The 288,358-nt window shown below is 38.4% G+C and overlaps 2 protein-coding genes across 4 annotated transcripts; one reads left to right on the top strand and one right to left on the bottom strand.

Annotated features, from left to right (window-relative positions):
* The first annotated feature begins 24,354 nt into the window (after positions 1 to 24,354).
* On the top strand, positions 24,355 to 48,500 carry CTNNB1 (catenin beta 1). Its single transcript, XM_074150957.1, has 16 exons — positions 24,355 to 24,624; positions 39,996 to 40,056; positions 40,512 to 40,739; positions 40,877 to 41,130; positions 41,220 to 41,458; positions 41,541 to 41,742; positions 42,073 to 42,217; positions 42,676 to 42,779; positions 42,867 to 43,205; positions 43,493 to 43,651; positions 44,591 to 44,710; positions 44,863 to 45,013; positions 45,105 to 45,226; positions 46,396 to 46,456; positions 47,216 to 47,436; positions 47,727 to 48,500. Exons 2-15 carry the CDS (start codon positions 40,044 to 40,046, stop codon positions 47,422 to 47,424), a joined length of 2,346 nt encoding a protein of 781 aa, XP_074007058.1. The 5' UTR covers positions 24,355 to 24,624; positions 39,996 to 40,043; the 3' UTR covers positions 47,425 to 47,436; positions 47,727 to 48,500.
* Positions 48,501 to 50,241: 1,741 nt separating this feature from the next.
* On the bottom strand, positions 50,242 to 276,602 carry ULK4 (unc-51 like kinase 4). Of its 3 annotated transcripts, XM_074150382.1 has the most exons (37): positions 276,429 to 276,566; positions 274,014 to 274,113; positions 270,977 to 271,116; positions 269,541 to 269,703; positions 266,753 to 266,854; positions 266,026 to 266,109; positions 265,086 to 265,161; positions 264,360 to 264,455; positions 262,338 to 262,462; positions 262,139 to 262,208; positions 260,540 to 260,639; positions 259,925 to 260,029; positions 257,848 to 257,908; positions 255,670 to 255,851; positions 254,144 to 254,190; positions 253,248 to 253,326; positions 243,712 to 243,819; positions 239,512 to 239,595; positions 229,289 to 229,450; positions 224,343 to 224,525; positions 217,951 to 218,078; positions 214,474 to 214,607; positions 210,662 to 210,783; positions 210,284 to 210,340; positions 207,069 to 207,120; positions 206,884 to 206,978; positions 195,637 to 195,688; positions 195,394 to 195,538; positions 189,018 to 189,110; positions 175,716 to 175,764; positions 144,293 to 144,398; positions 121,506 to 121,672; positions 116,419 to 116,517; positions 108,015 to 108,200; positions 53,824 to 53,912; positions 52,458 to 52,514; positions 50,560 to 50,644 (listed from the first exon to the last, which is right to left on the bottom strand). In XM_074150382.1, exons 1-37 carry the CDS (start codon positions 276,564 to 276,566, stop codon positions 50,560 to 50,562), a joined length of 3,921 nt encoding a protein of 1,306 aa, XP_074006483.1. The 3 variants fall into 3 exon arrangements, with proteins under 3 accessions (XP_074006485.1, XP_074006484.1, XP_074006483.1); XM_074150384.1 differs by lacking the exon at positions 52,458 to 52,514 and having other exon boundaries at positions 50,242 to 50,644; positions 262,338 to 262,459; positions 276,429 to 276,602; XM_074150383.1 differs by lacking the exon at positions 52,458 to 52,514 and having other exon boundaries at positions 50,242 to 50,644.
* Between the last annotated feature and the right edge of the window lie 11,756 nt (positions 276,603 to 288,358).

The raw sequence follows: 288,358 nt of genomic DNA, 5'->3' as shown, positions 1-288,358 counted from the left end.
AGTGAAATTCCCATTATTTCTGTTGCTGATGACAGAGGTATGGAATATAAATTCAGACATGTTGGTAATTGTCAATTCCTTCCTTCTCCTTGAAAATCAATGAAAATTAAATCCGTAATTTATAATCCACATTCAGAATTGTGCTTAATAGCTGATGACATGATATGACCTATGGGGAGAAAATAACAGAAGGACTCTCAAGTTGAAGAAATTCAAGCCTAGACATCTAGGGAAAATAATCCAAAACCCAGTTATTCCTCAGAAGGGAAAATGAGGAAAGTAATGCTGAAAGAAGCCTGAGGGTGATAGTAGAGAGTGCATTAAATGTGACTGAGCAAAAAAAAGAGAAAGGGAAATTTTTGGCTGCAGATTCAAAGACATCACCTCCTGGAAAAGGGAAGAAAAGGTTCCACTCCATATGGCTTTGGTGTGACCACACTAGGAATACTAAATTCACTCCTGGGTACCTTATTAGCATCTAAAAGGGCAGGTTCAGTGGAGAGCAACAACAGTGTCTAAGGGGTTGTCTGGGCTGCCTTTTAAGGAAAGATTAAAATAGTTTAGCAGTGGATTGAGGCACCTTTTATTCCCACGGAGTAGCACTTTAATTTTTATCCCATCCTTTTCCCCTACATTTTAACAGGCCTACTTACAAAACAAAATATTATGTGCAAGTGCGTAAAAGTCTGGCCCTAAAGATATATGTATCAGCTAAGCAATGAACAGGGAAAGTTCCAACAGACATCTATGTATGTTGGAAGGGTTATTAACACCAGTGGCATAACTTGCAACAGGATGATATTTTTAAAGGCAAAAATGAAAGAGAAAATGAAAACTTATTGACGGGTCTGTTAGGGTATCGATTACTCTCATGAATGAAGTGATGCATCTCTTGATACATTTAAAACTACGCTTGCAAAGCACAAGTGTACTCAAGAGAGCAATCCTGCACGGGACAGAAGATTGACTAGATGGCTTAGTGTGTCTCCCTTATTTCTGCTTGCACTGACTTAAAAACTTTGAGAGACAGGGAGTTACAAGACAACCTGGTAATAAATACGCACCACTGTCTAATGTACTCTTTGGCCAAAGCCCAGATAATTCCTGAAGTACACTTCAGGGCCTCATAATGACTACAGTGCTAAATATCTTACAGTCCCACCTCTGCCTGGCTGGGGCAGTGAAACATTACACAGTATAAACAAGAAATCAGTCAGTGATTCTGAGCTGCTGTCTCTAATGATAGTGTTGGGGAGACTCTTTGGATCTGCTAGACATATTGTTTAGATTAGCCTTGCGCTGGGTTTAAGCCTACTAAATCCTCCCCGGGACTGTTGCTTTCACAGAGATTCTCTGCCGTGCCCTCTTCCAGTCGCATCTTCCCCTTCCTCCTTACCCAGGCCCAGGGCTTCCATCAGGAGATGGATCATCACCACTTCGGTCAGGGGAAAAAGGGTTCAGATCCTCTGACAGACAGATCTGCCACCCCTTGATACTGCAGACGTTCAGCAGTGATGGCAGGTATTGTCCAAGCAGGGCTCCCGCCCTGAGCCCGCAGCCCAATCTCACCCCTATCACAGGATGCTCACCACCTCCCTCACCATGCCCTCTCTTCTCCAGGGCTCCAGCAGGCTTTGTTAGCGCTTTCCACGTTTTGGCAGAATGGTTTATTTTCCCTTCATAGGTCATTAAATCTCTATTGATTTCAAGCAATTGGTTCTCCACACTGTGCAGCCTTCATTATAAATTACTGGTAGGGAATGTGAGTTGGCTTGGCTCCCCACCCGGTGTATTTAGCAGCGAGTTTTGGGCATGCGCTTCTCCCATTGTTGCTCTCATTGCGGTCCCCGCACAACGACAGCAGTTCTGCTTTTCTCCAGAGCTGAGAATAGGTAATTTCCTTAGCCTGGGCTCCTGAGGAGAAACCATTTCTTATTTATTTGTGCTACCTCTTCTCAGTGTAAATTTCCTAAGAAAACTCGTCTCCCAGAACCCCACCCCAGAAGAAACATGTGCATATTAAATTACCGCCTTCCAAAACAGACTAGGGAAAAAAAGTCATAGATCCTCTTGCTTATTTTTTAACCATTTTAAGGCAACATGATGGTGTCTCTTAGCTGTGAAATCACCTATACTGGGTAACTTTGCTTCCCTAAAAAAGAGGGTCCTCTCTGTGAAATGGAATCAGCTCAGTGAGCTTTTTCTGGTTTTCCACAGCCCTTTCTGTAGCAAATATCATGTTGTCACTGCAGCCTTTTAGCCACTTGGAAAGTGCCAGCCCTGGACAGAATCAGGCCTAGCAGCCAGCATCCTTCAGGGCTAACTGAGAAGATCAGCTTTATGGAGGGATCTGAACTGAGATCTACACAAGTTTGGATGGAGTGTGGATCAACCAGCCTGCAGCAATCTCACAAGAAGATTTTCCATGCTTTCTTTCTCCTTCAGGAACATCTGCAAATATTTGTGTTTCTTGTTACCAAACACATAGTATGAGAGGTGGTAACAACTTTCCCAGCATTCATCCTTAACTATTTCTGTCATATTTTCTCTCCCTCTCATCATCTTCCCAATATAATATATTACTATTTATTTGTAAAAAGCCAAGAAGAGACAAGGTACTTTACAAACGGCAATGAAGAAAACAGGTTTCCTCAAGAATGTATGTTTCTGCCATATTCATTTTACCACTCTCCTTTCTTATATTCTTCTTATCCCCACCCACCAAACACAGTTTTCATGGAGGTAGCAAAAAGTGTAGAGAGGAAAAAAGGATAAGCTGGAGAAAAACAATGAGCAAAAGACAGAGAAAAACCTCAGGAACTTTCTTCTGAGATATTTATTGAAGTAAAGTGCGTGGAAAGATAAACATAGTGTACTGGTTCCACTCAAAAAAGTAGATCTACCTTTCAGAGCAACCACAGCCAAACCAAAACCAGCCAGGAATTTCTGAAGCAGAAAATCTGGAATCTCTGAAGTCTCTGCAGATATAGAAATACTGAGAATCAGGAGGAGATGGAATATTAAAATTTAGATTAATAGTGAAATCTTCTGAGCTTGAAGACTGAGAGCAGAAGGCAGAGGTGAGCTTCCAAGCTGGTCCATTGACCAGGAAAGGAGGTGCAGTTGCCATTTCACAGGCAGCAATAGATCTCTTCTTGTACCAGATATCAGGCTGTCTCATAGAGACGTGGTTGCCCAGTGCAACGGGCTGTTCTTGAAAAAGAGAGAGCTTTTCCCTGGAGCTCCCATGGCATCTGATCACCCCTTCAGAGAGGGCCACTGGGAATTTTCATTACCGTTTGGACAGTAAGCAAAATTATGCAGACTGGACCTTAGTTTAATATTGTATTAAGCACATTGGCATCATCCTGTGTGAAGCATTCCATCACCCTTTTAACTAGTAATTTTTTTAATGTACATATTTCACTAGGCAACAGACTGATAGAGTTTTTGAAGTTTTTAAAGTCACACTAAATATTTACCAGCTTTGCTATCTGAGAGCACAGTCAGTCCCACAAACGTGAGATGGGAAAGGTTCATATTCACTTTAAGTGGTATTCTGTGTATCTGTTACACACACATACACACACATATATAGGTATATACAGAAAATTACACACAGAGGCCTGCTATAGAGAGGGACTGTGTATATATATATAATAAGTACTTGTCTCTCACACCCATCCTCCTTGTGTGTGAGTGCCAGAAACTAGACATGACACTCCAGACTGGAATGATGCAAGGAAGAAATATATTGCGTTTATGGAAATAATTCATTTTCCTTGTCTGGGAACCTCTTGAATATAAATAATATTTTCATTTATAAATTTCAAAGCGCTGTCCTAAGAATGGGTAAGAATCATTATCTTCATTTGACAGTTGGAGAAACAAAGAGCAGACTGTTTTAAGCAGCAGTCTAAGGTCACATGGAGTAAATGAAGTCAAACCTCATCTCCTGAGCCTGACTTTCCCTTGAGAGAGCATACCAGAGAGCACACCACTCACAACTTTATCAGCTGAAACTCTTCAGCGCGTATGCTAATAGTATTGGCAACCCTGAGCCTTCACAGATCAGGACTGAGGTTTCAAATGATCAGCGGATTTGCTTTAAATGCCTAAGATTAAAACCCCCAAATAAATACACTTGCATTTCTTCTATTCTCCTTCTGTTATCTGAGGCTTTGGAGTATGCTAAGGCAATGGTTTCCAAGTATTTCCACCACCAAAAGATCCAAGCATCTTTCCTTCAAAAAAGGGGGATCTCATTCCTCCTGCTCCCATTTGCCGGTGGGTTAACTCTGTGCCGTGAAGCTTTACATCAGATACTGCTTATCTGCACCCTTCTTTCTTGGTGCCAGCTGAAATTTGCAACTCTGAAGTGGTGGTGTTCAGTTTAGGGCTTTTTTTCCCCTCTTAAGACCTGTCTTTTTCAAATGTCTCCAAATTAGACAATCGCTAGGGGCACTGATAGTTGTTTTCCTTTTAAGTCAGAGGCACTATTTGCTTTTCAGTTCCTCAGTTGTTTTATCTCTTATTATGTTGAATCATTTTGAAAGCTATATCTTCCATTTAAAAGTCATATCCCATTATCTAGGAGGGAATTTGAAAAGGTCGGTGTTAAAAGAAAACACAAGCTAAAACAACCTCAACACTCAAGCCTTCAACACTAACTAACCCATGTGATATTGAAGGTTAATTAGACTTTGAGAAAATGTGCAGGCAATACATGTGGCATGCTACTGATAAAGTGACATTGCTTATAATAAATTAAATTATAGTAGAACCTCACTGAGGCACTAATCATGGGCAAATCACTGAAAAAAAATAACGTTTAGTCAGGCTGGGATCTCTTTAAATTAATAAACAAAAGAATAGAATGTATTCTGGTCTGTGGCTTCAACAATTACCATTCAGTTTTACTCAGTCTTAACGTATTTGCATATATGTTGCAAAAGTAACAGTTGTAGGTATATGACAGCGCCGGAAATATCTGGGTGGTCTCTAAAGAGTGTGAATTAGAAGTACGTTATTTAATAAACTTTTTTTTTACGGGGAGCACAAGACATCTCAATGGTTTCTCCTTGTTCTGCCATGTCTGTCAGCATTTAGGCTTTGGAACAGACATAGTATGTACTGCCGAGAAGCACATATGGACAATCAAAAAACTGAAATAAAGTTAAACATGTTACCCAGGTTTCATTTCTCCCTCAAAATCATAAAATCGCATGCTGGTACACACTTGCTGGAGTGTGAAAAATAAAGTATAGGTTGTTACTGAATCTCATTTTTAGCAGAAAAGATTTGAGTGTGTGCCCTGTATATTATGTGGGCATGTAATATGCTACGTTAAGAAATAAATCAATCTGATCTGAGAACCCGGTTCTTGTTTTTCAGATAACTTGTTGACAGACTGGTAAATGCAGTTGCTCAGATTTCTTCATGCTGTAACCCTTGGAAATGTTACAAACGCTTTTACAACTGTAAGCCTGAAGATGCAGCACCACACAGAATCCTTATTGCTAACACATGAATGGCCTTTAATGTCTGCAGAGCCTTCAATCAGCTCCATTATATTCCTCTCAAAGAAAGACACGAAATGCGTTTGACACTATCACAGTTTCATTAGCTAAAAACTTCACTGACATTAGCCATATGTACTATGGCAGACAACCCACACCTTTAGAAGAAAACACAGATCTCACCTATTTGGCTTTGCTTCTTTGGAGAATTCAGAAACCCAGACAAATAAAAATCCCGTGTTGAAAGAAGTGGAAGGAGAAGAACTCAAAAAATAAAGAATAATTACTCTTACGAACTTTGGTTTGATAGCACTTGGATAGCACACCGTTAAAGGCCATGTGAAGAAGGTATACTCTCGTTAAGAACGTGCTGGGGGGCAAAAGTCCTAGATACTCCCAGATACATAATCTCAACATGAACATCATTCTGCAAAACGCTAAATCGCAAGGAGCAGGCAACATGGAGTTATCACAATTTTAATTCAAGCCCTTAAAGATAAGGCATTAAAATGTCTTAAACCATACAATGTTGGCTCCCATTTCAGTTGATCATTAAACTTAATCCGTCTGTTTGGGGTTGCAGCCCTGCCTGACTCCCTCTGAACAGCATCTGATGTCCACACCATAATTAAAACACGCTCACACAGAGTTATCTGTTTGGACTGTTATGCAAAATAAAAATGCATTTTCTTCCTTTGCATTCCTTCGAAACACATGCCTCTTTCAACCCAAACCTTTAAATGTGTGTCCTTGTCATGGCAAAACTGAAGAAAACACTGGAAGTTGAAGCACATCTTTTAATGGTTTCCAGGCAGCCTGTACCAGCCCAGAGCAAAGGAGGGTCTGGTAAGCTGTCTTCCATCTTCTCAACTATTCTTATCTCTAGTTCTGTTTCTAAGGTCAGTAAAAACACACAGAAGTGATTATGCAGGAACTAGCTCTGAGGGATTATGCTATTTGTCAAAGTAATAACAGTGAATTCAATATGCGTAAATCTCTTCTCCCTGAGCAGTAGAGCTGTGCTCTGGAATACCAGTGGGATATTGATAGGAGTCATTTCCTAGGCAGCTTACCTTTGGGGGGAGTTCATGGTTGATATAATAAGAAACCCAAATTTTCTAAGAACCCACAAGTTGCAAGGGACAGTCCCACAGGCCCGTTCTGCTAACAAAAACAGCTGAGTTACTTTGCATTTTTATCAATGACCTGGAAGAAAATATAAAATCCTCGCTGATAAAATTGGCAGATGACACAGAGACTGAGGCTGAACAAAGAAAAGAGGTCACTGATGCAGGGCAAGCTATTAGTAAGCAAACGCATGTTTTTTAATACACCCTGATATAAAGGTGTAAAGAAGCTGTGACTGTAGGAGGTCATTACAGAATGGTGGACTGTGCTGGAAAGCAATGCCAGCCTGGTCATGGTGAATAGCCAAGTCAGCACCAGTCCCCGAGGTAATGCAGTGGCCAAAAGACCAAGTCTCTAAGACAAGGGTGGGAGGACCTTGGGAGGCAGAGGCTGCATTTTGTATTTTGGCACTGGTTCATCCAGTGAAGGCCTAAATCCACCTGGGAATCCTAAGACCATCTGTGAATCCTCATTTTGTGAAAGCAACCTGTCTATTGGGTGTGACTCCACCTCTGGGGAACTGCCAGGGAGCAGAAATCATGGGTCAATACAATGCTTTGGTGGGGATCTAACTTGCATCTGTGTGGGTGAGCCATACAGATGTGCCTCATTCAGCCATGACGAGCCATGCTATGCGTCTTGGCCTTTGCCTCCTGAGATCTCCAATGGGACGTAGGGGCTGCAAGAATTTGGCTTCCCAGAATTTGGTGTTCTGGAACACCAGCCTCCCATGTGCCACAGTGTCCCAGAGGTTGCCATATGGATGTGTGAAGCTGGTCAACAAGCCCAACAGCTTTAGCCCACCACATTGCCTTGTAGCTCAGGCACATTCTACATGCAGCCACTTTGTCCCGTCCTGGTGTCTGTGGTCCAGAAAGGTGTCAATAAGTTGTAAAGTACACCAAGTTCGGAAAATTTGCCTCAATCAAAAAAAGATTGACTATCACAGGGAAAATGAAAGACTGGATTTGATCAGTCTGTAAGAATAGAGCTTCATACTGGGCTGTGTGGTACAGACGATGGAGGTGTAACACCACTCAGAAGCTGCAAGCTGAAACTGGACAAGTTCAGACTAGACTTCAGAAGTGCTGACTACTAGAACCTCCCAAAGGTTTTGCTGGGTTCCCTGGCCTGGCAATTTTTAAATTGAGATTAGGTTCCTTCTAGAAGAGGATCAGATGAGTTAAACTGCAATACCTCTGATCTCCTAGTCTGTAACTCCACAAAGCCCACTCTGAGCTTTCCTTTCTCTTACCTGTTCCAGAAAATTTCATTAAGTGATTGTTTTGCTGACTTTCCTTCCAAACTGGATGTTTCAGAGGACAGTCATTGGCTATGCTGGGTGAGATGTCAAAGGAATTCACCCCCTGTTGTGATACTATATTGCCAGGGATGATAAGGACTTAAGGCAGGCTTGAACGGAGAAGTCAAGCCAGGACCCTTCTGTCATACAGACCAGGAATAAATCTGGCACTTCCCATTTGAATAAAGATTAGTCTTTTACAAATCTTTTTTGGAGGAGAGCCAGAGAGGCAAGATACAACTATCTGAGGGCCTGGACAGAATGGAAAGTGTCATTTGGGGATGGGGATCCAACAGAGGCTCACCTAATAAAATCAGCTGGGGATGGCAGTTGTACATAGGAATTTGGTTGTCAGTATATGAAGCTATAAATAGGCTTTTGGAAAGCCTGGAAGCTCACACGGTTATTGCTTGTTATTTTAAAATGTTAATGTGGATTTCATGCTCATGAAAGACATGAGATTGCTGGCGAAGACCTGTCTAGCCACACATAGGATCAGCAAGAAATTCAGGTTCTTCCATCCCACTCAGCCTTGCCATGAAAGAAAGATCAGCTCCTGGTAAGTTTTGGTCTTTATGAACAATTTAGCCCTTAGGGCCCTCTGATGGCCTATGCCAACTCTGATGCCTGCTTTGTGATACAGATATATGTCACCTGGAGACCAGACTGGTATCGGCCGCTTATTTCTTTTTCCTTATTTTCCCCCTTATTGTCTAGAAGGAAAAAAAGGAGGGAAAAAAAAAAAAAGGCTGTAGCACCACAAGAAAAGGAACAGAGATTGTTTAATGCTCACAAGCACCTTTATGGGATCTCCCACCATGCCTTTAGTTATTGTATCATACTAGAACAGCTCAAAATGGATACTTTAGCAAAACATGGGTCTTCAACAGCACCACTGAATGGTGAGATCATCACTTTAGGGCTGATGGTTTCGAAAGAATTTGACTTGGGTCTTCTCGACTCCTAGCAGGCCCACCCACCATTTGGTGCCCCTTCCCAGCAGCACACACCTAGAGCCCGAATGGCTGCACCCTGGCTATTTGCAGATTCCGGTTCCTTCTGTGAAATTTGTTCTCATTAATTCTAGATAGGAGGAAAAATCGAGTTGTTTGGGGAAATATTTTTTTATTTTATTTTTTACTTTAGCTTTTATCATTAGAAATCATCATAAATTGGTTTCTGGGCTGGATGAGTCAGATGGCGCTGATAATCATTAGCACTGCATTAAAAAAATAAAATTAAATACTTCTTGTAAACATCTGACTTAAAAAAAAACAAAAAAACCCCAAAAAAACCCCAAACCAAAACACTAATCAGTTAGAAGCTGACAGAAATTATTAGCAATAAGCTCTTTCACATAGAAATAGGCTTATTACCATGCTTTTGCAGCAGCTGGCATGTGCCTGGCGTGGTGCCAGCAAACTATGTCCTGCAAACACCATCCTTCCACCTGATGGTAGGAAAAACACTAGTGAGACAGGCTTGTGTTCTTTCCCCAATCCCGGCGTAACATACTCCCCTTGACCCCTGCAGGAGTTCCGTGCACGTACGTGTGCGTAAAGGGTATGGTGCTAAAGGGGAAACAAAAAAAAGTCAGTTTTGCCTTTTCAGCTGGCAGAGCTGTGAGCAGGGGTTGCGGGCTGCTTTTAAAAGACAGGGGTAGAAGGGTAGGGGGATGTGTTTTGCTGCATCATTGAAAAGTAGTAGAGGCCACCTGGGAAGGAAAGAATAAATTAATCGCAAATCGCAGCCACATAAAGATCTTAGGTCAAATCGGATTTGTTAAAGGGTGTTGTGTTTGGGTTGTGTTTTCTTTTTTTTTTTTTTTTAAATAAGCAGAAAATTACCCTCTGCATGATGCATGGCATAGTCTTCAGCTCCTGGGTCTGCCCACACTCGGATGTCAAAGCACGTTTGTGGTTTGCTGAGATCTAGTGTTGTTTGCTTGCTTTTTTTGGCCAGGGACTTTTCCATATGATTACATTCTAAAAGTGTGCCATAGATTACACGGTCCACAACCAGGTTACAAGGAGAGAACACAGGTCTGCATTTAGGAAACTATCTTTAATCCCAATAGGAACAGCTTCCAACATTCAACCTTCAAATTTTTTCATTATTGACTTGGTTAAATGTAGGGACAGATCCTGCAAATGTTAGTGATGTTCACTTTGCTGGGGGACAAAAATACTCATAACTAAAATTAAAACTGAAGCAAAAGAATTCAAACCACTTTACAGGATTGGGCTTCAGGTATGGGAAGCACAATTTTAACAATTTGGTGTTGTAATGCAACTCCAGTGGTTTTTGCATTTATTCTAAAAGGCGAAATTATGTAAGATTTTGGCAACTTTTTTTTTAACAGGGGTGAAAAAAACTGACTATAAAGGAGGTGAATGAAATGGCCTGTGTGGCTGTATGGGTAACACAAAAATCACTATTGAAACAATGATCCCCTCACAATTGAAAACATTGACCTTTGCTGAAAAAACTCAGAAATCTTGAATGCGGTGCTCCCTGCTTAGTCCAATTTCCAGTCAATCGAAGGAAGCAAAATACAAAGGGAAAGGTCATATTGACTTAGTATAACAATCTTAATGAATCTTGGCCCTCTGTTTTGCATTTCCAGTGGAAACATGAACTCAGTAGCTCAATCCCTTCCTCTCTGTGCTGCTTCCAGACACACGGGTAGAGGGAATAAGCTTTTGCTGGGCTCAGTCCACGAACAGCACTGTGTCTCTGTTTAAACACAGCCTGAAAAACAGCCTTTTTGTTTTTATCAACAGCATTTACTAAAAGGAGCTGCTGTTGACAAGAAAAGCCACTCATATTTGAATATGAAACATCTCCAGCACTTTAAGAGTGAGGGGAAAGGTAAACAATTAGGGAGTCACAATTGGTAAGGAAGAGAGAGCGAAGGATTTGTGGAGAGGGAATGTTTCTTTGACTCCCAAAAGCTTTCATCCTGTGCAAAACTGGAGTATTTTTTGGCACTGCTGTAGCGTAAGTGTACCGGTCATGGACCAGCACCCGGCTGTGTAAGGCACTGCGCAAATGCAGAACAGAAAGACAAACTTAAATCAAACAAGAGCTCACAGATGGATGCAGACAAACAGCCCGGGGAATACAAGGAAACAGGGTGACATTATAATATTTGAGTCCCTTATTTCAGATAAAGAGTGAAAGGCACAACCGCAACATTTCTTCCTATTTATTTTTTTTAAAGCTGCTGCTCCCTCTGTCAGCCCCAATCCTGCCGTGATGCCCGAGTGAAATAAGCCAGCCTGTTAATAACCCCTGAGCGGCACTGGCAGCCGAGGACGGAAGTCTAGCGAAAGACAAATGGTTAAAGTTTACTAAGTAGGTACAAACCACCAAAAACAGGTCTTAAAATGGGAAGTGTCAGGCAAGCCCTTAATAACAGGTAATACTACCAACCCCACCTATAATTACTGCACTCCTCTCCCCACCCTCTGAATGTCATTCGTTTCCATCAATTGCAGGTTTTTCAGAGCACCGGCGGTGCCCTGGCAATGTCTGCACACTGCTTCACAAAAACGCGGGGAAGTTTTTTATCTGAGCTTCTGAGGACCTGCTGTGATACACGTATTAAATAATACCAGCACAAATAATAGCAATAATAACAAAACAGGAGGTTCAGCTCTGCCCACACCTAGCTACGCCGATGCTATCATATCCCCAACCTTGAAAGACTGTGTGTAGAGGGAATAATGTATTGAAAGGAATACATTTACTGTACAACACATAGTCCCCATTAGGAGATTTTTATGACCACGTTACTACGTGCTTTGTCTTCAAACGGAGACTTCGCCAGCTTTTCCACCCATAAGCAAGAAAAAAAATACTCGCTACACTCATTATTACTCTCTTGGTTCAGATTTTCTCTCTGATGTACAGCTGCTTCCTTCAGGTTCTCAATTCCAACAAAACATATTATTTTCACCCTTTCTGTAAACATTTCCTTATAATCCTGAAACTAAATGACAGTCAAGGATATTACTGAGACTGGTACGTACTTAGAAATGTTTTAGATGTGTAGAGATGGTTGAATATTTTTGTTTAGCCATTATTTCACACAGTTACTACCATTTGGGTTAGAGGATTTTTTAAAATTATATCAGTGCTTACTAACCAGCCTCATATGCTCTTTTTCAGACTGTATGCTCTGACTATTTAGGGAGCTCAATGACTGTACAAATCATAAGGAAACCTCTACACTTGCTGATTTGATATGGGGTGCTTTTTAAACATCTGATTTAATGTGCAAGAAAGAATAAAAAATAAACACATGGGATGAAATTTCAAATAAATAAGGGCTTGTGAAACAAATTAGGGAAGATTTTGAGAGACTTGGTGCCTCAGTGAACAAGCTCCAGTGTACTTGTAATAATGTAACTCACAAATCACAGTAAACCAAGTGTGGTGCTTTGATTTGTGAAAATATGCAAGAATATCCTTTTAATTATCTGATCGGCTCTATACGCAGCCCTCACACTACCAAAAGGTCAGAATCCGAAAGGGTTAAGTATTGACTGACAAGAGGATGAAAGGAAAAGCAACAGAATGTAGGTGTATAAAGGTCTTGAGGGACATTCCTAAAAGTCAGTATCAGTTTTTACACTTCTCGCACAGGATCAGATATGAATTTCAAATAATAAATAGATTTGGATTATCTGTACTTTTAGAAAATGTGAAACTCATATTTAACTTTGTCCATGCCAAAAGCTTTTCTTCTTTTTTCTTGCTCATGTCTCCATACATCTGAAAATTCATGCAAAAAAAATTATTTTTACTCTTCCTTACCCATTTTCACCTATTTAGAAAAGCACTCCCTCTCCCATCTTTGACCCTGTGATTTGTACAGTCGCTCACTGAATCATGCAGCCTAGGAGTTTACAAAACACCACACATGGGTGAAACTTGCTAGTTACCCAGGAGTGACAATATGTTAGAAACAAATGGGTTTGCAAGCAAATAAAACCCCAGGGGCTGGCTATTTCCATCCCGAACGCTGCGGGTAAATGCAATGGGCTAGCAAGTTACAGGGAGGGGACATGTTCCCCTGCTCCCCAGTCCGGCTACAGCAGAGCCAGCGGGGGTGACGGGGATGGATTACTGCCCCGCTACAGGACCCAACGTGGTGGCGGTGGCAGGATGGGAGACTCGCAGGGTGAGGGGGCGACTAGAAAAGGCCCCTGGCAATCAGCGCTCCACTCTCCTTTTTTTAGGGGCAGGATGTTTTGGGAAGGGAGAGTTTGCTGGCAACCTGATCCTCCTTCCGGTTGCGGAGATCTTCAAAGGAGAGGGTGCTGGCAGCTGACGTCCCCCCTTCTCCTCTTGGGTTTTTTTGCCCATTCACACTGCAGATCCCTCCCCCGACAGACCTCCTGATCAGATCAGCTCCTTCTTCCTTCCGCAGCACACGCTCAGCCATATTCAAGTCCCTTTGTACTCGTGCACCACATCAGGAGGCTTCACCATGTTGTTCATGTGGGAGAGCGGCTCGACCATGCAGTGGCATTAACCAGCTTCAAAAAAAAAATAATAATTTGAGAAGTTGCGTGGCTTCTGAATGGGAGGAGGAACCTGATGGTTGAGAAAGGCAATGGCAAACACAGGAACATTGAGAGGGCAAAGGAAGAAGCTTATGAGAAGGAAATAGCTTCCAACCCAGCCCTCTCAACTAGGGCTTCCCCAGAAACCATAGTAGCTTCATCTCTGCCCCCCAGTATTTCACGTGCAGCAGGCCCCTGCACAGGGATAAGTCAACTTGGTGGCAAAGTTGGCAGAGCCCTTTCCCCACTCCTGCTTCTAGAGATTTGAGCGCCCAGAATAAAGCCCAAAGACATTTTGCGAGCTATTCCTCTATGCTGAAGGGAATCCGGGGCAAGGAGGGAGGGCCTGACTTGTCCAGCCCTATCGAGGGGCAAAAGGAGAGCTCAGAAATAGTGAAGCCCTGCCCCAGCCCAAGAACCTCCAGCCATACAACACCCGTGCCCTGAGATGTGGTACAGCCCTCTCTCCGGACTGGTCAGTGTTCTGGCTGGGGATGGGCTGCAAGGGACCCCCTCCAGGACATGGAGTAGTGACTCCATGTGCTCCCCCAGCCCCTGCCTCCAGCCCCACGGACACAGCCCCACGACAAATAGTTCCCAGTGATGCTGCTGTAACTGGCAATATCTCTTGGAATGGTTTCAGTCAAACCACACTTCTCTGGCAGCGGGCGCACGCGAGGAGAAAGGTGGGTGGAAGGAAAAAGGCAGAGCCAGCGCAGCAGCAAATATTGACACAAAACAATAACAAAACATTATTGTAAAACCCACACAACTGAACGGGTGACTCTGTGGATGAGCACAGCCCAGGAAAGTGCTTCAGACTCATGCGTTCACGTTCACATTTCCAGTGCTGAATAATACGCTTGCAGAAACAGAACCTGTGTTAAGTGCAGGTTGCAGAAACTGAGACGAGGCAAATAAAAAAAAAAAAAAGTCATTTATAATTATACAGAAGGGCAGATATTACCAGATACAACGAAGCACTAACACAATCACTCAGTTTGGGGTTTTTTTGTTGCTTGGTTGGGTTTTCTTTAAATGTGGGTAGTCCCGCTGGGCTTCTTTAATGCTCAACAAATGCTTTCTGGATTGGCTGCTCAGCACCTGACAGGATCAGACCCACACGCAACATTCACAATAAAGCTTAATCTTGAGTCATATTAGCCCACAGGAAAAAAAAAACCCAACCATAGTCTCTGCTATGTTGCAGTCATACATACAGCAACAAAAAGCCGCCAGTCAACCTACTTGCATTGTACAGGTTGTCTTACACTTAACTATCTGCTTTTCTCCAGAGCAGGCTGTCTGATGTCCTCTTCTTCCTTTTTGTTCTTTGGTGAGGAAAGAGTGTTTTATAACGGAAAAATAAACAGCTGCTTGTATCTACTCCCCCCCACACACCCACCTTAAATTAATCAGGTGGTATAATACCTCCAAAAGTATTTGCATATGTTTTCTTAAAGAAGCCACCCATGACTCCCACCATGTAATGCTTTGTTGTGCAAAGTCACTGCTCTCCGGCACGTGCGTTTCTCCTGTGTAGGGCCAGGCCAGTCATAGCTTCTCTACCAATTTTCCAGCTGAATGCCAAACATTTTGCTTGGCAGACGACAAATTTCCAAAAGCACCTGCTAGCAGGAGCAAGGGTCGGTATGGAGTACTCCACTCGCTGCCTAAATAATCTGAAAACCCGCTCCTCAGTCGTGCTTGGGCTCTCCAGTTTTGATTTGGATTTTCCTATGGTGTGATGCGGTCCTGATAACCTGAGCCAGGCAGGTGCTCAGGCACTTCAGTAGCAGGAACCAGTTAGACGGAGGAACAAGTTGATCCAATCAACAAGTTGATCATCAACAAATGTTGATCCAATTCCCCTACTGAAATCACCTGCCAGCAAAATATGGACACCCTCTGAGAGCATGAATAGCACCCTGCCTCTTGAGAGCATGACACTGAAATACTTGCACCCCACGTTTCTTTAGGGACAGAGCTTAAAACATCGCTCATTTGTAGCATCAGCTTTACTTCAGGAGAAAGGAGACGCCAGGCTGTGGAAATACCTGTGCAGAAGTTTGCGAAAGCACATTTTCACCTGGTGTTTCATATGCAGAAATGCTACACTATTTACTCACTTGGATGATGACTGGGAGACACATTACCATGAACTATTATGGAGATGAATGCCTCAAATTTAGGAATTCATGTCCCAGCTGTTACTCTGAGAAAATAGCTACGGACATAGATGGAATCTGAGCACAACAAACAACTTAAAAATCAGACCTTTGGGGTAGACATGAAGGAGCCGCAGAAACAAAACAAGAGATTGATAAAAAAGCAACCGTAAAAACAAACCCGTTCTCATCAGCACCGCGTATACACCTTTACTTAATTGATTATAGCTTTTCTTCTTCTGGTAAAAGGGATTTGAGACATGCAAATTCTAGTTTAGGGACGAGTTGTGCAACGCCGCGCTCGCTCATGAGTAATCCAATTGACCTCCCCGGGCCAGCTCATGTGAGCGAGGGCTCATCACGGCTGGGGAGGGTTGCACAAGCAGTGGGGTTTGTTTCACTGCACCTCTCTCCCCACAACACCCTCCCGGGCAGCACCGCCACCACCCTGCTTCAGCGCAAGGTTTTCATCCAGCTTCTCTGATGGCTACGAAGCCAAAACAGAGGGGAAATGGGTCCTGTGCGAGGTGTTAGATTGATTAGTTCTCTTAAGATACACACCATACTTTTACTTTTTTTTTTTTTTAAGATCACGGTAAGAACATTTCAAGGTTACTCCGTGAGAATAATCAATCTTTTAAAACACACAAGTTCTCTAATTACATTTGCAAAGAGGGAAAGAAAAAAAAAAAAAAAAAGCTGTGTACACTGTGGCAATGAAAAAGCTAGTAAAGCCAGCACAACCGAGCCCTTAATTTTGCCTTTTCACCAGGTTTTAGATAGATAGGTCTATAAGTAGTAAAAAATAAAAAAAAAAAAAAAAAAAAGAGAGAGAGAGAAAGACAAAAAGCACACCGTTAATTTTTACATTATGGTGCCCAAATGAAAAGAAATCACTTGGCTTCATTTAACCTCCCGTCTTCGTAGTCTGAAGAATGCTGCAACGTGCTACTGGTGCATGCCTGTAAGGTAACTAGTAACTGGCTTCCATAAACACTGTATTTACCAGAAAGAAACCAGTAAAAATCCCTGCTTAGTTCACTGCACATTATACAAGCCAAACTGCAAAGAGATTTTTTTTTTTTTTCTCTGCAATGAAGTGAATGGAAGTGCCAATATATACAAATATGCATCTGTTACTAATGAGATGTTTACAGCCCCTGCCTTGCCAATTGCACATATGTAATACCTCCCTGCGTAGTTGTAGTTACCTATAGAGCTCTGTTTAAGAGACAATAGGTGCAAATTAATGTATAAACAGACATTATCTCTTCAAGCCTGGACATGACTTGAAGCCTCTTTAAATATTTCTAAATGCCACAGCTTTCTACGTAGGTTTTTAAATCCTTTCTTCCACTCTTTGCTGATGGTGAAAACGTTCAGGGGACAGGACAAGATATTTCTAATAACAGGACATTTCACTCTGCACTTTGTTTTAGCATGTGGGGGGAATAATAATTGTATTCAGACTTGAAATGGCTTGGGTTACGCAGTTCAGAGCACAAGCACCTGCAGCAAATTAATTTGTTGTAGCACATTTATTATCTCATAGCTTCTATTTAGACTGCAGCTGTTGCTATTATGTTAATAATGTTTTTTATCACCACTGTATACAACAGGTTATGGTAATACAGAAATTTTGGGGTGTGGGGTGTTGGTTTGGGTTTTTTTTTCTTTTATTTTATTTCTCAGAAAGAAATAGATGGGGAGAATATAACACATAAGCATTGATCAGGCATTTAGCCTTCTGTTTATTAGCTGATTTAAAAGAGAATGGGCAAGAGAAATTAGAAAAGAGTAACAATAGACAAAGATGGCGCGTGCAGAATTTGTGAAAGCAAAAAAGAAGAAGAAGAGGTGGAAAAAAAGAAAGAAAGAAAGAAAGAAACACCGAACACCGCAGTGCTGGGGTGGTGAGTGTTCGGGTGGGGGCGGGGAAAATGCTGCAGTTTTCGTGAAATAATAAGGTGGAAAAAAAGGCATACAAAGAGTAGGTTTTTCATTGTCTGTAAAATATAAACACAGATGAATTCTGTCTTTGGTTTGTTCATGCTTTTCACTCTGCACAGCAGGGATGTTCTTAAGAAGTTGCCCTCTGCGAAATTTCACTAAATGGAAACCGTGGACCCTGCATGATGCGATTATAATCACACCAGCCATTCTCTTTACATAATTTTTTGTTTAAAATCCAGTAATGCTTCTTGTTTTTAAAACATATATCTATATCTATACACGCATCTAAAACGGTGCTGGTTTACGTCCCCCCAGCAAAGTGCAAGCTGAAGCTATAACTGGCTGTATCCCATCGCAAATCTCTATGGACTCAAAAACAATATGAAAATTTTTAGCTGACAAGAACATGTCTGCTGCCTGCAGTCACTGCAATAGCTCACCATGTTGCCTACTAACCAAAAGATCAAAAATTATCGATTTCATGGCGCTGCGTGCTTGGGATAGAAAAGCTACTTTAAAATTTGCATTATTTAAGAAATGAATTAAGAGAAAAGACTCATGTTTTAGAGCACTTTGGAACGTAAAAGTGGCTTTATGTTTTAATCTTATCAATGATTTACTATAATTCTATTATTTTTAGCAGCTGGGGTCTGGAAATGATTTTTTTTTTGCCGATGAATTTAGGATTTTGCCGCAGTATACATCTGCAGTCCCAGAATCCTCTGGTAAGATAATCCCTCCTGCGATGGGGAAACGCCTTTAACCTTTTCGTGAATGAAAAATATGCAACCATTTTGAAATAAAAAAGGGGAAAGAATGATGATTTCTAAGAGCTGGGATGAAATTTACTGTGAACTGAAAGAACAAGGAAAGGAAAACACACTGTAACCGCGTTGCGGCGTTGGAGTTTCTAGCCGTTGTCTCCATCGCTCCTACCCTTCCCTCAATGGTGTCCGTAAATATGCCTGGAGTATGGCGTTACCCACATTTCATGCGGGCGAGAAATCGAGAACCAAGGCGTTCAGAAAGACAGTGTTTCCTTGCCATGACTACAGACATGCTACTACTGCTACCTCCCTGCTGCAGGCTTTGAGGAAAATTTTGATTACCAGTCCTTGAAATTCATTTGACCAATGGATTCTTAAGATGACCGGGCTGCGTTAGGGGAACCGAGCCTCTAGATAACGGGGGGTGTTTACAGCTGCTGGGGGGTCTCAGCTAGAAAGGAAAGAGGAGATTTTTCTGCGGCGTAAGGAAAATCCGAAGCCCTAGTCCGTGCACAGCCTGTGTGGAGATTTCTTCAAATGGAAGTCTTACCCTGATACTCTGGTATTTTCAGGCTGCACAGTAATTAAGAAAGAGCGGTCTGAACAGAGAACCCGGGTCTTAACAATTCATCATCTCATGTTTTAAGATTACATATTGGAATCTATTACTCGGAATAAGGAAATCTGGCCTAAAGCTATTGAAAGAAAAAGGCAAAATTTATATATTGGCTACCTTTTAAAAGACAGCTTTCTATACAAGTACAGCTATATATTTACAATATTGACTATTAAAGGGTTACAACTCTGGGAAATCAGGGTTTTCATGTGGAGGGAGTTTGATTAGGGAAGAAGGAGGTCGGTGTCACACCTCTGCGACTGTTACTGTTTTTGCCTGTATTTCTGGCTGGTTTTTCTGCCAGGGTGCCTGAACACAACCATTGCAATTGTTTTAAATGAGGAGTATGAGACCCATAATCATTAAGAGACAGGCACACGGAGAAATTTTAAAGCAAAAGTTAAGTGCTGCGGGATACTCAATAACGACAACGTTTTGAAAAGGACCGGTATCGTGGATTTCTGTTTACATGACCATGCCATAAATTTTGAATATAAAGCCATCTTGATATTTGTTTGGTTAGTAGTAATTAAAATATATGCATTGGGAGATGCAATGCTTCATGTTTATTCTGTGCTTAATCCGCCAGCAATCAGATATTCTGATGAGTAATGCCTCAGCTGCTAAATCAGCTGGAGACTTTCTTCAGTTTCTGAAACATACCTGATACACAAAGTTAAGCTGTTGTGGGCACTGAATTAAGGAGGGAAACACTATATGCACATCGCATGTATCCGAAACAGGAACGCTGAGGGAGAAAAGAACTTTTTTTTTTTTTTTTTTAAATCAAAGTGGTGGTCAATGACAATTCTATTTCTGATGCTTGAAAGAACATTTATAGACTGTTCCAATTTAAGTCATTACAACCAGTTAACAAGATGGTTTGATCGGTATGTCCTATACTAATTTATTAATAATTTTGCAGGTCTCCCTTTTCTCCAAAATGACCCAGAGTTACAGGCTTGCATAATTTTTTCTGTAATTTTTGAAAAAAGTCAAATCTCACCAGTATTTTGAGTTTGGCTAATTCTCTCTCTCTCTTTGTCCAGATAGAACAATGGGTTTTTTTTCACTGAAACCGAGCCCAAACAGCACAGCTATTTGCTTTACCATAGCAAAGGTTCTGAAGTGTATTAATAAACTGTAGTTCTCAAGTATGAGGCAGAAGTTACATTGATAGTCCCATATCTCAGAGAGTGCTTAAATAGTGCAAGCATCTCCTCTCTTTTTCCCCTTCACTGCTCTATGAAAGTGAAAATATGTGATTTTTTAAATACACTACAACTGCACTTCACTGGAAGAACATTCCTTTTATTTTTTTATTTTTTTTTAGTAGGATCGGAATGATGGAATTTTTTTGCTGACAAGTGAATATATATTTAGTCAATGTCTGAAAAAATATCTGTAGTTGATTCTTGTATATGTTCCTAGCGTATGCACTGTTAGGAGCCAATTATGTGTATGTTTTTAAGATCCATATGGGAAATCAAAGATTCAGGCCCAGAGCCCTAGATGTTTCCGTAATTGGTAATTTTGCTTTGTCCTTATATTACTGCCATGGCTACTCGTTTGTTACTGTGTTCCTTACAAACACAGCTAAATGCCAGGATTTCAGAAGGAAAGGTGACCAACTCATTTTACCTTTAGCTGTTTGTTATTTTTAATTAATGGGCTTCCTGCTTTCTACCCTGTTAAAAGTTGACTCTCTAAAAGCAGTGCTAAGGATGTGGAAAAAAAAGGAAAAAAAAAAAAAAAAAGAGAAAAAAAAGAGGCTAACAAAAAGATTTAAATCATTATCTTTTAAAATTTAACCATGAAGCTCTCCTTTGCACTGAGGATTTCTTACTGCAGTGATACACAATGGACATGTTAGGAGACTGCTTGACCTTTTGAAAAAAATATGTCTGCAGCGTACTTGTCTAGCAAACAGCCACCAAAACAAATCTATTAAAGTATATAAAAGAGCTCTAAGGAAACTTCTGAAGCTGCATAAACACACTCGGTGCTTCTTGAGGGTGAAAAAGGAAAAGCAGTAGAAGAACCACCGGAATGTTTGTGAATTTATTCATGAAGCCCCGCACTGTAATTTCTGATAAAACATTTACTCCTGTGGCTTTGATAGTGGACCATAACACAATGTATTTTAGAAAAATTAGAAACACAATGTATTTTAGAAACATTTTTATAATTGAAAGAACAGTATAACAAGTTAATCGGAAATCTAACACTTTTAGCTATTAAGATACTAGTTTTCCTGGGATAGTTTTTTTTTTTTTTTTAAAAAGGTGACATTTTAGAAAATGGTTAGCTACCTAATAGCAAAAAAATCACAAAGCTAACATGAGCCAAATTTCTATTAGCAATGTGTCTAGATCTGAAAGCATCCTAACCACTTTGCAGTGAAACAAACACAGATTAAAATGACAACAAACCATGCAAGAGTTAAACAACCAAAAATCAACAAGAGTTTAGCATTATGTGCTAAAGGCCTTATGAATTTTACATATATATATATATAAAGTTGTATGTTTTAAACCTGTTTTTAAAAGGGCTAGTTCCAGTTGTCCTCGTCAGGTCAAAAAGAAAAGCGGTGCATAGTTCAGGGGCCAGAAGCAAAGACACGGACTGTACCCTTCCTGCTCCTGCAAAATCCAGGCTCCAAAAGCCCCATCCCTGCAGACCTCAGGGGGTGGGATGGCACACAAAGGGGCTCTGAAAGGTATCTGGGACCATGCAATGCATCAAGGGCGTTTGACTGATTCTACTGTTGTTATCAAGTACCCAATGGAATTGCTTATAGTGAATTTGGCAATAATGCCCTATAGAAACAGCACTTTGAACTTATATAGTACCTTTGATCCAGGGATCTAAAAGGAGGGGTCCATCATTATTACTATTCCCATTTTACAGAGGGTGAAACCGAGGCAGACCAGATTTTCCCAAGGTTATAGGGAAAGCAGCTGAGAAAGGGAGGTGGACAAAGAAATTAACTCTTCCCCACAAACCCTTTTCTTTTTTTTTTTTTTTCTTTTCTTTTTCTTTTTTTTAATGCCCAAACCAATCTCAAGGAATACTTTCTCTGACTTATTGTAAATTGGAATCAAACTTCTTGTGTCAAGAAGGGCAAAGTCCTCATAGATGCACCAAGTAACTCCCTGGGAAGGTGATGAGCATTCACAGCCCTGATCCGGTGGGATTTGCTTTGCCAACCCTTGCTGACGGTTGCCCTCGTTCTTGCCCTCCTTTTGGCCAGCACTGTGAAAATGGGCAACTGTCCTAAAAGAAAACAGCATGACAAGAAAAGCTGCATTTCTTGAACCTCCGACTTCAGAGTTGTCCGGGCGGCATTTCATTTCCTTACAAGCAGGGACTTGAGGTTGCCCACTGCACAGGGAGGCTGGCGGGTGGACAGTCGCTACGTGTCCTGCAATGGCAGGGGGGAACAGGGAGGAAAACCAGGGTTTTTTTTTTATCACCGCTGCCTTCCCAGAGCCATTTTAGTAGTGACAGCTAACCCGCAGGCTCAGGACCCCTCCCCTACACTTGCCCCACTGGGCTGCAGACCCCTGCCACCCATGCCAGGTCTACCTGCGAGGGCGAGGGTGCCTTATTTGTGCAGCAAGTCCTGTTTAATTTTTTTTTTTTTTTTTCTCTCCACAGGGAGAAATCCCCTGTTTTAAAAAGCACTGATTCAAAAAAAAAAAAAAAGCAGTTGACGTGAAAATCAAGTAGCACTGCAGAAGAGGCTCATTTAGTCTAACACTACATATTACTGAATAAATCAACAGGGAAAAAAAAACCCTCAATCTATAACTTCCTGAGTAGGATCTCGGAGCTCGTTTGAAACAGTATTATCAGTGGAAAAACAGGTATAAAGGTGGCCCCTCTGTGAACCGCACATCTCCCCACTGCAAGAACCACAGAAGCCGGAGGCTGGTGGGGAAGGAGAGGCGGCACAAAGCCCTCCGGCACCGGACCCAGAATTCAACCCCCCAATATCCCCTAGTGCCAAAGCAAATTTATACTGGGGGGGGGGTGTGCATGTGGGAATAATAAAATCCATCTTTCACTAGCCACCGATGTTTTACACAAACACGTTGGCATATAGGGTACTTGTTTCACGTAGAGGGGGCTGTGTGTGAGTGACTTTTTTTTTTTTTTTTTTAAATTTCCCCGGTATGTTAAACACACTTCGCCGGTGCAAGACGGTGCACGCCAACAAATCTGTAAAATATTTTTGCTGTGCAAGCCCCTGCACGCCGAGGAAGAGGCTGCCACGGACGTGCCTTCACAAGGCTCTACACGCCGCAGAAAAAAAAAAAAACCTTGTGCAATTCGTAACATTTTCCTGTTTTCACGACTGGCTGAGGAGGCGACGGGCGGGCGAGGAGGAGGCGCGGGGTGTGTGTGTGTGGGGGGGTGTCTGTATATGTGTGTAAGCTCGCTTCTTCCATTAAAAAAATATTTAAAAGAAAAAAAAAAAATTGCATAACGAGATACTTTCTTTGGCAACTGCTTCCTCAAAAATATTTACAAGGGCAGAGCGGAGCGCGTTTCCGCCGACGTGAGCGGGCCCCGCCGCCACCTTCCCGGGCTCCCCCGGCCTCCTCCTCCTCCTCCTCCCCGCCGGGCCGGGCCGGGGCGGCGGCGGCAGGTCGGCGGGCAGCCCCAGCCCAGCGCCGGGGCTGGCGGACCCTCGATTCGACGGCCCGGGAGTCTCCCGGACTTGGCGACAAGGTTTTGGAGAGCACGGAGTTTCGCTGTAGTTGGTGGCGTGCGTTTAAAAAAAACCCAAAACCTAAAATAATAAACACACACACACACCCTGGCAACGAAAAGCCAAATTAAAGGGGGGGAGGCGCTCGCCTTTCGCCCCCCTCACACACAAAGCGGGACCCTGGGCTAATCCCCTCAGTTGCACCCCCTCCCCCGCGGCCTCACTCCACCCTCAGGCAACAACTTCGCTCCCGCCCGGGACCTCAGATCCTTCTTCCCCACCTCCGGAATACAGTCTCTCCGCTGTCGTGTCCCCCCGCCCGCTCACCGCTGGCTGGCCGTCCCGCCCGCCCCTCACCGCCTCGGCCTGGCCCGGCCCAGCCCGCCCTGCCTCCCCCCGCCGCGCCGCCGCCACGGCCTTCCCCCCCTGCTCGCAGCCGCTTCCCTCCGCTGCCGCTCTCTGTCTCCCTCCGCCCTGGGAGCCGGGCACTATTTCTCCTCCCCCTGCCCTGTGCGCTGGGTGCCTGTGGAATGCTGCGCGCTGGGCCCGGCCGCGGCGGCAGGATACAGCCGAGCCCTGCGCTCACTATAAGAACCTCCTTGTGAGCGACGCCATTTTAAGCCTCTCGCTCGGTTCGGCGGCAGGAGCAGCCGCAGCGCTCAGGGCAAGAAGGGGGGACGCTAACACCGCCGCCCCGTTACGGTCGCCACCCGGGAGGCAGCGGCGGGGGCACCGCCGTCAGTGAAGAGCCGAGCGAGGAGGAGGCAGGGGGCGGCGGCGGGGGAACAAGGAAGGAAAGACGGACCGGACCGGGATCGCCCGGGCGGCAGCAGCAGCAGCCGGAGCCTGGGGGGACCCTGCGCTCTCGCCTCCCTGCGACGTTAGTGCCACTTTTCTCCAGCGGGAACTTGGAGCGAGCTCGGGCCGGGACCCCTCCCTCCCTCAGGCGGCCGCCGGTGCCCCGCGGCGGGCGGGAGCGGGCGCTGCGTCCCGCGGCCGTTGGGGGGGTCCAGGGTGTGCCCGGCGGGAAGGACGGGGCGGGCGGGGGGCCCTGCCTGGGTGGGAGCGGGGGTGGGCCGCAGGAAAGGAGGAGAGGGCTCTTGCTTTGGGAGGTCCGGACAGCTGCGTGGCTGCAGGAGGCGGCAGCTGCAGCTCCCGAGATGTCTCTTGGGAAGCTGGTCCTGGGGCGAGGGGGTGGTTGCTGGGGGTCTGCGGGAGGGGGCGAGTCTCGGCCGCCCGGCTCTCCCTGGGTCTCTGCTCCCGCCTGCCTCGGCAGCCGAGGCCAGGGTACTTTAATGCTCCCTCCCTCCCCCTTTTTTTTAAGTGTGGGGGGGAAGGTACTAACTCGCCGGTGGGCTGCAGACCACCGTCGGTGGTAGGAGGGGGAAGAGAGCAGGGGACGGGTTTATTTGTACCGAATATAATTAACTAATCACGGTCACCGCAGTCAGCGGGAGATAACTAATCTGTTGCCTTGTGGCTTTTCGGTCTTAGTTGCATGCGTGTGTGCTGGAAAGGTTTTGCTGCTTCTGGGTGTCACCGAAATGAAACCCCCCGGAGCTGGGAGCAATTAAATGAGGTTTTTAACACCCACGTTACCGGGGTCTTGTAGCGAATGACTTGGGCAGCGTGGGGGCTCGCATGCTGCGAGGGGAAGCGCCTGCTGCTTTCCGTGGCCGACGTGGGAGGGGGTGGGTGGGTGGGAGAACGACGGCGACTCCAACCTCTGAAACTAAGTGAGGTGTGTGAAGCAACTTGCTGTTACTCCCAGTAAGATACAGGGCACTGTATCTGTTCTGATCTGTTCAGTTGCTGACTTCCCGTGGAACAGGGAGCTCCAGATGTGTGTTTTCCCGAAAAGCTTAGTTCAGCTCTCTTTTGTGCGGGATCAGTTGCTCCTGGGACAGCGAGATCTAGGTCTAGGTCTAGCAAAACCTTAAATTCCTCACTAGCTAAAACTTGATTGAGGACACCGTGCTGCTCCTTTTTGAATCTCTTCCCAAAAACCTCTACTGAAGATTATCCCTTCTGGTAAGAAAGGGCAGGCTGTGAAGGTACCGTGGGCAACTTGTGACTTTAGGAATTGTAGTGTTGATCTTTGCAATCAGCTCCTTCTTGATCTCTTTCTCATGGAGCAGCCATTGTTCTGACACTCTGTATACTCCAGACATCTGTGGTCCTCCCATCCCCCAAAGTATGCAAGTGGTGAATGGAAAGAGGCTGGGCTGGTATGCTGAGGTCGATGGAAGGAAATCAAGGAGGGGTTTTAGTAAAACAGGATCTTTATGTGCTGAGACTATAGTAAAGGCAAAGACAAGAAAACTACCTAAAAGAGTATAGGGGTTTTCTTGATATCAAGTTCAGACACACCAGAGAGCAACTTACTTATTATTACAAAAACTTATGTTTTTGCTTCTGAATGACGAAAAGGTACTACTGCAAGGCTTTAAAACAGCACAAAGGGCAAAACGTACTGGTGTTTATTGGGCCAAGTTATGTGAATTTCGGTAACTGATAGTCCAGGAACTTAATGTTAATCTCACACTTCTATTAAAAAGGTGCTGACAGCTGCAGGTATGTGGCTACTGTGTCGATTGCCTAATGGCTGGTACTGTTAAAAATGAGGCTACTTAGGCGTTCAGACAACGCTTTAAGGCTCTCTAAATTCAGTATTCAGTATAAAAATCATACTGAGTGTCTTGCCATGCTGGGGTTGCTCTAAAGAAATGTCGTATTTGCTGGGCTGTTCAGATATTTTTCTGTTTAGGTTTAAACTATGATATGCGTGGGAATGTTCATGTTGGTCTGTGTGGCTGATCATTTCAAAGAGTCTAGGGGAGAAGTAAGTGAAAACATGTTGATGGAAAGAACAACGCAATGCACAATAGCTTCTAAAAGCAAGGGTTTAATAAAAAGTAAAGCTTGATTGAAAAAGTCAGTTCTTCGAATGTTGTGTTACATCCCTAGCAAGTCAAGCTTCCTTTTTCTTGCCTAAGCAATAAATAGCCTGGGATTATTGCTCCATGTAGTCTACTATGAACTCTAGCATTTTGCTATGACTATGTGGTGTGTCAGAAACTGACTTATCAAATCTTGGCCATGAAACCTCGATGTTCGTCTTCCGTGACTTAAAATCACCAAAAACTCAAGTTTAACTCTTCAGAATACAATACTTCAGAAAGTTAATTCAACTGTAAAGACAAGTTAGTACTAGTGGCCTTCTAAACTAATTCTGCAGTATTTTGAGGAGTAGAAAGGGAAGCAGCAAGAATGAGGCAGGAAACACAGCTATTGTAAGCTTCAGTCTTATAAACTAAAGTCTGAATGTACAGTCTGAAACTCTCAGATAAGGATGTTTCTGCAAAATATTGTCTAGTAGGCAGACTAGTGTGCAAATACAGCAGTAATCAGAATCGCTCATGTTAATTCATAGATAAAGCTGGTAAGGCAGGGGTTGTGGTGATCATGCAGTTGCTTGCAACAAAACTTGTTCTGCGACTCTGGTAGACTGCATACCATAGCAGGAAAATCAGGACTGACGTTAGTTATCTTGAGCATCGAACTTCATGAAGGCTGATAAAACTTGGTGAGAAACTGCAGGCAGTTGGGATGTGCTTGTGGATCCTCACAGAGTGCATTTGCCAGCTCTGAGCACTCTGCCTTGCTGGGTGACTGTGCGGTAACTTGGACATAGCACTGCATTAACTCTGCAAAATTCTGCAAACTCCTTGGCAGTAAGTATTGCATGTGACTTTTCTTGTCTCTTTAAATAACATGACCGTCCTGGTCAGATGGGCAGGGTAGTATTGCTGAGTTAAGCATTGGAAAGCTTGTTTTGGGGGTGCTTTGATGTTACACACCAACTGAATTGGTTAGACTTGCCAACATAAGGTAGCCTGACAGTGGTTAATTTCTAATATCAATTTCTGGCACTCGATTCCAGGGTAGAGCTTGATGTAGTCTGTGATCTTAGCCTTAGCCCAAGAGTGTAATGTCTTAATACGCTAGTGTTGTGTGGCCTGTGTTATCTCTCATGAGAAGAAAGGAGCCTGAAAAGTTTTTTTGCACTGGTAGGTAACTTCAAGTGCAAGGGAGAGAACTAATCAAAGTCTTATTCTGGCATTTCTGTTTGTATGGAACACCAAATTGAGAAGGTGAGCGGGTGAAACACGTACCTGTAGCTTAACCTGCCCTCTTGAATCTGTTAACTCTGATTTGTTGTGAAGGTTAATGTGTCCTGTGCTTTTGTTGCCTTGTGAAGTATGGGCACAGATGTTGCTTTACAGCTTTCATTACAGAAGAACTATTTGTTAATGCTCCAAGTTGCTTTGGGAAACTGTACAGTGGCTGGATTAATATTGTGGAAATAAAGTACTTGCTCTATTAATACTAAATCAACTCTGGAGCCTTGTTTAAGGAATAAATTCATTCCCTTAAAGGTTTAAAGAGTTAATCTAGTATTCTAAGTTGCTGCTTTTAAAAAGGTAGTATGAGCTAGCTGGAAATTACTGGAGTTGGCAAATGCATGGTGTGCACTGTAAGCATATTTGCTGGAACTAGCATTTCTAGGCTGACTTACAGTGCTAAATAGACTGGTATAAATTGGAGAAGTTTGCCAACTCTGCAGCAACTGTAGCAAGTAGTTCTGTATTGTCCTGGCAACAATTCAGGTGCCCTCCAGTGGCCAGAAATCTTAACATCCTAAAGGTGCTGATAAATGCCTGTTGCATTGTCAGTTTGCCTTAATTAAAAGTGAGTGGAAGAAACATCTTACAGTGTCAGACTTCATTAGCATGTTTGTTGCTTAAGCAGTGCTTTTTGCAGTGTTGGTATGTCTTATTGTAAATACATAGTTATTCTGACAAACAAGCAAAGGCAGCCACTTTCAGATTCATAAGTATTTCATTAGTGTCAGTGCAATTATGACTAATCACTTTGGTTCCTTAAACCATGGAGATTAATGTTTAACATCCATGTTCAGGGCTGGCTACATGGTTGCAGCCTAAGAAGAAACTGGATTATGGTTAGATACTTACTGGTTTGGAAGGGAGATTATTTGCTAAATTGTTGCTGTATTCCAGCAGAAATGGATGTTTTAAACTCTACACAGACAGGAAGAAAAGATAGCTCTGTAATACAGTGGCTGTCAGCCTTCTTGTTAGTGATGCACGTGATCATGATAAATGAGTGTAGAACCATTAAGTATCTTTTTGACGCTCAGAACTAAGTGGGCAGGAAGCTTGAGGGCTGGCAGTGGTTTGTTGCTGAACTTTTGTTAGTGTTAAATGCAGTGCAGTATAATACTTGTCTAAGTTCTCATAGATTATCCCTAAATAGTCATGATGGCAGCTCTTTATGTGGCTAGGTAAGACTAAAGAATGTTGTCTCATCCTGGCTACTGCCATCCCTACTATAGACATCTTACTCAGTGAAAGTAGGGGCACATGGACCCAAAACTGTAAATCAGCGCAAGTTGATTAGGTGAGTAATGCTGGCAAACCAAGCCTTAGACAGAAACACTAGCTCATCCCTAACAGAAAGGCAGGAGTATGCATAATGTAGATACCTAACTGTGTCCTTCAAATAAGAGGTGATACTTTCTAAGATGTGATAATAAAACTGCTCTTAATGTTTTGCCCAGCCATGAAGAGATACTCAAAACATAATGAATGCTGCATGAAACCCTAATTGGAAATGCTTGCTGGTGACCAAAAGGTCTCATTGCTGAACAGAAGTGGCTTAGTAACTGTTCTGAGGTTACTTGCATGAGTTGGTGGTGCTTAGTTGGTCAAAATAATTGAGACATAAGAGTGATTGGGTTGATAATCTTGTTACGAACTTAATGCAAGCTCATAAACTTGAAACTGCTGTACCAGTCCTTTAATACTGAGCTGCAAACTGCTGTCAAAGGGTTGAATTTGTTATGTGGAGAAGATTATTACTTTTGTTCTCAAGCTGGATGTGTAACACCTGAGTAGTAGTTGAAGCAGTTCCTCACTTCTTACTTTAAATGGTAAGACTATCCGCAGCCCCTTTCTTGGACAGTGAAGAGGGATACCTCGGTACTTGGAGCCAATCTTGCCTATTAATAAAACGATAGGTTTTGCTATTGTTGCTATATACTTGCCAGTGAAAAGCTCTCTTAAACCATTACTTTCAAACATGCCCTGATAATTTCTCTGTCAGCTTGAGCAGAGCTGCTGCTTATAGCTCATGGAAACAGCCAGAGATTTTTATAGAGGACATACAAATACCCAGAGCAGAAAGCGTAGCTCTCCTTAAGAAGATATCTTTATTTTCTTTTCAGATCTTGTTAGAAGCTGCTGGTATACTTGTCCATGATATATAATATAAAGGATTGTGTTGACAGACCTCTTGCAACTCTGGAATGTTTCTCTAGGTAAAGTGCAAAATAATTGTGCTGTGGATCCAAATACTGTAACTTCTCTGAAGTGACAAGATCCACTACTCTGAGATTGCAGATACTACAGTATGAATGTCCTTGTAAGTAGCAAAGAGTATGGGACTGTGTGAAAAGGTGTGGTCTTTACATTGGATAGTATGCCCAGCCATGACACTCTGGTAGCCTTAGGCTCTGGCCAGCATCAAACACAATTCTGTAGGGTACGCTGACATTTGTAAGAAATTATGGTGGTAGGTAACTGCTACCGAGTACCAATTGGCATCTCTAGGTGTCCTATCAATATGTAATTTCCACTAAAATTTCTCTAAAATGTCTGTCCTAAAGAGTGAAGTACTGTGCATCAAAGATATTAAACTTTAGATGATACTGCTAGCTTCATTTTTGGGGAGGCTTCCTGGCAGGTTCTAAAATTTGAAAGTTCATCTCTTAGAATGATTGTGCAGATCAGTGCCCAGGTGAACTTTATTACTTTTTAGTAACTTGGCCGATGTGATTGTTCTGAATTCTCCTCCAAGGTTCTCATCGTTTTATAGGTCAGTTATCTGAAGTGTTTGTTGTCTGACCGTGGCTCTCAGACCAATGGTAACTGTTGCTTTATTGAACCTTCTAATGGGTTGCTTTTAAAAGGGTACTTAAACCTTAGTACCTGTGAAGACCCTGACTAATTGCGCAAGCTGTTAGCGCCTAAATGCTGTGTTAGTGGCTCAGAAGGCTGTGCTTCAGTGACATTTAGTGCCTGCAGTGGAAAGATATCCCATCTGGCGGTGAAAACTCGGGAAGCTTCTGATACATCTCATTACCTGACCTTTTGGTCAGTGGCTAAAGCTGCTCAACTGAAACTACCTGTTTGCTGGGTGGTATTCTGTACTTCAGGTGAGCAAAACAAAATGTGGGTCTTGTTACGCTTGCATTGTAGTGTCAGCCGCACTTAAAACTTAATGAGTTGTCACAGTTGATCATTTGGCAAGCTGGCTAGGAAGTGTGATTTGTTACTAGCCTGCTTTCCCTTTTGGGAGGAAGGGGAGGGTAAAACAGGTGAGTGTCCTGTAGTAGGAGAACACTCCTAGTGCTCTAGTCCTAATGAAAGTGAAGTGTGGTAGAACAGAGCCTTACAGCTGTGTTGTAAAGTTCTTGTGGCCCCTTTCCCTCCCCTCTGCCATGTGTGCCTGAGGCTGCATGGATTCAATGTTGAGCCTCGTTTTCTGTCCTTGTAACTCGAGTCTTTCCTTCACTAGACGTTTTTTGAGGAAAAAAATTCTCCTTTAATACAGCTAACCCAGTGTTTAAGTCTAGTCAAGACTACCAGATGCCTGTACTTTGGTTCCATTAAGCAATTGTAATCAACTTTCTTAGACAAGTTTAGCAAGAACAGAAATATTTGCATGCTGTTTGCTTTAGGTAATGAGCGTGTGAATAGAAACTCAACTCTGTGCACTTAATTGCTCTTAGATTGCTGAGATGACTGAAAATAGTCAGGCATAACACTTTATTTTGTGACGTGGCATCAAATGAACTGTTACAAAACAAAACTTATAAAAGCTAGTGTAGGGAGGCTCTTCTGCCTTGATGCTACGGAAAGGAATTCTTGGATAATTTCTAAGGTAGGATACCAAGGCTGAAAAGCCAGAACAACTGATGTAATAGCAAACTGGGATTCCTGAAGGAAAAAAGAAATAAGTAAGTAGAAAAGAAGCAGCAAGAAAACATGGCTGAAAGCAGAGGTAACTTGTGAACATTGGCAGATCTGTGTGTGTGTGCTGTCAGATACCCCTCTAGCACTTTATTGTGTGGATTGTCTGAGGTAGTTTGTTGCCTCTTTCAGCATATATTATGGACATTTAAAGATTTTGTTAACCTTTGAGAAAGGTCAGTTAAGCAGATACTATTCAGGTTTCTTAATTTACTAATATTTGATAAGAGAAACAAGCTTTCATGTCTTATTAAGAGATTCTAAAGAACAGCTAAGACTTGTATATTCTGGGTTGAGTCAAACTTAATGTGATCTGATTAGCTAAATCACAAATAGAACATACTACTGTTTGCGAAGCATCTTCTACCTTTCTGAAGACATCAGTGAATGCATTGTACTCTAGCTTGGATAAATTTGAGCTGGGTGGATTACATAGGATACCAAGTTTATCACAGAGTTTATCATCCACTTGATGGAGTTGGGGAAATGATGTTAAACAAGTGTTGCTTGAGGAAGTGACCAGAGCAGTTTTGTCATGAGTTAAAGTTTATGAATGAGTTTGTTCTGTTGCAGTCTAGGATCAGGAAGCTGGATTTCAGTGTGGGTGTGTGCTGTGGCATGCTGTGTAAGATCGTTAGCTCTTAATTTTCAGTAAAACTACTGAAATAGTTGAGGCTGCTACATCTTAGCACAACTTTATACAGTAATGCTGCTCTGTCTCTTGCCCTTACACTTCTTTTGAAGTGGAAGAGAAGACTAAAGATGAGTGTTTCTATCATCTAACCAGAAAGAAGATAGGCATGTTTCAGAGCTGGGAAAACACAAGCATGTGTTTTGATTTTTGTGTGGTTTGACTTGTTTCTTTTTGGTGTTATATCTTCAGATGGCCTATGACAAGGCCCAGTAAGTTTTATATTCTGATTCCTGGTATAGGTAATAAGGTAAACACTTACTGTCTCCACAAATATCTAAGTAGTCTATTGCTTTGTGTAATGTTGTCATTTGCAGTCCTAAACCATTATTTGAGAGCCAGTTTTCAGTGAGTTTCCAGCTTTTGTCCATTCAGGTCCTTAAACTGCTGGTGTGAGGAAGGATTTGAAAAATTGAATTTCTTAATCCAGAAGTCACTACTGGTGAGTGACTAATTTGATAATAATCAAGGTCCTCTAATGCCTGTATATAACTTTAACTTCAAAATAATCTCCACTCACTACATACAGCTGTTCCTTATGGAGTTGACAAAGTGACGAAGGACTACAAATGCTGCTACTTTAGATGGAATGTGGGAATGTTGTTCAGTACTTGTTTTGTGGATATGGAATGTATTTAAGGAAAACTGTTGTATTTAATCCTGTGTGGTACCTTTGTACAAGAAAAATGAATTTTTTTTTTTTAAATGCAAGTCTTCAGAGTGAAACTCAAGCATGTTACCTGTTCCTGCTTGGAAATAAAGTATATTCTGTTCATTGTGTAGAGAAACTTTAAACCCCAACTGTCATTCCTACAGCAAGCTTCTAAAATCCCTTAAAACACATAACACTGGACTTGTATTTTCAGGAGTTCTTACTAAGCTTACAGAAGCATCTGATACATGGAGGGCCTCTAAAATTACCTACAAAGCATACTTTACCCCAGAGTTCAATAGAAGCTAGATAAAAATCCTCAAAGTTAAGTTTTGTTTGGAATATTGGGGAGGATATGGAAGAAGAAGACTTGATCCCCATTTGGATAAGAAATAATTAGAAGTTTAAAACAGATTTGTGGTAAACATTCTTGAACTTCTTTAACCTTTAAAGATACAAAATGAAAGTTTTCTAAATTGAGACCTACAAAGCAGATGACAATCCTTTTAACTTCCCAGGTTATCTCCTTCCTTAATCCAAAACTAGAATTGTCTGGGTTAGAAACAGTGCAAATACCCTGGATCATGACTTTCCACGAGTACTATCCTTGTCTTCATTGGTGCAATCTATAAATAAGTTCTTATAAGTCACCTATAACTTTTCCCTCCTTCTCTTCCTCTCAAATTGTAGCTGTCATGTTTTCTTCAGCTAGAGTGAGACTTTTGCCTTTTCCTTTGGGGGGGGGGGGGGGGGAAGTAGATGGGTATACACTGAGTATAGGCTTCCCTGTTCAAAGGAAGAAAAATAACTTCCTTTTAGGCTTCGTGTTATTCAGTTTAGTGCCATTCCTAATGAATATTAAAGCAATTATCCCAGTTGGATTGTCTTCATAAGACTAAAAACAGTAGAAGTAGGTGTGCTTGCTGCAAGACTGCTTATAGCTCTGGGGTGGGTTAGACCAAAAATTGCTTAAGGTCAGCCACTCATGCCTGAAAGAGCTTATATGCCCTGAAAGCTTCTTTGATGTTTCCACTATTTTCCACTGTCAGTATTGTCTATCTTAAAATATTTCTCCCCGCCACCACCCTGCTTCCTTTTCCAGAAAACAGAATAATAACTTCCAGGATAAGATGAAAGGATTTTATTTAAAAAAACCTTAATCAAATGTATTTCCCGTATCTCCACTTGAAAACTAAGGTTAATTAAAATCAAAGAATTGCCTAGGTTGGAAGGGACCTTTAAGATCATCTAGTCCAACCATCAACCTAACTCTGATAAAAACCATCACTAAACGATGTCACTAAGCACTATGTCAACCTGTCTTTTGAATACCTCCAGGGATGGTGCCTCAACCACTTCCCTGGGCAGCCCATTCCAATGTGCAATAACCCTTTCAGTGGAAACATTTTCCCTAATATCCAATCTGAACCTTCCCCAGTGTTACTTGAGGCCATTTCCTCTTGTCCTATGGCCTGGGACTTGGGAGAAGAGACCGACACACCCCACCCCCCCCCCCCCCCCCGGCTACACCCTGCTTTCAGGGAGTTGTAGAGAGCGAGAAGGTCTCCCCTCAGCCTCCTTTTCTCCTGGCTGAACACCCCCAGCTCCCTCAGCCTCTTCTCATAAGACTTGTTCTCCAGACCCCTCACAGCTTCCTTGCCCTTCTCTGGACCCGTTCCCACCCCTCAATGTCTTTTTTGTGGGAAGGGGCCCAAAACTGGACACACCCCTCAAGGTGGGGACTCACCAGTGCACAGTACAGGGGGACAGTGGCTTCCCGAGTCCTACTCACCATGATGTTCCTGATACAGGCCAGGATGCTGGTGGCCGTCTTGGCCACCTGGGCACACTGCTGGCTTGTGTTCAGCAGTTGACCAACACCCCCAGGTCCTTTTCTGCCAGGCAGCTCCAGCCACTCTGCCCCAAGCCTGTAGCGCTGCAGGGGGTTGGTGTGACCCAAGGGCAGGACCTGGCACTTGGCCTTGTTGAACCTCATCCCATTGGCTTTGGCCCATCCATCCAGCCTGTCCAGATCTCTCTGCAAAGCCTTTCTACCCTCCAGCAGATCAACACTCCCACCCATCTTGGTGTCATCTGCAAACTTACTGAGGGTGCACTTGTCCAGATTATTGATAAAGATATCAAAGAGGAAGCTTCTGATACATTAAGTTCTTATATTTCTGGCTTTGGGTCATAGGTCTGTAGTTATCTGGTGTTAATAGTTGCAGAACTGATGTTGCCTGTATATTTTGGCTACTGACTCTTTGTAAAGCAGATACACAGGCAACATCGTTAGGCAGCTGCCTGAAACAAGACCAGTTATAAAATTAGACCCAAAGAATGCTTCCAGTAACACTTTAGTAGTGGTTGCAATAAGTTCTGAGCACTTGGAGAAAAAGTGTTTTTCAATACGTGTACTTCTCTTCATTTGTATGTAGGTGATCAATGTTATTAACTTCTGAAACTGTCACAAGAAGACTTTAGATCTGCTTGTTCTAGCTAAGGAAATGTGTTATTCAGCACCAATGGTTAATTTAAAAGTGCAGTTGCCTGGCCTATCCTAGATGAGACATAGAGAAACATACGAAAACATGGTCAGTAGACATGTTCCCTTTAAATAGATCATGGTGATTGGATGTGTCAGCCTTCATTTCTCATCCAAGGTTTAGTAACATGCTGTTCTCAAGCAAATGGTTTCTGGAAAACTTGCAAACTTTGACTTGCTTTATGAAGGGGAGGGGAACTGTTTATCAGATCAGTCAGGTGTAATCTGAGCCAATCTTAATGAAGAGATTCTATTAAGATTAAGGTAGTAACCTTGAAAGAAGATGGATACGTTTTTATTTAATACAAGCAGCAAATACACGCTGTTTCATAAGCTAACAAAATGGCTTAGCTGACAATGAAAATCGGTTTATCTTAGACAATACTGCAGCAGAGGTGCAAATGTGCTGCAGTCTTGATATACCAGGCAGGTGAATGTCACGCTGATACTCAGTGCTCTACACAGGCTATTCTCATAGTTCTCGTCCTCTCTAAGACAGAGCAGAAGTAAACGATTCATTGTTCTCTGTATCCTAATGGAGTTTAACAGCTTTGGAAAGAAAATTATCTGGTTTTTACTGAAGCTGTTCAGAATTATTGTTCAGATTTCAGAAATGCTATAGGCTTGTTGATTTCTTGGCATGTGGCTAACTCTTCTCCAAAATCAGAAGTTAATACCTAATTTCTTTATTGCCATCAGAATACTCCTTCTCTTTCATTCCTTTGAAAACCAAGAAATTTGAATTGTCTTCTGTAGTAACTTCAAATTATTAGCTCATATGCCTGCTAAGCTTGCAGAACTGTGTTTCTCATTACTTTAGAATTCAAATGCAAGGTTGGGACTGATGGTACACAATACAGTCTAGTGCAATGTTTTGCATTGCTCTTCATATGAGGGATTTAATTTATATTTAAAAAAATCCAACCTCTATTTAAACCCAAAGTTGTTGATGCTGCTAAACGAGTGGATAGTGTCATGGGGGAGGAGGAGGTTTTTAAGAAGTTAACAGTCCCGTAACTTCTGGCAGTACATCCATATGAACTTCTGTATAATGTGACATTTATCAAAATTCAAACCTGAATTCTGAGTACCAGGTAGTCTTTAAAAACAGTGAGGCTTACAGAAGCTTGAAGTTATGCTAAAGTTCATTTGTAAAGTGTACCGAGTCCTTCCGTCTCTTCCTGATGGTTAAGATCTGTATTGCTGACCTTGACAACGTACTGTCACTAGTCATATGTTCCCCAATAGATTTGAATAGGAGTCTGATTTAAAGGAGCTGGTATATGGTTCGTGGTTAAAGACTACAAGTTTAATTTTCCTAGCAGGGTTTGGTTTGGGTTTTTTCCCTCTTGTTTCCACCCCACCACCACCTCACCCCCACCCCAGGCATGTATTTATCCAGTTTCTGTTAGGGAAGTGAACGTTTGTACCTAGTCTGGGGTTGTTGCTCCCTTGGTAAGTGTAGCAGTTAACCTTGTCACTTACACACAGGAAGGCAAGTCAGCAGCTTGTCTGGACTCGAGTTTACCCCTTTGTAAAATTAGAAGAGAACGGGAAGGAAAATATTGGGAGAACATGCAGTTACAGAAACCCTAAAAGCAAACAGAACGTACCCCTCTTCCCTGGCTACCTTTAGTCTGCAGTGATTTTGAACTCTTAAGGTTAAAACCAGTCTCTCCATCTAAATAAAAAAATGCTACCTGGAGTTGCGGGGGGGTGGGATGGGGTTATAGGTGTACGAAATGCAGATTAGGATGTTAGAAACTTTCAGGTGCAGCTGACCTAGGGACAGCATTTCAAAGACTGAATATCTAACTGATAACACAGTTCCGAACTCTTAATTCAGTATTACTCCTATTTTGTAGATGTTCTTCAGCTTTATTTTGGAATAGTGTTTCAGTTCAGTGGCTGGTCTGGTCTGTTGGATTGTACCAAATGGTACAGCTGATCTCTTGAGGCTGCTGAAATTGAAACAACCATTTCAGAGTGCAGTCACTGTAGCCCAGCTGCCTTTATTCCTGCAGAATTTAGTAGTGGAAGGAAATTATAAATGTTGTTCCCAAGCCCCCCGTTGAATATTTGAATCTGAGGTGGTAGTAACTATCTCAAAGCATAGTTAATACTCTTGGCTGCTGCATCTACCAGTGTGTTAACTTCAAGACTGGGTTGGTGATCATTTTTATTAGCAGCTTCCTGATAGGAGGAGGCGGCGGCAAGAAAGGTTACAATAAAAATAGATCATCTTTTGTACTAAGTGTATTGTGAATTGTGTATAGCAGCTAGATCTTGCTGAGTTTTCTGTTGGAAATGTCGCATCTGACTTACAGTGAGGAGCAGGGAGAGTGAAAATGCAGATTTTACTTTCAGTGGTATTAAACTTTCTGTTTGGAAGGTGTTAGTGAGGCTGACAAAGTAATGCATGAGGCCTGCAGGGAGCTAGCAAGCTTTTGTATAGGCGCTTCCTCCAGTTTAGCTGCTTAGGGGAATTTGTGCATTAATGATGGACTGACGGCAAGATTTAGTTTTTCCTTCCCCTTACCACTGCTACTCCCAAACTCCTAACAGCATGTTGGGAAAAAGCAGTGTTCAAGGGACTGGAGAAAAATGGTTGTATTGTGAGTGCATCCTCCATGGAGACTGTGAGGAGTAGACTGACTTGGCCAGTCTGTTCCAGGCTGTGGAGTAGGACTGGTTTAGGGACCTAAGTGTTTCCAACTGCATAGCAGGGTTCTTACTGTATGTTGTGTTATGTCTTAAATCAGCTTAATGCTGCTTATTTGCTGCAGATGCAGATCTACTGTCCGTTTTAAAAGAGCCAGGGAAGGGTTGCTGCCAAAAGTCGTGGGAGTGCAGAGTCAGGACAAACAGCACTGGCATTTGCAAAGCAAAGTAACAAATTTGCTCAGGAGCTGCTGGAGTTTCCTGCAGCTGGCTCAGAGACAGTGAAATACAAGCTTGCTGCAGAGGTGCCTAACCTATTTGGTGAGACTCTTAAAACTGCAGGCCTGTCTTCTGTTTAATTATGATTTTCTAAAAGCTACCGCTGAAGGAAACTCTTGAACAGGAAAATCAGTCTTTACACAAATACAGCATCAAATGGACTTTGTTCTCCTGACACAGTACTGCAAACCTGTCCTTTAAAGAGATTAGTGGCTTCGTCTTTACTTCATTGTCTAGGAATGTTTTGATCAGCATAGCTCTAACACCTAATGGCACACGGAGAGCTGATTGCTGGAAGAGATGTTTTTGCTCACTGCACTAGTTACCACTACAAATGTTTCTGCTTGGCTGGCTCCCAGAATAGGCTGTCACCAGCTCTGTGTCTGTGCTGAAACAGTGTTGGACTGGGGGGGCGGGGAAGGGGAATAAATGAAATAAAAGTATGACAGCTTGAGTGACCCCTTGTGAAGCTGTATCTCGAGTTTCTCTTTTTGGGTTAGTGAAGAGATGGCTACAGATTTATCATACAAATACCTCTGTGCTGCTTGGGGATATCAAATGGAGGTTCATACTGAATGTTTTGATAGGTCGTTTGATTGCCTCCAGCCCCCAGTTACCTTGGTTTTCTCCAAAGAAAAAGAAGTTTGGTGACCTAATGAGTGCAACTAAAGGAGAACATTTGTTTATAAAACTGATTCAATTTTCAGTTTAACTTCAAGGAAGACTACTTTGTCTAGCAAGAAACCTTTCTTCTTGTGGTACAGGAAAGGAGTGAAGGAGGAGGTTCGATTCATAAATCTTTAGTCTTTGTATCACTGAAATAATAGCTGCTTGCCTTAAATGGTGATTTTGGCTTTCCCTGTGAAAATTCACGTTGTAGCTCCGTATCAAACAGTTTTGCTAGTACCTTAAGAGTAGTTGTCTTTGAGGGAAATGAGGAAGGCTGACGTTTAGCCATATGTTTGTGGCATGTCCAAGCTGTGGAATTTAATGTCTGGACTTACCTTATGCAAGGATAGAGAAGAAAAAAATAGCTCTATCATGGTCAGTCTTCAATTTATTCTTCTTTTGCAGCTTTAAGAGGAGACTATATTTTACATACAGTCTACCAGAAAAGATCTGGGTGATACATCTCATTCTTGAGTGTCTCTGTCCATGGGGGTTTGCTAATTAGCATTTGAATATACTCACTGTAGTAATGGCAGGGTGTGTGAAGTCTTAGTTTGTAATTCTAGTGTTCTAATATGAAATTCTGTCTTACTATACCTCTGATTAGTGTTTAATAAGTTCTAACCTTGCTCTTTTTCAGGATCTTTGAAAGGTAGCAGGAAAGAGTTCTGGGAGCACAGCAAGGAACATGGCAACCCAAGGTATATAATGTGTCACAATTTCTGTTATTAGGGTCTAGTAGTTCTAATAAAGAGGAGATAAATTGGCTCCTTACTCCGCTTCTTTAACTTAAAGTCACTTGGATTGAATAATGTCTGCTCTGCTACAATAATTATTACCTTACCTCTGGAACTCAAACCTGCAAACAAGTTTGGCATTGTAAGCATTTTGGGTCCCTTAAGTACAGTCAAGTACCTCATCATAGCCTGTGGAGAAGGGAACCTTTAAGCAGTAACTGCCTGTTAGTCGGGTTTATAGATTGGTTCGACGTAAACCCTCAGTTTAAAACTGCTGTCTCACTTCCAGTACTACCTCTACTGGGTCGAGATAGTTGTTTATAACACTTTATTTTTGTTTAAAATCTGTGTCATCTCTTGAAGGATTAATACATGCTGGAGTAATTGAACTAAACTTAATTGTTAACAATTTCTTACAGCTGACTTGATGGAGTTGGATATGGCAATGGAGCCAGACAGAAAAGCAGCAGTCAGTCACTGGCAGCAACAATCATATCTGGACTCTGGTATCCATTCTGGTGCCACAACAACTGCTCCCTCCTTGAGTGGCAAGGGAAATCCTGAAGAGGAAGATGTGGACACGACACAAGTCCTGTACGAGTGGGAGCAGGGATTTTCTCAGTCCTTTACCCAGGAGCAAGTTGCTGGTAAGGCCTTTCCTATTACACTGGTTTGCTTAGACACGCGGCTTAACAATACAGAAACATAAATACAGAATAATAACCCATCTATTAGGTGAATTTTTTATTCCTAGTTTGAGGTAATGACATACCTTGTTTTTCAGATATTGATGGCCAGTATGCGATGACTAGAGCTCAGAGAGTGCGTGCAGCTATGTTCCCTGAAACGCTGGATGAAGGAATGCAAATCCCATCCACGCAATTTGACGCTGCTCATCCAACTAATGTGCAACGCTTGGCTGAGCCATCCCAGATGTTAAAACATGCTGTTGTTAATTTGATAAACTACCAAGATGATGCTGAACTTGCAACTCGTGCAATCCCAGAACTGACCAAACTGTTGAATGATGAGGACCAGGTAAGCATTTTCTTTGCCTCATTGTAGCTTGCTTGTGGGGCTTCTTCAATGACCTTAAAACTAAAAGCTTGCTTCAAATATTTCTGTAGGTGGTGGTGAACAAGGCTGCAGTTATGGTTCATCAGTTATCCAAAAAGGAAGCATCTCGCCATGCTATTATGAGATCTCCTCAGATGGTATCTGCTATTGTACGTACCATGCAAAATACAAACGATGTGGAAACAGCCCGTTGTACTGCAGGTACACTACACAATCTCTCGCACCACCGTGAAGGCTTGTTGGCAATCTTCAAATCAGGAGGCATCCCTGCTTTGGTTAAAATGCTTGGGTATGTGCACTACTAAGTATGTGTGGTTTTTTTAGTTGGTACTGGTAGGTGCAGGTACTCACGAGGCTTTTTCCTTCTGTAGGTCCCCAGTGGACTCTGTGCTGTTTTATGCCATTACAACTCTTCACAATCTCCTGTTACATCAGGAAGGAGCCAAAATGGCTGTCCGTCTAGCTGGTGGGCTGCAGAAAATGGTTGCCTTGCTCAACAAGACAAACGTTAAATTCTTGGCCATCACAACGGACTGCCTTCAGATTTTAGCGTATGGCAATCAAGAAAGTAAGGTAAGTGCCTCTGCTATTGAAGCACTGAAAAAGAGCAGGCTTGCTACGAATGGCCAAACAGCTCCTGCGTACTGACCTTCTTATGCTGAATCTTCAGCCACGTTGGGCTTTTGCCAGTCAGTCCTGACCTTGCAAGAGGTGAGGGTCAGGGGAATTATTTTGCAGAATGCAGTCATGCTTATGGTGAGGCTGCAAAACTTAGACCTGACCGGCAGATGTGAACAGTTTTTTAGACATCTGTAACCTATGGTGGGTGTAGACCAGCAACATTTACTTCCTACTGGCACGCACAGGAACTGACAGATAAGTGTTATTTTTGCTGTCTTTCAGCTGATTATTCTGGCAAGTGGTGGACCCCAGGCTCTAGTAAACATAATGAGGACCTATACTTATGAGAAACTATTGTGGACCACAAGTAGGGTGCTGAAGGTGTTGTCAGTCTGCTCCAGCAACAAACCTGCTATTGTTGAAGCTGGTAAGTACCTTGTACCCATGATAACTTAAAAAGCTGTACAGTACTGCAGGATCAGTACATTTCACACAAGAACAGAAGCTGCTAGTATGAAAAATTTGAATTTGGATTGGTTCTTTGGTCCATAACTCGTTTTGGAGGCCTTTAGTATACAGATGTGTAAAAGGCAGACTGTTTTAAGGAAGTCTGCTATGTTGTTAGCTGGGTAGCTTAGTACCTGAGCGTTGTCAGAATGGTTCCCTTAGAATATGCATACATTTAAAAGGTCCAGTGTCACAAAAAGAATATCGGGGTTTTCTTTTATGTGATGACGGGTTAGGGCCGAGCCATATTATGACAATAATGCCAAGAAAGATCTAAAAGCTTGTGAGATATGCACTGAAGCTTTAAGGAGGAGAAGGACCTGACTGTTTACCAGGTGAGCATCTGAGTAATGGTGTCAAATCTGTACCATCTTCTAGGTGGGATGCAAGCTTTGGGACTGCACCTCACAGATCCAAGCCAGCGTCTTGTCCAGAACTGTCTCTGGACTCTGAGAAATCTGTCAGATGCTGCAACAAAGCAGGTAAATGGCTTTTCTAAGGAGCAGGATCAAAAGCCAACATAGTGAGAGAGGACAGACACTAAATTTTTCTTCCCTCTTTTTTTGCAGGAGGGAATGGAAGGCCTTCTAGGAACTCTTGTTCAGCTTTTAGGATCAGATGATATTAATGTTGTTACTTGTGCTGCTGGCATCCTTTCTAACCTTACCTGCAACAATTACAAGAACAAGATGATGGTGTGCCAGGTTGGGGGCATTGAGGCTCTTGTGCGCACAGTCCTTCGGGCTGGAGACAGGGAAGACATCACAGAACCTGCTATTTGTGCGCTCCGTCACCTCACCAGCAGACATCAAGAAGCTGAGATGGCTCAAAATGCAGTACGTCTCCATTATGGACTCCCAGTGGTGGTGAAACTGTTGCACCCACCGTCACACTGGCCTTTGATCAAGGTAAAATAATAGTTAACAGCTTTCAGAGCTGAAAACTGCTGGTTTTTTAAATGTAACTTTACTGTAAAAAACTGTTTCCGAGGTGTTGGGGAATGTAACTTGTCTGATGGGAAGGTTGCTTTAATTGGGCAACTTGGCATGTTCTCTCTTGGAGATTTAAGCATCTGGCATCAACTGTGATATAAAAAAAAAAAAAAGGAAAGGCTCACAGCAAGCGCACCCCTCATGCTTTTTTTTTTTTTTTTTTTATTCCTCCTCCTTTTTTTTTTTATTGCACCTCCTTTAAGGCTACTGTTGGTTTGATCCGGAATCTCGCTCTCTGTCCTGCAAACCACGCCCCACTGCGCGAACAAGGTGCTATTCCAAGGCTAGTTCAGTTGCTGGTTAGAGCACATCAAGATACCCAGCGACGTACTTCTATGGGTGGAACACAACAGCAGTTTGTGGTAAGTGGCCACCACTAACTCAAGTTCTATGTAAAACTTGTCTCTAAAACTCCTCGTTTGTCAGTGTCCCTCAGCCATCTATTATTTGGTCTACATTGGCACGCTCATAATTCTGTCTCAGCAGACGTGAAGCTTTTCTTTAAATAAGTAACTAAATAAAAATGCCTAAACCTTGGTTTTTATTTTACTTAGACCATTTAATTCTGGATGCTGTAGATAAAAGAAATACTGGTTTTGCCTACTCTGGCAAGGCAAGTAGGTCTCTACCGTAAAGAAACCAGAACTGCCTCATCCTTCTCAGAAGTATGGCTTTAAGAATGCTTTTGCAGCTTATGACATATTTTCAAGGGTGTTTAGAGCTGTAAAAGTACTGAGAAGTTGTGCGGGCCCCATACTTGTTACCTGTTTACGTACCAGGCCAGTGTGGCAAGATGAGTCTCAATTTTTTGCCCCATTTTAACCACATTACCAAAGGGGAGGTTGCCTTAGCATGGGCAAACGGAAGCAATAGCTACTAGTACAGGAGCGTAGTTAATACCCACAGAGGTAGGAGGGGGGGCCTCTTTGTTACTGATGACGACTTACAAACTTAGTGAACTGCCAAGCTAGATCCAGCTTGGGGAAGAAAAGCCAGTGTTATCAGACATGAAGTTTATAATGGACTGAAATCAAAATGAGAACACCGTGAGGAGTTCCACTTAGATGCTTCACTTACTGAATTTAGTTGGATAAACTGGACCAGCTCCTAGCAGGGATGTTAAGTCTGAAGGACAGCAGCAGACAGTGGATATAAGCCCTGTTAGGGGGAGGAGGGTGTGTGCAGGGGATGAGTTTTGGTTGATTTGTTGACAGGGTGATCAGGGTGATTTTGACAGTCATTTTAGAAGACAGCATGCGATATCTCATACTTCAAAAAATGCCTTTTCTTTCCCTAACTAGGAGGGTGTGCGTATGGAAGAAATTGTCGAGGGCTGCACCGGAGCCCTGCATATTCTTGCACGTGATGTTCATAATCGAATCGTAATCAGGGGTCTAAATACCATTCCACTATTTGTGCAGGTAAGTAAGAGCTCAAGACAATGCAATAGTACGTACTAGAAAAACAAGTAAAATGGCTCTTACGCTTCCTTGGTGGAACTGCTAAGTCAGATTGTGCTGAAGAGCTCATTTCAAGCAGAAGGGCTGAAGAAACCCTTGTGTTTTGGTTGCAGTTGTTGTACTCTCCCATTGAGAACATCCAGAGAGTAGCTGCAGGTGTACTTTGTGAACTGGCTCAAGACAAGGAAGCCGCTGAAGCAATTGAAGCTGAAGGCGCAACTGCCCCTTTAACAGAACTGCTTCATTCTAGGAATGAGGGTGTTGGTAAGTGAACTTAGAAGCCACTTTTCACACTTGTGTTAGAAAGGTTGCTAGAAGACTCAATCTCTACTAAAATCGCTCTTTTTTTCGATAGCAACATACGCAGCTGCAGTGCTGTTCAGAATGTCTGAGGACAAACCACAAGACTATAAGAAGCGACTTTCGGTTGAATTGACAAGCTCTTTGTTCCGGACTGAGCCAATGGCCTGGAACGAGGTGAGTTGTGTCTCTGTATTAACAGTTCCTTGGGGAGACCTTGTTTCCAAGTCCTCTCTCCTTCCAGTAGGAAGTGTAGATGCCATCAGTGATAAGGCCCAGCTTTACACATGGCTGTACTTTCTTTACTCTCACTACATGTTCGGGTTCAGTGAACCTGTGGCAGTCAGCCTTGGAGCTGCTTTTTCCCTTGCAGACAGGAAGAATCCATTCTTTACTGCTGTTAAACTTTATCATTCTCATTGTGTTCACCAAGTGTGCAAAGCTGTATAGAAGAACTTTACACATAATGAGCTCTGAAGGCAAAAATTGAGGGATGAGTGATACGAGGGAAGCATAAACATAAAGCATATCCTGTGAGGCTTCTATCAGGCAAACGATGTAAGACTTACGATCTTGGGGTGGGGATGCAACTTGCGTTCTTAGAATTGAGCGTTCAGACTTGTCTATGTTTGCAGGCTGATTATCACACATTGCCTTTTTTCATGCGTAAAGGGCTACACAGTGAATTGCGACTGAAAACAAGCTGTGTGCATGGGGTAGAGGGAAGATTTCACTAAATCTCTGTCTTCCCCCAGATTCTTAAGATACTGGAGCCCAGCTTGTCTTACCTTGGATGTATTTACTAAATAAAGGACTGGAGCCCTTGATTAGTACTATTTCAGTGCTTACTCTTCTGGTTCCCTAAAATCTGTATGTACTACAGTAATGTGGAAAAAAAGCTAAAACGGAATATCTCTTTGAGATCAGAGTTTAGCAATTAGGCTACAGACAAGCCAATTCTGTAATTGGACAAACTGGGGGAGGTCCCTTCAGAACTCTCAAATGCTCTATTGCTGGCTCGGGAGTCTCTGAAGAGCTGACTTGGTGAGTTGGGCCATGCTGTACCTGAGGAGGAGGGTGCTCCTAGACGTGTTCCCAACTAGAATCCTCCTTCCAGTGATCTATGGATTCCTGTGCCTAAATCGTGTCTGTTACATACTGGATGCAGATGCTTGGATAAAAAGGCCTTTCATGTCCACAGAAGTACCATGCTGCAGTGCTCACTGCAGAAATGTTGCTAAACAGGGATCTAGGGCAAGTTTCAAAACTTTTTAAACTCAGAATTACTAGTGCTGGCCCAAAGACCTGATGTTAAAACTGTTTTGTAACTTTTTGTGTACATCCAGACAGCGGATCTCGGACTTGATATTGGTGCCCAGGGAGAACCTCTTGGATACCGCCCAGACGGTACGTGTCCTCTGTTCCCCTTGACTAAACTTAACGTTGGATGAAGTCAAGTCATAGATTTTTAAAGGAGAACTGTGCAAACGAGTGAAGAGTGAGTTACTCTTCGGCAAGGTATCGCAAACTGACAGGCAGACGGGGAACTGCCAGTTCAAATAACCAGTTTCTGCAGCACCACTGCCAGCACTGAAATGGGAGCCGTAAGAACGTGCAAAACTGGTGTCTCTTGTCTGAGCCTTGTGGGAGAATCTCCCGCTGAGCTGTTGTTTCCAGAAATCTTTTAAATCCTTTACAAATGGACTTGACAATTCCAATAGTGCAGTTTTTCTTTAAAACAAAAGCTGGTATTGAATGTATTAGTCTGTGAGTGTCTATAGACTCGAATGCGAGCCTCTCCCTAAGGATTCTAAGCTATTTTTGACTAGTCTTTCAGAAGCAAGTCTACAGTCTTGGAGCCTGGTTTTGCGGCAGTATTGTTGAATTTTAGTACTGTTGATTGTGCAGACTAATGGCTTGGCTGGAATCTGCTCGTGCTTCTGACTGCAGTGTGCTTTGTCTGCAGAATCATACTGGAAGGCTGTTTGGAACAATGGAATAGCCATTAAGGGCAGGCAACAGATTGTTTTGAACTTGGCTGAACTAGAAAAAAAAAATTAGATGGCTACAAAGATCTTCTCACACACTGATACTTGCAGCTTCTGATGCATCTAACATCTGTTAACATTATGCTTTTTTTCCCTCTGCCACCTTTAACTTTCTTAGATCCTAGCTACCGTTCTTTCCACTCTGGCGGATACGGTCAGGATGCCTTGGGTATGGACCCTATGATGGAACATGAAATGGGTGGCCACCACCCTGGTGCTGACTACCCAGTTGATGGTCTGCCAGATCTTGGCCATGCCCAGGACCTTATGGATGGGCTGCCTCCAGGTGACAGTAATCAGTTGGCCTGGTTCGATACTGACCTGTAAATCATCCTTTAGGTAAGAAGCTCCAACCTTGAATTTAAAAACAAAACAAAAAGAGAAAAACAGATGACTGGTCTGAGGACTTGGTTGGCAGGGAGGGATTGGCTCAATTGGGTCCCAGTGTGCCAGAATACTGAGTAAACGCTCTGGAAACACACAATCCGTACACTCCAAACTGACTTCTGCCGTGAAGTGTGGAAGTAATTAACTGTGATGTCTTGTGCACTGGCTTCATGCAGTCTTAATCTGTGGAAACAGCGCTGTGCTCAGGAACGCTGACACCTGTTTTTTTTTTCTCTTTGCAGCTGTATCATCTGAATGAACTTGCATTGATTGGCCTGTAGAGTTGCTGAGAGGGCTCGAGGGGTGGGCTAGTATCTCAGAAAGTGCCTGACACACTAACCAAGCTGAGTTTCCTATGGGAACAATTGAAGTAAACTTTTTGTTCTGGTCCTTTTTGGTCGAGGAGTAATAATACAAATGGATTTTGGGAGTGATTCAAGAAACGAAGAATGCACAAGAATGAATTGCAAGATGGAATTTATCAAACCCTAGCCTTGCTTGTTAAAAATTTATTATTTTTTTTAAATCTCTGTAATGGTACTGACCTTGCTTGCTTTGGAAGTAGCCTTTCTTTTCGCAGTAATTGTTGTTAGTTTTTTTTAAAGTCTCTCGTAGTATTAAGTTATAGTGAATATGCTACAGCAGTTTCTAATTTTTAAGGATTGAGTAAAGGTGTAGAACACTAATTCATAATCGCTCTAACTGTATTCTGAATAAAGTGTAACATTGTGTAGCCTTTTTGTATAAAAAAACTAGACAAATAGAAATGGTCCAATTAGTTTCCTTTTTAATATGCTTAAAATAAGCAGGTGGATCTATTTCATGTTTTTGATCAAAAACTTTATCTGGGATATGTCTGGGTAGGGGCCAGTAAGAACTGTTTATTTGGAACCTTGTATTGGACAGTTTACCAGTTGCCTTTTATCCCAAAGTTATTGTAGCCTGCTGTGATACAGATGCTTCATGAGAAAAATGCAGTTATAAAATGGTTCAAAATTAAAGTAAACTTTTAATTCACTCTGTGTCAAATTATTTCAGATCATAAAGTATATGGGTGTGTGGCGTGGTCTAGGCTGGGCTGGCCAATAAATGAAGGACGGATGCTCTCTTTAACAAGATCTCTGAAAATTGTCCTGGAATTGAACAACAGCTTCAGTCCTTCAGAGGAGGAAGCCAAGAACAATTTACCTCTTTCATCTCCCTGAGGAACAGTTACCCTTTAGAGTCCTGATGACAAAGGTTTTTCTGTTATGGTCCTGTGAGGCTGCATTCTTACCCCCGACCTGCTGCCACTTTACCTGGGCAGGTTCCTCAGCACGGGGCAGGTCTCGCCAGACACCAGGCAGCTACAGTTGGTGAGAACAGCATCTTGCTTCAGCTCTCTCCAGATGTGTGCTGTCACTAGGGTCAGATGATGTTCCTTTCCTTACAAACTGGCAGCTGGTTCAGTAGCTTAAACCCGTTTTCATGTGTCCTCAGCCTTCAGTTACTGTGTGAGACACGACCTGTGTGCGCTTGCCTTCTCTTGAGGCAGCACCTGTGTAGTTTGAAACAGGGAAAGCGGTTCTTAAACTGCTGGCTAATTCTGAGGCTGTGCACATCTGCGCCGTGCAGCTGTCACCAGCCTCGGCCCAGAGCGAACACTCCCCAGTGCTTCTACTTCAGAGCAGCAGCACTTCGGCAGCAGAAGATCAGAGAGGGTCTTGGCTGCAAAGGATCCTGGCTCAAGTTCGGATCCCAAGGTGATGAGCAAAACAAAACTACAAAACAGCCTGTGCCCCCCCTTTTGATTGCACTGAAACCGCAACGGGGAGGGTCTCACCCAGTAATTCAGCTTTGTTCCTCAGCCACACACTCACCATTGGGAGACCATTCCTATAAACCTATATTCCTATAAAAATATAGGAATGAGACCATTCCTATAAAACACCTTACCAGGTAGCAGCCCCCAGCTGCCTTTTCCCCGTTTCTGTAACTCCAGCTCTTAATTCCAGCTCCTAAGCTATCAAAAAGAGTGAGTGATACTTAAAGTAACGTAAAAAAACAATTCCTGCAAAATGTACAAGTTTACCCAGGGGTGTTTTCTTGCCTCCGTGCACTCTGGAGAAGGGGGCTGTCCAAGAGCAGGCTCGTAGCAGCCACTCTCCGTGAGGAACCCGTGTTTGCTGGCCATGGCAGGACCACGCCGTGGCTGCTTTGAAAGACAAACCATAAGGAGAAGTGGCCACAGCACCAGACTTGCCCATGCGATGCTCACTCAGGGCACACGAGGAGAAGAATTATTTAATTCTTTACACACTGGCATCTGCTTAAGGGGAGGCTTCCTGGACTATCAGTTTTTACTGGGGATAAATGATGAACTGCCAGGCTCAACATCTCACCTATTTTCAAAGCCGAGTTCCAGCCAGGAGCATTGGCAGGTGAGACCAACACAGCACCAACACAGCCGAAGCTGTGCAGTGTTAGGCAACAGGAGCATACAGCCTCACAAAAAAACCCCCACCACGTTACCGAGTAAAAACCTATCATGCATCCATGCCACGTACACACACACAGCCTCTAATGTGATCAGAGGGGTTGGTTCTGGTTGTGTGAGATGAAGAATATTGTCTTTCTTGATAAAAAAGTACCTTCTAGCGTCTGTCATAGGCATGAGGTGGCCCCTTAAGATGAACAGCCAAGGCATTCTCCTGGTCAAACCCAAAAGCACATTTCTAACAGCGGCTTAAAATAGTGAAAACACTTTATATCTCTATTGTGAAATAACTATACTATTTAATTTACAGTTTTCAAACTTGGTCTGTGAAAATACTTAAGCTACATCACGTAACGCCAGCAAGGTCAAGTAGTAACCAAGAATTCATCCTTACAATGGCTGAAAAAACAAACAACCCCCCTCAAACCGGTTTCCCTCCCTTGAAACCTCCCAAAGTCACACCCGTGCCCACACACAGCCACAGTTCAGCTTCCTGAATTAGTTACGTCTGCTCCGCTCATTTGAAGATGTTCCTGTGGGACTGAGGTGCTGAGCAGCATCCACAGCGTGCCTGTTTCGGTAGCCCGGTCAAAACTGCTTTACTTGGTAGTCCTGATGTTTTCACGTCCCACCGTTCTCAGAATTTCAAATGCCAAGGAAGCAACAGCCACATCAGCGTGAGAGCTAGGAATTAGAACCAGTAACACCTGTTAGGCATTCTCTGGGGAAAACGTTTTGTTCAAATCCCACACTTGCCTTTATCTACGCTGGAAAATTGTTAATACCATGAATGGCACTGTACACCCCGCTTTTCTGTTGAGCAGTAACATGAAACTAGAGATTCTGCCCCGTGTAAAAACGTGTAAAAATGAATTTCGGCTCAAATTCACAGTGCCTGCTACCTCACTCAATCTCCTCTGCTACAAGAAGATACAATTTACCACGCTCCCCCATGACTCTACTCACACACAACACTTTCAGCTCGACAGAACGTGTTTTCACACATACAGCCCTCATAACCCCACGCTGCTCTGCATGGGGCGGACTCGAGGTGTTGCCCGCCCCCTGGCAAGGAGAACCCACTGCCCCACCACACACAGCTCTGCAGCTCTGAGACTGAATAGTGGGATCTTCCCCCTTTGCTGCTTTGCCAGAATTTTTATTATATGTATTTTGCCTAAAATTCAAGACCAGCCTGGATGGGGCTTTGACCAGCCTGGTCTGGTGGGAGGTGTCCCTGCCCATGGCAGGGGGGTTGGAACTGGATGATCTTTAAGGTCCCTTCCAACTCTAACCACTCTATGACTCTATGATTCTAATTTTTCCTTCTGGAAACACATGTGTTTCTTAGAACAAAGTCTCTAACACATTAATTACTGGTAGTCCAGAGAAACAAGAAGGGTTGGTTGTTTTTTATAGACTACCATCTCGCACCTTTAACTTAGACAGGACACCATTAGACCAATCTGCAACTTCCTCAGGTGCTGCTAATAACAAGTACCTACCACCACTCCACGTGTCAGGGAACGCAGAGCTAGCCAGGAAATCCAAATGATCAGTCCTCACTACGTCAACCACTGTCTTAATGAGCAGCAGTTTACACCAGAAAATGTAGTTATCTGAAACAAATTCATCTTGGCAACTGTCTGCACTGAAAAATGAATGGCTACGATCCCACGTTTTAAAGTGTAGATTCGATTCCACGTAGCTACTAAAGCAGAAGGGGTGAGTTACGCGTCACTCTCAAAAGCGCCTGTTCCGACCAGCTGAGGATGGATCGCAGAGGAGGACTTTGGCAATCCACGGCTGCGACACGGCAGCGGGAGAGCCCCGAAAGCAGCTTGCGATCCAAGCAGCGCCCCTCTCTCTCTCGGCACGTGGCTGTTTGGACGGTATCCTCCTCCCGCCGCACAGCCAGAGCGGAAGATTAGAAACCTGTCTGCAAAAGATGAGCAACGCAAAAAACACTCCTCAATCAGAGCGACCAGGGACGGTGTGTGGGTGGGAGGGCCCGGGAGAGTTTAGACTGCTCAGAGGATGGCTTAGATCCAGCATCTCGGTTGTAGCCTTCTCTAAAACGTTTCCAGTTCGGCATGAGATACAGAGAGGCTTCTTAACAGGGTTCAAAGCACAGGTGAGGAGACCGAGCTTATGAGGTCACAAGGAATATTCTGGGAAAGACGCCACATAAGGGAGTCTGGGGAGATGATAAAACATCCATAACCTCCATAAACAAAATGGCCATTCAGCTAAAGCTGATTAAGCTTATTAACCCCAGGCTTCTCCTGCCTGCCCACTGCCAATTTATCCACGTCCAAGTCCATTACAACCCCAAGATCCAGGCTGAATCCCTCCCAGCTTCCTCTGGAAGCAAATGGATTGGGACATATGTTCCCCAAAGAAGGGGAGGAGGGGAAGTGAAATCCGTGAGCTCTCGGGGGCTCCCCTGTTGCCGCTGCAGTGTGGGAGCTTGGCACAGCGAAGGAACTTGGCTTACCCTAATGTATCAACACACTCATCATTGGCATCAGCTAGAATTTGGTCTACTGAGCTTCTTGTGTCAAATAAGAGAGAGCGCCGTTTATTCTGAGCTCTGTAGTATGTGGATTTCTGAGTACAGAAATGTACCGGTAACAGACAATTAGAGGAAGCCAGAAAAACAGACTCAAAGACAGCGACTGGGCTGTCTAGTGCATCTAATGCTAAAATGCTACAAAATAGAGTGAAAACTAGTTCTAAAAGAAGAAAGCCCCGTATTTTTCCACTGTCATCTTCAGTGGTGGTGCCAGTGTCTCCCTTGGGGAGAGATGACATTTTATTTTAGCTAGATAATTTCATGTGTCATACAAAAACCTGTGAGTCAGCAGCTGAGTATGCAAGAGGGATGCAGTCTGTTCTCGACAGGTTTGGTTAGTACTCGGCGTGCACCTCCTTACACCCACCACGTCCCACATTTCCTCTCCACATCTGCCCACATCCCCCCTTTCTTCCAACACAGGGTACACCCTGCCATAATGTCAAGGAGCCAGTTTTCCCAAACAACTGACCCATATAAAGCCTGCACTTGGGAGCACAAAAAGCACAGAAAAGATTCTCTCACTGTTTCAAAAACTGATCTATAAACTACAATTTCTCTATCAATTTTAGTTCAACCAGGAGTGAAACGCAGCCTAACGGCCCACGGCAGGAGCGTAAAATTTGTTTGGGGAGGCAGAGAACAGCAACTCATTCATTCATATGTCCAAGGGGGATTAGATGAGGGAAAGTCTATGGGAGATGAGCTGAGGTTTGGCCAACTTGTTGGGACTAGCACCTCTCTTCTCGCAGAGGAAGCCAGGGCATTCCCCAAAGTCTGGTCTCGTGCCTTCTTGGAGAAGCCACAGGTATTCTTAAACAAAAGCAGTTCTGTTCTTCAGCTGCTCATTTGAAAGTAATCAGCTTGCAAGTGCACCAAACACAATTACTTTAAAACAGGGTACAGACATCGCATTGTGCATCTAGCCCGCTCCGCCAAGAACCACCGGCCAGTATCCGGTTACAGAGGCCAAGTGTTTGGAATAAAATACTATATTAAAAAAAATAAAATATCGACAGATGTGCGCACACATTGAGCCGGGCCGTGCAGCACACTGTGGCTTGCTGCAGCTGGGGATCAAAGCACACTGCCGCCACCGCGGCAGAAACGCCAGCAAGCTGTGAATGAAAGGAGTTTGGAGGGGAGCAATGTAGGGAGGAGGGCCAGGGACAGAAACCTGAGAAGCTTGTACTGCACAGAAGGCGATTACAGGAGAAGACTACCACAGACAAAAGAGGAGGCGAGAGCTCTCAGCCCTGGAAATTCCTGGAAGCCTGAGGGAACTCACCTGGCAGTTTGGGCCAGTCTCTCTAGAGTCTGGATAAGAGCATCGCCATCATTCTTCAGGCTCTCTGAGCGCTTCTCGTTTGAAGTTATCTGGAACAAAAAGAAAGAATCGTTATCAGAGACTTAGCAAGAAATTCCTCTCTGTCATTTTTTGTGGGAGAGGGGAGAGGGAAACAAGTTACAGCATTTATTATAATTGTAAATGGAATGTGACATTAAAGAGACCCAAGAGAAAGTCCCTTTTACTGAACAGGATTGAATTTTAGGCACAGACCATCTAAAATGTCTTGGCTTAATTAACAAGATTCACTCTCGTTCTGAGTCTCTGTATGTGTGCAAATTCACACATTACAGTCTGCCAATCCTGATTTCATCCTTAGTACCAGTGCAAATATAAGCCCCATTTAGTCTGAATTCCAGGGAGATCTTGGGAAGGCAGTTGTTTTCGTTTCTCACTTCAGGGAAAAAATAACCAAGCTTGTATCAGCCTTTAGATCAGGACACGTGGCGTTTCTCAGAGAGGAGCCAGGTTAAAATCACTGCAACATTAGCAGTGGCATGTTGAAATTTTTCTTGCCACTCATCAGTCGTTAGGTGTATTACCTGCACAGACTGTCACCTACAGAGCAGGGGACTGAGCGACCAAAGCTATACGCCCTTTTGTGTCAAGTGAATCCTGATTATAGTTGATTTTGCCGCTGGTGTCTGCTATCATGCTAATCTGTAATGACTGGTTTATTGTTCTCCAGCCTTGAGTAGTCCAAGTACACAGCTCCAAGTGGCTGCACTTTTCCTGACCAGTTAAGCAGGTGAATGGGAAGGTCACAGGGGACGTGACACGAAGTCACACACACGGCACTGTGGCACAGACAGACACTGAATTACTTGGCAGCTTGCTGAAGAAGCTCTCTTATCTCAAAAAATTACTGAAAAAAAAAAAGGTTTGCATGTCAGTTCCTGCTTGCAAATGTAAATAAATCTTGGCCGAAGGGAAAGGAAAAGAGGAGGAACAGAGCATCTAATTATTTCAATACTGGAGGAGTTAAAGCTTGAAACAACGACTTCTAATCCCAAAATCTGGCAAGGACTTTTAAGCTTTAGCATGCCATGGCTGGCCCTATTTACCATTGATCAAGCATTTGAGTGATACGCCTTCACATCTCCCTCTTAAATCACAAGAGAAGCTGTATTTACAGCTGCCATCCTACCATAATTTATCAACAGCGATTCTGCAACAACAGTGTCACTACATCTATAATCATAACATCCTGCAGTTAAGCAGTAACGGGGAACAGGGACCTGTCTGAAGTAAACTTAAATGTATCCTGTGTGCTGGAAAAAAAACCAGTGATGCCATTACCTAAGTACAAATCATCGGTAAATCCTGATTACAGGTCAACAAACCTTTTTACTCTCTTGAGGGTTGTAACTGACCCCTTCGGTTTATATCTCAGTAATCCCTCCTTCTTTACTTGTCACCCATTAGATACAGAAGATGTTTTGTAATCTGGATGCTGAATGTGAGAAGAGACACATGCATAATAGTGGCAGTACAGCTGCTGTACAGGAAGAAACATGCTTTCACCACAAGACATTGCTTTTCATTCCTAAAGAGAGCTCGTGCCTCTACCAAATGCTTCCCTGTCTTCTGCAGCTCATCAGCCGCTGCCACGTTCTTTGCACTTGCTACATTCCTACCCCTCGTTCATCCTGCACACTCGAAGGAGGAAGAGGTCACAGGGGGAGGAAGGTCACTGGAGACTGGATCATGCTCCATATTACTATGAGGTCAAACAAAGGTTACAGGTATCTCTAATTCTAATGCATCTTAAGTCTTGGTACTGACGTCTGTACAACCCTCACAGTCTTTTAAGAAACTAGTCTTTGTGCCTTATACATAGACAAAACATTCAAAATATGCTCAATTATAAAATCTGGTACCAAAAAAAAAAGAAGTTTTAATTCTAAAATGCTGTATTTCAAACACTAACTTAGTCCTACTGAGTCATTGGCTCTGACTATAAGCTTGCCCGTGTTGCAGCATGCCTTGTGTCATTATTAAGAATACATTTCTATGGATACAATGCCTTTGAATGGAAAGGATTAAAATGGCTTTATAGGCACAGAAATTGTAATGGACAGAACAGAAAGACCCGTGAGATCATCTGCCCCATCCCCTATTATAATTCCCTGTTCAGAGCAGCTTTCAGCCACAAGCAATTGGCTGCTGCAATATCCATCCATAGGGGCTCCTCCCCGTTCTAAACAAAATGCTTCAGTTAAGATCCTTTCAGCAGTAAAGGTGGAATCACAAGGAGACAAAGGATCGAGACTTTAACAGCATGATCAGCCTGCAGAATTTTCAAATTAAGTCCAAAACAAATTTAGGACACGTTTTCTCAAGAGCATCAACTAACAGCTTCAGACAAGTCGAGGTGTGCTGGTGAAGAACAGCACCGATGGGGAACCTGCCCAGACAAAAGGTGGCTGCATGGATTTACGTGGGCAGCTGGGATTTCCACACACGCTCTCGATCACCGGTGTCCAGAAAACTGCTCTCTATCTACCACCAGGTACCCACACCATGGGCCTGGGAGAGGATCAATGATGCGGTAGCAGCAAAGCTGCAAGTTGAATAGAGGGTGAGCTACCAGGGCCCTGTCACCAGCTGCACTGCGACTGCCTGCAGGCTTTTTTGTCAGTATTTCCATGCTCTGACCTTTTTTACCCCCTTTTATTTCAGTCCGGGTAGTAGATCAGGTTGCTCCCTGAGCGATCAGAAGGCCTCTCGCATACAACAGCTCAGATGCTGCTTCACATAAAGCTCACGAGAAACGTTGTCTGAATCCCTGTTCACTTTCAAGACCCAAGATGAAACTTTACCCATGTTTTGTATTTAAAAATTGTTCTAGTTTTGTCTTCATTTTGTTCCACAGACAAAAATAAATTATGACAGCACATAAAATCATCAGTTACCAAACTTGTGGCAATGAATGTGTTTTTCACTCAGTTCATTATCTTTTTTCTAGCCAGCATCTCTGTCTTTTATCTGCACCAGTTCCAGTTCTCATTCATTCACTTGGAATTTTAACAACTAGTTTAATGATCTCTTGTAATATTGCTATTTGTTAGGGCTGGCTACAACACATATTCAACGACATAATCAATAGCTATTCCTTTAATTAAAAATGTAATTAAATCTCAGTTTAGTTGTACACTCATTGCAATTTAACAAGAATTTCAAAATAGCTTTTCCTTATTAAGCTAATAGCCATTCAGCAGCTTTCCTCTTTTCAATTCTATTAAACAAGGATGAGCCACAAGGAGTACCATCATTGATATGCAAAGATGAGTATTAGCTAAAATTAAGGATAGCTGTTCAGGTATCATGGCGCTGCTGAAGGAGAGTGCGGGAAAAGATACAATATGAAACATTTGCTGGAAAATCATCTTCGCTAATAAATTGACGATTCTTGGATTCTTGGTCTAAGTGGGAAGTGATTTTTGCAATTCAAGTTTCAAGAAAGCATGGAAACCTAAGGGACAATTACTTTTCTTAAGGCTTGTTTCATAATACTGAACTGCTTTCTCTGATTAGTCATAACTCACATTTTGTAATTTATAACTGAGTTAAACGATCTAAGTAGTAAACTACTCCCTCATCATTTTGAAATGAAAGAAGTTCTGCTTTGGTGAAGTTTCAAGCAAATCGTAAGCTTGATGTCTGTAATGTAAACTGGGAAATAATGTAAAATATTGATTGCGTAAAAATAAGGAGCTTTTAATTTGAAACTTTTTTTGGTTGAAGAAAGGCCTCAGGAGCATGTTTAGCTGCACCTTCAAGTGTTATTTTCTCAAATAAACAACTGCTGGAGACATTTACCATCTCCACGCTCAGCAGATGCTTTTCTATAAGCCAGCACCGTGCCTGAACACACAGATACAAGCACGGCATTTCATAAATGCTCTTTCCCAAACGTGTTCAATATTTTATCCTTGTAAAGTGATGCTTCCTTACTTTTTCCTCAAAATTTAATACAATTAAGCTAATTACCTTCGCGGGATTGGTTAGCTCAAGTTCTTGCACAACTTTACCAACACTGGCTGAGAGCAGCCACACAGGTAACACAGGAGCTGCTGTAGACCGGTTTATCAGAACCACCAGATACTTGCAGGTCCAATATTAGCATCACTTCAACACCGACACATGCTGGGAATAAAGAACCACTTTTCCCCAGCTGGAGGCTTTCCTGTGAATGGGAATTGTATCTTCAGCTAACACTGCAGTAAAACCAAACACCAACACGTATTTTTTTCTGTGCACTACTGGGACCCTATGTAGGACATGAAATAGACTTTAAAAAAAGAACACTTGGGAATAAAAAAAAATTAAAGAGTTAAGCACACTCTTAGTACCTTCTAGACACTATTTCAAATAATGTCTTCACAGTAAGTACTATTTCTGCAATTTAAAATGTGCATCTCGGACTTCTCATTCCTGCTTCCACCTTTGACTGGCTGAAGGCACTGTCAGGAGGACACGGAGCCTTTCATCCCCACCCAAAGCTGCTGTTTCAAATGCTGTCTGGGCTGGTGGCGATTGAAAGTTGATGGCTATTCACAGCTGCTTAGTGTGACCTTATTCCTATTTTTTAAGGAACAAATGTCACAAAATATAGTGGTGTCAAAAACATCGCTATAGCTGACGTGACAGCCCAGCAAATAAGTCAATGGGATGGTAACTTCAGAAATGAGGCACAATGCCTGGGCTGAAGGAGAAAACCTTCCAGTGTTGCGGCCCATCTTATGCCTATCCCAGGGCATTTAATGGTACTTTTCCTCCCAGGCTGTCAGCGCTGAGCTATTCACAAGCACTGCAGTAATCAAATAAAACACGTCACTTGGTTTGTCATGCACAACTCATGATGACATGACCAGAAATACGCAGCCATTCCTTCTTAGCGGAGGAGCACAATAACCAAGAATATATTGCAAACAGGGGCTCGTTCAGTTGAGCACCTATGTGAAATAAAGCTAACAGATCCATTGATCGTGTTCAAACTCACTAAACATAAATATTTCTTTCATTATAAATCCCTCTCCAGGCACACACGTTAAGCTGGCAGTTCCCAGAGGAGGTATATCAAATGCATCCATCACTTCTGGAGGCCTGCGTGCTTACTTACCCTTAAAAAGTAACAGGGCCCTATCTTTGCGCAATGAATCATAGAATAGTTTGGGTTGGAAGGGACCTTTAAAGGTTGTATAGTCCAAGCCCCCTCTGCAATAAGCAGGGACATCTCTGACTAGATCAGGTCGCTCAGAGCCCCGTCCAACCTGACCTTGAATGCTTCCAGGGATGCGGCATCTACCACATCTCTGGGCAAACTGTTCCACTGTTTCACAGCCCTCATTGTAAAAATTTCCTTATATCTAATCTAAATCTATCCTGTTTTAGTTTAAAGCCATTACCCCTTGTCCTATCGCAACAGGCCCTGCTAAAAAGTTTGTCCCCATCTCTCTTATAAGCACACTTTAAGTACTGAAAGGTTGCAATAAGGTCTCCCTGAAGCCTTCTCGTCTCCAGGCTGAACAACCCCAACTCTCTCACCCTGTCCTCATAAGAGAGGTGCTCCAGCCCTCTGATCATCTTTGTGGCCCTCCTCTGGACCCGCTCCAAGAGATCCATAAAGGGCCAGATGCAATAAAGCATTTGAAGCCTATAAAGGAGAAGCTGTAATGATTCCATTTTAGGTGTCAGGCCCCAAGGAGGAATCCCGAGCACAGACTGAGATACCTGTGCAGTGCATGGGGAGAGCGCAGCTGTAGAAGGGCATGGAGACCTGCATATTGAACACAGTTACCCAAATTCCCGTTCCTCTCTGGAGCTCAGATTGCTCACACAGCAAACGAAAACTCATAGTCCAGACGGCAGAAACCACAAATCCAACTCTTTTCCTCAGTGGCCCCACACCAGGCTACAGACTCCTACGCTCTCCTGTCATCCTCTCCCCTTTTCCAGGCAAGCGAAGGTCACATTTTCTGTTGCTGTGGTGGAGTTTCCACTGGATGGGGAGAGGCAGGGAGGTTTGGATTGTTCCCACGCAGTGAGTGAATAACAGCATGCTGTGGGGACTCTGCAGGGAGGCAAGAGGCAGCAGAGCTCTCCAGGTGAGAAAAGTTAAGCATCAACTACCATTTACCAGGGAAATGCTCTGGCTATTAGGCCAATTTTATATCTGTGGCAGGATTATTTTTAATAAAACCAAACCAACCTAAAACAGCAACAAAGAAACCCCAGCTATCTACAGTGGTCTTCTGTGAGTTGTCTAATCTGGCATTTGCTAGACGCGCTCTAGGCAGGCACATGGGACTGGACCCTTCAAAGCACTTGGGTGCAACCAATTTACAGGATTTTTTTTTTTGAAAACTAATGGTAACTCTTGCCAGGCTACGCAAGTGTAGCAGAGTAACACCTGAGGATGGTGTGCTCGCAGAGACACTGCTTGCTTGCTAGGATGGCCACAAGTGAGTTTTGCTCTCCATAACGTACGAAACCTCATTCTAAAAGCGTAAAAACCTTCCTAGAGTTCTCCCTGTCACAGCCAGCCTCCTTGCTGCTCTTCTCTCCACACGTGCTTCAGCCGGAGAGAGAGAGACCCAGAATGCACGTGTGGGAAGAACAAATCAAGTCGGACAAGTTATATTTATGTTACTAATTGCCAACTCATTTGAACAGGCCTGAGCAATGTTGCTGGACCATAAAAACAAGAAATGAAAGTTACAAAAGCATGAGCATTCCAGTTGTGCTTTGGCAAGCATATTGCAGTCAGGGATTGCAGACACACAATTACAAAGACTTTGTGGCCTTCAGATCCCACAAATACATGTGAAAACAAGCAGGTATCTGTGACAAAACCCCCCCTGCATCAGACAGCTTAGCTCTGATTGCAGAGTTCAAAAATCGTTTTTTTTTTTCCTCTTTATGGATAAAATTCTTGTTCCACTGAAGTCAGCAGCAAACTCCTTTTGACTTTGATAAGGCCAAGATTTCATTTGACGTATTTTGTTTTCTTCTAATTTGTATGTGTGTGCAGGTTTATTTCTAAGTTCAAAGCAATTTCCACCGGTAACTTGGAAACGTACCAGTTTTGTGGCAGTCTGAAAGCCACGCTGTCTCGAGGACTATTCAAAGAGAGAACAAGGAATGTCTCCCACACACTATGTAATGGTTAATTGATTTTGGATGTTTCTTGACACCTTCCACTTTGAGGCTATTCTCTGCCCTTCAGCATATACATAACGCAGAGCTCCACGATTGCTGTAAAATTACCAACTCTAGGAGTCATTATCTAAGCATAAGAGGAGATACATAAAACTGCAGGGTAATTATTGAACAGAAGACTGCTCTCTGTCTTGTTTGATTTTTTGATTTGGTTTTAATTACTAGCAGTGTTTTCAGCTTGCTTTCAGGAAATACAAGATGTCTTTATAACCCAGAAAATATCCATTATTGCGGTTTCCATCCTCTGTAACTAGTGAGTTTAAAATATTTGACTTAACAGATCTGGATAGGGTAACCTCTTCGCATCTATCAGACCCAGCTGTCCATAACAACTTCATTAGCAAAAGTAAGCTGCCTGGCATAAGGGGTCTCAGGTGCTACAGGAGACTTCCACATAGTACTGCAGTATTAACAAGTTATGTGTGCTCATAAGCCAGCTCAACACCAATACGACATTAAAAATAAACACTTGCCACCCTGTTGCTGGTGAGCTCATCTGCAAACACTGGTTCATCCGTCACCTGCATGCCAATGGCTCCCTGAGCTACCACTTCAGACTGGTTTCACCCTGTCCAAACAATGATCCCAGCTGGCCTCAGACATCAGCTTTAGCAAAATGGAACCACAGACCAAGCTTATAGAAACCTCACACAAGCCCCTCGGATCCCTTTTCCCGCAGCTCCCAAACAGCTGCCTGTCCTCACCTTGCTGGGTTCAATGAGACCACCACCTCCCAGGTACACTTCACCCTGATGGTCTTGTATGACTTCCCCCTTAAAAAAGGAACAGGGAAATACACTGGAATAATTTTTTATTACCACAGCAGGTCCAATTTAGGCTCAGGTCCTATGTTTATAGTCCTTTAGGAGCTATTATAGAGGCTTCTGGTTGTATTAGAGCAAAAAATCCCTAAAAGCAGTTAGGAACACACACTGTAAAGCAACACAGGAGGTTCTCTATGTATCTAGATTTCCCCTCAAGTTCATAATTCTCTGGATCTCTCATATTCACATGTCCTTCATATTCTCTCTTTCTCTTCATCAGCTTTTCTTCTAAAATAGCTTCTGACAAGTAACTCCCAATTCCTCTTAAATGTTGATTCCCACAAGTCTTCCCAGTGCTGCTGTCTTTTATAGCCTAAAAATTCAACTCATGAATTAGACCCCTAAATTCCAGCATCTGTCATCTCTTATATCTCCCTGTAAAATCACAAAATAGTCTCACTGCAAAGTTTTCTCAGAGTTACATCCAACTTTCATTGACACCCTGCATGGGTTAGGGATGGTCGTCTTTTCTTTTCATATTCATGTTCATCTAGTACAGCTGAACCCAGATCGTTCACTGCCATATTTTGTGCTATGACGATTCAAATAATTTCAAATATTTACATACTTGTAAGGGTAAGAATCATTACTACAGATAACTCATCTTCTCACTATTAGGAAAACCACTGACACCCAGAACATATTGGAAAGTGCTGACCTTTAAATGGCAATTACCATACAGGAGAAGTATGCAAGGACCCAAGCAATTATCAATAGCATAAATGCTTTTATATCTAAGGACACAAACACTTCAACAGCCATGCCTGTGATGCTCAGGTGAACCGGACAAACTCCTAGACACTGCCGAGCAGTTGCAGTTTACTGAGGAATTTGAGTTTTAATGCATACAGCCTCCAAAAAAATACTACCTCCAACCTGACGTTGTCCCTTGTCCTGCTTTAAAATGCTCCTCATAAAGATAAAAGACTATGCCTTGATAAAGGCAGAGTGATGTGAACAGATGCTGTCAAAGTTGTTCTTATACGGATCCACGGGTACAATTCAAGTCTGACCTAGTACGCAAAATCTCTAGCTTCCCCTGAGCAGCAACTTGATACGGCATTGATTAACTTTCATAGAAGATAAAGCAGAATTGGAAAGCTCACGCTCACGTTGGTGATAATCTGGACTTGAACATAAGACTCCAACAACTAAATGTCTGTACAATTTGACTTCACGTTTTAGATTTACCATTCCAAGAATGCAGGAATATGATGAGTTAAATTAAGAACCAATACAGATTATGAAAAATACATACTTAAAGAATAAGAAAAGCAACAAAATCTTGTTAGAAAATCACTATGAACTATAATTTTGAGCTAAATATTAAAGCATTAAATATTAGTTCCTTTGTAGCCCCTATCGACTCGGTTTCTATGGATACATAAAACTTGGCCATAGAACCCTCGAGGTTTACCTTAAATACCAAACATGGATAGCCTTTCATATAGTGAAAAAAGAAAATAAAAGGTTGGATTATTTTTTTATTAGGGGAGACAAGCACCATTATATTTATGCTCTATGTAAAAAGCAACCAGGAATGTAAATGACTGAACAGGGATATAAGTCTATAAACCACCAATTTCTGAGGAAAATTATGCTTTATGTAATGGTTCAATTTCCATAAAATTGTAAAAACTGTCATAAAAACAAATGGACTTCTGAAATCGATGCTTGCTTATTGTCATGTGACAGATGGCTCTGCCTGCCTGGCAGAGAGCAAACAGCTACCTAGTTGGTCCTCACTGACCTCGGAGAGAATCATTTTGGTCTATTCACTTTTTTTTTTTTTTAATGAGCCTGGTTGCATTTAACTATCTTTGTGGCAGCCAGTAAGTCATCCGTGCACAATTACTGAGAGGAGGTCAAAAGGAAGTAATAGTGATGAGCCCAACAGATGACACAGCCAGGCAATCTCAACAGTATTGCACTATGTAAAATTACAGTGCACTGAAACACCAAATGAGTCCGGCAATCCTTTTGTGCCCACAGAAACAATGAATTAGGACTCCACAACCAAAACAACAGCGATAGTCACCGAGAATTACACGGGCTGTGAATTATGAATCGAATAAACAGGTTGCAGGTTTCAGAACTGCCAGTTTCACTGTACAACCCGAAGCAAAACATCTGTCCGTGTGTAAAGAGAGCGTATTTCTCATTACTGACCGTGGCAGTATTGTTTTTCGGACAGTTCCTGTATCTATTCATAATCATACTGGGCTCCCAGTACCCAAATACCAGCACAGTGTTAATCATTGAGGGAGGATGCGTGTGGTCTCAGAAAGCAAACATGTTCCAAACAAAGGGGTAAGAAACTTCCCCCAGGAACATGAGTCCACAGTATGTCAGCCACTGGAATAAAGACTTTTCATTCTTGCTGCTCTCTGAAATGAAGAGCAGGTCCCATATTTGATGCCCCCTCCATCGGTGTCATTAAAGAGCAGCCATTACAGACTGACTGAATACTTTAATGTCAGTTGTGAACCAAGATGGCAGCCCAAATCTGCACTTAATGCAGACACACATACACTTCCAGACTTACAGCACTTACCCCCAATAAACAGAATAAGATTTAATGTAGAATGAATAGTTCAATGGGCCAAGTTGCAAGTAAGTGTTCACAGTTACTTCAGAGGTCACCCCCACTCACGGCAGCTCACACAAGTTGTCAGTATGTTCATGTTTTGGGTTTTGTCAACACTTACCATTTCATTGTGTTTGGACTCCACATGCTTCACCCTTTATGAGCCCGGCTGTTTTACTGACATCAAGGAAACTAGTGATTTGACAATTTCATATCCATTTTCCTCTCCCTACCTCAACTCGCATATACCGGCACTTGGCTGACTATCACAGTTTCATCGGTGACTGGCAGGAACAGATTCCTGAGTAGCTTTCCAATGCTTTTATCAATTCATTGAGTTCCAGCTCCTGGCAGCCTGTGTATAAGAGAAACTCTTGCAGCTGTCCCCAGCATAATAGCATCTTACTGTTCTTTATAATAATATTTCAAGATACAGATGAATATAAACACCATGGAGTTTTTTTACTGCAACTGCAAAAACAAAAGGGCTCTAATACAAGGGTAAGTGATTTACAGTGGAAACTTGCGAAGAGAAGATAAATCACCTTTTTCTCTCAATACAGTGCCATACAGTCATCTCCATCTTTTCTTATCAGCTGCCATTTCCAACACATGCAAGAAGTGCTGTTATTATGCTAGGGAGCAAAAAGGATCAAGCTCTTCACCCTGGCAGTCTTCTATCAACAATAAAAGAAAAAGATACAAAGACTGCAAGTCCAACATGATGTCACTAACTGGTGACATGCATGGCAATATACTGCTTTACTGTTAATAAAAGAAGTCAGGGAAGACCAAGGCTCATTTTATTTATCAAGTAGCTGGTAACTCATCCCTGACAGTATAAAAAGAAGGGCAATGCATGACAACTCCGCATAATACTTCACGGCAGATGGAGCAAGGGGAACGAGACTAGCTGTCTGTGCAGCTGGTAGGCATGGGAAGAACAAGCCTGTCCTAATGCACCTGCCCGGTTGTTAGCACCAAGGTGGGACAAGGCGAGGAGGAATATATCCCAGTGTCAAGAAACAAATGTGGAAGTTAGAAAATATCTGCTGAAATTGTTCATCCTCTCCACGTAGAAGGCTGTGTCTGGCACTGTTACCACAGATACTCCTGCTTATCTTCTCCATTGCATAGTTAAACAAATTTTAGCTAAATTAAAATCATGCAATTAAGTAGAGAGTCAAACAATCACCAAGTACTTGAGTTAAAGCAGTTTTAGAAATTACCAACCATTTAGCTAGAACATGAAATTTATGTATATATGCACCCACTTAAGGCAGCTGGCTTGAACCACCGATGGTGATTCACACTAACCTATTTTACTCCATGCTGTAAAAGACTGGGGTGCCCGTACAATCAGCTGTGTTGTCTCAGACAAGGTAGTATTCATTTCCAACTGAGCAGGCAACAGCTCCCTCAACTCCTTTGCCTTGATGGCACCGAGGTGGATGTCCTTATTTTAAAATTTATTTTAAAATGCTGAGCAAGAAATTGCTATCAACAGAGGAAAGATGCTAGCACAATGCATCCTTATTTTTAATGCATCCTTATTTTTATAAAACATATTCGAATTCAGATTAGTTATGTCATCCATTAGTTATGTTGTCCAAGAGACTTTACAAATGGTTTTTTTTGGGTTTGGGTTGCCATAGTTTAAAAGAACAAACAAACAAAAAATTCACTGCCCCAACTGTTTGCTCCATTTCACTACCAGGGGTTCTTGTCCCCAAAGCATGAAGGGGAGAGTAAGATCCCTCTTTGTATCTCACTAGCTCTGGTTCACAACCTGTCCTATTAAACAGCCAATGAAGGTGGACCTGCATTAACACTGGGCTGAGACACGTTTCCAGTTCTGTTGAGTCAGGACAGCAGGGAGACAGGACAGGGAAGTGGAGGTGGTGGAGGACCAGGCAGGGCAGAAGATTCTGCTGCAGCCAGCATCTCAGAGCCTTAACATGAGCTCACAGACTTTTGTCATTGAAAGGTGGAGATAAGGAGGGAGAAAGCTGAAAAGATAAAACTTTCAGCGAAGAAGTCCACAACAAAAGGAGAGTCTACACAAAAGGAGAGTCTAACACAAAATTTTCTGAATTCCCAAAGAGAAGACTCTTTTTCCTACAGGAAGTAAAGAGCTCAATTTGGGTAGGAGAACATTCACTGGAAGACAAGCTGACTGCTTCCCTTTGTAACTCTGTAATACAGCAGAGATTGACCTTTGCATTCTCATTTCAATGCTTATCTTGAACAAACAGCCAAGAAGTCGATGTCTACAGAGAAAAAATTAGGGAAGTGACTTTTCCCTAAAAGTGCAGAGCAAGTCCTAGGGAAAATTTTAATAAATATGAGTCCAGCTGCTGTGGCTGAATGTTAAGCGGCTTCGTGATGCAGTGTTTATCTGGCCATGAAATGCTTGCTGAGACAAGTTAAACTTCAATCTTGAATTATACGATTAAGTCTTTCAGGGAGAAAAAGATCCTTTGTAGTTTTTGTTATCTCAAAATACATTATATTTCAGTATCAACAGAAGAACAAACTTTCTTATTTTATACACGCATCGGCTTTTTGCTTTTATCTCGTGGGTGAATTTAGGGTTCACTGACTGAAGCCAATCCTAATGAATGCAAGGGTTCTGACAAACCTCGCCCACGCAGATCGGAAAGTGAACCTTACACCTGGCTTACAGCACTGCCGCTTCTGCAGGCTTGGCTTCAGTTGAATAGACAATCGTATCGAACTGTGTACAAAACAGCTACCGACAGCTCAGCTTTCAGCTATGATCTAATCGGGATGGCAAGTGGATATTTTTCCCTCTCATTTTCTTTTTGACTACAGGAAAAAAATCATAAAGTACTATTATCACATGGTAATATTCATAATAAATGCACACAGGTCCCAAATAAAGCATTTCTAACTTAATAAAGCAGTTTGTTTTCTCTTAGAGGTTTCAAGTTAAAACTCCTCAGACGTTTTTGCTGATGCGCAGCTAATTACATCATTGGTTTGCATTTGCTATTGCTCAATGACCATGAACAAGGTGTGCCTTAAAATTAGATGTTGCAGCTCATACACTTAACCTGATTAGGTCAATAATTTAAATATTAACACAGTTATGGAAATGAAAGCCAACAGATTCTTGTTAAAAAAGAAGTCATTGTATACCCTTACACTGTATTCTTTTAAAAACATGAGACCTAAATGTTTTCAGAGGTGGAATGAGTATCTGGATGTCTGCCACAAGATACTACCTTTTGCTCCTGTACCCACTGTGGCTGTCAATCTCATAACTGTGTCCTCCAGGACAAGGTAACTGAGTCACAGTGCAAACTTAATCGCATCACAACACAAAGCTGATGTGATGATCTCATTACTGTTCCAGGAAAAGGCATAAACTCAATTCCTATTTACACCAGCAAATCTAGCTTTCAGCAAAGATCTACAAAGGCCCTGACCACAAAACAGGGAGAACAAGTAACATGAGTGGCACCCTATTAAGGAAACTATTAACGTAAGCAAGATAGTGACACTGAGATTTTTAAAGAAAGCCTCAGTGCTTTGTTAGAGGATTTTTGAATTTTAAAGTAGTTTTGAAGGTTAGCCAAATCTATGATCCTTTTTGGTAAGGTTAAGGTACCTGGAAGTTACCTTTATGTCAGGTTAAAAATAATTTTGTACATTAAAGAAGAGATTTATTGCACTATTTCAAACACTCAACCCAATCTAAATTGGCTAGGAGGCTCATTTTGAAGCTCGTCACCCTTTTTAAAGTATTGTATTTGGATTATTTTCTAGCATAGTATCAGACATGCAGAAACAAAATCTAAAATGACTAAATCTGACTTAAAAAGAATACCTGTCTGATCAAAGCCTCTGGCTCACCTGTGTTGGTTGTTTGGGATTTTGGGGGTTTTTTGGGGGTTTTTTTTTGTTGTTTTTTTTTTTTTTTGTAGAACTAACTAGCAGGAAAAGTCTTATCTTCTAAGAGTTGCACTTAGAACTGATTGCTTGTAAAGATTTGAGGAATGATTTGGATTATCATTCTAAAACAGCACCCGGGGAACTGGGTGGATCAAGGGATTGCTAATCAGAGATCAAGTCTTTCACATCTAAACTGCTGATTTAAATTCAATCCAAAACAAAGATCCCCCAACTGGTGGACAGCTGATGATCTGTAAGAAATTAGGTGATGTACTCACTCTATTCTTAGAAGATACATGTTTTAACATGTTACACGTTATACACCAAACTGCCAGCAAAATTGGCACTCTTTGCAGTGAAACCAAGGAATACATCAACAATGAAACATTTAAATTAACTTTTATCCCTCAGTACAGTAACACAAAACAGGGCTTTGGCTTTCTGGATTCAGGTTTAGATCACACTTACATTCCCCAACCTGCTCAAAATAAGAGTTTCAGCCTCTAAGACTACAACAGTAAATGCAAATGAAACATTTCAGTAAGGTAAAAATTACTATTTAAGTTCCAGAGTAGCTATATTGGGCTTTAATGACTTATAATTTACAGAAAGGGCAGTGGTAGATGTTAATGAGTGACTCAGACAACTTCCTATTATGCTTTTCTGCAGGAGCAGTCATTATCACATGTCAGTTGCTCAGAACATAGCACTCTCTAGTCCTCCCTCTTATTTAATAAAAGCAAATTAATAATTTCCAATCTTTTATTTATTTGGTGAATTTAGACCCTAGTTTCACTTATAAATTACAGTAAATGTATCATTTTAATTAACTTACGAGTCATAGCTGTTCTACAGATGTTTTGTTTGTTTGAACATACTTTAGTCTATGAACTAATTGCAACTCTTTTACTGTGATTCTTGATTTACTAATGGCATTTGTGACAGATCAACTATATGACATTTTACCATTTCTCTTTGCTGACTACCAGGTCAGACTGTGAGTCCACCCCCTAGGCTTAAAGCCCATTGCTCTTGGTACATGACATGTATATCTATCTCAAATGGCTACGATGCAAACCAAGCCCATAGCCTGTACTGGGAGACGGACTGACCTTACCTGCATATGAATCAGTGGGTTGGGCACACACTAATTGCTACAGCAGGAGCAGAGCCTGTTCCCCTTACTCAGCCTTCTTCCCAATTTCCTTCCTCCCAAAAAGAACTCCTTCCACCCATAAACCGAGCCCCTTCTCCCTGCAGGAACCTCCCTCACAATCCCATGGCAATTATCACCAATGCATAGGAGGGGAACTCACCAGAGCAAGATCCAGTCGCACGCTGGTGGCACTGCATGGAATAGGAGAGGCTAGAAGAGTTCTTTGTTGTGTCTTTCAAAGGATTCCTCTACTGAGTTCATTGCTCTACCAGGGAAAACAACTTCTTCCTGTACTAGGTCCCAGGGAAAATCCATAGACATTGCCCATTGGTCCAGGAAGAAGGAATATAGTCCCTTTAAATAATGGAAAGCGTTGACTACCCGCAAGTGTCTCCCCTACTCCCATGGCACCATCAAAAATTTCGTGTAGGTTCTAAGATGCACCCTTACAGCAGGCGTACACAGATAGCCAATCCCACCAAACACAAGACAGGTTGCTTAGCAGGGAGTGAAGAGACATGTCACAATGTGTGGAAGAAGGCACCTTGAGACAAGATACCATTTCTTTTCCTGCTGATCCTTTCCCAACTCTCTTCCTCTTGTGCACTGCCTCCCAGATCCCGCTCACCCCAAGCCCAGTTTGCTAGCCATCCCTCCATAGACACCCATGAACAGGTGCTGAAAATTTGTCCTTGGGGACAAAAATGGCAAACGTAATTCATGGCAGGGGGTAGGGGTCCTTCACATCATTAGAGGAGGTCACTGATGCATGCACAGCCCCATCTCCCAAGACAATCTGTGCATAGAGACAGTCATATAAAGGACTAACACTACTATCACCAGTCATCTCAGAGTCCTTGAGGAAGCCTTGGATACAGTCCTCTGGGATACGGTTGGTAAGAGGGAAGAGACTGCCTTAGTGGATGCCAGGCAAAAATCCACCCTGAAGACAGCAGTACTTGGCTACCACCTTTCCAGAAAATTAAGATCTTGAGTCTGATTTCTGTCACCTGAGGAAGGGATGATTCCCTGCCTTCCCATTAGGTCTTTATCTAGTTGCTGAGACAACACCAGCACTCAGCCTTCTCTTCCCTGTCTAAACCTCCTCCTATAGCTCCAGCTGTTCCCAGTCTCCGTGCTGACCATTGGTGGCCAATCCCACAAAGCTTGGCAAGTGCCAGAATTAACAGAATCCAGATAGAAAAGGTGTATGTACAGAGCCCTTTCTTCTTGCATTTCCTGTGGATCTGTAAGAGGGGTGTCATCCTCTGCCAGGAGGCTGAGAATATGCTTCTTGGTACCCTTCTGCTTTTCTGAGGAGTAGATGTATGCATATACTCCAATTCCCCTCCCAAAGGAGCTGGCTGTGGGATCAGAGAAATGGGTCTCAGGCCCACTGGTCTTTCTGTGTCCAGACTTTACTCTTTTTCTCCTATCATTCAATACACTAGTATTGAAGTGAGTAAGGCGGGTGCCTTTAGGCTCTAAAATATCTTGCACCAGATGCCAACTTGCCACAGTCCTCCACCAACTAGCCTTTTTCGTGTTGCTGCAGCATAAGGACTGGAACACAGCTTCTCTACATCCCAGCACCTTTACAATGAGGAAAAGACATCATTTCCTCTCTATCAACCAAGCCCACACTTCCAAACAACCTCTAACAAAGCCTATGTCCTCTGACAGGCTATTGTAAGAATGATCACAGGCTGACCTTGGCCAAAATTAAGAGTTTGCGGCCATTATAGACATCAGGTAGCAATCCATGAAAGGGATCAACCAGACAGAAAGGAGTTTGTTACTCATTTCTGGCCTCATGGACATTTTTCTTGGACCAATGTTCTACAAGCCTCAAGGCCTGTATAGTTAGGATGATTTTCCCTCTATACATTATTCAGTATTTATCATAACTGAATGTTATTGGCAATTCTGTCACCAATTCAATCAATATTTTGAATCGTCTGCAACTCTTCACAAGCTACCTTAGTTTTGAATAATTCTTTGTCATAGTGCTCTTCGTCTCTTTTTCCAGGCAATTTATGAATGCATTGCAGAGCAAAGATCCTGGTAAGCTTATGACAGCAATGTATATTTACAATGCACAACTAGCCATTTATTGTTTCCTTTAATCTGTGAGACGAACTTTCCTCTTTCTCATGGGAGCTTAGTTGCTTTAGGAATTTCTACGAAGAAACCTTAAGAAAAGCCATTCCAAATCCAAGTCCACTACATTAATTCTTCACACGCTATTGACTCACTCAAAAGAACTGGAGAAATATGACTTCCCTCTCCAGACATCATATTGACTCTTACATAATGTGCTGTATTTATCTTTCTGTTTACCCATCCTTCCTTTATTATCATATCTAACGGTTCAGCCTTACAGAATTCAGAGTTAATTGTTGGCAGTTCTCAGAATGATCCCTGGAGCCCTTTAAAAAATTTTAGTATAGACTCTGATTTACCTGATAGGCTGCAGACCACAATCACACGCTCAGCAATTTCTTGGGCAATAACCATTGGGACCAGCTGACCTGTTCTTACTCACTTAATCAAATTCTTCCAAAATCTCTTTTTGTAACACCTTATTTTTTTTTAGACAATTGAGATGACCAAATGTGTAACTTTCGGTAGCAAAAATCAAAAGTCTGAAAAGAGACCTTTGGGGTATAAGTAAAGACTTCCCCTGTTCTTGTCTTTAGAGGAATACTTCATGTGTCAGTCTACAAAATGAAGTTTGGTGCAAAGATACAATAGTTTCTCAAAACCTTTATAAATAGGGATGACTGACCACCTTCATTGGCAGATGATGTATTCTTTCATTTGATGAATTGATAAGCTATTAATGAGGACTGTCTATGATCATCAGAATGGCATCTTTGTCTCTGAGACATTTTTTTGAAAAATATACACCTCAGAGTATAAACTGGGTGACTGACCTTGCTGAGTAGCACATACTAATCAACTTCATAAAATTACACAAACAATAATCTAAATTATCACTACAGACTTCCAACAACCTTTTAAGTTTTAGTACCTCAATGTTTATGGACACAAACGTTCCAAGACAGACAGAAAACTGCAGACATTTGGAAGTCCTCTGATTGTCTACTTTCAGGTGAAGTGTCTATCTCATCACCTTGAAATGATTTCTTGCTATTTCCCTTGAAGCATGTCCTGGACAAAGCTCCTGGAGATAAGACGCTTCTTACTGATTGTGTCCGTCCCTTATCACATTTCCATCCAAAACTTTCACACACCAGGGGGACTCCCCTCAAACCTGGCACTCAGAGTGACACTTCTTGTATGGTGCAGTTTCTGAATTTGTTCATGAAAACAGAAATGAGAAAAGTTTTTGAAGAGCATGTTCCTGTGTATTTGTAGCATATATATGACAAGCACACAACTATAATATATCATAATAACGTATCTAGCTTTTGACCCTGAGAACGAATTGTGGGTGTATTAGTTCTTGCTTAATGGGAGTACCACTGGGAAGTACCTTTTAAAAGGATAATAAGGCAGTGCAAAGAGCTAAGATTCACGAAACTATGAGAAGAGGATAATTTTGTGATGGGTGTGGAGTGTGGGAGTTTTCTGAATAGATGCTCAGAGCCAAGAAAAGCTAACCCTTTTTTTTTCTTCTTTTTCTAAATGAAACAAAAACTTCTAATAAAGACATCAGATAAACAGAATAATATTATTGTCATAGACATGCAAGCGGAGTAAAGCTAGAATATGATAGCATTTCAGTGATAAGCAGAAATCACAGGTTTAGAGAGTTATAAAACATAGGAAGCTAAAATTAGAAAATGTTGCAAACATATCTGACAACATAACTGAAATATTCTTGAGAACAGTGTGTTTACCATGTTAGAGGGGGGAAATTTGCATAATTAAAAAGCATTGATAATTTACGTAATGCAGGTAAGGAGTGAGAACATCATTGCATTGTAATGAGGAGAACTATTTGTCAGTCTCATTTTAAATTGGACTCAGCAACTTCAGACATGTCAATGGCATTTATATGAGTAAAAGTTACCGGAACGACCATATTTGAAACACATTAGGGCAACTAACTTTTAATTTGTCAGTAAACCGAAGACCATTAAGTATGCCACCAACCAACACTGAGGGGCAAAAAGGAGGGTAAGTTCTCTAGACAGTCTTGAAGGCTGTGGGACAGAAAGTGCTAAATTAGAGGAAATGTCAGAGTGGTTAGGGTATGGAAACAGACAGCTGATGGGTACGTAACAAAAAGTGCAAATGCCAGATTCTTAACAAGGAAGTCTCATGGGGAAGACTGCTGAAGAACAAGCTGGAAGCTGGCTATGGGGAGGGCATGGAGAAATATCAGGCAAAGAGGGGTTATGGCCTTCATCTTCCTAGATCACAGAAGAGGGTTTGATTACTGGTTAGGGTTATCCACAGAGCAGCTTCTCCCATGGTGAGCAGGGGGATTTTAAAATAGGACAATGGCATTTTATTACGGCACAACAGCTGAGAAAGGATTCTCCAGTGGATAGGGAGCACTGGTTCACAGCCTCTCCTCTCCCTCCTTATTTTGAATGAATTCAGATCTTGGAAACTGAGCCCCTGCCTATATTCAAGTTTGTTTACATGGCTAACTGACAAGAGATAATATTTCTTTACATCTCTCTTCACAAAAGCCTGCAGCAACAGATGGATTTTGCAGCTTAATCAAAAGGTCAACAACTTCTGACCAGCAAACTAATGGAGAACAGACCAGACTGCAGCAAGTTCAGCACTGGGGAAACCTAATTAAAAATTATGTTCAAATTTAACCAGTGTTTCAGAATTGCACAAGGACAGAGGGAGTACCTGGTGTATCTAAGATATGTTCAAATCAATAAATGCTTTTTCTAAAAAGGAAAGCTATGGATAAATGTAAATCACATGCCAAAGTCACTATTTGCAAGACACAATATGTAACAAACAGACAGTTTTCTCCATCAGTTAAAAGCATTTTAGAAGCCTTTAAACATGTTAATGTATCCTGAGCTCAACGTGACAAAGCGGTGGATTTTGTAGTGATGTGTCTGAAACAGCCGAGAATTATTTTCATGAGTTGTAGATTAAAAAACCCAAAAAACTGTCACATGATGGACACTCGGAAGCACTTAGTGATTAATCAAGACTCTCAAGCCACAAACTTGAAATGCCCTGCTTCTCTTCAGCTAAGAAAACTGGTTCAACCCTGCCATACTGCTCAGCTGCCCACCCTCTCACTAAAATGTCTTTAATGGCCCCAGGGTGTACCCCTCTGCTATTGAATATCCTTCAAACTCAAAGGGACTAAACAAACACGACCTGTGCTTAACAGTAATGCATACAACTATAGCACCTCATCCAGAATAAATGAAAGATCAGTCAGGTATCATTTTGTATACCCTTTCAGTAAGAAATCGTTCCAGTTCGGCAGTTTGTAACATGGGCAACTGGTCGGTAAAACAAGTCATTCTCATTCCACAGCACAGATCGTCAAGCAATGAAATCAGTGCAGTCTCTGAAGCGCTGCATGGCCTCTAGATTGATAGGCAGAGGTGAGAGATCTCTGAAAACCAGTGTTTTCTATTTGATTTTATCAGTCAGCTTGAGTTAGTGTCCTTGACGGTAATATTTTATCATTGAACTTCACACAAACCAACTTTAGATATGAATTCTACATATACACAGATGCAGTCATATAAATTAGCAAAGCCCAATTATTGGTTACCAGAACACCAGCAGTAATTTCAGCTATTATGTAATTGATAATTGATTCTGTAGTTTAAGTTGCAGAACTATTACTATAATATTCCTCTTTTGTACACACTCTTCTGAATACACCTTACAGGGAAGAAGCATTCCCTATTTTGAGAAACTTCTGAGAGTTTTTAAGACTGCTGAAAGCATTTAGCTAAGTTTTCAGCTGCAGACTTCTAAGCTGGAGCACAGAAAATATACACGCAGGAAAGGAAGTGCACATTTTCAAGAGCTGGCTAAAAGACAGCACTTTGATTTTGCCCCAGTTGTTGATTTGATTCCATGAGACCATGAAGAAGACCAACCAGTGGGAATTAAAACATTAGATCACAATAAATCAACAGACATGAAAACATTAGCTCAGGCATTAAATTTACATTTTCCAGACCATTGGCTCTTGTGACCCAGAATATACTGGGAAATTTAAAGTTCTGCTGTCAGTTCTGTAGCTCTGTTTCACTCTAGCCCAAAGCAACAATCAGTGCAGGCTCTCGCTTCATTCTCCTGCCCTACGCTGGAACATATTTATTTTTAGGCATGGCATAGTTACAATCTTATTACACATAGGAGTGAGGAAGATAAGGTCCATGCTCAGTCACAGACTGGGAAGATGCACACACTGTTTAAATGGAAATAGCAGCTGTTGGGAGGACCATGCAATCATCTGCACAGTTCAAGAAGCTTTAGTGTACTCGGGGAGAACAGAATTTTCAGACATTTCTGTTTCTAATACAGAAGAAATCTTTCCTGAGCATATAACAAGCTGCCATTTTTTAAGGGTTTCAAGCTTTTAAAAAACCTTTCAAATAAGAAAAGATTTCAATAGATGGCAAAAGCCACATTGTCAAAACAGAAGTCAAATTCTTGCCACGCAGTAAGTTTTCAGAAAAGCAGAGCTACAAAAAAGTCATCAGCATTTTTAAAACTATGACCAGATAATAATAATAACATAATATCTTTGAGTAATCTTCCAGGAAACTTTGGAAATTTCATAAAGAACAGCTTAGGAAAATTTCAATCTGATGCCAACACCTATTATGAAAAATCAGAGCCAAAATATCCCAAAGTTACAGGCAACCGTTATACACTGGGACCAGCCAGAAAACCCCAATAATAAGCAACCACGGTTGCCATATCAAACCTTGTCTATGCCACAAGGGAAAAGAAAAAATAAATTTTTTGCTATCTTCTGGCTAACGTGCTTTTAGCATGCTCTTTCTCACTAGTATCACCACAGTATTTCTCCTAAACATTGTGCTGCATTAAACGACTTCCCAGGATAGCTTTGTTTCTTTTCCCCATCTCCATATTATTTCAGAAATCATACTATAACAACACTGGTGACAGATGTTTAAATATGTCTGTTGCTACCACAGCTTCAGCAGCAGTGCACAAAGGCTGTAATGACCACATCCTGCCCACCACCATTCAGGCTACTCAGCTCCACCGAGCAGACCCAATGGGACGCACACAGAAATGTCCTCCTTTTGATAAACCAGTTGAACGAAAGTTCTCCTGGACTTCTAAATTTACCTCCCTTCTAGAAAATTCAGATAAATAAAAATCAATATGACAGCAAGCTTGTGATGGGAATATTGCCCATGTACTAAAGAATATTTCATACTCTCAAGCAATATCAAATCAGTCATGGAATATTTGTAGTAATATCAACTGAACACAATACAAATACAGATTTATATTTTTTTAAGTTTTCCCAGAATAAATTACCACAACATGTGAACAAACATCTCTAATGCAAAAATATTCTACAGATAAAGTTTCAAATCCACTTATACCTCCCTATTTCAACTGGCCTTGCCACGATGAGGCTCTGTCTTGTAAACAATGGAGGAACCAGACATCAATGCCCTACATACAGTGCATGTGCCCTTTATGTGACATATGCTGAAGGTCAGCGGGGGTCCTGATAAACAGGGACTTTCTGGAGAGAGTACAAGGCCATGACCTATAAATATGGAAGAGGTGAAGCCCATAACGCTTCTTCTCCTTTTTCATCAAGGATAGTCATGGATCCAGATTCTTAGGGGCTCTGGGCACCGAGCCTAATCCCTGGTTATTAGAAGCAGGACAGCAGGAAACTGATGTACATCAAACCAACCACTCAGATGAACACAAACTACATCCTTACCTTGCTCCCTCTAACAGAAGTCATGGCTGGGTTAAGTAGCACAGGGCAGGGGTAAAAATCTCCCCTTTGAAAGAGATCTAGAGAGGTCCCTCTCCTGATGGAAACTCAGAAGACAGCCTGATTACCTCTAGCCTAAGCTATATCTGCACTCTTACATGAGGCTACTCCAAGAGTCTGAGTTCTGAAAGCATCATGGGGTACAATTTGCTGATACTGTGTTACGAAGAATTAAAGAGTTTCTCCCTTGTAGCTTCAGCTTAGCTGGGACTAAGTGGCAGAAGCGCCTGTTACTGCTGCGTGCCCCGAGCAGCTATCCCTCACCAATCTGTCCAAGCAAAACTCAGACATACAAGGTTTGGTCTTCGTGTCTCTTGAATGAAATTATTTTACTTTTGAGTCAAGTTACTTATGTATTTTGTAACAGTGGGTTTGTCAAAGTCATTTTAAACAAAAAATAGTTACTAGGTTTACTGGGGTATTGGATAGGTTTAAGGTCATAGAATAAACTGGAATTAAAACAGAAACTTTGTAACTTTCTGCATGAGATTTATGTATTTTCAGAAATAAAACTAAATCCACAGGGATCTGATGAAGTCAACAGAAACTTTTTTTTCCTCTGAAATCTTATCCTTTAATACTACTATCACCTACAGGAAGACTGAGTAAGTCAGATAATAACTTTGGTCAAGGATTTACACCTATCCTGGGCAGGAAAAATCTACCCAGGTCAGAGGCTTGTTCTATAGTATGTAAATTATCCTAACGATAGCGAGCAATTTTCTTTAGTCATTCATTCATTCTCCAAAAGAACACTTTCCAATTTATCATGATAAATGAACGAGCTGAACTACAACTCTTACAGGGAAAATTTAATAAACCCTGTTAGTAAATTTTGATTTTGAACCACTATGCCATACAACATATATACTGGCATTCTGCATCATGTTAAAACAAGTTCCGATTACCACAGGCTGTGATGTATTTTCTGATTTTAAAGCTGAGGAGGTAAATGCTAACTAGTTCTCTTTTATATCTGCTTGCAATAGTTTTACTGTGATTGAAGAAAAATAATTGAAATAACTTTCCACCGTCTGCCACTGGGATGCATAGTTTTTGTCATTTTACCCCAATGTGTTGTTTCTAACACTACTGTCAAATTGCTTAGGGTAAATTCTTTATATATTAATTGGAATTTCAGTTTTTATTTTTGGTCTGTCAAGGACCTTAACTAAGAAAGAAAGATCATAAAAGAGCACATTCTAAAAGGTATCATTTTCTTTACCTGTGTTTTTCAGGAAGACTTCTATGACACCAAAGCCCTTCACATATTGAAACCTTCTGGTACAACTAGGTAACATGATATTTTCCAAAGCATCATATTCATAATAAGAAACCAATTTATCTATTCTCATACTTACAGTAAGGAAAGAAAAAAATAATAATTTTGTTGTGCAACTGAAACACCTGAATACTGCCTTAGAAAAAGCAGGAACTGGGCAGAAACTCGCATTCACAGATATGACAGCCATATTATTAATTTGTACTGTCAACAGTGGTCAAAGGTCTTGCTTGCAAGAACTGAGCCACAACATGCAAGGCGAGGTATAGATACAGACAGTTTTTCTCTAGACTTTAGACTGGGCACAAAGTATGTGCCTGGTATGAAAAAAAAAACCAACCCAACCAGTAATGGAGAGGAGGAGCAAAATACTGGCTCAACTGTATCAAAATAACATTTGTAATTAGGCTAAGAACATATTTCAAATTGTCAATTCCACAGAGACACTAAGTCAGGGCAGGGCAATTAAATGTTGTCCTTTGCACAGTGGTGCAACTTCTATTGTCTGTGGGCACGGGCATATCGCTACCACACAAGATACAACGACATGTAATTGCACCTTGGCACTTTTACTGGAAAGAGCGTATTCCTGGCTGCCCTTTAAATCAGCTTTGACATCAGCAGAATGATTCTTAGTTTGCTCTAGTCAAAGGTGGGGCAAAGTCTACGCAATATTACGCTTTAAGGTTTCTCACTTCATCAGTAACTTATTTTAATAAACAAGTAAATAGAGTGCTGGAGGATCTGATGACTTGGGGAAATGGAAGGTTATACTGTAGGTTCTTCTATTTCTAGGACAGTATCGACAGTGGAATGAATATGAATGTTTCCTTGACCATATTGCTGTCTGTTAGCCACCCCACCCTTAATCATTTTAGCCTCAAGTGAAAAGCAAACACCTAACAGACATTCCCTGAACCAAAAAAACCCAGAGTTGAAGGAAAACAGGCGTTTGCATGACAAGATTGTCAACATTAGTTTTAAATATAAAAAACCTTAAATTGCAAAAGGACTGAAAAACCACCAGGTACAGTATTTTTTAAAATACCCAATGATGGGTTCCTTTGCTGAGCAAGAAGGAAGCATTGTAGAGCTAGAAACTGGACGCTGCGTATAGGCATACTACAAAACACAGGGCAGAAACAGCTGAGATAGAAGTGCAGACTCCCAACAAGCAAAGAGCACTAAAACCAGCGGAATCATGTCACTCTTACGCAGCTGTAACTCTTAGAGCTTACACCTCTCCATCAATGAACTGAAAATGACTCAGCAGTAGGACTTGATCTAACAGCAGAATAATCTGCTCATAAACAAGATTAAAGTAACTACAAATTTAATTTAAAATTAAAGATGATTAAGGAATTGGAGCATCTCCCTTATGAGGAAAGGCTCAAAGAGCTGGGGCTCTTTAGCCTGGAGAAGAGAAGGCTGAGGGGAGACCTTATCTATGCTTACAAGTACCTAAAGGGTGGGGTGAAGGAGGATGGAGCCGGACTCTTTTCAGTGGTTCCCAGTAACAGGACAAGGGGCAACGGGAACAAGCTGGAACATAGGAAGTTCCATTCAAATATGAGGAAAAACTTCTTTATGGTGAGGGTGACAGAGCCCTGGAACAGGCTGCCCAGGGAGGTTGTGGAGTCCCCTTCTCTGGAGACCTTCAAGGCCCACCTGGATGCAGTCCTGAGTGATGTGCTCTGGGCAACCCTGCATCAGCAGGGGAGTTGGACTAGATTATCTCTAAAGGTCCCTTCCAACTCTGACAATTCTGTGATTCCATGATTAACTATTCATTCTGAAATTCCAAGGGTCCAAATATGAAGGTAAAAATGTCTCTTTCCTAAGATACATGAAAAAACTCAGAAAGTGGATTTCAGATAAAGATACACAGGCATTCTCACAAACCTTTTTCCCACTTATGTGAGTAGACATTTTAGAGTTGGGACTCAGACCAGGACAACTTCACCATTTCCAGACAGACCAGGCTGGTGAGCCATTAAGGAAAGTTACTTCAAATAACTTTCAGTTGTACTGAACGACATAAAGATGAACTTCATTATACAGTCTCACCTTTGCAGCAGATAGAAGAAGATGGAGAAACGCTCCATCACAATAAGCTGTCTGATGCTTATTTCTTCTGTGTTTTTAAGGCAGTGTCAGACATCTGGTTGGGAAGGTATCTTTTCCAGGAAGTTGCACTACACTGTAGAATGCATGCTGCTTCCAAGCAGAGGGAGGAAAGTGCAGATGTAGGATTGAAGTCTTCAGGTTGTTCCTTCCTCCCTGAACTAACATACAAGATGAGAAAAAGGACTGAGGAAACCAGACTCTGCGCAGGAGGCAGAAGTGACTGGGAACAAGTGGGGTCATCTTCCGTTTCTGACATGCCACCCCTACCAATTGTCAAGTAAAAGTGGAGGAACCAATTTAAGTATATTTGGGACAGAACTTGCCCCTGACTTGCAATAGCTACAGCTGTGCTTTCCAGTGTTGGACAGTGACCCAAGGCAATGTGAGAAGGCTCAGCAAATGTGGACCAGCTGTTTCTACAGCCAAATAGCCACAACCCCTGGCTGCTACCTGTGATGAAGACGCACAAAAGGGGGAGTTTCAAAGTTAGGAGTAGTTTTGCAGTTTTGCTTACTTCTTTGAGATGTGTTTGCTCGCTTCCAGTTACGAAGTGGTTTGATTCTTTGCAATTTAGATTTTAATTTACTTCAAAACTTTTCCCTTCAATATATTTAATGAGCGCAATAACACTACAAAATGTGTATTAGTCAGCTAATACACCCACGCCCTGGGTGTGTTATAGCCCTCAGCAACACTGCTGCCCCAGTACATCCAAGATATATGCATACTGGCTGACAAAAACACACCTTGTTGTGTGTTATTGCTTACATAAGACAGGACTTAGCATATGTAACTGTATATTAATGACACGCCTTGATACATTGTTAAACTGGAAACTATGGTTGTACTCCATCAGAGGCTTAGGTGTGTGCTGTATTACACAGAGCAAAATTAATTAAGAAACCCCGCGTTCTTGCTGGCAGTAGCTGTAGCGATATGCTGGGAACAAGAGACAGCACTCCTCACTGACCTACATGCGGCAAAATCCGGGCCAACCTCCCAAGTGCCAAATGCCTCTCGGACAGAATCTCTATCCCAAAATGATACGACTTGTTTAAATAGAATGAAAACAGTCCCCCTTTTTGTTCTTCTCCCCCTAGGCTGCGGGTTCTCCATCACTGTAAAAGCACCCGAGTCAGAGCTGCTGTCGGGGGGGTCTCTGCCCTCCACCTCCCGCTGGTCTCCCCAGCCCTCCTCCGCCCCAGCCCTGGCGTTTGTGCAATCAGATGGTGAGAAATCAGGGATGCGATCTGGCCAACCCCTCCCATGCTTTTTTCCCCTAGGTTAGTTTTACAGTTTACCACTCACGCTCATACTGGTACCAGTGAGGCGGCTGAAACACACGGCTGGGACCTCCCTTTTTGACGCCAGCCCACACACAGGCTGGTTTAAAGCAATCGCGAAGCCGTATCATTAACAATGTTGGCAAAAACCTTCCCACAGACACAGTTATCCTGACAAAAAGTTGCCTTGTTCCAGTGACTTTTTTTTTTTTTTTCTCTCCATTTGAATATCGAGTTGAGGTGGCTCTTCGCTGTGGAGCTGAGGGGGAGGTTTCCCCAAATAGCTCTGCTGGCAAATCTCCTTCCAGTCTGCAGTGCAGCAGCACTGTCTCCAACAAGGTGATGCCAAGTGATACCAGCAGTCAACCAGCCACTAGTGTTTTGATATCGATTTTTATGAATTGCCCTGTTTTCAATATCTTACACTTTCTTCCTCTAAGGACATTAGCCAAGCTCTCCCTTTCTTTAAGACTTTTACCCTTTAATGTTTCAAGCTTACTCACCAGGAAAGTTTTACCTCCAGCTGCCACAGCTCCATCAGCTCTCCTACCAGGCCCATTTGAAAGAAGCAGTAAGGTGTTAATTAGTGTGTTAATGGCTACAGAAACACCTTTTTTCATTTCAAGGAAGAAACTGCTGGAAACTCAGCATTCCTTGCAGAAGTGTTAGACTGCATAAAAAAATTAGCAAACAAAAATACCTTTATTTGGCACACAGTGTAGATAGTCTTTGGCTCCCGATAGCTCCAAACTACAGTTCTTTAAATGAATACCTTTCATTTGGAACCATTTTGTGGTGGAAAAAAAGGTATATCTTCTCCTGGTGTCTTTGAGTGCCAGAATATTTTTTTTTTTCAGATCTTTAAAATGAATTCCATACCAGAGTCCACCTTCACAACAAGAAAATGGTTGTGTTAACATTTGAGGCAGCATGTGGTTTCACAAGCCAGCTGAGCCAACCTCGCATCCCTCTGCTGCCAATAGAGGCTGCCCCCCCGCCCCTCTTCCCTGCTGAGTCTTCCCAGTGCCAGTCCACGGTTGCGCTGGCTCTGGCACTTGTCTGATACCTCTGTGAGTTCAGCTAACTCACTAAACTGAAATAAAGCCGTTCACGTTTCCGCTGGGCTCATTTTCTGCCAGTTGAGTGAGTTGAACCAGCTGAAAGAAGGGGCAGTGCTAAGCACAGGGAAAGCAGGGGGAAACACGTACCTGGGGGATTCTTCCTTTTGACAGCAGTAAGCTGCTAAGGCACCTTGTCAAACCTCACCCTAAGGGCACGGCTTTACTAAATCGCCTGATACAAATTAAGAGTTTCCTATTACAGAAAGAGACAGGTCCTAGCAGTCATCTGATCTCACATTAAACTAACTCAGCTTGCTAAAGTGGCAGAAAACAACCTGAGGTGGCGGCTGGTCTTTGCCGGGTCAGCAAGTGGAACTGGCCTGTCTTCTGGTCAGGTGAGTGTGGGAGCTGACGCGTAGCACAGGCAGGGCTGGGTGGCAGGGGCGAGAAGGAGGAGAAGAGCCAGGGAGAGGAGTGAGCCCACTCCCTCTCAGCTGTGGTGAGAGCTGAAACCTTGTGAAATCACACCCCATTTTATGAAAACTCCTACCAGAAAAAAAAACCACCTTATTTCTCCACTCCTGTTAACAGATAACCGTGAAGCTAGTGTTCCCTCAAAGTCCTTATATAAACTTCTTGACTTGTGTAAAAGCTAAAAACTGTGTTTCTTTTTTATCAACATTTTAATTTCATGTAATATCCCAGTCTAACTGTCACTACAAAAATAGATACAGTGAGTTCAGATACTGCTGCACACCAGACTGTGTGTTACCGTTTTCCCAGCTTGATGAGTTAATCACGACTGTTCTTCATTCCCCACAGTGCAAAATTGGCACAGCTAGTTCAAATTATCCTCGGCAGCCATTTATATTAAGCAAAGGGGGAAATTTTGGTTACAATCTGAACATAATTTCTGAAGATGTCAGATGGATAAGAAACCTTACTTCCAACACTGCAGTTGGATCTGGGTGCATAGGCCCCTCAAAGGCTTGGCATCACACCAACCCTCTTACAGGTATATGACACGGTTTGTCTTTTTAAACTAGCATCTTTCTAAATGCTGGTTGTTTTCAACTTTTACTAGCCCCTGGTTTTTAAAACGCTTGTGGCGCTTGGGTGGGGTTTTGGGGTTTTGTTTGTTTGCTTGTTTTTCAATGGAGCTGGTTATTTGGATCCATACGCTTTATGTTACAGCTAGACCCAGATGAAAGTGCGTTTGTCAGGTGGGCTTGAATCACTCAGAGATTTGAGGCAGCTGGTACCTTTCCCAACAAAAAAGCTTCTTCTCTCAGCATATGCTACATCAGTACTAGGGAGGGTGGCACCACTACTGCGCCAACCCAGTTACTGTGGCATATTTATAAGTGTGGCATTACAGGACCTTGGAGTAGTGATCTTTACACCTTCCCCCAGCTCTGACATGAATTTTGCTTCATGGGGCAGAGAGATATTTTTCCATTACTTTTATTCAAACGTATCTTTGGCTTTTGGTTACTCACATCTATTTTCTGATCTGTTCTGACAAAAGCCTATTAGTAAAGATATTACACAGAAACTTCAGGTCCAATTTGCATAAATATCTGGAGTCATAAATAAACAATGGAGTTCATGAAATCTGATCCATTAAAAATACGATCGTGACCCGTTTCTGGCTCTGGCAGATGACTTTTAAGAAAAGCTGTTGAAATTCTGAGCATTCACATCTGAATTCCACTCCAAACTTAATTTAAACTTCAGCTTTAATAAATCTGGATCATTACCTTATCCTTACTTTTAACTACTAATAGCGAGTAACTTTATGGATTGCTATACCTGACAAATTATTAAATATTTCAGCTATTTTCTAAGTGAAATGAAATCTACATGCATTTCTTCAGTCCCCATCTCCTTTCACAGAAATGAATGTATCTCCCTGTACTGGTCTTACTTTATTTAAATAACCTGATAACTCATCCTTTCTCATCTTCTCAGGATTCAAAATAAATCAGTACGGTCTCTTAGTCTACTCTTTCCTAAGGAACACAGTCCTCGCAGATCTAATCTTTTTGAGTAACTAAAATCCTCAACTCCTTGAATCATTCTGGTTTTGTAATATTTTCCTGTAATAAGAAAACCAGGATGCAGACACTACCTCCCCTAATTCACATTCTGACATCTGTATTGGCGCAGGAAAGCCTGCAGTATTGTATTTGGACTAGATAGTTCACAGACATGCAAGTATTTCACTTCTGAAGTTACAGAATTGTTGATCTTTTTTAAGAAATTATTGTTCACTGTAGCACTATGTTAAGAAAAAATACCAAAGGGAAAGAAATGAAAATAAATTATTTCACCAAAGAAGATAATTACATAGCTAAACATTATCTATGGAGAGAAAGAAAATCCTAAGAATCAATGGGGCTTGTCAGAGTTACTTTAATGTGACCAATTTTTTACAAACACTAACCTACTATTTCCTGACATCTTAAATTATATGTTTCTGAGAAGAGTATAGTTTGGCTACAGTGTATCATACATACAAAGTCCTTGCTGACTGAACAGGACATTTTGGATGCTATTATGACAAGCTGAAAAAATCCTTACAAAATATGTCCTCTAAAAAAATAAATCCCAAAGTTAACTTACTGGTCTACAGACAACATTTGGTGCAATCTCACCTGAGTCAAACTTAATTCCCAGCCTCCATTACTAATGCCACCAGAAGGGTCTGAATAATCAGTAAACCAAAGGAAGAAAAGGGGAAAATCTTCTGGATCCCAGAGGCCTGCAAGAGATCTGACTGCAATCCAAGAGGATGGAAAATAACCAACCCAAATATTTTGACCAGAATTAAGTATTAATGCTTCAGTGGCTTCCAGAAAGAAATATGATTAAATGGAGTTTAAAAGCAAATATTAGAGAAGGAAAATAGATTTCAAGCTATTATGCAAACCAGACATTTTCTATGCAAATTCAGGCACTGAACTTCTATAATCTGAATTTTAAAACATAAGTTGATGTCTTGATTGTAAATGGTGTTTTTCTTTCTGAATGTCATGCTAAATTACTGTGGGCATATGCAGGGTGCGTGGGTGGAAGGGATTGGCACAAGGAAGAATTCATTCTTGTAAAAAAAGGTTTTTCTAAGGGCATGGTTAAGAATAAGAATATAGCACTTCCAATAAAAATGGAACTAACTACTGTTTGTAAACACATCAATATGCAAATGAAGAAGCATTACTCGTTAAGCACTGACAATACTCGATTCAGCCCATGCATATACCAGTAAACTGGTCTTGCTGGCCTCAGTCTTGTCCTTCTCATCTCTCCAAGTGGTTACGTTCTCTCCATGGGGATACCAGGGTGCCTCTCACATCAATATGGACAATCTTCAGATTGGTCCTCTCAATACATCTCTGCTAGTATTTCCTACATATTCCTACAACAGTATTCCACTATTAAAGTGCAACTTAGAAATACTGATCAAAATGCTTGGCTTCTGTTATTCCCATTTGCTTCATCAACCAGAGTAGCACAACAGCTGTTAAAAGCCCTTTATATTTAAAACACTATTCTAGACCTACTGTATGTTTTCAGTATACACATCTGCGATACAGAATAATGAGAGGTAGACGGAAAGTCACAATGCACTCCTAAATATAGCAAGCTCTACAGGAATCAGTCTTAATATACACAGCCATAGTTTTCTTTCATTACTACAAAGCAGCAGTTTGTCTGTACATTTGAAAATTAGGAATGCTGAGCTTGTGGGCCTAATAAAGCAAGGCAGTGAGTAAGCCCAAAGTCTACTAACTTCGATAGGATGTAGAAGTTCCCCACTCCTAGCATTTTTGGACTAATACAGCAGAATTTAGCTTGTACAAACTGGTGCAGCTCTGCTGTGCCACTGGCACTTTGCTAATTTACATGAGTTGAGCCTTTTGTAGTGAATGTGGGAAGTGCTTAAATAAATAAGAAAGCCTATTTCATGCCGCATCTATATCTTAGAAGATGGTTATGTGGTTAATTGTGCAAAAGAACAACAGAGCTGTGCAACCAAAAAAATCAATGAACAAATTTCTCATAATATTTGTGCAACAACATCTCAACATACAAATTAATCTCTAGTTTGCATTTCAATTGTTAGGCTAAGATGAAGGTATCTCAGCATGAAATCTATTTATAAGAGATAACAATATTATTGTTCTGTAGCACAAATAATTTGATGAATGTCTTTTCTGGAATAGTTTTTAATTCTTCATGCCATCAGAATATGCACTAAACCCTGTCTCCTGTAAGTCATATACCATTCTGCAGAAAGATGCCAAAATGGTATAATAATATAATAATGATATAATATAATACAATAATGGAGAGTATGGAGGACTGTTGTAGGATTAGGAATCAGGAACTTTATTTCCAATTCTATCACTAGCTATCTTGGCTAAAACAACCAAAAATGACTGAGTAAATATTCTAACATTATCAAAACAATTCGTAGAAGCCTTAATATATAATACTACTTTAAAATTGTTTTGTTACTTCAAATTGGCAGTGTCTTTCGAAAAACACATGGCTCTAGAGGTAAGAATAAAGTAAAAAATGCTTGCTAGTGAGATTAACAGAAACCAAATCAGTTTCACTTTTCTGAGCAGAAAATGGAGCAGGTTAAAGTTATCGAGGCCAAAAATGCTAACCTTTCAGATTGGCACACTTTCAATAGACAAGACTTGCTGCTTCTAACAAAGGAAAATAAAACTTGGATGAGTCAGAAGCAAATAACGGTTTGGGGCTTACACAATTTTAAGTCTTATGAGTAAAAATCTGAAATTTTGAATTAGACTGTGTTTGTCACCCAAAAGCAATACAGAGTGAATCAGCAGGCACTCGTCGTTTCCTGTCTGCTCCACACACTCATCAGGCTGCCCCATTCTGCTCCAGTGACAGCCCATCATTAAGGCATTACAAATCTAAGCATCTGTATGGAGTCTTTTCTTAGGACTGTGGTCAGATTTGGAATTGTATTAGTCTCTGTCTCTGTCAGAAATAGGAAGCCCAAGGAAAGGCTGCATGACTGAAGACATGCTTTCTTGTGTGTACACGGTGAACAAGCAACAGGATGCTGATACACACAACTCCATCCCACTATTCCCAAGAATGTGTCGTTTTCACAGTTTTCTGTGTCTGCAGGCAGAGACTGAAACCGGCTCACATATTCCTATAATAGCTGTCTTGACCAAATCTAGAAAAGATCCTTTGCTACTTCTTTCCTCAAAGCTGAGACAATAAAATATTTTGCCATAAAGTGCTGTTTCTGCTCAGATTGTCAAGCAGTAGAACTTCGGACAATTGCACCAGAATTTAATTTTACAAATACTCAAGCTGCAGCACTCTGAAAAAAGCTCTGCAGCAACAACAGGCCAGGTGAGACCCACAGGCAGCTCTAACACATCACTACCCCAAGAAATATGTGCAAGTTGGTGGTCCTAGAGGAGCGTTGAGAGCCCTTCCTTGTCGAACTGTGGATGGGCATCTATTGTTAGGATTAGCCAGCGCTTGTGCAGGGGCTGGAAGAGACTGAAGGCAATGATAAATACTTTGATATTTTAAGTTTAAAGGCAAGAAGAAACCATCTCTACTGATTTACAAAAGGGTGAAATAGCTGAACGAACAAGCCTGCCTATGACCTTGAATGGGGCAGACAGGTGGTTTCAGATTATTACCTCAATTAAATACAGACATTTTACAGAGCTGTTTCTCTGATAACTGGATAAATGATTACACGGGGAAATTTCATCCTGCCAGAAACCCAATGACCTCTCCAGTTTCTACTTGCAGTAATATCAGCATGTACATAATAATACATTTTGCTTCGAATCTGCTAGTTAAAATCCCATGCATTTAATCTAAAAATAAGTGGCCTTTTTTGGACTAACAATAGAAACAGGGGAAGGGGCTTGAAAGTTATTAAAGATCCACACAATTATCAACATAGATTAATTGGTGAAGTGTGTTCTTGGTATCAGAACCGCAATAACACCAACAGAAAAAAACAGCCAAGAAATGAGCTTTGAAACTCTCCAACAGTCTTTGTACCTTAATCTTTTGTACAAATCATCTTAGCATATTGTTTCCAAACAACATTTTTGTTTACAGTTTGACTGCATTTCATAAAGGACAAATATTTTAAATAATTAAAAATTAAGTAAAAGATTTAATTTAGGATTAATACTTTCTCTTTTCTGCTAAAACTCTTTCCCTACAATTATATCTCATTTGGCCTAATCCTTTTCCCTCCCCAGACTTTTTCTTTGATCAATAATCAATGTTAGTTTAACATAAATAAAAATCAGGGTCATTAAGTTAGGAAGGCAGACTCACCCAACTGAAACATGTATGCTGAATACATTCTTTCCATAAAACTGTGTTCAGCTTTACAGCCAAATCAAGGCTGAAAGCTTAAGCAGTAAGGTATCTACATTAGGTGGATAAAGGGAACCATTTTTTACATCTTAAATATTTTAAAAGTATAGATTACAATGCTACAACCACTATTCTGCCATTCAAAATGATAAAAATATAAGGTGCCACAAACCCATACATTTCCCGACTTGAAATTTCTCATACTTGCATGAAAACAGTTTACCTAACAGGCATCAGCTCCAGTAAAGCAAAACACTATTTGTTTTATAAATGGCCACTGCAAAAAATGTATTCAACTCACATTATGTTCTAACAATATTCATTGTTGTTTCCACAAGAGCTGTAAGAAAATAAACAACGGCTTTGAGTTTCATTACCAGTTCCCAAGTTTAAACAAAAGTCTATTTACCTGCATCTTCAACAAGCCTAAAAATTTTAGGATAGTATCTGACTTTTGCTTTGATATGATGGTCCATCCAGACCAAACAGTAAGAAATTGAATGGATTAAAACTATGTGAACCTGAATGAACATGCAAACAAAAATGTTTGCATAGACTACCCTCATCAGCGACGCTGCAAACATGCACTCAACAGAAGGCTGAGTTTCTTGGGAGATGGTCATGAAACTTTCCATAACATGGTACTGCTTTGTTCTCTCATCTGTATTTCTAGAACACTTGAGTGCAAGCACACCAATCAATATCAGTGACATTTGAGAGCAGGGGTACATTTTGAAGAGCTAAAAATAAATCACTGTAATAATATAAAAGCATATGAATTCAACTGAGAAATAAAAGATAGTAGATCACATATTAATACTATTTAAAATACAAGCTTTCAAGAGTTATGTCTAATTCTCCCTGGGTTTCAATGACAGTATCTGGTTAGTTTTCTTCTTTTGAAAATTGCAGGGTGTAACTGCACTTTTTGAGTATCGTACCTGTTTCACCTCTATATGATGAAGGGATAGCAAAAATCCCCCCAAGGTTAAGATGCTCTTGTATAGTGATATTTCTATCTGTTCTTTTCTTGCCTCTCCTCTTCCTTCCTTCTTTGCTTTAGATCACAGTCAGTTTTAATCCTATAATTAAACTGTCATTAGTGAGCAATTTCCACAATGTTAAAACTACAGATTTCTTAAACCTCAGTTTTCAAACGTGAGAACATGAAAACATTTATGGCTTTTTTCCTCTGTGACTTCACAGGAGTGTCTAATAATTATTATATTCCACATTTTAAAATTAATAACTATATTTAAGCAAAAGTTGCAAAGGTAAAAATGCCATCAGAGGGCAAACCTCTGACAGTGGCACTCAGAAATTTCTGCCCACATATTCAGCCAAGGTTTGGAGACTAAAGATGAATTAGGAAAGTACTATAAGGAGATGATCATGTATTATGTGGTATAATTCTAGAAAATTATTGACACCTCTAATTACTTAACTAGAAACAGCCTAATTTTAGCATTAGAATATCAAGATATTCTTACATAAATTATTTTATGCAAATCGAATAATAATTTATGAGAATATAACCCACTTAAATCAATGCCAATGATATCACATTTAGGTAAAAAGAAATAGCAGAAATGTGTCATTAAAATCACAAATGATGAATTTAGATCACAGTTGTAAGTTCCGCCTGGTGTTTAAACTGAATGTAAACTGAATGTTCGTAGAGGGCAGTGAGACTTTATGGTGCATTAGAAACTCACAGGAAAAGTAACAAAAAGCAAAGAGACACCCTTTCACCATCAACTCCCAAACAAAAAAAAAAAATACAAGTAACTTGAACAGTGGGTACTGAAGGTAGCAGCAAGCATTCAATCGCCGTACATGCCAGACTCACAATCATAGCTCCAGTCATATCTCAACACTTCCCAAACAAGTAACAGTTTGCTGCTTTTCTATTCTGTAACAAAAGTGAAAAATGAGGTGGTGGGGTTGTAAAGGATCTTTTTACAGACACGAGCAAGCTGAAGAAAGGAAACTTTGCTTCCTGTCAGGAAAGTCACAAGAAATCACTTAAGCACAGTTCTTTCTGTTTCACATTAATGAACCTGAAACATAAGCTCAAGGTCTTAATTTTGATAGTGACCCAAGTCCTTGTTCATTCATTCATCCTGCTTCTGCTCCAGAAAACCAGACTAAGATTCTGTTCATAGTCAGCGGCTATGACTCTGTGTCTCAGCACAGTGCTGAGTATGAGAAATAAAACCCTCTAGACAGAAATACGATCACAGCTAGAAGAGACATCTTGCAGCCAGCAAGAAAGCCGTGCAAGTCCATACCTATCTTCTCAGAAAGTTCACATGATAGCTAGAATTGCACATAGTGACTGCAAAAAAATATATTAAATTAATAGGACCAGTATTTTCTCTGACTGTTTTGGAGAATAATGTGAATCATCTTAGCACAATAGTGCTGGTGTGCCCCCTAGGCACACTGAAGACATGGTGGTCTTATTTTACTCCCAAAAAACCAAAATCTTTCCATTTAGAAGGCTCCTGGAAGATTCCCAGAGCTTTCTTTTACATCTTCTTCTTGGGACTTGCTGATGGCTACTCTGTGCTTGACCACATCTCTAGGCAAGACAGAAATAAGGGCACTGAAAACCTGCCTTGTTTTGCTTCAGGATGTTGTGTGTCAGCAGGGCACCTATGACAGCTGAAACTTTTGGTTTCCTCTTTGTCGGCTCTGAAATACTACCCATCCGATCACAGGAGCCAGAAAAAGGTGTGGGTGTTTCACTGTGACCTCCCCTCATAGTGCATGTACAGCAAGGAACATAAAGAAGCTGACCCTCTTCATAACAGGACTATTGAGCCCCAAAGATCCTTAAATACATAAACTAAGACCAACTATTATACTGCAGAAATCACTTTGTATAATGACAGAATTAGGGAAAAAATGTACATGCTTTTTTTTCTGACAGATCTTGAGTTGTTTATTCAGATGCACTGAAGTTGTCCAAATAAAAGAGCAAAAAGATGTACTTAAAACACCTCAGGTGCTATGCATAAACAACACACTGCAAGGAATTAAAAAAAAACCCAGACAAAACCAATAAAGAGATGAGATGGGAAGGTCTTTTTTTTAATATTTTTTTGGTATGAAATCTTACTTCCTGATCTAGTTCTTTAATAAAGATTATATCAGATATATTTTTTCTTTGTATGTTGTGTAATCAAACTGGTTTAGACATCTCCAATAATGAAGACGTTGCTACTATTATTATAAAGTCATATAAAAGTAGGTGAGCAGCTGTAGCCTAATAAACACGCAGCTGAACAAAGGAAACTGCTGACAAGCTGCAATCTTGTTTTAATGTAAATTCTCATGTGTTCACATCATATTTTAATTGTACACAACAATAAATAAGCTTCTGTCACTAGCAGTTTCTCATAAATGGGCTAATGCTAATCATCCCTCTATTTTCAACCACGTGGTTTTAGTGAAAAGATTAATGTCAGGAAAATAACACAAAAATAATGAGCTTTGCGAGCCACTTGAGTGGCAGAAAATATTATAGTTTTCTTCATTTGATTTTTCAAGTTTTATATAAAAGCTGTGATGACTCTCTCATAAGACATCTCAATATTCCAAGTATTAGATCTAGCAACATATTAATTATGTAAGAAATATATAACCTGTTTCCCTAAATTTTTCATCAGGATTGTTGCACTGGTGAGCAGTTGCTCACCAGTGATTGTTGCTCCAGTAGCATCACTGAATTTAAGGGCTGGTCTTTCTCACATCTGGAAAAATGTAATTAAATATGGTCAACAGATTTACCTTCTATTCTGTCCTTTGTTCTACAGATGGCGTTAGGTAACGTTAGTTTGGTCTGAAATCATTTGTATTAGCCTGACAAAATTATTTTAATGCCGACTAATGACAAGACACAGCATTTAAAAGAATGATTGTCCAGGGAATGATTAAGAAGAAAGGGCCCTTTGAGCCACTCAAGTGCTACAAACTTGCTTCTTTTCATTTTCACTCTTTTTGTCTGATTAGTCCTTCCAGTTACCTGTCTTAAGCTTCCAGTCAAAATCAAGACTGTACTGACTACGGTACAAACGTACAGCTTGAGACAGAAGTGATGCTTGCATTCTGTGGTGGCCCCGAGACCACATATACATGCTTTCTATACTGCAAGTGTGGCATCAGGTCTGGCTGGAGTGCAGCCCCACTGCATGGAGGAACCCGTATCCTCTGCACACCACGTGGGTTCACGTGTTTGCACCAGCTGCCTTGCAGAGCAATAGGGTTGATGGAAGACTGAGGGGCACAGAGACTATCACACCTATAGCTGCCTTATTAGTGAGGTACCAAGAGTTATCCAGCTGTCATGTACCTTGGGTGATTTTCTGTTAAAAAAACTCTTTTTGCTTTCTTTTAAACGAGTGGATGGGTAACAGTGCAGCTCACATGATGTTAGCATGATACCACTAAATATATTATCAAATCAAGTAAGGTTGCCAGAACTTCTCACTAATAATTGATTGTGGCTAGAAAATGTCCCTAGACCTCAACCAATTATGACACTATAATACAAGGTGGCTTTGGTGCCCCTTCTCCTCCTCTCTCCCTACAGTCTTCCTGAATGCATAAAACCTCACTGGAGCACAGACCCCACTACAGACATTACACAAGTCTAGCTCTGATCCACCTTCTTTGCAGAAGAGTGGGAGATGCATCCCTGTCCACCACAGGGGAGAAGACCAGAAAGGTACAAGAGAAGTGCAACCACCTCCAATCTCTTTCCTTCCTCTCTGCTGGAACAGAGAGACCACAAGCTGAACCCCTGTAAGTTGGGTGGGGAGCTGGATCAAAGCAGCACTATAGAGGGGACAGGCTGTACAGAGTGTGACACAGGATTCATATCATGCTTAAATCAATATATTCAGTAGTCACAAAATCTATTGTGTTTCATATTGTTTGGGAATTACATTCAGAACTGCAGTGCTTCCATGACACTGAGACAGTGTTCATCACAGCTTTATATTTCTCACCTTTAATCATTTCAAGACTTCGTTATTTTTCCTTCTCGCATACACGTATCCAGCAACAGCCAATGCTGCTCCTTTCATATTCCAATCCACATCCTGCCACCGTCCTCTGCACCTTGCCGTACTCCCAGATGTCCCAGAGTCATTAACTCACTGTCAGAGCGATTACATTTGCATTCTACTTTCTCATTCAAGTTCAACTAAAAGTATCATCATTTTTTAAGTTCCTGAAGTATTCTACAAGGTATCAGTCAAGAATTGAATAAAATAATCTTGGCAGATTGACGTTTGGCTGCTATAACTTTCTAGTAGAGGTGGACAAATTCAGTGTGCCTCATTTCAAAGCCATTTGAACTTTGTGGGTCAAAAGCTTGATTACATCATTACTAGGTTCATCTCCCATCTAAGTTTGTTAAAAGGGGAATGAAGAAAAAGACAGAGATACAAGCTTTAAAAACCAAAAACCTACAGGTGCTAGCTTTGCTTTTAGGATGACTATTAGGCTTCCCATATAGCTTAGTCTCATATCACAGCATCCTATTTCACTACATTTCATTTTCTTGAAATGTACAACTGAAAGAACTTAAACTCAAATGGAATTTAAATTGTTAAATCAAAATATTTAGCATGCTATAGAATTTCTGCTCCCCAGTCAATTCCTTGGTCTCTTCTTTCAATCCTTTTGTAAGAGAAATACTTTTTTTTTTTCCTAGGACATAAAGTAGCAAATTATTTGGGATTCTAAACCAGAGAAACTTTTTGTAGAGCTGATATTCAGGAGTAATTAGTATTATCAGGAAATTAGTTATCCTTTGGAATCTCTGCAACTAAATTTCGAAAAATAAGGTATTTCAAACTTTAGTAATTTCAGAAACTTTTAGCCATTATATAGATGGAAATAGTAAAAAAATAAGAGAAATTATAATTTAATGAGAAAATGTTAAAGGCTTACAGAATAGTATATAAGCCTAATAGGTGCACATACACAAGCACATAGCAGTATGCTAATGTAATTATGTACTCATGAGATCATAAATACTTATGCAAAACTAAAGTATGAAGCTGCAAGAAGGGAAGAGAATCTTGTTGAAACCTGCAGTGGTCAAAATGTAAGATGAAAGCAGGCATTTTAACATTCTTGCTCCTCCAGATTTCAACATCAATTCCCACAAAGCTTTCAGCTTTGTTTTAAAGGAAAAAAAAAAAATTAAGTTTCAAGAAAAATCAGGAGCATCTGGTTCAGGAGAGAAGAATCAAAACCATATAAGCAGAGGTGGAAATGTAGAATAAAAAAGACATGTCAAGAAAAGGATCCTAACAAATATAATGGCGAAGGCAATACAGGGACTAGAAGAGTCTATAAAATCATTCATTATTAAATAACATCACCTTCAAAATGTAATATATATTCCATCTTGGAACTACAATTACATGAATAAATTGCATGAGCATCTCTCTGATGTCATCAGAGCTCCTCAGTGGAGCAACAGTCCACTCGAGCAATCCTGAGGGCATATTATTTAAATCTTTCAATGACAGCTGTAATTTGCTTCTCAGCAATAAGAATTTTCCTCGCCAAGCTAAAAGAAATATTGCTATATTAGCAGAGTCAGGGTCACACATATCTGACTGATATATGGGGCACAAATTACTCTTAGACTCTTAGCCATCTTATAGTTATGGACTTTGAAAATAAATAGCATGCCATTACGTGAATATACTCCCATTTATATAGCAAATACATAAACTGTACTAATGGTTTAAAATGACAAGAGGACCCTGATCTTTATAAATAACGATTCCTTTTATGCTTTATGGAAACCTGTTATTTTATCAAGTATGCTAAAAATTAACCTTTTATAGTACTTAAATACTGCTAGTACTTTGAAGAAAAGTAGCAGTATGAGGATGCATTAATATACTCATTTCCATGGGAATTATTCCAATTGTAAAAGATTAATTTGTTTTTGAATTTTAAACCCAATCTGCTTTGTCCAGACTTTTGCTCTAATGAAAATAGGCAATACAGCTGCTCACTGAGGGGTCTTAGTTAAAATTTTAGGGCTGACTAAACGCTGCTTTACCAGTAAGCTCTGCAGAGCTTTCCTGCTCCAGCACTCAGGGCCCAGCAGCACTGAGCCCAGGCTCCCCTGGGAAATTCTGCTTTTTTATCTCCCCAAACCCATCACAGGGAAAACCTCTGCCTGGGGGACAGGTAGAGAGCCCCGAGCTGGCACTTCCCTGGAAACAATGGTGTCTTGCATGAAAAGCCACAAAGGAAGCATTCAGTTAGAATGAGCTCAAGGTATTCTGCCTTGATTATTTCTTCTTTTTTTCAGTGACAGAAGGGGACAATAGTAAATTGCAGTTACAAATCATGTAATTTGTTTAAACTGTTAGTCTCCTGGACCCCATTGTTTAGTATACATACCTCACATCACCTATATATACCTCACATCATCCAGACATGGCAGATTTTTATACACACATTTTGTTTAGCATAGGTAGGGGCAGATTTTGATATTAACTATCTTCTTCTCATGCAATTCTAATGTGCAATAAGTCTATTAATTACAATTACCAAGGATTTACAGCATAAAGATCAGATTTTCATCTACAAAATACAGTATTGTGCACTATGGAACATACCATTTTGACGTTTCAAGATAATACTGGCGTTATGCTCCACAACAGTTCTGCTGCAATTAAGTACACCAGTATATTTCCTTAAAAATGAATTTTAAATCATTGGAGCTATTTGATACTGTAAAATTACATGCATCTGTTGATCCATTTCTAAATGACCATTACATACTACTGGAAGAAGTACTCTTTTATTTATATTAAAGGATTTAGGCAATCATCTGCTTTTGATAAGACTGAGGATTGCGTGTCAACTTCGTTGCTCCTGAAATGCCCCCTTAAAGGTCTAAAAAAGCAAGCTGTGTAAGCAGAGTAGAGATGGTACAAAAATTATGACATATTCTTATGCTGCATCCTATGAACTCATCAACTAGGCATTGCATCCCAGAGAAAGCATCTGCTATCTGAAATTTAGGACAGTAATTCACAGCCCATAGAACACTGCATCACCACAAATTAAATTTGTTATAAATTTATAATGATGTTCGTATAAAAACATTACATTTTAATAGTTTAAAGAAGTAACAGCACTGGGCACTTTATAAATGTTTAACTAGCAGTCTTCATAATTTAAAATGTTGAGGTTTCATCACTGAAGATGCTGGATTGAATCAGTGTTTGAACTTGGGGAGGGGGGTCAGTTACTGTAGAAATCTACTGAAAGTCTAATCTCAGTGCACACAAAAGCTATTTTTAAACATAACCTTGTTTCAGAACATTTACGTGAATCATGAACTCATCTGAAATTGTGCAGTACCATGTTCATAATGCCCAGATACGGTTATCATTGCCAAGGATTAGTATGTGAGCATGGGCCCTCTGTTGGGGAACTTTGAAAGTATGCACTTATTGATAATGAATACGTCAACCAAGCATTAGATGCAGGAGATATCCATGGAAAAAAACCTTTAACTGTTTTGTTTTCTTTCATTGCATGTATATTCTGACTGATGCTTATAAAATAATTTTCACCTTTGATCTTTCCAACAATCTCTAACTCCTTAAACACTGCCTTCCTTTTGCTTTATACAGTCATATTGCTTGATCTCATTATCACGACCAGCATACTTTTGTTTTATCTGTGTCATACTTTTACTTATGATTTCCATCTGACAGACAACCCATATGTGAACTGCTCTATCAGTCTATGTGTCTCCTTTGCCTAATTCATGTGCCTCAGAGTCTCACATTCTCATGGCTTGATGGCCAAGGACCGTCTCCCTCTACAATCTAACCCTTTAATCACTCCAGCTATATTCCCTGTTTATCCGCATCCATACACTGATTATTAAATCAAGCTCTGATTTGCTCATGGCAAGGTTTTTGAGAATTCCAGCTCTCAGCAGTGCTCCAGCCTTATAGGGCTGAAGAGGGTAAGAATCTAGACAAAGCAAAACACAGCTAATGTTTGTCAGATGCCCTATTAAAGTGCAGAACTTGAAATATATTTTAAAAATCAATAGATAGAAACATTGGCAAGGAAAATAAGGGAGCACTGAGGATTAACAAAGAGGAAATGTCAAGACCTTTTACTCTGGCTGTGGAGTACTAGGTGATTTAGAAGTCAAAGGAAGGGCCACTGCTTTCCAGTAGGGAATCTAATTTCTACATTAGATTTTCTCCTGGTACATGGTAGCTAAAATTTTACTTGCATGCTGAAATGTAACAGACTATTTCACCCTCAGTAAACTTGTCAGCAAAAAGACTGAGTTTAAGAGAATAGATGTAACAAGAAAGCGAAGTTTTGTCGAAGGGTTTGCAATGTGAGTTTGTAAAAAGTCAGAGTAAACCTGGTTTCTATTCATACCTGTATCTCATCTTCAACATAGGCAACCAAAATCTTTCAAAGCTCTTTTAGTTTCTGGTAACGGCCTCACATGAAGATTAGATGAAGACTAAGGATTTTGAAATACTTCTGCGACCGTAACAAATTTAATTTGAGATAAAATGAAGATATTTTTGTGTCAATAAACAGGAGCAACTAGATAAATTCCCATTCCTGCTTGCACAGAACTGAACACTGACCAAGGACCTGTTTCATCCAGGACAGTCATCTTTGTGTCAAATTATTTCCTATTTGGGAGAGTCACTTTCATGCAATTCCTTCAGCTTATTTTGAATACACAAAACAAGCTGGATTGCTCTTTGGAGAAAGAAATGTCTTTTTACTATGCTTGTATTGAGTTTACCACAACTGGGTCCTGGTCTACAGGCACTAATGCAATTCATTTATAATAATAACGAAAGCAGCAGCTACTGTGCATACACACCGATTAATGCTACAAGACCCTGGGAATATGTGTGACCTGGTATTAACATTCAAGCTGAGAAAATGCTTTTAATAATTTAATCCTATTCAATTGGTGTTGGTAGATCCATGTTGTTGATATTTACTACTCCTTATGTGAGGACCATGAAATATTTTGCAAATGTTAAACAGCACAGTAGCTTATGAGGGTGAGTAATATTTAACATAAAGCTGCTAGGACAAAGCAGAGAGTAGAAAAGTAGGAGCCATCCAGCTGTATATTAGAAAGCTGTCAGCATAAAAACAAACAAACAAAAAAAAAACACTAAGGAAAAATTAAGGAAAACCATTAAAACAGCCCTCCACTTGAACTTTTGGGGTGGGAGTGGGAGAACTCAATATATGATTTGCTAGCAAAGCAGGTGTTTGTCTATGTGGTGGAAATACCAGAGGAAGGATAGTGTGCTCTCTTCAATATGGAGAAAGTACTTCACAGTTACAGTAGAAACACTGACAGCAAATTAGTCATTGCAGAGGTGCGATCGTATAAAACAAAACAGCACCTCTAGATTAAAATAACCATGGATATTCCAGACATATCACTCACCAGCTGCAAAAAGGTGACCTAAATCACATCAAAAGTTAGAAGTCCCAGTACATATTTCCTTAACCAAAAGTTTCCAAGCTATATAAGCTCCTGTATAACCCCCAAAATGGCAAGTTAATTGCATAAAAAATTCCTCACCATCTGACTTTATGTATCATTATCTAATGTTTTGATTTTACCACAGGTTATATGAAGCCTAGTATTTTTAATAGAATAGGCTCATGGAGCTAATTCTCACAGCTGTTAATAATATCTTGACACTTTGAGTTAAGAATACCCCAGGTCACATAAAAAAAGGAAATACACTATGTTTATGGTTATACATACACAGGGATACAAACTATACTACATAAAGTGAATTAGAGCAAGTGTAGTCAGAGAAGTACAAAATTCACACTGCAGAAGAGGATTCTGACAGAGCCAGAAATAAGTGATCCCATAAGCCTGGACAATCTTATTGAGATTTAAATATTTGCCTTTTCCATGAGAAGAAATAAGCAGAGCATTCTTGTACCATCCAGTACTTTGGGCAAAGAAATAGCAAAGTTTTCTGCAATCTGGTATCAACCACAGAACTTCTGGACAGGATCAAAAGTGACAAGATAGAGGAAGATAAGTATTCCAGGGACTGCATCAGTGACTGAAACTTACCCATGGATACTTGTTCTGTTTAATTTCATAAGACAGAAGAATAAGCACCAGAAAGAAAACTCATCAGTATATAATTTCAGAATGCTGCGCTTAAGAATTTTGGCCAACTGAAAGAAGGATATTGTAAAATTCAAAGAGGTAAATGAAAGGGTAGGCTAATCAAAAACAGAAAAGGCCTGTTAAAATTCTTTCAGTGCTCTAACCAAGTGTGTAAATCTAAATACCAAAATATTCTTCCCTCTCCTCCAGTAAAAACCATAGGATGCAAATGTCAAAAAAAGAGAAAGTCAAGGGCAGCGCTAACATGTTGTACTACTTTTCAGCATCCTGAAAACACCACCATGAGGTACACAAAATGTAAATTAATTTAGCCCTTCACAAGCTACATAAGCCAGGCACACGCACATGCCTCTGAGGGGAAACAGTGTCTAACTCTTTCAGATGAAAAATGAAAATTCTTATCAGAGCTATACAGTGAAAATTTGTGTCCTGGATTTCAATACACAGAATGTATTAGTCAAGTTAAAATTAATCATGTATACTACTATAAAGAATGCCATTGGATCTCGAATGATAATCACATATTGGATATGTGTCTGGATACGTGTATACATGTGGACACATATATACATACGTGTACTGGGTATGTGTATATATCCAATCACATATTGCATATATATCTCACATCTGGATATCCCAAGTATTGCTAGACATACATTTTCATACAGGACTTTAAAAATGTGCTTTTTGAAAAGCTATGTTATTCTTAATATCAAGTAAATAATTATAAACTAAATAATACATATTCTATGACTTGGTATTGCTTGTAGAATGTCTGAGAACAAATCGGGATATTATTAAGTTTTGACTATTCAACAATCACACTATCATTGACTAAATGTCTTCCTTCTTAGTGCTACTGAAAATGCTTTACTAAGCTTAAAAAAAAAAATCTTCCAATGGGGTTTAATGATGAAAGTACAATATTTCATTGTCATGAGAATCTGGTACAGCCCATAGGACATTATAAACTGAACACAAAGTTCAAAATACAGCTTAAGTGAGATTTTTTAAAAATCCAAATTACTCAGATAAATTAGCCAATATTACCTCAATTCTCTGCTCAGGGAATCACAAAATACAGCAAAGGGGCTGCGCCGCAAGAGAGCTATGCATGCCAAATGCTGAATTTCTTTAAATTCCACTACACTAGCTCTACTTAAATCATTGTTTAATTGTTGCTTAAATTGTATTACGAGTAATTGTGATTAGCTGCACTCACCTTCTGAGTAATCTAAATCAACTTTTCTTAACTGTTCACTGTAAACAAAATATATTGCTTCTTGACCAAAGGGAAGGCCCTGGCCCAGCAATTGCAACTCACAAATATCCCTGCCGACTGCTAATATTCCTCAGGGACTTTGTAAATATTCTTTTTTGGTTTTGGAAAAAAAAAAAAAAAGGAGTATCATTAGATTGCATTTCAGTCAAAATACATGCAAAAAGCTATATTTAAAAGCTTACTTTGTGACTAGATTGAAACCCAGAAGTGGAGGAGAAGGAGGAGAGGCGTCCCTGGGGCAGTTCCCACACAGGGCATGGCAGTGCCAGGGTGGAAGGCTGCAAAGCAATAGTGGGCGCTGGAGGCGTCCCCAACTCTCATCTCTGGGGCCTCTCTCCAATTTCATTAAAACTCTAAAATAAAGGCATGTCAGAGTGTGTAGAGGGAGCTTCCCCACACGGCAGAAAGGGTGGAGAGGCGTTATCCTTCCCATGTATTTGCTTCAAAGCATTTTGAGAAACCCATCTTGTTTATGATCTGCATAATATATCTTAATGTTGATTAGTTTTTTTCTTTTTGGTGAGATCTTAAGTTGTTTGCGTCGAACCAAGTGTTTCATCCTACCCAAGGACATTATTCTATTAGATTGAAGCCAACAAAAGATGGTCTATAAAGAAGGGGTGCAGACTTGGTAACAACTTGAAAATAAGAGACTAATACTAATGAAGGATAGATATTGTTCATATAAGAGTCATTCGGATTTTAAAATTATATACAATTTAAGGAAAACATATATAACAACACATGCGTTTATAGTGAGTACACCTAAACATGTCAGCAACCCACAAGTGAGGATTGTATTCACAGTCTAACAAACATCTCTGTTATAATGTTATTCCTTAGAGCAATGGAGTATTATGGATTACCTTAGTAATTAATGAAATTAATTAAAGGTACGCTTAAAAGATTCAGGTTAGGAGAAACATGCATAAGATGCATTTCTCCAGCTAACGGAGCTTATTTGAGAGCGCTGCGCGCTCTCGACAGGAGATATGCCAACAGGTTTCCCCAGCTTTGTAAGATTCTGGGAAAGCAGACTCTGCTGGGAATTGCTGCACAAGCACCTCCTTGTGGCACTGAATCCTCAGAGCTGAAGCCGTAGAAGGGATGCTATCTGAAAATCTCTTGGGATTTTGCTTCACCTTCTTTGAAGGAAGCTCCCTGCACGTGTACTTGCAGGAATCTACTGAGGAGTAAATCTCCAGCAAGACGTTTGACTTTGAGAGGGACTACAGGATTGCTACCCTAAATCCAACACTTGTGCTACCCAGACTGTGTATCTCTTCAATCTTTTCCCACAATGCATGATCCGTGACTAATATGAGGAACTAATCTGGGAACTATCATAGTAAAAGTATATACATATATTTCTATATATAAACACACAACTCTCGAATTCAGAAGATGTGAACTCAGCCCATCTCTGTATAAAACTCAGGATGACAGAGTTACTAATCTACATGACAGAAATACTTAGGGAAACATGACTTGAACAATATTTTAGACATAGTGATCGGTGGTTCCCCAGGCTTTGGTTCATTGGAAATAGGATAGTAAATCTTCCTGCAGGTATACAGTGATGCCGTCGCTGTAGCCCAAACTGGCAAGGAAAGCAAATTGGTGTTCAACAGTCCTATAATGAAATTAAAGTTACAGATCTTTGCACACAACTCAAGTATTGCAATTCTAGCCTTAACATCCTTACTACACAGACTAATACAATTTGAGAAATCCTTATGTGTAACCCCCACAGGTTATCTGACATGCAGATGACAAATGTCATCAAATGCTCACAAATAAGGGATGAACAACTTTTTGACAGTTAAGATACACAAGTTAGTGAAAATGAGGTTCTAGAAAGATGATCAGAGGAAAAAAAAGGTGTGATTTAGGTAGAATTCAACTATACTTTCTGACAAGTAGCTAAGGTAAAACTCACAAAAGTTCCCTCCCCACAGTGAGTGCAGAATTGCCTGTTAAAGCCTGATGCTTATTCATTTTTCTCAGAGGAACTTTTCCTTATTACTAGATGGAATAAAAAGTCTTCTCTTGTTCTGAAATTTGATACATTTTATTTCTCAGTTCCCAGCTGTAATCCCACAGTGATTATGTGTCCAGTGGAGATATATTTGCCAGCCCTGTAAAAGTTCTGGTGATAGTCACTTGCCTTTACATTGCATACTAGATGGTAAATTGAGACAGCAGGTAGATTTTTTTTCCTCCGGGGAAACAGAGATATTAAAAACTTCTCAGTAAAGCAGGCAAAAATTGAACTATTTGCTTCCAAAATGAAAATTTCTTCCACTTCACAAAGAAATACTTTAATCTAGATGATTTACTGGACTGTAATAAGATTCACTATATCTTTACAGAAGAGATGAAGCGATAAGATAGTGATTTCTGTAGAGGGTGGCAGAAGGGGCTCCAAGAATCAAAGAATGGGAAAAGATCACTCTCCTGATGTCACTGATCAGTTATACAAATGCTGTTAAAAAAGATGGACACTATCTGAATAGCAGTATTGTCTAACCCAAGATGAAGCAACCAGAACAAGAAAGTTAGTAAAAGGCCTGAAGGGGGAAAAAAACCAAAACCACCAAACCCCATTGCTTTGATTCAATAATTTTATTCTGTCTCTGTCCATTATTTTGATGTCAGTGAAAGAACATTCTTGAAAAAGACTTGTTAACCTGGGCCTGACAGAGCCAAAAGCTTTGAAAGCTAAGAGGTGATTATAAAAAAAAACCAAAAAAAAACCAGAGAGAAGACAGTCAATGCTGCCTCTTTAAAGCTTTTAAATGATCCTTACTTACACAGTTACAAAAGTCAGCTCAAAGCATAGTTTTTTCTGGTTTTAACTCCTAATGATTTCTTTTCACAGGAAAATAAAGCCTACAAAAAGGGCTGTTCATGGTGATTCCATTAATAAGTCTGTACGAAGATTCCCCCCACCCCAGCCTATATCTTTATTTCTGTTTAATAAGTGAATACAACAAAATTGTAGGGAAAAAAAAAAAACAATGAAGAAAGCATTGCAAGAAGATTATATTGCCCTGCAGTCAATTTCTTGATCAAAGTTGACAACAAAAAATGACTACTAAAAAAAATCAAAAACAAAACCAAAAGAACCTCAAAAGAAACCTCCAATTTTGTCCAAAAAACTCCCTCCAACCACTGGAGATAAAACAATGAATGAATACTATTAAATTAAAACAACACATAGATATAAATTTCCATTTCATCACAGAATCACAGAATGATATGGGGTTGGAAGGGACCTCTAGAGATCATCTAGTCCAACCCCCGCTGCCAAAGCAGGTCCACCCAGAGCAGGTTGCACAGGAACATGTCCAGGCGGGTTTTGAATGTCTCCAGAGACGGAGACTCCACCACCTCTCCGGGCAGCCTGTTCCAGGGCTCTGCCACCCTCAAAGTGAAGAAGTTCCTCGTTGTGTTTAGATGGAACTTCTTATGTTCAAATTTGTGCCCATTACCTCTTGTCCTGCCACTGGACACCGCTGAGAAAAGACTGGCCCCATCCTCTTGACACCCTCCCTTGAACTATTTATAGGCATTGATAACCATCAAGGTAAGGTCATCTTGTATGTCAATAAATTCTGTGACATGCTTTCAACTGAAGACTGAAGTTGAGACACATGTCTCCATTGGCTTACTGGCATCATATGAAACACCTGGACAAAGATTAACGAGTCATACTGCTAAGCCTTTCCTTTATTTCGAAAAATACATGCTATAAAGGCAGCTATTATATAAACACATCGAATTCTTTTTTGTGTATTCCTGTCAGACATAAGTAATACCTGTGCTTATAACAACAAAGTTAATGGGACCATAGCTTGGAAAGATGCTCTGTACAAGCGCTGATTGGCAATGATGGAAACTGGTGCACTTAATGATCCCTCCATTAAAATATTGCTCAGATATTTAAAAACAGAAAAAAAAAAAAGAAAAAAAAAAGAAAAACACTGCTCTAGGCTTCAACATTCAGCACGAACAGCTGATGTGGGCTGAATTCTTCCTAAATAGATGTGATTATATTTCAATGTCTTTTATGATTATGACAATTTTGACAAGATAATAATCTCCTCTGAACAGGACTTTTTAAGGTTTAGAGAAATAATGTAAGATTTATTAAATAATCTGTCAAATTATCTATGAACCCTGCTTTCAAAAGAAATCCTATGATGTCATTAAAATAATTACAGAAAATCTATGCCTGATACTATAAATAACAAGTACCAGTATCACTGGTATTCAAGGGAGGGATCTAAAAGTACAGGAACTTGCAAGATTCAAAAAGTGATAGTATAGCTTTGTTCTTTTAAGATAATCAGCAGAAGTTTCTGCGTTAAACATCCTGCATGCCAAGGTCAACTTTTGAACCATAGTCTTCAAAATGGAGGGAAAGGAAACAAGTCTGTAGCTATGCTAAAATCAAATAACCCAGATATGTATATTGCAGCCTTCTTTCTCATTCCTTCCCTCACATTTTGTTGCCTCTTTTCTCTTACTGCTTTTGGGGAAAAGCAAAAACCAGATCTACACAGCCCAACAATTACACAAAAAGAGAAGCACAAGTACAAGCAAAAATCAATAGTAAGTGTCTTAAAAAAAAAAAAAATCTTTGCTGAAATCCTCTTTTTAGGAAGAGCATGAGAAAATAAAAGGAGTGAACCTGAGATGATGTCAAGAATGAGAGAAATTATGAATTTTAAATATAATTTCAATTTCAATTTTATATTTTCATGCTTCATTTAGGGAGAGATAGTAGGACTGAGCAAAACTGGGAAGAAATGTATGGTGTTTACTTTCCTGTGATATAAACACAGGAGACAGAGGACAAGAACATCTCTGAAAGCTTTACAAAAACAGTTGCTGCTTCTTAACTCCGTAAGTAGGATGATTCCTGCTGCCATTGATTATGGCCTTACTCTAGCAGCCCCCACCGCACTTGCAAAATTCAAGCATCTTCTGCCTCTTACACTGGGAAAGTTACCCTCTTTTAATTGAAAACTCCTGCTTTTGGAGAGTAAAGGGTGAAGTAATCAACCAACGCAAGGTGACAACGCAGGCAAAGTTTCGTATCAAGACACTTTTAAGATAAAAAACGTACTATTGTCTGAGAGAATATTACAGATACAGAAGGTTTTCCACCTAAGCTACTTGAAAGAGACAACACTGCTGTTGTGCCACCATGTCAGAGCATGACAGAACTGAAACTCCTGTCAATAACATCACCAGACTAAGCCCCTGCACGATTCCCATGGGTTGGCATTCTCATTACAACCAGAATTCAGCAGATGTGGTGCCTATCACTCAGTGAGAATGAGAAGTCAACAGTCTACGCTCAAACCTATTTCAAGTCCAAAATGTCATTTTATTTACCGTGAAATCAAGCACTGTGTTTCTGAACAGCTGTTTAATGCTACAAGGTTAGTTCTTTCAGAAGGCATTGTTCCAATACTTCATAAAGCTGAAGTATTAAACAAATACATACATAACGAGTTATTTAAAGAGCTGAACAGCTAACAGCAAGAAGAGAAATCCAACAATCATTTCCTAAGAGGTTTTACGTGTAGAATGCTATCTTCTCCAGAGAAGTTAACTGAAATTCAAAGACATGAAGTTTAACTTCATATATTTTCTTTTCAAAATTCTTTTATACTTTTTTTTTTTTTTTTTTTTACTTTAAGGGGGGAAAAAAAACCAGCCAAAATTATCCAATGATATAAAAGAAATACATGGACTTTTAAAATATTTAGGAGCTGACTCACCAGTCTCTTTATAATTCTCAACAAAAGCTTCAGTTGTCGTATATCTTTCTTGGACCTCAGCACTTCAGCAAAGCTGTCCATGTTTTCGGGAGACATACTCTCCTGACTGCTCCCTCCATACAGCTGAACCAGCAACGACAAGCACTGTGAGGCACTCTCAAATATTTCAGTATCTTCACTGGGAAGCTAAAAATGAACAAACAAAAATCAAATTCCAATTTCAGAAAAATTGCTTATCACTGCAGATCTGGAAGAGCATTAACATTTGCATTGTACCAGGAAAGAATCATTTCTAATTGAATGACTCAAAATTCCATTAAACTAAGCTTAATAAAGTGATGAAATTATAATTAAAATAGATCTGTTCTTAAGCTGCAATATAACAACATCTCCCCTATGATTCTATCAAATAGCCTTTCTATAGTGGCACCATAAAAGTACTGAAAATGTTGCTCCCAACTCTGTTATTTTCAGACAGTATATTTTGCTTTAAATAGGAGTAGTAATAGCAGAAAGCATCATTATAGCCATGATCTTCTACATAATGCACACCATAAAACTTCATTTAATTATTTCTAAATCAAGTCTATGGCTTCTGGTTGAGGTAGAGTACAGGCTACCTAGCTATTTAATGGATTTTAGGTTGTCACAAGGAGGCACATTTTGCAGATTTTAAATATTTTCCTGCAGCTTTTCTGCACTCCTTCAAAGAGCAGACACTGGAACAGGCCCTAGCAATGGGATGGAAAAACTCTTTCCCGGGAAACAAAATTATGGAAAAGATTTGGGGGCACGGCTAATAATCAACTTTAAATGAGCTTCAGGTAGTATGAGACTGCTATTGAAATGACTTCTACTTTCTTGAAAGTACAATCTGGAAATAATGAGTAGAGATATTAAATTAGGCTTGTATTTGGCAATGTTGGAATGACGACAGGAACGCAATGCCTAGTTTTAGTGCAAACAGTAGGTGAAAGTTAGTGAAAAAAATCATAGATGTTTCTTGGGAACAGGCAAGAGGACAAAAGATTGGAAAACAGCAGCAAAAGACTGAAGGAACTCAGCATCTAAAGCATATCAAGGGAGGGTTAAAGGGCACTTGATCATATTCTTTTGGTTACATGTGAGAAAAAACAGGTGGAGAATAGGCTAACTCCTTTACCTGAAAAAGGACTGGTAAGAGACAATGGCTCAAAACTTTATCTAAAGCAATTCAGGTTAGAAGGGAGATAATACTTTGATTTCTTTCTTTAATAAGAGTGATTAATCACTAAAACAACTTCCTTTGAGCAGAGAGATATAAATTGCCAGTGATGGAGATTATCACAACAATAACTTTTTCTTCTAAAAAAAGAACCATAACAAAACTCTTCACTATAATGAGAAATTAATTTAGGAAAGTCCTATGTCTTGTGTTACATAAGATCCTAGACCAAACAATTACAATAGCCTTTTCTGGCCTTACAGTCTGAGCTGAACAAAAAATACCAGTGTGGTCTTAATAAGGTATAGAAGCGTAAAAGCATCTAATCAGTCCTACTCAGTTTTTTAATTCAAAAAATATTTTTTATATACAGAGAGGCTAGATTAAAGCACAGTTAACAGACTATCCTTACTGACAATAAAAAGGAAACAATTTCTATAATTTGTCCAACCATGTATATAATATGCCCAATCATTTCAATACTGATTATTTATTTAATCTGCAGTGTGAACTTCCCAAGCTTTTTCATTTTAAGCAAAACCCATACAGTTACTCTGAGCAATCTGGGAACATATCATCAGACACATATTCCTTAAATATTCAAGAAGCAATTCCCCAGGGATCTGCATGCAAATGCAATCCTGTTTTCCATTAGCTTCATAGAGGTGGCTGTTTAAAACATACTGAACTAAGATGTAAGCTCTGAATACATAGCCCCCAGACATATCACATTCTATTTGACCTAATGCTATGCAAGTGACAGGACCACAGCAGCTATTTCTTCCACAGTTTTGCTGTATGGTTTTTCTTCATTCCAATAGAAACACCACCTACTCGATTGTTTCCTTTCCAACATCCAGAATTACCTAATATCGTCAACATAAGTAGCAAGGGTAAAAAGGAGGAAAAGCTACAAATAGTAACAAGCTTTATAGTTCCATTTATATCTTCAATCCTTATCAAGTAAAAGAAAAGATAATCCACTGATCTCACTGCGGGCTTTGATTGACTTGTGTTTCCTTCACTAAAAAAAAATGCTGTTAGATAAAGGAAGGAAAAATAAAACTACTTTGACATCTCTCTTTTATCCCTTTTAAAAGCAGCACTCTAACTTACAGTTTGTTACTAGATCAGTGTAGAAAGGTGTATCAACCACTCCCTCAAGTAAATCACAGTACAAGAGCTATATTCAATTTTCAAGTGTTGTTTGTGGGCTAACCGAAAATAAAAGATCAGTGAACAAAATCTGACAGTTATGTCCTTGCCCTGGTATTTCAGTGGAGGCCAGTTCCATGGCTCCATACGCACAAAATCCCACGTGTAATCAGTAATCACAACAGCCATACTTGGAAGCGAGACCGTTCCAAAGGTCTTTTTCTGAGATATTCACTAAACATCAGAGCAGTGGAAAAGCATCAGTCTCTGCAGAGGACTGCCCCTACAACAACCTTGTGTGAAGAAATACATAAAGCACCACGTCTTCTGCAGTCCTTCCTGACACCAGGAGAGTACATGACTTCCAAGGAAGCATATGAGCAACTCCAGTCTGTTAGCATTAATCCCAAGGAAGGCTGTCTTCAATAGGAGTCCTCAGATGGTGAGACAGTGCAACAGTTTGCCCTAGGTGAGGAGGAGCTGGGCTTGGGACAAATGTCTCCTCCTGGCATGCCCAGCCTTTTATCAATGCTGCTGTTGCTCTTTGTTTCTCAACAAGAGGAAAAAAAGACCCTGAATCTCTCCATCCAACATGTTTTGGCATCAGATAGGCTTGCTCTTCACAGGATATCAAGCTGTCAGTGACCATCCTCCAAATCTAGCCACCAGTATCACTCCAGGGTTCACAGTACTTGCTAGCCACGACATCATCCTACTCAATTCACAAATGCCAGTGAAGTCCTTCATCACCTGTTGTTCTTCAGGCTCTTCTGCCCCTCTCCTTCACCAGAGTCTGAGCTTCAGTGCTATCTAGAGTTTGGGGAGCAAGTTGCTGGCATCCCTGAAAATTGCAGGGTAGAACAATACCAGCATAGGTCTTAGATGAATAGGAAAACAAGCTGGGAATTGGAAAGACCGTATTTATTCTGGAGGGGATGAGAATCATTGGTCTACATTCTAAACCATCAATAATTAAGGTGGAAAAGGAACTCTCAGCTATGTACTTTAAGTATGTCTGCATCAGCATTTTTCTCTACTCTCACCATTTTGCTGTTTCACTACTGACAGGTAGTGATTTAGATGTCACAAGCAGTAACTTGGTAACGTGAAATTTAACAATGGCTGCCAGTCAGTGTTAGCACTTTTATTAATGGCTATGAAGAGTAGAAGATCTGAAGAAAATTATTGGTATGAACAAAAGCAATAACTGAAAATATAATAATTATCTGTAAACATAGAAAAACCAATAAATGAAAATTCAGTTTTCAATTAAATAGTATTTCATGTCTAAGAAGAACAGCAAAGCTAGAGTCATGTTGCCCGACAATGAATATAGATGGACAGTTCACCTCTTAATCAGCAGAAAAAGCGTTCTATTTTTCTAATCATAACAATTCTATTTGATATGAAGAATTATATTTCAAGTCTTTGAAATGCATCTATAGTTCTTCATGACAGCAGCTACTTAAGTTTTTGTTCTTTCAGAGGAGAAACCCATGAAAAACTAGAGTTCTAACTCCTTAAGAAAATATCTGCCCCTTAATATTTCATAATTACATGAAAAAACTCTAGTGGCCTTTCATTTCTTTTTGCTTTATCAGTCTTAGAGAGGATTATGGATTCAGCCCTTCAGCAAGGTAGAAACATTAGTACTCCTTCTCCATGCAGCTCTTAATATTCTGGGCTAGCTTGAAGAAAATCCAATACCTTAAAATAAATTACTGAACAGCTAAGTCATAATTTTTGCCATTCTCTAACTCAGAACTGTAGATGTATTTTTCATTTCAAAATTTTAAAATAATGCCTCATGACAAGACTTTTGCGCAATGAAGATTGTATATTATTTTTTACTTATTTTTTATGGCCATGTTATAACCTCAGGTAAACAGGCTCATAACATAAAATTCTACTTCCTTTCTAGATAGAACCTGTTCAGTGTATTTTAATGTTAATGTGGCAAAGAGCAGGAAGTTTGTTGTTATTGCACACCTATATTTGTGCAGTCCGTTGTCAAAAAATGCCTTCATTTCAAACTGAGTTGCAGCGTGTTCATGAATTGCAAACCATTGCAAGAAATGTGTGATCATTTGAGCTGAAGTGGCAGTTTTCACACCGTTGGAGTTGTTACAGCATCTAATTTTAGAGCTACAATGAAACTGCCTGGATTACCCGTCGGGGACACTATTTCAGTGCATTAATGAGGTTATACACAAAGAGAGTTTATTACGATAAGAGATAGATGTTCATTAGATCAGTAATGCGATTATAGAATGCGCTGTAAAGGAAGCACCATTGGGAACTATAGGGAAGATGATTTTGCAAACATTAAACAAAATGTAAAAGCAAAACATCATTATTAAATTTGCTAACTTTACTATGCCATTCTTACTAGTAAATACACACAGTTTTAAATGAAAAAACAAAATATTATATTTTGGTTTAGGGCCAAATTGTCATCCTCCTACCGAAGGGAAAATATTTTTTAAAAACTCATATATTTTCAGTTTATTTTAATCTAGCCTAATTGCTGAGAAACTAAATCCCCATTCTGAAATTCTGTGCTTGTGACAATATATTCTTATTTCCTCTGGTGCGTTTTTGTTTGTGTGTGGGTTTTTTTGTTTGGTTGGTTGATTTTTTTGGTGGTGTTGGTTTTTTGGTGGTTTTTTGTTTGTTTGTTTTTAGGATACCTCTGCAAATGAGAATTCTTCAAATATAATTCTCAGATAACATTTCAAATACAATGACAGTAATACTTTATACAATACAGGAAATAAACATGTCTTTCCACTCTGACCACAGAACTGTATGTATTCCTAAGAAATGGGAAATAAAAATCCACAGCCTACAGGGTTATCATTCTTCTGCAGTCATTTTCATTATTCATTGGCAAATACCTTCACGTGCTTTGAAAGCAAAGTTAGGGTCCTGCCTTAGAGCCAGTGCAATGCAGAGACAGAAAGGACCTAGAGGAGATCATCTCATTCACCCACGTGCACTGAGGCTTCATATTTGTCCTCTCCATGATTGCACATGATAACATGTAATTACTGTCTTTCAACAGGAATATACAGAGCACAGTAATCAACTGCAAATTTTACTAGTTGTACTGTAAGGAAAAAGCCTACCACCAGTAGACAAAAAAAGTTCTCTCCCAGAAGTCTGGTAGGCTACAGAAAAGACTGGAAGATATACACCTAGGATCTACAGAGAAATGAAACTCCTCTTTATAGGTACTGGCAATGTTTCTGAAAGTTTCTAAAAAGTTTCTAAAAATCCACGCTGAAGTGATTTTAAGAGTAAGTAAACAATCTTTTTTTCCATTATGTGGTACATCAAAAAGTAGGAGGTATTTTATATCTTCTATAATTGCTGCAAGTTTCAGTATAATAATCAAATTACATTTATGTGCAAGCAGAGAAACATTATACAAAAACGCTAAGTGTAATTAATTTTTAAACACAAGCTGCCAAGCAGAAGACTAAATGCTCAATTTATTTTCCTCTTATTGACCAATTAAGGTCAGATTGATCATGGGATTAAACATTGAATTCTCCATATTTGCAGTGTTTTCTGCATGACAGAATTTGCAATTATATCTTCTTTCGCGTTCTTAAAAACTCTGAAGTTTCATTTACATGCAATCTAGGTTTCCTACAATTGCTTTGCTATGCCCGAAGTGATAGGCTAAATCACAATTACAGTAGGGAAAAATTGATTCTATGTTTTTGATATTTTCAAGTTTAACTCATATTGATTTTTGAAGGATTATTAAGAGAGATGAACATGTAGAACTTGAGGAAAATAAATAAATAGAAAAGTCAATGGGGCATGGAATAATCATCTACTTGAGGGATATACATATCAATGAGGGAAAGCAATTATTCAGAGTGACCTAAGAAACTATAAATAAGGTAAGATAGGTAGAAATAGCAAACCAGAGAAAATAATTTTAACTCGGTATCTTAAAGTGAAGGTTAGTTCAGAACTTTATTTTCTGGAGATAACGGAAATCTTAAGTCCACAAAGAACCGAATGCCTCAAAACAGCAACAAATGATTATGTAGACACACAGCTCAATGAATACAGAGAACTACCCTTGGCAGCTCCACAGAACTTAAGCTTAGGTACTCTTAAGTCTTTTTGAGGGGTAGGGAGCATATACATCTTGAGAGACCCACTAGACTTCACAAAGAATCTAGTCCTATTTAAAGAGATTAGAGCATAAAACATTTCAAACAAGTAGATCCTAAATGTTAAAATTATTACTCCATTGTTCAAACTCTTCCAACCTTAATAGGAAATTAATTTTATAGGAAATATAGGAAATAGTCTAATACAGCAAAAGGTAAAGGATATAAAATTTAACAAACCTAGCTGAAACAACTTTCATATATCCAGTCAAACACTTGTATGTAAAGAACAAAACATACACATTACAAGAGAAAATCCCTCACGTTTACAAATTCTTTAACAAAATTCAAAACCAAACCCAAACAAACAAAAGCAGCAGCACCAATGGTCTTTACTCTTTACCTGTATATTAAAATCAGCAGATTTTAAATAAGCATTTTAAACGTATCAGAATCTGTAGAAATATAGAACAAAGCAAAACAGCGTTATTTTGCAGCCACGCTTCTGATACAAGGGCAAGTCATAATCTAATCAGTACATGCTAACTATACAATTATCCTATCCTTTAATTAAAAACTTATAAAAGACTTACAGGTGGTATAGGCTGAGTACAGCCTGGCCTCTAATTTTCTGTTCTTTAGAGAGTTAATGGGATTTAAATTTATAACTAGTTTCACTTTAAAGGAACATTTGCACCTTTTCATGTCTTACTATTTATCATATATAGTGATTTTAAAAAATTAGTAGAAAATAAATTTAAAGAATTGATAAAGATGAAATATTATATAGTTGAAATTCAGTCATTGTGTTTTAGATCATTCAGTGAACACTTCCAAAAAGCCTTTGCCAATAGCTGGTTAAAATAAATCCATCAAAGTAGGACTTAGCAAAAAGTAACATGTCAAAAATTAATAACAAAGGAATCACACTCTTCCCCAAAATAGAAGATGACAGACAGTGCTAAAGATAGTAAAAGAGTCACAGGTATTCATATCATAATGCATCTGAAAGCCTATATTTAAATGAAGAAAAAAAAAACCAACAAAAATATCTGAGGCTGGAAGAGAACTGAATCTGAAATGCCTCTAAGTGAAATAACCTGGAAAGGACAGTGTGATATGCCACAGGGTAATTTTCTCCCATACCATTCTAATGGCTTTATGTTGAATAAAAGGCCGAGGCAGGCTCTAAAAACCCTGTCCGGCTCAAGAAGCATTCCTTTACTACGCGCTATTGCACACAGAGCCAAGACAAATCTCTGGCACAGTATGATGGAGGTTGAGCTGATGGGATGCATCAGGGCCACAATATAGCGCTCTGTGAAGATTTCAGTGGAGCATTGTGACATCTAGTAAACCCTGGAAAAGACTGACTTTAAACAGGCAGACTTCAGATCACCAGGGACCATTCCCACTTGTAAATTCCTCAGGATCATGTTAAAATAAAATTAAACCCTCGAGAAAAACTCAGAAGACTCAAAACCAAGAAAATGATATTAAAAGTCATCACTCACTGCAAACTAATTTTAAGTTTACTGACTTTTCTAATGGTAGCAGTACTTCTTGTTTCAAAATTTGAATACCATCCTTTCCATATGCAGTGATCACTAGTCCAAAGGGCTAGCCCTTCTAAAGGGCTAAAAATTTGGCTATACATATGCATTCCAACTGAGAATGTACAGCCTGTCCCTTGTCCCACTTCTATGCCTGAAACACACTTACTCTGATGTCACTTATTACCTGCAAGTCACTATGACCAATAGTTTCTTTAAAATTGTTAGTCCTTCCTTCATACCAGGTGGGAGCTCATAAACAATGAAAAACCAGCAAACAGTTCTCAGATGTTGAATTCAGTTGAATAATTCCAACTTCAGCAACATTCCAAAAGGCTTACAAACAAGCAAATTCTCACCAGTTGAATAAGCAGGCTTATTAGGTCCGTCAGGGGTTTATTGACAAGCAGAAGGTCTTCAGCAGCCTGCGTGTCCCCTCCTGTGCCACATTTCTGTGCCTTAATAAGATGAGAAAAAAATAAAAAGCAGCCTTGGCGACTGTTCTGTTATGAGAAACAAATTAGGTCCATTAGCTGGTTGAAGTTTGAACGGAAGTTTGAAGGAGACTTGTATGCTCTTTCCTAGTTAAGTATTCCTGTGCTCCCAACGAGCAGCTACACTCCCTGTGTCTGTAACAACAAGCACAAAGCAAAAGGGACTCATGCTGTCATGCCCATTCTGCACAGGCTGAATATATGGACCTACGTGACATTTCTTCAGCAAATGCTATAAACCGCATACACAAAAGATAGCTCTAAAGCAATAAATGTTTTATGTATTTGTATTTTCTTTTAACATGACATGCATATTTTAACATTAAAGTTCAACTATTTTTTTTTCATCAGGAACAATTTTAAGTGCCACACAAAGCAAGAAAAACAGGGTGACAAAGTTAGGATTCTCAGCGATAATGTCCAATTTTTACCCTGACTCACTTTGTATCCTGAACTATTCATAATGTATTATAATAACTTATTTTATAAATAGGAATAATAAAATCCTTAAGTGACCAAAGTCTGTGATATCACAGAACCACAGAATTGTAGGGGTTGGAAGGGACCTTTGGAGATCATCTAGTCAAACCTCCCTGCCAAAGCAGGTCCACCTAGAGCAGGCTGGACAGGAAAGCGTCCAGGTGGGTTTGTTATTCAACTGGAGTTGAATGGAGTTATCCAACTCCAGAGAAGGAGACTCCACACCCTCTCTGGGCAGCCTGTTCCAGTGCTCTGTCACCCTCAAAGTAAAGAAGTTTTTCCGCATTTTCAGATGGCACTTCCTGTGTTCCAGCATGCGTCCACTGCCCCTTGTCCTGTCACAACTGAGAAGAGCCTGACCCCATCCCTTTGACACCTGCCCTTTAGATATTTATAAGCATTGATGAGGTTCCCTCTCAGTCTTCTCTTCTCCAGGCTAAACAGACCCAGGTCTCTCAACCTTTCCTCATAAGAGAGATGCTCTGTTCCCCTGATCATCTTCGCAGCCCTTTGCTGTACCCTCTCCAGCAGTTCCCTGATTTTCTTGAACTGGGGGGCCTAGAACTGGACTCAGTACTCCAGATGCGGCCTCACCAGGGCAGAGTAGAGGGGGAAGATGACCTCCCTCAACTTGCTGGCCACGCTCTTTTTAATGCACCCCAGGAGATCATTGGCCTTCTGGGCCACCAGGGCACATTGCTGGCTCATGGTTATCTTCTGGTCCACCAGGACTCCAAGATCTCTCTCCACAGAGCTGCTCTCCTGCAGGTCAACCCCTAACCTGCACTGGTGCATGGGGTTATTCCACCCCAGGTGCAGGACCCTAAAGTTGCCCTTGTTGAATTTCATCAGCTTCCTCACCACCCCCCTCTTCAGCCTGTCCAGGTCTTGCTGAATGGTGGCACAGCCTTCTGGTGTGTCAGCCACTCCTCCCAGTTTTATATCACCAGAAAACTTGCTGAGGGCACACTCTATCCCCTCATCCGGGTTGTTGATGAATATATTGAACAAGACTGGACCCAGTACTGACCCCTGGGAATATGATCTGTTACTACTTGTAATTCTGATCATTGCCATCCCCCCTCATCAAAACACACTGCCATCTTAGACAGTGCTATTTATGATCCATCCCTGCCCCAGGACACCAGAAAGGTCTGCTTGCAAGATTTTTCATTTAACTTCATTATCTTGCAGCAGCTTTAGACCATGACCTTATACAATTGAGCTGCTAGAGGAAAAAGTAAACATTTTGTCTAAAAAAACACCACATTTAAAAATCCTTTTGTATTGTGTTTCATTTAAAGCTCAATCCTAAAACCATCATCCAAGTGTAATACCTGAGGATTTTTGTTGGGTTAAGTGAACACAGGAGCAAGTCCCCTGAGACAAGAGACATACTGCTGAAGCTCCACTGTTGATACTGATGAGTTGAAAGGATAATACCTTTCTCTGGAAAGAATTTTGAAACAAAAGAGATCTGAAGAGCTATTTCTCCAGGTAATAAGACACGTTGGTACATCCCTCACTGGGACTCACCACAAAGAGCTGGAATGCTGAAGTCCAAAAAGTGCACAGTGCAGAGAAGACAACAAAAATTGAGTATTTATATTAATCAAGAAAGGGAAGTAAGCCACCTTCACTTCAGCAGAATTTAGAACAGCTTCTCCTGGTTAGTGCTTGGATGAGAAGACAGACATTTTCCATCAGGGAATGTTTGACTACTTTCTTTAACTTTTATCTATTTAGTGTCTTTGGAAAAAGAATTATCAATATCACTGAAGGAATTATGCTTTTGAGATATATATATATACACATATATCTCTAAAGGTGTATTGGGTTTGCATGGCAAGATTTTGGAAGCGAGGGGGGACTGCAGGGGTGGCTTCTGTGAGAGAATGTTAGAAGCTTCCCCCATCTCCAATAAAGTCAATGCCAGCCAGCTCCAAGACAGACCTGCCATTGGCCAAGGCTGAGCACATCAGCGACGGTGGTAGTGACTCTGGGATAACGTATTTAATAAGAGGAAAAAAAAAAAAAAACTGCTGCGTGACAGCAGCCAGAGGAGAGGAGTGAGAATATGTGAGAGAAACATCTCTGCAGACACCAAGGTCAGTGCAGAAGGAGAGGAAGGAGGTGCTCCAGGCACCAGAGCAGAGATTCCCCTGGAGCCCATGGTGAAGACCACTGCAGCCCATGGAATTTAACAGTGGAGCAGATATCCACCTGCAGCGCACAGAGAGCAAACTCTTGAATGAAGCTGGATACAATTATCAGCACCATTCAGCATAAAGTACTGAAATGCAAAGGAAAGCTGATGTCATGTTTTGCCTATGTCAGTGGATAAGGTTATCACTTTACATATAAAAAGGATTCAAGTGAAGGTAGTACCATCTGTAAAAGTCAACTTAAGCCTCAAAAATGGGTAATATGAGGAAACTTGATTCTCTATTTCAAGTTCTGTTTTAGAAGGTATCTTATTCAGAAGATACCTATAAAAACAGTTCAAGAATATTTGTTATTTGTTAGATAGTGAAATATTATGCAGATGCACAGTAAATAGCAGTCACCAACTAATGGCCATTATTCAATAGGGCATGTGTATTGAGGCAGCTGTAGAACCCACAGGGGCCACGTGATGAGTACTGTCAAGACAAGTATGCCAAGGCAAGTAAAATCACCATAAAATTAGTTTTATAGGGATAGAGGGCAGAGCTATGCTTCAAAACTCGATTTTCCAGCTGCTTCTTTTTACCCATTAGCCTTCCAGAGCAAAGCAGATTACATTGACTACAGAAGGGACAAAACTGGAGCTGGAGTTTTAGTGCATCAATCAAGTTGATGGGTTAATGTAAAGCCCCCCTTTATCAGGGAATGCAGTGACAGGACAAGAGGTAATGGTTTTAAGTTGAAAGAGGGAGATTTAGATTAGATACTAGAAAGAAATTCTTTACTGTGAGTGTGGTGAGACACTGGAACAGGTTGCCCAGAGAAGTGGAGGATGCCACATCCCTGGTCTCATCGTCTCACGGCAGGGGGGTTGGAACTCAAGGATCTTTAATGCCCCTTCCAACTCTAACCATTCTATGATTCTAATTTGGCTTTGAATGTATAGATTTGATTTTATATCTAAATAAAAATGATCAGTTTCACTAATATTACCAATCCCTGTGCAAGATCCCCTCTCTTCATATGTGTCATGCAGTATAATTGGCCTGACCACTCTTGCATGGAGCGTAAGTAGAGAATTTAGCTCTCCACGATTACATGGAAGGCTGCCAACATGACAATCAGCAATTAGTCTACAAAATTTGAAATGCATTACTGAACCTGCTATTAAAGGACTCGAAAAAGACAAGGTATTATACCACCAGTTCTAAATTAAGTTTCTTCCAAAAATTAAAAAAACCCGAATCAACACCTCTCAGTGAAATATCTGGTTGATAACACAACTGATTATGTAAATGTGTGTAGAAAAAAAAGCTCAATTTTCAACAGCCACTTCATACATTAAACCTTCTTTAAAAGAAACAAACAAAACAACAGAAACAGGAAAAAAAAAAACAAACCCAAACAAAACACAGAGGAAGACCTTTTCAGAATAAAGAAGCCATATCCCGAAATTCAATGCAACCTGGCTGCAATCTTGAATCTCTGTCCTCCGGACATATTGGACCTAACAGGCTTTGTTTTTCAGTGGATAATCTCAAGAACATCAAAAATCTAACGTGAAGAGTAAGTGCTGTTGCTTGCAGCCTAAATACAGAAGTTACTTCCAGTTGACTTAGAAATTTGGCAGCTCACTTTAAAACAACACAAATATTGGTAGCTTTACATCACGTCTAAAAAAATACTAATGCTTTTTCTTGATTCATTTTTAAGAGTGTTATGTGCAATTTCTTTGCATAGTATTTTTTGTGCTCCATTTTTAGGGAGGAGGAAGTCTTCACTGGAGGAGGAAGTCCTACCAATGCCATGATCTGCAGTGGTTCAAACAAACTTGAAGACCAATTGATTAGCATAAGAGAGGAAATACTTTCTTCATCACACATGCAGAGGTCACATATGTTTTTCAAGCACAGTAATCATGTGTGATTTATATTAAAAAAGATACAGTTTCTCACGGAGTAATCTTTTTCTTTTAAAATGAATGGAAGAAAAATGCTTTGAACTATCATTGAGCAAACATTGAATTAAGCTTTTTATGGAGTACAGAAATAAAAGAACAAGCTAGAATCTGTGTTTCCAGCGTATAGTGAGGCTAGTATGGATAGTCTAGCCAAGCAAGTACATAAAACAGTGTTAAGCAGTTGAAAATGCATGCTTTTCTCTTTCCACCAAACTAAAAATTCAATAAAAACACAATAGTAGGAATTTCACTATTAGTTATTAGATTATTTATTGGTTTTCAATACCAGGAAGTTATCTGAAAAATTGTTTAAGATGGTGATGACTCTAGGAAATAAATTCCATACCTGTAAAGTTTGGCGCACAATGTTTGCTGTATACATCAGTATGCAGTGCAAAATGTCAAGCAAGGACAGAAGCAGTGCATTTGCTGTCTTGGTGCTGCTTTTATCATCTGCCTCCAAGTACAGAGCCATAGTTTCTATTAGGAGATTACAGATGTGATGAGCCAGTCCTACATAGAAAGCGAGACACACAAAAAAAAAAAAAGCAACAGACTATCAGGAAAAGAACAATGTGGAAGGTAGCCCAGTTAAAAATAACAGATTAGCATAAAAACAAATTTCACATACATTATGAATATTTATTAAATTTCCTCTTTTTCTCCACTTTTATAATTACCTCTTCTTCTGTTTGGAGCAGCTCATAAAGAGACCTAAAGTGATACAATCAAATTTGCTAACTGCATGGAAAATTATGTAACATTCATTAAATAAAGACATACTTTGAATCCTAAACTTTTCTGTAGCATGCCGGTACACAAGTGTCTGTCACAACACACCTGGTCACAAAAATTAAGCAATTTCTCCAGGCTGTTACAAAATGACACATGAAGGTCAAAGCCTGAAGTTTTCTTTCGTATCTGGCCTGCCAATTACAACCTTCCCTATAGGCTTTAATTGTAGAATTGAACAGTGTTATGCTTAACATAAAATATATTCAGAAGAGCATTACAAATGAAATACCGAATACGATACTATAAATGCTATTAAGATTCATTTGACTGGTGGTAGTAAAAGTTTCCTGAAAATATCTTCTCTTGAAGCTTTTTTTCAGCTTCTTTGGAATTTAATAACATCAGCTCCTGTAGCTTGCTTAACCCACAAATCAATTCACATATCAGAAAAAATATAATCCATTTCAAGACAACACTGATTCAATTCAGAATCTTTCTTACTTTCAAATATACAGTGACCAAGTTCATTACATTTGATCTTAATCTTTTTCTTTCAGAGTTCCATAAGGAATGAAAGATACTTCGTTCCTCACCAAGAACACTATTATGTTTGTAAACTATCTCCTTTTAAACCGGCAATTAGTCATACTGTGTCTTAGGTGTATACATGTAGTAACACAGTAGTTTATTAGTACATTAGCTTCTAGTTCCCATGACTGTAAAAAATGACTAAAGGATTTCACTGATTTTACTGAAGTAAAAAGACTCCTTTTATAAGCTCTCCTTTAAAAAGTAATTGCATATATTTTTACAAACATCAGTACAAGATTAAAGTGAGACACTGTAGAAGACAATATGTAATTACACCATTCCGCTTTTGAGAGTTGTCAAATCTGTGGGGTGTTGAACTATTTTTGCCTTGAAAGCTGCCCCATCAATTAACTAAACTGCCATGAAATATTTTCCTCCTCTATTCATCATCCTTAATACTTTCCTCAGGAAATTAAATACAAAAAACATTCATTTAGAATACAGTTATGGGTCAGTATTATTAAGACTTGCACTCTTCTTATATCTCCCATCTTTTTGTGTTTTCTATGATTACTAGCATTATTCTTCCACAACAGTTTGATTGATGGAGTACAGCTCAGGCTAAGCTTTGAATTTCCTGGGTTTTTTGTCTGCATAAAACAAATTCTCAAAATTATATCAGTCTGATCTTGCACATTTAATTTCCTTCTCCTTTTTTAAAGTACAGTGTCTGCTGCAGTTCTGAACATTTCATACAAAAACGAGATAGCATGCAGCAACGTTTAAGTGATGTCACTGATACCCACCAAGAAGAAAAAAAACAGACATAATTGTATGTCTACCCGATACAAAACTTGTGGTTATTCTGTGCCTTTTTTCACCAGGCTAAATTAGAATAATCCTAAGAAAACAGTCCAGTAAGAGTTGGTCCCTATCAAAGTGAGGTCTGCAAAATTGCCTGCAGGGATATGTCCAAGTACACTCTGTTTTTCCCTCTATACGACCACAAAACCCACAGCCACATCAAAATGAATGAGTCGCCCCTATTACTTCTAGATGGCTTACATATAACCCTTAAGACAGTGACTTGGACCACAACACCGAGAAGGCCACTTTCAAATGAAGGCACTGTATGGGTCATCATCGAGGATTTTTTTAGGCAGTAGTCCCCTCTGCATTTATTTATAGCACAAAGCAGGGAATGACTAGTAGTGAAAGAAACAAGAGGATCCATGACTCTGATCTGCAATCCTTTTCCTTCCAACTTTGAAGAGAACCACTTGTTTATTTGCTTGACTGTACCACCCTGAGTCTCACAACTGCCTCACTCCTGCTGTTCAGTGAACGGGGAGGTGAACTGAATGCTCAACCTCCCTGCCCATCAAGACACGAATAATATAATCACCTAGATTTTATTCCTTGAAGTATTTACATACTAAGGGTATGCGTATTAGCAAGCCTACCAGAATATTTACATTTAGTTAGTTAATAAAGCCATGAGAATTAGAGGACTTTATGCAGGTAGATACATGATCACTCAGAGCTATACGTACAAAGACACGCATGTTCAATTTGCAAATTTGGCAGGGGGGAAAAAGGCTTTCCCTGGACTTAAAATACTTTTGGAAAATTTAACACATCAAAACTTTATTATAAAGACAAAAGAAAATAAAACACTGGTGCAAAGTGTTCCCTCACACACTGCATGATTCATACAGAAACCTGATAAACACTTGGTTCCACAGATAAAAAAACAAAACAGACTGACCTCTTGCCAAGTAAATAAAGTTCCAGACATGCTCTTTAAAATACTTTACTGTGTCACAACAAAATGAAAATCAGAGGCCACAATTGTAGACATGTAAATATACTCCTTGCTTACACCACAAGACAAAATACACATTCTTTGCTCTCAGAAGGGAAAGTTGGGAAGCTGGTATAATTTAGAGTGACCATGACAAAATTAAATAGAAAATTAATAGCCTTGGCCATTGGTACTGTAACCAATTTACTCAAAAGGTAGCTATGAAGTTCAAGGCCCATATGTCTCAGCATTCCAAAAATTGAATCCCACACCAGATAGTCCAAAAAAAAATCTGGAAAAAAGGAAACTGTATTCATAATTCAGTAAATCATACTAGAAAAACTGCATATGGACGTCTAAGTTTCAGAAGATACATTGAAGATTTACTGCCAGATTTTACTAGTAATTCAATAACCACATGCTTCTTCATTTCCAATAATGCCTAAACCAATATTTATCTTTAAAAACTAAAATATATTCCTGAGACATATTTAACAGACATGAGTTTCGTATGCAGTAATTCTCAACTGTTCATTAGAAAGTAAGATAGGCTCTGATTCAAAAGGCGGATCCCATGGACTCCTGAACTTTGAAGTTGCAGATCTGAATCTTAATTCTGTATCATAGCGGAGAGCTAAACCCAATTAAATCAAGGAAGATCATTCTACTGAAAACAGCAACATATTTTTAAGTATTCTAGTACCTCTAAGTATGTTGGTAACAGTCCACTTAGTCAAAAGTGTTAGTGACAGTTTACATGGGTTAACGTAACGCATCATAATTTCTTTCATCTGGGCATTTCATATTAAAAGAGTTAAGAAAAAAACTTATTAATTAACTTATAGGTTTTTAGGTGTTTTGTTACTCTATTAGTTTGCAAATTTCAGCAAACAATATGACATCATATCATTTATAGCTAGTTACAGTTTAGATTTACTACGACACTTCATAGTGCATTAATCACGCTTTACATTTAATTTGTAAAAGTAGGATCTTCAAAACACCAAGCCTCAGTGCAGCTCTCTGCTATTCAATTATTGCAGAAAAGTAAGGCAAAACTTGGATTTTGTATTAAAATTGTCATGTTTATAAATTAACACAACTGGAATTAAGCAAAGAACCTGTTCTAATTGCAGTCCAATTAGAATTATGTATTAAATAATAACTCATAACATGTATTAAAAGGATTGCATCCAAAATCGCCAGCCGCAGTTTTATATCATTTGACAAACCCAGTGTTCACAGCAGAGTACTCCTCCTGCCCAGAGACCCCTGTAATGAACTGAACACATCGCTGATAGTGCTTTATGAATGTGGACTGTGATGACTATGCTTGTGTTTTACAAATCTTTTCAAAAGATAAAAGGAGTCTTTTGGCCCATGATACAGCTAATCGGACAGAATGTGCTGTGATACCTTCTGGAATGAAAGCTGAGAAGAGGTATTTTATTTGCACCTATTAGCAAGATGGATAAAGGAAAAGAAATCTTCACTTCCAAATCATAGGAAACATCAAAGGACAGCCTAGGAAGCAATCTTCTAGGCAATCCTTTCATGCCTACCAGCAATTACAGCGTTCAACAGACCTGTCTGCTTCCAGCCGAAGAAAACGTTAGAGCAGGTGCACTCGCTCCGAACAATGCCACCGCGCAGCCAAGCAGCCAGAAGCAAAACCCTCAGCCCCGCAAAAAGGCTTCTCTTTGTTCCTTTCTACACGTTGCTCTCTGGAGAGCTGTTTTTCCCATTTGTATCACACCTACACAACTGACTCCCCAGGGATATTACCCAATATATATTTGCTAGACTTTTTCTTCCTTCTTTTACTCACAGAGTGGACCTTCTTGGGTTTTTTGATTTTTAAATTTTTTTTAAATGACTCAAAATAGTACCCTATTGGGAACTAGAAAAGATACCGCCAGACTAACTTGAAAACATATTACATAATCTTTTTAATGTTAATGATAAAAACTTAAAAATACTGCTAAGACGACAGGAGTGTAGTTTGAGATTCTTTTGCACAGAAATTAGCTCCTCAGTACTTGAGCATTTAAGACAATCCATCATGTCATAAATATTCTTCATAAAACCTTATTTACCTACATAAACCTGGGGCTTAATTTGCATTCTTTGCATCACGGCCCTGCTACTCAAGGTTTACTCTTTTGAATAACTGAAAATGGGCAACACAAAGCAAATGGTGTCTTTAGGGTAAAGGCATTTTTAAAAGCATCTTGTGAATTTTATTGATTTCTTTTATTATTTGTTACTGTTTATGTTTTAAGAACTATTTGTATTAGTACTCTAATATTACTGAGGGAAGAATAATGAGGATAGAAAATTAAGTGACCACTGATTTCAAGATTTGGTGAGTCAAAGGTCACATCAAATGGAAAGAAAACGATAGGGCTGTTGGTACATATAAACTGCATGACCGATACTTTGAAAATTATTTTCTATTCTAATCTTAAAAACAAATTGCATCTAAAGAAGAAAATTTTGCACATATTGGATAGTTTATTCCTAGTACTGGGACAGTGACTGGACATTCTGTGACTGAATAAAGAATCACCAAGTTTGAGCAACAAAAATCTCATTTGAATTTGTCACACTGCAATGGTCAAGGCTCTCCAGAGCTTCCCTCTGTGGGAGGAGTCTGTGGCTCAGCTTTTCCTGCCCACGTGGCATATGGCGCACTGACCAGTGGTGCCTGAGCAGCCAATCCTGCCCTCAACATGCATCAAAATGGATGTGACTATGACAATCAGGAAAGAAAAGCCAAGTATCACCTTTACTACCACTAGGTTGAAAGTAGGCTGGGAAGTACTTTGTTATCTTGAGCGTGGATGCCTGAGAGGAATACAGACCTGACATTCTCAGTGGCAAGATTTTTCTGCTTTGACTCAGGCAAACCATGACGTAGCTCCACTTTTTCAAGACTAGCAACGCTTAGCAGTTATTGTTAGAAGGCAGTTTACAGGTGGCATCTTTCACTTGTGAAGAAAGCGCAGAACTGATGACTCCCCTGGGAACCACATCAAACTCTTCTCAGCATAAGAGAATCCTGCCAACCCAGAAATTTACTTTCTCCTACAATTTAATTTATGGAAGGAACTTGTAGGTGATTAAGACCAGGTGTTTAGAGCAGCCAACTAAAAGATAGAAAACCAAGTGGACTCTCTTATTAAAAGAAAAGTATTTGTGTATAATAAAAGATAGTAAAAATACAACTTGGAACAATTTAGGAATAATAAAATTGCATACTGTTGATTGGTCAATACAAAAATAGTAAAATATATCAAGTTATACTAACAAGGCAAGACTGTGGTTGTTCTGTATGAAAAGATGTGGTTAGAATGACGTATACAGGAGTATTTCTGAAAGTATAATCACTGGTCCCTTGGGAGCTTCTGATTTGCTGCTGCTTTCAAAAATAAAAATAAAAAAATAAAAAAAAAAGGGTTTCCCATCTTAGAATCTCATTAAGGTTTCTGTAACGAAATTTCAACTGAATTCAAGTCTTTGTGTCCGATTGACTCAACCATACTATAATTAATTCAGAACAGATACCCAGGGTGCTTGAAACTAAGTTCACAGCACACGTGGGAACATAGCATAAAGGTTTTTAAGGCAGGGGACTTTGTTCTAGACAAGATTTACTGAGATAGCCCTCCTTCCTAAAAGTACAGCCTACTGAACATGAACACAAGCTTGTTCAACAAGGATAGAATGAAGGATCAAAAGGTAACCTTCTTCTGAAAATAATTATAAGAACATCCAACTGCTTTCTCGTTTTATTAGAAAAAAAAGAATCCAAAATTTATATGAGTGAATACTACATAACTATGGACTGTAATGATGTTCAGAGAATCTATTCGCAGTGTTGATAAGATATTAATAGTGTCTCATTTCAGCAGTCAGGTTTGATTTGTTTGGATACCATGCTGTTGGCACCACAGTCTCTAGAAATGTTATCTGCTTCTTATGTTCTGTAAGTATCTGAGAATAATTGGACATTTATTACAAAAAAAGATAAGTGAAAAGCATAACAGAAAGGTAGGATCCACTGAAGATACACACACAAACTTTAAATGCTCATATCTGGCAGCTTGTGGTACTGGACATAAAAGAAACATTTCATTTTAAATTATTTATTCAAATTAAACCCTTGCTCCCCAGAGATGAAATTTAGTACCCAGCAGAGTCGTAAGATTTGCTGCCAGTTCTGCCACTAATGCATATGTTATGTACATTACAAATAGGCTGCTTTTTTGTTAGTTGGGGAGCATAAGGCCCTTGATGCATGTAAAATCAAGTGCTATCATCCCAAGAGGTAACTGACAATACAGTAGAGTACAATGCTGCCTGACAGACATTCATTTTGTAAACAGCTTTGTTGATGGCAAACACTAGTTCTTCCCAGCTGTTTCCCAGCGATCAATTGTTGGAGGTTATTACCCCTACAATTGCATGTGAGCGTGCGTGCGTGAGACAGAGAGAGGATGCTCCCTAGTCTCCCCTGACAAGCCGTGCTAGGCTGCTTTAAACTGCTCAAATGGGCAGCCTGCTTTAACCCATCTGATTTTGCTTGAAGCAGATTCACACACTCAAATGACCCTTCTAGCTGGAAGACCAAGGGAGGGATGGAGATGAAGGTAACACGGTGACTTCATGGAGTATACATTTAAAATATTTCTGTTCCCAGTTGTGCATATATTAGACACCTAATTTGCATTCTTCTCATATGGATTTAAGCATTTTTATTGATACAGTCTGTCAATGTATCAGTTGTGCAGTATTTGCAAGCACAACCTTCCATCACAAGAAAAACCCCACAACCCAAGACTAATAAGATAAAAATCACATTGGGTTGACTAATATTGCTGTTAAGTAAACCTTATAGCAGCTTTTCAGCTAGGTATTTTTCCCCATATGTCAGAGATACATTAGAGATGGTAGTCCATTTTATAAAGCATAGTAATTCTACAGCATGCTATACTTCAAGTCAGATCCCGATACACCCTATTTCAGTCTTTACAAGGTGTAAACTAAAATAAAATCTCTTGGTTTTGCCAGAGAGAAGTTAAATGATGCTTAGGAGATTTTCCAAACAATAGGTTTTAACGATCTGCATGAGGAACAAGAATATCTAACAGGACACCTTACTCTCTGAGAGGCAACAGTCTCTAAAATCTCCTCTAAAACTAGCCTGAGATATTAGGGGTTGTCACTTTACAGGTACATGGAAAAACTTCTGCTTGCATGTTGTGAATCAATACATAGCGTATGTTTTTTAGAAAAGCAAAGGCTGCATGAAGTCCTCAAATCAATGGCAAAAACTAGATAAAAAGTTCTCCACTAGATTAAAATGTGTTATTTTTGTTAGATTAGGAATTCATTGCATTCAGCAAGATTCAGAGTCAGTAAAGATTCAATAAAGACTTTTGACTTACTGCTCAGAAAGATCAAGCCTGCAACAATTACCACATGATAAAATACAGGGGGAATTTATATCCTAGGCTTCATTTAAAACTAGAAAGTCTTCTAAGAGATTGTCATTTTAATAATAGACTTCCTGTCACACAAGATTAAACCCTGTTTATCTACTTCAAATATCTTAACGTGCTTCTGCTTTGGCGTCAACTTTCCCTTCTACCAAAATCCTTGAGAGACCACATCCCAACTTCAAGAGCTGCCTTTTTGACAAAACCTGTACAGACCAGATATGAACAGCCTCAGAATGCAGATACAGCCCTAGACTGTTGTCACAAATTGACAGCCTTCAACAGCTTTGAACGACGTTACCAGCACTAATTGCTCTAGCTAGGCCTTCAAGAGTCCCTGGACTGAGAGTGATAAGGACCAATGAACCTTGGCTTCTGAAAATTCTATGAAGTTTTCAAACAGTTTTAAATTGCAGAAATAAAACACAGTTGACTACTGTTCCCACATATATTCAGCAAAGAATAAGGATAAAAACTCTGTACGTTTCCCTACTAAAAAGTCGTGCTCTGTAAGAAAAGATATTAAATATTTATTCGTACTCCTCTTGGTCTATTTACATCAATCTTTCATAGGATGAAAACTTACAGAGTTCAAATACTGGGATTTTCAAGTGACAGTCTTTTACAATTGTTACAACTAGACCAAAGCACAAAAGCAAAGGCTAGAGTATCCACTAAGTGGAATTTGCTGCTGTTTATTACAACAAAACTGAATCTATGCCACAGTTTCCTGTAACAGCCTGCATTATTCATCAATTAAGTTTAAAACAGAAATGAAAGCTGACAACTAGTAACTGCAACTGTCCAAGGTGGCCTTGGTGTATTCACACTTGTATGGTCAAAGGACTTTCAACAGAGGTCAGGATGTTACACGACAGTAAACGTGGTTTTGCAGCTATGACCAGATTAAATTCTGTAGCCTTAAACCTACTCAGCTAGGTCAACTGTTTTCTGAGTAAGTGTTAGGATAACTTTGACCAGCACACTTTTTCTAATTTGCTATCATCTCAGCACACCAGTAATGCCACATCTGATTAAACGTCTAAAATCTAACCGCAGACTTTTCACCTCGGATGTTACCATCCTTCTTATCAGAGTGGCTTAGGCATATGTCTTGTTTTGTTTGCATAGATGCTTGTTCTACTTTGACCTATCCATGATTTTCAGTCTTAACACTGGATCTTTGAGTTGGAACCCATCACACTGTGATCATGCTGTCATCTCAGGCTGTACCAGAAATGCCTTAACTTAATACTCATCATCAGTACAACCCAGACCAACAGAGCCTTCATTTTCTGTCACCACAGCTACTTGACCCCAACTATCCTGGCTTCAAATGACTGCACTGAGCTAAGACAGCTGGTGCTACAGCTCAGTTTATTTAATCGAGAGGCAGTCCTGGCTCTGAAAGAACTGTAAAAGTCTTTGTGTGCTTGAATACTGTGTTCCATACCATGTCCCCCTTATCTTAACAGGACCCACACAATAGGAACACGGGTTTACTGACACTGGGTTGACGACAGCCTGTAGATTCCTGCGCAGATACCTGTCACTGGGAATAGTAGAGCCTGTGTATACAGTAACAGACTGGCTCAGACTCTTGGGGAAACTTCTGTGTAAGCGCTGTAAGATCACATGGAATGATTTGGTCTACTAGGCTATCTTGGCCCAAGCCACTCAGTTTTGAAACAAAAACAGTGAACTACAGCACCCATCCCAACAAAAAGCTGAACTGGATTCTGCAGCGGATCTGATGCTTTAACTGAGAATCTGGATTCTGCTTTGTTCAAGGACAACTAATTTCTTCAGAGGTGAAAAAGAAGTTAAGAACATCGATATGACTACAGCAAGAGAGATATGGGCAGCACAGAACAGAAAAGAAGGATGTAGAGAGCCAGGATTTTTTTTGTTAAGTGGGTGCCCTGTGAAGATGTGCAACAGAACAGCAAAAGGTACACAAGCCCTGCTTTAGTACTTTACTAGTTTGGGATGGGATAGAGTTAAATTTCTTCATAGTAGCATGTATGGACTATGTTTTGGATTTGTGCTGGAAATAGTGTTGATTAGCTCACTGATGTTTTAGTTACTCCTGAGCAGCGCTTGCACAGTGTCAAGGTCTTTTCCATTCCTCACAGTGCCCCGCCAGTGAGTAGGTTGGAGGTGCACAAAAATTTGGGAGGGAACACAGTTGGGGCAGCTGGCCCCAACTGGCCAAAAGGATATTGCATACCATATGATGTCATGCTCAGCAATATAACTGGAGGGGAGGTTAGGAGGAGGGGCTGCTACTCCCAGACTGGCTGAGCATTGCTCAGTTGGTGGTGAGCAATTATTTTTATTTGCATCACTTGTCTTTCTTGGGTTTTATTTTCCTCTCTGTTTGTTTGTTTTCTCCTCTTCTTACAATTTTTTAAAATTCCGATCATTATCTCTTTTCAATTATTAAACTGATTTTATCTCAACCCATGAGTTTCTTTCTTACTTTTACCCTTCCAATACTCTCCCCATCCCACCAGAGCTGGGGGGATTAAGCGAGCAGCTGTATTGTGCCTAGTTGCCAGACAGGGTTAAACCATGACAGTACCTTTTCCTTCTTCTCTACCCTGTCTGCTCTGCCAGGCACAGGTGTTTATCAGACATTAATGTACCACAGGGTCCCAGTAACTTTACCAACTTGCTCCAACCAACAGGGAGCCTCCACCATCCTGTCTCAGGGTGTGCTTCATGTGTCACTTCTTACGTGCCTTGGGCACTCCCACTATGCACCTACGTTTTTCCTCCAGCCTGCTTATGCCCAGACCAATGATTCTAGAAAACAAATTCAGGCAAAGAAATCAAGTTCTTATATAAGTTATATTAGAACTTAAAAATGTTTGGAAAAATTAAGCTAAAGGGTATTATAAAATAATCCTGAATAGCAAAAGAAAACATAAAACTATAAAGACTACATATAAATGTTGTATTTTAGGTAAAATTTGACAAATAAAATAATATTTAGGTGGGAAAACACAAACATCACAGGAAGTTGCCAGTAATATAGACTACTACTTTGTATTTGTGTACAAATTGGGATTTTCAAAAGGCTTTAAAAACATAACTAACTCTGGTTTCTCCATTATAATAAAATATCCTTTCTGCTTTAAAGAGAAAATTATTTCAAAGTTTAACTGTCTGCAAACAGTTTAAATAGATTATTTTGTGAGATGAACACATTTGTTCAGTCCACAGTTTTCCTGAAAATAACTTAGAAGAGGAAAATATCTGTCTGCCTGGGAGCTATGACAACTATTGAAAACATCTAAAACAAAACAAAAACCTCAAACCCTTCTTTAAACCAGTGAAAAACCTTAGATTTCATTTATCTGTCCAATACATAGATCTGGTCCTGCCAAAACTGGTGCTTGTTTGTAGCAATTGACAAAATGAACTCCTTTCATTAGCATCAAACAAGTGCATTTGAAGAAGACCATTACCCCTATGACAGAGTAATGATTGATGTCGTTTAATTTTGTGTATAGTACTCTGTACCTTTGCAACTTTACACTTACCTCAAATTGGCAGTGATACATCGCTTTCATACTGGGACTGCTCTAACAGCTACAGTAGAAAATATATGAAAGTCCTACAACCTATGCATAGCAGCTGTATTCAAACTGGGCCTCTTTTCAAATATATAGTTAGATTTTTAATTTCATCCCTTAATATCATCTTTCAGCTTACTAACTACATCTGCCAAGCTACACAGGAACATCATCATAATTAGATTTTAATTTATTATCTGTAACAATCTGTCATCAATAGTTAACTTGAAGTTAATAAGATAGCTACACTTTACCTAGTTATTAATTTTCACTCAAATTGAACAAATCCACTCGTCCTACTATATGATTTGGGTTGCACTTCAGGGGAGTACTGCCATAATGTCTAGTGATAATGTTTAAATTAGACTGCAGGAAAAGCAGCACCTAGAATGAATGCAAAGACAACACTCTCTAGAGGGGAGGAAAAGCTATCATTTTTTATGGATAAGCAGGTGAAAAGGAGCCCAAGGATTTGCAGAATTCTTCCCTTTTCCCAGTCCTGAGTTTGTCATCAGGAAACCTTCAGATATGTACATCCTCAGATACAAAATCAATCCCTTAAATTTTAACATAAAAATTTCATTTTTCAAATGAGTTTTCTGTTTCCGTGCATTATCAGTCTGTGTAATTGCTCAGCCAAAACCTTAAATCTTAGTTTTGTCTAGGAATCGGACAGGCATAAAAAAACGTCTATTATGGTTGGTATGGCTGGTTTGGAAATTGCTATGTTTATTGAATTAACCTCCCACCATTAAACCAAGCTGATCAGTTATATCATCAGATTTCTGCATAGGACCTCTCAGACTAAAATATCACGAATGAAAATATTTTGAACGTTTCTTGTTATTACTCCTTTCTCTTCCATCAATTAGGTGATAAAATGAGATCTCTTAGCTATGCTGCAAGATGATCTGCTCGAATGACTACAGGGATAGCATCAGGAAGCCTACTCCAGCCACAGAAAAGGCCGGTCCAGTCCTCTTTTACAATACAGCACTAGCAAGACAAGCTGTAACAATCTGTTGAGCCTTTATTAACTTATTTTATCCTTTGAAGTCTTAGCAAGTGTGCTGTGACATTTTGCGCCTTATGGGTACAGCTCTCAACAACAACAGGCTTGCTTCTACTTGAATGGCATAACTGTTTCTCACAGCAATTACTGTTTCTATTTTCATCCTTTTCAGATGGCTGTATTGTTGAATATCACAGGATGACACAGGTTATTTTTTCCTCAAAGACTTCACTACTACAATGCTATTTTGACATGATTACCACTTATCTTTTATGATACCAGACTTCTAAGTTTACCCATGTGATGTTATACACTTCCACCTGAGCGACTGGCATTTCGGGTCAGAAAAACATGTCTTAATACTGTTAAAAAACATTCTGAACTTCGTAACATCATAGAAGAGACTTCTTCAGGCTCAACCACCACTGACTTCTCATATAAGCCGTAACTCAAATGAACATAGCGACACATGACTACTATCTTTAGATGTTCATAGAGACATCTCTGTGCTCAAGAGCTGAACTAACTACTACAGTGCTGGCAGGGAGCCGTGAAAGGCTTACGTCCCGCACGGCAGAGGCTTTAAGGTGTACACCTCCTAACCGAGGGACTTGACCTGTCACATCCAAACAATACAGAAGCAACATCTACAACTACTCAAACAGGATGATACAAGCCTGTCTGCACTTATTTTCTATATTTTGAAATAACTTCTTACTTTACATTTATTTAACTGAGAACATTTTGTTTCTAAACACTGATTAAATACAGAAAAATTGTTTTAAGGTTCTTACTCATATTGATTTCCCTAATTTATTCTCTCTGCCAATCTTTCCATCCAGAATCACACTATGTTGCATATGAACTAAGCTTTGTATTTGCTTAGGGTGATATACAATAGGCAGGTATAAGGTACTGCCGTGAAACAACATATTTTCTGTCTTCAGTCACTGAAAAAACATTCCTATATTGTATCCGGTAAAAGTTTTGCAGAAAACTCCTGCCTCCTAGGAATAAAAAAAAAAAAAAAAAAAAAAAAAAAAGTTGTGGATGCCCCATCCCCGGAAGTGTTCAAGGCCAGGCTGGATGGGGCTTTGAGCAACCTGGTCTGGTGGGAGGTGTCCCTGCCCCTGGCAGGGGGGTTAGAACTCGATGATCTTTAAGCTCCCTTCCAACCCAAACCATTCTATGATTCTAATAAACAGGAGCTACTAAGGAATGAGCGAACAGCTTCAGAATCATTCCAAGTACGTCTGATTTCTTCACAGACTATGTCTGTGCTTTTTGTTTGTTTTGTTGGGGTTTTTTTAAGGACATATAAGTTTAAGTAAAGTATTTTATAGGATTTATAGGATTTTATAACTACTGCCTTTCTCTTGCAAGTAGACTTCTCCTGCGTGACTAATCCATGGTCCTCTTCTTGATAGCTGTCTTAGTTTCTTCCATCTTGAAAGAAAATCGTGCAATTTAGAAGCCAGCTACTCCAACAACTCACTTGTATTCCAAAATCAAAGTCCCATGCAATGTCACACCAACACCTTCCCAGTGCTGTGCAGTAGTTCAATTACTGCATAGGTGGGTGCAGCCGGGAGGAAGATCTTAGTTGCCAAGTTAGTGCGATTACTGCCCAATTTCATGATCACTGATGATTTAGCAGGTGAGAGAGCTGGCTAGAAACCTAAAAGCTGATATTAAAAATTGCGCTATGAGCAGCATAATCAAATGTCTTTTGGACACTGAAGCTGAAATACAATTATCTGTGAGGAAGTCAAAGGTAGAAGAATATCCTCCAAAGATTTAGGTAAGTTAGAAACCTTTGGGGTCTATCTAGAGAGCTCAGAATTCATTGGCATTTATCTATAATTATATTAAAGACCTGTTTATGTAAAAGACTGATACACCTATTATTTTTTTTAAGAAAAAGGTTAAAGTTGGATGTTGGTCTCGTGAGTGCCACTTTTTGGCTATGCAATATTTAACAGATTTTAACAATACGACATGCGAAGACATTTGAAATCTAATTAATCTCTTGACATTTGACTAAAAGTCAAAGCAGTGGACCGCAAGATGAGTAAGGATATCTCACCCATGAAGGCTGATCTTTCTTTCATGAGGAAAGAAATGCAAATGAGTTATGATGATCTGACTACAAAGTTTATTGCAGATCTCTTCCTTTTTAATAACTGTCCCTGCTTTAAGCACCTACCATGCTTTCTTAATATGATATTGGAATAAAAACTGCTGGAGCTGACATTCTACAGTTCCACTAAAAGGTCCTTCCTTAGGACCTCCAGTTTTTACACAAACTGCTTGAAATACCATGTACTACTAATAGTTGCATTTTTAAGGAAGAATTTGAAGACTAGTTTTATCGTTTTAAGTGTTAAACCCCATAATTTCACTTTTACTTCAGTTCATAGATTCATAGGTTGGTCCAGGCCGGAAGGGACCTCCAAAGGTCATCTAGTCTGACCTCCCCGCAGTCACCCCCAACTAGACCAGGTTGCCCAGGGCCTCGTCGAGCTTCACCTTGAATATCTCAAGGGAAGGGGCCTCAACCGCCTCCCTGGGCAACCTGTTCCAGTGTTCCACCACCCTCATGGTAAAGAACTTTTTCCTAATATCCAATCTAAATCTCCCCTTCTCCAACTTAAACCCACTGCCCCTCGTCCTGTCACTGCAGGCCTTTGTAAACAGACCCTCCCCAGCCTTCCTGTAGGCCCCCTTCAGGGACTGGAAGGCCGCTATGAGGTCTCGCCGGAGCCTCCTTTTCTCCAAGCTGAACAACCCCAGCTCCCTCAGTCTGTCCTCATAGGAGAGGTGCTCCAGCCCCCTGATCATTTTGGTGGCCCTCCTCTGGACCCGCTCCATCAGGTCCATGTCCTTTCTATATTGAGGGCTCCAGACCTGCACACAGTACTCCAGGTGAGGTCTCACCAGAGCAGAGTAAAGTGGCAGAATCACCTCTCTGGATCTGCTGGCAACACTCCTTTTGATGCAGCCCAGGATGTGATTGGCCTTCTGGGCTGCGAGAGATTCAGAGATTCAACAGCATTAACACATAAGGAATAAAGTTTAAGATTTGTTGTACCGTATAATGGAAACTGTTCTTAAACATCCAGACAAACATCTCTGCTTATGCTGCTAGTGGTGGTTACTTCAGGATAGCAGCCAAACCCAGGATCACAGCAGTAAAGCCTGAAAAAGGCCATTCAATACAACATGACTGGGTTGAACATTATATATACATATTGCCTACTTGTAAGACCATCATGAAAAAAAAATTATAAACCATTTATGGAGTATAATGAGATTTCAAAAAAAGCTAAAAATGTAAACTCATTAGTAAGTAATATTTGGCTGCAAACAATTTACTAGATCAGCTTTGAATTACAGTGGAAACCTTTCCTAAAGACAAAATTACTTGGAAATACTTTTTATACATTCCAAAAGTAGTTGCTTATACAAATGTAATAAGTTTTAGGAATTGTCAGGAAGGAAACCTGCAGACAGGCTATCAGAAGTTATCCATTGCAGTCTATGACATTTATTTTCTAACAACCTCCTTTATTCAGTTCTTCAGAGTGAGGATCCTGATGAAGCAGCTAAAAGCCTTTGAAACACATTTCTCTACACTCTAATATACTATTATGTCCAAACTCTTCCTGTAAGCAAAATGCACGTAACGCGACAATTACAATGAAGAATTTCCTTCCCTTTGAATATGACCCAGGGACAAACAGGACTCAAAGTCTGAAAGCACTACTAACTACATACAATTAAGATGATTTAACTTTTTCTATTTTTAATTTCTGCAAACTATCTATAAAACTAACAAACCCAGAAACACAAGAAAAGAAATAAAGTTGACAAAAAAACAAAACTGAAGGCAAAATACAGATTTTTGTTATCTGTGAGTTATAGCAGAGTACCTTTTTACTAAATTAAGTACTGTGAAACACTTGGCTATTTATTAGTCATCACCTTCTCATAATTAAGCATTCTTGCACACCGACACCACCCACTTATCAAGCAGCCAAACCTCACAGATGTGGTTCATCTTATGCCGAAATTTGTCGTTATGTCAATGCTTGTCACACACATGTATAATAATATGGGACTGCCATAATGACTATAGAAACAGATGATCATCTACTGGACTCCTACAACTCCTGCTTAAAAGCTGATAATTCCAGCATCTAGAACTTGGTGTTCATTTTATAGTAAACAAATGTTAACCCTTTCAAAGGGCAAAGTAATACATAGCTGGTGGTTTCACAACCAGTAGAACTAACAACACCCCATTTCCTACAGATTTGCATGCTATATCCCTGCCTACCTCTATGGTAATAAGTCATTGTCCTTGTCACTGCTGACTCCCTTTCCTGCTTTCAAAACCTTGGCACTGCTTCATCCTATTTCAACCAAATAGTGGGAGCTGCTCCCATATACTGACGGATCCTGTGGGATCATTACACAGGTGCCCTCCTCAGGCACTGACCAACATCACTGTTGAACTCAGTCATTACAAACTTAAAACAGAAGACTGAGATACCCTAAAAAGCAAATGGGAAGGGAATATAGGAAAGACCAGGGGGATATACTAAATAATGTATCTTTACAGGCCTATTAGTAGACTTCAGAATACTAGTAAGAGTATAAGTTTTACACATTATAATTTAATTTAATAAATGCTAATGGAAATAGAATTCACAGATGAGAAGGTTTCACCTCCATCAGTAAGAATTATTATACTCCAGGATATAAACCCAGACCAGTTAGCTCCACTTTGGTCATGTAATAACTTTATGATAAAAGGAAGTAAACTGTTCAAGAATGATGGCCCTCTCACATTTACATTCTTTAGTTTCTACCTGCAGGTGAAATTACATCTGTTGGGTTTTTGCAAACTAATTTCCATAGGGATGGTCCAACACAAGTTGCAAACAATGTTTTTTAAAATTTTGTAATTTGGAAATTTAAGGTATTAAAATTCCTTTCTTTCCGTAACTGTGTAAGTATATATATACATATATGCATGTCATGTATTGCACTACTCCATTTGCTGTACGTTAGCCAGGAACATTTAATTGATAAGCCCTAATTGATTAGCCTTTCCCTAAGCTATGGCACTAACTTGGGTCTCTCTCCTCAGATATTGATTATTATAGAATGAATACATCCTTTGTATAACTGGAACTCTCTCAAGTTAACTGAAAATTGTCCAATGATTTCAAAAGATGAGGGAAGGGAGGAAAGAAAGAGACTGGCAGACAGAAGGCAAGACAGAGGGAAAGACAGTAAGTCTCAGATTCTTAGAAGGCCATGCTAAAAGTGACCGCTATTGTCTTGGCTTTTTAGAATCTCACCTTAGCTATTCACAAGAGATCCTATATTAATCCCAGCTTCAGTAATTAACCTGAATCATATTATTCCCTTCTGATTATTAAGTGGAAATTGTCATTAATGTTAACAGAACAAATGTTTAATAGATGATAGCACAAGTACAGGCCATTTTAAATTCCCTCTGTGACTTTAGTTGCTTATGTTATTCTCCATTTCACCTTTAAACATTACAAGTGGTTATTATTACATGTCTGATGTACTGTCACACAGAAGGACACAGTTCAGGGGAGAGAGAAATTAATGCTAGGCAATCCACCCTGAACGGAAGTTGCTGAAATGCACAACCATAACATTGTTATTAATATGAAATCACAGAAGTAGTAATGAAGCAAGTGCCATAAGGGAAAATTTCCTTGAGAAAGGGGAAAGTTCAACATGTGAACTGCAATCCATTAAAAAAAAATAAAAAATCTTTATCATCTAATACAACTCCTTTGAGCAGGAGAGAGTTCTGATGGCTACAGGCACAAAAGAAAACAGTGACGAGGGTCTCGATCTGTCTGCAAAAATACTGCTTCTTGGCAGTTGAAGACAGACGTACATATTGGAAAGAAATCCTCATTGCAAATGTCTGGACTCTCAGAAATGTAAAAACTTGACAGGACTGACCCCCTAACCCGAGTTCATTATAATATTTAGCAAGTATTTAGGGCTTTAATTTCTAAAGCTGCATATATACATGAATTAATTATCACACTGTAATGGGGAAATTAGGGAAATTGATGACATATTATTCTGCCTTTTTTGCTTAAGACAGCATAATAGCTCATGGATGCTGAATACCTTCATTAACAGCATGGACATAGAGCATTAATAGGATGGAATAACATGCACCTTCAGCAAGTTTGCAGATGACATTGAAATAAGGCAAGCACTTGATGTGTTGAAGGCCTGAGGTAACATTCAGAAAGAGCTCAAAAAATGGGCCACCAGAAACCTCTTAAATTTTAACAAAGGTAAATACAAGCTTCCGCCCTTGGGAAGGAATAACTTCATGCAATAATACAGGCAGAGGCTGGAAATACACAAGCCATGTGGTTCACCCTCCTAAACACCTCGGTTGCTCTCCTCTGGAATTACTCTCATCTGTCAATGTCTTTCTTATAGTTTTGAGCTCAAAAATGGACACTGCATTCTAGATGAAATCTCACAAGTGCTAAATAAAGGAGAATAATCACTTTCCTCAACCTTCCAGTTATTTCTTACCACAGCCCTCTTTTGCCTTTATTGCTGCAAGGGCAAACTGCTGACTTCTCTTCAAGTTTTCTATTTGTTTTTGAGGATCCTTTTCTTCAGGAGAGAGCTTAGTTTCCATTTTACTAGATCATGTTCTTCTCCATCACACAAATATCATTCAAAGATGACAAGTTGAATATTCAAGATAGTAGCAGAGGAAGTTTAAGGTATTTTCCTGTAGTGAACACTATACAGTTACAGTTGGTAATGAAAAGGATAAAAAGCCCTCTAGTTTGTATGGAATAACTTTTCATAGAATCATAGAACTGCTTAGGTTGGAAAAGACCTTTGAGATCATCAAGTCCAACTGTTAACCTAACACTGCCAGAACCACCACTAAACCATATCGCTAAGCACCACATCTACCCGGCTTTTAAGTACCTCCAGGGATGGTGACTGAACCAGCCTGTTCCAATGCTTGACAACACTTCTGGCAAAGAAATTTTTCCTAATATCCATTTTAAACCTCCCCTGGCACAACATGAGGCCATTTCCTCTTATCCTATTGCTTGTTACTTGGGAGAAAGAAACAACACCTTGCTACAACCTCCTTTGAGGTAGCTGTAGAGAGCAATAAGGTCTTCCCTCAGCCTCCTTTTCTCCAGGCTAACCAGTTCCCTCAGTCACTCCTCATAAGACTTGTGCTGTAGAACCTTCACCAGCTCCACTGCCCTTTTCTGGACACACTCCAGCACCTCAATGTCTTTTTTATGATAAGGGCCCCAAAACTGGACACAGCACTTGAGGTGGGCCTCACCAGTGCCCAGGACAGGGGGACAATCACCTCCCAAGTCCTACTCACCACGCTGTTCCTGGCACAGGCCAGGATGCTGGTGGCCATCTTGGCCACCTGGGCACTGCTGGCTAATGTTCAGCCAACAGTCGATCAACACCCCCAGGTCCTTTTCTGCCAGGCAGCTCCAGCCACTCTGCCCCAAGCCTGGAGCGCTGCAGGGGGTTGGTGTGACCCAAGGGCAGGACCTGGCACTTGGCTTTGTTGAACCTCATCCCATTGGCCCCAGCCCATCAATCCAACCTGTCCAGATCCCTCTGCAAAGCCTTCCTACCCTCAAGCAGATCAACACTCCCACCCAACTTGGTGTCATCTGCAAACTTACTGAGGGTGCACTCGATCCCCTCATACAGAGCACTAAGATATTAAACAGAATTGGCCCCAATACTGAGCTCTGGGGAACACCACTTGTGACCAGCTGCCAACTGGATTTAACTCCATTCACCACAACCCTTTGGGGCCCAGCCCTCCAGCCAGTTTTTAATCCAGCAAAAAGTATGCCCCTCCAAACCATAAGCATCCAGCTTCTCCAGGAGAATGCTGGGGGAAATGGTGTCAAAAACTTTAATAAAGTCTAGGTAGACAACATCAACAGCTTTCCCTCATCTACTAAGCAAGTCACCTTGTCATAGGAGGAGATCGGGTTAATCAAGCAGGACCTGCCTATCATAAACCCATGCTGTTTGGGCCTGATGGCGTTATCCTGTACATGCCATGTGATGGCACTCAAGATGATCTGCTCCATAACCTTCTCCAGCACCGAGGTCATACTGACAGGCCTGTAGTTCCCTGAATCCTCCTTTTCTCCCTTTTTCATATAAAGAAAATCCTACAGTCTACAATTAAAACGTCAATACCTTCATAACATTCTTACAAACCAAATTTCAGAAGTTCTTTATTCACCAATTAGATCCTTAATCAATAAAGCACCATCCAAAATCCAGGTTTTCAGTACCCTGAAGATTAGCCAATGGGGAAAAGGCATGAGGTAAGATGGGGACATTTTACTGGAGATAAATTATTTTTGGCTGCTGCACTGCTTTTTCTAATCAGGATGCTGAAGTTCAGTGAGCCCAAGTTAGTGTTATCCAATCACTAATAGTCTGAAAATATTACTGGAGTCATTTGTGACATAGCACAAGGAAAAGATAAAAGACTTTAATAATGTTTCTATCCCACTTCCTTAATTTGGAAAGTAGCATGATTGAAGACCTGCATTTTATTTTTGGAGCAGATGAGAAGCGAAAGAGCACTGATGTACTACCAGCAGCATAAAAAGTACATGGGAGTTTGCTCTGTGAGACAATAAAGTGGAGATATTTAGGGAATGAATGCAGTGTTGCCATGTTGTTAAATAGTTTTGCACCTAATTTGCTATGCAGAAAGGCAGAGTGTATTACTTCGAATAAGGCATGCCAATTACATGGTTACAGTGCTTGTGGGACTTGAGCTAACTTCTATGCATATCATTGTGCAGTTTTAATAAGTTATACTGTTGCAGCTCAGGCCAGTGCTAGCCTGACACAGAGCAGGTGTGCCCAAAGATAGTAAAAGCAGCACATACATCTAAACCCCAAGAAACCCCAAACAGTTCTAAGTGTGATATGCAGTTTGCTGAGAAAGAACCAAAGAATCAGAATCCTATGAACCATCTCTCTCCGTTTCAGTCATATTTTCCTCTTCTTTCTTTTCTTGTGGCCCTATTCTCACACCTCTAACTTCAGATGGATCTGTTTGAAGAGGAGAACGTTATGAGCTACAATGTCAAGTTCCAGTTCATCTCCTGAATGATGGCATTGTCCATTCAATCCCTTCAGAACAAAAAGGAACAGGAATTCAGCTTCTCACTTTCTGGGTGAGTGCTTTTACTGCTAAGGTAATTACGAAAACGAGGGCATGACCACTACTACTAATCTTGATGGAGTTTTAGGCTGGTATGTGTTCTGATTTACTTTTTTTAATTGCATATCTAAGGCAGATCCAATTCTTCAAATTTACTTGTCACCATCAGTGTTTATACTTCAACCATTAATCGCAGTATGTCTCATGTCTTTCCTCTTCCGATGTGAATACTAGAGAAAAGCTATAACCTGATGAAGTTTCCCCCTCACACTCCACCCAATCTTTTCCTGGAGACCTTGAAAAGGTTTCCTCTCAACTCTTGGCTTCTCAAGAGACTTAGCTGTCTCTTCAGTGCCTCTCTATGCAAATTTCTTCCTTTTCCTTCTGGAGCATGCCATATACTGCTATACCAGTAGTTCTATGTCTTTGATTTATTCTATACAAATAGTACAAATAATAGCGTAGACCTGTATTCTTGGAGGAATAGCTTTCCAGAAGTTAAATTTATAAGCAAAGCAGTAAGGGAGGTAGATGAAAGGATGAGGAGTACCAGTCAGTTACAACGTGGTTATCTAACAACCACTATAGAACATAACTACACACAAGTCTACAGTTTCATACAGTGCCAGATATTACAACAGACTGGGAAACATCCATAGTAAGGAGAATAACTAAAGATAAAGACAACATACCTTCTTCAAAGAGTAACATCATGTTTGTGCTTTTGTTAGCAACCATGTTATTTAGTAAGGCGATTACAGTTTGCATTGTATTCCCAAGTATACTGTCTTGGTGTTCCTGTAAAAACAACAACAACAAAAAAAAACACAAAATGAAAATAATCTAGTTTTCCTTTTGCAAGGTTACAAATTTATTCCCTTCCAAAAAATGTAGTAATACAAAAGCAATACTCTCTCAATCCCTTAAAGCTCAACATTTAAAATACTGGAAAACTGGCCAAATATCTTAGTAGAGAATATCAATTTCAGGGAGCCAATTCTAAAATTCCCTCAATGTTATTTTGAAATGAAAGAGTTCCTAGTTAGGTCTAAAATTTTAGGACTTTTAGAAACAGCAGAGAGCTTTTATCAACCTAATCTCTATATATTCAGAACCAGGAACATTTCCCTGTGTATGGTATTTCTTTTATTAATGGTATTGATTTTACTCTTTTCCGTTTCAGCTTGATAACTCACAGTAAGTTGTAAAATCTATTGGTTTTGTTTGTACACTTTCATAAGCGCAAAACTAATTTCATGTGCACATTAAAGACCTATTTCTGTATTGAATTGCATCACTTATGATGTCTTTCTTATGCTTGATGATTGCTTTGGTGATTTTTCACAATTTTGTGAGATCATACTGGTAAGAAGAAGGTGTCAGGTTTATAAACAAATTTAATTTCCTCTGTTATAGTTAATACACTTGCACACTCAACCTGAAAAGGGTGGATAAGGCAGTGAAATCAAAATATTTATTTATTCATGCTAGTAATAGTAATAATTCGGGTAACTTCCAAGAAGGCAAAATAGAAGAAGCTTTTCCAAATCTGTGTCTAGATATAAACTTAAACCTGAACACACTTCAATCTCCCAACAAGGTTCAGGAAATACTTTGTCGAATCTTTCGGACTCAAAGCCAAATGAAAACATATATCCAAAGTGAAAAGAACAACATTAAGAAAAAACTGTCAAATTTCACATATTGTAGACTTTTCACATGCATCTAGGTGACCTCCATGCTTTCCTTTCCCATCAAATCTCTCAATATACTGATATCACTCAACTACTTCACTGCCACAGAATATGCCATCTATTCTGATCCATCTTCTGTCTGACAGTAGGCCTTTGAAAAAAGCTAAGTTGAACAAGACAGAAGTTATTTGTCTGAAGTTGCGTTAAGTATTTCAGATGACAGAAATTACTTCAACTCTTGAATACAGTCAAAGGAACACTCTCCCCGAAAGTTCTTTTAGGAGATGAACACCAGTGGTCAAGAACAGTTTATGTTGTACATCTCTTTTCTCAGGTATTTATGAACTTCTGTCTCAGATGTATGCTTGAAAACAACAGGACCAATCTATCCTTCTTTGAGATAATCTTATTGACCATCTAAATACCACAGCTGGTGCAGAACTAGGCTGCTTAACTGTTACCCAGCAGTAATCACAAAGAACATATTTTACTTTTCTTCTAAGAATTCACTTAAGTCACCTACAAATGGCATTTAGAGTGATATCTCTAGTTTATAAGCCACATTTTGGGTTGGGCCAGGATTAAGTCATCAGCCCTGCATTTAGGATAAACCACATTATTTGAACCCCTGCCTAGAAACATCATGTGACTGGTTGCAAGAAATTCTCAAGTTCGACACTCTGATTTTTATTTCTTGACTAGTTTGATAAAATTTGGGATACTGTGAAATGCATCTTCAATGCCACTTTGGAAAGTCCTCCATTACGGTGGTATAAAGTGTCAGGCTATGTGAAGAACAAGTGTTTTCCTTTAAACATTTAACTACCAAAGGAAAGGTTTTGACAGGCAGAGAGCTCACGTGGTTGCTTTGAGAACATTAATTTCTGTTTCTGCACTCAAAAGCTAAAAATTAAATGTTATTATTTCCTGTAGATACCATGAAATATATATGATAAGGCATAATACATATACGGCATAATAAGATAAAGAAATATATAAACATACACAGCCTCCTATTCAACTTCAGGCTGTATAAATTTTCCATTCGTACTAGAGCACTTTAAACTGAATCATAACAAGAAAAGACAAGGAAGAGTGGCTCAGAGCCTTTGAAGTACTGTATTTTCTTACCAAGCCCTAAAAAAATATGTATTCAAGAGCCCCAAAGTTCTATTTACTTTACATAGCACTTTTATCATTTCCATAAAGACTACAATAAATATCTGTTCCTCTGAATTTTTAAAATACAGCCTGATAAATTTAAAAGCAACGTTGGAAAGTATAAACACTACATTTTTCAAAAGATAAGGTAACCAATACAGAAAAGAGATACCAAAAAGCCATGGTACTAAAAATAAATTTGAAGTTATTTCCTACAGATAGCTGAAGGGTAAGAAAAACATTTTTTCAAAAGATCAACAATGTGTTTATCTGGTAGTCTATCATCATAATATCTTATTAATTCTCCTAAAGAACATTTAGAAAACAATACATTAAATAGTAAGAATGCTTATTTGTGTTATTGAAGATAGTGATACATACATTGACAATATAAAATCAATAAAAGCAAAAATATTCTGTAAGTGCCAAAATGAGAGGTGGCCCAAATATTTTCTTTGCAAGTGCAATATTTCTATTACTGTCCCATATATTTAAAGTAAACATCTTCAAGTAAAATTCTCTTTTGAGATACACAATTAAAGGAAAAGCTGGTAGTTGCTTACGATAGCAATCTTTTGATGCACCAGGTTAGTAACATTAAAATGAAGCCATCTTTGCTTTTAATGAAGAATTACACTATACAATCCTCCACTGAAGACTAGCACTGATAGTTTTTCTTATATCAAAGCATCCATAACAAAACTTACCTTGCCCTAAACACATATAAAATAGAATTCAAGATGCAGTGTAGATATCTTGAAGGAAAATGGTTTCTTAAAGAATAATGTTACAAACGGTATCTTCAGCTGTACCACTAAAGTTTTAACGTATGTATCAGATGGTTTTTGACAAGATACTAGGTTTTAAGACGCTACAGGTATGCTTTACTTAGATAAGTCATCACTGATTGCTGCTAGACTTGGTTTTAGAGGTTTATATAAAAATATTTAATTTCTTCATAATCTATAAAAAAGCTGATCTAATTTGTGTGCACAGCACCACTGACTGTGGACATTTAATGAACAGTGCACTTGACAGCTTTAATAAAACATAGCATTTGCCAACAGAGATAATTAGAATTGAAGCAGCAAAATTCTAGTGTTTGGCAACACAGATGAAACAACTTCATTAAAATGTACAGCTTCGGCGAATGAAAGGCAGGAAAGCACTGGACCCTGAAGAATCAGCCTTCTCAAAACTAATTGCTTCAGTGCTTAAAAAGGACAGCTATGAAATACCAAGGGCATAACAAGGAAATACTAGTATGAAAAAAAGGAACCACAGAAGATAAATCAGGCTTTTCAAATAGGACTGCACTGTATTTAGGCCATTAAACTTTTCATTCTAATTTTGAAGGGTCGTACGTTAACAAAAGAAATCAGTTGAAGTATTTTTTAAAAGCCAGTTAGGTAAGAGGGTGTGAATTAGCAAAGTGGGAGTATGAATCTTGGCAAGATACTATGGCGAAAGCTGCCATTTCTCTTCCTTTAAGTGGATAGGAACTTAGAACAGCACAGGCAAACCATAGTATTTTAATTACATCTTAGATAACAAAAGAGATAGCAATTGTGATAAGAAGAAAATGCACGAAATGCTATGTTTACAGATACGCTGTAATTAAATCTGGAGCACCTTATACCACAGTATATAATATCATTCAATATAATCAGAGATTAAACTTTCACTATAAAGAGGCTCTCCTTCTCAAGCTCACACATGACCTATGAATGCAAGTTAGGTAAATAAGGGGACGTTACAAGATGGAGGCTTGATTTTTCATATGCTAAATCTATTGGAAGAAAAAAATTATAGAAATGAACCATATCCAAATTATATTTACTTAGGGATGCCATTTTCACATGATGATTCTTTGGCACAGTGTATTTGAAATAAAATAAACCAAAGCATTGATGCTAAGAAGGACGGCTAACAAGAGCAGTTCAATATTGCACTCAACCTAGCTTGTTTTGATATACTGTATTACTTTTTATATATGAAAGAGAGGATCAGAAACTTTTCTGGGCACTACATTAGAGCCCTTCTGTATGAAATGGTATTACTAAATGCAGCCTGCAAGGGACATTCACAACAGCATATGCACTGTTCTTCAGTCACAAGAGGAAGCCCACTGAGAAACAAATTTAATCCAGCTATGTACATAGTTGGCTAATCTGGTCTTTAACATTTTGTGGCTTTTGATACATAAGCCCAGTTATGCATAAACTGAAAGCTTATAAATAGGGATCTCTAACATTAAGGTAAGACTATTCTCATTGATGATTTAAGTCAGAAGTAAGCACAGCCATGTCTCTTGCTACTCTCCTTTAAAAAAAAAAAAATTCAGGCTTTTTTCAAAAGCACAGTTCTAACAGAGCTACTATTTCCAAATATTTCCTCTGGGTATGGTCATACAATAAGGAGGAGCTACTAATCTGGCAACTAACTTCTGGAATTGTCCTACTTCTCAGTAGTATTGCAACTGTCACAGAAATTCCTGTTGGAATATTGAAAAAAAAAAAAAAAAAGAAAAGAGAACCTGTATTCTTAGTCACCAAGTGCTTTGGCAAAGTCAACAGAGGACAGATTTTGGATTTTGTTCTCCTACCCACTGCAGCAGGTGATGCAAAACTTCACAAGAGACTTTTTGAGAAGTACATCCATTTTTCAGAAGTAGATCGATTTACAAGTGCATCCTCTTACCATACTTCAGATTTTCAGAGACCTAACAATCTTTCTTTTTACTCTGGAACTTACTTGTTATATCTTCTTCATTTCCCCAAATTCCTTGTTAGCTTGGAGACAAGCATGCAATTTTATCTGTGTTAATGGTCAGAATCTCACGAGGCATATGGAGGAAAAGTGACATTTACAACAAGCAGAGCTCGAAAGAACATTGTCTCTGTAGAATGAAAAGCTGAAATTTTTTACTTTAGAAAATCAGCTTCTGTCAAAATCATGCAAGTACTTATTTTGTAGAACAAACATTATGATCTGAAAATATAAATAAGGCCAGTGTCCCTTATCTTCTCATTTTATTCCCAAATCCTGTGAGAATACAACTTTAAAGAATCGACATGTGAACAAGAACAATACTTTTAACACCACCTATTAATAGCTTTGCTACTTTTCCTCCTTTAAGATGACTACTTCACGTTTCAAACTTGTAGAAGTTGAATAAACCATGCTAATCCAAGAAGGAAAATTTAAGTAGCAAGTTAAGGGTTACAAAACTGTCTTATGTCAGCAAGCATGAGATTTATAAACTACATAAAGAGAAAGATACTTAAATCTATTCCGAATTAGAGGTAGATAATCATCAAGGTTATTAAGAGGGAAACTGTATGAAGGCTTGTCACCAATACTACTTTATACATGATGAAAAGAGAAAGATGCCAGGATATCGATACACTTTTAAAATTAACATATAATTTTTATAGTATAAACTACCAAAGTCCCAAATCTTGAATAATAATTCCTTTTTGTCCTTGCTTCTGCATTGTATTTATCTGACCAAAAAAACACAGCTATTGGCATGGAAGTTTGTTAGTCAATTTGCAGTGAATCAAAAAATCATCGTGGGGAAAAAAAAACACACCAACCAACAAATCAATGACAGGAAACTAATGGTCCAATTCAGTGAAATTCATGTACCATTTTCTGTCTAATTTTTGGACAGACAGGATAGATTTTATTGCAGCATAACACAGAAAACAATAACCAGCCATGCAATCTTATGTTCATTATTACAGATGAAGCACAAAGCAAGTCAGCAGCAAAACCCTGAAGGCAATGCCATTTCTTCTTCCTACAGAATCACACCTAAATTTCTGGCATCAGTGAAACCTCTCAGGGGTTCTCCTTTGGCTCCTGAAAATCTCAGGGAAAGAATTCATTCTCAAGGGAAATCTTGTTTTCTGTCAACAGAGGGAGCCTGGAAAGACTCCTCTCTCAAGGAGACTCGGCCTCCTTCACAGGGAGGACACCCTGAAACAATTTCCTATAAAAACCATAATTTTCCCCGTTACCTAGAAAGAAGCATCCAAGCCATTAGCTTCCTGAGTATTAAAGCTATTCATCATGAATAATGGTCAGAAATTCCCTTAAAAGAAAAATTTGCTCAAGACGGAAGAGACAGTGTGGAAAAGAAGCTATACACATACCTTACTCTGGAGAATTCAACTTCCTCATGCCAAGGAAGATCCCAGCACCCTGCAGGCATTCATGCTGGTATGTTCTGAAGCAATGAAGCTCCAGAAGTGATTGATACCATCACAGCAGTAACTTCATATTTAGCATCATAGGTCTACAGATGCCTTGGAGAGCCTCAAGTATCAGTGAGGCATTTGAAACACAAAGTCACTTGGGAGCTGCAATCAACCATTACACCAAGAAATTCCCATACCAAAATATTCACTTCTCAGACTTGCATTTTCAGCATTAATTAAAAGCTAGTTAGGGCCCTCACCTAGGATACTGAAAACGTAGTTTCAAGTCTCTGCTGGAATTGGGCTGTGCAGGGTTTGAATATTGGTCTCCTTAACCGTGAATTCCCAAATCAATATCAACTGTTAAGGAATGGGTCTCTGTCTCTTCTCCCTTCTCTATAGATAACTAGTTGCTAAATTAATAGTTAAAAGCAGAAATTGAGATTGATTCAGTGATTATACTACCTACGGAGGTGTGCAAGATCCAGATTGAAATACCTTTCCTGACATTTTCCCTAACAACTCAAAAAAAACCAAAACACCCACAACTGAGGAAACACTAGACTTTTCTGAAGAAGGAGAAAGGGACGGGAAAAATATCTATTGTCCCTCCTAATCTCAAATTGAATGTTTTATTCTTCATATTCAAAGACTTAAGCTCAGTGGTGCTGCAGAAAGAGGTGTTGGCTGACAAAGAAACACAGAAAAATGGAACCTGTCTGAACAAAGAAAGAATGCTTTTTCCCTACCATAAAGTTAGTCAGGCTGAGGGAAGATAAACTCATTGTATTGGGTTTGTGTGGCACAGTTTGGTAGTGGGGAGACTACAGGAGTGGCTTCTGTGAAAAGGTGTTAGAAGTTTCTCCCACGTCCAACAGAGCCAATGCCAGCCAGCTCCAAGAGGGACCCACCGCTGGCTGAGGCCAGGCCTATCAGCAACGGAAGTAGCGCCTCTGGGATAACATATTTAATAAGGGGAAAGAAACCTGCGCAATTGCATCTGGAGAGAGGAGTGAGAACATGTGAGAGAAACAGCCCTGCAGAAACCAAGGCCAGTGATGGAGGGGGAGGAGGTGCACCAGGTGCTGGAGCAGAGACTCTCCTGCAGCCCATGGTGAAGACCATGGTGAGGCAGGCTGTCCCCCTGCAGCCCATGGAGGGTAATGGTGGAGCAGAGATCTACCTGCAGCCTGCGGAGGACTCCACACCCAAGAAGGTGGATGCACCTGAAGGAGGTTGTGACCCTGTGGAAAGCCCATGCTGGAGTAGGCTCCTGGCAGGACCTGTGGCCCCATGGGGGACCCACACTGGAGCAGTTCATGAAGAACTGCAGCCCATGGGAAGGACTCACGTTGGAGAGGTTCATGGATGACTGCTTCCCATGGGAGGAACCCCATGCTGGAGCAGGGGAAGCGTGTGAGGAGTACTCCCCCTGAGGAGGAAGAGGCAGCAGAGACAATGTGTGGTGAACTGACCACAACCTCCATTCCCTGTCCCTCTGCGCTGCTCAGTGGGAGAAGGTAGAGAAAATCAGGAGCGAAGCCTGGAAAGAAGGGATGCGGGGGGGAAGGTGCTTTAAGATTAAGGTTTATTTATCATTATCCTACTCTGATTTGATTGGTACTAAATTAAACTAATTTCCCCAAGGTGAGTCTGGTTTGCCCATTATGGTAAGTGGTGAATGATCTCTCTCTGCCCTTCTCTTGACACACAAGCCTTTGTTATATTTTCTCTCCCCCTGTCCAGTTGAGGAGGGGAGTTACAGAGCGGCTTTGGTGGGCAGTTGGTGTTCAGCCAAGGTCAACCCACAACAGTCACGCTGTCAAAAGTGGCAGAAAAAATGAATTTAGGTATTAAATTTTTGGTTTTTACTCTTTGCTTAATACCTCCTACCCCAAAAATACTACTTAGTTCAAAATACATTATTTTTTCACACATTCACCTTTATTCAATCTATAAATGCAACAGAGAACATTGGTAATTACTTTGTTTAAATTACATTAAACTTGAAAACAATGAAGGGCTGTTAGACCAAAAGGAAGCATCAGCTGAATCTTCTGTTAATAGATTAATGGTGTAGTCTCATTTCATTTGGTATCTTCTAAATAATTTTATTATTTCTTATTTTCTATTATTGGGTTTTTTAGGGATTATCTAATTAGTTAATTACTAGTCTGAAAAACATTAGGAAATTCTCACTTTTTAGATATTTTTTTAAAGCAGCCTGTTAATCTCAATCTTGGGTACCTGTTTATAGAGGTTTTGCATTTTCCCAGGGACATGCATTTAGAAAACAAACATACTCAACAATCACACCGTATCATCAATCAACACTTAGCTCAAAGTACACATACTATTGTGTATGGATGCCTAGTAAATTCATCTCCCAGCCTTTCCCCTCTCAAGTTATTCCTACAGCAGCAAGCTACATCTGCTGCTAGTTTATACCAAGGCACCAAGCCACAAGGCAGGAAACAGGGGAGCATGAACATTATTCCTCAATGAACAGAGTGGCAGAAGGGCTGAAGAGTGATACAGCCAGCTTTATTATCCCATGAGACAGAGTGCGTCTCTCTCATGTTCCCATCCTAGGCTTAGACAGACAAGCAATTATGCTCTAAGCAAACTATATTCCTAGTATGAAACTAGGCAAACAAGGCAAGAGAAATTATGAACTAATTGCTGCAAGTGAAAACTCAATCTAGCAAAACACTGTGTTTATTAAGTATAAATAAAAAATTGTTAAATAACTCATCATCACAGTGGTTTTTTGTGGTGTTATACTCAATAAACATTAACTCTCAACACTAAAGTTGTTCGCTTAAAAGTGAAATTTGTATATACTCTAAAGAAATATTATAGGGAGATTTTATTTGGCATGATTTTTCTTTGCTTAATATTCCTGGTCAAGACAAGACAATCAATGACTGGCCCAACACTTAAATTATAACAGCTCCATTTCAAATCACCAGCCTCCTTCCTTCCTTCTGACGTTGCAGAAGGTTACAGAATTGGGTCTCTCCTCCATTTTAGCACTATTGTTTCCAGACAACTGAACACTGAAAAAAAGTATAATGGATGGTAGACTCAAATATGTATTTGGGTTTTTTTAATTAAGGATCATGAACATTAGCAAACCTTTACCATAATCTAATTAAATAATTACAAATCCAGGAAATGAAAAATATTTTAGGTATATTACAATATCTCTGTGAAACACAGAAATAGGTTTTATGGGTAAACCATCTCTATAAAGTTTCTTCTTCTATAAATTAGTGGTCTATAATCTCTACTCTCAACTCTACCTCAAGTTAATGTTCCCTGATAAACAGTATGTATATTACACAAACAGACTTTCCTACCCCACATATCACAGTGTTATCTTGGCACCCATTCAAGAACTCAAGGATGAATGTGGTTTTTTTTCTTATGCCAAGCTGTGTATATGAAGTCCAAGAATAAAAACAACTGGGGTGAAAGTGAAAATCAATGGTCTGAACAGAACTGAATGATGATAATGGGGTAAAGATTCAGAATCTAAAGATTACAATTCATACTAGTCCTAACTGTGTGTGTGCCACAACAACGAAAACTCTAAGTGGATATGATACGAAATATTTAAGCTAAATAGGATGAAGTATTTGCTATGTCTCTTGCTATCAGTTTACAAAAATAAGTATTTTTGAAATCCAGGCCTAAAAAAATGTAGTGTTCATAGCCACCAAAAATCTTACTGCTCTCAGAGAAACATGTCTAGTACTAAGAGCCACATTTGGGAATATTTGGAAGAAGCAGTTTGGATTCATAGCCAGATGACTATTTTTTAGGTCTATAAAATACTGACAGCATGAATGCAACATCAGTCACAGGAATTCTATCCTCCAGCCACTGGAATTCACTGATATCAGAAGACAACTGTTTCCCTAGCTGACAGTGGTCTGCAGTCATGCAAGACTACAAAGCAGGAACAGAACTGATGAGAAGGAAGTAAAATGGAGAAAGAAATGACAGCTAACAAGAATGGAAAGAATAATAAGAAGAATAATCCAAAACATACTTGCAATATAAGGTCTGTAACAATATAAATTTGTATGTGCTAATAGATTATTATTCTTGTGAATTTAAGATTATAACTAAACTAAAAGAGGGTAGATTTAGATTACATATAAGGAAGAAATTATTTACTCTGAAGGTGACGATACACTAGGACAGGTTGCCCAGAGAAGTTGTAGAAGCCCCATCCCTAGAAGCGTTCTAGGTCAGGTCGGCCAGGTTTGAGTGATCTGATCCAGTGAAAGATGTCCCTGCCCAGTGTAGGGGGCTTGGAACTAGACGATCTTTAAGATCCCTTCCAACCCAAACCATTTTGTGATTTAGTCACTGGAGTGACTATTTTCACATAGCAGCTGCTATTAAATAAAAGGCATACATATAAAGCACAAACAGTTCTCATCACCCAGAATATTAAACTAGGTGGTTGCAACCTCAATAGTGCCAGGCAGTAGAGAGTTTGAAAAATTCATGGTACAGATACACTCAGCACTGCAGGGTCAGCTGGTACCCCACTGGTACTCCCTGAGGCACTCTATGTGTGCTCGCTTGGCACAAACCGAGCACCACTTCTGAAAAATCTCACTTTCAAGGGCATAATTTTGGATTTAAAAGCTGGTCTTAACTCAGATCTACGAGAATACAAGGACAGGACACCAATTCTGCTTCTCATAAGCATTTGCAAAGCAGTATCAGATGCCATGACTTAGAAGAAAATATACCTCTTGCTCCTACATATGATCTTACCCATAATTTATTCCATTTTTATAGAAGATTAACAGATGGACCAAAGACAGAATCAATTACTAACATCAGCAAAACAGGAAGATCTTTTAAACAAGTCCTACTTCCTTCTCAAAGACAGAGGAAGTTACACTACATTTTATTATTGCTACTATTAACAATGTTGCACGCTAGTTTTTAATTTGCACATCTTTCCATGGTAATCTCCAAATGATTTATTATAATTTTCTGACATTTATCCCAGGCATCAATTCATATTTTCTTCCGAGCACAGGTTCAATTCAAACCTTTCTGCTTTCTGTGACTGTTACAGAAGTTACCTCCTGAAAACACAGAAGATACACTATGAAGGCACTGGAAATACAATGCCTTCAACCGCCAAAAGAGTGACAGTTTCTCCCCCTTCCCTGCCCCCCCATGTAGCTCATTTCAGTAGTAAACAGGTACTAAATAAGTATATGAGAATTTATGTCTATTGCTTTAAAAGGGGGGCGGGAAACATTAAGTATACACACACGTAAATATAAATATACAGACACATTTTCTCATAAATTATTTTAACTATAAAAAAAATATATGAAACATACAAAATTCAAATGAAACTATTCTAACAACACTGAAAAATTAATGACTTGAGACTCTACGTTGTTTCAAAATGGAGCTAGATTTTTCATTCCTTCAAATGTTTAAGACTTCAAAAAAAAAAGTTCCCGGTCTGCAATAACACACTGCCTAGGTTCTCACACTACATGCATTCCACAGTGGTTCACTTTCTTGTATGAAGTGTGGAGGAATGAAGTTCTTCTGTTTCTCCTAATTTTAAGTGAAAGTCCAGATCATCAAAAGCATATGCTATGACAAAAATTTAATTTATACAAACCGAAGCAACTTCAGTAGGAGATGGTGAGATACTAGTAAAACATCTTGCCTAGTAGTCAAAACACTTATTTTGAGCTTCAGAAACCTAGCACCAGCCATTCCCTCTGGGTGATTCTGAACTTGAGATCTGCACTTGGCCCCTTCCCCTAAAGCACTCCTGATTAATAGGCTACTGGCTACCCTGAGGTCTGCCTTCCTCCTCTGCCTCCCATGCCACCTTGTGCAGAAATTTCACCCTGAACACAAGAAGACTTTCTCAGTGAAACCTACAATCAAACTGGAATAATATCATGAAACACTGACATAACCCAAATAACTCCTCCCTCAAAAAACCACACTCGAGCCCTGAAAACCATAGAGACATGACCAGTTCCTACCAGCAAGATACTGCTGCTCTGCCCAAGGTGTCTACCAACAAAGAGTAGTTTTATTCTCGTGTGAAATCATACTCTGAAAAGGAGCTGGATACTTTTAGATCAAAGTAGCATTCTGATGCTGGGAGAGGCATAAAATATCATCGAGAACTGCGTTTATTGTCACTAGAGGCTAGACAGAAATTCTAGCCAATATACAACGTCACACAACATGTTGTTGTACTGTAAAAGGAAAGAATCAAGAAAAAACACCACCAAACCCCCCTCAATAATTGGGCAACTGGATTAAGACAGCACAGAAACATGTTTTATATGAACCGATTAAAGTATTAACTTTGTTAGAACACAAGATCCTAGTAATACCTAAAGGGGTTAATTTTTTAATTACTCATAATAAGCCATTTTACAATTATTAAGGCAGCTATATTAGTATTTTACTTCATCTCATTCAACCTATCCTACCTGAATAGTTATTCATAGTGAAAAATCTGTACAATAGATGTTAGAGGGAATAAAAGGATGAAAGAGGAAAACAGCTAAAATATATCTGAAAAGCTGGTAACAGAAATTTTACAAAAGCCAGGGAGAGGAGTAGGGTATCATTAGCCATTTTCATATCCTAATGGAACATGCAAGTTTCAGTCTCTTACTAAGAGCGGGTCCGTGGCAAAGAGCCCAAATGAGGTCTGAGAAAGGATAATGTACCTTTAATGATTGAAATAGCAAGAAAATTAAATCTAATCATGTTTCATTAAGCATACTCTAGCTCCCATTTTTACTAAATTATTTTATTATGATTTCCCAACTGTCTGTTGAAATAACCTTTTACAGCAATTCACCATCATAAACAAGTCTCATTTCTCACAATGAAGTCCCCTGGGATTAGTGAGAGGAGATGGATAATCTAAACCTTGCCAATCCTGCAGCCACTAAGGTAACCACTCAGGGATACAAAGATTTTTGTTTTCCTATTTGTGGCTGAGATCATTAAGATATAATTAGAAATGTATTCATGAGTAATAGAGCGTCTGTTATGGAGATACCATTCGCCCAACAAGCATCTTCTATACCAGTCTTTAATAAGAAGGGCAGCAGGCATAATCCCCACTTCACTCTCTCGAGAGTTCTGCATTAAATGGACTGCATTAGACATCCCTCTCGCTCCCCCTTTTTTAATGGAATCTTATTCAGGCATCCAGTGTTTTCTCAGACTCCATTGTTACCACCAAAACTGCTAGTCTGTTTGCTTTCAGCAATATGCTCCTGCAGTGCCATCCAGATGTGAGCCCTAAAGATAGCTACGTGCAGGGAATTTAAACACTGCTCCAGAACTTATCACAGGGCAAGCAAATGTGGAACTTCACAATATACAGTAACAAACGAATTGGACTGTTTACAGAATAATCCTTGGCTCTCTGCAGTAGTAAAAGGAGCTATCGATCCCTGCACATATACTTTCTGCTTGGTACATACTTTACTCATTTGAGTAAAGTAACTCAAAGAAATCTGATTTGCCCTCGTACACAATCTAATCTATTGCCAAACTTCATATCAAATCACATGACATAGCAATGGAAAATTAAAAGTAATGTCACCCACCAAACAGTGCTTATGTATCTGCCATAGGGAATAATTTCTGGCTACTACTTAAACTGCAGACTGAAAACCGTCAGCGAGCATATGTAGTATCATGATGTTTGAAGAGGTTATTACTATATGTGGTAGGCAGAAGTTTGAAAGGGACCAAGTATTACTTGAAGGAAAAAGAAAGAAAACAGTTCTACGGCACAATCTTTCTTCCTGTACCCACATGAATAGTAAAGAACTACTTGCTCAAAGCAAACAAGGGATGAAAATTGAAACGTGTTAATTCAAACAGGGGACTTGAAAGACAAACCTAAGAGAAAGAGACTACCAAAATCTCAGCTGACACTTTGAGATGATGCCACTGTTATAATTATAGAGTTACAGTGGGTTAACTAAGATTGGATCGTGGTAGGCTTAATCTTTTTGCATATATTGCACTATAAATCTACTTTAGCAAAGCAATGATTTTTAAGCTTGCTTATAAAAACATTTTATAAAACAAAATATATTTAGAAAGAAGCATATAAGACAACGAACAGTCTTGTCTTATATGTTAGACAGACTACAGTTAAAAACAGAAAATCAAAAGCAGAATACTAAGATTTAAATTGTTTTGCTTTGTGGAAGACTGACACTCTAAAATCTAATTATCATCCTGCAATATGAACTCTTCAGGAAGACATTAACATAAAGAATGTACTATACATGAACGAAGCCAAACCAGACAAATTTCTAGATAAATGATCAGAGTTCAGAAGCATAATGTGGAACCTCTGCCAGCCAGAAACTGTTCATGGACATTCAATATTCTTTTACATGCTCTATTGTGAAGCACACAATAGCTTATTACCTTAGTCATCAGAATGCAACTGGTCAATAAACGTACAGTCAGCAACAGCCACATTCCTACGCCAATATTTATTTAGATGAGATCAGGAGAGATTCCTCAGTCATTTGACAAAACAGAGTCACGGTAAAATTCTGGTCACAAGATCAATAACTCCTGTTCTGAAAAGCATGTGTCCCAGCTTTACTTCAGGATGCATTTTTTCTTTAAAAGCTTTCTCTGTCTTAATATTTGCATTTGCAGGAACAGTAAATTGGAAGACTGGTCTTAATCAGCCTGACAAACACAAACTTTGGGAGGAATGAGATTTTGCTTTAATATTGCTTCTACAGCAAAAATAAATATTTAAATATAGAAATTAATCACTTTGGGTGAACGTTTTCATTGATGGTGGTTTGTTTCCATATGTTCCATTTAAAATTTCTCATAAAACTCACAAAAATTATGGCAAGATCAGGATTTCTCCCCATAACTTCTAACTCATCAAGGACATAATTTGGTACCAGACTCGTGAAGTCTCACATTTGGAAGAATCGTCACTCACACCCTTTCTGCAGCACCTGAGGTTCCCATATTTGCAGGATTTGCTCCTCATCATGAGGTCTCCATGTGCTTGCAGTTACAAGCAAGAGTAGCCCTGTCAGCCTCCCAAAGCTGTTGCTCTCCCCCTTCCCTCTTCCCCTGCTCACGATCAACTGACATGTAACTCCTGGAACTAGGCACATTTCTTTATGTCACAGGATCCAGTACAAAGAACACTTACCAGGTCACAAAGACATGGACATTTCTAACATAAATAATGTCACATATGAGTGTATATATATAAAAATAAACATACTTCTGTAATTACATATATGTGTATATATACACATGAATACCACAAAATTACAAACTGCTTATAGAAGAACGAAGTAAAACTAAATGTGTCTGAGGTGTGGGCACTGCAAGACTGTGAGAATGAGAAAAAAAGCCTAAAGAACAGGAATGAGATTTACCAGTTACTGATAAAAGTAGGGGAGGATGAAAGATAAAGAATTTAATTTGTTTACTTTAATTCACAGCAGAACCAGCAACAAATCTAGAAGATTAACTACTGTTGCTGTATTATTTAAATTAAAACGAAGGTGAAAGGCAGCAAATGCTAAGGAGCATTTGGAGGAAAGGGGTGTGACAGAAGTAATGTGGTTTCTGAAGATGATGATACCAGTTAAATCTCTAATTAAAAGGGAGTCCAATTATCCCTTTACCCATCCCTAACCACCTCCCAAATATTTTTTCTATAATAAGTGTGAAAATCATCCAATTATAATGGCTGAGTGAAAAAAGCTTTAATATAATACAAATCCTGTGGAAATGTTCAGTGTTAAAGATTGAGAGATCTGAAACTTGTTCACAGACAGGGAGTCTGTGTAACTGGATGGAGAAAGATTGTATCTGAAGTTGCATCTGAAATTTAATGTACATAAAGTAATGCACACAGTGGGGAAAAAGTCCTAAATTCATATAAGAGCTAATTAATATCAGGTTAGGAAAGACAGTTTCCGATGAATGACAGCTCAAAGACAGCAGTCAAAAAACCAAAGTGAAATGTAAAATTATAAATGAAAATGGAAAGTATTCTGAGGAAGCAGCAAGAACGATCAAAAGTATGGAACAGCCTCCATTTAAAAATACCTAAGTAACGATGGCTTTGTAGCCCAGAAAACTGTTTTAGCAAACTGAGAGGGAATATTGAGATTATAAAATCAAGGGTGTCATAAGTGGGTGAAGATCCACTGTTTGCTGATTTCTTGAATACAGAAACAAGAATGAATCAATTAAACCGACAGGACCTATGTCCAAAACAGACAAAAGGAGCTGTTTCTTCACTCTATGCAAAGCCAGGCTGTGCAGCGCCTTGCCACAGTGTTGGGATCTCGGGTGGTTTATATGCCACGGAAAAGATGCCCATTGTGAATAATAAACACATAGTTACTACAGCCAGCTCAGAAAGGTCTTGAGTTGAAAGTGATTGGATGTAGAGAGAGTATGTGGTAGATATATCAGATAGGCTTACTCTTTCTGATAACTTTTTTTTCTAGACATCGCACCTGGTCCAACCTTTTTTGTGTTTTCTAGTTGCCTGTACAAAAAGTAACACGATCACCACCACTTTTCCAAAAAAAAAAAAAAACCCAAAAATCCCCAAAACCTAAAGGAAATACAGTATGACAAAAAACAGGTTTCATATGGAGTCCAAGTAACCCACAGTAGCCATAGAAAGCATGAAACACCCTCAAAGAAGTCAATTCAAACAGAAGAGTTTCCAACGTTTTTCATGCAAACAAGAGCCCTTAGACGAATCAAACTCCCATTAAAATAAACAAACATGAATTAACATGGCGAGTAGTTTAGGTATCACCTGATTTTTAGACATGACTGCAATGACTTAAGTACATGACAAGACAGCTACATATTTATACACACAAATATTCAATCTCCAATTGTAATTTAGATAAATATTTGGCCTTCATAAATGACATCTCTAAGTAGAAAATATTATTTTACTTACTTATGAATTACATACTATTTGAAACATACCAGCTTCCAGAATTATTTTAGCATAGTAATATTATACCAGCACCATTAAACCCATAATTTTATCATAGATATTAATTATTCAATTAAAAATGTAAAAATACTTAAAACTCTTAAAACCTGCCCATAATTCTCCTTCAACTAAAAATGAGAAAAAAAACCCAGACATAATTTTCAGCATAAAAACTCAGAAGAGTACATATTCCATTTTGTGGCCACAGTTTCCAGCAAATTTCTCTATAGTTAAACACATACACACACATTAAAACACCCACACATTACACCACATTACAGAATCTAATTACTTTTGGTATTATAAAAAAAGTAAGTGAAAAATACCTTTTTGCATATACTATCTGCGTAAGGATTCCTATTTCCTAACATATAAACAAGACAACGTAAATACTAATTAGAAATACTAGGATAAAACTTACGTTAGAAAATGATAATACAAATTCAGGATATGCCTACTGAATAACCCACACTGAGATGGAGCAGGATGCAGCTTCAAAATAGGAATGGATTTTTATTTTTTTTTTTAATTATTATTATTATTACCTTCCTTAATCAAGAAGAAATTTCCCAAAACGTTTCTTAAATCAGGTACAATTAGAGATACAGACGCCTACACACACAAGTAAACTCTGCTGGAGTTAAAGGACTGAAACAGAGCTTGATATTAAATACTATAACTTTCGCAATTCATAAAACTAAAAAAAAGAGCTTAAATAAGAAGTTTATGCCCAGATTTGTTTCTTAATTTTCATAGTTACTGTTTATTTTTAAATCATTTATTCATTAATACCAACATAGTTACATCCAACCAAATAAACAGCACAGACTGAAAATTAACCTCGTAACTCAAAGCTAATACTGTGTACATTTAACCTGCTAATTTCTCAAAGGAATAACTGTTGCTTCAGAAAACAAGTCAATCCATTTAAGTGATTATAAATAAGCTGGTTTTGTCATACAAAAGTAGAAGTGGTAAGACGAACTTCTACAACTAATAACTAAAAGCTTACAATACAGAAGGTTCCAATGCATAAATTTTCAGTATGCAAAGCAGAACCTGACTCAGTTCAAACTAAAAGTCTACCTATCCCAACAATCTATCTAAACCACTTGTCAACAGTCAGGGTATACAGAACACTTTTCCCAGCCTCTAGGAATTCACATCCCAAGGACTTGGAGCCAGAAGCAGATCTTTTGAACATAATGGTTCTCAATGGATTTTTCTTCCATTAACTTGTCCAGTCTCTTTTTTCTTTTTAATTCAAGTAAACCCAGGACCTTATGGCACAGCTGAACTTAAAAACTGACAAAAGGTGATACTGCTTCCTGTAGGGTTAAGATCCCAACTGCAAATTTTCTTCAGTTTTTCTAACACAGTTCTTATATTAGAAGATACAGTGAACAACAATCCTGTTTCCCATTCACCTCGTACGAGCCACTCCTGACTGTATGCTATCATACTTCCCCCTCAATCATCACCTTCCAGATTAAAGCATGCAGAAGAGTAATCTCTTCTACAGTGGCCATTCCAGACCTTTGATCATATGTGTCTCTTTTCTTTGCACTTTTTGCAGTTCTACTATAACCCAAAATTTTGGGAAACCCAAAATCCACACATGGATTAATGTGGCACAATGGTTTTCCGCTTACCATTACCATTCCTCTTACAATCTATAACTTTTATTTTGCTATTCTGAACAGGGCTAAGGATTAAGCAGATGTTTTTATTAGACTGCATTTTTTATCTCACCATGATACGTCATTCCTGAGTGATAATGGCAACACATCTTGCATGGCTGTGTATGTGGAGTCAGGACTGTTGACAGCAGACACATCGTGCAATACTTCGGAACACATACAGGTTTCATGGTTGCTTTGAAAAGGAGTGCAAATTAATCCGAAAGTGAGTGGAATTAAGTGTCAAAAAAACTTGTAAGGATTTTAATTGCATGGATACTCACAAGATCCTGAAGGTTATATAAAACTTCTATCAAAAAAGGCTCAAATCAAGTGTGATGAAAGAATATGCGAATGTTAAACAGCTTTATGACTACCAAAAAAACCATGCCAACCCAAAACTGTTGACGATGGGGAAAAAAAACTTGAGCCAGAAACTCTGCACTGTGAACTTTATAAGATCTTAAAACACTTCATGTTTGCAGAAAAACTGAGAGGGGAGAGAAGATGAGCACCAATTGTGTGCCTATCCAAGTGTTAGGGCAGTCTGTGGCGACAGTCAGTCTTGCTCTCCCACTCCTGCTGCTGGTGACATCCATCATTACGGAATATAAGCTCTATACCCTCTGCCTTAAATTCCCAAGACCGATGAACTGATCTGATGACTCAAATGAAATTCCTGGTACGATGTTCAGTGAGCGCAGAAAAAGGTCATAAACTCCTCTCATTCAGACTAAACTGGGGGAAGACTGTTAACAGAGTTATTCCTGATAGAATGGGCTACACAGAAGAACACACTACAAAATGAATCACTGGAAACTATTATTTAAAGCTATGTATCAATATAAAATGACAAAAAAAATACAATTACCCTTTCAGGGCGAAAATTCATGTCTTTCTGTATTTTTTTTAAAGTCCTTTGAACTATGCATGGATTCAAGCCATCCTTACGTAAGTGTGAGAAAACAACAGATTTTTAGAGGATGTCTGAATTGCAGAGAAAAAACAATGAAAATATTTCACAACATAGTTTAAGCTACAACAGAGAACTCATTAATGAGTACTTAATTTTCTCTTTTTTAAAGCATAGAAAATTTTTATAGTGTTTACGAGAAGAATTATTTCTCAACACATATTTCAAATATTCTACAAATCTTAGCTGTTCCAAAGGTGACAAAGTTAAAATCAAAGGTGTTAGTTAACATCTAAGTACACTTGTTTTCCATTTAGTTTTAGAGGAAACTCTTGCGGTTTTCTAGGAAAAATCAAATAGCATCAACTTTAGCTGCCCTAAATTCTCCATAGCAATATTCAAATTACCCTATCACAAATGTCTCGTATATATACCACTTAATTAAAAAAATTTGTTCAGAACGCTGTTGAAAAACTACAAGACTCTTATGTAAGGTACCTTGCATAATGTCCAAGAGTATTGCCAGACAAAACAAGCTGGCAGAAACACTCACTGACTTTACACATTCACCTATCCAACCCCGACCTACAGTCTGTCTTGGATTTGGTTCATAAAAGAGCACCCTCATGCAGTGTAAAAAGTCGATGGCTTAGATAAGGGAGAAACGGGAGTGGAGCCAAGCCAGCTGAATAAGCATTGCCACTTCAGTCCACCCACCTTGCTTTCTTAAAGGTCAAAGCATACAAGAAATTTGGAAGCAGGAAGGAGATGAGCTCAGACACCCAAACTCACCTGGGAGACTACTGACTTGGACCGCAATCTAGAGGAGTTAACATATCTATCTACAGGTAGGGCACAGTGAACAGTGGCCGCCATGCTAGGAGATAACCTGTGGGGTAGTTTTGGTTGATTGGTTGGTTTTTAGGAAGATAGACTGGATTAGGCCAACGAAATCACAGAAGTTGGTTGTATATGTGTATCAACAGATATGGTTGAGGGTACCTTTGGAGCTCACCCTGCTCAAAGCAGACCCTGTCAAAGCAGGCTGCCTCAGGGCTGCATCCAGCTGAGTTTTAAGAGTCTCCAAGGATGGAGATGCTACAAACTCTCTGGGTCCCTGTTCCAGTGTTTGACCACTCTCCCCACAACAAAAAATTTCATCCTATATCAAGCTGGAATTTCCCATCCTCCAACTTGCATTCAGCCTCTTGTCCTTCCACTGTGAGCTGTCGAGACAAGTCAGGCTTCATCTCCCTCTATTGTCCCATGAGGTAGCTACAGACAGGAATCAGATCCCCCCCAAGCCTTCTTCGCAAAGGTTGTCTGAAATGTTCTCTCAGCCTTTCTGTGTCTGCCATGTGCTCCAGGTGCCCTGATCATCACAGTGTATATTCACTGGGCTTGTTCCAAGATGTCAAAGTTTCAGGGTAAGCTCTATTAGCCTTTTACAATATATTTAAAATTCTTCCCTGAACAAAGTATTTGAACAAACTAGGCATTCCTAAACAATTTGGCCTTCCAAGAAAAACTAACTTTTCCAAGTTATTCAGAATAAGCACTATTACAGCCTCTGCAATTGGAGGGGATTAAAGGAAGAGCCAACTACCAGAGTCCGGCAAGGTCCAAAGGACAACAGGCAATCCTCTAGATACAGTAGGAACCTTGTGGATTTTGAGCAAAAGCCAAGGGCCAGCATACAGTAATCAGCAGATGCTCCACCCTTTACAGAGGTGGAGACTTTTGGACAACTGGTGTGTTGGATCCCAAAACAATCCCTGAAGGGATCATGGGAGTCCTGTATTCCATACTATAGCACTGGACAAATATTATGGTTATAGTTATCTGCTAATTGTTTTGAAGAGAGTTTAAACTGTGTCATCGCCATGTATCCCTGTAACACTGGGCTGTCTGTCCCAACCAACAGAAGAAGCAAAAAGAACAGGGGCCTCAGCTGGGCTGTAAGTCACTTTGAATCAACATTGAAATATTCTTGGGACGGTCAAAGCAACAAAATGATAAAGACAGAGATCTGCCCGTGCAAAGCACAATAGTGATTGTTACTCTGCAACAACTTTTTCTTTGAAATGCATTGTAAAAATATTTCCTTTCAAAAGACAACTTACAAGACCTTGTATACCACAAGACAGAAAACAACCATCCACTTTGGACTTGTTTGGAAATATTTTATACGAAAACAGTATCCTTGCTTGCTTATTGAAGACCAATAAAATAAAACATGAACAGTGAGATCAAAGAGATGGAAAACAATCACAACATCATAAAACTTAGAAATGCTTTCTAGCATCAGCAGTAATCATGGTCCCTACTTCTGCAAAGCAGACCTACACACTTCACTACTTGTTGGCGATTTCCTTTTCCAGGATGTTGTAGCTATCTTTAAAAACCTTATTAAAGCCTTTTAGACTCATGTTTATTATCTGTAAAATTTTCAACTTCTGGGACAGGATAAAAAAAAAAAACCTACCAAGAAACACATAAGAATATTGTTTATACATGAGTTTTCTTGCGTCCCTTATCACCGAATATGAAATAAAAAAATAGTTATGTAGCATACACAGTAAAATATTAGTGTCTAGCAATAGAAAGCAATTCCTTTAAGATGCAAATAGCTGAACTCCCTTCCTATAAAAGAACATAATGCTGTCACAAATGACATGGACTCAATTTTTCTCTCAGAAGCGGAGCTTCAGGTGATTTTGTAAATAACTTTATTCCTTCCCCTAACAGAAGCACTGGTTCAAAATAATTTTGCAGACAAGAAAAAGAGCGATAGAAGGATATGCTTTAGTAATATTTTTTCCTTTTTAAAAGCCATTTTATTATGCACAATATCCATTTATAATCTTAAAATGATTTAAAGGATGGCTCTGCTTCCCCTCACATATTTTTCTTTTTCCACCAGCAATCCTACTGGTGATAGATCTACACAGACATACAGTCATAAAAGAGGCTGCTCACATTTATTTAGAATTTATACAGTGCTTCTCATAACGAAGTCCGAATACCTTCTAAATCCTAATGAATTTATCATCCCTACATTCCTGTGATGTACATTTATAGTTTAGACATTACCTCACCATAAGGAAAATTCATTAAAGAATTATGCTTGAAGAAAATCCAGCTGGGACCTTAAACAGGCCTAGTTTCAGAATGATGAGCATCAATTTCTGGTAGTTTTGTAAGAGTAAATGTGTTCACTGGACACACGAAGGATAGAATTGCACTAAACACATCTCAAAAAGAAGGCTTATGCAATTTGCCCTGGGTCAAGAAGAAATACAGATCATTGGCAGGAGTAGGAAGCAACACACTCAATTCTCTCAGTACTCTGCTAACAAGCCCATTCTTCATCCCACAAATCATGTCCTTCAGGTAAATGAAAATACCTGAAACCCTGTTCTCAAATTTTCTCATTTGTAAAAAATACACATTTAACTACCACCACTATGACCTCTCAGTATTAGAAAGTTGAATTAAAACCATTCAAAACTATTCAACCCAGGCAATTCTACAAGAACATCTGAAAATCAGCTACTAATACCACTCCTAAAAACAACACAAAACCCCCAACAAAAATAACTTTCTCAAGGTTATGGAGGGAAAGTAAATCATTCTGGCTGTGTTTAAAGCTAGCAGCTGTTAAGAGGAACTTTTAAGAAAGTTTTCAAACTTGTAGATACAAAGGTTTTAATTATACAGTATTTACTTCATTATCCCAAGCTCATGATATTGATAAAAAGAACACAAAAGAAGTTGTACACTTCAACTCAGAGGCTGAGTTGAAAATTCACTGACCTTTTCACTGGGGAACAAGAGGCTGGAGAGCAGCCCCACTTTGGTTTGGGTTGATGGCAAGTTGAATATGAGTTAACAGTGTGCCCTGGCAGCCAAAAGGGCTGACCATGTCCTGAGGTGCATCAAGAACAGCACAGGTAGCTGGTTAAGGAAGGTGATTGTCCCACTCTACACCACACTGGTACAGCTTGACCTTGAGTACTGTGTACAGTTCTGGGCACCTCAACAGAAGGACATCAAACTATTACAGTGTGTCAGAGGAGGGCGACCAAGATGGTGAAAGGTCTCAAGGGCAAGACTTACAAGGAGCAGCTGAGGTCATTTGGTTTGTTCAGCTTGGAGAAGGCTGAGAGGTGACCTCAGTGGGGCCTACAACTTTCTCAAGGGAGGCAGCAGAAGGGGAGGTGCTGATCTCCTCTCTCTGGTGACCAGCAATAGGACACAAGGAAACGGAATGAAACTGCATCATGGGAAGTTCAGATTGGACATTAGAGAAAGGTTCTTCACCGAGAGTGTGGTCTGTCACTGGAACAGGCTCCCCAGGGAATTAGTCATGGCACCAAGCCTGGTGGAGGGTCTGGACAACACTCTTAGTCACATGATTTAGTTTTAGGTAGACCTGCAAGGAGCAGGGAATTGGACTCGATCCTTACGGTTCCCTTACGATTCTATGAAAAAACAGAATTCTACAAAATCCTTATGACTCTATGATTGCTTTATCCGTATGGAAAACCACTGCACATCATCTAACAATATCTGGGAAAACAAATCATATACCAGGGTTCTCACTGTTAACCACAATCAGAAATGCCTTTTATACCATGTATTTTGGCTTCTAGTAGTTTCATTGTCCACAGTTAAGATGATGATAATTACACATCAATAAAACAAAACTGTTAAGAGCTCGTTCTGTGTACAGTGTTAATAGTTCCAGAGAACAATTGACCATAACACATTAACAACCTAATGTGTTTGATTCAACACTAATCAAACATTTACAAATGCATAGATATATAAACACCTCCCCAGAAACTCCTGACTGAAAGACTACTGACAAAAAAAAAAAAAAAAAAAAAATCTGTTCCTGAAAAAATTTCTTTCTAGTAAGACTACGTTTCCTGCTAAAAAATTCTCAAGAGAGTTACACTTACACGTGTTTATTTCCAAGAGTGCGCATTCTAATATGCAGGCTTATCCCTTCTAAGCATACACTATTTTCAAGTCAGCTATTTAAGAGAGATAAGTAGTCTCAGGTATCTCATCCTTAAAGTGTTTAAGCAAGTTAACAGAATAATGAAAAACCCAACATTTCTACCAGAGGAGATATATTTTATTCCTTGAAAACTGGAAATTAACTTACTGTACCTTACTGCCTTTTACAACGTCTTCTTCAGTCTTTAGAAATGCTCCTATTCATTTGATTTAGCATTAAAAAGAGAATAAATATAATACCTTACTGAATGTTGACACAAGACTTCAACACACTGGTAAAAAATTTGCCAGTTTGGAAAAGATTTAGACCATTCTCTTTGTTAAAATGTTCTTCTACTCATATTAATTTTTATATTTGCAGTACAGTCATCTTCTTTAAACTGTATCTCATAATTTTTTATCATTCCAAACATAAATTCTAAGATAGTCTAATGCTTTTTCACTAGTTTCTCCTTAATCTATCTTTGGATATTAAATTTCTTTCAAAACAAGCAATTATTTTGCTTTATAAACCACACGTTAAAATAGGATTTTCGCATTTCCACTTTCAGAAATCCTCATAGATTACATTCCCAATCTGTCAGAGCAGTTTTACATATATTGTCACAGCATACAATTTGGCTATTTAATCTAGTAGATTTTAGGAAATATATGTACTTCACAAACAGAAAAAAAAAATAGAGATATTAATATGGCTAAATTTAAGATTCCTAACTATAACTAATGTTCGTCCTGTAGAAGTCACAAAAATCACTCTTAGAATCTAATCTCAGATACCTTATAAATGCAAATTTTCCCTAAAAGCAGTAGCGAGCAGATGAAATACATCAAAATGAGCTGTTGCATTTAACTTGTTATAACAGCACTGACTACACAGCCAGACACAGGAATACCACACACAAAGCTATTAAAATAAATACTATTTTCTGTTCTTTAAAACATATGTTGCCTAACCATTCCCAGATATCTCTGTGTTGGTTTTTTCAATAGAGGGCTGAGGCTAAATAAAGGATTGAGTATGCCAGCAGACGGAAGTGAAATGTCGATAGCTATCAGTTACTACCAGTATCAATCTTCCCATGCAAGCACAGAGCTTAAAGAGAGACTTTAGGTCAAGGCTCACTTACAGCATAGAGGAAAAACTGCCTATTCACCAAGTGCTGGAGCTTGTACCATTTGCCATATTCGTTACCCTAATTTTTTCCAGCAGATGAGTTCAGCAGCATAAACTTGTACTCTCTACAAAATATAGAAACAAGAGTCTCCTACTCTACTGTTTCAAGTATCCATCCTGCGTGATCTACAAGTACTTGCAAGAGTTAGAAACATGCTCCTCATTCTTCTAGACAACCAACAAAGCGTGCACCATGCTGGACTATAAGGTGCTTAGTTTAGTAGGCAGAAGTAAACTACTGCTTCAGGTGTTGCAATAACCTCTGATACATGATCCTCTATATGCAGCTGCTAAACAGAGAAACACCTCTACCTCTTCCCTCAAATGACATTTGACTGCAGTCTCTCAGTAGAAAACAGAAACCAAGTAAAATAGGAATGATGAAGCTCCTACTTTTCCTCTCCAATGTTTTTTACCCTTCATATAGTATTTTCAGAGGAAAGGCTTGTCACAAAACAAGTCTTTTTAAACTGTTTTAAACGCGTGGCTTTGTTGTTTTAAGTGGATCACAAGGAGCAGAATCTCAGACCATAACCATTTCCTGTAGCTTAATTTTTTCCCTCCAATTAAAATTCAAAAGGAAATATAAAATCCAAGCATTGATTCCATTTGGCTGCTATGCGACTTCTTTCTTACAACATTTTTTTTTTTTTATTTAAGGGCTTTGGTTACAATTTTTATTTTGAAGGACTTTGGTTAAAATTTCTTTTTTTTTTTTTAAAAAAAACAAAGCAATTGAGTTATGCATGGCTCTGTATCCACTATTTAGACAAAATTTCCACAAAATTATTAGCTTTCTTGAAAAGGAGCTTTTACCCAAATAAAACTGGAATGGTTTGTTTCTTCTTTTAAAGTATTAATATATTGAACTAATTTTGATGTAAATGTTTACAATTCTTCTTATAATCATGTATAGCTCATACTCTCCTCCTTAGTGTTCAATAGAATAATTAACTTAATTTTCAACTGCAATTACAACAAAGTGAACACAGCTTCCAAGAGGATCAGTGTCTACCAGCGTGACAATGATTTTGAAGCATTTTTTGAGCATTCAAGCACAGGTTTACTGCATTCTATCAAAAACATCAACAGTATATATGATCCTTTAGTTTAATTGTCCAATTCTGTTATCAAACTTTTTAACATGGACTCATATAGCAGTGCCAAAATACACAGGGACAGTATAAAACCTCAAACCTAAACACAACTAGGAAAAATAAACAAATATATACAAATATGATTACAAAAAGAAACATTTTTTGGTTTTTTATAGTTAACAGCTTTCCTCTGTATATAAAGGAAAATAAATTAAAATTTGTAATTTTAAAATTAATTTTCATTATTTCAAAAAATATGAAAAAAACCAGGGACTTGCTTGTGTTAAAATTTCACTAACTACACAGAATTTCTTTTCTGTGCAATAGCTTAGGTTCAGATAATAGCTTAGGTTCAGATAATCTAATCTTAAAGGAAGGCCAAGTAATATATAAAGTAACATAGCACAGAAAATAACATATATGCCAACTTCTTCACTAGCTACTCAGCAAAATCTTAGTAACAATCTAAAATACAAATAGCCATAATTTATAAATATGGGAAGTAAACCACTTCCAACTCCTTTATCAACTTCACTCCAGCATCATAACCTAATACTGAAAAAGAATATTTTGTATATAATATACTGATATTTCAGATATATTTTATGACATCAAACCTTTGGTCGATTACAAACAGAATACTATGGATATAACAGAAAAAGACAGTAAGAAAGTAAAACATGAAACAACTCCTACAGTGACTTTTCCTGCTACAATCCCTTCTACTTCATCAACAGCAGCATTTCATATTTATACTTTACATCAACCTAACTTTTGGATCATTTACATCGTCAGGGAGTTTGGCTCATTATTTTTAATCTCATTACTAAGGGGGAGGTTGACACTTTTAGATTTTACACATTATGATACCAACTTTGCTTCTGTTTTCCAATCACTTACTGTCCTGAGTATTGGCAATACTCATGTATTGTCAATAAGTCTCCCTTTTTCCAGACACACATCACTACATCTTCACTGATCTCATTAGACGTTATAGCAAGAGAAATGCCTGATCATACTGCAGTCATACCTTCATATTGCTTTGCAGAACTACCCACAATCTATGTGACTGCTAGCACTAGGATCTGGCATCAGGGTACTGATGAAATTAATTTGCATTCAGGTGTAACAAGAAACTCCCCTCTGAAGTTTTGCAACAAAGAACTGCATCCAGGTCTTTCACATATTCAGAAAGTACGCTATTAATGGGCATTTCCTAAATGTAACTAAGTGTTGAGTGATAAATGAGTCTTGAGGGTTGCCAGGGGAACAGCAACTGTACTTAAAACCTCCTACTAAGAGATCAGTAACTAAATTCTAGCTCAGGAGAATAAAACTAATAGCTATTCTCTTAGAACAACTTTTTAGGTAGACAATAACAGCCTTTTTCACTGACCCAACTCCTTTTGTTTGGCAACTCTAATGTTTACAGAATCGCAGTCATAAATGATATGAAAGTATACATTTGGTATGATTCAGCTGCGTTCAGAGATCTAACAGATCCAGATACACGATAGAGGGTAAGGAATTGCTAAATCTCAGTGTTATTGCTCAGACCACAACATAGGGTAACATGCAGTATATGAAGCAGTGCAACTCTACATCAATGAGCAGTGAGACGCAGTCACATTAAACCCTGTATCTCGTGAATTGCCCAGTATCTGCAAGCCATCATGTCCTCACTGCTGTGATAGCTAGATCAAAGCTAGTACGTTCAATCCCACTCTGACTGTAGCAGAGTCTAGAAATGAAGACTGCTCCTGGAGACGCTGTCTGATTCTGAGCCCGCTTTATTTCCTTTCAGAGCCTAAAAGAGTCAACGTCCTGTCAGTGGCATTGCTGGAAATGCCATGAACTACATTTAATGATATATAACACATACATTGGGCATTTGGTCTCAGCACAGAAAATTGTGAAATACTAGTGGTATTCTTTGAACTTGATAGTAATAGCTCTACATTAACTTAATGACAGTATAAAACAGTGCATTGACTTTGAAGCAGAATTCAAATTCAATAGTTTAGGATCTGGTAAAATTCTCGGTAAAACACCACAGAGCTCAATGTTACTGAGCTGTGGTGTTTCTTGAAACCAATAAAAGTATAAAACTAGCCAAAGACTAGTTTATGGACAGTAACGGGAAGTAAGATATACAGCTCCCTTTACTCATACGACCATGACAATTATTTCAGAAACCTACAATGAAGGAGTTTGCTAATTTGTTCTAGTCATGAGGAAAAACATGATTAATCCTTCCTTTCTGATTAGTCTTGGCTCTTGAGCCTTCCCAGTTACCTAACATTCCTTTTCTGAACTCATTTTCCTGTCGGGAAAACGGGAATAGTAAGGAGGGTGGCAACCTATTTAGGGTCTTGCATCCCTTGAGCCAAACAAGAGCACAGCTGACAGCCAGTGTACTGTTAAAGCCTGACTGATATATATGGCAATTGGAGCCTCTACAAGTGTCCTTCCAAACAAAGCAGGTTTTCTCCCTAAAAGCTATAGCTTTTGGTTACACAACTCTAGCCATAAGCTCAAAGATAGCTCTACAGGTTTAAGAGAGCTGTGAAACCTTCACAGACCACCAGTCACGCAGACAATTTTGAGCTTAACTGTTTTTTACTCTCCAAAAAAACTATTTCTAGAATTCACGAGGTCAAACTGTGTGTGGGGATGTAAGGAGGGAGCACTTATGACTGACTCCAACTCGCCCTACCTACATAACCTCACATACACATATTAAATTCCATAACTATAGATATGTTATAAAAAGTTTTTCAAGGTCTGGGAATATTTCTAGAGATCTTAACCATATTCAAATACTCATAGTTATATACTAACATATATATGTGTGTATATACTGGCAGTTAAACTTCAAGATTCTGACATTTCAAACATTAATTCAGTATTTCAGGATACTAACATAAAACATTCGACTTTCCTATTTCACTGTGTTCCTCTTTTGTTACTACCTAAAAGCAGTACTCATCCCAGGTCAAAACTATTTATGAACTACTGCAAAATGTTGTTTTAATTGTTAATACTTACACGAGAAGAGATTTGTACACAAAATATCATAAAGCCTGCGTTCTATATGCTACTGGAAAAATCTATCATTACTAAAGAGGTTACTTTAATAAAAAAGGGCTTATCTGGGTGTGCAGTATTAAAGAGATTTAAAATGACAGGCAGTGAAATAAATCACTGCAAAGGAAGAGCAAAGATTAAAAAAAAACCTAAGAAAGGAAAAATCAAAGTTGATTCAGGACCACATTTATGAACACCATCTAACACAAGGAGAACTGAATTTCAAGAGTGACACAAACCCAAGTAGGCGCTGCATAAATTATGCATATTTATTTATAATGTCTATTTAGTATTCATTGGAGCATGCTTACATAACAGGACACTTACCTGACATAACTTCATGAACAAAAAGATTGACAAGATAAAGAAGAGACTGTGGAATTTAGCAATGAGAAGGCTAGTGGACAGCACAGTAATCAGCTTCCAAACTAGCCTACAGGTTTTTTCTTCTTCATTAAGGTATTTGTTTAGCAATACTTCAGAGACAGAAAACCATCAACAGTTTTCATGATCTTCCTAAGTGGCAGATCCTACTCAGGGATGGAAATTCAGCATGTGACTATACAAAATCATATCCTTGATACTTTATATTGAAAACAATTCTAAAAGCAAATATTGGGAATTGGCACTATCATGCCAACAGGATCAAACCCAAGTTTGATATTGTTAAATAAAATGCAAGTTCCTCTGCATTTGTTGCTTGGGTTGGGCAAATATATAGTTCTAATTAAGGATCAAGCTCATTAACTATTTTTCAGGCTTTTGTTCAAAAAAGAAAAAAAAACATTATCTTACAAAAGAAACTTTTTATACAGGTAGATTAGTTGGGGAGAACCGCATACGTGGCTGCGTACACTAGATTCTTTTGTATTGACAGACTGTTCAATGTCATTTTATCAATATATTATCAACATGCCTAACGAAATTTACTAGTTTGACATGATCTGGCAGATACGACACTCATCTATTTGTGTGTGTGTGTATATATATAAAAAATTATTCTTACCAAGATGACTTGGAAAAGAACTGGAAAAAGATGGATTTCTTCCACAAGGCTGTAAAAACATATTTTAAGATTTATTTAAAAAGAGAATAAGTGAATTCTTATTTAACATCCTAAACTCACAACAGGAACAGAGTAGTAGAACAGCTGTTGCCAAAATCCATGACCCAGAACCCCAGCCTTTGACTAGCTCTCAACAAAAATGAGCTCCACTTCAGCTATTAAATAGAAACAGCAATGTTATACTGCTTTGGAAATTAGTTCTAGGTCTGCTTCACTGATGCGATTCAAGGGAGTGGAACAGTAATTAAATTAATATTTTTAAACAGCAGAAATTAATCAAAATTCAGAAATATAATACCATACATATTATGAAACAGTCAGTGTACACCATTAAAAAAATCTGAATTAATGGTCTCAGCACACATAGTGAAATTATAAATATGCTGTTTTTTAAAGCACGCTACATTAACTAACTTCTCGGGTTTAACGTATTCATTTGTCAGCCACTTCTTTTGACAATATCAAGGAGTGGTTACCCAAAAGAATTTAGCTATATCCTCCAGAATGTCAAAATCAGATACAAACCAGCATATATATATTTAGAAGAATGAAGAATATTCTCAAAAAACTGTAATACTTTACATTAATGCAGTCTTTTCTAGCCTTAGAACCCAAAACACTTTTTATATATATTAGTAAAGCACGTGTCTCTCTGAAACACTACAATGACATATGAACTATATGATTACATACTCTTTCCTGCATTACACTAATTTGAAGAATGAGTCTCCCTTTTCATTACACACTGCACTAGATGCCCACCACCAAACACCACAGAGAACACCAGATTTTGTGTTTTGAAGATTTTCCTCTTGTGCCTTTGTAACATTACTGAAGTGCTTCATAAATAATAGGTAAGTTTAGCCTTATTATACAGCTATAAGATAAGATTATATTAGGAAGTCCATTTAATAAATGCAGAACACAGCAAGCACATCTGGAAGTGATGAGGATGCCCGCTATGACTGTATGCCCAGCATGAAGGAGCTGCATTTGCATTCTTATTCAGGGAACTCAGCGTACAACATACTACAAAATTGTCTTGCAAGTAGTATGTCAGTTAAAAACACAAAGTTATATTATATAGTTCTCTATGCATAAACAGGAGTTATATTTGACTAAAATAAGTGTTTAATTTCATGTTTGAAGCTTTACTGTATAATACCCTATACTGGCTTCTGGTACAACAATAATCAGATTGTTTGGTAAACTATTTGTTAAAAAGAATCTAGACATTCCTAAAATTACATTTTTCCATTTAAGAGTTTTTATTCATGTCCAGTAAGAAAAGAGGAGAAGGTACTATTTTTATGGATAGTGTAAGCTAAAGCGCTAGACTGTGAACTGAAGCAACTAAAAGGACTAGTACATTCTCTTCTATGAACTTAATGAGAAAGTTGAAAGGGGACTAGAACAAACATCCAAGGGTCATAAAATCATAAAGTGCTTTATTTAGATTAATGTCACCTACCAGAGCCCTGGTTGTTTAAATTTACTGAAATCATAATATGTAAAGGAAATATAATACGGTAATAAGGAATGAAAGAAATGTTAACAACCATATTTATGAAGAACTGAGAATTACCAAGAAGTCATATATGTGCACTAAGTATAAATAATGATTTCCTATTTTGTACTATTTTCCTATTTCTGTGATCCTTGCATTCACCTAAATGTATTAATGATGACCATATAGAATCTACATGAAGTCGGGGTGGGAGTAGGAACTCAGCACAAGATTTATTACATTGTACAGCACTGGTATGCAATTTACAGACAAGTAAAACTCATCCACTAAATTGGTCAAAACATAACAAAACAATGTAATTGTTTGCACCTATATGAACGTTTAATCTAACTGTCACAGCCTTGTTCAATCAGATGTGTTCAATTTTTCCTGCGTACAGAAATGTGTAAAAGCACAAGTTATACCCAAAAGTAAACATAATACATTCTGAGAGAGAGGAGCTTATATAAGGACAGAAACTTGTTGTTTCTAAGTTGAGAAAACTGAATTTAAGGGCAATTTTTGTTCTTTTTAAGTTGACGGAAAAAATATCTATAGGCAAGGGAAAATCCAACAAGTTCCCTACATAGGTCAGGAGAACCTAAAAGCTATTCTCCCCTGTGCCATCTAACAACCCTTAAATAGACAGTTATGGCACCTTGGACACAGCCAGGTCATAAAAGAGTCCCAGGATTGCTGATAGGAAAGTTATTACATTTGAGATAAATTTTCCAGGGCCAAAATCTACTCGTTTAATTAAAAGTTTAGACCATGCCTGTAAAGCAGAATTTTGCTGATTTTGGTTATAAAAATATTGGATGTAAAAAAGGTTATTTAAACATCACAGAATCCCCAAAAGAGCAACTATTGTAATAGCAATCATAATGACAAAACAAAGCTTTGCCAGCACAAACCTTCTTATGCTTAGGACACGTTGGAATTACTTACCCCAGCAAAAGCTGCTTACTTTGCTACATAAGCACTATTTAAACTGAGAACACACTGGCAGTAAAATACAATCAAATACTAAGAATAGGTAAGCAATCCTAGTCTAGGCAGAACTTATAAAAACCCCTTTGTGGTAAAGAGTAAATTATGAAACAATTGGTTTCAAAACCTTTAAGCAGTTCCAATTGCTACAGAGTTACAAAGTCCGCTCTACTTTCTGCTGAGATAAGCTAAAACGAACCTACAGCCAATAGGGCTATTCTTAAAGATCACCAGCAAACCTTTATGATTCAAACGAGAAACAGCTGCAGCCTTTAAAGAAAATTATACACATAACAGTTAAAGCATAAAGTCACATCAAGCAATGTATTAAGACAAAGCTTAAATCTGATTTATCCAAACTTCTTATGTATCTCTGTGAGAGAGAGTGACATTATCCCATTCTTCATTGCTGACAAAGTTTTACTAAGGAGAAGTCTTAAAGCAGATGGAAAAGGATTTTAGCTATGGGATTTATTTCAAAAAACGTGATGGGACATTCCACTTGTAAGTGCTCAAGATGGGTATTATACCAAGTTAGGAAAAAAAATTAAATAGAGTGAAATCATAAAACTTCTGTGTCACTTGCAAAGCAATTTAATGTCACTATTTTATTCCTCTAATTAAAAGAGCTTAACAATTATATATGATTATTTAGCTTTTTTTTAAAAAACAAACTTTTAAAGTAAATCTCTGCTCGAATACAAAACCATAAATTCTACATGTCTACATTGCTGTTTTCCTCCTTTACAGGTAGGATTTACCTCTAGGTGGGCTATACCTACAGTGACAACTGGTCCCTAAATACAGGAAACGGGGCAAAATTCTTCTGTAAAAATAAAGAGCAGTGAATTTTCCAAAACACTGAGATTTGTGCTCTTAAGTCCCTTCAATTTCAAAAATCAATATATTATGGTATTGTCATAAATCCTTATAAAAAGTCACAGATTGCCACACCTGGATTAAACATTACTAATTAGTCTTTCACTTCTCGTTATACAGAATAAATATGTTTTCTAGAAGGACAGCGATGCAGCAAATAAGACATACCTCACAATAAAACCCAGGAGTTAATATACAAACAGAATTTGATTCTGACCTCTGACAAATGACTTAAGAATCCATGATCTTTACATCATGCTGCAGTGCAGTCTGCTGCTGTTCATGTCTCTATTTTTGGTCTGAATCATTCATTAAAAACCCCAAACCCACAACTGCGCAAATGTTCGCATTATCAAACTGAAAAGCCACAATAAAGGTTAGAGAATAAACACAAAATGGCCAGCACACCCACGACCTCATGCCACTTCAGCAGCATAGAAGGACAGAAAGTTGGTGGAGATGTTCAACTGGAAAGTCCTCCATCTCAATCTCATACAGCAAATAAACTAAGGGATATGAATTTCTAAGTTGGAATAGCCTCTCAGGGCCATTGCTGCCTTGAATAAACTACAGAAGAGCTCATATAAATTTACTCTTTTCAGGTGAATCCCAAATAATAAAGACCCACTACTGAATTGGAAAGTTTCAAAGTCATCTTACTACCACACTTTCACACCATGCCTTTCAGTAGCTGTTCAAAGGCAAAGGCAATGATCTGACCATTGATTTTAAGAAATATTCCACCAAGGCAGAATATACAATGGTATCTGCCATAAAATACATCAGGGAGAAGCTCTATCAGCCTTATCTTTAGGGGTACCAGTTATTTTAAAGTCAACATTATTGCAAAGAGTTCTTCTTCGATTCCAGTTCCTAAGTGATGAGTTTACACCTCAAGTGACCCAGGAGGCAAGGAGGAAGAGAGGACTTTCGGGCTTCTGCAGGCAGAAAACCATGTTGGATATAGAACAACTGGATTTTTATTTAATGCTTTACTTTTTGTAGTAGACAGAAAAGGAAGATAAACACAACAATTAAGATCCGTATGTAAGAGAGATATACATCACCATTATTTGATGACTATATTTTAAAGATCTTTCACAAGCATATAATTAATATTGAACAGGGGAAACCTAACAAGGAAAAGGCTGACTGCCATTCATAAGCGCAAAGGAACAAGATTTGAGAATTAAAATAAATATACAACTCCACTGTAAGAAAAATATCTGAAGTAGGATATTTCTTCTTTCAAGTATCTAGAGTATTTGCTACAACTGTCAAAGTATGTGAAATTCAAGGAAAGTATTTTTCAGTAAGTATAATATGAAGGTTTGCATTAAATGTACTGATCCATAGCAGTTTTGTTTTTGTCATGTATCAGCAGTTGCATTGTTAATAATTTCCAGTAATTATGTGGTGAAATGAAAGGGGCTTATTCAGTCCCAGCATAAGATCAAAAACTGTCTGTTGCACACATTTGTTGGAAGGGTGACAGTGCAATCCCAGTCACTTTGCCAGCAGTCTCAGCAAACTTAGTGAGGGAGAACAGTTTGTATTTTCAATTCCTGTTCAGTTTTGAGCTTCAGAATTCATATTTGTATAGGGATATTTGTCTTTTGATATGTCTAAACCACAACATAATGTTTCACCAATTTCCCATTATTTCCTACAACTTTACCCTTGCACATTCACCAATAGCATAGAATACCTAACCAACAATCCTAAAATAAAATACCCCCTTTTTTTTAATATAAAATCATAATACAACATGATTCCCAGTCAGTGAAGCAGAAATTGCAAGAGGGCATGAAAACTGTATTAAATTTTTTAAAACTTTGGAAGTGAAGCATATCTGTTATCAGCCCCAAATATTACAGACGTACAACATGGTATAAAGTAAGAAAACTCAATGACCAAAAGCTTGAGGGGCACTAAGAGTCATAAATAAAAATGTTTGAAGCTCTCTGACAAAGTTGCACCCTCTGCAACTGTGCTCTCCACAATCGCTGGCAACATAAAACTTCTGCTTTACTGGAATTATAACTATTTCCTGCTTTTTAGGGTATATAAACTTTGTTTCACTTTTAAAAAGAAATTACATGTAGTTTGACTCCTTAAAAACGTCTGATTTAAAAAAACTGTATTTCTTTCCCTTGAGCACCAAGTCCTGAGGGATATTTTGCTTGAAAAATTTATATTAATATTTCCATTATGTGTTATCTTCATGGTCTCTTGACACCTATGAGTCGATGCTTCCTCCTAGCTTTGAAAAAGAATTGATTTATTCTAAAACATTAAAAATACATATTCAAGCCTTTTTCAATACTCTCCTATTTTTGTCCTTGCTGAGATTATAAAATATCTTCATTCACTCCTATATCAAAGATTTGAGATTTAAGCCTGCAATGTTCCAATTCACATTGTTGATGACATTCTAGAAAGGACAAATTACTTCTCTAAATGGAGTATCTGTAAAATGCTAGCATCCATAATGAAAAGTAACATGCCAGGCTATTTCTAGTTGACCGGTACCATCAGAATAAAATAAAAAATAATAAAAAAAAAAAAGCAACGTTTCTCCTAAGTTTAGATATTTACTTTTTTTTTATAAATATATATAAAGAGCCAAGCTTTCTGTATATAATAAATTCAGTTGGTTCCATTGTGGGCCACAAAAATAGTCCAATATTGCCAGTGATAATACCTACACACCACAGCTTATTCCAGGTTTTTCAGTGCCATATTTCAATATGGATATATGGTCAATAATTTTTCCTATTCCACTTATCTCTAAGAAACTGAAATAGGAAAACTATGCATTGATTTACATATTATAGGAGCTTGCAGAAAATGACAGAAACTGATTTAAAAAGGCATAAACTGACACTAACTCTAGCTTTAATTCAGTTTTCCATGATCATTTTACAGATTTTTTTTTCCTTTCACTGTGCATAACAATCAAAACTGTACTCTGAGCTCTACATGACAGTTAATAGAAATTGGAATTTACTAGAGAAAAAAAAGCTCCACTTAGGGACAATTTTAAAAATGTAAGGTGAATCTAAACCACAATTTGCAAATACACTCAAAATTATTCTATTCAAGCTGTCTTAATACATTTTAACATTAGTTTTATTTCACTCTGAAAGAAAACATTTTCAGGAAAACTGGACCATACCAATGTGTCCAGGGGTAGCCTTGGCTGCAGTGACCATGAGATGGTGGAGTTCAGGATCCTGCATTGAAGAAGCAGGGCAAAAAGTAGAATTACAGCTCTGGACTTCAGGAGAGCTGACTTTACCCTCTTCAAAGACATACTTGGAGGAATCCCATGGGCTAGGGCTCTAGAAGGTAGGGGGGTCCAAGAGAGCTGCTTAATATTCAAGCACCACTTACTCCAAGCTCAAGATCAGTGCATCCCTGTGAGTAAGAAATCAAGGAAAGGAGGCAGGAGACCTGCACGGATGAGCAAAGAGCTTCTGGAAAAACTCGAATGAAAGAAGGAAGTTTACAGAATGTAGAAAGAGGGAATCTTGGGAAGAGTTTAAGAACATTGTCAGAGTACACATGGAAGAAATGAGGAAGGCTAAGGCCCACTTGGAATTCAATCTGGCAAGGGATGTCAAGGACAGTAAGAAGGGCTTCTTCAAGTACATCAACAGCAAAAGGAAGACTAGGGAAAATACGGGCTCGCTGCAGAATGAGGTGGGTGCCCTCATGATGGAGGATGCAGAGAAGCTGGAGTTACTGAATGCCTTCTTTGCTTCAGTCTTTACTGCTAAGGCTGGCCCTCAGCAGTCCCAGACCCTGGAGGTAAGTGAGAGAGTCTGGAGAAAGGAAAACTTTCCCTTGGTTGAGGAGGATTGAGTTAGAGATCATTTAGGCAAACTCAACACCCACAGATCCAAGGGTGCTGATGGGATGCACCCTTGAGTGCTGAGGGAGCTGGCAGATGTTATTGCTGGGCCACTCCCCATCATCTTTGAAAGGTCATGGAGAACAGGCGAGGTGCCTGAGGACTGGAAGAAAGCCAGTGTTACTCCAGTCTTCAAAAAGGGCAAGAAAGAAGACACTGAAGTATATCTCAGGTTATTTTGTCTAAACTAAAACAATCTCAATAAAATTTTGTTAAGAGTTTTTGTTATCAGAATGCAAAGCAATGAGGACTTAACAGTGATGTAATAATCAGAAAGAGTTCTGTGGAAAACAAATGCAAACCTTACTTTAAAAATACACATCTCACAATTAGGCTCTTGGGATGCCTATAAAAATAACCATATTTCTTCATAAACTTCCAATGTCAGATGAATTAAAACACAATGAATTTCAAATATGGTCAAGCAACCATGATAACTTCTGATAAACCTACTCATCTCTTGAAATATCAGAAATAATACAATTGAAAGCCTTTTAATTAGAATTATAATATCTTACACTGAAAACTGATTTTAAGAAGTATTATACCTCAAGAAATATTTCACCTTAAAGATTAAGTTCACTGATTATCACAAATGGAATTGATGAAAATCTAGTAAATCTTACTTCCTTTAAGGGTTTTTTTAAGCATCTGTGAGTCAAGCCTTACTGAGATTTCAGCCCTAAGTAGATGCAATTCCTTAAAGGTAAAACCATCATTTGTTAAATGATTTTAATTGATTTGATATATGAAAAAGCCTCAGACAATTCTGCAAAAAACTTTTAGTCATGCGCTCTTACAGATCACCTTTCAAAAAAACCATATGGGTTCAGAAGCTTTCATTAACATTATCTGACTAACAAAGTATTGGAAGTCTGAGGTGTAACATTAATGCTTTGCTGTCTTGGGAACGTTCCAATGTTACTGGTAGAGTGTTGGTTTTGTTGGTGAATGAAGTACTTTCTCACACTCATTCTTTCTTTTAACAGATCATGTTTATAATTTCTTAGGGATAAGAATAATAACCAAAGATCTTGGTTGATATAAAAGACTAATTGCAGTGCTTATTTGTGCAAACAGTTCTGTATGAATGCTCCCGGGCATGAGAGTGCTTTGCTATAGAAGGCCAGAAGCAAGAAAAAGTTGCTTGATGTACTATTGTGTTTTTCATATCATAGAATACCTCAAGTTGGAAGGGACCCATAAGGATCACCCAGTCCAACTCCCTGCTCCTCGCAAGACAACCTAAAACTGAATCATATAACTAAGAGCGCTGAGAAAACATTCGGGAATAGTAGCATTTCTGAGTTTGATCTGCATGAGGACTTAGGTGTCCTCATGGCCCTACAATTTCCAGTTACAAAAAGTTAAAGTATCTATTTTTGTATATGTGGATAATGTTGGCTTAAAATCATATTTGCAATGTTCAGAACACTGAGCAGGGATCTTGCTAATCTAGCCAATATGAAGGCTTAAAATGCTATCTTCCAGGTTCAGTGATCAATACCCATTTAGGATTCAGTCTCCTGCATTACTCGCTTCTCTTCTTTTCTTTTTAAAAAGGGTAGTTTTGGGGTTTTGTTGTGCTTTGTTTTAATGATTACCAAACATCATCCTTAAAAGCATAACAAAGACCCAGGTTCCAAACCTCTTCTTCAACCCCAGCCTTCTCTCTTCAGGGAAGTGTAGCTAGTAAGTAGGCTACGTTCACTCTACAGAGGGTTATGCTCCAACCTCTCTTTGTGAAGCTGTCCAATTGACGAGACAAAGAATTAGAGGTTTATTAGACCACAGAAGGACAGAATGACTTTGTCACCTATTTTTTTAGTTCACCCGCTGGCAAAGTGAGATCAAAGTGTGTACTCTCTGCTTTCACAGGAGAGATTTAAAAGACAGAAAACGTGATGTTACTGGATACTAAATTTTGAGAGAAGTTGGATGAGGGGATGAAAATCCAGGTATTACAGATATTCTAAGGTGAAAACAATCACTAGAAGCTATTCTGAAGAACAGAACTGGTGGGCACGCACAGAGCAAGAACCAAGATATTTGTTTTAAACGGATGAAATGTCAAATTCATGAGAGATCTTTGAAGATGTCAGTCAGCAAGTGGACAAAGGAGAACTGGTTGATGCAGTATTCTTGAGCTTTCAAAATTTATTTTATAAGGACCACTACAAAAGCCTCTTAAAAAACAGGTAAGACTGTTTAGATTGCAAAAGGTGCAACTAAAAGAGACAATATTCCAGAAATTTGTGAATTAGTGTGTGCTTCTTTTCCACTGTAAAAACTTGATGGCGTCAAATTAAGTGGCAACTGCCAGAATAAAGAAAGAAATCCAAAGAAAACCCCTAAAAATGATAATTCTTCATATGAAGGTGATTATGCTGTGGAATAACTATTAATGCTGAAAGTTATTTGTCAAATATCTTTTTGAAACCATATAAACGAAATGAAAATTACTCATCAATAGATACTATCTACAGAACACCACATCTTCTATAGCTTCTGAAAACACAACTCACAGGGGGCTGAGAAAGCCTGCAGAAAGTATTGCAACTCGCTTGCCTTCTTGCTGTAGTGTTCTCTGGGCACCTACAGTTGAACACAAGACAACGGATCGAATGGTGGTTTAGATTTGCTTCATGCTGAACAGAGGGGATTTGTGGTAGAACCGAATAAACTTGAGTCTGTAACTCCAACTGTAGTACCCTAACTGGCTGACCCTTCCTCATTACCTGCTTATTTTTTATTTGCTACTTATATTCACAATGGTAAAAGTTCACTATTGAAAGTAAAAATAACCAAGAATTAATGGTATTTTCTCCTTCTGCTTAATGCTTTACATTAAAAGAGTAAATTTGTGAACCCTACAATATGACATTTTTCAATAACTGACTTAACAGTAACATCAAATAGTAGCCTCTCATTTTTAAAACTTGGACATTCAGCAATTGATCAGTAACACGAAAGAGGAAACAAAATTACAGGTATAAGGTTAATAGCTAACTTCTTTACTAAAGGGGAACTTGTATAAAACATAACACTTAGGAGCTGTGTTTTACATTAAAAATGGTGATTAGTATTATAGTCAGTACATGAGTAGACTATGAGAACTCACTTGCAACAGTGAACTCTGACCACCGCCTTTGATATGAATTACAACGATGTGCGACTTGACAACAGTGTTATTAGCTGACACACAACATTTCAAGAGCCTGTCTCTAGGTAAGTCTTCCTGCCTGGCGTTATTCAATAAAGCAGCATATATGCAAATATATACAAAATAATAGGAATAGCAAAGATCATACAAATTCTTTGCTGTTTTATATTAGCATTATCTCTCTAACAAGAAAATGAGCGATTTTACAACTCACTTTTCATAGACATGAAACTAGTGTGATCAGAATCAGGTTCAAAATCTACATAAATATTGCCCAAAGTTCTGATAAGACTGTACCATCCCCTAACAATCTCAATCCATCTGCATTCTGATTTTCTCACTAGTGTTGTACATCGCTAACTCCACTGTTCAGTTCAATTGGACTAGGCTCTATGGGCTTACCCGCTATCAGAACCACTCCATATTATTTTATTCACATTCATTACAGAAAATAAAAAACGCACAAAAACAGAGAAGTAATTCAGAAGCAAATAGGTCTACTTTTTAAAGTGAGCACTTCAACCTTAAACTAGAAAATTAAAATGACTAATGAGAAGAACAAAGTGTATTTAAAGCAATTAATATAAGCCCACATTAATCAGTTCACCAGGAAATCAAAGCACTGAAGTGCTAGCCCTCTAGTATAATGGCAAAGAAACTACAGCAGGTTCAAAGATAATCTATGCATAACGCTAACAAGTGCTTGTGAACTGAATCACAATTCTACCAACACAAACTATTAAAAGCACCACACTGAACTCAAAAGAGTTTGGGTTTTTTTTTTTACTGTTTGTTTTTTGAAATCGAGAGTATGGATACTAGACCAACCATTTCAGAACATACTAAAATGTAAGCAAATGCTAATGTAGAACATTGTGATGATGATAAGAGGATCAATCTGTTACTAACACCAACTCTACAATGTGCCTTAATGGTCTTTTGATAGATAACGCATGGGTGTGAACAGTAGAATAAATGAAGTTTGAAAACTGGACCATTCTTGGATGATTCCAAAGATGTTATGATAGAGAGTTACTTTAATTAGTCAAGACAATCTGCTGCAGTGTACAAGGCCTATCCATTTATCATCTTCACAGGTACTAGATCTGTGGCATTTAGAAGAGGTAGATTTTTTTGTTGCTCTTCAGCAACAAAAAGGTGTCTTTTTTGACACCTTTTCCCCTTTGTGTCCAATTGTATTTGTGTCCAATGTTACTTATTTACTTCCCATCACATACCTTCCACGTGCCTAAGGAAAGGGGCAAAAGACAGCATATGCCTTGAGTCATTCTGAGCTCCATGTGTACTGATTAATTAGCCATCAAACCAAAACAGAATCAATTGTGATCTAGTGTTCACTATAGCATGTATCTGGATCCTGCTTTGTTCACAAGCAGTTTCTGCAAATATGAATATATTGTTCACCTCTGTCACATTTTTGATGCATCGGCTACTTCCAGTTAGGGTTATTGGGAAGTCAAAGAATCAGGAAGAAAACAGACCAAGAGAACTGCACAAACTCTGCTCCTTCAGAAATCTGGCCAAAGAAATTATTCGATGAAAGTAAAAGAAGAGGGCCAGTAAGACATGAGAAAAAACAATTACAGACGTGTTAGTATCTGGAATCTAGTATCCCATTCTTAAATAACAGTACCAGATACACTGCTATTTAAAATTATTAATAGTTCATTGGATATCCACAGCTGTTGTTTAATAATACTAAGAAAAAGAATTGCTATCTGCTATAAGACGATCATGAGGATGAGTGCGCATTCATAATCTACCTACACTGAGCATAAGGCCAAATACAATCTATTCCTCAAATAAAGAGAATTAATAAGGCAGAGGAAAAGTGCAGCTATAATATCCAGCATTCTAGTCACAGAAATACTCTTCATAACTCATAAAGTAGGAGAATATCTGTAGATTAATTTTAAAAGTAGAAAGTTGTACTATTTGTGTAATACATAAAATCCTGCAGTAGCATAAACAGCTTCTATACTGTAAAAATTAAGTACATTTACTGTATTTAAACCACCTAAAATCTCAAGCCACTCTATTTCTAGTTGATTTTTAATCTTTTATGAAGCTACTATGAACAGTCCTTTAATATACTAAGTAGACTAAAAGAGGATGTTTTCATCTTTTGTAATGAAAACAGTGGGAAAACAAATTTCCTTCCTTAGGTTTTTTTTATCTTGTGCTCATTTCAATCAATCAAAGCAAGACAGTATGGCATGCGGTGACTTCCTAGCCATAACACCATCAGACAGCAGGAACAGACAACAGTCAGTGCAAGAACAACCTGCTTTTCTGGCAGAACTGGGAAGAGAAATAGCTGCATGTGTGTACGCATATACGAAAGAGATCCTTCCTTATCTCTCTGAACAGCTTTAAAGTGAATTGACTGGTCTCAACCTTTTACAAACATGTCACCTGTGTCCTAGTACACATATGCTTACCTGGAAAGCAGTTTTGATAATTTTTTAGTATTATTTTTCTTTAAGTTTTTTATGATAATGTTAATGTTAAAATTCTTACGATTTTGTCTTTGTGTTTCATTGGCTAAATCCATATTAAACTAACCAGGATCATATAAAATTGGCACAAAAGACAGAAGATTGTGTTCTATAACAAATACTCTCCAAGGATTTTCTAAGTCTCTTAAGTGCTAGTCAAAATAGTCTGATAGTGAGATCTAAGTTATTCTTAATGCCTTAGGGGAAAAAAAAATAAAAATTGAAATGGAAAGAACCCAGAACAACAGAGAATGTGTAGTTGTATCACCTCACAGAAGCAGGGCTGTGTTCAGTCAGGGCCACCAACAGTTTCAGAGCATACATTGGTAATGGGTCTGGAGCCATCAGAATGTTCTCATACCTGAAAGGGAAAGGAGAAAAGGGGTAGCAACAGCAGAAAAAAAAAAAAAAAAGTCAAGAGAGATGTGTTAAAAAGTAGATATTAAAAATACATTGTTTCCCATTTCCAAACTTTATAACAACCACAATGGAAATACAACGCTGTGTGGAAACATCCAAAGCAATGAACAAGACTTAATTAGAAACAGTATTTTAAAATCGGCATCAGATTAAAGGCAGCATTAATAATCTTGAGATATTAATCTCAAGATATTAATCTCTCTCAAGATATTAATCAAGATATTAATCTTGAGAGAGAGATATACAATTATAAAATAGGTTATTATACATATTTATAAAACATATACATGTGGTTTTATGTTAAAATACAATATTTTGTATTTTAATACAAAAGGCATGTTGTCTAGATGAATGATTTATTTATTGATCCATATCAATATTTTTATACATTAAAAAATATAATCTTCTAGAGACAAGTAGAAACCAAGACTCAAAATATTGGGCAGAAGATTTATTGAACACTCAGGAAGATCATCAATCAAATTATATATGATTAAGCTGTATATTTTATTTACATAGTGATTTTTCTCAAAAGGAAATATTTTACTTACAGAACACTTGCATTGAGCTTTATGTTTTATTTCAAATTTCAAAAAATATTGCTTTAACTACAGCATACTTCCATTCTACAAGTAATATGGAACAGAACAATAAAAATATACTTCCAAACAATGTTGATTGAGAGCTATGGCAGTGAGGATAAAACTACAAGAAAAACATCTACCAAACAAATGCCATGGAAATCTTGGTAAGGGAAAACAGGCTGCTAAAAGCCAAAACTGACTTGCTGTTGCTGCTAACATTCCAGTAATGCCCACCCAACAAATAGGGCTTTTTTTTTTTTTTTTTTTTTTTTAATCAAGTAGTATCTGAAGGGCAATAGGCATACAGCAATGGAAGAGAAAAGGATGTAAGCATAAAAAAAACAGACTCAGCCATGTCAAAACACTTTCTTTGATTACAAATAGTGCTATTCTAAACGTGTAAGTAATAGAATTGTAAGCATCAATCTCTTCATTTGTAAAATAAAAACCATGAAGAATTAATCAAGTACAAATGAAAGGATGATTTGTAGGAAAATGTGGTAGGTTATCATGTTTTGGAACAACAAAGCACACCAAGAACTTTACTTCACATCTTGAGATCCGTAGTGCTGCCTGAACTGAGGATCTGGATCACTTCCCACCACCTGTGCGTTGGCATGTACCCTACTGTGTGCTAGCTCTTCACTAGAATAAAGATCTCCTCTCGCTATGCACCACACCTTAGCGTGCTGATTTACACATGAAGGAAATCTAGAAGGAGATGTGGTGCTTTCCAGCCAAGTTTCCAATGCGGACAACTCCAAGACGAGAAGGGTGAAGCATACCAGCTGTGCATTCCTGACATAGCCTGCAAGAGCTTTTTCACAGGGTCTAACGTTCCCATACAAGCACACAGCCTATGGGCAATGAGTCATAGCTACTACTTTTTAGCTTCAATGTGCTGCTGCGGAGTTACAAACCACATTGGAAAATCCGCACAATTAACCAATTAGAAGTCAGTGTTGGCTGTCAGTGGTTTAAATCTCTCCTTTATAAATAACAGATTCCAGTTCCTGACAGAAAACTACTTCTTATTGGTGATTAAAAAGTCTTTTTCTTCATAACATAAGAAAGTACTATAATGCATTAATAGACACTAATCCTGAAAGCCCTACGGTGAGCAGTACGTATTCCTACCAAACTACTTGCATTTTTCTGCAGAATCCACAACTAAATCTTTTGAAGCAAGCAAAAATGCTATCAGGTGACTTAGGTGCCAAAAGTCGTCTGCTCACTGCATAAAACATGGATTTATATCTGCAAAATGGCAATTCATAATAGTAATAATGAATGAATCAGCCATGCTAGCTTAAAAATCTGACACTTGGCAATATACTTGTTTTATTATAAATACATCAATACCTTCCCTAAATGGGGTCCGCTTTAAACAATTTTAAGCCTTCTATGTATTACATTTGAGAGAGACTATTACTATTGTGCACACTTAGCATCCTAATTCCTCCAGGTTCAATAAAAACAGTCTCACTTTATTTCCTTTTACTTGAAACTCCATTCCCCCCTCCCAGCAAGATAACATTACTAAAGGATATTTCTAAGGGAAGGTGCAGTGATCCACCAAACCAAATGCCACGCGCAAAACCACAGATTACTGAAGTCAATGTCTTAGCAATTATATGAACACATTGCTGGAATGAAAGCCATTAGGAGCTATGAATATATGAATCTTCTCTGAAGGGAAAATATTCCATGCTTGAGATGCTTTGTCAAATAAATGAGTTCATCCAGTGATCTCCCTGCCACTTCAAAACACAAACCAACTTAGTAAGAACAGTTTTAGAGAGCATTTATAATGGTTCTGTAAACTAAGCACTACACTGCAAGGAGTTACTTTGTCAATCTTTTCTATAAGCAACAGTGACAAGAGGACCTAAAGACTGGGGGATATGGATTTTCTTAAGCTCTTAAAAAAGACTGAATGTTTTATCTCCAAATTATCTCAACTATCCTGGACTTTGTACTTGCAGAACTCACTTGGCAGTCTGCTAAGAACAAGCTACATAATCTTTCAAATGAAATAAAACTTTATTTACACATTCCTCTCCTTTTGCTGATTCTGGCTCAAATTTCAAATTATACATAATTAGGAATATTAAGAATTAAATGCAAAAGAGCTGAAGTTTCAATTTCTGACAAAAAAATCTGGATATATAACAGAAAGCATTTGCCTTGTATTCATTTTCTATAGCTGAAAGTTTCATTTTGGTTATGAAACACTCAGGAAAATAACCTTTCAGTGAACTAAAATTTAATGACACTATTTCATTCAATTAGACCAAAATCCTATGAGGAAGTTAACTTTCTCATCTACAAATGCACAAATATTTAATGGCATTAAATGGATGATGCAGAAGATGAGAAAAAAGTGGTAACCACTGCATTCCTGCATTTATCTCAAAATGAAGATCATTTAAATTCCATGCATAATAACCAAAATTATATTCTCCATGCCAGTTTTACATTTAAACAAATTAACTTATGGAAGATATTTATAGGAATTAAATATATACATAAATGAGTATCATTACACCTTCGTTAAAAAGAACAGCACATGTTAAACCCAGATGTCCTTCCCTTCCATACTCAACAGCTCTCAGCTCTTACAAAGAGGAATCAAAGGGGCTTGAAACTACTTCCCCACACAGATTGCCCATGAACAAACAGCCATTGCTCACCTCCTCTCCTCTTTCGACTCTCCACCAGCCAAGTCACACTCTGTCCTATCCTGTGTCCAGCAACAGGACTAAACATCACCAGCAAACACCTCTTCAGCCTCCAAATACAAGCCAGTTGTCTCTTCACTTCCTATCTCAGAGTTTTCAGTTAACTCTTACTTCTTGGGATAGAGCTTTACATTATCTTTACAAGTAGATTACACTGAATCTTAGACCTCCCCTCAATTCAGATTTAGGCCAGACCCCTTTGCATTCGATACAGCTTCTTTTGAGAACTGTAGAGACCGGTATAAGGATTCATTCCTGCTTACCTCCCATCAACATTTTCTTATCCATAACCTAGAACGTTGCTAAACAAAACTTACCTTTCGTGTCTTTTTTGACATCCAAAGCAGCTGCTTTGAGCTTTTCTTAGTTTCTTTTTGAGTCTTCTCCAAATTAAGTTTTGAGGCTTCCAAGTCAAAACTGAGTTTGAGTTTTTTCTGCAAAAAAGCCTCAAAACCTCTTCTGCTTTTTGTTCCCTCTGTGCCTTGTTGCATTGATTACCTGTTCCCCACAGGTGAACATATTTACCAGAGATTGGCTCAACTCACAGGTTCAAGTAATGTATTTAATAAGCAGACACTAGTTAAGTCTTTCTGAATCACTAGAAGATTTGCATACGATTTTACTATGCTGCTAAGCTAGAGTAAAATTTATTTAAATCAAGTTCCAATATATTCCAAATATCATAAACTTCAGTATTTATTTTCTTGAGATAATCTCCAACAGTGTTTCAAATGCAAGTATCATCATCTCTACTGGTGAGATAAAGGAACTGATTCAGAAAATACCTAAAGCCTGGAACCAAGATTCTGAGCTACAAGACCCTCTTTCATACATCTACAACACAATGCATGCAAAGATAGCACAGGTGAAGTCCCCAAACTAGTACCATATTCAAACTCCAACCAAAAACCCCCTGCCACTCGATTGAGCTAATTAGCCGGAGACAGGGCAATACTGGCTGTTTTGCTTCTAGTTTGTAACTAACACAACACCCATCCCCCACGCCCTCCAGCTCAATGAGAAACATTTTATTACACAGGCATGTCTAGGAAGGGCAAGTTTCAGAGCAAGTACAGAACTTGGTCTTGCTTCACTCCAGGTCTCTTCCTCTATCTGAAGAAAATTATCTGAAAGCTTTTAATAATGCATATAATCTATTTTTAAAATAATGTTTCCAGTTTCCATTTTAATTCATAATGATAAATTCTATATTTCCCAGAGAAAAAAAAATAATGTGAAGAAAGGTATGAAAATAAGCTTTTCTACAGAGCTCTAAGATTTCCTCCCCGTTCTCTCTCACAGAGAAAAGATTAACACATATTGCATGGACAGAACTTTTATCTTCAAACTGTAGGAACATTAGTCAATTAGCAAGAGACGGTCCCCTTTTTGGGGAAGGCACTCTGTTCCTGTTTCTAATCCAGCATCCATTCCTCCACCCTTCTGCCACTTACTCAATGCAGGGCTGGGGAACAATTTTCTGACTTAGGGTACTTAAGTATTTAAAATTAACAACTTTTGAGGACCACACATTAAAATACACCGTAAAATACATATGAAAGATAAATGATGACTCATCTTTACTGTTGTTATGGTTTGAGAAAACCCATAACAATTTATTATTGTTTAGACAATTATTCTATCACCCAATGACACCCCCCCCCCAGCCAGAAAGGGGAATCGGGGAACACAAAGAAACACGAGGGTTGAAATATCAATAGGTTTAATAGAATAAGACTAAATAATTAACAATAATACTAAAGAACCAGTATTAATCCTGATACTGAAATAAAATATATAAGAATTATACTCAGCCCATTCTGTCAGCAGGAAGCTGTGCAGCAGGGACAGCAAATGTCGGACACTGCGAGTGCAAAGGCTTTGGGAGGAAGGGAAGGCCTCAGGCGCTGGCACCGGGGCAAGGAGTTGTCTGGGGCGTCACCATCAAGGGAGAGAGCACTATGTAGCAAACTTTTCTAATTTATATTGAAAGTGACATTCATGGTATGAAATAATCCTGTTGGCCAGCCTGGGTCAAATGCCCAGGCCTTGCTCCTCCTCATCCCTGCACCTGGCAAGGCTTGAAAACAATAAGACCTTGAATTCCACAGAGCCTGGATAGCTTTGAAGTAAATATTTTCACAAATTCAGACACTAGAGTCTTCTAAAAGTGCAGTTCTCCTCAGCATTAGAAGAAATATTAGTCCTATGTTGCTCAACCCAGGATGATTGTACTCATCTTGTGCTCGTGCTGTCCTTCCCTCTACTCACAGACGTTACCAGCTCACAGTACGCATGTGCGTAACAGAGAGCTCTCTATATGCTCACCTGCAAGTCATTTTGAAATGACAGGCCTTACTTGACCATAAACCATAAAAATGAATTTGCAGGCCACATCTGGCCCACAGGCTGTAGTTTCATCTACTCTGCTGTAGGGTTTTTCTGCTGCTTGGGGTGGATCATGGGGGCCTAATCCATCCTGTCACATTCCTTTTTAAAAAGTTATATGCCATTCTGTATGATTTCAGAACATCTTACATAAGGGCACAGTATCCAAAATAATCAAATAGAGATTGCTGTTACAAAGTTCTAACTTTATTAGCGGAACCAAGAGGAACACAGGTCGAAAGCTAAAGAAAATTTGTTTCACTCCAAGAGCAGCCAGAGGCACAGTATCAGAAAGGAGTGTCACACACAAGTTGTGTTTGTGTTGTATATGACAAACTACTAAATAAACCTAGGAGAGAGATGTTGGACAGAGAACTCTGGCAGCAGTTAATTGCTATTCCTCTTTTTGTTTTGCTATTTAAACATTAAAAAGGGTAGTTTAAACAAATATGCTGTCAAAATGGATTGAATATCAAGTTATTCCCCATTAAAGGAGCAATATTATACTTACTGAGGCAGCAATGAATCTCTAATGAGAGACAGAAGCTTGCTGTTCGAGTCGAGGCTCTCCCCTTTCTCCTCAGCCATGACCTCATGGCTTAAAAGCAGTGATGTGGTTTCCGAAAGCAACCGCAAGCTGAAGAGTCTCCATTCCACTTGAAAATAAAGGTGCCAAGAATGTGACCACACTGAAGTCTAATTAAAACAAAATGTGGAATTCATGGAACTGTAGTTGATGTGGCCATATACTTACCATTCTGACTGTTGACCAAAGAAATTAGTGGTGGGAGGATACAGTCTTCAACCTAAAACAGAGAATTAGAAAGATCTGGCTTAGATTATTTACAGGGGAAAAAACAGAACAGAGATACACTATCATTTATGTTTATTTCACTGCTAGAGCCTTAATCAAAGAGATGAATAATCATGGAAATTAATCCATAATTAATCACACTTATAAAGCCACCAAGTTCACTTTTCTCTGGTAGGCTGTCATAAAGTTACAGACAGTAATGTACTTTTATACATAAAAAAAGAGTAACTTTGGTATAACTCATTGAAAGTGAATTTTAATGTAAAATACAGTATTCAGTGCAGATGTAAGATATTAAGATAAAAAGAGTATTAGAATATCTATTAATCCTGATGCTTTAATCCATAAACTAATCATAGAATAGAGTTCAGAAGAAATGTCCTTCTAAAATAAATCTGCATAGAACTAAAATACATCAGGAAAGATGTACTATCTCTACTACCTCTAATGAAATATCCTTAAGCTTTGTAGAGAGCCTTGATAAAATTTTCAGTTCTTCCATTCTCGTAATACACAGTCTTCCATTAAAATTTAAACTTACAGACTTAAGATTTGAATTATGAAAAAAAATAATCCCATCACGTTTTATTATCCAGGAGTGTATTGTTACAGATTAATCATCTGTCACGGGACTAGACATCTTAGTTACATCTGAAATCAACTTATGGCAACCTAGGCTATAACTCAGTTTTATATATGTAATATCACAAAAATAGTGTATTACTAGGATTCTCTATAAGAGAATGAATTGATAAGTCTTATGTCATTGGTAAAATATAATTTATTTAGAAAGGACATGCTTTGGTTTTGGGGAGAGGATGGATTGAGAGCCCTGCAAGTTTTAAGCATGCATCATGGATACACAGCTTGTCCTTGGATTTATTTATACAAATAAAATTACTGTGTAGGTTCTCAACTACACCGTGGACAGGATTTGGTGTAACAAGAGTGTGTTATAATCCCCCAGTGTTTTCTTTTAGTGATTAATACTAGAAAATAGAATTTCTCTAGATTTACACAGCTACTATTATAAAATATCTATAGAAGCTGAAAGGATATATAAAAAGGGGTTACTAAATGAAGTTAGCCTTTAGTCAGCAATAACTACAGTTAGCAACTATTTCATTGTTAGTGGTCTCTGTTAACTGTATCTCTGACATTAAGGGATTCATTTAGTCTAGCATTTTTTCACTTCTGAAAAAACTACTAAAATATACCTTTGTTACATACTTTCAATAAAAGAGGTAAAGCAGCCTGCTTGAGGTATGTAAGTCAAACTACTCTTGCAAGTACAAATAGCCTTTACGCCTATATAGATAATGCTATATATCATAGATGTAATAACTTTTGTAACAGTTCATAGTTTTGAAATTCCATGGTCTTTTCAGTTAATATGCAATAAGATAAATAATAAAACTACATTGCTCTCCAACAACTCCATTAGTGCAGGTTTCTAAACTGTTCTACAAATGGTGATTTATCAGCTATAACATACCTGTGAGGCAGGATAAAAAAAAAAAGTATGTACTTAAGGTCTTTCAGTCCAAAAAACCAGTTCATCCTATTGCAATGCTTCTCAAATAAAGAGCCACATGTAAGTGGTAAATTAAAGGTGTGAGAGAGAAAAGAGGCGAGAAAAGTAGCTCTCAATTTTCTGAGGCAACATGGGGACTCAGAATATTATGAATCACTCAGCAGCAGCGGCATTGACTCAGACTGACACTGATTAAGATGGCAGTATGATGCAACTTCAATTTCTAAAACTTCACATATTCTTTCACTTTCCTCTAGTATTAACAACAGTCTTTCCACATTGGCAAATGTATTTAAGCCAGTCATAATTATTTTCTAAATACTTATATCTTAAACTGTCATTGTAAAGAAGATTCTTTAGGTCTTAAAAAATTGTAGTAGCTTTTTCTGACCTTTTTCTAACATGAACCTCAACTTTGGTGAACAAACTATTTAGAAATGAATTCTTCATAGCAGTTGTTTGCCTCATGTCAGTTCAATGCGGTGGGGAGATCAACTGAATGAAGCACTAACCCTACGGAAAATTATTTTGTGATGCAAGAGCATATCAGAATGCACATGCTGAAGGGAGAAGCAAGTATTAAGTTGTATATGAATGCTAAATCAGATATTTCTTAACTCTGCAACCGTGATACCCAGTTCATGATAAATCCCTAACTGCACAAAGCCACCATTGTATAATTCTATAACGATGGCATTCAAAGGCGATGCTGCCGCAACTGTGCTGTTAACGGTACCCAAAAAAGCAATTAATACTAGAAACTTCCATACACACTACATTGACATCTCCCAGCTACAATACAAACGTACAGGACCAAACAAAAATGTAGCTCAAACCTGGTAATCCTGTTTCTGACAATTGGAAAGGAGTAGAAAGTGAGTAGGAGAAACAGACCAAGCATAAAGCACAACTCTAGTTTCTAGTAAAGTAACTCTTAAGAAACTTCCTAAGCAGATGCTGTATCTGTATTTTTGCATTTAATAATGTTTACTAGTCTTTTCTCCCATATATTTGTCCAATCCTATCTTAAGTGTGTTTATACTTTGAGCATGTGCAATACCTATGGTACTGAATGCCACACTTCAATTGTGCCTTATGAAAGGGCACTTCTTTATTTTAAGGAGGCTAACTTGATACCCACTTATTCTTATTTTATGAAAACCATGAATGATTAATTCCAATTCATCTTTCCCATGCCATTCCCTAATTTCATACTCTCAAGTCTTTTGTTTCCAAGCTGAAGTTCTGATCTACTCAGTCCCTCCTCGCATCATCGAGCTGTACTTTTTCTTGTTAAGCTTCATTCTCTCAGAGCAAACGACCACAACTGCATTCCGTATTCAAGGCTTGAGGGCACCACGGACCGACCATGGCAGAGTGATGTTTTCTGCTTTTTTGTCTGATCTTTGACCAGTGATTTCTAATTATCTAGTTGTCTTTCTGAATACTGCCGAGTATAAAGCTATCATTTTCATAAAAAAAACAGGCTAAAAGATCTCCAAGAACAGCCAACAAGTAGTCTAGAGCCTGCCATTGCATATGCATAGTTGGAATGATTTTCCCCACGTGCACTGCTTGACATTTATCAGCATTGAATTGCATGTCATTTTATTGTCCTTTCACTCAATATCTTGAAACCTTCTGCAACTCTTCTGTCAGTTTTAATTTTCACTACTGTGAATAATTTAGTGTCATCAGTCAGTTCTGTCACCTCCCTATTCATTCCCTTCTCTGGATTAGTTATAAATAGCACATGTTGCAACACAGATCTTTGTAAGGCACCATTCTTAAAATACCTAAATTTTTAAAAACTTATCTCTATTCTCTACTTAGTAAATTTTAACTAGTTAGAAGAAGTTGATCTGTCAGAGGGTAAGAGGAAAGGGCCACTGATGGATTTGAAGAGTCTTTGGTGTATGACTTTGTCAAAAATTTTTCGTAACTCCAAGTATACTATCCAAAACCAGAACATTGGTCCCACAACATTCACTGATTTCTGCAAGGAAAACTCTACCACTGAGGTACGAACACTCAGCAAAAGCTGTACTCACTTTTCTACAGTATTTCATTACTTACAAAAATCAGATCTTTTGAAAACAAGGCAAAATTTTTACAGAAATTCTTCTGAAAAGTCTGTATGTTACTTTAACCCTCAAAAGAGAAAGAGAGACAAGTCACAGTTGCAGAGTAGGTAAGTATTCACCAGCTACTAGGAGGAGCTTGAAAGAGAAAACTGTAATTTTAGTCCTTCTCTGCTGTCTCCACTGTTGTGGAGATGTCTGTCTCTCTGTTAAGGGGCACTGAGGTGCCCATCTGCTGGCCTGACAGGGAGTCATGAGAGGTGTGCTGCCTTCCAGGAGCTAAGGTGGAGATGTTGCCAAGAGGGAGCCAGAACTTGTCAAGAGCACTGACTACTATCAATGCTACTCTTTCATGCGGGCACGAGTGACACCACAAGCCAGAACCTGGGCAGAATCAAGGAAGATTACAAAGATCTGGGGGTGCAAGCAAAAAGTACTGAGGCCTGTTACCTTTTCTTCCATTTTTCCAGTTAGAGGAAAGGGTACAGCCAGAAATAGGCATATAATGCAAATCAACTTCTGGCTTCGTGGCTGGTGCCATCATGAGGGTTTTGGCTTTTATAATAACAGGACATTCTTTGATGACTATAGCCTGTTACGGAGAGATGGGATCCAGCTGTCTAGAAGAAGCAAGGGAAACTTTGGCAGCAGGCTGGCCAACTTGGTGAGACGGGCTTTAAACTGAAGGACGGGGGGCAGGGTCCAAAGTGGCAACACTCGTGCCACTGCAACCATCTGAGGAATAAGCCAGGCCAACCACAGCAGCGACAAATGTTCTTTAGCTGCCTCTCAAGACGAGAGCCAGAAGACCAACCACCATACACTTGAGTGTATGTATACCAACACATGCCACTTGGGGAACAAACAGGAGGAACTGGAGCTTTGCACCCAGTCAGAAAATTATGGTATCATAGAAATGAATGAAACACGGTGGGACAACTCGCATGACTGGAGGACTGCAATGGATAGGTATAGGATGTTTTGTAAAGACAGGCAGAGAAAAAGAGGAGGAGTCATCGTGCTCTGTGTTAAGGAGAACCTTGAATGTATAGAAGTTAACTACAGCTATTGTAGAAGCCCTATTGAATGCCTCTGGGTCAAGATCATCTCCAAGGGGGATCTTACAGTAGGCATCTGCTACCGACCTCCAAACGAGGACGATAAGGCCAACGAAGCAATATTTGGGTTACTTAAGCAAGCTTCAGGTCAACAGAACCTGGTTCTTATGTGTAAGTTCAACTACGCAGACATTTATTGGAAGAACAATACAGCAGCTCACATGTCATCCACCAAGTTCCTGGAGTGCATAGAAGACTGCATCCCTCATACAAATGTTAGATGTGCCAACCAGGAACAAGGCACTGCTGGACTTGCTACTCACAAACCGTGAAAACCTGCTTTGTAGTATTTCAGTTAGTGATAGTCTTGGCTGCAGTGATCACAATATTGTGGAGTTTTAGATCCTGCTGAGTTGGAGTTTCCATGGAGGATAAAGGAACTAGCGAGTGCTGGGTGTTTTTCAAGAACACTCTCCTGCAAGTACAAAACCAGTTCATCCCCTTTAAAGGTAAGGGAAGAAGGCAGAGCAAGAGACCCCTTTGGCTTAACTGCGAGCTTCTGAGTCTGCTCAAAACCAAAAGAGAAGCGTACCAGAGATGGAAAAGCACATGAATACCCATTGAGAACTACAAGGACATTGCCAGGGTGTGCAGAGATGCAGTTACAAAAGGAAAAGTTCGGCTCAAACTGAAATTGGCCAGAGGTATCATAAACTACAAGAAAGGGTTCTTCAGGCATGTGAAGAACAAGCAGAAACAGAAGGAAAATACTGGCCCGTTGTTAAACAGAAGTGAATTAATCGCCAACAATGTTGAAAGGGCAGAGGTTCTCAACACTTTCTTCCCCTGTCATCACCAGCACTGTTAAGCCCCAAGCTTTGGGAATAAAAATCATAAAAATCCAGGTTGATGCAAACACAGACCCACTGTCAGTGAAGGAAGAACTGGTATGTGAAGTATTACAGGAGCTTGACCCCTACAAATTGATGGGCCCTGACAATATCCACCTGAGGATGTGAAGAGAGCTGGCTGACATTGTTGTGAGGCTGCTCTCCATAATCTTTGAGAAGTGGTGGAGACTGGGGGACATCCCAGAAGACTGGAAAAAGGCTCATGTCACCCCCATCTACAAGAAGGGCTAAAGGAGGACCCAAAAAATTATAGGCCCATCAGTCATACCTCAGTCCCTGGGAAAGTTATGGAATGAATCCTCCTGGGGGCTATTACAAGTCAAATGAAGCACGTGATTGGGAAAAGCCAGCACGGATTCACTGATGTCTCTGGCTGTGCTTTTACCAAAAAGAGTTGGACCAGATGATCCTTGAGGTCCCTTCCAATCTGGTATTCCAAGTCAGACACAAGGCCTGCACCCTAAATATATGTGCTTTCTTTGTTAGAAACAAACCAACCTTGTCTCAGCTTTACTTAACCACACCAAGCAAAGTCCAAGCTCCACAAGTACCCATGGAAAAGCAGTTACAACACTGCAAGGGCTCACACTGGAAGGATCCAATACACTAAGACCCTATTTAGTGGGAGGTACCCCCTAAGAATGATGATGGAGAACTAAACTTCCGTTCACTTGTGCTAGTCAGCAAAGATGAATTCAACAAATACATGCAACCATCATGTATTAATGAACTAGCATATAACTAAACTTACCCATTACTCCCTACAACTTAGGCTATGTTTATATGGATAGCTTAACCCTCTTCTCAAGGTCACAGAGCTTACCTTAATATGGCCAATATTACTGACCTAAAAAATCTCTCCCTTGATTAAAACTGAGTTTCGGAGCTCTTCAAATCAGTGCTCAACTTAATCAGTGCTGGTGTTACAAAGGGTGGACAGAAAAAGTAAGCAGGCTTAAAGCCTGATCTAGTATCATTTGTGTACCACACTGTTCTCAAGTGAAAATCGGACTCCAGAATTAAACCTACATAAAGAAACTACACTAGCCATTTCATGCAGCTATCATATCCAAGCTTGCAAGTGATTAAACCCATTACTTTACATCCAGAGATTTTTCTACAGCTATCTGGTTCTTTTCAGTATGCTTATGTTTAACTCACAACTACTGACAAGTATCTTCTCCTTATCCACTGTTCAAAGCAGAACAGACCAATGCAAAGACCATCAGCTCCAAAATCCTTTCTTTCCAGTCCCATGTAAGATCCATGACATCCAACATCACCTTGACGTTTATTCTCATTAAAATTCCACATACAAAGTTATCGCTGAAAGTGACCATGGAATTAAGATCATGCTGCCTTCAAATTTCTTTAAAGCATTTGCTGGAGGCACAGCATGTTCCTCAATGTTTTAATACTGCCAGTAATCTCTCAGAATGTAATAGAAACAATAACCTAATGCATGCTAGAATGAATTGGGGAGAAGGATGACATTTCTGTAATTATTTTTTTTTTTTTCAGTCTTCAGAACTTCAGAATCTTCATTGAGTTTGGGTGGGTTTTTTCTTACTTCTGGAAAGGGACAGCACTGATTGACTGACTCAATGTGTCAATTACTACAGAACTGGTTTCACAAAAAAGTCTCATGTCATGTGGATTAGCTTAACGGACAGAAAGCAACAGGGGGTGTAGAATTTTAATCTACTTGAAAAGTGAGAGTGATTGAAGAAATGCTGTATAATATGTTCATATAGTCATATCCTACACTGACAAAATTAAGGTGTCAGTGATTAGATCAGAACAGCCTGTGGATGAAGAACATCACTGATGCTGAATCAAGAAAAGACTAAGATGAGCAAAAAAAAGCACTTGCAGAAGTTTCTAACCCTCGTGTTGTCATCTTTGGAGGAAATAATAACTCTTATATTGTCAACCAGTAGATTTCCATGTCATACTGCTTTTCCCTTGACTTTTCATCAAGCAACTCATCATGTTCAGGGTGCTTTTATTTTAGCCAGATTTTTAAAAGTAAGTTTTAGAACCTTGAGGAGGAGAATCACTGCTGACAGCTTTTGCCTCAACCAGAGATAAAAATTTATGCTTTGGGTAAAAGATTATCTGTGCAGTATATGGATCATTTTGGGGAGCTAGTTAGAGCAGAGAAAGTTCCCACAGGAACTGCCTGCCATCATGAACCTCATCACTGCTGAAAGTGCTCTGAATTAGCATACGGCCTTTTTTCAGTCAAATAAATATACTTAACAGAGAAAGGAAAAATTCAAATGATACAGTCAGCAAAGAATTCTTGAAGTTAATTATATCCAAACCTTTACCAAAATGTGAAAATAAATATCGTTATAACACTTACTATCTGAATTTAATGAATATTTTTCCATTTCAGGCACGTGGAGGAAACAGGCAGTTGGACTTGTGTCAGTTTAAGAAACAGAGGTTTATATTCCACTCCGGTCTATAAAGACTATTCTTGATGGCCTTCATCATCATATTTGCATACCTGAAAAGCTACAGTTTTGTCAAAATTGGCCAAGTCACACTTACTATTAGTGTGTTATTTTATATCTTGTAAAAAACGCACACAACTGCACGCAAAATGAACTTACTGCTTACTACTGGCTTTCGTTTGAGCATTTTCAATTAATTTCCCTTGACTTTATCACACTTAGCAATATATAATACTCACAGTCCTCACAGAAATGAATCTCCTCAATAACTGACTCCAGGTTGATGGTAATCAGAAATTTTATCACAAAAAATCAATTTATTAAATTTTCTTTGTTCCATGTACAAATACAAAGGCAAATCAAAAAAACTAAAATCCAGAACAAGCAATTCTTTTCTTCTCAAAGTGGAAAAGAACCTGAAACGTTGCTCTTAAATTCCTATTAACTTACACAATTTCCATTGCAGCTAAACTAAAACCAGAACTGAACTGAAAAACTTACTGGTTCTGCTTGTTTCATATAACCTCACTTTTTATTAAATTCATTATACTTTATTACAAATGCATTTAATTTCTGATTGGAAACTTCGAATTGTTGTGTTACAGTTGTAGTGGAAAGAATGCATTCTCTGAAGAAGGTTTTGGCCTTCCCCTCAGCCCCTCCGTAAAATGCTGTTTGTAGCCAACTTTGTCTAAAAGAGCAGTCCAGGCTTCAGAGATCAGCCTAGGATAGACATTCCTCTCCAGTAAAAGAGTTTTCTATTAACCAGTGTTATACTTAAATATTGATCTGGAAGCTCAAACGTGTCTTGCTTCTACTTCTTAAAAAAGTACCAAGTTCTGCTGGGTGCTGGCATTTATATTCATAGATTCTAGTCATGCTCAGCGAGCAGCAATTAGAAGATATCCCTTGAGTAACAGCAATTCTAAAAATATTCTGTATGCATCACAGAAGATGAAGTACCACTTTCTGCTAAAGTAATGGATGCTGTACATTCAAGTATAATTAGCACACTAGACTTCGTAAATAGTATTAAACTAATTACTGTTTGCACCACTAGTGGCAGATGTGGTTAGAGATTATTAATTACAGTGGACAATTTCTTGAATTTAACATACCAAATAGAAGGCAATTTCTCCACTTTATTTTGTGTCTGAATGGCTATACGCCGAGTGTCAGGAGGGCTCTTTTGAATTAGAAAGAACTGTTACTTATGAAAATGAGCAAGTGAAGTAACAGATTTTATTTTCTGGGGAAAAAAAAAGCTGTTCATTGACAAGGATATAATTATTTTTAGTTAATAAATTCGAATATACACCTATTCCAAATCAGGGAAACTATTCTACAGAAGTGCTGTGTGTCATAAATTTACAAGCACTGGAGAGGCAGGAAGGTTTTTCTCTAGCTACATGAGGTTAACTGATGTGTTCAGATGGATTGTAAATAAACATCTAAAACTTTCAACATAGGCAATGAAGTAAACTGTTCCACAGAAATAAAAGTCACCTTCTGGTAGCCAGGGTTACTTAAAAGAGAGTGGAATAGTCATTCCCTTGCTTCAATATAAAGTTCTCCTGAATGTGGGGATGGGAGCAAGGGAAGAAGGGTTGTAAAGGGGAGCTGTCTCCTTGGTGCTATATTTTCAGGGAAAAAAAAAAAAAAACACACCATTAACGTTTAAACAGCTAGGGGATTTTTATTTAATGTGCTGATACAAGCTATTGCAATTTCAGTAAATGTTGATGGACCTCCATAAAAAATGGTATATATTTCTGTCAATAGAATACACACCAATAACCCACAGAAGTAAACTATTTTTATAAATTGAGATGATTCTAGAATGATACACCCATTATACAGTAACATGCAGGCTGACAGGCATATAAGGAGATACCAGTAAGTATTCATACCTCACCTACATTTACATTTCTTTTCTAGAACATCTTTTGCCATATTAAATAAACTGTTTAGTTCTGTACGGCTTCCCCCCGACTATTAATTGGTTAGATCTTTGTGCATAACAACCATTTTCTTCAATAACAACCTTTTGTCAACATTAATGAAAATAAACATTGAGCTTATTTAAACTCCTATTTATATTTTTATTAATTTTAATATTTTCACTTATTAAGGCTTTATAATCTAAATAATCAACTAACACACACGCCAAATAGGATTCAGCTTCTAAAAACGCTTAATTTCTAAGATCACCCAGTCTTTCCTAGCACAATCCCTAAGATCATTAATTCTTATGAATTTATCAATTTGCTAGTGCCTTTCTTAGTTTAAGTGCTATACTGAGGGTGTCCTTAACCTAATTCAAATATAAACATATAAATTCCAATTCGAATTAAATGGTCACCCCAGTAAGTATGGTGGGCTACACTTTTGGGAGGAATTCAGGCACAGAAGTGCACTGGTACAGGTTACACCCATTCGGCAATCACTGATTCAAGGATTCCAACCTACTGATTTGCTGACAACTATTTCACAACGGAAGTGTTCTGGCTTCAGCTAGCTGAGCTCAAAGTAAATCATTTAACAAAAAACTTCAAAGAAAACAAATCTTTAGTGATGTAAGAAGCTTACAATATGTGGGTTTGGTAATTGTAATGCAATTCTTAGTAAGCAATGTTATACTTAAAAAAAAAAAAAACACCACCATAACTGCTATAAACTGTTACTCTTTCTGATGATCTCATCAGGAAGAGCATTGACGGAAAGGGATCTTCAACCCTCAGAGATGATCTTTCCAAGCTGTTTTAAAAGCATTAAGACAAACGAAGTGGTGAAATTTTCACTAATATATAGCAATATACTCACTTTGAGGCTGAAGACAGACTTATAGAATCAAGTGTCATATTTACAGGAAAATCACTTTCAGAACTGCTATTTCTAAACTTTAAGCCCTTCTCATTCTCCTTCTAACTTCTCAACTAAATATAGTCAACTGAGTCTAAATGCCTTGCTGCGGTTTTGAAAATTAAATCTCTATATAAAAAATAAGGATTTTTCCTGTCAAATAGAACCACAATAAATTGTCGGCCATAATTTAAACAGTTTCTAAAACTTAAAAACATTCTATTATCAATTGAATCAGGCCAATTAGCCTGCAACTATTTAATTTCTTGTCAGACTTACGGTCAAGCGATGGACTGTCAACAAGCCAGGATGCTGTGTTACTGCTTCAAAGGTTGATAAAGTAGTCTTAATCAAGTCTTCTGATGCAACTTGCCCTATTAGTAAAAATCATTGTATTTCTTCATAAAATGCAACAATTATAAAGCCTACTTATAAAAGTACAGCAATATCATAGGTTACCTTACCTATTGCTCCATCCAAGTTTGTTTCTCCTGAATCTATTGATCTGATAAAATTCTACAGAAGAGGAGGCATTTATGTTAAAACATTTTAGAAACAAAAATTAAGAAGCATAATCACCAAATAATTACAACATTAAATTCTTTAAGGGATTGTGTAAATGCAAACATTAATACACCTACATTTTGAAACACTCATAATAATTAAGATAGGAAAGACTGAAAGCATTCATGATCTATCTGTTATAATTTTGCAAGTCTGTAATACTGCTGGACACTTAGAGTATTACTCTCACTAATGTCAGGAATGATAACATTTCCAGCTAAATAGACAGTAATTAAATGTCTTTATTGTTAACAGAAACCTAAGTTCTAAGAAGACTTTGAACTACCTTGGACATGGCTGTGTTAAAATAACTCACTAAAAGGACCAAAGACCTTCCAGAACATGCAATTTTCTGTTATTTGTACCATCTTTTTGATCTCCATGCACACTACACACACTATAGATACAGTTACACACAGGAGAACATATAAAAATGCATAACCTTCTATAAAAATCACCTAAATTAGCCATCATTTTGAGAAACAGGGGCAATGAAATATTAATAATCTGAGTTAAGTAAATACTGTACAATTAGATGCAGTATTCTTTTGCTTTTTAATCTTGATTTCACTCTTTTGCTTTCACTTTTATGCATAGCTGTTTATTTCACAGGGGATGCAAAAGACATCTTATTAACTTTTGTTAAAGGAGAAAAAATTCGCAGCACAATTTACAGTACGCTTTTTTTTTACTAATGTGGTATGTAGTGCACAGAGAATTTACCATGGATAAACATCTTTCTCATTTTCAATTTGCACATATATCTATTTATATGATGCAAACATTAAGAAAATGACATTTGTTTTGTATTTCAGTATGATTTACAATTTTGTTATTATATGTTAAATTGGCAGAAGTGTCTACATAGCTAATCTTTTTCTCAGTATGTAAGAAACATCTGAAGGATTTTTCTCTAATTAAAAATACAGTAAGAAGGTAATTATATACTTCATAATTTAAATGCATCTCAGAGGCAGTCATAAAAAACAACTGCTTCTATAAAAATCCAGTTATTTTATCTTCCTGATCATTTGAAGAAAATTACTAGTTATTATCTAATAAATACATTTTGGAAGAGTAAATTATTTTGCTTGCTCACTTAAGACAACAGTTTCACACCTAACCATAGTCTCAAGACCAATTCGGAAAAATCAACATAGTTGGTGCAAAAATTGTTCTAGCTACTAATAAAACTAAGGAAATAAGCATAGTAGAAACACAAGAAGAAGATGTATTCATACAAAAAAAAAACCCCAACTATCTGGTTTGTTTTAAGCAATGGAGAGGAATGGTGTGTGTATTCTGCTACAGGTGAGTCTGTGCCCTATGTGCTCCACTAGGAGCCTACTATTAGCTGTGCCTCTGGGGCAGAGCATGTCCTCCACCTATTTCTATTCACAGATGAAAACATGAAAGGACTGTCCCAACTCCCTCTCAATTTCTTTGCACAGCACTACTGAAAATTACAGTGATGATGGAAATAACTTCAAAGCAACAAGAAAAAAAAATTCTCAATGAACAACAGTTACAGGAAAATAACTACTCCCTTCCTTCCAGATGCCAAGCACACATCTTTACACCCCATTTCTTATTGTTAAAATAAGATTTTTGAATAGATTAGGAAATTTAAAAAAAAAAAAAAAAAAGAAAAAAAAAAAGCCACCTGAAAAACTGACCTGCTAAAGTCTTAGAGGCCTCAATTACAGCACAGTACTTTGAAAAACTAAAAGCTGATGATACAATGTCCCTTTATAGATGTCAGTGGGAATGTTGCTAAACACAAAATTCCATAGTAGACTGTTGCCTGGTACAATGGATAGTTACTCTTCCAGAAGTAATTACATTAGTCATATCATAACACAGTTATAGAAAATGGATTCAAATTTGATATTCATTTTTCAGATATACTACTTCCCCTCACTTTATGTTCAATTGAAATAGTATCTGTAAGCTCCTGAATTGCCTTGTTCGGTGGAGACAGAGAACAAGATGCAGGAAATATCCAGCTAAGTAATCTTTTCCTCCTTGATCTGAGAGGAAAGCTGTGCTAGTATAACTAGCCTGACTTCCTCAGAATTCAAGCAAGCTGGAGTAACATCAAAAGAAAACTTACATTGTACCTGGCCTTCTGTACCTATATTGTTGACAGAAGAATTTCACCTTCTAGAAGGTTTATCCAAAACCATTAATAAATCTACTGCCTACTTACAAACGCTTCAAAGAGATAAAAGGCTTTGTAATTCGATGTCTACAGTTTCAAAATTTTTTTCTTCATTCTAATGCTAATTTTTGTACAAATATTTTAGTAGAGCTAAATTAAACATACATTTTCTTGGAATCAAGAGTTAAAGGTAAAAAAGAAGGGAATCTGAACAGTAAACTTTAATGTAGCTGTTTGTGGTGAAGCACTTCTTCATGCCATTGTGGAAGTAAACACCTATTTGTCATTTATGAACCCATGTACTTTAAAAGTATTTGTTTAACACTGACACGCAACTTTGGAATATGCTTTTTTCCTCATTTAGCAGAAACAACTGTTTTCATATGAGGAAATTACATTACAACAGTACTACTTCATTTTTGCTATACTATCCCATGGCACAGTTAAAAAGTTCATTTTTCTATTGCTAATGTCATAAATAGGTTGTAGATGTTAACATGAGACAAATATTTTAGCTCTGTACCTTACAATATCAGCTTTTCATCAACTAAATACAGTGTAAAAGTACTGGCAAGAAGAAAAAAGTGACAAAAGGAGAAAGTACCTTGAATATAGATTATAATTTGTCTTTCATTTCTGCTCATAAAATACTAATGTAAAATTCTAGAAAGAATATTCTGTGCAATTTAGAGCTAAACTTTTCTACTGTAGAATAAAGCATGAAGGAATTTCTCAGTTTATCAGACATGCAAAGTTTCTGTATGCTTGAACACAGGATAGCATATTTTCTGATAATATATACATTTTTAAATATAATCACAGCTTAAATTTTATATTAATAATAATTTTCTCTCTCCAATTTATAAATATAATGTAATTTTATTACATTAAGTTAATTCCCCAAATTTTATGCATATTTTGAAAACAAGATTTAACTTAGATGGTTATACTCACAAGTAAGGTCCCATAGTTGAAAAGAAACTCCTCTGTGACTATCTGGGGACGAAATACCTATTTGAATTTAGCAAAAGTTGAAAAAAATACATTAAATGTGTATCTGATGACCAGAAAAAGTAAAACATGTATTTCACCGCCACGTTAAAAAAGAGGACAAAATATTTATTTGCTTCTATAATTAGAGTTGTCTTACAATATGCAAAAAACATGGCTTACATCTTTAATGCAGAATACTCATCAACACATCTACACATTAAAAAAAGTTCTATTTTATCCATTCTGACCATGATTAGCAGAAATTAGATTTTGGGAAACCGCAAGAGTTTGTGCTTTGTTTAACAATTTTAGGGGAAAAAAAAAAATATAAAAATCTACCTGGGATGTCACAAGATGAAGCACTACCGGCATCATAGGAAGGCACATCTTCAGCTGTTTGGCCTGAACTGTTGATGGGTGTTTACGTCCAGAGACATTAGTTAAGGCAGCAAGAATGTCACCTACAGAAAACAACATTTCAGACTGATCTAACATAATTGCTTTACTAAATAACAACAAATGATAAATAAAGCAACTCTCTTCCAGTATCCTTTATTCAATCCCATCTTCTCCCTCCTGCCAAAAGTAGCGTTCATGTGACTACATGATAAATCAGGCTGATCCAGCACGTTTCTTTTCTAGCTCACTATTCAGCCAGGCTGATTTCCTGCTCTGGCTACAGGGACAGGTGCGCAAATGAGACCTCTGGCAAAATGGTGAGGATAGAAATATAAGGCAGATATAGAAGCAAAGATGAAATTACCCCTCTTGTCAGGGTGGGTTTATGCTGGCTTTAGGCAGCTACATATGCACGGAAATAAACTCTTGAGATTCTGTGGATGCAATTCTATTTCCAGTGAAATAAAAAACAAAATTTTCATGACTTCCAGCTGAATTCACCATGATTAGCGGGTGACATAATGCTCAAGCAGTATGTTTTTCCTGCAGCATAGTACCACTGGAAGAAAGAAACAAACATCCTCCCCAACCTTTTTCCAAAATATCCCTCCACCAGCCATGCACACATTCTCATACACAAGTTTAACAATGGCGCAAGTGACCTAAAGCAACAGGAATTCTCACATTCTCAGAAAAGAGGTAGCAGCAGGTCAACGCAAGAACTTAGTTGCCTCCGTAACAAACCTCTAGATACAATGAAGGAAGAAAATTTTAACTGCAATAGTGAAAATTATACTTCAAACTTCAGAAGAGACATACAAAAATCAAGGAATATTATACTAAATTTGTGTTTCACCAACTATTGTCTCAGAAAAAGCAAGACATTCTGCATGGGATAAAGAACAGAAGCGGCAGGAGAAAAGTCATGGCTCATGCAAAGAAGGAAAATTCTGTCCCTGTAGCCTGAAAATATTAAAAGCCAAATCCTCTCTTGAAAGAACACTTACTATATATTTTTCCCTAATGAGAGAGCTGCACAAAACTGTAAAAGGGAAATCACGTAGACAGTAAACAAATAAAAGACAGGATTTGATATTTTATACAATTTTCATGCCAGAAAAGGCCTCTCCTTTCAGAGGAAGTCACAGAGTTTATTCATGTTGAATAATACACCAATGCTTTTCTGCTCCCATGGAGTTCTGCTTTCAACATAAGCAGAAATGACAGAGCCTGGCACTAAAGTAGGTTGTAAAAATACCTAGCCTTAAAGATTTGACTCGTTCTATAACACACTGCTCAAGAAAAATAAAGTATTGCCTATCTCCAAATACATAAATAAAAATACTGTTTTTTCTTCAACACATTTTTGTTTTGAATTACTCACAATACTGTAATTCAACAAGACCTCTCTGTGGTTAAAAACAAGTAATTCACTGAACCACCCACTCTCTTTCTATGTTTTTAGGCCCATATAATCATCACCAATTTTGCAGCTGATAAACAGATACGGTTACTTTTAATTTCTATGATGATCTAAGAAATGGTAAGCATGATCTAAGCAATTTATATCTACTTCCTATAAAATAGGTTAAATACAAAGGCAGAAATAAAATTACTTTCTTACCTACAACAACTGAAAACTTTTACAATTATCCACAAGATTAACAATTTATTTAATTTTTTTAAATGTATCTTTAAGGCAAATTTCTCCAACTTGCTAATCTGTTTGGTTTATAGCTACATCTGGTGGAAGAAGATGGGATCAGTAAGGAGCTTACATAAATGCATATTAAAAAAGCCAGCTAGGATTAATTCTAAATCAACAGTTAAACTGCTTTTAACTGTTCCAGTTTGCAAATCTGGTTATTTTTCTTAGGAGCCCACAGCTTTTACCTCCTCAAGCAGAACACGTTCCTTTGTCATACTCACAGCAATAAAAAGCCTTCTGATAAATGCGGACAAATATGGATAGATAGCTTAATCTTAATAAAAATAATTAACACACAAATCTAGCTTGGAAAGGAAAACAAAGTATAAAAATTATGCTTGATATATCAAGTCTTAATAATGCATTAAAATTGTACATCAGCAGTAAACAAAAGCCCACCAGAATATATGTTAAAGCAATTGATGTTTTATGTATTATAAAGATAGTAACTACATTTGATGTATAGTACTTCCAGATTCTGAGGAAATATCAGGGCATGCTATGTTAGTTACATATAGTACACGCAGACAGTAGGACGTGAATTTCTGCCTCAAACATTTATAGTCTGAGACTTCCAGATCCTGAAATATAGCCAACATGTGAAACTGATATTTAGTTAGGATCAGATATTTGCAGCAAGGCAAAAATTTGCATTGTCATAGGAAGTAAAAGTTTCTTTTAAAATAGTAGCATGACATTTAGGTCTACCGACCTTTGCAGTGCTACTATTTCATTTTCAATATTCTAGCGATAATGTAGAAAAGATGAAAAATAAATCTGATATCATCTCATCAGAAAATAATTTTATGAAAAAAATGTTTTATCATTTAATGACAAAACATACACAGTCAGGGTTGAGTTTGTGCCCTTTCTTCTCTTGAATACTAACAGCATTTTCTTCCTTGTCTTCCTATTTAGTTTTCTTACTCTATTCTGTGGGAGATCTCTCCCACCAAAAGTTTTAATAAGAATTTTAATGACGATTCAGACTGGCCACACCAATCTCTGTCCTTCCTTCCTCCTTGTCTCCTTCTTCCTCCCCTCTCTCTCTTTCCTTCCCTCCATCCTTCCCTCCCCGTCTCTTTCTCCATGCTATATATGCTTAGGCATATATATTCAATGAACACATATCACAGAATCATAGAATGGTTAGAGTTGGAAGGGACCTCAGAGATCATTGAGTTCCAACCCCCCTGCCATGGGGAGGGACACCTCCCACCAGACCAGGTTGCTCAAAGCCCCATCCAGCCTGGTCTTGAACAGTTCCAGGGATGGGGCATCCACAGCTTCTCTGGGCAACCTGTTCCAGTTTCTCACCACCTTCACAGCAAAGAATTTCTTTCTATATGAACAGCACAAAGTTCAAAAGAGCTTTTTATCATTCCAAAGGCTCAAATACTAGCAAAATTTGAGCAGATATTCACAAAATTGTCCAAATGCATATCCTTGGCACAAAAGCTACTTTGCTGAAACTTCAAGTCCTTATTCCCAAGTATAAGGCTGAAGTAGCACTGATGTTCTCTCAGAGGAAATATTTCTACCTTTTCTTATGCATGAGCAAATCTCTTTCAGACATCTAGAACAGCTCAGTATCTAGGCTGAAACTTTCCAGAAAAAATTTCCTGAAGCAAATACTCAACATGTAGGTTTCAGTGTAAGTGATTAACAAATCTGTGAGTCACAGATACGCCCTGTTGCATCTCTCCTTGCTCTGCGCTTTATGAGGCAAATTTACTCCTAGGTTTTTCAATGCTTGGAATATCTTTAGGACATTGATAAAACTTCTTGTACATTTGGGCCTCATTCCTGACTGAGCTGATGGGGCTTACCATTCAACCAATGCAAAACAATAATATAGGAAATCATGCTTTCCAATACAAAATATCTGATCGTGACATAACTAAAAAACTTCAGGAAGCTGATATCATGCAGACTTTACTTAAATCAGACAATACAATCTTTCTACCTGTATATGCAAGGAGATATTTGTTTCTCGAGGGATTAAGCAAAGGTAAGATTTGTTCAGTTAACCAGCTGAATTTACCTAGAATTCCTGGCAGCTCCCGCACAATGTGATAGATGAGAAGATCCAGGCATTTTGACAGATATTCACTGCCGCCTTGCTGCTCTTTTCCTGGTGTGGTCTTTCTGCTGTCTCTTTCAATATACATCACGAGTCTACATTTAAGCAAGTGCAAAACATTACCTCTTATAACAAAAAAAATGACACTGTATCTCAAAAGTACTACTGAACCAGACATTTCTAGTATCTGTGGTTACAATCAGGATGATGCATTAGCTTTGGCTCTGTAATTTTGTTGAAATTTTAGACTTTCCTTTCAAATAAATAAATTTCAAAAATACCACAAATGACTATGTCAAGGAACAAGAGGAAAGAAACCCTTAAGCTACTGTAAGTACAACTCTACTAGTTTAAATAAAGACATGATGCTAACATAAGGAGTGAATCCCTCTGCAGACTTAGACAGGGAGAATAATTTTAAAATCCACTTCATTTTGAAATTTATGACCCATATGTGCAATATGAGCAAAAGATTAAAGATTATAATTTTCAACATATAAGAATTCCGAAAGCAAGACTTTAAGTCAATGTTACAAGCGATCAATCTTTCAGTCAAGAAGAATCATAATACAGCCTATCAAAATGTTAGGTCTAGTTAGAATGGCCACAACGAAAGAGATTAAAGTCCAAACGAGTCTTACATCCTTCCTCTAGAAAACTCTCTCCCTAACTGCTAAGTGCTGTGCAGTTGTGCTGCTCTACAGAATGACACTTCTCATAGTAAACTATGTTTAACTGATTTATTAGCCATTGTTTAACTTACAAGAGGTTGCTTTATTAATACACCTGTAACACAATGCTCCAGGCAATATGTTAAAATGCTAATTTGAATAGACAGAAGGGCCAGACGTCCCTTTAGGGGCATAATATTGACATCTTTGTTTCACATTGGAACTCCCTGGATCCTGTGCAAAGAACCATCAGTCACTGGTGAGTGAAACCCATGCTCTCTGGATTTTAAGAAGGTACTTCATTGTTGTTTTGTGGGAATTTTTGAACACCCTTCTTATCGTCTATACTCTTTTATAGACGTATGAAAATAAATTACTTAAACTGACTCAAGTGTACACAACCAAACTGCAGGACTCACAAACACAAAATTTTATCCTAGGACGTGTGTATTTCCATCAAAAAGCCAATTTATTCAATGAAATAAAAACTACCTAAGAATGTATTTTGCCGGATTAGGCGTCTAAACAATGCATGATTGTTATGGAATACTACAACTCATATTACCCTTCCTGAACTGGGCTACAGAGGCAAAGACAGAGATAAATCAAAAGACCCATTCAGTAACTACCTTTCACCTCTGCAATAGCCCAGATGCAATGCACTCAGCTGCACTTCACAGAGACTACGGAAACATCTCTTATTTTTCTTGCAATGTCCCGAAATTGTGTTAAATTACAAGGAATTTTGATTTGTCTGGTAGAAGAGAACTACTTAAAAATCTGACATTATGTTTCACATAGAATTTTCTTTATAAAACCTTTTAAGCTTTTTTAATATAAAAATTTGAATGTTTTAAATAAGTGGTATAAAGCCCTCTAGGCCTTTCCAATCAAATAATTTTTACTCAAAAACTGTTTAACTTTGAACAAAAACATGACAAAAGAGCAGAGTTTGTAGAGATTTTTTCGTTAAGAAAACACTTCTATGATTTAACAGTCATCTGATTCGATTTGGAAATACATTTAGATCTGATTAAGTTCTACTTAAAATAGGCTTAATAGACATCAACACAAGTGGTTTTATTGCTGGAGGGGAAGAGGGTTCGTTTTTTAAAAGCATGTCCTATTAGTTAATCCCATTTGAGAAGCATATAAAGTATGTTCACTTATTCTGAGAAAGATATATAGTTTATTTGAACTCCTGAGTTCTCTTTTTTCGTGTTGTCCTCCCCATCACAAAATTGTATTTCATGTAAAGATTTCCTACAAATATGCACAACTATTTTTACCCTGATAGTACTGTTCAGCTAAACATTGTCTCGAGAAAATTGTACAGATCCATATATAAGCAGGAAAGCATTAGTATCTCTATTTTCCTGCAACAGATTCCTCAGTCATATGTAGAACAATTAATCAGTTACTTTTATTCCCTGAAAAATGGGAATAAGATCTTCTCCTTCACATATCATCTAAGTAAACAAATAGTAACTGTCAGTACAGGACTTCTGTCAGACATTTCTCCAAACACACAGCTCAGTCCTACATGCTATAACAAGTATAGGAGTAGCAGCAGTCATTAAAAATGTAACCATTCAAAAAGTCACTTACAAATCATTAGAGACATTTGACACTAACCAGAACATATCACCTGATAAAACACTTCTGCAAGTAAAAAAGATACCCATGAAAAAGAAGCTTGGATTCAGTACTTATTCTCTATGATTGAGATTATTCAATTAATTATTTAATTAAATTAAAAATTGAGTTATCTACAGATTTGTATGTAGGTGGAGGTGTATATAACAAAGCACCCCACAAGATGTTCTCTCACAATGGCTTCATAGTATAACTCAACTGCTGCTTTCAATCCAGCCCTTTATCTCCAATGTGTACATCTTAATTCTTCTCAAACATCAGTATAAGATATAAAGTTATATTTGCTGTAAATGTAGTTAGATTTACAGCTACCAATAAGCCTCATCATTTTTTAATTTCACTTCCAAATCTGCTTTATTCCAATACCATAAAAAACGGGTTTACACTACATTTTGCTGTTCTTCATAATGAACAGAAGATGATATAAATCTCAAATAAATTTTCCTCCACATTCTAACAGATTCTAATTTATTCTTGTCTGATATGGGAATTTTTTTGTGCCCCCTGAAGACACAAAAATTCAAGTAACTATTCCACTGTGAGTCAAATGTAATTTTAGATCAGTCATTCCTTGCAAAGTATTTTAAAACATAGAAACAAATAAAAAATTTCATTTAAAAGTCACAGGAATTCATTGGTCATTATATAAATCACTCCATCAGCACATATAGCCAAGAAATATTATTTTATCTTGAATGTGTCCATACTGAAAAGTCTATGGATTATACCACACCCCAAGATGAGAAAAGTAAATGACAGATCTTTTCATTTTGCTTTTCCACTATAGCAACAGCTCACTGTTGCAGTGTTTGTTTTGCCCTACCCAAAGCAAAAGCTGCTCCTTGCTAATTGTCACTGGGACCACAAGTTGCTTTAAGACACTCTCCCTGTAACACAGTGGTTTCTTCTTGTGAGTAATCATCACCTGATGACCCCAGACAAGAGAGAACACTTTGTTCTTGATATTCTCATGAATAAAAGGATTCATATTGCACAGAAAATAGTTCACTCCTAAAACACTGGCTCAGAAATGCCATACAATTTAAAGTAGTTCAGGTACAACTTTGAAAATAAACATTACAACTCTGATTATCTTCCGTTATCACCTTACCTCGCTTGACAACTGAGGAGCAACATCTCCCTGTTATTAATTAAAACTTGTAGCAGGACCAGAAAGGCTTTTGCTCGAATCAAAGTTGAAGGACTTTCAAGTAAACGCGTAATTGTAGTAACAAAATCCTTGGTGGAAATAAACACAAACACGTTAATATTATTTAAAATTATTTTATGGGAAAAGGTTATTTGCATTGTATTTTAACACTGTATACATTTAAAATTTGCTCATTTTCATGTGCATTCTTTATTAGTAAGGTACTTTTCATGCCAATCATAGCAAGGAAAATAAAAAAAAATCCATAAAACACTGCTAAATAATTTCTGTCCAAGCCAAACTGGCTCAGTGCAAAGCTGCTTTGTACATCTCAAGAGCTGCAACAAGTGAATATATCTAATGTACTATGTCCAAAATGGTACAAAATTAATTACAAAATATGATAGAACTTATATTTTAAAATGTCTAACCTAAGGATAAGCACAGGATATTTCAATATATTTATTTTAAAAGAAGACTGAAGGATTTTCAGAATACATAAATATTTCAGCACAAATACGATTAAATATTTACCTATTAACTCCCATATATGCAGGAAGATTAAAACCAACACCTTTGTTGGATACAATCATGTTTACACTAGACCTAAATTGTACAACAGATATTCCAAATAGATAGCAAAACTGTTTCTACCTTCTCTGATTGTACTTATCTGAACAAATTTTATTTTGGCTTCATGAAGTGAAGAACACCTTTTCAAGAAACAACCCCAATTAGGACTTCGAAAGAAAGACAAAGGATAAACCGCAAGCATTACAAAGCCATGACTTTCCTAATACACTGACCATTTTCCATTCCTACAATAAAGTCAACATATAAAATGCTAAGATCCTTGCTACCATCTTCTTTCCTGCAAATCCAAATGAAAGAATAATTTAAAAAGTTTAACAAGGATAGTAAGAAAAAGAATAACCACAAAATACTTCCCTTCAAAAGTTTAACAATGCTTAGCTGACTGGATTCTGCAATTACAGCTTTCTTCTTTTTCTCTCTCTCTCGCTGTTTTGCCCTCTATATTGAAAGGATATTCTTCTCTAGTTTCTGGAATGTGGCCTGACACGTGGAAAGATGTGAGATTCATGAGTACTGCCTCAGCTTCCAAGGGAATAAAGCTGAGATTCGGTGGAAGAAAAAAAGAGCTCTCGTATTAAGGATAAAAGATTCAGGTACTATGCATTGTAAAAAGCGTAAGATAAGAATCATTTATGCTCTGTCTAACAATATATTGTAACTCCTTAGGAACCAAAGGAGAAAAAAGGAAAGAAAAAAAACAAAAAGACATATGGAGTATCCCGTACCTCTGAGGAATAAAAATATCTACTACTCATCTGTACTCTTCTACAAAGATCAGTTGGGCTATCTGGTTTAAATAAATAAATCCATCTTCAAAGATGACCTTGCTGGCTGCAGCAATGGTATTTTTGGATCAGCTCTTGATCAGAATGCCTTCTTCTGAAGACACAAACCCTATTTCAAACATCTCTCTCTCTCCCAAAAAAACCCCCAAAACCCACACACAAAAACACAGAATTAAAAACTAAGCCAGAATTCACAAACTGAGTCAATTGGCTCTATCCAAGAATTAGACTGAGCGCAACAGAAACTACCTTTAAACATTTGAGCTGGATTCCTGAGGGAGTGACACTACAGAATAAAGAGGGGCATAGTGTATGCCTGCATCTTGTGTACAAAGTTTAAAATCCTGCTGTGTGACTCCCAGTTAACATAGCAAGCATTATTAAAATTCCCTCTTTTGCAGACAGAATAACTGAAAGGCAACTTCACTGTCATAAAACTGAAAATCAACACTGAATGTAATTTATTAGAAAAGGTCTAGGGAACATTTAAAACTGCACCTCTTTACAGAGAGGCTTGAAAAAGAACAGGAGTGTAAGATATGGCCAAGAAACCACCAGATTTTACTCTGATACCATTTTAACGCTGTTTTCAAAAGCAGTCAGACAGTAGCTACAGATATCCAGAAAACCAAACCGTTATTAATTATTTGAGAACTGGTTTGTTGTATTTCTGTAACTTAATTCATAAACAGAAGAGTTCCTCAATCTTGTGGTTAATAAGCATAGGCTTTGTAAATTTTCCTGCTTTAAACACTTCAACAGCCTGTGGAGCATGACTTGTAGCTCCTCCCGTGTGAACCTGCAGCAGTAAAGATCTTAAATTACGGTCTACTAAAAGCAAAGGTCCACATTTTAATAAAGTGGGGGTTTGTGGTTTTTTGGGGGTTTTTTAGGGGTGTTTTTTGTTTGATTGGTTGGTTGGTTACAGAATCATAGAATTGTCTAGGTTGGAAGGGACCCTTCAGATCATTGAGTCCAATCATCAACCTAACACCACTAAACCACTAGCACTACATCTACCTGTCATTTAAATACCTCCAGGGATGACAATTCCACCGCTTCCCTGGGCAGCCTGTTCCATTGCTTGATAACTCTTTCAGCGTAAAAAGTTTTCCTAATATCCAATCTGAACCTCCCCTGGCGCAACGTGAGGCCATTTCCTCTTGTCCCATCGCCTGTCACTTGGGAGAAGAGACCGACCTCCACCTATCCACAACCTCCTTTCAGGGAGTTGTAGAGAGCAATGACAGTTGTGGTGTTGTTTTGTTGTTTTGTTTTTTTTTTTAACAAAATTACTCAAAACAACCAAAGTTTTTATGTTAAGAAACCTCGTAAAGCCTCAGACTTAGTGAAAGAGTCTCTATAATGCAACACTGTCTGCTAACTTCAATGGACTTGATAAACCAAGCACAGGGACACCATAACAAAGACACACGCAACTGCAAGCCAAAGCACATTTGAATATTTTCAAGAATATTTTCATGTTACATGTGGGGGTTACCATGGATTAAGACAACACTGTCGATTTAAATCTGTTACGTCAGACTTATCTGGAAATATTCTAATCATCTGGCTTAAGAAATAAATGTGACATTTGGGAATTTGCTCTGCTGGCTGGTCTGAGGACTGCAAAACAGCAGCAGTTTATCCAAAGAAAATCTGAAGCACATCTTTGCTGACCTGCAGAACTCAATATAGAATCATAGAATCGTGCAGGTTGAAAAAGACCTTAAAGATCATTGAGTCCGAAGGCAAAGATTGCTGAAATACCATCTAATACATTCATTATTAATTGTTTCACGGTTATACTGTTCTTCCCTCCCCTGCAACTGTTTGATGTACCCACGGAGACTCTGCAGGGTAAGGACACTCTTTTCATTGCAAGCCAATGGATTGTCAACGGCAACAAGATCATGATTTTATTATATTGGATACTCTCAGTAATACTGCAAAAGTAAGTTTAAAACAAATCTCAAAAAGCAATGATATTTTCAAATTGTCTACACAAGGGGAAAACAGTTAGACCGCTGTTTCAATATACAAGAACTGAAGTTTCCATAGCAATCATGGGTTGTACTGTTGTGTATTTTCAAATTCCCTTTCTAGGCATTGCAAAAGCCTTGATAATATTATAACTTGAGTGACAAAGATTTTGTTGAAGTAATTTAGATCCTTTTATTAATTCATACTGATATTGACAAAAACATCAACATCTGAGGTACCTACTTGTCCACATTCAGGTACAAGACAAAGAACTGAAAAAAGTAACTAAAATAGGAGAACAACATTTATAACGCTTTTTTTCAGTGCCATAATCAGATATGATTGAGATAAAAAGAGGCTATGGCCAATGGTACAGGGAAGTGAAGAAACAATGTAGTTGTGACAATGTCTTACTGTAACTATCTGAATAATTTTACTTATTAGTACTTGAGAAAAAACCAAACAAATAAAAAAACCCCACACCATGATCTGACCTCTGGAAGAACCTAACTGCGTTCAATGGTATTACTGGTTTCACTCATTCAAAGGTGAATCTTTACAGCCAGATGAAAGTAATTAGCAGTGGGTTGGTTTGGGTTTTTTTTTAAGTCTTCTGCTATAGCGTGTCAAAGATTTTTGATTTTGAGTTCTTTTCCACACTTCATTTTAAAAACATCATTTCAGCTTTTTTTTGTTTCCGAGACAAGAAACTAAAATAGAAAGGCTCTGTATCAGAGAGGGACAAAAACCAGTCCCTTTTAGCTACTGTAGTGCTCTCAAGATTTCTACTAGAGTAGATGACCATAGAACTGCATTTCTCCTTTGTCTTCTGGCTCTTATTTTTAAGAGTTAACTGGTTTTATTGCTGTTCTTGAAGGGAGATGAAAACAAAGGCAGCCTTTAAGTCTTGTAAGCTAAGGGAGTTTCCAGATAACGTATACAAAGCTAAATGATCTCCACCTTGAATTTATATCCTTAAGCATCTTTTAATATGTTGGTTTGCAGCTGTATTAAGACAGTCACAACCTTGTCATTACCTTCTGTATAATACTGAGGTCTGTTTGCCTCTTAAGTAAGTATACAATAATTCTATGGAAGGCAAAATACTTCGTAGGCCAACACTACCCACTAGTTTTTTCTTTTCCCTTCTCTCATGAAGATGGACTTGTGTGTCATGCTCAGAGAATATTGAAAAGGTCATGGATTATTAAATTCGTTTTTCAGCAATAAAGTAGTATCACTCATGTAATGTGATAGTACGTGGCAGTTCAATTCAGAAGCAGGATTATACTTTTAGATCCTATTCAAGAAAAATAGAAGTCTAGTTTCTGCTTCCAAAATCCTACTATCTAATTTGAGCAAAATAGATATCATATAAGATAGAGATTTATCTGAGCTGTCAGGCACATACAGTTACCAAATTTGGGCACATGCAGTAGAACACAACCCTTTTTGCCCATTTTTGAAGTACAATTTTTTTTCAGTTACAGCTTTGGGTAATATTCCCACTTTTATCATTAGTTTGATATATGCTGTTAAAAGAATGTCCATATCTGTCTATATTTCAATTTTCTAATCTGCAAAATTGCAACACTTGCTCACAAAACACCTATGACAATTCATTAATGATTAAGCAGCCATTTTAAACCCACAAAGTTTCAGCCATTGTTGTACTGCATGCCAACAAAATACTTTCTATTTTCCTATAAATAGTTGGAGAAATTCAGAGTTGATTACTTTTATAATGTCAAAAATTTGATTAAAGTGATTCCTAAGAACTGCAGTATCAGAAAGGGAGTCCTTTTAGCAATGTAAGTCTACAAACAAGAAATTCTTCACAGAAAACATCATGCTGTAGCCATATGCTTGTTAAACATTGCATTCTTTTGCTGAATGTTCAAGTGAATATTTTTTTAACACACTCCTCTGACCATACCACCAACTCACAGTAATGTGCACTATTAGAAAGTGCAACATTACAGGACAATTTGCCACCTGTTAGTGCTGTTCTAGTGGAATCCATGGAAAGCTTAAGGTCAGCTGACACGCATTTACAAAAACACACTGGCAATTCTGACAAGGCACAGAAATTACTTTTAGGAAGACGATGAGTGACTTCAGGCTGCAAGAAGAGATGAGTGGAAAATAGTAGATTTTTTTTTAATTTAAACATTGTTATTATAACAATATTTATAGAAACCAAATCAATCTCCCTCAACTAAAGCCTAATAGCCTTATAGCCAAGATGACTGTCAGTCTGTTATAATGTATGCTGTAACCTATCTGATGAGCTAGAATTCCTATTTTCTTTGTGATTTTTGTTCTTTCCAAGCAGAAGATTACTTTTGCTTATGAATTGTGCAGACTTACTGCCAAAAAAATAAGCGCTATTTCTCTAAACACGCAATAATTTGGTGATCAAAATAGAAAGCTTTTAATCACCTCTTCCAAAAATTACATTAGACATGAATCGAATCAGTAGTTTTATTCAGTGATGCTGTAAAAAAACCCGTAAGTTATTGAAATGCTAATTTTCTGCAAGACATTTTACATGGCCTAAGGTTCTTTAAGGAGAGCATAAAGTACAGCTTTAGATTCAATCAGGACACTCATTAATTTCTCTTCTAAATATCTACGAGAGCTATATCAAACAGTTGTCATCATGCATTCCTTATTGTTTTTCCTTAGGGCCATTAACAGTTATGGTCAGGCTAGAGTTTTCTGAATTGATTGAATTCTAGCCGCAGTAGCAATTTATATACCCATTAGTACCAGCTCTTGAAGATCTGAGAGAAAGAAAAACCTTTACACCTTGTTATTTAGATTTTAAGCAAATAAAAATATAAAATAAACACATTCCTCATTTCCTGCTATGCAGATACATGTCACTGAGTTAAGCATTTTGAAAACCCAAAAACACTTCCAGAGCCTACTTTAACTTTCCAGTAGTGAAATTCCATGCCAGTAAATAATATTAATCTGAAATCAAACCTTTTCTTGAATCAGCCTCTGCAGATGAATCCCACATGACAACATTGCCGAAAACATGGTGAGCATGTACTGCTGAATTTTGCATATTCCATTTGCCAAGGCATTTAGTATGGCTGTTAATCCCACTTTTTCAATGACGCTCTGGAAGGCATTGGGTGAGCAACGAGTAATTCTGCATAAAGCCTACCAAAATGAAAAAAAAAAAAGTTGCAATTTAATGGGATTACTATCTCAAGAAAAATAATGGAGAATAAAAACAGGTGGTGACTCTTCCAACAGTTTAGGAATATAGAGAATTCATATAGTTTCATTCATAAGACAAATATTAGGGGAAAAGGCTGCTTGTTTTTACAGACCTGGAATTCTTCTAAGTGTATTGCTATACACACCATGCAGCTGAAACGGAAATATTTGGTACACCAAAATCAATATCAAACAGAGCCACATTACTCTCTCCCTCTAGAGAACAACAATGATGGAGCAGCATAGTCCATGCTTCAGTCTTTTATCAGTAGGGACTGTAGGTGGCATCAGATAACACTGTACTAGAAAGAAGCACAGCCAGGAGAAAACAGAGGTGGTGCCACAGAAATTCTGGTCTCCCATGAAGATGGACATCTTTCTTCTCTTTCTCTGCTCATAGACCATCATCTGTTATGTAGTAGTTCGATATCTGAAGTCTATCTTTACATCTAGATACTTGCTAAGGAACAGTGTTTAGTATAGTAAACATGCAAACTATTCTCCAAATGGTTCATTTACAAACATCAGTGATTAAAACTATTCTAATAGAAAATGCAGATACCGACTGTACTCTAGTGAAGTGAGCACAAAGCTGTTAAGTGTATACTAACTTAGCTATTTCATAACAAACATTACCAAATTACTTCCAGGGTGGATGTATCTTTAAGTCAACACAGCTTTTTCTTTTGATACCTCTGGAAATGCAACCTTCAAGATACTGTAACTGATTTTGTTCTCTCCAGATAGAGGAAATAAGACTCTTTAGACATTTAAAATTTAATTTTCTTTGCCTTGAATGTAATGCTAGGATAGGAAAACAGATTATGTCAATTATTTGATTCATACGAAAATCTGAATTGGTTTTAGGGAAAAACTTTGAAGGTGACTCTCTTCTGCAAAAAGTAGGCAACATTACCACTTCTTTGTTCTTTTCAGATCAGCTATACTTAGAAATTGCTGCTTACTTGGTGTACATTCAATAGTGAGGTCTCATTTAAAAGAAGCTATAGTCAATTACACCCACAGAATGCTATCATCAGAGAAAAGCTTTCGACAACCTCAGAAACTGCCCAGTTCACCAATGCCCCTCAAAACACACTATAAAAAAAAAGGAAGGCATAAAAGACAATAAATCAAGAACTTATGATTTTTAAACAGACATTTTATTGATGCTGTTCATCTACTCCGCTCCTGTTCTGCCTTGTCCTTTCTGGTCCGGGAACCATATCGACTGCAGCCTTTTTTTTTTTTTTTTTTTTAATCTCCCAGCCCCCTTTTAAAACACAGACACTCAATCTCAGTTTCTTAGTAGAGCATGCTCTGTTTCTCCAAGGATACAATCCAGCCCTTCACCTCTAGTCTGAGTTCTCAAAATGAGTGGGCAGGAGGTATGCACATTCACTAAACCTGTCCTCGAGGGTCATATCACCAGTGAACTGCTGGGACCTAGGGACAGACTGTGTCCAAGCAACATGGAGCCAACGCCTTAGTGCTCTGCTACAGACCTTGTTAAACAAGGGTGACCATAGCCACAGGCCATCAGGTGACCTCCAGGCAAATCTGGTAAGAAAGACATGGCCGTCTTCCAGGATCATATTGCAGCTTTGGAGACAGCAGGAAAGCTCCAGCCCACCAATAGCCAAGGGGAGAAGCTTTAAACTCCCATTAGCTTGTATGTCACAGAGCGCTCTGCCATATGAGTGGAACCAACACTTCAGCAGAAAAACAAAATATAGAGTTTAATGGGGGATAGAAGACAAAGTATCCTAAATCACTTCAGTATATCCAGTACCTGGAGAGAGCACTTAGAGATAGGTCACAAGATGGTAGAGCAGGAGTTGGGAACCAATGACGAGAAGAGGTAAGAGTAGATGCTCACACCATCATCTCTCAGCAGAAGTCTTGGAACAGGAAACAATCCTAGTGAGAGTCAGGCATTGGCAGAGCCTCTCCTGGAATTGGTTTCTCTGTGCTTGCTCTCTGCATAGCCTAAACCAGCACCATTTCTCCCAGCAGCTCCAGCCATCAGCATCATGATCCTTATCGGTCCCTTGCAACTTGAGATATTCCATGATTCTATGATCATCTGTGACCTATTCATTGCCTTCTGGTCTTACATGCCATACGGTGGCTGGATAACATTCACCCTTCCAGGATGTACTCCATGACTCTCTCAAGTTTGAGAATTAATGCATTAATGTATCTGCAATACCCAAGTCTCTGAAAGAAACTATTCAGCACCAATTATTTAAGAAAAAAAAAAACCAAACCAAAAACAAACCCCCAAAAGACTTTGTCGAGCTTTCCCAAATTAGTTCCCACTTAAGTGGCTTATGTTTTGTTACTCCTCCTCAGTCGAAAAAGCTATCTCTTAGAAATGAAATTAAAAGTTATTTTTTAAAAAAAATTTAAAACTTTAAGTATACTGGAATGAAAATACTATTCCTGCTGCTGAGCTTGTCAGAATGTCACTTTGACATCTTACAGAATCATTGCTTCTCCGAGTCTAGTAAAATGATAAAAAGATATAGCTTTCCTACAGGCAAAATCTATGATATTTACCCCAGGCATGTTGGACTCCAAAGTGAGCAAAAATACTGAGACACAGTCCCCATTTGCCACCTCTGACAGGCAGGACAAGGTAAAGTGTCATTTCTTCACTCCAGAGGCTGAAGACAGAGAATCTTCTTGATATATTTTTATTATTGATTGAAATAATCATAAGTAAAATTCCCTAGTGCCTTACTGCTGATATACTTTGCAGACAGCCTGCTAGCTCTAGGTAAGGATATGTTACATATATTTCTTAATAGCAATGTATTTTTACATGTGAATATAGATGTCAGTCAAGAATAAATTCTTCAGGATATATTCAAACAAGGCAGGAATGACTGCATAATAAAATAATATAGGACACTGATGATCTCAATTTATGTGGTCATGCAGAATAAAAATGCCTACATATCTATAGCAACAATTGAACGAACATATAAATTGTACAGTAAAATATAGCTGGAGAATACATTAGTATTTTAATTTAAAGATTAATGTGTTACTGAAATCTCTATAAACTTCAGTTGATAAAAGGTCTGCCTGTGCTAGATTTCACTATTGATTGGTTATTTTTCTCTAAAGTTAAGATTATATACCCAAGTATCCCAATAGCATTAATACATGACCATGATTTATATCAGGCATTGAATAATAAATCCAACAACTAAGTTCACCCTCTTGATACTTAAATGTTTCACTACAAAGTACCAAAAGATTAGAGTGCCACCTTAGTGTATCCTACTTTAGAAGCTTCCTTGACCAATTCACTTCATATGCAGTATAAAATAATTAAATTTCAGACTTTTGATAAAGGACACAATCCCCAAAACCGTGGAGTGGAAAAATCCAGGAACGCATTCAGACCCAAGCACACCTGTGTGAAATGATCTGTCTTAAAGGAGATGGAATCGGCTATGGACAGCAATAACTTCCATGAAAATAGAAAAACAAGAAACAAATCCGTTTCTCGTAGAATGTAGAAGAGTGAACGTCTCTTACTCTTGCAGTCCCCCTCACTGCTGTTTTCACTCAAGGCTCACCAATATGTTAGTCTGGAGCAAGCCCTACCTCCAGCATGAGTAAAACCTCAGTAACTGCCCAAAGTAAAGGTATAATCTCCACTAAACCTACTGCCTTCACGGGAAAAAAACCTTAGTTGGGAATAGGGTGGGGGGGTTGTTTATATTGTCCTTTTGTACATTTATACTGCAGATTTGCACAAGATGTTGAAGAAATTTTTGCCTCAGCAGAACTCAACGTACACACACAACTTGGTCATCTCTTTAAAATGCTGGCCTCAACACTAAAGCACGCACTACTAAGGAACTTCAACAGAGAAAAGTTAATAGAATGATAAAAGGGCATCTTTCTTACTTAGATTGACAACTGCCATTGAAAGGATGTGCCACAAATCAACTGAGTTTCTCTAGGGAATCCGGGTAACTGCAGCTATCATAACCTCCTAAAACACACTGCTTTGTCCTAACGTGTCATCTACCAAAGGGCTTCTAGAGTAGTTCTTGAGGACAGATAAGCTTTGGCAACTAAGTCTTTGAATTTGCATTATAAAGTGAAGAAAAAAAATGTCAGCAGATAAGACCTTGGCAAAAACAATATCATTGCAAGTCTTATTGAGTGCCAACCCAGGAGTGCCAGACAATTAAATTTTGAACTACAGTATAAATATGGTAACTTACTATACATGTCACTGCATTTAACATCCCTGGTCGAGCAAGAAGCCCACAGAGATCAGGTTGTTCTATCACATCTGCAGTGACAAGAGGAGAAGGAATTGAGAACTCAAAATCTATGATACCTTCAGTCTCCTTACTTGGAAGAGACAGCACAAACGTCAGCACCCTTCGACTGAACTGAGCAATTAAAAAAGCCTCATTGACTAGTAAGCAGTGGTGGCTGTCAATAGACACACAACAACAAAAAAAGAAAGGAGTAGTAAATTAGGCTACAATAAGCTCTTTCAGTTTTAGCTTCCTCTTAATATATATTTACTTTAATATATATTTCAATGTAATCTGAAATATAAATATACATCCATAAAGAAAACATGCTCAAAAACATTTGCTTCAATTCAGAATGCTTTTTGAAATAAACCCCAAAACACTTCTGTATCACAAAAGGAAATTCCTTACCGAAACAGCAGTAATCTTCAAAGAATCTACTGTAGAATGTGTGAAAAGGTACCACAAGACAGGTCCAATTTCTCCTGTAATAAATCCTTGTGCGTGGCAAGAGAGAGTAGTGCAAACATTTTCAATGATCTTTGCTGCCAAATGGTTCACTACCCGGTCTTCCTATAGGACGGAGAGGAAAGGAAAACTCATATGAAAACATTTCTAATTTCTTTTTAAACTACTGCCTATGACCATGTTTTATTCCATGTATATTGTCTTAGTGTGGTTTCTTAATTTTGATACTTGCCATAGTGTTGTGGTTTGGGCCGAGTTGGCCAATGACAACAGATTCTCTCCCCCACCTCTCACTCCAAGGAGAGGAAGAAGAGAGATAAAGAAATTTAGGAGTTTAGAAAAACTAAACTATTCTAATAAAATATTAATAATAAAACAACAACAAAAAAAGAAATAATGAACTAGATATAATATATACAAATATATACAAAACCGTATCAAGCTCCCAGGGAGGTGTCACCAGCAGGCACTGAGAAAGTTCCAAACTGCACTCAGTGACAAATCGGAACTGGATTCCGGAACAATATGATCGGAATCAAAGGTAGACAAATTGACAGGGTCCTCCTGAGATGTCAGTCATTGAATAAAGAAAGCCACCGAAGCAGAACCATTAAAGATGAGCCAACCTGACACCTTTGATCCCTCTGCTTTTATACTGAGCATGGCACATGGGATGGAATACCCAATTGGCCAGTTCAGGTGACCTGATCTCTTGATACCGCCCCACCCTTCATGGGGTTAAACAACCAAGTCAGCTGACGCCGGTTGCCATACCAACCAGGAAGCACAAGAGCCTCTCTCCCTAAACAGAAAGTTGGGCCTGCTCCCCCCCAAACCAGGACACAGTCAATTCATAGGAAACCTCAACTTGTGACAAAGTTATGTTTACAGTTTGTATTTCCCTTCACTTTCTCTTGTACTGCAAAGACTATTGAATACAAGTATAATTTAATACAAAATCTTCCACTTCCAAACGATCACCCCAAATTAAATGCAGTCACTAAAAAATGAAAAGGTTTTGTTGTATTAGAGGTGTTCCATGACCACTGCTTTATGAATGAATCTGTATCAAAACTCGTCACTACACAGGCTCTGCATAGAAAGATTATGAGATATACAGCTACATTATGAAAAAAGAAAATTAATTACATTAAACCCTCTTTATTCAGAAAAGTCAACAACCCTATGGAATAAAGAAAAAGCCGCCTTGCAAGTCAAGTTATTCCATAACTCCCTTCTCTTCCTCTTCTGAAACAGACAATCCTGACCAATGTTTAAGATAAACCATTGGGTCCCATGTACTATATCAATTCCTAAATTTCCATAAGGGATTCCAAATCCTTCATATTTTTAATACTAGCCAAATAATTTTATCTGCAAAATCATTTGTGGAAAGCCACTGTACATGTATCTTTAATATCTACATGAGACTATTCATACTACAGTGTCTCCATGAAATAAAAAACATCATGTCAGAATAATCATGAGCCATCAGCACATCACAAACATCATATGGCAGAAGTTCTGTCTCAGGAAAACTGTTACTAACTCCAGTGGAAGCTTAACTTAATACAGATCACTTAAAAGCAGAGTCGCTCTCTCCCTCTCTTCTTCCCCTCACCTCCTCTCTTTAGTATCTCTTTTTTCTTCCCCCCCCCCCCACTTTGCTTTCACTTAAAAGCAGAGTCTTTAACAGAACTGTAAGATTCATTGCTGGTGGGTTTTTGGCTGTGCATTGCCTCACCTTATCTCAATCTTTAACTATGAATAAGTGAAGTCTTTCAACAATGTCTTAAATGGCGTTCTTGAGTTCAGCAAGAGTGAATTTTAATATAAGAAGGACAACCAATTTAATTTGTCAGGTCTACCTCATAGCCTGGCTTCACAAATAATTCATCAACATACCTAATTGATTTCTTTCTTAAACTAATCTCCCCATTATCCTACTAACCTTTGGATTTTTGACATTTATCTTCACAATCGGAACCACCAACAACTGTGAGCAACGATAATGAAATCTTTCAGAAAGCAGTACAAAAGCCTTCCAAAAGGGGAGAACTTATACTTCATTAAAAATATATTCAATATCCAGTCTTCCTTCTACTGACAGGTATTCTAAAATAGAGACACTGATGTAGAAATATTTGGAAACTCTACTATAATGCTGTAAAAAAAAAAAAAAAAAAAAGCTGTATTCATCATTTTCATGCTAATCCTTCCTGTTCTCCCAAAGAACTGCAGCTCTGCCCAAAATACTGAAAAGAAATACCAAAGCCGATTCCTATCTAAAGCAGTAACACTCCTTTATAAAACTCTACTGATTTCTGCGGTTCTTCCTTCTCATTTACAGCCATGAAACCAAAGAGGATTTAGGCTTCTCTGTTTTTATAGATTTTATTACTGAAATGTGTATAAGTTTGATGTATTAAATACCTAAATACACAAATATACATAGATGTTCACCAAAATTAAGTTTCTCGAAACTTTTTATAACTAATGTTAATTTTTAATCTTTTTCTGTGAATTATACTTCTGAATTTCAGTCTTTTTTTTTTTTGTACAGTTAAGGTAAAAATGCATGGATTTATCAAACTGATTATATGCATTTAAAATTTAATCCATAAATGAACTGTTAATTAGTCAAGTTAAATCTCTCATATATGAACTGATTACTCTGAATGCCAATTGGAACTCTGCTGCTACTTTAAGCAAGCAGAAACAATAAATGCACTATAATCCCATTAATAAATCACAATCAAAGCAAAGAATCATAGAATTGCCTAGGTTGGAAGGGACCTTTAAGATCATCTAGTCCAACCATCAACCTAACTCTGATAAAAACCATCACTAAACCATGTCACTAAGCACTATGTCAACCCATCTTTTGAATACCTCCAGGGATGGTGCCTCAACCACTGCCCTGGGCAGCCCATTCCAATGTGCAATAACCCTTTCAGTATAAAAAATTTTCCTAATATCCAATCTGAACCTTCCCTGGCATGACTTGAGACCATTTCCTCTTGTCCCATCTCCTGTGACTTGGGAGAAGACACCGACCCCCGCCTCTCTGCACCCTCCTTTCAGGGAGTTGTAGAGAGCGAGAAGGTCTCCCCTCAGCCTCCTTGTCTCCAGGCTGAACACCCCCAGCTCCCTCAGCCTCTCCTCACAAGACTTGTTCTCCAGACCCCTCACCAGCTTCGTTGCCCTTCTCTGGACACACTCCAGCACCTCAATGTCCTTCCTGTATTGAGGGGCCCAAAACTGGACACAGCCCTCGAGGTGGGGCCTCACCAGTGCCCAGGACAGGGGGACAATCGCTTCCCTAGTCCTACTCACCATGCTGTTCCTGACACAGGCCAGGATGCTGGTGGCCTTCTTGGCCACCTGGGCACACTGCTGGCTAATGTTCAGCCCACAGTCGACTAGCATCCCCAGGTCCTTTTCTGCCAGGCAGCTCCAGCCACTCTGCCCCAAGCCTGTAGCGCTGCAGGGGGTTGGTGTGACCGAAGGGCAGGACCCGGCACTTGGCCTTGTTGAACCTCATCCCATTGGCCTCGGCCCATCCATCCAGCCTGTCCAGATCCCTCTGCAAAGCCTTCCTACCCTCCAGAAGATTGACACTCTCACCCAACTTAGTGTCATCTGCAAATTTACTGAGAGTGCACTCGATCCCCTCGCCCAGATCATTGATAAAGATGTTAAAGACAACCGGCCCCAGTACCAAGCCCTGGGGGACACCACTCGTGACCGGCCACCGACTGGATTTAACTCCATTCACCACCACTCTCTGGGACCGGCCCTCCAGACAGTTTTTAACCCAGCGGAGAGTCCTCCCATCCAAGCCATGGGCAGCCAGTTTCTCCAGGAGGATACTGTGGGGAACCATATCAAAGGCCTTACTAAAGTCCAGGTAAACAACATCCACAGCCTTTCCCTCATCCACCAGGCAGGTCACTTTGTCACAGAAGGAGATCAGGTTTGTCAAGCAGGACCTGCCTCTCATGAACTCGTGTTGGCTGGGCCTGATCACCTGGGCGTCCTTCATGTTCTGCATAATGGCACTCAGGATGATCTGTTCCATGTCCTTCCCAGGCACCGAGGTCAGACTGACAGGCCTCTGGATCATCCTGTCGGCCCGTCTTGTCGATGGGCCTCACATTTGCTAGACGCCAGTCAGCTGGGACCTCCCCAGTTTGCCAGGAGCACTGGTAAATGATGGAAAGTGGCTCAATCTTAGTATTATACAGCAGATAATAGTTATTATGAATGTTAACAAATTTCCAGATGCAATTACAGCTTTTCTTCACAAAATTTGATCCTCAAGATGTGTTTTACTTCTTTTCAGCCACCGCTGAGATGGGTTATGCCCTGTGCCAGACAGTCCTGGTACTTGGCTAGAAAAAGGTCATGTATCGTCACAGTGCTCTAAAAACTCAATGAGGCTGTCAGAGTAATTCCATTTGCTGCCACCTGAGATTGTCCATCTCAGCTCCTCTGGGATCTATTCCTGAGCACTCTCTAATTGTACCATTTTCTGCTTAATTAGCTCTCTGGAAGGGAAGCCTCACCTAAACTAATATTTGGCCACTTAACTAAGGGAGTCATCCTGTCATGCGACCATGACATAAGCTGTGTTAGTGAACAGAAATGGATTTTCAAGATACAAATAAAGCAGTTCCATGTAACAGTTAATCTCTGTGCATATCACGAACTGCATCAAATCTAAATCTATTAATAGAACCGTATCAAAGAGAAGCACATACTCTACTTTCACTGGGTTTAGATTTCAACTAGTTTTATAAAATGCACTTAAAGGCAAAGCTCCTATTTTTCAGTCATGTTTAACACTTGCAGATATGTTTCCAGTTAGAATCATAGATACTTAGTGAAAATGAGCCCCAAGTGAGAAAGCAAATACAAAAAGGGTAAATAGATGTAAACTGCTAAAAGAGAACTTTTTATAATCAAGTCTTTCTATTCTGATTGCGAAAAAAAAAAAGCAAATCAAAGTAATCAAAGAATCTACCTTCATTTTTGGAAGTAACTGAACCTACTGGATATTGTTACTGGTTGTTAAAAACAATGCATTGTAAGTTTTGGAGGCACTGAAGATACAGTCCCCATGCTAGCCAACATACAACCTAAAAATAGCATAATTTAATTTAAAGTTTAAGATAAAATATTTTATGATCTTTTTATATTATACTGTGCATAGATACATATACTTGAGTAAAAGCATAATACTGATAAAGAAACATTGGAAAAGCTGAAAGATTCAGGGAAGTAACACTACATTCCATCATTATTCTAAATCAACTTCTATACACTTTGTCCTTTAATCTAAAAAGACAAAATAAAAAGAAACTACAAACATAAATTAATGAAGTAAAGCTGTATCATCCTAAGCATTCATGATTATAAGAATTAAATCTTAATTTGGCAACAATTTGCAATATAAAGCTTCACAGAGAGGGGGAAACATGTAGAAATAAAAATTTTAAATACCTTTTGTGGAAAAAAAAAATATTCTGTCAGTAAACTAGAGAATTGATATCCAAAGAAGAAATTAAAGTGATAATGTATATGATTCCCACCATTACTTTATAATGTAGTCAATTCTGTCAGTAAACTAAAATGATGTCTAAAGAAGAAATGGAAGTGGTAATGTGTATGATTCAGACTATCACTTCTATACTCTAGGCAATTTTGTCAGTAAACTAGAAAACTGATACCTAAACAAGAAATAAAAATGAGAATATATATGATTCAGATTATCACTTTTATATAGCCTGTTTTATACTTTCTGAGCAAATAGTTATGATTTTATTCTCCTCCCCTCCAAATTCTCCTTTCTCCTCCAAATTGACTGTAAAGGAATTGGTCTGGCTAAGAGTATACATTATAAAACATACTGCCTTATATTATATATTGACAATTCTTTTTAAAGCTATCTTTTATTATTAAAATTCTTCACCAGTTCAGAACCAAAGCTCTCAGACTTATATCTCATTCCCTGATAAAGGAAGAAGTCCATATGAAAGAGGGAAATGTGTACTACATAGCTTACTGGCAAGCTCCAATTTATTAAAAATCTTGCTTACACGCTACCCTGCACATCCAAGAGAACATTATCCTTTGTAACTTCATTCACTATTTCTGATTCATATACATTCTCAACATGCCATTCTTTAAAATGAGAGGATTACACACATTCTGAAAGCCATATAAAGCTAATTAGCAGTAGCTGTATATATCCATGCAAGTGATACACTTGCATTTATCCATGCAAGTGTATTCCCTATATATTTTTTTCCAGGTTCTACGAAGTTACTACTAAAATTGTATATAATCGTGTACAAATGACATTTACATGCCATTTGTAAGCAGAAACAGACAGATACCAAGCACCTGAAAGCTTTTTCAATGGTTCCTCTCTGCTTTCACACAGGAAGACTTAAAAGGAAGGTTGCACACGGTTTCTGACTGTCCGCTGTCTAGTTTAAGTGAAGGACCTTGTCAAAGCAACATAATCCAGACCAAATAGGACAAGAAAAAAATATGAGACATCAAAAAGTAGTTTGGATATGGGCAAGATTATTAGTTCTAAGATGACTATCAGAAAAAAAAAAAAAAAAAGTTTAAAAGGAGGACATGAAGGAAGGGAAGGGCAAACATAAAAGTGGAAGCAGAAAGGTGAGAGGATTGACTGGAACATAAGTGTGAAGAGGGGCAAATGTAAAGCAGAAATTAGAGCTGGGATTTCACTTAGTTACGATTAGGTTGAATAATAAATTATGAATATTATAATATAATATAAATTATAAATGTGATAACAAAAAAAAAAAGCAGAATCAATTAGATTCAAATAAAAGATAGGATAATATATTTGGGGTGAAGTAGACAAGGGTACTTTAGCAAAGGGACTTTGAATAAACTAAGTAAAATGGATGAAAGGAAAAGGGTAGCCACATTAGCATTAGGTACTTAATATTAAATAACAATATCCTTTCTGAAACAGAAAGTATCTTTAATGACTGCACAACACTGGAACTGTAAGAACTAAGTACCTTAGCTGTATAAATCAGGACCCTGCTATCTTAGAGACTGCACACAAATATTTAGAAGTTGAACTTAAGACACAAATACAGATGCCTGGAACAGGCATTTTGTGTCACTGTCGGAAACAGTTGCTGTAAAAAATTAATAAATAAATATTGGAATATTTACTACATGGTTCTGACAGACTGCAACATTATACCACTACTAAACATGTCAAATTGGGCTTATCATTTACTTATTTATGAGTGTACCAATTTCCTTATTTTGACACATCACTGAACATGCCTGTTCTTTGCCTGACTTGAAAATCAACTTCTGTCTCAAGTTAATGACACTGAAGTGCAGGAAATCCGAACTTGTGATCCCCTAGAGATAAAAGACTTCCCCAATCTTCTACTACACTGTCCTAAATCTCCTTTCACCTATACGTACGCTTTTGTCACTGTTAGATTTTCAGGCACAGAAGGTATGTGGAAATGATACTACCTGCAATTTATGAACATTTTGTTCATTTATAGGCAAATAAAAAGGACACACACATTTTAAACTCCTTCCTGCTCTAAAGTTATGTTGCAGGGGGCAATTGTGCTCTGATAATGACAAATCTTACAGAACTCCAGAGACACCAGTACACTTCAGAGTAGTTCATAATAAAACTTAAGAACAGCAAACTTACCTTACAAAACTCAGTTATATAAACTATAGAACTGAATGACGTTTGTTTAATTTCCTTTAATTCTTATTAAATACATCAAATAAAGCTTAACTGTCAATAAAAACTACAAGTAATTATTCATAATGCATATACTTAACACACTGTGGTAATTCAGAATTTATTACAAAAAGTTAGTTTGCCATTTTCATAAATACTGAGACCATATACAAATGTTCACTCCAGAAAAAATACTGACATAACTTTTCATTAAAGAAGCTTAGACATTTAAAATAAATTTAGGATTTAATGAAATTTAATTATAATTTCATTACTAATGTAAGAATGCAAAGCTTACTTATATGTAATAAATTGCTAGATAAGGGAAATTGATTGAATAAATAGCAGATTACAGGCTACAAATGTAAAATAAATACAGCAGCTAAGATCTTAAGCTGCAGTCATAGAACATTAAGCACAGTGAAGGCAAATTTAGACAATATTTTCAGGATTTTCACATCCAGTGCTTCACTCATGCAAGCCATAAAATTTACACAGAACCTCATTTTAGTTTTAAGTCAGAACTTAAAAAAAAAAAAAAAAATCTTTATTTTTGATTTTATCTATTATCTCCTATTTTCCAGCAGGATGCAGGGGAGGAAATGTCATTCATACACTCGCCTACCACACCTGCATATCAGCCACTAAACATTGTGAGCTACTCACTGCCCAGACAAAGTAGCTCAGCGCCTGCTACCAGAGCAATGCAAAGTTGACTCATAAAAAAACCAAACCAAAACAAAACAAAAACCAACCAAAACCAAAGACAAACCACCACATTTAAAACACCACATTTCAAATATCTGGCACAAAAAACTTATTTTATATCCGATTACTCTTTCCTTAAAAAAAAAAAAAAATCTCTTGCAAACAGATGTCTAACAACAATATGATTTTAACTGTCTAGTTTTAGATGTTGCAATATCATTTTCCAAAGAAGGAGGGTGGCTGGTAAAATTATGGAGGATAAAATGAGGATTGCTACAAGAGTGGAGGAAAAAAGTAGCAAAAGAAAATGTAAAAGTTAATAATAGTGCGTGGTAAGTTTCTATCTCCATTTCCATATGTTGTGAAGTACTTTACAGATTCACGGATATTTTTGATTCTTCAAATGGTGCTGTTCTGGAAGGTTAAGGCTGCTAACAACTGAGACAAAGCAATTTGTATTAGTACATTTGCACTGTACTCACACAAAGAAGCATGAATACTTAAACTCCATTACAAACCTCGAGCATCTTCACAAACAGAAAGTGTAGAAATCACAGTGTGCTTGGTCAGCCTAGACATCAATTTAAATTTACACTTAAATTGGTAAATATTTTGTGTTATTTTTTCAAGAAAAATATATCAAGGTAATTTATTAAGAAAATTTTGACCTGTTTCAGGACTAAGAAGTGATTTTATTCTATAGGAATAAATTAGTGTCTTACAGATGTCTTGATTTAGTTTCTCTACACTGAATATTCAGAAATAGCAAATCTTCCACTACTAAATTTAGAACTAAATAGCTTCTCACTAATGTGCCTTAGAATGACATCTTACTCTAATTTATGAGCTGGAAATAGTCCACAATAAAAACACAGTTGTGTGTTCTTGATCACCTGAAGGTCTGAAGATGTTAAAATGCATCTAGACTCTTCCTCTATTAATCACAATCTGTAGCAATAAAGATCTCAAAAAAGGAAGAAAAAAAGGTATTTCTCTTGCCTTCCCCCCTCCAGCAACCTCCAACATGTTTTCTGCCTTGAGCTTTGCCTTGGGCAAAAATAAAGTCAAGTGGTCTCATATAAACAGTAAATGCCAACCCTCTACTCAATTCTTTTTCATTTTACAAATTGGAACTATATGCATGTTTTTCTTCCTTTCTTCTAACACAGCCAAGCGATCACCAAGAAAAATGAAGAATACAGCATAGCACACGTACAAGAATAAAACTAATTACTACTTTTTGGCCTCAAAAGAATGCTAACAACCCAGTAGGGTAACAATGCAGTTTTCAAAAACTATACATCAGTCACTTCAAAATAGAAAGTAAATCTTGTTCAAATATAGAGTATACAAAAATCAAATTGCAAGAGGACAGTACAAACTGTCAGAACATTTCTCAAAAGAAAGCCATAGCATTAATAAACTCCACATTTATTAACAGTAATTTACATTTACTATCCTATTTCCAAAAACCAAGCAGCAATACGTTGTGTTGAATGTACAGAGAACACCACTGTATTTTTGCATTAATCTCCTGCTTAGGTCATGGTCTTATCATGATTATTTAAATTCAAGAGCAATACTTGGTTGACAAGGTACTGCAGTGCTGCAGGCTACAATCCTCACATAACGCCTAAAGGGTTATTACAGTAGAGAAATTCTATTGAGGACAATGAAAGAGCCTTACCCCTTCCCGAAGACACCTCATTAGCACAGTGTAAGCAGCTGAGGGAACAACCCAGCATTCTCTGGGGTGTTCCCTTTTTTCCTCCTGAAATGAAGCCAACAGCACAAATGATTAAATCAAAAAATCACAATAGTCTCACTCACATAAAAAATGGGTAACAGATTCTTAATAAGGTTCATATTATACACATTTCAAATTAACATATGCTAGAAAATATTTTAAATTCCAGAGCAGTATTACAATTTAATGTTATTTCACGTGCAGCACAGAAACTGATACTTTAATAGCTTATTTAAACAGTCTCCAAAATCCATAACAGAATTTGCCCTAATATTTCTGGGTTTCATCAGTTCCTTCTAATTCACACAGACAAAAATATTCTTGCATTCCTCTCAATCATAAACTTACTTTGGAAAAAAAAAGGTCATACAGGGAGATATAAAGTATTTAATAAAGCTTACAGTATGGAATAGCCTTCAGTACATATCAACACTGTTCTAAGATCTTTATGTATATTTCCTTTAAATCACCCTGTTATGGAGGCTAATTCACTGCTAGTTGAATCAGGGGGTTGATTCTTCCGTGAAAAGTTAATTAAGTCCACTTCGCCCTCTTTCTATGGCCTACTGTAAAACTTCAAGTTTAAAAGAAGAGACTTGGATATCATTAAGATTTAACTAAAACAACCTCCATATCTAGGCTAGTAACACAGAGCTATTAGCAAGTGAAAAAAATAATCTCTTTTGGGAAAGGGAGAAATAATAGGCTTGGATGGTATGAAGATGACATGCCACGAGTTTCCTGATTTCTGAGTGGCCTACACTAATTCAACATACATGATATGATAATGTCATGCATTTAATTAAAGCATGGCACATTAGCAGGGAAGACTATTACTGAATTGCCTACTAAAATTAATTTTCCTTCTGTATTGAAAATAAATCAAAACTTTATTCGCAACATATCTCAATAGAGAAAATTAGTTTGTTAAATCTCCCTTTTTTTTAAAGCTTTATTTCTGCTAACTTTGTATTAGGAAGCATGGAACAATTTTCCTCGAAAGTAATTTACAGACAACAATAATAAAAGTGGTTTGACATCCGACAGAGACATCAGATCTACGACATTCCACCTCCTTCATCTTATCTGAGTAACAACATATTGACATTTGATCACAGTTTGCCTTTCAAGGCTTAGTGTATAAGTTTCAGAAAACGCAGCCCAAGTTTCAAAGAAGAATGGTAGGTTACTTTCTAACAGTCTAAAATGGATCTTCTCCACCCGAAAAAGGCAGGACAAGATGAGTTGTCAAAACAGACTTAGAATTCCAGAACGCTGGAAATGACATGGGTCTGTTTCTCATTTCATTCATCTCATTTAATCAGAAATTCTGTCATGTTTTTCTGTAACCACACATATTAAATGTACTATAAAAAAAAAGCCTTAAGAAATGGTGCTGTCCTCAAACATTAATAGTTCTTCCATTCTTCAGACCGATTATTGACTTTCTGCAAGGTTTAGTCTCTAGTTAGAAATTAAAAAAAACCGCAAAAGTTATATGAAACTTAGCACCATTCTTAACTACCTAAAAACACCTACACAATTTGACATTTAATAAATTTAAATATATCACCAAACACTGGGGGATATTCCTACTTTTTGCTCACAGCCCATGTTGATTTTGATTAAACTTTAAGTTCTGCACCCTAATAACACAAACAGCAGGAAATGAATAGAAATATTACATAGAACTTGAAAGTTTTCCCTCAAGGCGATTCGCTTAAGAGGAACAGAACATCCTCTCTGGGGTCTGCTCAGGCTACTTGTGCATTGCTCTTGGCTTCTGCTTGGAAGAAAAATGCAGAGATGGAGCGTAAGATCTTACTTATGAGATCTCATATGCAACCACACACATAATATGAGTTTAGGATTGCAGGACCAGTATGATTATCTGGACTTTTTCCCAGTATTTTCTAAGCCACAGAAGCGCAACCAGTGATCCTGTATTTAACCTAATGAATTATACTTCCACCCAGACAGCTGAACTTATTTAAAGATAATTTACGTTTTAACAAATGTTTATATGAAAAAGAAATAATCTTTATCATTATTTAATATTAATATTGTGGTTGGTCCTAGAAACATTTAGCAAAACCCCAGAGGGAATAAATAAATAAATAAAATCAGCCATGTCCTAAAAAATGTATTTTGAATGATAAATATTTTGCAGCTTGATAAAACTATCAAGTAGGCTGAGTAGCAACATGGAAGAAGAGGAAGAAAAGAAATATAAAAATATTTTGTGTAAAGTTCCTAATGAATCAGATGCAGTTACGATTCTTTTCTTAAATTAGTCAAGGCACAAAGCTTTGCTGTTTAAAGGTATAAATTGGGAATAAACATTCTTGTTTCGTCTTATTATACTACCATTGACTTGGTGTGTGATCTTGGCAAGGGCATTCAATACCACTGTTCTGCAGTTTAATGAGCAACAAAACGTCTACAACACTACAGTATTCTAAGGTCAAGTAGGTACAGTATAGAGAAATGAAAAGCTTTATGAAGGGCTTTTCTTCAAAAAATTAATAAAAAATACATGTTAGTGTCTCCAAACATACAAATCACACTAGTATCTTTTAAATTTTACCAAAACACAGTGCCTGGCATTCATATGTGTAGAGTAGTTCCAAATATTTTTTCTTATTCTAATAATTTCTTAGATATAACTCAAAGCAATGCAACCCATTACTATAGGTCTCCCTGAAACAGGACAGAGTTGTCATTGAAATACAAGTTATTACGCTTCAAACCTTGTGAAGTTCAAAAATACACATAGACCCAAAAATTTATCAGTTCACATTTTCAGAAGAAAAAAAATAAATCTTTTAGGATCAGTGCATACAAATCATTTTGCCATTATAGAGCCAACATAAACAGGTTTGCTGTTTACAGCAAAGCAAAAATCAAAGCAAAAGATCACTGAAGTTTAATCTCAAAATAAAAACAAGCAGTGCAAAATACTCTTGCCAAATATAATTCTCAAGTTGAAGTTTTAAGTTTATTTGGCTTTATTAGTGTCTTAAAATTTACATAGTTTGCCGTCTGTCTGATAATGCTAAGTGCAAATATTTCAGCCCTCCCCGCCCCCGCTGAGGAAAACTGAGAAAGTATTTAAACATAAAATTAAACTGTGAATGCGAATCCATTTTCCATAACATAACTTCTCAGTGTTAGAACAAGTTCTGTGACTCTGCGTGTTTGACAGATATTTTGGCAATTGTCTAACCAGACAAGGACAATGCTTGCTAACCTACAAAAAAAAGAAGGCAACCATTTCATCTCATGGAACATGTAAAGGAGCTAGGGAATGAGGACAATAAAACATGGAAGTTCAGCACAAAGCCATAACTACAGTAAGCCAAAATACAGATCCATGTGGTATTTTCATTCTTTTATCAAGTGACCTCACAGACTGATAACTAATAGGGTAATATTCAGAGCAATTAGATAATGCAGTTAATACAAAGCCTTCAGAGAAGTTAGGGTTAGACTTTTTCTGTTTGAAGTCACCTTCACTTCTAGTAAGTGTAAGAAAGTGATTTACTCTTTGAATAAGGGAAAACAAAGTTGAGGGTTTAGAGGAGCTGTCATCTTCAATTCCTACTATTAATACTATTTCTTTTTTACAAATAACTTCTGTTTATTTTTAATGTGAATCTACTATTTCTAGACTGAAGGTATAAATCAGTTCTACTCAGGAATCACCGTAATTCCATTTGAAATTAGTCAGGATCATTCCGTTTCCTTTTCCACAGCATTATGAATCCAACCATGATAGGACAAGACTTAATATTAATTTATTGATATCATAGGTTGTACTGATACATCCTATTTAATCAAAGTCTGTAGCTAAGAAGTACTAACATTTGTATCTGCCACTTGGAGGACAGCAGTCATTATTGTATGAAATTGTTTTATGAAGTTAAAAGTCTACTTGAAGAATGAAATTTAATTTATCTCAGATGAAGTACATGATCAGACTAACATATTTCTTAAAGTAGAAAAAGTATCACAGAACGTACAAGGACCAGAAACTATTGAGGATACAAATAACAAAGTAATTTGCTTTTTTTGTTTACTTTTCCTTGGGAAATATTTTTCACATTTGCTAAATTTGTACAGACCACTTGACAGCCTTACCTGGCTGGCTATGAGGTAAAGAAGCTCCCCAAGTGCTGGTAAAAGGCATTGTTTCAATTTGCTATTTCTGAAGTTCTCTCTGATGAGTTCAGTTAAAAGTATAATTGCCTAAAATAATTAAAAAAAAAAAAAAAAATCACAGGACAACATGTATAATCTTTTCTCAAGCAAAATGTATGTTAAAGGTAACAAGCTTTATCTGAAATGCCATCTTACTGATATACTCTTCACTTCTGCTAAAGAGCCATTTGCAAAGCATTTAGTAAGCATTGCAGTAATTACAAAACAGATTATATATGCAACGTGGAGAAAACTGCAATAATGAAATAGCCTAGGTGACGAACTGTCAGCTGTCCCTTCTTTCCTTTCCCTCAGGACAACAGAAGTTGATTTGCCAGGAGAAAACATCTACATGCTGTTCCTTTGTTTCTATGAGAAGATCTAAAAGAAAAGAACAAATGATGCTGTCTTTTGTGTAGATATTAAATCAGGAGATAGGAACTCTAAAAGTTTTGTCTCCTGATCTCTGAATTTACTGGTGACTCACTGCGTGAGAACTGGACACATCATTTTAGTTTTCTGTACCTCAAGATTTTTTGTTTGCAAAAAGCACACACACACACACACACACACACACATATATATATATAATTTATATTGAGAGGGTGGAGGGGAATTGAAGATTTTGATTCATCTTGTCAGGCGAACTAGTAAGAAATCATTATTCCAGGTATTTATGGAACAGATTTCAACCTAGTATTTAATGCTGGACTCATTCAAGAAACGAAGAATCATTTATCTAGCACATGTTAAACTGAAAACCATGCTAATTGATGGCTGGGTTGTGCTCCCCAAAATCTAAATGTGCTCCAATGTGTATGAAGCATATAGCTGCAGAGAAGCCAGTTGTTTCTTTAATTTAAGAAAGATGGATTTACATGTATCCCCTGCTCCAAAACATTCATGCCTTGCAATAGTAGGAAATGATGACAGTTCTGCAGTCCTTCCTCTGAAAGGGATTTAATGTGACATGCCTTTGAAGAGATGCATGGTAACTGAAGGATGTAACACAAAAGTTTTTCAGAGTTACAGAAACACATGTTTTTTACTTTGGGTAGCACAGGAAAGAAACAATTAAAAACCACAACAAGCAAACCCACCAAGCCCAAACCAGCACCAAGACCAAACAAAGCACAACAGCAACATTGTTGTTTTCTCACAAACCATGGGAAGTGTTTGGCCAGAGGCAAAGGTTATCTGAAATAGTCCTGGCTCTCTGCTTTCAAAACATGCTCTCTCCTCCCACCACCTCAAAAGGCTTAGCAAAACACAGTCCCATCTAGTCATTAAGCAAGCAGCAGCTAAAAAGAAAGCATTACTCCGAGTTTTTTTCAGAAAGCTAAAGAAAATTGTGATTTTGAACATAAATCCCACTCTGTATAAAGCAATGCATATAAATGTCCAAACACATCGGTTGGCTGCTGATCACTGCAAAGCTGATAGAAAATTTGTCATTATGCATACACCCCAATAAAAATATGCAATACATTATTAAATCCTTGATGGAATACACGTGTATTACATATCCACTAATAAAAAAGTACAAACATAATTTAAGTTTTCATCCACAAAGAACAAACACACAGCAAATCAGTACAACAGAGTATTTTAACTGAGAGGTATGCTAGGCAGGAGACAAAAATTCTGTTATGGTCTGGGAGAGAACCAGTGAAAACATACGTAATCTTGAAAAAGGAGAAGATAAATTCAGTGTCATCCCTGATTTACAGTACAGAATCCTGGTATTATCCTGATATAAGAAACTGCCTCAATGCTTATCAGTATCTTAGAAGTCACTTTAGATTTATTACAAGACATCATATTCTAGAGAGCTTTATCGGAAAACTACTCGTAGATGTTGGGTCTTGAACTGCTTTCATTACAAGGTTTAACTTTTCTACAATCACAAATTCATAGATGCATAAGATCAGTTGCTCAGTAAACAAATATTCTTGTCTCCTGGATCTTTTGCTAATATTAAATGCAATTTATGTTTTTGCAAGTACTAATATTTTTGCAGGTAAAGGCTAGATTCCAGTCTCCAACCTTACTGGCATTTGCACCTATATAGAAAGAGGCAAGATATTGACATAAAGGCCTTAAAAGCTCAAAGAAAATAATCTGTGAAAATTAGTCTCCTTTTAGCAGACCTCACAAGAAAATATTCTGTGAAAATCCCATCACAGACATTCACAAAAGCATACAAGGAACTAAAAGGTGAATCAGGCAGTTAAAAAAAAAAAAATAAAAATCAGGAGTTTACAGAGTTTAACAATCATCCCAGGAAATAACCATTTCCAGTCCTAAAAGTTATAAAATATATTTTTTTTTAATAATAATTTACAGATATATTTGGCAGTACAGCACATTTTCTTCCTCAGAGCACTGAAGAGTTTTTATCCTCAACTTTCCTTGATTTTCCTTCACCTTCTGACCTTAACAGCTTCATAACATAACTCCAATTTTTGTACAGAGAAATCATAGAAAAACTAGAAACGTAGTCTTCAAATCAAAGCAGAAAAGATCTACTCAACAAACTTTGACCTTCTCCCCTTTTTTAAGTAATGCTATGTTCATTAACTGTTTTCAGAACATTTCTTCAGATGTTATCAAGAAACTTTAAACAGCCTGCCATTCCAGAGGACTTCAGTTTCATATTTAAGTGAAAAAATAAATGTATCAGTAGGTTTTAAAGCTTCTAATTTATCAGCCTGAGAAAGTAATAGTCAAGTCGGTTCAAGTGCAATTCTGCAATAAATGATGAACACATAATGACAGCATTTTCTCCTTTATGAGATTTGCTTTCTATAGCTACACAGAATTACTCTTGCTTTTGTGATGAAATAGGTATTTTGAGAACTGCTTTCACTGTGGAATCAATACCACTAGAAGTAGCTGAGCACTATGGCATTAACAGACATCATCCATATTCCGTTAACACCTCTCAACTTTGCCTCTTTAGACTGAGGGTGAACACACCATGAAATAGTACTTAGACTACACAAAATTGATGAGCCGTGGGATAACATGAGCTGCAGACAATAGTCCCAGAAGACTAGCTAAGGACATTAAATCACCATGATACCTAAGTTAAGATTGCTTGTTTGTTTGCAGGCAGGAATAAAATACAAATCAAATTGGACATCTGCTATGGAGAATCAAGGCAGGCTGTTCAAAATTAGCAGTTTTAATAATGTATCTCAACCAGCAGAAAACCCTTATTTAACATCAAGGCTAATCTTATTTTGCTCCTGTAATAGTTATTTTCCCAAAGCATGGTTAGTGTGTCATCAAAATTTACCAATTTGTTACCTAAATACATTTATGTATGCAGTCCTAAAATTGAGTCCTGTTCTACTAATACTGATTACTCATCTTAAGATCACAGCCGATAGTGACGATTCATCAATTCAGACTTCTTTTGAGACACCTAAAAAAGCGCCTCACACAAAAAACCCAATTTCATGCAAAACCCAAATATCCCAAAGCTCAGTGTTAGTAATACTCAGATATAACATGATAAGCTCAAATACATGCTCTTGCTCTAAAACTATGAGCACATACAGTAAAATACTTCTTCTCTACGTTGCGTAATAGTGTGTGACTTTCAGACCTACATATGGGATGCAGAAAGACTGGCAGATCAGAGGTTCACGCCAAGTCTCCCAAACCTCAAGCAAGCACCACATCGAGCCACCTACTGACTGTCCACACATATGCATTCGCTTCTCCCTGTCTTTGCCAAAAAGCTCCCAGAAGTAGGGTGGAGAACTTAAAACATATGATGGGAAGATGTTTTCCCTCTTAAATTTGATACAGTATCTGGATGCCCATTGATTTCCTAAAGTCTTTACATGGATGTGAATTTGGGATCTGTCTTTTCCCCTAACATATGTGACCCTTAATTCTCCCTTAACAAGCTTTTCTCTGAAGCTTACAAAAGTCCATGTCACTATTGTATTTATGACATAAGTAGCTGAGGGAGAACATTGACTCCATGTTTCATAACACCAATTTAGGAGGAGTATAAATTATGTTTAGAATTCTGAATGAAATATTGAAAACAGACAAAAGTCCAGAGATGTATATATTTGTATATATTTATCTACCAAAGAAAAGAATCCTAGGGGCATAGTTCTTTGTTACCCCAAAAACAACAGACTTGTAGAAAAAAAAAAAACAGTATTTTTACTATCATAAAAACTAACTAAATTGAAGACTACTGCAAAGAGAGACACTGGCAGCACCACTAATGTCGTTCTAATGGAAAAATGTACTATTTCATCTCTCAAAGAAAATGCAATAAATTTAATTTAGTGCCAATTAAATGTCTTTTAAAAGGGTACAGGTTTTGCTTCGGTCAGGCAATTAATCTAAGAAAATTGCAGAAAGTGATTTAATCCTGCAATCAGCAATGTAAGTTTTCAGTTCCCTACCTGAAAATTTCCTTGTTTTCTACTTGGTTTGGACTTCAAACATAAAACAAGCCAAAGTAATCATATTGATAAAATTAGTTTTTTGAAGGAGGGGAAAAAACAAATCTTCCTACAATTATGATAAAAGGTCTTCATATTTTCTCTAACAATCCAGAACTGCCATGTTCATTGTTGTTTATTTCATTATATTTACATTTTCTATTTATTAACTTGGAGGAACTTTTCTCAAACACACCATGAGTTTCTGCCAGCAGAAGCTAATTTACCTGAGAAATGCTGATCTTTCATTTGTTTTCCTTCCATGTGCTCCCAGCAAGTATGTAAGTTCTATGCAGTGCACCAGGGTGTGAAAAACATATTGAAGAAATTTATTATAGAGGTTGAAAGTTTGCTAGGAGTCAGTCAAAAAACTTAAACGGAATCTCCTCCAAAGCTACCAAAGTTTTAAGTGACAATCAGGATTATTCCCGAAGGATAATCTTAAGGCTTTAAAATAATCATTCTAGAAAACAGTAGACATCTGTGTGTACACACATGTGTAAGCATTCATGCACACCCTCTGCTACAGTTTCCATCTCCTGCATACAGATATTTTTTTTTAATTGGGGTGGGAGTATTTTGGGGGGTTTTTTGTTTGTGATCTTTTTTCCTCACATAAGAGGTGTCAGGGCAAAACAAGGAAAGTGCCCTTGGAAGAAACAAAGAAAGATACACTAAGACTATGATAATTTGTGAGTCAACTCAAAAAATTATTTTACAATAAAAGCAACATTAAAACTAAGCAGGTTGAAAATAAATGGCCAAACGAAACCATTTTTATTGGCAGACATGGATAGATATTAAAAAAAGGAGTTAGAGAGATAAGCTAGGCACATTACCTAAGTGGCATTCAGTAAGAACTTGAGTGACAACAAACTATAGACCAAGACCAAAGTATATACAATCAGAGTAGTTAGAGCCTACATATGAGTTTACAGGTCATACAACAGCACCTGTAATGATGCAGCTGCTTTGCAACTGTAGAAAACAACAACCAAATTGTACTTCAAAAAATCAGATACAAAAAGGCTCAAATTAGATGGAGTTTGAATTTGGATGAAAACAAAACCCAGGATATTCCATTGCTTTGACAAAGGAATCACATTCTAAATTCAGTATTACTGAGATATTCTAATATGCTGTCATTCTTCATGGGATATTTAATTTCTTAATTTGGCCGTGGAATCCCATAAGCCAAAGGCTTTGCAAAGGAACTTGCAATGTGAAGGCTGTAGCAGGTTCTCCGAGCCCTTTAAATACTTGGTAGAGCAGTGGACCCAGGTCTGTAAAAAACCAGGCCCAGCTGCTTAGGTCATAATGTGAGACTGATATTCCCAGTTAGCAAATTTAAAAGAGGTAAAGAAGAGGACTAGACTTTTGCCTCTAAAAGGACAGACATAGAGCAACTCAAGAGGTGGAGGAAACAGAGAAGGACACTGCTCCCCAGCATGGAGGCATTCTGGGAGGTTGCTCCATCATCTCTTACTAAAATAAAAGACTGAGTCTAAAATTTGATGTAAGAGGGGCTGTGTTCTAAATGGCAGAAGGCCCAATCTATTCACGGAGAGGAAAGAACAGTAGTTTCTTTTAATAAATAAAACAGATTAGACATACATGGAAGCAAGCCTCCCTAACTTGGGAAGAATTTTTCTTTCTGTAAGATGACGAATAAGCAGATTTTTCTTTCTAAATATCCTGGAAAGAATCTTTTTGTCATAGAATCTAGTTCCTTAAGAACCAGTTTCAAAACCTAACTACAAAGATAAAACTTTAACATTTAGGTGTTTTCCTAAGGTAACTAGGAACAAATAAGAGGAAATGATGGTTTAGATCTGTAAAGGGCAATTCCGTAGAAAAAAAACCCCATTACTAAGTCAGAAAAAAAAACATGACCTATCAACAACTTTTATTGCAACTGCCAGATAGAAGAAATTACACATAAAAGGTCTTAATCTTCAATATAAGAATGATGTTTTGTCTATTTTTCTTCAATTCACAATTTCCCCATTGTACTCTTAAGATCAGTCCCATTTTTTCTAATCAGTGCAGTATTCTTCTAAAAAATACTTAGCTGAAAACAGATCAACTGCAAGTGGATACACAGGTATAAATATTCATTTATTATTTTTTTTCTAATATGACCTACATATTAGAATCCATCAGCAGAATAAAGATAGTATACAGATAGTACACAGTTCCACAGTTACATTTTTGGTCTAGTCTGTGAAACAGTAGTTTGCTTGCATTTTATTTTTGCATTTTAGTGACCTCTGGTGGTTATATTCAAAACAAACTGCTGTTCACCGATTACCTTGAACTTTAAAACAAAACAAAACACAACCAAAAAAAGGAAAACCATTAATTCTCAAAAAAGAACAAACCAAACACTGTTGACATACAGTATGTGAAAGTTTACTTCAGCCCGTAAAATAAGGATGAGGCTTCTTTTCTTTCCTGTTTTTCTGCTTCTTCAGGACTTAACGTTTAGATCTTCAGGGCTACTATTCAACAAATCATTTAAACAACAACAAGAAAAAGGTTAATAATGCAGATTCAACCTCAACGATAAAGGAACTATCCTTAAATAAATGTGTAAACTGGGTAAAAGACAGTAGGGGGTAGAAATGAAGAAGCATAATTTAACATATAAGAGTGCAGTGATGTCCTGCACGAGTCTCTGTTAGGTCCTGTAGTACTTTAAAAGTACAAAAGAAATCACATATAACTGGGTGAGTGCATAATGAGGTAAGAACAAGCTGTGAAGGGGCTGTAGCTGAGTGATAAAAATTGGAAAGAAAACTTGGTGTACATAGCATAGTACACAGTGAGCAAAAAATAATCACATCTTCACAGGTTCTCAACTGACTTTCCACACTTGGGAACAAAATTTTGGGGCTATAGGAGATAGCTCTGCAGAAGGATCACCTCTGGCTAACAGGGGTCAAACAGCAAACAATAATAGAAGCTACTAGGAACGAAGAGGAAACAAAATACAGAACCGGCTATGAACAGATAGATCACTCAAGTCTCTGAGACCTGGACCAGGGAGAGTCATTTTGGATTATGTTGTTCTGACAGGCTACAGGTTGGTTTTGACATTTCCTAAATCCCAGCAGCCACCAAGAAACTTCAGCTGGAGCATCAGCTGGCTCATATCAGAGGATAAATTAATGCATTATATTTTAATACAGTATCTGATGCTGGTTTAAAGTTTTGGATTTTGTTGTTTGGGGTTTTTTTAAAGCATCACACAACATACAATACCTGACAATCTACAAGAATGTTCAAACTCACAGGTTCACCTACTTCCTTTGGGGGAAGAGCAGAGAGGAACACAACTCTGTAGATCAGAAATTCCTAAATGACTCCATTGTACTTTTCCTATAAATGAACTATCAAGTTTTGTGCACTGCCTACAGTTATCTTATTTTAGATTATATATGCTAAAATGCATTTGAAGACATGAAAAAATTTGGATTCATTTTTTTTTTTCTCATTCTAATTTTGTGTAAGCATTCTAAAATACTTTTAAGATTCATAGAAAAAACTTGGAACGAATGCCATCACAGCAAGCACAGAGGATGCCTTTTGAACAGTATTATAACTCAGACTTGTTAATTTAAGAAAGAAATCCTTCTTTTCTCAATTAATTTATATAAAAATTAATTTTAATTCACATAAGAATGGGGCCAGAAAAATTAATTTTCCTTTCTAGTCCTTCTGTTTAAATGTCACCGGTCTCAACTTGTTTTTTGAAGTACAGGCGTATTGGTAAAAATGCTAAATTCCATTTGTGAATAATTTTTATGTTCATATGAACAAACAAAAAAACTTAACAAAATAAAAGTATAGTTCACTGTAAAACTGCTTCAATCTATTGCTTTTACACACACAAAGCAGATTAGGATATGTATTTTCTATGACAAACTGGGAAGCTAGGGAAACTGTCACTGAATACATTAGTGCCAAACACCTAAATAAATACCTAAAGCCAAAAGTTATACGCCCATCTCAAAACTACTTTTGAGTGAGTATGTTTTACTGGAACTTTTTGAAGTTAAATGTCAGAAAAATCTGCCACATACAAGACTGCAGTTAAATTGCAACCTGGAATTCAATTGACATGCAACTGTCAATACTGAAAGACTGCTAAACTTCAGTGACCATAACGGCTCTTTCCCCACTTTGTATCTTTATGAAACAAACAAAAAACCCTAGGTAATAACAAAAACGTTTTGAGTTCAGCTTTCACTGCAGAACTGAAACGTTAAGCAATATAGCAAGATAATCACAATCATTCTTAATATTCATTAAGAAGAAAACAGTGGGACCTAGAACAACAAAAAAATCTTTAGCAGCATTGCCAAAAACTATTGGCTATTAACCAATAACTCCATGTTCCTAAACACCAGATCTGCACAGTATGCAGGCCTTTGCTATGTGTGTTTAGCAGTTGTCACACTCGAACACCCAGTACATTCAAATCCTGACTTCACTTCATGAAGTAGAAATAATGTCACATTCACACTTTAAACAGATATTAAATAGCACATTCTTTCAAGGTTACTGTCTCTGTTTGAGCAACACAGGACTAATTTCTCTTCTAATGCCTGGGAAAAGTGGACTTTTAGAAGACTCTAGTGTCTGAATTTGTGAAAATATTTACTTCATAGCCATCTAGCCTCTGTGGGTTTCAAGGTCTCAGGGTTATTGAGTTAGCCAGGTGCAGGGATGAGGAGAAGCAAGGCCTGGGCACTTGACCCAGGCTGGCCACCAGGATTATTTCATACCATGAACATCACATTCAATATAAATTAGAAAGTTTGGTGAGAAGCTCTCTTCTCTTCCATGATGGCTGCGATCCTGAGAACTTCTTGCCCCGGTGCCAGACCCCTGAGCCCTTCCCTTCCTCCCGAAGCCACAGTGCTCACAGTGTCTGACATAAACAGTAAAAGCATTAACAAAACTCACCCCCCCAAAAAATTTTTAAAATAACATTACCTCAGAAACAGGTACATTTTCTCCAAGTTCTGATGTGTGTAATGCCAGTAAACCAATCACTCGAGCAACTTTGGCACGTCTGCATATCAAATAAATTTTTTGTAAGCGCACAAAAATCTATTTCAAAAGCAACTACATCTTGTTTATATTTTAACCAGATTGCTAAGGGCAGGAAATATTTGAAACGGTATTTACAGCTCAGATTTTCTTCTTATTTCTATTTGCTTTGTATCATCAAATTATTTCATTATTTTACCTTAATTCAGTTATAAGTTCAGGCATAAAGACATTTCTTTCCTTTAGCACTGAAGAATGATTAGTAAGACTATAACAAACTAAAGAATCTTCAGTCATGCTCATGTTCAGTTCTCTTATAACACAGAAAACCCCTATAGATCATTATAAGCTTTTCCATATATCTTACAAAACAAAATTAAAGCTGTATCAGCAAATCAGTTTTAAATATTTCATTAAAGAAAACACTGGAATAATAAAATCAATATCTATGAAACAAACAGCAGAGGGCACTATCACATTGAAATATTTCTGACAGGCATTTTAAAAAAAGCTAGTTACATATCTTTTACTACTATTATAGTATGGGTTGGTTTATTCAATGATTTTAAGCAACATTATTTGATACACTAAATTATAGAACTTTTAGATAAAATTTTAGAGATTTTCTATAATCTTTAGTCCCATGAAATAGCAATGTACCATTAATTCAAATGCTGAAAAAATTCAATGTTATATACACCATCATACTGTCAGTGCTGTACCACAGCAGTCTGATAGGCTAAAACACTCCTCAAATACCCTGTTAAAGAATACCCGTAATAAAATTCAGTGATAATTCCATATTTGAAAAAAATCAATTCAAAATAATTTTTACTTACATATCCCAGTTGGCGGCTGCACGCAGCTGCTGTATCAATATAGGAAACTATAGTTTAAAGCAGATAAATAAGCATTAGTGATTTTCAGTGATCTGATACATCCCACGATAAACAAAAAAAAAATCAAAATACTGATAGTTGCATAAAAATGTATTTGGATAACATTTGCAAATGTATTATCATAGACAAATACTGTAGATATTGCCTAAACATTGATTAAAAAAGACTGAGAGTAAAAATATAATTTCTTTCTATATTCTTGCCTTAAACTAAACTGCTACACATGTATCAGTGTGTTAAAAAAACAACAAACCTACAAATTTTTTTGTTATGAATAACACTATGCAGAGGGAAAAAACTCTGATACTTTCAATCTACAAACACAGAGGTCATCATATATTATTACCCAACAAGTACTTCATAAATGAAATTTATTTTGTAAGAATGGGCAAAAATAGTTGGCAAATACTAGAATAACGAACGGACTGTTAACACACAATTAGCCACTTCAGAACCAAACTGCATAATAACTAACTCATTTTTAAAGTGTTCTGCTAATTGGCAATTCAGTTATCAGATTATCGTCCCCCCAGAAATTCTCCAATGAAAATGTAATACACCTTCCAGCGATTCTGTTTCCTGTTTTCACATTAATTCTATGGCATAAGACCTACTGCTTCCAACTTGAATGTTCCTCATTGAATTTTTCCTGGCAGTGCAATTTTGCCCTTAGTATCTCTATATCCAGCGATGACACATGTCAGAATACAACTTAGGTGCATTAGTATAAATGTAGGAGAACAAGGTAGTTTACTTTTTATTAAATAAACTGAAAAGTGCACATCTCAGGATAGCCTCTGTGATGTTTTTACATAATGGGAAAAATAAGTCTATTTCTCTTCTGCACACACTACACTCAAATATATTAAACCACTACAGAGGATACTAGTAAAATTGTTTATCTAGTAGAAAATGGTTCTTGAAAGGTGAAACCACCCTTTAACTATACACTAAACCAGAATGTTCAGAGAGCATGCTCACCCTCTGAAGCAGCGCTAAATGAAAGTTTTACTGTATGTGCTTTAGAAAGTTTTTCTTGCTCTTCTTTACATACAGCCAAATAAAAAACTGATCTAACAATTCAAACATGAACTTTTTTCAGCCTTCTCTGTCACTTAATGATTTACAAAGACTAACATTTCATCATATGCTATTTTGCACTCTCCATCAAGGATAGTTTTTATTCCAGGCTTTTTACTAATACAGCAAACCTACATGTAAATGTATCTGAAATCTAAGAGAAAGAATTAGTTTCCCTCAGCTCCTTTAAAAAACTTTTAGTAATTTAGGAATAAGTAAGTAGGAGTTTAGAAATTTAGTATTTTTTTCATTATTTTGTACTTATTTGCCACATTATTTTTGTCAGTACACCAATGATTTCTTGAAATATAAGTAAAAGCAGTTGATTTTTGCTACAATGGCAAATATATAAATCACACTGATTCCTTCAAAAGTTTATTATTTACCAGCTGAGAGCTAATTAGCTTGCTTGCAACTTCCTTGTGGACAGCCACAGTAGACAGATAATACAGTAAGTTCAGTTTAGAACGTGCTGCTCCTGTATTCTTCTCAGTGGAATCAAGCAGTGAACACACTCGTTGCAAGAAGTCATTCCAGTCCATGTCTTTCATAGATGATAACTTCTCAGCTAACCATAAGAACCAAAAAGTAGTTAAAGACAATGGCTCTTTGATGTTGCTTTAACACACTAGAAAGTAACATCAACACGAATAAGTAATTCCAAATTTGAATCTAATTATAATTTTAGTACTTAAAATATTAAACAAACACGTGATAATTCACATCTGAAGATTACAGAAATCTAAAAAAGAAGTAAGAAGAGAAACAAAGAACAAAAACGTAGCAATAAACGCCTCAAAATATTTTTGAAAGCACACCCCTGCTAAGCCCTTGGACTTCACTTAAATAAACATTTATCAGCATATTAAGAAAGGTAGTAGCGTCCTTACTTATTACTAATTCTTAGTAAGAATGTGCCATTTCATTAGAGTAAATCTGAGGCAAAAACTAATTAAAGTCAGTGAATTCTCCTCAGAATCAATAAACTGAACATGTGCATAAGTTATTCATATAGGTAGGCATCCATCTAGTTAAGCCTTAGTAGTATCAGAACATAGATGACTTCAGGAGGAACACAAAGAAGTCAAGTCACTAGAAAAATTAACATAAATCCTGTGGTTCAGTTCACTGACCACTTTGCATGAACAGAGAATTTTCAAAGACTTCCTAATTAGTCTCAATGAATAACTTCACTCTAGCAACCGTACATTCCCTCAGTTTTGGTTGGTTATTCATTAACAACTTAACTGCCATCCTGATATGCTCCAGTACAGAATATTTAAGAGCATGTCTTCTGGTTTTTACTCTGATTTTACACTTAAGTAACAACACCTACTAATGAAGACAATTATAATTTCCATTAGTAAAAGTGAAAAGAGGTTTGGATTTCAGGTATATATCCTAATTTTTCCATACTGTCTTTAATCATTATTGACAAGCAGCATCAAATTCAGTATCTTCAAAAACAATAAGAAAATTGTCCCAAAAAAAGCTACAACCCTGGAAGTGTTACAACAATAAAACACACTGTCCCGTATTAAACAAATACAGACAACAATAGTTAACCATATCAGAACATCAGTCTGATCATTTAGCTACTTAAATGCAATATGAAATAAAATACCACTCCCTTAGGCACTTGTATCTGACTATTTTTGCCTAGGGTGTTAGCCCAATTAAAAATATTTTCCATTATTACAGTCTTGATTGAGAGACTGGGGGATGTTGTATTCCTTTCCAACTATAAAATTCCTTCAAAAAATGAACTCTCCAAAATACATACTTTATAGAAAGAAAAAAGGAGCTTTTATGTCTAGGAAGAGGTGCTATATGAATTCCAGAAGGACTTCATATCTGGCTGACATCCCTCTTCAAGCACAGTGAAGTGTAATAATACTTCCTTAAATAGACTAGAGGAAATTTTCCGGGGGAAGAAACGTTAGACTCATGGTAAGGAACAGCCTTTTGTTTCCAGAAATAACAGCAGCTTTTCTAGGCATTAAAAACACCACCACCACAAATCCTAAACAACTCCACACTATCTTTTGGGACATGATTCCCATAACATTTTGTGATTAAGGGCGGGACTGGCAAGGCTGCCTAGTATTATGGCTGATCAACACTGCATCCTGTGCAGTGATCTTGGTTTTTTTTAAGATCCTGTTTTCATTTGCTTCTCTACCTTTGTCAAATTTTAATCTACTTGGTTGAATATTTCACTTAAAATATCTCAGTTGTTTAAAAAAAAGAAAACCCACAGGGAAAAATTAAGCTGCTTTTCCCTCACAAAAACAGTGTTGACTGTCTTATTTTAAAAGCTTTTGAGCTTTGTAACTGAAGAAGGCAGAAGAGAAAGGAAGAGTGTATAACTGTTAGCACTTGAAGAGTCGGCTCAAAATTGGTTTAGCTAAAACCCTTACATATGCAACTGCAGTTTCAGAAAAGTTAGGAGTTCTCCAACTGTGACAGCTCATCATCTACAAAGGGAGGGTATAGGTCTTGTCATAGCGAGTTGCACCATCATATGCAGAACTTAAGTTTTAACAAGTTCAGCAGATCCGTACCTGAATGCGTTGGTATATGTAAAGTTTTCAAGTCATATCTAACCGGCACTTGCTTCACTATCTGAAAAATTAAACAAACACAATTACAACTAGTTTTAATACATTTCTGGAAATCTCTAAGTAGTTGAACATGAGAACACATAGATGCAAAAATTATACAGGATAGGTGTACAAACCACTGCTCATTACTGAGGCATTTTCCAGTGTTTTCTGGTATGTATTTCTTCCAAGACGATATTTGAGATTTAACTCTATGCTTTTAATATAATTAAATTGTTAGTATTTCCATTTAAGTGGTTTTTTTTAATGGGAATACAAAATGATAGGATTTTTTTCAGTTTACATATTTATCTTGCTTATATGAGAAAAATACTCGCATTTGGATTTTAAAAGTTACAGAAAGGAACTATGCAGCCGAGAGCTCCTGAAATGTTTCAGCAATTCGTTGCCATACAGTAAATATATATATACTAGATCATTCTAGAATATAAGAAGTCATGTTATCACCAACTAATAATTTGTAGGGTACGGGATTTTTTTTTTCTCCACAACACATAATTTTCTGGTACAACGTGCAATTGGATGACTGCTTGGTGACTGGACATTTGAGTGTGATTTTCAGTAACTAAAGCACACAAAAAAGATAACTACTGAATTTAGCCTTTGACCGATATAGCCTAGGTGTAACTGGAGAGCTATGTTCTGAAAAATGTCTTCAATTCTACAGAACGCAGGGAAATTTTACAATACAAGATGACATTTCAGCTTTTAAAATTCTGCCAGCATCAAGTAAATCCCTTTCCAGGAGATTAAACTGCAAGCTCTTCAGCTTTAGAAGGTATCCATATCATCCTTTAGACTGAAGATCGCCAAGTATGCAATGACTCTGATTACGTGTCCCTGAAATTTAGTGGGCTATTTTGCATTACTTCTGAGTCTGGCATTGCATAAGTAAGGAGATAAGTCTCCATGTGCACACCCTTAATCTCATCTCTTATACTTGTAGTAAGAAGAGAAGCAGTGAAAGGCTAAAGCTTTGTGTCAGAGTCCTGAGGCAGAACTGAGAATTTACAGAGGTGGCTTTCAAATGCATCATTACCTTTGAAATCTTCCACTGGCAAAAACATCCCCCACCCCAAACACGTTAAAACACTATTGTTAGGTAGTTACTTTACCTCACTGTGTAAGGCTTTTAATTTTTGAGAGTGCTAGGAATTCCATTAAAACAAACAAAAAGATTGTTATACTAAAACCATACAGCAACTAAAGGCTGTAAGACTTTCCTAATGAGCTAGACGGTCACTTCCAATGAAAAGTGTTGCATTCCCTGCACCTGCCACTAACTGAGTAAAGTTGCTAAAATGACTTCATTATTTTTTTTCACAGAAATAAAAGGAAGACTCAACGGGCTCGTGCCTATCATTCCTTCTACCAATACTACACATATGCCCATACATACAAATTACATTGTCATTGCAGTGCCGAGCTCCGACTCCTTTTTGGTCTTCCCTTTACTGCCAAGCAAGTGTCAGTATCTGCTCAAGAGACTCAGCACAAACTGTCACCACATTAGAATCCGTATGACAGAAACTGGATGGACATTTTTGTAACTTCAGGTTTTCTCTTCCAGAGAAAGTAAATTAATATTTATTAAAACATTATCACATCTAGAGTTCAGTTACTCTGTAAAGATATAACTCCTAATCTAGAAGTCTTCATAGATGGCCTTGTTTTGAGTATACCAAAACACACTCAGTTTTGTGTTCATTCAAAGCAAGTTACCAGAAAACTAATCTACAAAAGCACTGAACACAGCATTTAGTAGTTTCTATTCCTTGTAAGACATTATTTAATATTAGTATTCAATCCCAAAATAACTCATTCTCCAAATTAGCAACACAATAGGATTATAAAGACCGCCAAAAAATTGCATGAGAGCTTGCCAGATGACTGGGTGGAACTGCTTTAAAATGAGAACTATAAAATACAGGAAAGGAGTTTCACCCTGATTAAAGATTTATCTGCAAAAATAGCCTCACCCATAAGTTCCTGAATCTTATATTTTATTTTGCTATACCTTTGGATTGTCAATGATTGGTGTTACGATAAGATCAGATTCAGTGTAAATGAGCTCTTTCAATGCTGACTCCACATCCTGCTGACTTGAGCACGTATTTTTAGCCTAGAACAAGAACAAAGTTTTTTAATAAGCCGTTTTGCAAAAAAAAAAAAAAAAAAAAAAAAAAAGAAAGTTTATGTTTATTCTCCAAATATTTTATTTCAACACTATATGGCAAAACTGTGTGGTATAAACAACATATTCTACATTACTTTTTATTTATGTAGTACCAGATAGGACCAACTAAAAATTATGATTTAAAAAACATGTTGGAAGAAAACGTACCAGGTCCAAAAAACTTGCAACCTAAGTTTAAAAAAAGTAGACCAAGAAGAAAGAAAAAAGCATTATCTCTTTTATACACTGCAAAAAGAAGGAGACTTTAGCATCTTGCTTAACTCTTACATTTGAATTTCTGCAAATATTTTTTTTTAAATGCCTTGCACACTGTAGGAACTGCTTTCGTGTCATAATTATCAAAGGATGGAGAAGAAAGTTGATTTTGCCGCAGACATTGGCTAAAATTCTAACCATAAAGATATCACCATCCCTTAATATTATTTATCTACTCACCTTTTGCAAGCATGAGTCTCTTTGTGGAGAATTTTGGATTGGGGCAGTAGTAGCATCACTTCCTTCTACTGCAGTGCTAGTTCTAGGAGTGGGACGAGAACTTGAAGACAGACAAAAAGTAAAGAAAAAAAAACAACAAAGAGCACAGATTAAGTTTCACTGCAGACTATGTTTTCTGTTCTTCTTTTGAAGCTTTCATGCCATACAGTAAACTTTCAAAGTTGAAAAACACAAATGATGCTACGCCTGCTCTATCAACTAAACATGAAGTTCCTGTCTTTAATATGTCCTGAGAAGGTTAGGATTTGCTTGTCAGTTAGAAATGGGAAGGACTTGGTGGTTGCATTCATATGTGTTTGAGAGACAGAAAATCTTTCCTACTTTTCCAGTTCTCAGCTGGTTTCTCAGTTTAAAACAAGACAAGTGATCATTGAACTGAGCTAGTTGAAGTTAGTAAGATCTATTCCCTTTGGCCATGTAGAAGAAGCTACTGCTGTCAAGAGCTGATTAACCAATTCAGTAGCTAAGTAAATTCTGGTGCCAAGTAGGCAGCTTCCTTCCACTTTAATTGTTTAAAACTTCGGCAGCTAACACACGGTGCTTTGAGAAATTAAATCATTCAAGCAAAGATAATCTCAGAAAATAATAAATTAAAAAAACCCTCTGTACTGCATTTCAAATTTCATATTAAAATAAATGTCTTTACCATAAATAAAAAATATTTTTCTGAAAAATACATTTTTTCCTACTTGCATTCCTGACATAATTTGGATTACATGTTGTTATACCAAGCGTTTGTAATGCCATTGCAGCCTTTCTTCTCAGACAATCCCTAAAGCAAACAGCAAATGCCATTTTAAATTAGTAATAGCTTGGTTTTAGCTGTGATGGTAGAAGTAAATGAGATGAGAAGACTTTATTAAAACCAACTGAAATAACTGGAAAAGTACGTATGCTATCATGCACAATAGCCCTATTTCAGGTTACACAAAAAACTTGAAAGACTATTTAATTTTAAACTAGAATAATTCTGCTTGATGAGAACCAGAACAAAACCTATTTTACTAGATAATCTTCCTGGCTTGAAAGCTAGTACAAAGTTTCAGAGAATCAGGCCTCAATTAAAACAAATCACCATTAAACCAAACACTATTTTTTATTTAATACCTATGCAGTACTTAGTAGATTGTTACCAATATCTTGTGATGAAAAACTGGGGGCAAAATTTATTAGCGGATCATAAGCTGAATGCTTATTCTTGCGTATTTAAAGTAAGCATATTTAAAGCATGTTCTCTCATATATTAAGAAGAAAAGTTCCAAATAAATTCTTCTCTTTAGACAGACAGCCAAGAAATCAAAACCCTACTTCCAGAAACCAGTGTAACAAAGCCATAAAAGCATTGCTTTATTTGCACACACTGCTTTAGCAGCTCTTCAAAGGTTTCTCAATAATAATTAAGCTGGAGATGGAAAATTCAAAAGGAGACACCAACAAAATGTTACGAACAGCACAATAAAATGTCTGAAGAGACAGGGAACAAAATCAAAACCATAAAGGGTTTCAAAGGTTTTCTAATTGTTCTTTAGGTTTTCATACCTCAGGAGAAATATTGATTCATTTGATTCACCATCAACCGCACTTTTTGGTCGCAATTCAGTCTGAGTTTCTACAGAAAAGAGAGCATGAACTTGCATTCAGAAGTTATAAATAAATAAAACATAATAAACATGTTGCCAAGATTCACAAAATTCATGGGACACAAAATAATTGAAAATAAGGTAATGAATAATATTACCTATTTTGAAAGAATTGCTTGGTAGCTTATTATTTGCTCTTGAGGATGACAGGTTATCTAGATTTTTATGAGTATCCACTTGTTCTTTGGCACTCCAAGCCACAGATGACTCTCTGTCTTCACTGCTGTGAAATACAAGATATTAATTACACAGATTAAAAAAAAAAAAAAAAAAGAGGTATCATATGCATTATTAGCTGCAATTATTAGCATGGAATATAGCTGTCATTCTCTAGATCAACATACTATTGTAATGTGCTACACGTTTTTTATATTAGTAATGGCAATAATGAAAAAAGAGTTTATAGCAAATGACCTGGAGAACAATAAAAATTCTCTAGCTCACTCAGTAGAACCTGCATGAAAAAAACTAGAAAAGCTACATTATTACCCCATAGTAGCAGAGCTACGAAGAAATATTAAAAGCTTCAGAGACCATTTAATCTTCACAGGAAAAAGTCACAACAAACATACTTCTGATAATGAAGTCTGTAGCCTAGATTTAGATCAATAAAAACTAGCTTTTTTTTTCCTTAATGATTTACATGTCACACAATTGTGAGTTTATTGATTTTGGTTGTTCGGGTTTTTTTAATATACTCCTCTATTATTCACATGGACCTGGGTCCTATAGCCTTTCCTGAAGGGTCTCCAGGATATCAAATATTAATCAAACCCACACTGTGGAGAAAATAGATACATGGACCTCACAGCTGGAAAAGAAAAAGTATTGAGCTTCTTCTGCATGTCAAGCCCATGTCCTACGTTTGTCATATTTGTCAATTAGTGCATACCTCAGTGAATATTTCAGTCATTAGAAAACTCTCAAGAGTAAGGTCAAATAGCCTAATATGTTGTAGAAGATTAAGATTCTTCTGATTCTCTGAGAATTTCTCAAAGATGAGCACTGTTAGAGGCTGACATAAGTCTTGCTAAAACCTCGAATAAATTCTTACTTTGTGGTATAAACTTTAAATCTTGATTTCTTATCTGCCTTGGTGGTGAAAGCAGTAATAAAATTAAAAGACAAAGAGCTGTATCTCAAACTAGAACAAATGTGAATAACAAAAATACTGCAGCGATGGTATCAGAAATAGACGTTAAACAACACAAGACAATTTTAAAATACATAAAAAACATTCAGCATTCTAAAAAAAAAAAAAAAAAACAAAACACACACACCTATTTTCACATTAGTTCCCTAGATTGGAACCTAAAGTATCTTTCAAATATTTAGAACAAAAGAACATAAAAATCAACATTAAATATCCTAATTCAAAATTAAAACCAAAACACAGCAAGGTAACAAAAGTTTTTGAAGAAGATTAACTTCTTAACACATAGAAAGGTATTGTTCAGAGAGCAACAATGAAGAATTTCCTCATGCAAGTCATTGAAGGTTTGTGTCTAAAAACTAGAAAGGTAGACAATGAAAAAAATCACACAATTATTCACAAAAAGTTTGGGTTCTTCTGCATATATAGCAAAGTATTACAAATTTAGAAAAAAACCATTAGACTAATGCATTATGTCATAAGCAAAGAATATGGGTCAGCTGCATTTGCAAGGATATAAGGCTGAACCACAAATCTAAGACGCTGTACTGATAGGCTTTGTGATGCTCTAAGCTTAATGCATAAAAACAAACAAAAAAATCTCAGTAGAGATAAAATTGACCCATATTTATAAGATTCTACAAAAGCTTTCAAAAAATTATAAGTCAAATCACTATGCATCATTGTTATATAAACAAATTAGGAAAACACAAGAGCAGTTAGTTCAGAAGTTCATTTTAACACATTCTGTTGAAAGCAAACTGTGTAATACGCTAACAGGATAATTCCTACGCATCCAAACCTGATCACTGAATGGTGTAAATCTCCATTCACCAGTTAGTTAACAACCTGAAAATCCAAAGCAAAACTCAAAAGCAGGAAATATACAGAATATCATAATAAAAATATATAAATATTTATTTGCTTAGGTTTGCTATAAAATAATTCTTCCTTGAACACTCACTACCTTGAGCTTATGCTCTGGCTGTCTGCAGAATCACCACCACAATGGCTAAGGGATCCTTTCCAGAATGGATGCTGCAATAGGTCTGCCCAATTCAGCCTTTTTAAAAGCAACAAACAAACAAAATGAAAAAGCAGTGGCAAAGTACAGCTCTACAGAGAGATACCAGACTAGGTTTTGAACCCAGTGACACTACAGAGCAATTAATCCTCGTTTGCTTTTATTTGGTCAAATAAGTTTTCTTACGGGACAAACTTTTTGCCTAAAATCAGAATGGATAATTCATGCAACACAGAGGTATGAGACTAATAATGAAGGAAACTGCATAGCCAATCCCAACATGTAAATTATTAGAGCTACCCTATAAGTTATAATCTTATGTTATCTGGCAATATAACTATATCAGCTATGAATCAAAGCCTCATAAAATAGATGTGCTCGTTGCTCTGGAAAAGCAAAGACATCCAATTTTAAAACTGCCCATCATTTCTATTACAAAGTTACATATTGAGCATTAGCAACAAAAATACAAAGATATAATCAATCAAAATATTAATTTTGTGTGTCTTCATGTAAGAAAATGTACAATTTGTTATTTTATGAGGGACTAAATGATTTTTTTCATTCTTTGTGATCTACAAATTACTAGACATACAGCATCATAGTAATTATTTTTTCCAGAAGTGAAAAAAGACAATGTAAACAACTGTCATGGATGAGACAGTTTACCTTTTCTGAGGATCCTTTTGAAGCAAACCATCAAGCAAACTAATGAACTCAGCAGAAGGTTTGTGAAAAGCAGAACCTGTAAATAGAAGCACTTGAGAGCATAAGTACTGGGCAGCAAAAAAAACCATCACACAATGTAGATCAAATTATTACCTACAGATCATGTAAAAAAAGTTTTATTTAATAATTTATCTGAAAAAAATCTGAATGTATGAAGAATCCTAAATATACACTCTTTGCATTTCCAATGATTCTCAACCCCGCAAAAAACCCACCCCCCAAAAAAACTCCACCAACGCTCAAACTAATTAAAATTGCTTATATGTTAAAAAAAGCACCCTCCAGTTATCATATAGCTATTAGCAAGAAATAAAGTGGAACTGAAATCCACTTCAATTGAAATTAAATTTCCCCTAACCATAATTTTAAAGAGGACCATTGCTGAACCTTATTATACAAAAGAGGTTTCCAAAATTCTTATTTAACTGAGAAAGACTCTACTTCTGAGAGCTGAGAACTATGAAATGCACTTTATCCACTTTGAAAACAAAAATCTCTCTTAGAACTGAAACAAATAACAACAGTTTTCATTCTACGGGTCACCATTTTCCCTACAGTACTATGAACTGAAAAAAGCCAATAATATAACTGGCTGATGAATACCACTGATGCCTAGAATGCCCGAGATCAAAAATTCCATCCCAGAAGGTAGATTTACTTTTAATTCTTAATATTAAATGATATGCCTGTTTGTCAACAGGTAAATAAGCATTCATCACTAATGAGGAAAACCTTTTTATCAAAGGAAGGCAATGCTGACATTCACATTGGACAGCTAACTGATTCCTGCAATCAGCCCCAGAAAAAATACTGCAAAACAAAACTTTAATTTTGTAAGTGTTACTCTGATTCAATTCATTGAACAGTAACAGAACATTACCCTCTGGTACAGGTGGCAAGGGATCCTCATATAAAATCCTTTCAATTAATTCAGAAAGGCTGTCTGAGAAGAATGGTGGTCTTCCTACAAACAAACAGAAGTGTATTTCACAGATCAGGCAAACTTCAATACTGCTGTCAGATGCAATGATATACTATGAGCTCATTTTCCTAAGGAAATATCCAAAGAAATAAACACCCTCAGCCTGAATTCTATTTATCAAGTTCTCTTGTCAATTTAAATACAAAATGTTAGATTAAATTCTTTTAGCATGAACAGCAAAAGAGACCAAAGAGACCAGGGAAAGAACAGGCACTAAAGACGGCTTGATGGAGGTCACCATGATAATCCTGTATGAATTGGCACCGAGATAACAACAGGAGAAGGTCTAGGCAGAAATCTCAGTATCCATGTCCTGGTTTCAGCTGGGATAGAGTTAACTTTCATCCTAGTAGATGCTGTGGTTTGGATATAATATGAAAATAATGCTGATAACACACGTTATCTAAGTTGTTGCTAAGTATTGCTTATATTAAGTCAAGGACTTTTTTCAGCTTCCCACAGAAGCTTTTTTAAGTAAAGTTAGTATATTCTTCAAGAAATCTTTAAAGCACGTCTTACATTTTTCTATATCTTAACTTCATAGAAAGCTAACAAGAATTTACTCTGGGACCACAACCTATGTTACCATTATCACGGATATTAAATAGATACACAAACTTACAACCTGTGAACATTTCATAAAGTAAACATCCCAAGGACCACAGATCACTGGCTTTGGAGAAGTCTTCTCCCTTTATTGCTTCTGGAGCTGTGTATAATGGAGAGCCTACAAAATACAGTATGTACAATGCACTTTGATTATTCACCATTCATGCACTGTTGAACAGCAATCATCCTGTTCAACACTTCAAACTTTGTCTCCACGCTTCACTGTTATGGATTATCTTCACTTAGTATATGAAAAACTGAGATGCCAAATATAAGTAGTCTCAAAGAACTTCTCGCTATACTTTTACTGGAATATGTAGGATTCTACATGCTATTTTTGTTTATTTCACTTTGATTAACCAAGCTGGCTTGGGCTATACTTTTCTAAGAGTACTAATCCAAAGGATGTTTTGATATATCTTGGCAGCTTCCAGAGCCAAACAAATTGAGCAGAATCGTAAACCAACATAATCCTCATGAGAACAACAGAAATAATTATGTTACATCAGGTTTTATTATTTATTTTTTTTTTAAAGAAGAGCTGTCCCAAGATATAAACTTTCATGAAATTAGAAAACTCTGTTAAAGGTAGCCAACTGGATCATTGATCTAAATTAGTTATAGCTAATTTATCAAATTATAGCAACTTATTCACAAACCCTTTTCACGAAATTCCTATTTCTACAGTAGTTCCCATCTAACTCATTTCTCAAAAATATCTAAAAAAAAAAATTACACAACCTCAGCAAAAATGTCAATTCCATAGTCCTTTAAAAAGCTTATTTTGGATTCTTTTGTTCTTGGGTTTTATTTTTTTAAGTGACAAAAGGTCATTAACCATACACATCAACACAGCTGTTCTGAAAGGCAACAGGAAAAAGATTAGATTTGTATTTCTTCCTGAATAAAGATCTGTTCTTGGTCTTAGTATTTCCAGTACAGACATTCTGCAGGAGACAGCAAAGTATTAAGAAAGCTCTGTTCCCATAAAATTTTGCCAAGAATTCCATTGTTCCCAACAACAGTAACTGCTATTACCACATCCGTATGCTGGAAATAGAGGTCTCCGAGATGGTCTGCAAAGCTCACTAGTAAAAGATTCTGAAGATTAAAATCAAGTTTCTGAATTTTTCTTATTCAATGAAAAAATAACATAGCGTTTTCATGGATCTGCCTGTTGAATCTAAAGCCCAATAACTTTCTCATACTTCAAGAAGAAGTCATCATTCTTAGGTAAAAGGTACTGAAATAGCTGAGCCTCAAATTAGAAATTACTTGGACCATTTGCAGCAAAAAGGGCAATGAAAGTACTATGTCAATAAAACAATGAAAACAAGTATCTTAACAATTGTTAAATGGGTACCTAGCAGCAGTGCCGGGTCTCAAACGTAAGAAGCAGCAGTTCTGTGTAATACTTACTGAATTTTGTGTATACATTTAACATGAAGTTAACCAAATTTAGTCCTGGACCTTACAGAGAGCATCTGCAGCACAGACATTTTAAAAATGTATAAATAATTCCATACCACACCTCAAATTTTTCTGAAACAAAACAGGATTAATTTTAAATCACTTCTTTTCTTTATCATACTTCCAATATCAGTTACTTCTTCATTCTCCAATTACTTTATAATTGGAGCACAAAAGGTTGCAATTATGCAATTCTTTAGCTACTTCCTTTTAATTTTTTATTTTTTTATTTTTTTTTTTAAATAGACTGCCCTATATCAACTAAATGCCAGAAATACAATTTCACCAGTTCGGGAAGCCAGTGACAGTTTGAACTCTGAATAAAAGGTTTAGCGATCTTCTTATTCTTCTAATTTTACTACCTGTACTTAGTTGATGAAATGTAAAATGCATCAAGGACCAAAGGTATTTCACAGGATTTTTCCTCCCACCGTAGTATTTATCAAACAGCAATTAATAATTAAGTCTCCTCAGCAAACCCAAACCAGGAATTAATATTTTGATTAACTTCAGGTCTCATCCATATACTCAATTGGTTGGGGGGGAGGTTGTTTGTTTTGGGGTGGGTTTTTTTTAATTCTTGAAATTTTACTTTTTTTTTTTTCTACAAAGGAAAAAAAAAATCAAAAGCCATTTATAAAATAATGAAAACATGCTCAGGAGAAAAAGACAGTTTGTACATTGAATTGTACTGCTGGGATGTGATGTTAAGCTGCAAAAAGAAATTTAAAATAAGCTACCTTCAGTTATGTTGTGTTGAAAGTTTACAGACTGTAGTCTACTTGTTTAACAATCATCTACATATGAGCTTCAGTCCAAAAATAACCTGAAAACTATTTACAAAAAGCAGGAAAAGAATACACTTTATGGCAGACAGAAGTATATTTTTACCAGCTCTTAGTTAAACTGGCTTTGTGAAACTTAGAATTATGACCATGCACTTTTAAATAGTTTCTTTTCTTTCTACTCACTTCCAGGTGCTGTTCCCTCTGTATGTTTTGATCTCTTTGAACAATCTTACTTATAAGCAAACTTTCAATTTTGAGCTTACTTAAAAATTCCCCATATGCAGGATATGTAAAGCCTCCTTACAGAAAATGTACAGATCATGCTTTCTGTTGCAAAGACACAGGCAAACACATTAAGCTTTACAAATGATAACACAACAGAAACAATTCTTCCGTTTCTCTAGAAATTTGGTCAGCCCCAAGAGAACAATGAACAACTATTTTATTTCAAGGTCTTCTCTCCAAATTACTGCAAACAAAGGCTTTTTCCAACTTGAATTCTGTTCCTTTGGTGTACGTTAATTTTGGCTAGTAAAAATATCATACCTCGAAATCTGTTTTTCGGACATCTTTGTGGAGTGCTTTCACTGACATCTCCTTCACCTTCTTCAGATCCAACTAAAGCAAAAAAATCTTCCAAGTTTTCACCATCCACTTTAGCCAAGCAAAAATTACTGAATTTCAAAGTGCCAGGCCCTTCCAGCAGAATCTAGAAGAATAAACATAATCCAACATATAAGTATCATATACTAAAACAGATGACTGCTGAAAATTCCAACTCAAAACTTAAATTTTTTTCCTTTAAGTCAATACAGCCTTTTTTCTTGTAACAAGAAAAATAACAGAATCTCACAATAGAACCCTTAGGAAGTTTAACATGCACTTTTGTTAACTCATTATTAAATCTAAATGAACAATGATGTTACTGCAGAAAAGAAAGTAGGAGTAAAACTGTGTAGGAAAATGAAAGTTTAATAAAAAGAAACAGGAAAAAACTGAATCTTTCTAATTTTATTTAGCAGAAAATTCCAAGGATTTTGTCCAATGATCATGAGACTTTTCTCTATGTGGTCACTGCTTATTCTCACAATTAAAAGCTTCATAATCCCAAAAATGCTGTTGAGAGATATAGCCTATTCAGTCAGATGAGGGGCAAGGGGAAGCAGTCTTACTTTAGCATTCTGTACTTCATGATCAAAGGAGTACTTTACATCAACATTCTTTTTTGGAAGAATACAGAGGCTTTATTTATCCATTACGCTTTATTCTTTTTTTTTTTCTTTTTTTTTTTCTTTTTTTTTTTATTACTGCCTTTGGACTCATAAATGACAGAAATGGAGTATAATTGGTCAGGACTACAGATCATTAAGAGAAGGGCAACTCGATCACAGATCAAGATCAAAAACAATTAGTGTTAAGCAAGAATTTTTGGTTATAGTTATGTTCTGGTTACTACATAAATTAAAACCAAACACAGACTTTGGCAAAACTATATATGTTACACATACACAAAATCAGAAACTACATTAAGATTTTTATTTTTATGACAGAGTAAGACTATAACTTAAATGGCATTTGGAAACAATAGAGGTGGTTATTAATAAAGAAAGTTTAGTTAACTTCACTTCCTCATTAGCATTTTCTATGAATTCAAAATATTCTGCAGCATGACAGAATAGGTGTAACAACAAAGTTATATGTCTGAAGACAGAGAACTAAAATACTTCATTAAATCAAACCCGTACACTAAATCAAAGCGAATCTATTACATTGTATCAAGTATACAACAGGGAAAGAAATCAATTAGATCATAAAATAATAAGCTATAGTCTGGTCTCTAATTGCCTTCATATATATTATAAAGCTCAACTGGCCTCCAGCCTGAGGTAAGCCTCTTCCAAAGAGAAAAATGAAATAATGAATTAAACATGGCATACAAAGTTACATGCAGTTGTCCCCTAATAAATAATACTCCTTCTTACCTTTCCTGGTGTCAGTTCACAAAAGATAATTCCAAGCTTATGGATATGGTATAAACCAGTAATCAAATCAACACCAAATTCTCTCACTACATCCTCAGGTAGATGTTCATCTTGAGCAATAACAGATTCTAGAGAACCACCTGAAATATGTTTACACATGTAGCAAGTGAATATAAAGAAGATGCCATACAAATCATTCCCAAATACATTATACAAGCTTCTTCAAGAGTTATCAAGAAAAAATCATTACCAGTAGATATAAAAAGTATTTTATTGAGATTATCCAATAGTTACAAAATCCAAGATGTAGAGGAAAAAAATACATCTATTTCCAATACTGTGACAAAAATCTTAATTTTTACTACAATTAAATTGAGTGCATGACTTCAGAATTACTTTAATATTGATTTATTTTACAAAGGAAACAGAAGAGAAAAAAGAGACCCAGAAACTGTGTCACGTCACAATGTAATAGCCCTTAGTGGGTTTATTCAAATTCTTTAACCAAATCCCTGCTGCATAAGTTAAAAGAATAAACAATACCAAGAGCAGGTTATCAACTTCTGTGAACAAGTGCTAAAGCTAATGACATGCAATTTTCCACTGAATTCACAGACAACAAAAATAGTAAAACTGGGTTACGTTCTGGGGTCCTGAGGTCAGCATTATCCAACACATTTTTTTGTTTGTTCTTCACACATAGTACAGTACTTTGACTCATGTGCCCCAGTTCTTTCACTTTCATCCTTTCCTCTCTCTCCTTTTTCTTTTTTTTTTCTTTTTTTAAGAAAAAAAGACTTTTAAAAAACAAAACAAAAATATGCAGGACTGAACTTTTACTTTGCAGGTTTCTCACACAAATTCCAGCTTCCTGGCCCAGCAAGTCCTACTTCTATCTCTCTGGACTTCTCATCCTAACATAAGACCCTTCTCTGTCCTTCCAAAATCACCATGCTCCTTCTCCACTAAGTTCCAACCAACCTTCCCCCTGTTTTTGATCAGATTACACCTAACAAAGGCTTCCTAATAACCCTCTCGCATACTCTCTATTACCCATGTCCTTCCCTGGGTTCACATTCATGTTCTACGCTTTTCCCTGCTGATTGTTACTGTTTCTCTATCCTTGTATCACTCTTCTTCCCCCATCACCTACTTCCTCAGATCCCACTGATTCTCAGGTATGTCAGACTCATCCCATTTGAGTCTTGGACTCATTTCCCACAAACTCATTGCTCAGTCTTTCTCCCCCTTCCTGTCCCAGTCTCCTATCCGAATCTCCACATTCCCATCTCCCTCAAATCCCTTTCCTCAATCTCATTTGGTCCTTTATGACTCCTGCACCAAACTTGTTCCCCTAAGACTACAGTTTCCATTTTGTGAATTATCTATGGGTTTCCTGGGTTACTTATATTCCTATTATTTATATCTTAGCCAAATCATGCACATAAAAAAGAGAAGGACACATTTAAGTCCCTGAATGAAAACAGGGATTAGCAGAGTTTTTCATAGAAAAGGATACTAGGTATTTTATTCCTTTGCTCAGTAATTTCTTTCAGAGAATAGCAAGACTAAAAGGCCTGTCACCACAGTATTCTCCAAATTATTCAATACTGCTGAATATTAAAGTTATTTAAGCCTTTTCAGTGCTGTTTAGTAAATAAGTCATTCCTTTAAAACCAAGCCCATATTACATAGCTATAGTAAAGAATTTTCCATCATGTTTAATTACTGGGATTTTTAATATATTTTACAGGACCACACATATAATAATTCCATAATATGACCAAATACACAAAGAAAAGAAAAATCATGAAACCAGCAACACAGAAGTATGCTGCATGTGATAACAGAAACTCACTTTGTCACCTTGACACAAGTGAGAGATCTTCCATATTTCAAAAGCCATTTTCAAGGCTCTACAAAATTAATAAGAAAGCCATGTCTTATTCTATTTATAAGTTAGCTTCAAGACACTCTCCTTGCAGCAGACTGCAATACTGCGAGGTAAAAATACATTATAATTGTTCAAACTGTACTTAATAAAAGGCTGGCTGTCTGATAACTTAAATATGTGCCCATAAGTTAGACTGAGCAAATAGACCAAGGGCTCCATATGAGCCATTAACTTCACTTTTAATCATTGAAAGAATGACCTCAATTTTTTCCAGAACTTGTAGCTTCTCTTTTTCAGTAATTTTTGAAATAGAATTCTGCATAGAAAAAAAGGCTGTGTGTAATATGAACTTTTACTATGAAACAAACTTCAGATACCAGTATTGTAATATGCATCACTTCCACAATTGGCCTTCTTTTCCTTCCACGTGGAGTAAAGCACACTATCTGGAGTTTAAAACATGCAGTCATCACAATTAGAGAAAGCTTTAAAAGATTTCTTTTATTAAGAATGATGAGAACCTATCAAAACTCAGTAAAAAAACTTTATGCAGTTTTGAGTCCTCAGAGCTCCCAAATGAAAATCTTAACATAAAAGTCAAAACGCTTCTACTGAGGAGGAAGAAAACTTATATAATTTACTACTAGCTACAGAAATGCCCGTTGACTAAAAAATTAATTTGAACATAAGTTGAACAATATTAGGTCATTTGTACATTACAAATTTATTTGCTCCTTGCTCTCTTTATTATTGTGTGCTATAAACTGAAAAAAGAATGCCAAAGCTGCCAGTCCTTAAAAAACTTTTCAATTAATTTTTACTTAACTACCGTCCAACAATTCGTTTTTAAGCTTCCTTGATTATCTCTATCTCTTCAGCTATTCAAAAGCAACATTATGTCACATCAATTAACATTTAACATGCATACACAATGAAGATGAGAAATGTGACTTCAACTAATTTCTGAAAGCGTTTCCAGAAGCAAAAACATTTTCAGATATAAATAGGACTCTCAAGTTAATAATCAGATAATTATTAAGCTTTTTCAAAGATGTAAGTATTTGTTTTGGAGTAACTGTTCTAAGAAATCTCTTACAAATACTCCCTCTAAAATTTTTTATAGAGCTTTTGAGCTTATCTTACCTGTGCATAATTCCACTACAAGCCAGAGATGGTTGCTTGTTTCATACCATTCATGAAACGTCACTATATTCTTGTGTCTGATTTCATGAGTCAGACGAACCTAGAACAAAGGTTTTAACATACTTAACTGAAAAAAAAAAAAAGCAATATATTTGAATTTACAGGGAGGAGGAGGGAAAGACAATACAAATTTACTCTAGATCAACTACTTGTTCTCTTACCTTTTCCAGTGCACTAAAATTTTTCTCCAATTCAAACATTTCAGTTTTACATGTATGTTGAGGAAAGAACTTTTCTCAAAGACCCTGCCCAACTCACCTGTTTTAAAAATTTAGGGAAAAAAAAAAAAAGGAAGTTCCCCAACCCAAAATTATAAGCACTATTTAACCTTCTTGCACGACTAAAACAAGAACAAACTGGCAATCAGAATTTGGAGTCAAACTTACATTCCTACTTTCTCTTTCAATGAGAACACAAGTGTGAGACAGTATGGTGAGCACAGTAAAAGGAAGTAAAAAGAAATTTTTCCATCCTTCTTAATCTTATCAGGCAAGAGCAATCATTCAAGGGTTCCTGGAAACCTATATTTTTATCAAACCTACGTGGCCTAATCTCTAGGGAAGCCTCTGTATCTTCTCGGCGTGATATGTAAGGTATTCCCAAGGGCTAAGATGAATACACTTCTAAGAACAAAATCTCTAAATGCATATTCATTAATCACCCAACAAATTATAATAGAAATTTATGAGAAGAATATGAAACCGTACCAGGTTTGCACGGCAAGGTTTTGGTTGCAGGGAGGCCACAGAAGTGGCTTCTGTGAGAAGCTGCAAAAGCTTCCCCCATGTCCAATAGAGCCAATGCCACCCAGCTCCAAGATGGACCTGCTGCTGGCCAAGGCTGAGCCCATCAGAGACAGAGGTAGTGCCTCTGGGACAACGTATTCAACAAGGGGGGGAAAAACTGCTGGGGAACAGCAGCCAGAGAGAGAAGTGAGAGTATGTGAGAAAAACAGCCCTGCAGACATCAAAGTTAGTGAAGAAGAAGGAGGAGGTGCTCCAGGTGCTGGAGCAGAGATTTCCCTGAAGCCCATGATGAAGACCATGGTGAGGCAGGCTGTCCCCCTGCAGCCCATGGAGGGTAACAATGGAGCAGAGATCCACCTGCAGCTCATGGAGGACCTCACGCCCAAGCAGGTGGAAGCTCAGGTGCAGTGGAGGCTATGACCCCTAGAGTCTGTGCTGGAGCAAACACCTGGACAAGACCTGTGGCCCCATGGAGAGAGGTACCCACGCTGGAGCAGGTTTGCTGGCAGGACTTGTGACCTGCTGGAGCAGTCTGTTCCTGAAGGACTGCACCCCATGGAGGGGACCCGCACTGGAGCGGTTCATGAATAACTGCAGCCCATAGAAAGGACACACATTAGAAAAGTTTGTGGAGGACTATCTACCATGGGAGGGACCCCATGCTGGAGCAGGGGAAGAGTGTGAGGAGTCTTCCCCCTGAGGAGGAAGGAAGGGGTGGCAGAGACAATGTGTGATGAACCGACCACAATGCCCATTCCCTGTCCCCCTGTGCTGCTCAGTGGGAGGAGGTAGAGAATTCAGGAGTGAAGTTACACCCAGGAAGAAGGGAAGGGTAGGGGAAAGGTGTTTTACTGTTTGGTTTTATTTCTCATTATCCTAGTCTGATTAGATTGACAATAAATTAAACCAATTTCCCCAAGTTGAGTCTGTTTTGACAGTATTTGACAGCATGACAGTAGTTGCTGAGTGATCTCCCTGTCCTTCTCTCGACCCACAAGTCTTTCGAAGTATTTTCTCTTCCCTGTCCAGCTGAGGAGCAGGAGTGACAGAGCAGCTTGGTGGGCACCTGGCATCCAGCTATGGTCAACCCACCATAGAAACAAAATTTATCTAATGGAAAAATAACATATTTGAAATGTCTAACTGTATTAATTACAGCTTCTTTTCCAGAAAGTATTGTACATTGAAAATTTTGCCAAGCTTTTTCAAACCAGAATTGATTTACCTTAAACACTATTCCTTCATGAAAAATTTATTATTTACTGGAAGGTATTACTACCACTGGATTTGCACAACTGGCAACAAAATAAAGCAAACCACTAGATGCAAGGAACCGTTTTTACAAGTTCTCTGATATATCATAGAAATAGTAAGCCTGTAAGCATGGGTTTATGCGTGTGTCTTAAACAACAATAACATTAGATGAAGAAATAAATAAAGTAAGACACTGATTACAGTATAAGAGTTTAAAATCTTAAGAAGCTGATCTAAAAGGTGACAAACTCCATGTAAAGAAGCACGTGGTATTTTTCTTTTATGTTACCTGTGCTACAAGGATTTTGCAAGCTGTATCTTTTCCCAGATTTAGCAGGAAAAAAACATTACTTACCCAGTTTGTTATTTCAGCTCTTTTGCATTTATCAGTGCAAAGAACAGCAACAAAATTAATTGTCCCCTTTCTTCTTCCTTTATAAACAACTGTCTTATTTCCTCTTCCAATCTCCTCATACAGAATGAAGTTCTCCATACGTAAGGATGCTTTACAGGCAATGGATTTGAAACATGGAATTAGTCTCATAAACAAATAAACCTTTAAAGAAAGGGGAAGAGGTGGAAAGCATTCAAATATAATAGTCATTGATGTATAGGATTTACCCTCCCGATTCTTAAAAATAGAGATTATATACTTCCAACAAGATCAAACTTTACAGAAGGCCTCCTCTCAGAAAATGTGATAAAAATTTTGAACAGAGGATACTATTTTCCACTTCCAAAGCTCTTAACACATTCAAAGAGTTAGAGGGCCAGTAGCCACAAATTATAATTATTTCATCTGTAAATAAAAATCATACTACTAAAAATCATACATACTTTTATGTTGTACATAAAACTGCCATCCAAATAAAAAGAGTCTATGCTGAAAGCCTTGCCAAGTAATATTGACATTTCTGCCCATGGGCACTTCAGGCAAACGTGCCCCTGCAACTTTCCACAATGTAATTTAAACCTGCCAAATAACTGATGTCATCAGCATAACTGAAAAAAACACAGGATTTTGTGACTGTTAGTGCTCCTACCAATGCAAAGCTGAATGTAGCTTTACCAGTTGTAGGACTCTCAGCATTAAGGATTTTTCATGGATAGATACAATTCCTTGCAAGTACCAGCTGTGTAAATTTGTTGGACAATGCTATATTGTGGAAATCAGGGAGCTCAACAGAAATTTAATTGATATTTGTAACTACAATTTTTGACAAGAATTGTATATGCTTTAATTTACATACTGAAACAAATGAAACAATTGCTATTTGTTGCAAACCCAGGAAGTGACATTTGCATAGTTAAATAGTTAGACACTTGTCATAAAAGCCTGTTTAGTCCTTTTCTTCCACAATTATTTTCTCAGAGAATACCTGGAGCAATGGGAGAACTGAAAGCAAAATACTGAGACAACTGTAATACACGAGAAGAGTTCCGTGACAGCTTTTCATCCTGCTCCTCAGCTATTCCATGAGCGTGGACATACAGAATCCCAATATCAGCATACTCCAGAAATAGGATATATTGCTACCTAGTCCCCAGTGACTACCTTGTAGTAAGTTTTTTCAGCTCCAAGCCAACTTCACACCTGATGCCCAGGTCTTCCAACTACCAATTTAATTAGTTCCAAGCCATTTGGAGTTGCTCTGTCATCTCTACATGACATCTTCCATTTCGTTTATAAAACTGTTGTTTTCTCTTCAACAAGACCAGTTCTCAATGTAGTTATCCTAAAACCAGAGAGAAACAGCATAATGTAGAAGGCAGGGCAGCAACAGAAATGATCAGCAAGGATGGAGAGGAAGGGCTGCTTAAGCAGTGCAGTTGCCAAATGCCTAATCACAAACCACAAACTCAATTGCACTTTACCTCTTTCATAAGACACAAGGCTCCCAGAATGACAAAGCAAAGACCAAAATGAAAACTAGGGAATTCCCATGTTTTCAAACAGGACTTCAAGTGAAAATACAACAAAGGATCTGGTAGCAGCAGACAACAAAGTCTGTCACTACGATACTGGTTCTTCCCAGAACATCAGCCACGTGCCACAGCACAATTAGGAATTTGCAACATACATCACTTCAGTACACAAACCAGCAGAGCATGACCCGTGAGGCACAGTTTCAACAGCTGCAGCACATTCACCACTTTGGACAAAGCATAGAGATGCAATAAAGTAACATAAAAAGCGTAAATAGGCATCTCAAGGGGAGACAGCTGCTATGGAAGCCTGTCACACCATCACCTGCAACAAAAAAGGTCTGAACCTCCACAGAAAACCCCAAGCAGCAGATTCCACCTGCCAAGGGAACCCCATTTGCTCGGGGCAGGATGCAGGCCCACAACACCAAAGAGACATGGTTCCATGTTTCTTCCCTCTCTTGGTGAGAAAATGGCCAGAACACTCTCAACAGAGCAGCAGGTGCTGGGCTGAAGATCTCCTACAGACAAAGCTCAGCCAAGAGCCACCAGCTCGGCAGGCCTGAGGCACGGCACCACAATCCCTGGGCCGCAGCAGCCCACCTGCAGCAGAGGTGAGGGTGCCATAAGGCCGGCCATACCCCGGTGGGTCTCCTGCCCCTCAGGAGGCTTTAGGCCGGGGGTACCAGGTCAGACCCCGCACTCAGACCTGGGCACTACGGCCGCGGGTGGCGGCCAGGGCGCTGAGGGGGCGAGGGGTAGAAAGGGGGGGGGGGGGGGCGGAAGCGGTGGGCCCGGCCTCGCGCGCGGCCCGAGGGCCGTTAGGCACGCGGGCACCCCGCCAGTTAACGGCCGTTAGCCGCACGCGGGAAGCGACAGCCCTACCTGTGAGGCGAGGCGAGGCGGGGGGGGGGGAAGAGGGGAGTGGATGGGCAAGGAGGCAGCGTTACTATCGCCGCGCCGCCGCCATCAACCGAAATCGGCACAGCCCCGCCCGCCCGCGGCGGAGTCTCCCATGCCCCAGAGGAGGGGTTTGGACGCGTCCCGGGGGGAAGCCCGTCCCTGCACGCCACAAAATACAGCCAGCGGGAAGGAGCACCGGCACGACACACTCCGCGAACGGGTTTGGTTTCCCCTGCTCGAGCAAAAACACACCGCCAGCTCGGCGGCAAGTCTGCCTCCTCCCTCTCGTCGCCCCCCGCGCACCGCCCGGATGGTTGCCGCCCGGCGCCCGTATCCAGGAGACGGGACCAGACGCCGGAAGCAGAGCGGAGCCGCCATTGGGCCAGGAGGCGCCTACGTCTGTGCCGGGTCCACTGGGCGCGGGGCTAGCGGGGAGTTCCCGGATGTCGCGAACGCGAGGGGGCGGTGTCTCACTGGGGATGGGGCGGGGCGTCAGGGGCGCAGCCGCCCCGTTGCCAGGCAACCGCCAGTGGCGGGCTAACGGTCGGGGCGGCTGAGGCGGCGCGGCGGGACAAACATGGTGAACCCAGGGGACGGGGACGGGGACGGGGACAGGGATAGGGACAGGGACGTCCCTCACGGGGGGGCTCCGGCAATGCCCCGCCACTCTCAGCCTAGGCCCCTGGGGCTTTTTTATTAAGCCTGCGTAGGCCTGTCGTCGGACAAGGCAACGCATAGGGTCGTCTGTCCTGTCATGGCAATCTGTAAACTCTTCACTGGGGGGCGCTTTGTTATGACAACATTTAGCGCTTGGAAACAAGTGTTTTCCATTTTTAGCAGTAAAGTGGAGTTCCCGCACTATTTTTTCATCCTAGGGTGGTCTGATATTGGGTGGTTTTAAGGCCCCTGAACGAGGGGTAATGGTTTTAAATTGAAAGATGGGAGATTTAGACTAGATATCAGGAAGAAATTCTTTCCTGTGAGGGTGGTGAGACACTGGAACAGGTTGCCCAGAGAAGCTGTGGATGCCCCATCCCTGGAAGTGTTCAAGACCAGGCTGGATGGGGCTTTGAGCAACCTGGTCTGGTGGGAGGTGTCCCTGCCCAGGGCAGGGGGGTTGGAACTCGATGATCTTTAAGGTCCCTTCCAACTCTTAACCATTCTATGATTCTATGAGTCTAAAACATTTAAAGACACTTAGTATGTCTTCCTAAGGGAAGTTGTAAAGAAATACATTTTATCTGTTGTCCCACCTTCACCTTGACCTCCTAACAGGTTTGAACCCAGAGTCAACCAGATTTGATAAAAGAAATAGTGTTCTTAACAGGAAGGAATCGATGTCTCTGTAGGCTGTATAACAGATGGTCAGATTTTTTTCACTCCCACTGTAGAAAAGATTTCAGGACAAATTTAAATGCCTGTGACCCTGAAAACAAGGGGGGGAAAATCCAAACCACTCTGTTTGGGAGAGGGATGTTAGAAAGGTGTCAGCTGCAAGAAGGGCTTCAGTTTTGTGTCGTACCTTCTTAGCAGAGGCTGTAGATGACAAAGCATAGGTCTGGAGGAAATCAAGCTCCATTAGTTACACGGCTCACCAAACATTTTGTCATAGTTCAGCTGTTTAGGGGTTTGTCAGAGAGTCGGCAACTGGCAAGAGATCGGTGCTGCACACAGGTTTAATTTTTGCTGGTTTATTGGATATCCACATAGAATTGACCAGACTCACAAGCATTGAAAAATATCATGTGCGTATGTATGGCAAAATTGCTCACTTCTTAACAATTTCAGATCCTGTCCCATTTTGCAGCATGTTTTTAGCAATTACAGAGTTGATCTGTAATTACCAATGAAGCTACAGCTTTTTGCACAAGCAAAATGAATTTTTAATTTCTCTTTTAATGTAAATGAGTAGTTGAGTAGATATAAATAAACTGAATGCATAAGTAAATGTCACCTAGTTTCTTTGAGTAAGCACAATGAAAGTATGCTTTGAAGAGGGATTTATTTAGATTTTAGAAAACTGTGTATTTTATCTTTGACTCTGATGAGGGTGGCTGATATAAAGAAGAAGAAATAGAACATTATCTCAATTGCAGACCAGTCCTGACAGCAGTTCAGTTTAATGGCAGATCTTATAAAAGTCATTTAATTTCATTGTCCCTGTCCAAGAGGACAAAACTCAGGCACAATAACTATCAAGTCACTGCCTTTGCTTCCATATTTCTAGTATTTCATCCTATGTACAGCTTTATGCTAAATTAGACCAGGTTAGGAATTTTTTTTTATACAAAGGGGGTAGATATCTCATTTTGGGTGAGACGGTATGAAATTTAGCATTAACAAAGTTAATAGCATTACAAAGAACTGAGAGAAACACAAAAGAATGCTTTAATAACAAATAACTCATGGTTCATGGACTTTCAAATTGAATGTCTTCATGATGAAGAATTTTCAGCGTAATTAGTAGCAGACACGGGGAACACATTGACTCATAGCTGTCTTTTTCCAGTACCTCTTAGTTAGGAACTATAGCACTTTTTGGTTATTGATACACACTTCATTACATGCCTGTATCTTTCTCACCATCTGGTTACACAATTTCAATAGACTCCAGATGGGGAATTTTCCCTTTGATTTGGTATAAGAATCAGGAATTCTCTCTTCAAATGTGTTGCTTGCAGTACAAGAGTTATCTTGAAGAAAGAATCTAAATAAAAATACAAATCAGGCCTGTAATTTTAAGATACTTACCTTTTGTCTTTTTCTTCCTGTTTTAGTCTGTTACTCCTTTAGTCTGTTACTGAACATGACTTCAAGCATTGTACTCAACTGCAGTAAACTTCTCTGTGGGAATATTTTCAACATTCAAGAACGGAATGCAAAACATTCTCTCTGCTGTTTGCACCATTTCAATACTCTTAGCAATCTGTACAGCAAATTCAGCCTTGCTTTTTGCCTGGCTATTATATGGGACAGTCAGTTGTAATCAAATTCTGGTTCTCAAATAAATATATGATGTAATTTAAGGTAAACAGATCTTGTGATTGAAACCACGTAGTTCAGGAATGCTTAAACACTTTGCTGCTCTACCCTCAATGGGTAATGTGGAAGGCTCTGACATTTTGCCTGGTTCCCAAAAGTCTGACTAGTAGCCAGTAATACTAAGCTATGTTTCAATGTTTTGTTTTTCTTTAGTGAGAAGATCTGTTCTTTAGTTTGCTCTAGTGCCCGTTGAAGATGCTGTACACTTCTGGTTTATTTTGTCACGTGTACTAGGTTTTCTCTCAGTTATCATGATTACTCATGCTCTATCCCATCTTGCCAGTACATGGTGTTTCTTTCTATTCCAGACTGACCCTGTTCTCAAGAGGGTTTCTATTCTCAGTGTCCTGGGTATGATGATTCAGTGCTCATATATAATATTTTAATGTTCCATTTGTCTTGACAGTTCTGTTACTCCTGGGAGGTACATGGGGCTGCTTTTCTGGTCTTTGACCATTTTAGCAGAGCAATGGACATGAACGTAAGCACATCTTTATCTTGCAATTTTTATTCTCAGATTCTTTTCCAACATCCTCTTGAAACTAGCACTTATTTTCATTATTTGAGCGAAACTTTGTGTGTTTTTCTTTATTGCTGCATTTCTGTGGTAAAATTAAGGTTCTCAAGATTTAGTCACCTCGTTTTTCTGGTACAGGGTATTCACTGGTCCTTCTCAATGTCATTAAATAAATTCAAATGTTACAGTTTCAGTATTGTATGCTGATGATATTTGGTTGTAGCAATGATATTTCAAATTCTTTTGGTAGCTTCTGGGATTTTTCTATTTGGAAATTTGTTTTCTCAATCATAGAGCTGACCTTTTCACTGCGGAAACATTATTGCAAAACAGTCCTTGCCAATGTGCTTGTTTCACCGGTGAGGCAAAAACTACTGGTGGTTTCTTTTATAAGAACAGGGCTCCCAATCTCACCTTGCTGGATCAACTTGTAAGGTCACCAGTACTGCATGTGTAGCATGCCTGTGTTACCTCTTCCTCCATTATGGTCTCAATCCTTTGCATATGGCTAAGATTTGGAAGAGATGTGGTTAAGATACTCTGCAATTTTTAATACTCTGAGTATTAAAGATGCCTGAGTATTAACGATTAGTATTATGCCTTTAAAGATTGGCATATTTCAAGCTACTTTTATCTTCCCAAAATCATTCAGTTTCCTTGGGAAGTCAGCAACCGCTCTATGATACTGAAGTAAAAAACAACTTCCTCTTTTTTTGTTTGTTTGTTTGTTTTTATTCAGTTTTATCTGCTAATGAGATGGGGTTAATTGCTAAGGACTACCACAGCTTCTGCCAAGCACTCCTCATATCACATTGCTGAGTATCATCAGCTCTGATGCCGATTTGGGATGCTGGCTGGCAGAGCTGATACCTTTCTGCTGCAAGTTCACTACGTACAGAATTCTCAACGCCTAAGCGTACCTGCTGGTTTCCAAAATATGATGAGCTGACCGCCTTGCTGATGCAGGAAGGCTGAACAGGCCTTATCAAAATCTTGCTTTTTCAGTGACTATCATGCTGCTTATTTAATTTTGAGATTATGTAAAATTATTAGTGATGCTTTTTCTGTGTATTTCAGTGTTCGTGTCAGTCTTTATTCTGATACAATAGGAAGTGCGTAAAGCAGATGCTGTACTGGTTGAATTACATCATCTGTTCTAGGTATAACATGTTGGAAGGACATCCCATTTTCTTCAAATACATTCAGCAGTTCGGACTCAAGCAAGAGTCAAATGCTTTGTTATCAAGTACAGATTCACTGTTTCAGCAGAAAGCAATGGCTTTTATGTTGCGTATTCTGAAGATTCAGCCTGTATACTCAGGATATCCTTTGCATCCTGATTAGAATTCACAATGTCTTGAAGGTATTATCATCATTCCACAGTGTAATTTTCATTTGGCTTTGCTTGATTGCACTTTTTTTTTTCCTGTTCTTGCAAAACACATGCCTGGCACATTTATCCCACTATCTTGCATTTAATTTCCTCTTTGTTTGTGCACTTGTCTTCACTTCGAATGCTAATCTGAGCTTTAAAAACTATTTATTCCAACTTGCATTTCATTAATGTCAAATATGTGCAAAACCCCATCCTCTGAGTCACTGTTTGCTTTCTTCATGTTTTCAGACTGCAAGCTCTGGAATAATACTCTTTTTTTGCCATAATTATTATATAAGATCCTCTCTGCAGGACATTTTAAATGAGTTTTCTCCTTAAGACCTTTTACCTTAATTTTGTTTCTCTCCTCTGTTTGTGTTTATGCTTTAGCTTGTGTGTAAACTTCCACTTTTTTGATGTAGCCTCTCATTTTCCTTGTGTTCTTTTTCAAATTACATGTGTCTGCTCTCCTTAGGTGACAGTTGCAGTAACACTTCAGACCAATGCCATAAACTGGCATTGCTCCTGAAAGATGCCACCCCTTACAGGGAAGACATTTCCAGTAGAGAAGCAGTTGAAGAAGGAGGAAGCATTGGTACTGGCTAATGCGACCTGAAGGAAGCATAGAGCTCTGAACAAGAAAAGCTTTTCTGCTGGTTAAATTCTTCCAGAAAAGGCAACATTCCATACCAACAAAACAAACAAACCAACCAACCCAAAAAACAACCAGAAAAATCCATCAGAAGTACTGGCATTTTTAATTTCCACATGCTCAGTCAGAAAACTTGCAAGAATCTATGTGTTTTGATATTCAAGTAAAAACAACGATAGCTTCACAGCTTTATGGAAAACATTTAAACAAGGAAAGATGTGGTACAGGCAGCATTATGCAGACACTTCATAGATCCTTTTAAAGGACTTAACAGCATTTCTTAGTCCATATAAAAGTGTGAGAAATGGGGCCAGTAACACCAGGTATCAGCAGGAAGAACAAAAAGAGGAAGAACCACAACTCCTTTCTTCTTAAATCCCCAACACAGCTATTCAGAAACACATTTGTGGGATATGTTTTAGTGATTTTTTTTCTCAGATCATTTGTTCATGAATTTTGGAATTAGCTTGTTCTCTGAGGTTAAAATCATCTACTTTACAGTCATAGTTGTAATTGAGGTCTTCAGCTGACAAACAAGCCAGACATTTCTGAAACTGAATTTTCTAATGCTTTAAAAGCGATATTGTATTCTGTGATTGGTTTACAGGGACTATAAAGGAAGTTCTAGAGACAGCAAGTGAGGAACATGCAAGAAAACCAACAGCATGCTCACTGAAAAGTATATTTGATGTCTTCTATTTTAGCAGGGCAGAAATAAAAAGTGTCTTCTAGAGACATTATCAGGGAAGCAAAATTGAGAATGAAGGTGATAAATATAAGGTGATAATCAGGAAGAGAGAGGAAATGAGGAGGATAATGAAAACAGAAACAGAGCACAGAAATCTAAGAAGCTTTTTAAAGTATCTAGTTACTGTGTCAATTGCCAGCTTCAGAATTGCTAGGTGGATTAATTGAGGTAGCATTAGGAATATGACAGAGTATGCTTGTGTGCATTAAAGCACCACGCAACAAAAAATCATGAGGAGGACTGGGTGCAGCAACCAAACAACTGCTACCATATCCTACAGCCAGTGTCCAGACACCCACCTTGCATGCGAGGGGATGGCAATCCTGTAGTTCCAGGTTCTCTTCCCTGATGTACTCCCACACACTGTGTGTGTGTGTAAATATTGTGTCACTGACATTTTTCTCACTGTGAAGGACTTCTGCTAACTCTAACAAGACGCTTTTCAGTCTCAGCAGCACATCTCAAATCCTTGTTCCTTACAGACGTGACAGGTCAATTGGTTCTTCTCAACAAGAAGTTTTTAATCATGCAGACTTCTTCCTCTCTATTTTTGGTGTGAATCTTCACTTTTCCACTTCTGGTTTTCCATCTGCTGCAGATCATTTCTGCCTTCTGTTTTTTCAACATCGGATTTTCTTCCTGAGCTCTGATTCCAGGATGCCTCTGTTGTGTGTCTTCCTCTGGTTTTGCGGAATTGAAAATTTTTTTTTAATCCCTTACCAGCCTACCTTTGCTTTTTTTTTTTTTCCTTCTCTTCTCACTGCCATTCTGTAAAGCACAGAGCAAATTCTGCTCCTCAAAAGTACTTCACTTACAGACCACTCCTCCTCACTGCTGTCTTGGGTTTATGTTACACCTCATAAAAAGCGCCCAGCTGCTGCTGAAAAGCTCAATCCATTGTTTGCAAGCGCTCGGTCTTGTTCCTTCTCTTGTGCAACCTCTGCCACTCATCTGACTCTCTTGTTAACTGTTTCAGGAATTAATCAGAAAACTATCTTTTATCAGCCTCCTGATTTAGCTTGCTCACTGGCTAAGCCCCAGGGTCACACGTATACAAGACTGGGCACAAAGGAAGCAATGGGAGAACCCAACTGAGGGTGAGAAGTGGAAGGGACCAACCTTTTCAATGACACCTACATGTTAGACTTCCTAGAAGTAGCATGAAGTTTCTATTAGGGAGGAGTTAGATGAGACTACCCGAGATGATTTAAGAGTGCGGTGTCACCAAAGGGATGGTTCTGTTCCACCCAGCCAAATGGTTTCAACTCTTCCTTTGTGCTCACTCCTGATACTTTTATGACTTCAGGGTGAATCTATTCAGTTCACCTTTCTGGCAGAAAACTGACAAGGAAAAAAATATCATTAGTTCTCTGTCAGGTTAGTAAACTGAATCACTGGGGAAAAACCCAGGAGTGCCTGGCTCCTCCATAGGAGACGCGGAGAGAGCTGCTTGCTCCTTTGGGGAGCAGCAAGCTTTTGGGTTGACTCACACACCCTATCTAACTGCATCCCTTAGTCACTTCCAGGGGATCTGCTCTAAAGACACGCCTGCTTGGCAGGCGCCTGTGAATCCTCTCTTGTCCTTGTAACATTTCTCCTCTCTTTTCTGCCACCCAGGCACGTCCCCATCTGTGATTCTCTTTGTTTGCATCTGTAAAGCGTTGGTTCATTTCTTCTTGTGGGTTATTTGGGGTCAAACCCCAAATACATTTGCACTCGCTGGAGGTTGACACACATCCCACGCTTCCGGAATCCTGTCACCAGCACAACTGCAACTTTTTTGTCTTACCAGCTGTAACCTTGGACACAATTCTGTTCTTCCCCTGCCAGTAAACACAAACAATCAAACGCTCCTCCAACAAAGAGTTCTGTGAGCTGCAGAAATAAGAAGTCGTGACTTCCTCTGGGTTTTTTTCTTTTTAAAATTAGATTTATTAAAACTTGGATTAAAGCTTCTTTCTGTCAGTGGGACATTAATAACAAGTCTTTTCCTCTGGGGATATTCTGGTGTCTAATAACTTCTTGCACTCAATACTGCAACTTTCCTCTCCAGGAGGGCATGGGCAAGATTCCTCTCCTTCGTTCCTCTACCACACTTGAAGAAACACGACATTTGAATGTCTAACTTTCACCGCGACCCTCTCTCTCCTATTCCCATGCCGGTTCTTCTACCCACCGGCGTCCCCGCAGCCCGGCTGGGTGCTCGGCCAGGGTTCTGTTCAAGCCCTTTTGTCCGGCTCGGGCAGGCAGCGCTCTCGCATGCACCGGGACAATTCCAGGAACGGGTCGCCGCGGCACCCAGCCGGCTGGACCAGCCGAGATCATTCAAAAGCGAGAAGGCCCAGGTGGCCCTAAGAAATCCCAACACTCGCCAAAACCGCAGCCCCTTCGGCCGGCACACGGCGGGGACCCGAGCGGCTCCGCGGGGAGGAAGGGCCGGGCAGTCCCGGAGAGGTCCTCCCCGCACCGCGGCGGATCCTTCTTTGCCCCCCAAACCGACCCGGCTCGCTTCGCCTGGCCGCTACCGACCCAGCTACACCTTCCCTGAGCCGGGGGAGCCTCCTGCTCACCTCCCGCGGGAGGCAGCCGCGTCAGGGCGGCGGGAGCCCGGCACCGGCCGAAGCAGCGGTGACTTAATTCTCAGGCGGGCGTTCCGCCGCCGCCCGGGACGGGGGCGAGCGGCGACAGGCAGCGCTGCCCACGGCCGCCTTCGGGCTAGTCCGCCCAGCGACGAACACCTCCCGCTGCGGAGATACACCCCCCACCCCCGCCGCCCGCTCCCGCCGGCCTTCCCTGCCCGGGCCGCGGCAGGGGGTCGGTTGCCCGGCGACGAAGCGGCTCCTCCTCCGCGGCAGGGCTGGGCCATGAGGTAATGGCCGCCGGGGGGCGGGGGGAGCGCTGCGACGAGCGAGCCAGCGGCCTCCGCGGTGGCCGCCGCCGGCAGTCCCCTTCCCGCTGCCCCCCCAGCGGCGGCGGCGGGCGGTGCCGGAGCCCCTAAGGTGTCCGCGCCGCCTCGCCTGCCGAGGAGGCCCCCGCGGCCCGGCCGGGTAAAGGCGAGCGGAGGAACCCCGAGGAGAGCGACCGGTAGCCGTCCCACGTGCGCCGCCGCCCCCCGCCCGGCG

Source organism: Numenius arquata, chromosome 7 (genome assembly GCF_964106895.1).
Source record: "Numenius arquata chromosome 7, bNumArq3.hap1.1, whole genome shotgun sequence".
NCBI lineage: Eukaryota > Metazoa > Chordata > Aves > Charadriiformes > Scolopacidae > Numenius > Numenius arquata.
Note: the sequence above shows the minus strand (reverse complement) of the source record. Positions and strands in the feature narration are given on the sequence as shown.

Bases quoted from the DNA above. Each gene is read 5' to 3' on its own strand.
- CTNNB1 (XM_074150957.1), top strand. The intron at 44,711-44,862 runs GTAAGTAAGAGC...TTTTGGTTGCAG, and splicing joins CCATTCCACTATTTGTGCAG to TTGTTGTACTCTCCCATTGA. The intron at 45,227-46,395 runs GTGAGTTGTGTC...GTGTACATCCAG, and splicing joins AGCCAATGGCCTGGAACGAG to ACAGCGGATCTCGGACTTGA.
- ULK4 (XM_074150382.1), bottom strand. From the start codon at position 276,566: ATGGAGAACTTCATTCTGTATGAGGAGATTGGAAGAGGAAATAAGACA. The intron at 265,162-266,025 runs GTAATGTTCTGT...TTCTATTTACAG, and splicing joins CTTGCCACCTGTACCAGAGG to GTTCTGCTTTTCACAAACCT. The intron at 53,913-108,014 runs GTGAGTCAGCTC...TTTTTGTTCCAG, and splicing joins TGAGAATTATAAAGAGACTG to ATAACTTCAAACGAGAAGCG.